This window comes from Cottoperca gobio, chromosome 19, assembly GCF_900634415.1.
Source record: "Cottoperca gobio chromosome 19, fCotGob3.1, whole genome shotgun sequence".
Lineage (NCBI taxonomy): Eukaryota > Metazoa > Chordata > Actinopteri > Perciformes > Bovichtidae > Cottoperca > Cottoperca gobio.
This window is the reverse complement of record NC_041373.1, coordinates 3,535,121-3,815,625: the sequence shown is the minus strand read 5'-3', so window position 1 is coordinate 3,815,625 and position 280,505 is coordinate 3,535,121. Positions and strand designations below refer to the sequence as shown.

General features: G+C 40.8%; 7 protein-coding genes across 9 annotated transcripts; 5 read left to right on the top strand and 2 right to left on the bottom strand.

Moving 5' to 3' along the window:
- Positions 1-91,236: 91,236 nt before the first annotated feature.
- On the top strand, positions 91,237-99,300 carry glp2r (glucagon-like peptide 2 receptor). Its single transcript, XM_029455894.1, has 13 exons — positions 91,237-91,343; positions 92,821-92,917; positions 93,002-93,106; positions 93,687-93,808; positions 93,974-94,080; positions 96,670-96,826; positions 96,999-97,158; positions 97,294-97,354; positions 97,460-97,526; positions 97,870-97,958; positions 98,261-98,399; positions 98,482-98,523; positions 98,932-99,300. The coding sequence occupies exons 1-13, from the start codon at positions 91,248-91,250 to the stop codon at positions 99,298-99,300; spliced, it is 1,611 nt and encodes a 536-aa protein (XP_029311754.1). The 5' UTR covers positions 91,237-91,247.
- A 4,191-nt stretch (positions 99,301-103,491) lies between these two features.
- Positions 103,492-107,809, top strand: pts (6-pyruvoyltetrahydropterin synthase). The gene is made up of 6 exons (XM_029455916.1): positions 103,492-103,664; positions 104,508-104,587; positions 104,687-104,709; positions 105,326-105,382; positions 106,623-106,693; positions 106,786-107,809. Exons 1-6 carry the CDS (start codon positions 103,573-103,575, stop codon positions 106,907-106,909), a joined length of 447 nt encoding a protein of 148 aa, XP_029311776.1. The 5' UTR covers positions 103,492-103,572; the 3' UTR covers positions 106,910-107,809.
- Positions 107,810-111,907: 4,098 nt separating this feature from the next.
- On the bottom strand, positions 111,908-125,003 carry LOC115024373 (myosin heavy chain, fast skeletal muscle). Its single transcript, XM_075074156.1, is given in 39 exon segments — positions 111,908-112,038; positions 112,776-112,907; positions 113,000-113,200; positions 113,298-113,468; positions 113,676-113,801; positions 113,996-114,199; positions 114,287-114,595; positions 114,706-114,830; positions 115,263-115,428; positions 115,770-115,953; positions 116,075-116,271; positions 117,438-117,556; positions 117,645-117,771; positions 117,859-117,873; positions 117,875-118,249; positions 118,318-118,408; positions 118,493-118,638; positions 118,709-118,885; positions 118,961-119,203; positions 119,310-119,565; positions 119,698-119,834; positions 120,071-120,194; positions 120,265-120,382; positions 120,476-120,563; positions 120,658-120,755; positions 120,840-121,146; positions 121,237-121,407; positions 121,493-121,642; positions 122,360-122,478; positions 122,636-122,774; positions 122,843-122,946; positions 123,026-123,124; positions 123,202-123,265; positions 123,351-123,443; positions 123,572-123,686; positions 123,779-123,806; positions 123,920-124,076; positions 124,576-124,719; positions 124,800-125,003. Coding segments are annotated over 39 exon segments (5,841 nt in total). The 3' UTR covers positions 111,908-112,020.
- A 5,468-nt stretch (positions 125,004-130,471) lies between these two features.
- On the top strand, positions 130,472-134,350 carry rsph1 (radial spoke head component 1). Of its 2 annotated transcripts, XM_029455911.1 has the most exons (8): positions 130,472-130,662; positions 130,805-130,918; positions 131,208-131,313; positions 131,447-131,537; positions 131,815-131,950; positions 133,068-133,139; positions 133,849-133,957; positions 134,233-134,350. In XM_029455911.1, exons 1-8 carry the CDS (start codon positions 130,612-130,614, stop codon positions 134,265-134,267), a joined length of 714 nt encoding a protein of 237 aa, XP_029311771.1. In that variant the 5' UTR covers positions 130,472-130,611; the 3' UTR covers positions 134,268-134,350. The 2 variants fall into 2 exon arrangements, with proteins under 2 accessions (XP_029311771.1, XP_029311772.1); XM_029455912.1 differs by lacking the exon at positions 130,805-130,918.
- A 663-nt stretch (positions 134,351-135,013) lies between these two features.
- On the top strand, positions 135,014-142,131 carry adprm (ADP-ribose/CDP-alcohol diphosphatase, manganese-dependent). The gene is made up of 3 exons (XM_029455907.1): positions 135,014-135,781; positions 137,037-137,159; positions 141,200-142,131. The coding sequence occupies exons 1-3, from the start codon at positions 135,220-135,222 to the stop codon at positions 141,493-141,495; spliced, it is 981 nt and encodes a 326-aa protein (XP_029311767.1). The 5' UTR covers positions 135,014-135,219; the 3' UTR covers positions 141,496-142,131.
- A 4,117-nt stretch (positions 142,132-146,248) lies between these two features.
- Positions 146,249-156,304, top strand: map2k4b (mitogen-activated protein kinase kinase 4b). Of its 2 annotated transcripts, XM_029455896.1 has the most exons (14): positions 146,249-146,283; positions 146,370-146,632; positions 148,318-148,353; positions 149,222-149,254; positions 150,296-150,398; positions 150,753-150,927; positions 151,102-151,221; positions 151,363-151,482; positions 151,575-151,626; positions 151,790-151,917; positions 152,387-152,464; positions 152,564-152,712; positions 152,819-152,864; positions 153,628-156,304. In XM_029455896.1, exons 1-14 carry the CDS (start codon positions 146,264-146,266, stop codon positions 153,739-153,741), a joined length of 1,437 nt encoding a protein of 478 aa, XP_029311756.1. In that variant the 5' UTR covers positions 146,249-146,263; the 3' UTR covers positions 153,742-156,304. The 2 variants fall into 2 exon arrangements, with proteins under 2 accessions (XP_029311756.1, XP_029311757.1); XM_029455897.1 differs by lacking the exon at positions 149,222-149,254.
- On the bottom strand, positions 156,302-263,612 carry myocd (myocardin). The gene is given in 15 exon segments (XM_029455876.1): positions 156,302-158,721; positions 158,874-158,931; positions 159,730-159,858; positions 160,240-160,362; positions 161,017-161,265; positions 161,267-161,515; positions 161,745-162,245; positions 162,330-162,486; positions 162,992-163,320; positions 163,418-163,525; positions 164,463-164,644; positions 173,059-173,124; positions 207,843-208,058; positions 250,807-250,864; positions 263,494-263,612. Coding segments are annotated over 13 exon segments (2,934 nt in total). The 5' UTR covers positions 208,009-208,058; positions 250,807-250,864; positions 263,494-263,612; the 3' UTR covers positions 156,302-158,104.
- Between the last annotated feature and the right edge of the window lie 16,893 nt (positions 263,613-280,505).

Sequence of the window (280,505 nt, the reverse complement as noted above, 5' to 3'; positions counted from 1 at the left end):
AACCCACTCCCACTTCAACTCCCCGCTAATTGGTTTAGAACAGCACTTAATATGGCGGACCCTCCACGTGAATGTGCAAGTGGAGTGGAGGTGGGCAGGGAGAGGGTCTAGGGGCCAGATTGGAATTGAGCCACAATATCAGCTGTTTCAGTAAGTGCCCTAAAAATGTTCATGTTCGTGTGATAGCGCCCTGTAGTGGACGTAGTAATTATATCAGTTTAAAGCAGGAAGTCAGGCGACGTTATTATAGATACAAGCTCCGGTCGAACAGTGTTTTTAGCTCAGGAAGGTTCCTCACTGAGTGAAATGACCCAGAAGTATCTCAGTGGCAGCCATGATAAGAGCTGGTCGAATTCTCTAAATGCTACAAAAAGATGCTTCAATGCTTCCTTTGTTATCTCCTTTAGCATAGATACACTGGACCATCGTTTACCAAAGGAAAGGAGATAATGCCGTCCCAGTTCCTAGCGGCCGCAACATTTAAAGTGACACACCATCGGGCCAAATGTGACAACTATTTCGTTTCACTTTCCTTTTTTTATTGCAAACCCAACCTTGGTGATAAAGTAATATCTTTCACCGTCGTCCACGTTTATATAGCCTGCATGACGCAATCAGATAAAAACGCACAAGACGAAGTATCTAGATGCGGTTTTAGTCGTCCATCTTCGGAAAATTGTATTGTCACCATGGCAGACCCTCATCAATAACATCCGCCGTCGCATCATAATTACATAACATAGCATTACATACATACGTCTGTTATTCAAGGTAATTACACAGTATTGTCAGTGCACAGTTTTCTTTTTGCCTCACAGAACTAACTGCCGCATGATTTAAACATGGGAGTACATTCTACCTTCACCATCCTCACACAGCCTGCAGGCCGGTTGTTTAATGGAGCATTCAGGTGATACTCCTCAACTCATTAAGTTGGGAAATTTCATGTGACCACGTCAAATCTGCGATCCAGTGGTCATCAATCACTGGGGCTCTTTTATACACACCGCAAGAAACTAGACCCTTAATTCCCCTACAGGATGGAAATAATAGATGTAAGTGATACAATCTGCTGTTTCTTCTGAGCAGCCTATTAATCTGCCCATATAAGGACTATTAATGAAAGCATTTTCATGAGTTAATGATCCAATGGCAACTTTGAGTGCCAATGTATGTATGGAGGCAGAGAGTAAAGGTGTAGAGGTCTGACTTCCTTGCAGGAGACTGGAGTCCATATCACAAACCTGCAATCACTGCTGTTATTACCTCTAACCACGATCTTTACCGAAGTTTAACCAAGTGTTTAAGATACCTAACCTAACCATACCTGAAAGGGATTAATTTAGTATTGCACTTCCACAAAGTTGAGGGGGCTTGTGAGAAACAGATTGATAAAAGGATGACTCACGTCTCATGTGCAGATCAGAAGAGTCTTTCCCGCCAGAGATATTGCGTCACTCATCTGTTTTCTTTACTCGTGCTTTCAACTAGCTGCGGATTTTAAACATTTACCGACCAACGTGTTGATACAGGATCATCGGAAAAAAGGGGAATAATGGAAATGATTAAATGATGAGAGGTTACACATTTTATTGATGGTTAAATACAATTTTAGACTTTTATTGCAGATATACAGATATACAGATTACGTAATACAATAACAACAGAGAAAGCAATAATGTTTTACAGTCTAAGGTGTGGCAGTGTTGTGGACAACATCTGAATGAAGACGCACAGTTTATGTGGCAGTAAAATACCTTAAGGTTCATTTAGCTGATTGGCTTTATAAGTTATTCATTATCTGCATACTGGTGTGTGATTTGAAATACAGATTTCCACTATAAATCTAAAGAAATCTGTTTGTTTGATTAAACGTGCCTGACAGGGCTCACAGGCAGTGAAACGCAAGGAGATACATTTACAGGTGAGTCACTTCCTTTCCTCCCTTCCTCTCCTTCTCTTTTCTCTCTCTCTCCCTCTCTCCCTCTCTCTCTCTCTCTCTCTCTCTCTCTCTCTCTCTCTCTCTCTCTCTCACTCTCTCTCTCTGCAGACTCTCTTACTCTCTCTCTCACTCTCTCTCTCTCTCTCTCTCTCTCTCTCTCTCTCCTCTCTCTCTCTACTCTCTCTCTCTCTCTCTCTCTCACTCTCTCTCTCTGCAGACTCTCTTACTCTCTGTCTTTGTTTATTAATGTCTGTGAATGAGTCTGAGCTGTAGCTAACAGCCAAACTGTGACAGATGCTGGCAGCCGACTCATTCCTCGCACTCCTCAAATGCAGAAATTTACATAATTGCTCTCTCTCTCCACCGACAGTGTCCATACACACACACACACACACACACACACACACACACACACACACACACACACACACACACACACACACACACTCACACACACACACACTCACACTCTCACTCACACACTCACACACACACACACACACACACACACACACACACACACACACAGTTCACATACAGAACAATAAAGTACCGAGTATGCATTCAGAATGGCAGTTTTGTAATAAAGCTGCACATGCCATGTGGACAGTCCTTATTGTAGCTGTGGATTCTCCTGGCTGTGGGTTGTGTTTTAAGCATTTGGCTGTTGCATTACATACTGTATATGCCTCCCAGGCACAACTTCTTCTCCCCCTCTTTCGCTGGCGGACTAAGTGTTGTGGATAACTGACATTTGGTTGCCCTATGGTTTAATTTGTTCATATGATGCATTTACTTTCCTGACTTTAAACACACTTTTCTCTGTTCCCCACTTTGACCTACGTGTTCCATCAACCTGCTGTCTTAGTTATCTGTTTAGTGGACATACCCTGGACATGCTTCTTCCCACACACACACACACACACACACACACACACACACACACACACACACACACACACACCCTCTGTCTCTGCTGAAGAGGACACAGCTCATCACATCCAGTCCACCTTCAGCCATCTGCTATGCGTCGAGTCGGTTGGCCACTGCCGTTAAGGTCATCCTCTTATCACCGCTTCCCTCCAGACCCTCGTTATCTCATCAGCTCCATGTTTCCCACCACTGATGATGTCGCCTTACTCTGGCTGATTATGAACGCCTGTAATGACTCACAGCTCTAATGCCTCTCATTGGTGAAATGGACAATCCTTTTTAAGTTTGATAAAGTGCATCTCCAGTGAAAGCTTGTTTGTCAGTGTCTGGGGTGTGAGTGTGTGTGTGTGCATTTCTATGCTGCATAAATGTGAACCTGAGGGTAAGAGTTGCAACAGCACTCTGTCATTGCTGGATGTCAGAGCTTCTCTTCCTAATAAACTAATCCCACCTTAGGTAGTAACTCATCCTCCCTTAAATGTGATTTACGGCTGACAATAATGTCCAAAGTGCATCACTGACTTGTTACCTCCCCGGAGGAGAAGTGTGCCGCTGTCTTCCTCTGAGCCAGTTTGTAGGAGTCATTATTCCTTTAGCTCCAGCTCAGGCTCTTAGAGCTGCAGTTCCACTTCAACACATGTCATTAATCAATCCTAAACATGCTGCGTTCGCTGTTCGATGAGTTTATTGGTTTAAGAAATCTAACCTATAATTATGCATTTGAGGCCGACTAATACCTAGTAGCCAAGATGTACATATTAACATGAATAATGAGGAACAAAGAACAACTCAGCATTCCAGAAATGACATATTAAGTGTAGAAAACATAACTACACTGTCAAGATTTGCATTTTCAAAACCAGAAACAGAAGAGAAAAAATGGAATGAATGGATTAAACTGTAATATTTTGGTAATTTGTCAGGCGTCACATTTACAGCAGAGCCACAGGCTGCAATAACACCTCTAAGAGTGAAGCCAATTAACAAATCAATTGATAAATAGCATTCTTAAAATAAGACAAATGATACATTTCTAAATCCATAAAAATCAATGTAGTATATAATGTTTATTTTTATTTTTTATAGAAAATATGTAATAATCTCAGTGCTCTCACAATGCAGGAATGTAACCTCTTTTATCACATGATTTAATTTTCCTACACACCAAATGTACATTAGACCATCAGTTCCATCAGACCCCACAAGGGGGGATGAGATGAATCTTTTTTTCTTGTAAATTCTAAATATTTTTCCTCTTTCTCCCTCTAAAATGATTCAAATAAAACAGACTGAGAAGAGAAGTGTTACAATTATGTTTTCTTTTACTTTGACCTTCTCCACACTCTCAGGATGTCACGATGTCCCCACTTTGAGTTTGTTTCTACCTTTCTTTGCTTTATCATTAACTCTCCTGTCATTTCAGACCCTGCCTCCTCCTCTGCCCTTGCAATCTACTTGTACCCCTCTCCTGGTTTCCCCGGCCTGTCTCCTCACCTGCGACCTCATTCCTCTGCCCATATACCAGTTCACTTTCATTTGGTCCCTGCTCGATTGTCTTGTGTGTTCCTGCCAAGCTCTCCAGCGGTTCAGTTAGTTGTTATTCTGTTTCTCTGACCCTGTTTTTGGACTCTGCTTGCTATTCTGTCTGTCTCATTGTTGTGTGCTTTTTTGGGTTCAAGTCTGCCAATACTGGTGACCTTTACACAGGAATATAGTATAATTCAGTTGGACAAAATCCAAAACAGTAAACTGACCACATTGGGTTTAATAAATATCAGAATCTGCCTTAAAAATGTTTGTGTGTTGAAGAATGTAAAACCTCAACTCACGCCATTACACACCCAAACTTACAGCAATGATACAAAGGATATGATTTATGTGTCCCGTCTCTGCGGCACTGCTCACAACTCAGAGACATGAACCCTATGAAGGGTGGGTGGGGGGGCAAGTTGTATTATGATTTGTATTAAAAGGTCACAAGCATAAACGGTTAGGAACCCCTGCATGTTGTAAATTAGAGATATACAATCTATAGGACATATGGTTGGTTTCTGGTGTTCCTACAGAATATAAAAACACTGTAATATTTATAATTAATATGCAATCTCGTATGCATCCTAAGACCATACATGAGAAGAATAAAAAAGAATAGATTTCACATACAATACATGTTCTTAATTGAATTGAATTGAAAAATTGCACTATACAATAAAACTGTTCTATGGGATTCCAGCCATAATCACAAAAGTGGCAGCCGGCTCAGTGGCCTACTTTTCAACGAGCTGGCTTTGTGGAGAAAGAATATCACCCCCCCCCCCTTCCTTTCACTCTTCTCTTGTTTTTTTTGGGTGGGAGGTTAAAGGGAGTCTCAGGTGGCAGGGCACAGACGCCAATTACAAAGCAGATAGGAGCGTAACAGGAAAGCAGGGACAGTCATAGGACTGGGAGGAAAATCAAAGCCAGGCTGTTAGAGAAGTGATGCCACAGACAGGATTACGCCTTCGACACCCTTCTTACCAGCAATATGCATCTGCAAAAATACCAGCCGGGAGTAGAGCTACAGCTGAAAATGAAATGGAAGGGATGTACATTCTGATTCACAGTCTGAGCAGATGGATCAGAACACCTAGATAGCTGCTTAATGAAAATGGCAGTCAAGTTATTAACCAAATGTCAGACAATGTGATCATTTATTATGTCCCCGCCAGGCAACAAGAGCGGCACAGCTTTGGTTGTTCATTTTGATAAAAGATGCTCTAAACCTTTGACATGATTAATGTTCAGGTAATGGACATCAGGCCAAGATTACTGGACATGTAAAAGGATCGGTTTACTTATGTTACAAAAACACCTTTTCTGTCTCATCTGTCGTAGCTGTACAGTTTTGAGATAACTGTTCTGCCTTCACCTCAAAACAATGAAACAGATTTTTTTTTTTTTTTGATTGGCCATTAATGTTTGTGAGGAAAAACAATGATCACTGTTTCTCATCAGTGCAAGTGAAAGAAGTGGAACTGCAGATCGCAGGGGACAATTCTCTGTGGGTCACAATAAATAGCCCTTTATGTCTACAAATAATATTTAATCAACATTTCATATGCTGCTCACCTCATTTCCCAGTTGTATCAGATTGTGAACATTTGTACAAAAGGTTAACGTTGATAAGGGATTGAAATTGATTCAATAAAATGCAGACCCTAATGAATTGATACCACTGTTGATAAGTGAGAAAATATGTATTTCTGTAATATGGGTGAACAGACCCTTGGCTGGTATTTGAGTTATCTGTCAAATAATATATATACAATGTTTTAAAACAGGCTGAATAAGGACATGGTATACTTGTACTTAGGTACAAGAATAGCTTGTACTCAAGTCACTCAATAAAATGTTATTTATATATCTCAAGAATAATAAATGTACTGCAGGACTGTGAAGAGGGAATACAGCAGCAGCTGAGATACAACAGGATAGTTTACAGCACTGTGTGTTTGCTGTAGTGTTTGTCAGCATTTTATAGATAATTTCACAACAGATCACATGATCCCTTTATAGGTACCATACCTCACAGCTGCATTATCCATGAGTTCCATTTAGTGGCCTTGATGCAGCAGATGAGATATTAGCCAATATGGCAGCTATGGAGGGTCAATAGGCTTTTAGTTACGGTTCACTTAGACTCCGGCCTGAGATGAATGACCAAGTAACACGGGGACTGCTGTATCAATCTCACTGCTGCTGCTTACGGCTTTTTCAATTAAACCAAGTCGGCTGCAGTTCCCGTTTGGGGAGAAGCCTCAGAAGTGGTTGGAAATAATGAATGCTTGAACTGGATTTGAGTGCAAATAGTGGTGTTTCTGTTTGAACAAGGAGCTCCATTGTGTGATTGTTTTGGGTGGAAATTCAGCGAGATTCAATCAGGCCCAAAGGACAAGAGAGCAGGGCTTATGAATGTCTATCTCGTATTTAGGTAATCAACAAATAATGTTATTGCTGCATATTTCTGAGTGATTTTGTGATGATTAAAAGATTATTTCTTGAATACTCAGGAAAAAAAGAATTGCATACAAAGACACTCATGGTTCTCTATCCGTGCAGCTTTTGTGTTATGGAGTAAAAGAAGAGAGATGTTTTGTACATGTGTTATATCATATGCACCTATTTGCTGCCAGAAATAATAAAAAAATAAATGATAATAAAATGTTAATCACAAAAGAAATGATCAGAAAAAAGCTTGAGTAGTCTCAGTGTGTAGCCCTAAACCAAGAAGTGTTCAAACTGTTTGAATCAATATTCTGTCTCAACAACAGGTTGAATCTTTATTAGTTGTGTGAAGCCATCACTTATAATGACAAACACATGGATACTGGAATTATCTCTCAACTCTGCAGCTCAGCTGAGCTTTTTAGTGTCTTTCAGCTCATTGTTTTGTTTTTACGACCCCACAAGTTGACTCTAAAGGTTCAGTCTTACGGCTCTCATCGCAGCTTTTCTGCAGCTCACGTCTGTGTAATAAGTACAGAGCTGGCGTCAGGGTATGATAAGCCCAGTTTAACTATAAGCAAGGGGGAAACGGCTAGCTTTGTCTTTATTTCACAAATATGCCGACCAACACCTGACACGTGGTGGCTGGTTTGTTTCATCAGCACACAAACAGAAATAACAAATTGTAATTTTACAGTTAATTACCTGCTGTAACTCCTCCTGAAACCACTCATATATATTTAAGTTTATGTACAGATGATTATTTAAGGCGAAAACCATGCACCATTCCAAATAAAAACAACAGTATGAATAACAGATCACATGCTCATTTGGAAACTAAAATAATGGCAAGAGTAAAGGTCATGAGAAAAGGTCACAGGGCCTAAATAAATAAGTCTCCTCCTCTGGGGACGTAAATGTGCACAGAAAAGTTCAGTGTTTAGCAGAGATAAACAGGCTGCTGTCTGTATACTTCCATTGAGCCCTTATATACGGATATAGCCACGGAGAAAAAGAGAAAGGTCATGACTTTTCAAGTTTTCCATCTTTTCCTGTGTTATGTTTTTCCCACAGGAGTGAATGGGAAGGTACTCAAGACTGCTTTCATGTTTCTGTGTTACTCATGTGTCAGCCCTATCCCTGCCTACCCATCCGAGCAGAAGTGGCTGTGTGGCAGTTCTTCTTTCTGTAGCAAACAGCAGATGTCAGCACATTAACTCACGGAGGCCCCTAAAGTATCAGGAGCTCCGGCTTTAATACTCCAGCTCCTATGGCAGCAACTCAGCATAGATGCTGTCAAGTTGATAGTTTCACGATGTTTACTTTCAATAAAATAGTTGTTATAATAATAATAATAATAATAATAATAATAATAATAATAATAATAATAATAATAATAATGCTCAGTTTACAGTTTGAAATGAATCATTTTGCTGCTGTTATGATGCTCAAAACAAATAATCCAACGTTTTACAGTCGCAACAGTAGCTGCGGCGGAGACGTGTTGGCTGCTCATCTTGTGTTTCTGTAAGTCGAGGAAAATGGATAAGAAAATAACGTTATTGAAAATAGATGTCATAAATTAATAATTGTTATCATCGCCCAGCCCGAGGCTATACCAACCTCCGGGTCTGAAAAGTGAAGCCAATGCAGAAGAACCTCTAACTTGCATTCTTTGTAAGATCCAGCAGGGGGCGACTCCTCTGGTTGAAAAAAGATATAGAAGTCTATGAGAAAATGACCCGATTTCTCTCTTCATCTATTTCCTCAGTAAACCTTGTAAACATGAGTTTCTGTTTTAAAGTCTTCTTCAATACAGCATGAAGTTCATTTTGTAAATGACGTTAGATAAAGGATAAATCAGAGAGTGCCTCAGGATGTGGCTACCTTATGATTGACTGGTCACTACCACGATGTTGTCCGCGCCCACACTCAAACCTCTCAGGATGAAGCCCCGACACAATGACCATGGCGACGCTGATGCCGGTAACCATAGTAACTCACAGATAATACACTGGGTTGAAAGTCACCCTGAATTACAAAGGTGGGAGAGATATTGCGAGGACAACAGAGGGGTAAATTGATAGGAGAGTGTGATATTGTAAGGTAGAGAAAAAGGAAATTACTTGGCTGAGAGGAGAAAATGAAAGCATACAGGTGGATTGAAAATAAAATAATGGCTGGTTGTCTGGATTCTAAAGTAAGAGACGTGATGGGGACTGAAGGAAACACTTGAGTGATGAACTGATAGATGAGATAAGTGAAGATAGTAACAGCAGACTGTTGCAGGAGGGGACACCTTGTTGAATTGTGACAGGACAACTCATCAGCAGCTAAGCTCCTCTTATGCTCTGAAAACATCACCATATCATTGAGGACAGGCTGACATGAACACGGTGCAGTCAGAAATGTGCTTTCACAAGCACAAAGTGCCAAAGATTTTAACTAGGACTCAGGATAAATAAGAAGTGAATTTTGACAGTATGGAAGTAGTTTTTGACGATGACAAGACACTGTACGGAGCCAAGATGCAATAGCTGTTAGATAGCCAAGCTAACTAGAGGGAGCTCACTGCAGTAAGGGTCTGCGTAGGTCTGGTGTTCCATCCAATGCACATTTCCCGACCAGAACTGCCTTCCAGTTGGTGAAGGTGTTGTCACGTTGTTTGGTAGTAAATATAGAAAGAATAAACTCCTCCTTAAGCAGCTATATCCTCTATGATATAATATAGGGTGGGGTCAGCTCAAATGGGCCACTTTTTGGTAAATGATTTATAACACTATGAAAAAAGCAATGCATGATATCTAATGACAATTTAATATGTTGGCATGGGTCTCATTAATATTTATTTGAAATAAATAAATAAGTATTATTGTTTTGGAATTATGAGAGTCAGTATCAGCAGGAGTAATTCAACTGACATCAGTTAAATTTTAACAGTAAATTGCCACTCATTATTGTCTTTCACATGTAGTATATATATATATTCACATGTAGTATGTATATATATTCACATGTAGTATATATATACTACATATAAAAAGAGACTGCTGCTTCCCCAAAGCTGCCTTTAACTCTCGGCTTGTTCTGCCCGCAGTGCTGCAGGTGGGTAGTTAGTTAAGTTAGTTAGTTAGTTAGTTAGCATGGTAGCTTCTGTGACACGTACCGAAGTGTCTCCACAATGTGTTGCTTTGTTCGCCCCTCAAATGAGACATGCACACTTTTCTTTCACTGTTGTAAAAAATATTCTTCCTCCCAATCATTGTGAAAATAGTTAGTTTTCTTTCGCTTCTCTGCCATGTTTAGCGTAAACACCTAGCGCCCCATCGTAGCTGCTCCCGCTAGCTTGTCTCAGCCCCTACACTAGGGTCAGAGTTCATACATAAAACATTTATGTTTTTAAAATTCTATATTCAATCTTGTCATTTTAAAATAAAAAATGATTCAAGTGTTATTGATTTCTTTTTAAAACAGCAAAACAATTACATACAAATATTAGACGGAGCTCCATGGTGACTAGTGCTATTTTTAGAACAAGTGCCCGTGCACTTGGTCGCCCGCATGTTGGCTATCCCTGTTCTAACCGCTACATCATCGTAACAGTCCCATTACAGCGCTCTTCTGCCCTGTACTGCCTTCTTGTAGAGTTGTATAACTACTTAAACAAAAAGAAGCCTTGGAGGGCTTAGTTAAAACATTTGTAGGCCTACTCCAGTATTACTTATATAAAATAAAATATTACATTCAATTAAACAGAAAATGTGGTCACATATTTTGTGCGGGTCACAGTCGGACCGCGCCCATCTACTTTAGCTGAGTGCACACACACATTCATACAGAGAGCATGTGGGGGGACTGATTTAGACAGATACACACATTTCTCTCATGCTCACAAGTGGTCGTAACAAATGTACGAATAGTGAATCACAACTTGTTACTCTACTATTTAACTGGAATGCAAAATGAATATAATAAAGTAGCCAGCTGGACTTGGCAGGCAGTCGGTGCTTATGGAAAGCTCGGCTACTACAATCACATTTTTATGATCATGCCAGCTTGACATTTAGATGGCATAAGCACATCCGGGCACACCCGTGGCTGCATGACACAAATAGTACAAAACGTCCTTAAACAACAGAATAGGTCAATTGCCATTGACTTCCAAAACGACATACACAACATACATTTAACATTGTGAAACAGTCGCACAGTTTAAAACGTTGAACATGTGACCGCTCTATTTAACGAAATGGTTAAAATATCTTAAAATATCTCAATGTGTTGACTCGAGCTGTGGCTCAGGAGGTCAGCAGTCAGTGGACCCTGAAGTCTACATGTCCTTTGGCAAGATACTCAACTGTGCGGGTGAATGTTCATCACCCCTGATGAGCAGCTGGCACCTTGTGGTGTAGCCTCTGCTCTGCCACCAGTGGATGAATGTGTGAGTAAATGAGTAATGCTGGCTTGTATTGGAAAGTGCTTTGAGTGGTCGCTAATACAAGAAAGGTGCTGTGTAACTGCAGTTTATTTACCATTCACTTTTGGCTTCACATAAGTCAACACTGGTCTCCTGTGTCTGTTTGACCCAACCTCCTGCCTATGCGGACTTTGTCCCTCTTCATAATTGTACACCTGACTTGTGAAACTTCGTCCTTTTCTCCCGTCATAATTAATGCGGCCACTATAAATTGTCGCCTAACAAGAAATGTAAATATTGGTCATAAGAAGCTGCTCGTACAGATGACCTAAACCGCAGTTTTTTTTGGTGAGCACGGCTTGAAATAGTCATCTCTGAAATGTGCAGCCTTGTACTATGTCTGGACAAACACTGTTCGGCTGTTTAGCTCCTAATGTTGTGCTTCAAATCTATAATAAATATACACCTTTTATAAGGACTTAGATATTAATCATAAAGCAAATAAATGCTCTTTTGTTTTAAGCTATGTAACATTGTTTAACAGCTAAAATAAACATGACGTCTATGTCTGAATACAGATTGTTGCGATCAGTTTAAGCATTTAATCATGCAGAGTGAAATGTTTCCAACAGCATGTCCATCCCATAAATCTGGTTTGTGAAGCTTCTTAAGGCCTGACAAGAATACAAATGCCTGTGGAGGATCCTCTTAGCGACTAAAACACTCTTATCTGACCTCAAAAACCTGCATCAGTCGATCTTAATTTTACCACTACATAACTGGGCTGGCTGGCGCAGTGTCCAGCGCTCATCCATCAGAGAGGCTGAAACTTACTATCAAGTCTGAAATCTTTTGGGTTAATGAAGCGCTGCTTCATGTCAGGTGTGTGTCATGGTGCAGTAATGGTCTGGGATCTATCCCAGCTTCTTCTTCAGGTTCCTGATTAGAGTGTCACTGAGGATAAGATAGCGAAGATAGAAAGAGAATCAGTTTGGGTCACACAGCTGTGATTGACAACAGTTCTGTAATAAGACAAGAGACATATGTCTTCTTTCTGCTGGATGTGCACATGTGTACTCCTTCAACATACAGCCCACTCTTAGCACATGAATCAAGAGCTTATATAATATAATCATACATATAGTTATATTTAACTATCTTGGTCTACATTTGAAAAGAAAACAAAATGGCTCCCCCTTTACCTCCTTTCAAGAGGGTTTTTTAAAGTTATTTCTAGTGTACTCTATAATTTCCATCACCTCTAATAACACTGTACTAACCATAGTAATAGCTGACATGCGGGAGCATAATATCGCAACACAATAGCCGACTGGCAGTCAGGCGAACAGACAGGCTGTAAACAAGCCACATGTTGGGGTATTGTTGTTTGGGAGCTGATTTGGCAGGTTTGACACACAGCTCATGGAGAAAAGTAAGAGACTCGAAGTAACATAATGAAGTGATTTTTTTATACCAAGAGAAGGTTGTATGCAGGCTGTCATAAACGTTTATTACTGCAGATGAAGAGGCAGCAAGTCTGCTTAGATTGTTTTGTCACGGAAGATATTTTGACATGTCACAGTAGGAAAGGCACAGGTGTAAATAATACATTTAACATGGTTGGAGTCATGTTTACTGGGACACTGGAATAGATCAAGGCAGTAAGTAGTGATTTTCCTTGTTAAAGTTTTATTTTTTTTACTTCCATATACTTGCAAAAAATTGCACAGAAAACTATACTACAGAACATCTACAAGTATCTGCTTGAAAAAGATCCAATTCATGAAAAGATAATTGTACATACAATGATGATGAGAATTCTGCTGTAATTTTCATTTTCCTTGTGCCACTAAGGAAAAGCTTCACAACATGAAAAAGGTATCAACTCGATGAGAAATAAGAATGTAAAGAACCAGATGCACATGTTCCATCAGTGTCAGATACCTGAGCCAAGATTATCTGGTCTAGACAACAACAAGAAAGCAATCAGGCTGTGTTGACAACGAGGTGAAAGCTCAGTGACCGCGTTGGGTCAAGAATGATGTCTCGACACAATGGACATGCCTGATCTTGTAGGATGAGCGTCTCATGTCAATTCTGAAGTTGTTTACTCCTGCAAACTGAGACTACAGCGTCAATATGTATTAAACTGGGAATTGACCTTTCGTTGAACCCTTCCACCATAAAGCGATTGTTTAATTATAGCCAAAACAAGTGGGACCCAGATTCCCCTCAAACAAAACCCGCCTGTTTGCTATCCTGGCTCCAAAATGGTGGAACGACCTCCCCATTGATGTCAGGTCAGCAGACAGTCTTCACACCTTCCGTCACTGACTGAAAACTCACCTGTTTCCACTGCGAATGAAAAAAAACAAACTGTTCTTTGTATGTTGCACTTATATTGGTTTGGCATATTTGTAGCTAATAGTTGAATTTGTATTCTATTGTTTCTGTATGTTGCACTTTTGTTTGGCTTATTTGAAGCTGTTGTTATGCACTTGAATGATTTCACCTATTTGAAGTTAATGTTCTTGCAAGATTCTTGCTGTTCGGAGTTGTATCCTCATGATTGTTTGCACTTATTGTAAGTCCCTTTGGACAAAAGCGTCAGCTAAATGAACTGTAATGTGATGTAATATAAACAGCGATGCATTTCTCCCCATGTTTAATCTGTGTGATTAGAGTTTGGGGAGAGATGTCATTTTTAAAGAGTAAAATTGACAGGTATGGATTACAGGTTCACCATATAGCCGCATTCACGATTAGCAGAACCACTGCAGTACTTCTTCGCTACAGTTATGGAAGTTGGTCTTGGATGCTATCCAAGTTGAGGCTAACTTTATTAGCTCTGTCCTGCTATTTACTGGATTTGACACTCCAGCAAGCCGAGCCAAATGATGTGACATAGCGTTACATTCATTAAAGATATCGATTATTTCTTATAAAAGCCTTTTCTCTTGTGTAGTTAAAAAAGTGAAACACAAACTGCTAGAAAATACAAACACGTATATAGGCAGTGAAATAGGGTTATGTTTGAATGAAACATCAATCTGAGCTTTTCCCAATCATACATAATATACTAAGACTAAGTAGCTCTACAAAGCCGTACAAGAACAGTGCTGCTCTTTTATTTGCATGGTTTGATTCTGCAGCCTTTTAATACAATATAATGTATGTAAACATGGACATTATATTCAAGGCGTTTTTGCAGAGGACCCATTGTTTCAAAAGCTACGACAAATGACCAGCAGCCACTGTTATCGTTGTAAACTGCGTTTGGGAGAGAATGGAGAGCTTGGCAGGCATAGCAACAGTAACTAAGGGGGCCGGGGCTTAGCAAACTGTCAATTAACCCGTGTAGCAGCCGCTGCCTGCATTTTGAGACAAAGTCTATTTTCCTCTGCCTCTCTTATTGTGTATCAACAATGCATGGTTCAGTATCAGGTATTGATGCTCCGTCTGGATCTATTGCATGGAGACAAAGAAGAGATTAGGAAGGAACTTTAATCACTAACTTCAAATTTGTGGCAAAATTAAAAACAGCAACTTGTTGATGAACATTTTAATTAAATTTCTCTTTAGGATGATGTGAAAAACTAAGCATAGGTGAACAACAGTGATTCAACAAGGTCCTATCGCACACAGCATCAGACTCCAATGTTCATCATTGAAACATGATCAAACAATAGTGCTTTTGACGGACACATGCAGACCGGGGCAGGCTAGCGCCGTGGAGAGCGCAGTCAATCACATTTTGCTATGTATGGGAGCAACAGGGGGTGTTATGGCTAAAGGACAGGCTTGGCAGGCTGAGCCATATTAGTTAGTCTGGCACTTCTTCATCCTGGCCCACACTGAGTTCCCCAGCTGACTGAGTTGAGTGGGGTGCCTGGATGATTGCCTGGGACCTTCAAATGTAGCACTCTTCACACCTGGTCCCAGGGGAAGGAGGGAGAGACAAGGAGAAACCCATAAAACCCACATGGCATTGCATACAGTGTTAATAGTGTACATATGTATCATATAGTTCATTACAGCTCCTAAAATATGAGCAAACACATATTATCAGGAGCCTTGGAGCACGCCTTGGAGCACTGGAATAATGCACATGTCTTGTTTTACACATCTCTCGCACAGCACTGTGCTTTGGAGATGATTGCACTGCATGGTATTTAACATCAGAGCTCGCTCCTGTCGACTGGTGTGGAGAAGCTGAAACAGAGAGGCGTAAAGTTCTAGGGAAACACAGTATGATCAGAAAGGCGCTCATACAACCCGAAACCATGAGTCACACTTTACCCCAGGGTTCACTGCTGCTCTGACCTAGATACACTATTTAAGCTCACGAGCACTGGGGCAATTACTGAAAAGAAGATTCCACAGGCACAATGCCTTAATTAGACATGTGGTTTCAATGCCAGTTGATACGGGTGAAATTAGAATGGATTCAGGACAGAAAAAATAAGCAAAAGATTGTGCAAAGGGGAAGGATTAAAGGCTATGAGAAGGAAGGGGAAGTTATCGCGGTCTGTTGTGTTGTGTAAATTAACTATAGCAAACATAACCAAATAAATCATTTGCCTTGAGAAATGCACCTGTGTGATTTGTTGGATGCAAGATATATGTGGTGTTTTCTTTTTATCATTTCTGTCAATAGCCCTGTTACTTCAGGATATCTCAAATGGATTACCTCAGTGTTTTGCGCATTCTTTGATTTCTTCAGGTTTTTGTTTTTTTTGATCAATCAAGCAAACTGAAAAACAAGCAACAAGTATTTATGTAGGATAGAAGCTAGAGGCTTTGTGTTCGCTCCCTTCCCATGAGAGTTTATGCTGTGGCCACAGTCAATTCAATCAATCCCGTTCAGACAGAGAATAATAAAGAAAATGGGTTTTAGAGTGTATTGTTGTGTGGTTTGACGAGACGGAGAGGAAGAGGCTGAAAGTTGTGGAGGTGAAACAGGGAGACGTGCCACATCTGGACAGACTGTCGTCGCCAGAATAAAACCTTGACATTGGAGGTCGCAGATCACAACTCCTCGCATACGGAAAGACAACATCGCCAATGTTTTTCTAGCCTTGTCCAAGTATTTTTTAGTTGCCTAGTAACCATAGAAGAAGTTCAAACCTAAATAAAAGGTTCCTGTGTGATCACAGTGTTTTCTTGTGACTGTGGTTGGGACTGAGTGGTGCTCATTGTTTGTAGCTGGTTGATAGTCATGCTTAGAGAGTTTTTCTTTAAACAAAAAGAGAGTTGCTTCAGGATGTCATCTTGAAAGTGAGCACCAACTCAAGCCAGTTACAAGCCAAACCAATAACAAATAATCCATCATTTCAATGTTTCTCCAATTTAAAGAATAAAAAAGGCATGATTCATCTTACTATAGACAACAATCTAATGTGGCGGTCCAAGCGGTCCCATATCAAAAGGGTCACAAGGACTTAAATGAGATGAGAAATAATATAAATACTGGATACTTTCCCTTGTTAGAGGACAACAGAACCTTTTGGTTGGAGTGCACACAAGTCTCCACTCATGTGTAACTGCTGCTGGTTTTGAAAGCCCCACCTCCACCCCAGCATGCACCTGCACGCTCAAAGTCTACGTTTTCCTCGGAGAGAATTTATTGTGGTCAGTCCCTGCTGTCCAGAGCTGAGTGCTTCCTCGTGGGAAGTGACAAGGTGAGAGCCTAGATGCCAAATATCAACGCTGTACATTTGTTACATGAGTTTGCTGACTCATTGCTTCATTACATTACTTCAATTTATAGGTTCACAAGCAAAACATTTTGGAAACAACTACATACTAACTTGGAACTCAGTGATAATATGATAAGGAATTAACCGATAGCAAAGTTTTCCAGCGGATTGCTAATTGACAGCGATAAAAGTGCAGCAGGTCAGAGTTTTTAAAGATGGTTTCCCTTTTCTATTCTTTCCTTTCTCTCATTATTTATGGTCACCCCCTACCAAGCTATGGACAAACAACATCAAACATTAATAGGCAAGAGAGGGCTGCTTGCTAAACTCAGACATTATGTGATGCTGCAAACACTCATTTCTTTTTGGCTCATTTAAAGGGTGCTATTTCTAACAATCACAAAGTCATGTTATTGAAACATTTTAGAGAACCTATATTGATTGATATATTGTTGATTAAAGAGGTTGAATGTGCAACAAGAGCATAAAGATGAATTTTCTCCGAGTTTATATCAGTTGTCATAATGTATCCATGCTATGGAAACACTCCTTATAGAAATACGTGTCCATGAACACAATTCTGCTTGTTACTTTCACACTTGTTTGTCCACTCCTCCTCCTGTCCCTCTCTTTGTGCTTGGCTTCTGGAGGAGGATCAGTGAAAGCGGTGAACAGGTGTGAGCAGGTGTGCTGAAGGGGTTTGATCTCTCCCTCTCTGGCCTCATTCATCTCTCTCTGTCATATCCAGCTGTGGCTCTCTGTAGCTACCTCATTGTCATTCTGGAGGGTTAGTCTGTCCTCTAAACTTATCTGTAGAGGAGTCGGGCTCTTACACTGATTACACAGATCCTCCAGGAAGAGGAACCCACAACCTGCTCCATCTCGGGCACTATCTCCTTGTTGTGGGTGACAAAAAGAAGCACCAACCACAAACAGTGAGCAGTTTAAATAGTGCATCTGATATGGGAGATTTAAGACCAATTAGTGCAGTGCCCATTCCAGACATGCTGTTTCGGAGCAGGGCTGCTTGTCCTTCGGTATTGCTGCTTATAGCTTTCGAACTGCTCATTTAAACAACTTCACACTGCGCTTCCTTGGATCCTGAGCAATAGACCTGTGAAGTCGATTGGATGAACGAACCAGTGGAACCAGCTTCCAGTTGGTGTTCGGGAGGCAGACACCCACTCCACATTTAAGAGTAGGCTAAAGACTTTCCTTTTTGATAAAGCTTATAGTTAGGGCTGGCTCAGGTTTGCCTTGGATCAGCCCCTAGTTATGCTGCTATAGGCTTAGACTGCCGGGGGACACCTCCCTGCTCTTCCTTCTCTTCTTCTCCCTCTCTATCTGTATGCATTTATGTAAATGTATGTTACTAACTCAGCATCCGGGGCATCATCCCCGGAGTTTCTGTCTCTCATGTGGCAGGTTGCTACTGATAAAGTTTACGTCAGGATCAGTAATCGTGGCTGCGCCTGCTGCCCTGATCCTGCCGGACACCGGGAAGCCTTTTTGACATTTTCCTGGATTCATCCATACTTTCTCTTTTTCAATACTCTTTTCTGTCAAATGTTGTATTTGTACTATGTTGTTTATCCTGTACACACGACATCTATTGCACGTCTGTCCGTCCTGGGAGAGGGATCCCTCCTCAGTTGCTCTCCCTGAGGTTTCTTCCATTTTTCCCCCTTTAATTTTGGGGTTTCTTTTAGGAAGTTTTTCCTTGTGCGATGCGAGGGTCTAAGGACAGAGGGTGTCGTATCCTGTACAGTCTGTAAAGCACACTGAGATAAATGTATAATTTGTGATATTGGGCTATATAAATAAATTTGATTTGATGTCGGGAACATTACTAATAAATATGTCCCGTAGATCTCCGGTCTCTCTTTGTCTCTTTGTCTGTTGTTGAATGTACTGTAGTGAGCTAGGTAGGAGTCCCCTCTCAATACACTGCACAGTATTTACAAAACACAGTACTAATAGATATGTCCCGTAGATCTCAAGGACAGACATACAGACAGACAGAGACTCCTTCTATTTCAGTTAGATGACAACACTGACAGGTCTCAGCAATTCATTTGATGAGTACAATGTCATTATTAGTGATGGCTACAACTATAAAAATAAGTTGTAATGAACCATAACTGTCCTTCAAGCAACTCAAACACAACACACACATTCACAAAGTCGATATGACTTACGTGATAGGAAATACAGTACTCAGCAGATACTGTACAGAGACTGTGTAGACCTTTCAAATGTCAGTCCAATATTATTTCTTTCATAGCTTTGCTTTGGCTTCCTAAGAAAATCTTTAGTCTCGTCTTTAGTCGCTAAATGCTTGTGCTTTTATGTCGTTTGGTGCTGGGAAGGTAGTGTACAGAGAATTGATCAGAGGATTGCTGTTGCTGAAAACAGATGTCTGATGTGGCTAGAAAATTAGGCTCATGAGATCGGTAAAAATAAACAAAAACAGTTACTTTGAAGGCTATGGGCGGAAACTCTCCCTGAGCAACACCTTTCACATTAAACATCATTTGACCCTTTTTTTGTTATATTAAAACATTGCTGCTTCCAAGACTACCAGTACACTGCATCAACAAAGCATCAGTACTGCAACAAAGCATCAGTACTGCAATAAAGCCATCATATTAGAGGTGATTAACAGATCGTATACATTGTACATAGATACCCCAAAAGCAAAAATGTTGTATATCAATGTATGTTCACACAAACACACTGCTGCACCCATATTTATCTTCTTTGTTCTGGGGAGAAGACATCTGACACCTCTGACTAGAACAGTAACATCCTGTTCTAGGAGAAGTAGGGGAGGGAACAAAGTGCCCTTCAGACAGCCATATGGCATTGGACTGACGTCACATGGATGTCTAGTCACAGGGAGTTAAAGACTGGAAGGATGCTGTTTGGTGTGGAAGCCCAGTCCAACAGTGACAGAGCTATTAAACATAATTCTTACTCGACTACTTGCTCTATCCTTGAAGAACACCCAATTTTTTGCTTCATCACCAACAACATCACCATTTTTTCACCACTATCTTCTTCATCCAGTATTTTCTTCTTCATGACTTGTCCAAGGTGGTTTGATATGTATTTAGATACATGAACTATCAATGCAATACAAAAACACACAGACACACTTTAACTATACAACACTGTGTTTCAAAACCATTTTTCTAGGATTTAATCCTGCTGTGATTTAATATAACATCAAGGTGTATGTATTTACATTTAAGAAAAATACAATCTTAAACATACATTACAAATAGGCCTACGGTCTGATTAACACTTACTTTGTGGTGTTTTATTCAACATGGCATTAATAATGAATCATGTTTCAGCTGTCAGTACTTTCTATGAACAGAGCATTTAAAAAATAATCTCTTTACCTCCACAAGTTGTTGGTTTGTTGCTGTTATTTCCACACAAGAGGACAGTGCAGGCTCTATTTTTGTGAAGTTTTGGTAGTTTTGTGCACAGGCTTTGCTTGGCACGCCTTTGGTGCACATGAGAAGGAGCTGGGATCAAAGAGAACGGTCCTGAGGGAGTTATACACAAGTCTTATTTGATTCTAAATGTTTTGGGTAGTTGTGTGAAATGTTTTCAATGTGTCTGTCTCCAACTATCCTTTTAATATGTAGAAGACACTGTGTAGAAAATGAATCGAAACCACACGTTTGATGTGCACATCAGCACGAGGGGTTCTGTGGTTATTTTACAAGAGTCAGAAGTAATTGAGGATTCAGATACCTGCTGCCTTCAGATGCCTGTAAAGAGCGTCCCCAGTATTAAGGCATTCACTATAGTATTACTAACTGCCCGCCAAGACAGAGCTTTACTCTGCCCAGCTGGAATTAATGCCATAACCACTGGTTGAACAATTACACTGTAGAATAAAGTTATTGTCACAACAATTAATTAAATTACACATACATACAACCAATTCATATTTATGTACATATAACAGAATATGCCATATCACAAATCAATTTTATCAAATATTTTGGAAAGATTATGGAAATGCATCACAAACCACCGTAGCATACGGACGCATTTGACTGAAAAAAAGAAAAAAGAAGGAACTTTGCTGATTGACAATATCCTCCAGTTGTCCATTTAGCGGGATGAAGTAGATCGGGGTCTGTGTGTGAGTGATGGATCCCTTTAAGTGAACTTCACAGGGGACCCTTGACTCTCATCTCAAGACATCTGAATGAAAATGCTTTCTATATACCAGTCTCCCCTTTATAGATATGTCCACTTTATGCTAATCCAATGCAGTTTGGGGCAACAAAACATGGCTTTACGTACGTATATTAACAAGAAATCCAATTATTTCCGATATCTCCAAATGTCAAAGGTTTTTGATACCAAATCACAGCATGACTTTCTCTATAGTGTTGTATAGTGGTTCTTTGGAGGGATTTCTGACCGTTTTTTAAAAATCACTTCTGGAATTGGTAAAGTATTTGTTACATTTAGCAACAAATGTATGTAACAAATATTAACAACCCAAAAATTGCTGCAAGAATTTAAGAGACATAATAGTACATGGGAATGGCTATCATATACTTATATACTATACTATACTGCTTCTTTGCTTTAGATGGAATATTTATTGCTCACTGTTAATGGTATTAACGTGGTACATGCAAGAATCCATGTCATTAATCTTCATACAGCCAAACACAACACCAATACCACAACCTTTTGTCTCTTACGTGTATTTCTTTTAAACTTTGGTCTCTAAATATTTGGTCTGTCATTATATTTAGCCTATTTTTAGTTTTATAATTAAATTGTTATTTTGTGTAAATTGATCAGTTTTAAGCTCCTTGAGGTTTTGCTGTATTCTAAAGTCTGCTGTATAAATTTAATTCATTATTATTATTATTATTATTATTATTATTATTATTATTATTATTATTATTATTATTATTATTATTATTATTATTATTATTATTTTGTTATTGTGAGAGTGAGTGGTTTAGATACAGCATTTCAGTTTTACTCATAGAGTGGTAGAGTTTTAGATTTATTTATGGAATCAGAATCTTTTGATGATATTAATAATACTTTTTATTTTCCTGATGTGAACTGACTTCCATGAATATGTGCCAAATTAGGCAACTGGAGGAAAAAGATATGAGCCTGTGCATCTTTTCATTGCTTTGACAGAAGGGGAAAGGTATGATGGCAACACTCTGCAGGGATCATTCCCCCTCTCCTCTTCGAGCACTTATGACATTGTCAGATAAGCATGGTTGCTGATATTTCTTCAAAGGGAAGTGGGATGTTTCAATTGGCTGATATACCTTGACTGACCCAAATTACATCCTGTCCTTGCCTCCTTCACCTTGCCAATGGACATTGCATGATGTAATCAGGCAAATGGTATCCGTGTCCAGTCAACACATTTTTCCCATAGGTTAAACTGAGTTTGGGGATTAGCCCTACATATATGGTTAGAACTACATGCATTAATATTAATGGTCAAACATGTATTTCCCATGAGACTTTGAATATAAGACTTCTAGAAGAGAAAATAAGCAGATATTCCAGTGAAGACTATTTCTCAGGGCTTTTGTGCAATGAATTATTAAAATGTTGGGAGGGAAGAAACAGACTGTGGTTCATACTCTGGATTCATTAGGTGATACGTACTCACTAGTTTGCTTTTAAGCACAGATATTTCCTTCCTCAGGGAAGGAGGTGGATTAGTGTGAGGCAATTTATATTTTAGCTGACCTTTCAAGACTGGCGCATCATGGTATATACATTGTCCACATTTCAGTGCATTATATAGACTCCCACCATGTATTTTACCTTGCTAATTAATTTACCTCTTCTTTGGGGCTTAATATCACATCCATTATAGTTCCTATGCGGTTATTATAGCAGTTAAATAGTCTAATCATGAGCCAATTTTCTACTGCAGTCGCCACCTGCCTGCTTCTGTGCTGTCATGTCACTGAGATGAAAATGAGCTTTCACCCGGGTCTTGTACGCGTGTCTAGCTGTGTAGTTAGCTAAAGGCCAAGCGAAAGAAGGCTACCTTGGGGTGCAACGATAGTATGTGTATAATCGGAGATTTGGCCCTGCTCCAACTCAAAAGTATGCAAATGAAGCTGTCCAGATGCATTTTAATGACGTGCACTTTCTCAAAGTAAAATTAATCTTGGGAGGGAGGACAAATACAAGGCCATCCTTCAAGGTCAATCAAGATGAGTCTAAAATTGCAGTCTGCCTTTTGTTTCCAGGGAAAGAAATATGTGAGAATATGCAAAAGCTATTTGTGAAAAAGGATTCTTCCATCACAGGCGCCAGGGGCCTTTTGTGCCGTGTACTGTACTGCGATCTTGCTGTATATAGCATATATGTATAGGTCTGTGTTAGCATTTTCTTATCAGCCATTTCTATGGTTAAAAACACATTTTCAGTCAGTTTCTTAATGTTCTTCGCTCATGTTGCCAGCAATGTCAATCAAATCTGGTCAAATCACATCCAGGCAGTCATAACGAAGCAGCGTTAAGCTCTTGATGAAATATATCTAATGAGTTTTTTTCTTCAAACTTTAACTTTGACTGTTGATCATTTAGTCATGTATATATAATGCTATAATACTTAAGATTTAAGCGTAAGTAACTAAAACAGCCTGGTTAAGGTGAGGGAAGATGGTGGTTGATTGAAACCAACGTTAATTTGGTTTCCTTAAGAAAGAGGTTGACCTCACATGTTTCTGATTTTAGTGCAGACACGGACATGTCCACGATGGTCCTCGTGGCCCCTGTGGACACGTACAGATAACAGAATGTGTGTCACGCTGCCCTTTCAGCTTTGCGGACACACAATTTGAGAGGTTCCGCATTATAGCTAGTACTGCAACTAACAACTATTTATATCATCAATTAATTTGCAGATTATCATTTTCTTTTTAGTCATCATTTTGTCTATTATTAAATGTCAGAAAGTAATTGAAAAGAGTCAAAATGTATATCTTTAAATGTCTTGTCTTGTTTTGTCCCAGACCCAAACATATTCTGGTTACTATCATTTATGACAAAGAAAATCATCAAATTCTCATGTTTCAGGAACTCATTTTTGTTTGGACAAGAACTAAAACAAATATTTGATTAGCAGAAAAGTTAGCGATTCATTTTCTGTCATCCCTACTTCCCCCTTTGTTTTGGAGCGACGACAGACATTATTAGCATGACCATACGACATCATAGGGCGTCTTAAGGTGCAGCTGATGCTTTCTTTTTTTCCTGGTCATGACAGTGCTGGTTCGAAACCTAAGTCTTTGCTATGAGTTTTATCCCACCTCCATAAATGTTCAGCAATCTGGTCCAGTGCTTCAAAACAAGAGCTCTAAAAGATCCAGCTCACTTAAAACAAAGCTGCCCGCCTTGCTCTTCACTGCTCGATGAGTGTGGAAGAGATGCATGCCAGGGTACTGTACTGTTGAGGTGACATTATGAACGTCAGAGATCTACTTACTTTCTCTTATTTCTATTTTATTTAGTTGATATTGTGAATTTTCAAGAATGTGATGTTTGAATGTCTCGTCTTTTATGCAGACCCCAGGGGATCATAATTAAAGTAAGTAATTTTGTGTGTTTTGTTTTCATCCCTTTGCGTACAGTAACTGGTAACGTCCTGCATCTCTTATTAAGAATGTTGTCAGGAGGTTGTAGTTGCAAATGTGATTGTCTGATCTTGTCAGTCATAACAATAAACCAACACAATCTGAGCAAATAACACATACAGTTGTACTTATTATACTTATTTTTGAATTGAAGTTACATTCAGAATCCAGCCAGAGAAAGTGTGAACTCTAACTTGACTTCAATGAAATAGGATAGTGTGTATGGCAGCAGTTATTTCAATAAATGTGATGACTCTGTTACGCTTTAGTGTCATCACATTGAACTAACAGATGCTCTGTCCAATCAAAAAATGGTCAAAGTCTGATTACCAGCAGTGTCTGCTCTTCCTGCCAGAGATCTGTAGAAATGATAAATATCTAAGGACAGAAAACAGAGGGAAAGCCCACAGAACCATTTCTTAAGGCTGAGAACTCAATCAGCCAACAGTGAGTCAGATTAATGGAACAGAGGGAAGACATTTGGCAATGCTGCTGCAAAGGTCAGAAGAGACATTGTACTGCTGCGATCATGATGCCAAAGCTCAAGCAGGTATTTGCAGACACTTGACCTGACTTCCACTAGTAAATGTGTGTCTCAGAGTCAACGACATTAATAACGCCAAACCAAAAATTCTGAATAAAGAACTGATCTAACAGGTCATACGTGATCCACAACAATGCTGGATATATATTCTGCAGACAGAAGACCACAACAATAATGCTGCTCTATAATTTCCATACCATGAATCCTTGCCATGGCAAACTTTTTTCCAGGAACATGCAGTTTCAACATCAGCCTCCTAGAGTGGTATCATGTGTGCAGCCATGTAAACCCTTCCACAGGGCTGTTGTTTAAAACGTGTCAACAGGAGACAAAGTTTTCAACTAAGACTTAATGCTAATTAGCTAGCTAGAGCTGTTAAAATCTGGTAGTAATTAGTCATCATTTCAGCTATCAAGCTAGCAAAGATTACTTGTTAGAAATTACAAACCTGTTTGTAATTTGTTTAGCTGAAACCAAAACTGCATTGTTTCAAATTGTATTGTAAATTGTATTATATTTATTCATAATTTTGTGGTAAATTTGCGACCGTTGTCACGCCCCCTGGCCGCTGGACTCTCTGAAAGCAACATCATTCTCAACATGAGTGAAGGATAGTAGAAGATTGTAGAGAGGCAGGGCTTCCATGGGATTGTCAACACATTTTACCCAGGGCCCACTCCAGGCCGTGGAGCTGTTGGAGAGAAAATATGAGACTCTTGAAAAAGTGAAAGCTTGACTCACAAAAATCCCTCAAGATGTATTGTAAAACATTTCAAAAAGAGCACCAGGCTAAAAGCAAAGCAAAAACAAATGGGTACTCCTGAGCATACATGAATACAAGATGTATCAGTAAGATGGAATAGTTCATTCTATATGATCAGCTGCCTGCTTGAACAGAGGTGGCCCGTGACAGCAACCCTTCCAGACCCTGAAGTCACAAACCGATGGAAGCACTCGCTGGATCTGAAAAGTGATCAGTGGAGCCTATTTGAAGAACTGGAGCGACTCCCAAAGCCCTTTGAGTGTGCCACTGTCTTCCTGAGAGGAGAGGCTTATGTCATTGATTTTACCTTACCTCTGCTGGTGAAGGGCCTCTAAAAGTCCACACAGAGCATATCATTTGAGACCGCATCTGTCAAGGCTTTCCAGTCTGCTGCACCACAGGAGAGCTGGAGACTACACTCAAAGATGATGTATGCATTTTTGAAGCTGCGCTGTTCGGCGGCTGTGGCTCAGGAGGTCAGTCTGTGGTTTGATCCCCAACCCGCTGTCTTCAAAATGTTTCTGAAGTATCCTTGGGCAAGATACTGAACCCCAAATTGCTCTCGATGGCACAGCCAACAGGGTGTGAGTGTGTGTGTGTTAATCTCACCTGATGGCACCCTGCATGGCAGCCTCTGCCACCAGTGTATTGGTGGATGTTGACTTGTGTTGTAAAAGCGCTTTGAGTGGTCGCAAAGAGTAAGAAAGCACTTTGTACAGTAAATGCAGTCCACTCACCATGCCCTGGACCCAAGATTTTGCGAACATATCTTCCCGGACAGCACTGACTCCAGGTTAGACCCAGCTGGGGTTTGTGCTGGCTGAATTTGAGTTGCTACAGCCACTAACGATAGGTCTATCTCCTAGAGCTGCCACACGCTCTCCTTCTGGAGCAATAATCAGCTGGTGACCAGAAGGACAAAATTAAAATACTGCTTTACTGGCTTTACACCGCTGGAAAGGCTCATGGCAGGTAAGGAGATATGGTTCGATGCTGAACAATGTTTCTTTTAAACTGGTAAGTAACATCTAGTGTTAACAAAACATATCTTAAGTACTGATGTACTGAAAAACATTCCGAATGGAGTCAATATATGGTTTGGTGTGACTGTTTTCTTGCTACTATGGTCTTGCTAATAACTGAGCTAAGCAAGCTATAATGTAAACTATAGGCCGATGGCACCCATTAAGCTTATTACACCTCTAAACGGTCTGCAACATTATTTACATTGTGTTTTTCTGTAAGACAGTGGCTACTCCACTGTTACCAGCACTTTATTTGACTAAAAGTTTTCCGCTTATTTTCCCTCGCCCCCTTTATTGGACTGCACTAGGAGCAGAGCACACTGTTTCTCTATGCCACATCTTACGGTATCAAAAGCTGTGGCAAACTTCGAGTGACTAGAAGATGTTTGGCTTTGTGCCTGCACATTAGCATATTGGCGCGACCTTTGACCTCCTGACCATGTGGAGCTGTAGCACAGACTAGCTGCAGTGGGAATCGTCGGGTGTCAAGGAGACAGAGGTTCAGCAACAATTGGAGATGACAGCTCATTTATCATGGCCGAGATATCCGTTCCACTGAATACAGCACATTCTCCACCCTAGACTGCGTCTGGCTTGCTTAATTAAAAACGGGAACACAGTAAACAACCGCAATGATTTCTTCTCTTCTCAGTTCTACCTCATTAAAAAACATACTTTTTATGTTTGTCATTGTTTTTTTGTGAATGAAGAATGGAATTGACTTGTTAATTTTGAGGACATGCTTTTTGTTCTGCTGTTTTGTTTTCAGTGCCACGTGGCGTGTAAGTGTGTTTGTCTGTGAATAAGATAATGCCTTATGGTCCACTATAGACAGAGAGAACTGGATGTGTAGTTTTGGAGAATATGCACACACACACACACACACACACACACACACACACACACACACACACACACACACACACACACACACACACACACACACACACACACAGGGCTCGTTTTACAAAGACAGACTTCCATCCTACAAATATTCTGACAAATACGTCTTTGTAGCCAAAAGGCATCTAGTTTTGAAGGTCTTAAGTAGGACCAATTTGCTATGCATTCTGGGTATATTAAAACCTTTTTTTAAATAAACACAACTTACCGTACAAACTTCAAACTGCCTAAGAATGAATGTTACCAACTGTTTATTTTGATGCACCAACTCTCAACATTTGTTCCAAATTTGGTTGGAAACTTTATTGTCACACTGTCATTGCACATAATACACTTAAATAGAACAAAGCCATCATTAAAGTTAATAGTGATAGCTGTGCTTTTCCTACTGCTACAAGTCAAAATATCTGCTGAGAAAAAAGTCTAATGATTGCAATAATGGATGTTTGTTGATCACAACTTCAATTCTGGAAAAGTCCATTTGTCTATTAATCTAAAAATAGAAATTGGTCATACAGTTTATATTGCTGGGACTTTGTGTAAACTGTTTGCTGCCAATGTAACATGTACACTTAATGTTTTGATCGCTAAAATTTAACAAACAAAACTAATAATAATTTAGCATCTAAATTATTAAAATTTCTATGCTATAATTATTATTATTATTATTATATTATTTTTATATTTTTCAACTTAAAGCCACTAACTTGAACAAAAGATTAGGACTGAGGACTTTTACGGAACTAAACCAAAAGCCAAAGGACTTCCCTAATCTTGACCAAGTGCTTTAGTGCCTTAAACTGTTTATTTGCCAAACCAAATTAGTAATAGACAAACTCATTTTATAGGTGACAGAATTTGAATACATGTCTGAAACATTAGGTTTGGTTGCCAGCTTTCGTGACTCAGATGAAGCCTTTGTTCGTGTAACTTTGTTTCAAGGCTCATGGATGTCCGTGGGTGACAACAGAGAAATCTATCATAGAAGAAACACCCTTGATACCCCTTTCTACCACCATAGGAGCCTAAAGGACCAGAATACAAAGTTGCAATGAGACTTGCTGTGTGTCTCATTTGCTTAAAAGGAAAATTGTCAAAATATTCAACACAACCATGAGATTTCCAAAAAAGTAGGCCGTGGTTCAGCCAGAAGCCCAGTTACACAGTGCATAATCATGAGTTGAAACAGAATCAGTTCTCTCACTCTAAAGACTTTAATGTTTAAACTTTATTAATCCCAAAGGAAGTTCTTATGCCAGAGATTGCTCAAAGATTACAAAAAATTACAACAATATAAGAATAAAAAACGGAATACAGTAATAACCATGAAGTGTATTAGAAGTAATACCAAGGCTACTTCAAGGTCAGATGGTATTAAGAATAATTAAAAATAAAAACAAGAGTAAAAATATAAAGTGTATAGGAAGTACAGCACACCATTGGGTTAGGGTTAGTCTCACAGCCATTCAGGACATTTTCCACCAGTGGTGCCTGTGGAAGGCACACAGCATCATTAAGGACCACAGCCACCCAGCAGACTGTTCTCCTTGTTACCGTCAGGCAGATACAGGAGCCTGGCTGCCACCAAACTCAAGGACACACCCACTCACTGTCTGCACTACATAAATATAAATCGAATTATTTATTGTATTCCCCTTTTTTATATATGTACATACGCTATATTGTTTTTTATTATTGTTTTAACCTAATTGTATATAGTACTCTTTTTTTATATTTTTATATTTTATATTTCTTATTTGACTGCTGAGCTGACATGCTGTTTCTCTCAAACACATTTTATTGTAGCGTTGACCCTGTGTTAACCTACATATGACAAATAAAAACTTGAAACTTGAACATTAACACAAGTGCAATATGGAATAACAAAAAAAGTAAGACACATTTCGTAAAATAAGTAGAATAGAAAAGTAATATTGAGTGTAATATTGGATAAAAACGCATTGCACATGATGTTGAAAGAAGTAAAATTGCAAATGATATGTAATTCTGTCTTTGTAATATTTTTGTTTTTGTCCCTATAAATGGGGGGGAGTTGTTTGAGGGCTACACTGGTCTCAGTCTACACTGGTCTCAGTCTACACGGGCCTCAGTATATGCTGGTCACAGTCTAAACTGGTCTCAGTCTACGCTGGTCTCAGTCTACGCTGGTCTCAGTCTACGCTAGTCTCAGTCTACGCTGGTCTCAGTCTACACTGGTCACAGTCTACTCAGTCTACGCTGGTCTCAGTCTACGCTGGTCTTAGTTTACGCTGGCCTCAGTCTACACTGGTCTCAGTCTACACTGGTCTCAGTCTACACGGGCCTCAGTATATGCTGGTCACAGTCTAAACTGGTGTCAGTCTATGCTATTCTCAGTCTACGCTGGTCTCAGTCTACGCTGGTGTCAGTCTACGCTGGCCTTAGTCTACACTGGTCTCAGTCTACACTGGTCTCAGTCTACACTGGTCTCAGTCCATGCTGGTCTCAGTCTACAATGGTCTCAGTCTACGATGGTCTCAGTCTACACTGGTCTCAGTCTACGCTGGTCTCAATCTATGCTGGTATCTGTCTGCACTGCTCTCAGTCTACGCTGGTCTCAATCTATGCTGGTATCTGTCTACACTGACACATTTAGTAAAATAAGTAGAATAGAAAAGTAATATTGAGTGTAATATTGGATAAAAACGCATTGCACATGATGTTGAAAGAAGTAAAATTGCAAATGATATGTAATTCTGTCTTTGTAATATTTTTGTTTTTGTCCCTATAAATGGGGGGGAGTTGTTTGAGGGCTACACTGGTCTCAGTCTACACTGGTCTCAGTCTACACGGGCCTCAGTATATGCTGGTCACAGTCTAAACTGGTCTCAGTCTACGCTGGTCTCAGTCTACGCTGGTCTCAGTCTACGCTGGTTTCAGTCTACACTGGTCACAGTCTACTCAGTCTACGCTGGTCTCAGTCTACGCTGGTCTTAGTCTACGCTGGCCTCAGTCTACACTGGTCTCACTCTACACGGGCCTCAGTATATGCTGGTCACAGTCTAAACTGGTGTCAGTCTATGCTATTCTCAGTCTACGCTGGTCTCAGTCTACGCTGGTCTCAGTCTACACTGGTCACAGTCTACTCGGTCTACGCTGGTCTCAGTCTACGCTGGTCTCAGTCTACACTGGCCTCAGTCTACACTGGTCTCAGTCTACACAGGTCTCAGTCTACACTGGTCTCAGTCCATGCTGGTCTCAGTCTACGCTGGTCTCAGTCTACGATGGTCTCAGTCTACACTGGTCTCAGTCTACTCAGTCTACACTGGCCTCAGTCTACACTGGTCTCAGTCTACACTGGTCTCAGTCTACACTGGTCTCAGTCCATGCTGGTCTCAGTCTACTCAGTCTACGCTGGCCTCAGTCTACACTGGTCTCAGTCTACGCTGGTCTCAATCTATGCTGGTATCTGTCTGCACTGGTCTCAGTCTACGCTGGTCTCAATCTATGCTGGTATCTGTCTACACTGACACATTTAGTAAAATAAGTAGAATAGAAAAGTAATATTGAGTGTAATATTGGATAAAAACGCATTGCACATGATGTTGAAAGAAGTAAAATTGCAAATGATATGTAATTCTGTCTTTGTAATATTTTTGTTTTTGTCCCTATAAATGGGGGGGAGTTGTTTGAGGGCTACACTGGTCTCAGTCTACACTGGTCTCAGTCTACACGGGCCTCAGTATATGCTGGTCACAGTCTAAACTGGTCTCAGTCTACACTGGTCTCAGTCCATGCTGGTCTCAGTCTACGCTGGTCTCAGTCTACGATGGTCTCAGTCTACACTGGTCTCAGTCTACTCAGTCTACGCTGGCCTCAGTCTACACTGGTCTCAGTCTACACTGGTCTCAGTCCATGCTGGTCTCAGTCTACGATGGTCTCAGTCTACGATGGTCTCAGTCTACACTGGTCTCAGTCTACTCAGTCTACGCTGGCCTCAGTCTACACTGGTCTCAGTCTATGCTGGTCTCAATCTATGCTGGTATCTGTCTACACTGACACATTTAGTAAAATAAGTAGAATAGAAAAGTAATATTGAGTGTAATATTGGATAAAAACGCATTGCACATGATGTTGAAAGAAGTAAAATTGCAAATGATATGTAATTCTGTCTTTGTAATATTTTTGTTTTTGTCCCTATAAATGGGGGGGAGTTGTTTGAGGGCTACACTGGTCTCAGTCTACACTGGTCTCAGTCTACACGGGCCTCAGTATATGCTGGTCACAGTCTAAACTGGTGTCAGTCTATGCTATTCTCAGTCTACGCTGGTCTCAGTCTACGCTGGTCTCAGTCTACACTGGTCACAGTCTACTCGGTCTACGCTGGTCTCAGTCTACGCTGGTCTCAGTCTACACTGGCCTCAGTCTACACTGGTCTCAGTCTACACAGGTCTGTCTACACTGGTCTCAGTCTACACGGGCCTCAGTATATGCTGGTCACAGTCTAAACTGGTCTCAGTCTACGCTGGTCTCAGTCTACGCTGGTCTCAGTCTACGCTGGTTTCAGTCTACACTGGTCACAGTCTACTCAGTCTACGCTGGTCTCAGTCTACGCTGGTCTTAGTCTACGCTGGCCTCAGTCTACACTGGTCTCACTCTACACGGGCCTCAGTATATGCTGGTCACAGTCTAAACTGGTGTCAGTCTATGCTATTCTCAGTCTACGCTGGTCTCAGTCTACGCTGGTCTCAGTCTACACTGGTCACAGTCTACTCGGTCTACGCTGGTCTCAGTCTACGCTGGTCTCAGTCTACACTGGCCTCAGTCTACACTGGTCTCAGTCTACACAGGTCTCAGTCTACACTGGTCTCAGTCCATGCTGGTCTCAGTCTACGCTGGTCTCAGTCTACGATGGTCTCAGTCTACACTGGTCTCAGTCTACTCAGTCTACACTGGCCTCAGTCTACACTGGTCTCAGTCTACACTGGTCTCAGTCTACACTGGTCTCAGTCCATGCTGGTCTCAGTCTACTCAGTCTACGCTGGCCTCAGTCTACACTGGTCTCAGTCTACGCTGGTCTCAATCTATGCTGGTATCTGTCTGCACTGGTCTCAGTCTACGCTGGTCTCAATCTATGCTGGTATCTGTCTACACTGACACATTTAGTAAAATAAGTAGAATAGAAAAGTAATATTGAGTGTAATATTGGATAAAAACGCATTGCACATGATGTTGAAAGAAGTAAAATTGCAAATGATATGTAATTCTGTCTTTGTAATATTTTTGTTTTTGTCCCTATAAATGGGGGGGAGTTGTTTGAGGGCTACACTGGTCTCAGTCTACACTGGTCTCAGTCTACACGGGCCTCAGTATATGCTGGTCACAGTCTAAACTGGTCTCAGTCTACACTGGTCTCAGTCCATGCTGGTCTCAGTCTACGCTGGTCTCAGTCTACGATGGTCTCAGTCTACACTGGTCTCAGTCTACTCAGTCTACGCTGGCCTCAGTCTACACTGGTCTCAGTCTACACTGGTCTCAGTCCATGCTGGTCTCAGTCTACGATGGTCTCAGTCTACGATGGTCTCAGTCTACACTGGTCTCAGTCTACTCAGTCTACGCTGGCCTCAGTCTACACTGGTCTCAGTCTATGCTGGTCTCAATCTATGCTGGTATCTGTCTACACTGACACATTTAGTAAAATAAGTAGAATAGAAAAGTAATATTGAGTGTAATATTGGATAAAAACGCATTGCACATGATGTTGAAAGAAGTAAAATTGCAAATGATATGTAATTATGTCTTTGTAATATTTTTGTTTTTGTCCCTATAAATGGGGGGGAGTTGTTTGAGGGCTACACTGGTCTCAGTCTACACTGGTCTCAGTCTACACGGGCCTCAGTATATGCTGGTCACAGTCTAAACTGGTGTCAGTCTATGCTATTCTCAGTCTACGCTGGTCTCAGTCTACGCTGGTCTCAGTCTACACTGGTCACAGTCTACTCGGTCTACGCTGGTCTCAGTCTACGCTGGTCTCAGTCTACACTGGCCTCAGTCTACACTGGTCTCAGTCTACACAGGTCTCAGTCTACACTGGTCTCAGTCCATGCTGGTCTCAGTCTACGCTGGTCTCAGTCTACGATGGTCTCAGTCTACACTGGCCTCAGTCTACTCAGTCTACACTGGCCTCAGTCTACACTGGTCTCAGTCTACACTGGTCTCAGTCCATGCTGGTCTCAGTCTACTCAGTCTACGCTGGCCTCAGTCTACACTGGTCTCAGTCTACGCTGGTCTCAATCTATGCTGGTATCTGTCTGCACTGGTCTCAGTCTACTCAGTCTACGCTGGCCTCAGTCTACACTGGTCTCAGTCTACACTGGTCTCAGTCCATGCTGGTCTCAGTCTACGATGGTCTCAGTCTACGATGGTCTCAGTCTACACTGGTCTCAGTCTACTCAGTCTACGCTGGCCTCAGTCTACACTGGTCTCAGTCTATGCTGGTCTCAATCTATGCTGGTATCTGTCTACACTGACACATTTAGTAAAATAAGTAGAATAGAAAAGTAATATTGAGTGTAATATTGGATAAAAACGCATTGCACATGATGTTGAAAGAAGTAAAATTGCAAATGATATGTAATTCTGTCTTTGTAATATTTTTGTTTTTGTCCCTATAAATGGGGGGGAGTTGTTTGAGGGCTACACTGGTCTCAGTCTACACTGGTCTCAGTCTACACGGGCCTCAGTATATGCTGGTCACAGTCTAAACTGGTCTCAGTCTACGCTGGTCTCAGTCTACGCTGGTCTCAGTCTACGCTAGTCTCAGTCTACGCTGGTCTCAGTCTACACTTGTCACAGTCTACTCGGTCTACGCTGGTCTCAGTCTACGCTGGTCTCAGTCTACGCTGGCCTCAGTCTACACTGGTCTCAGTCTACACTGGTCTCAGTCTACACGGGCCTCAGTATATGCTGGTCACAGTCTAAACTGGTCTCAGTTTATGCTATTCTCAGTCTACGCTGGTCTCAGTCTACGCTGGTCTCAGTCTACACTGGTCACAGTCTACTCGGTCTACGCTGGTCTCAGTCTACGCTGGTCTCATCTACGCTGGCCTCAGTCTACACTGGTCTCAGTCTACGCTGGTCTCAGTCTACACTGGTCTCAGTCTACACTGGTCTCAGTCCATGCTGGTATCTGTCTACACTGGTCACAGTCTACTCTGGCCACAGTCTACGCTGGTCTCAGTCTACATTGGTGTCAGTCTACACTGGCCTCAGTCTACGCTGGTCTCAGTCTACGGCTCTGATGTGACTCCAGTTTGGCGTGCAAGGGATGACAGGCATTGTCCATATTACTGTGTAGTTTCCTCAGCATCCTCCTCTCTGACACCTCCACCAAAGACTCCAGTTACACTCCCAGCTTTACTGATGAACTTATTTAGTCTATTAGCCTCGGCTGCCTTCACCCTGCTGCCCCCTGATTATGCAAACGTTGAAAGATCTGAGTGTCCTGAGAATAATACAGGCAGCTCTGACCTTTCTTCTACAGAGTTATGGAGCTAAATCCGGGACAAAAGTGTTCATTTGAAAAGAAAATGTAATCTTTGAAAAGTACAATAATATATTGAAACTACAAATAAGTGTATGAAAAGTTTTTTTTCAGGTTGAGTATTATTTTAATTCAGTTCTGTATTTCTAAATTGTTTATTTTTATTTTCCACTTTCCTAAATATTTTGTTTTTTTGAGTTCTTGTTTGTTTAATTTGCAGATTTTATGTTTTCAGATTCAGATCTTCTTTTTTAAAGTTTCAAATCTTATTTCTTTAGTTTTTTTTCACTTTCCGATCGTATTTTTCAGGTGTCAGACTTTTGGCTGTCTTTAGTTCCTGTCTTTGTGCTGTTAATTAAAATACTTTATGTCCTGTTTCTTTTCAGGGGCATGCAAACAGGAGGAACGATTACACCGAGAAAAAGTTTCAATAGGTTCCCAAGTTTTCATATCTGTCTTACAATAGTCAAGTGCAGTTTGTTAAAACGTGACGATGCTGTAAGATCTCTACATTGATATAATATGCAATCAGGCTTAAGCAGTCCGATGAAAAGTGTTACATTAGGTTTTAATTACGCTTAGACACTTGATTCACTTTTCATGCATAATTGGGTGGTGGTGACTTAAAGTTGCTCATTTAAACCACTGACGTTAATTTGTGCTCACATCAGGATGATGTTTGTATTAACTGCTGTCAAGCAAGGCTGAACATCTCAGAGTTAAAAAAACAACAAACACCCATACACACACAGGCTGTGGGTGTGTGTAGAGTGTGATTTGGCATTCCAGACAGGCAGAGCTGCTCTGTAATTGGTCGAGTCACCTCTTTAGGAGATGTATTTCAGGCCCTCTGGGGGTTAATGTGGCCCCTAAGTGCCCAGCAGCTGCTTTAATTCAGAACGCCTCAACTGCCTTCGAAACCAGACCCGTAACTGTGCAGCAATTAGCACCCATCAGCCTGTAAACAAACTGCCATGCCAGACCAGGGTAACTGTGTTTAAACCTGTGTGTGTGTGTGTGTGTGTGTGTGTGTGTGTGTGTGTGTGTGTGTGTGTGTGTGTGTGTGTGTGTGTGTGTGTGTGTGTGTGTGTGCGTGTGTATGAGTGTGTGTGTGTGTGTTCATATACAGTACAGTACTGCTTTTGTGTCTCCTCAGTTTTGCATATTCTCATAACAAGTCACACTCAGCCATTACGAATTAAATGAGTGGAGCAGCAGAAAATGGATCTCCAAATGACTGAGAATCAATTCACTCTTTGTATTTTATTGGTAGACATGTGTCCGGGCCGTATAATTGAGTGGCTGCGTTTTAGATTTTGAGGGTATGATGACAAAGCATAACAATCAGGTGAGATTTAACAAAGGGATGTGAATATTTGTATTTCACAGCAGGGAGTGCCGGTGAGGGCTTACTGCCGCTGTCAGAGATTTGTGAGGTTTAACCGGAAATCTGAGGTTGTTTATTAGAATCCCAGGTTGTTTGTTTGGTCTGGTGTTACTACTCGCTCAGATTTCAATGAGGGTTCGATAGGAAATCTCAGGTCATTCATCCAAATCCCTGTTCGCTCACTTATCAACTGCTACAGCAAACACTAATCCGCAGCAATAAATATAAATGTTGGACTTGCTGTATTTCAGCAAGTTAGGTTGGTTTGTTTAATACTGAGTAAATGTCTTAGTTTTAAACGCTCAGTTCACCCAAATCACAAAAAAATTATTCTCTTAGTTACTTACTTAAAGTTTCATGCAGAATCAGCAAGATTTCAGTTTTTATTTTATTATCTAATAGAAAAGATTTTAATCTGTATTAGCATTGTTTATTACAGTATTTGGTTGTTTATGTAAACAACAACACTGTAATACATAATATCGTACATGTTTTGTGGTGTACCTTTATTTAAAAGTTTTAGAGTCCATCTACGCGTCTAGTTCTGTAACGATTCAGCCATCCCGTAGTCCTTGAAGGCCCTTTGCTGAAACACTCGGGTATAATAGTAATAATGCTTTTTCACATTTGTACTGGAGAACTATTCACAGTGAAGACTGTCCAGAGCAACGCATTTACATTTAACACTGGGGCTCTTTTGGCTCGATAAGAAAAAACGAACGATAGCCTCAAACATGCCTGCCTGGCTGATGAATATGGAAACCCACATGAACACAGCACACTGTGGGCTCTCAGAAGAAGCTAGACGGAGAATGGAGTGTCAGTAGTTGTGTGTGAAGGAGATGGAGGCTGCCTTAGTAAGATAAAGTCTGTATCAGCCTGCTTCATCAGCGAAGACTGGTTTCTCAACACACTGCTCCGCAGAACATTTAAATGGCAATGAGTATAGCTCAGCAAATACACTATACTATACTATACTATACTGCGGCATTATTTTTGATGACATGGATGAAAGGACTTATTTTCTAAACCTTTTAATAGCTAGACATTAACTATACATATGGTATTACACACAGATGAGGTCACAGATGAACTAATGCTGGTGCTGCACAATGCTTTCTCCTTCTGTCTCTTTAACCCTTCACCCCTCTCCATGAGTAACACTTCTCCTTCCATGCCATTCTTAGTGGGCACCTGACAGGCTCAATGAAAGGCAGCTGGCAGGACAGAATTGAAGAATGAAGTGAATAATTTATCTGAGCATCTGGGCCCGAGTCCCTCATCTCAGCTCCCCCCCCGCACCCCTTCTCTTCATCTTGCCCCCATCTCTCTTTCACCCTCCACCCACACACCCATCAAGAAGAGCTTTTATTTTTCTCTTTTTTTGTAACTAAAGCACAACTGTGCATTGTTCACTTTTTCCTCCAGTGTGTCTCTTGTCTAACTCTCACATGTTCTCTTTACTTGTGTAGTTTTTCATTCTCTGAAATTAGCTCGCCATGCAATTTTTAGCTTTGATTTGTAGAAAAGCACATAAAACATTTGTATGAGCAAACTGGATACTTCATCTCCAACCTAATACAATCAGGGAATTGGAGCAATAAACTCTAACTCTTCTGCTCAGATAGGTAGTTTAACGTTACTTTGTGATCCAGGTCCCTTGGTTTAATACTTTTAACTAACAAATAAACATTTTTAAGCCTTCACCATGTGATACCGACGAACAATGCATCGTTTAGCGTCTTTATGAGACACACCGGACTGTTAAGTAACTACAATGTAAACCCATCCGCAACAATATTAGACTTAGAAGAAGTGCTCCAGTCAGGATACAAAGTGCCACAAGTGGGTTGGGGGGGATACATCAAACAAACACAGGACTTTCACTCAAGAGAGTTTGTGTACCACGTGAAACCAATACTCAACATGGAGTTATTTGAAGTGATGTTACGTAACAAGAGTATTTATTTGAACCCAAAACATGACCTTTTACTAAACCTAACCAAGCCATTGTGTTGCCTAAACATTACCAAGTCATTTTGTTTAAATTCACCATCACAGTTGAGTGAGGTAAAAAGTGACGCCAAATGGTCATGAGGGGTTGCTCACCATCGTTATCAGACGCAGAAGGCAGCTGTTTTCAGTTTTGATAAACCTGTACACTCGGCCTACTCAACAAGCCGCCCGCAGGTATGTTATAAATGCTACCTAATAAACACAAATTAGCAAAAAGAAGGTGTTGGCTCATAAGGCCAGAGAGGGGTCGGGTGGGTCAATTTACTCCCCAGAGAACAATAGCTCAGGGAAATATCTGGTGCATAGCTTTCTGAACATGTGGCTCCCTGAACTGGATGGTTGAATAGTCCTACTACTGGATACGTCAATGTTGTTTTATTTTGCAGCAAGCTTAATAGTTTTGAAGCTTTAGCTTACCGTGTTCTGCCAACATGTTGCTTAATATTGGAACCTGTGTCAGTGCAAGTGTAGGTTTAACCTTCTGTTAGATGGTAACTACAGAACATGATTGAATGCGAAGGGAATTTTCACCTTTATTCGTATGAATTTGACCACATGATTTTTAATGCAATTCATGGTCATTAGCTGTAACATATGCAGAGGTTATGTACGTCTGCACCGTGTGCCTGCCTAAGAGTTTGAGTGACACTACAGACTTCTCAGAAACTCAAGTTTCGGCTTTGACTGTCACCCAGTTTCTCTCTTTTTTCATCTTGCACAAGTGTAGCCTTGGGATAAAACCACATGTTACACATCACCTGCACCAACTAGACCCAGGTGCATCTTTTCTCGTCCACTTGTGGCTTTGCATTGAGTCTATGTGCACTTGCGGCGCCTGTAAAATTGACATGTCAAGCATTTCTTTCAGCTAGGTTAAACAAGTAAGTTAAACACTAGCAGTGTTGGATAACATTACATGTAACATTACAAAGTTACTGCCATTTAAAACTAACTTGTTACGTTACTGTGTTACCGACTGAGAAAGATAACGCAGTAACTTGTTATAGTCGTTTTGCGTTACCAAAAATGAAACCTGTTTGCTATTCCTTTCACAAATTTGGTTATATTGTTCAGACGGCGCATAGCCTTCTGTACGCCTACCTTTTGAATGTATTGACTCTACCGTCATTGTATAGCAATTAACAAAAATAAAAAATGTAGCCTTGTATACGGCATTTGTAACTCTAACGACAGACGCAATATCCCCCGTAAGTTTACTGCGAGACCACCCCGTTAGGGAGTGTGCCTCCCTTTATGCACAGCACACATTAATAACAGTTTGTAACACAGTGAGTAATATATGTAAAGGTTAAGTGACAGTGTTGTTAGGGTTGTAGGGTTGATGAGCTAAGGAGCTCAAGAGTTCAACAGTCTTATGGCTTGTGGTATGCAGCTGTCTCTGAGCCTGGCGGTGCGGGACCGGATGGTGAAAATAAGTCTGAAAGACTAATTAAAGGCCATAGCATCCGAGCAGTTTCAAAGTAAAAACAGAAGAAATGAACATGAACTAGTTCCTTTTCTGGCACTGTGAACTCAGTTCAAAATTCAAAATTGTGAAAGTAGTTCATTTTAATCTCTGTGAACTAGACTTTGAGCTAGCTCTTGTGGAGTGTGAACTTGCCCAATGCTGATCCTTACAACACAAATGTAATCTGAGTACTCTGACCCCTCTTACCCCCAACACTGCACACGACTAATACATGTTGGAAGTGGAAGTATTTTTACATGTACTTTGTTCGTGGTGGGAGTTAAATTAGCTATATGTCACGCCGTCCAAAGAAAAAAAGTTGGTAATATTCTGTATTCATAAAAATATATTTTTCACTGTGAAGGCTGGCTAAATAAAACAACAGAAACTGAAGAGTGAGGCAATGGAGAGAAATGGAGAGATTCTGTGGAGGAAGACGACTGGAGAATATATTAAAAGCTCTGCAAGTTATGGAGGGTTGTTTTTAATCCCTTTGCCTGGTTTCATTAGAGCGCGCTGTCATTCGTCATCGATCACTGGTTGTCATGGAGGATATGTGGCAGCCTCAAAACCCATTGGCTATGTTCCATTCTGCAACATGCTGGGATCCTAATGGAATGATTCACTCTGAGAGAGACAAACAGACGGGGAGAGAGGGGGAGAGAGAGGCCGTCACACAGAGAGAGAAAGGTCGCAGAACTCTTGAACCCCTCCAGCTAACAGTGAGGTACTGTAGGAAGATGGCAGCATGTCATCGCAGCATGGCTGGAATGGCTTCCACTGTTGTTGAGTGTGCCATCGGACAGAGTTGAGTATATTTCCTTTATGGGTCGAGAAACCTAACTGTGCTGGGATCTCCTAATGGTTTCCAATTCACCATCAACCAGCTGATTATTCTGAGCTTTAAACTTTATTTAAATTGAAAGAACATGGATGCCAATCCTGCCTCTTTTCAAAGTTGCTTTCATATGTTGTAGTTAATTCCGTATGGTTTGTACCAAGGGGAAAACAGTAACAAACTGGCTCTCATGTGTCCAGTTGGACACAAGTCACATGTCCTCATGGTAAGACAGGACAATTAGATGTCTTGTAGAGTGAGATATTGTGTGGCTGCTAACGTTTTAATGAGGAACTGCCAAAACATTGACGACCCCGACATTTATGTGCTGAAGTGTAGGTTTCAAGAATCTGAGGGTCAGCTTCAGTCTGTACTAATCAGTCGTTTCATATATCAATGAGGGTCAACCCATTCTCCCAATTGTCTGCAAATGAGTATTATTTGGACCGAAGTGTCCAGCAGTGTGTGTTGATTGCATATGATCTTCCCAGGAAGAGTTAGGCTCCACTTAACGTGAACACTGTAATGGTCGGCTGCTGTGCCTGACAGCCAGCCACAGGCACTGATAGGAGATAATGGTGCTGTTCTGCTCTTCAGGAACAACAGGATCAATAATCTGTCTTTTCTGACGGGCTTAAAGGGAGTGTAGGGAGGGGGGAGGAGATAAAATACCGCAAAGAGCAAACATTTTTTAAACAAAATAGGATCAAGAACAATGTAGGCCAGGATAGTTACAAACTTGGCTCTTACTGTCATCATACATCATTAGTTAATATCAGGCTGCCAGCTTTGATAAACATTAGTGTTTTGTCAGCCAGAGGGGATGACAAAGAGGCTAATTATATTCTCACCTGTCAACAGCATGACATCAGAGGTTAGAGACACTTTGGAAAGGAGTTAGCCGTTTTCAGAGCATATTTATTGGCATGCTTTTAAAATGATTTCACATTTAGTTTCTTTATATTTCCTGTATGACTGTATTACATATCCTTTATGAGCTTGTTCCAGCACTTCAGTAATTGATATTTATTCAAACTCTATGTCTCTGTGTTTTTTTTATAGCTGCATCCTGGAGTTGCACAATGTGAGTTATATATAGAGGTGATGTGACATGCTGTTGAGTGTAACTTAAAAACTAAAACAGGTTGTAATGTGTGCCATGATTCCTTTTCCTGCTGTGTCATAAAACAACCCTGCATCGGAGTGAAATGTGACCTTGTGGCATATGAATGAAATTGCAGTGTAGAAGCTGGTAATTACAATAAAACATGTAAGACCATTTAATACGCGCTGTATCATACTGTTTGGAATTGATGTAGAAGAAAGAAATACGCAGAAGAAAAACCGAAGAGTTTGACAGAGAATGACTCAAGGCGGTGGATGAGAAGATGCTGGGAGCCATGGTGCAGAGAAATTCAATCTCTCACAGTGAGACAAATTATTCCATTAGTGACTCGCTGTCCTTTCAATTTCTCAGCTTGTTGATTAATAGCTAAAGAGCACTGTCTGTCACAACGGGAGTCTAACTTGGCATGTCTTTCTGGATACTCCTCAGCCAAGACCCCTTTAATGAGCCTTTGCTCTCTGCGCCCAGCAGCATATTGCTTTGATGCTTCTATTTACCCGGCTTCTGTTGGCTCACCATACAGAAATGCACAAATCAACCCACTCGCCCGACCCTCCGCATGGAAATTAGAATAGTACACTCGTGGTAATGGGAAAAAATGAGATCGTACCATCTCTACAAATGAATATCAGCGTGGTATTGTCACTCACTTTAATGTAATCCAGTAAGATGTGCATTTCGAATTTCCATCAGCTCTTGTTTAGGGTTATGTTCCTCTGGCTTGACTGGGACCATCAAGAGCTCATACTTAGCAGATGGATAAATACATAGAGCCGCATATTCCAGCTGTAAGGATGAAATAAGAGAATTGCAGCAAAAATCAATTGGCTCTGGCTTAGATGTTCAGTGTTGACTCGTGCCGGAGTGGAATGCTAATGTTGTTCTGACAGAGCCCTTTGGAGACGGACAGTCGGCTTTCTTTTTCTCTCTTTACCATTACCATTTTCACGTGTACAAAAATAGAAATATGTGACATGAAGCGAGCAACAAGGGTGGATGTTGGGGGAACAAAGTGCACAATACTGGACATCAAATTTGTGATTAAATTTGGCCATAAAACACTCTGGTTAGGGAAAGATTGTGTTTTGTTTTTAAACATTGAAAAACTAAACATTTACGTAGTGCTTTACGGAGACGATCCTCCCAAGAAATACAGCAGCTCAGATTCAGATCAGTTGTTTAAGCAAAATCACATTATAAAACCATGTGAGGAGGTTGAGGAAGTCGGATGGGTCAACAAGACACTGGACTTTAACACGGGAGATGGTCTCTCACTTTCTGTTTCCTACTGACAGACAGGGTCGGTTGCTTTTGGCCATAACGCTCAGTGGTTATTAGTGTTACCATGATAACATGTAGGTGGAAATAAGGCAGTCAACCAAGTTACTAAATGGATTTCCACTCTAATCAACAATTATATAACAAACAGGATAAAAGGAAGCATTTAAAAGTAAAAGAAGCCCCATTATATCTCGCAGTACTCTAACATGTTACGTCACAGGGTTGGTTGGCTTGGCTGAGTTCAACAGATAAAACAGAAGAGATATTTAAAGATGCAGACTGAGGAGTACAGGACAGAAGAAGACAAATGGAGGCCACTAGTGTATTGTGTCTGAATGCCAAGGACAAAACAGTCTTATTTTCATAAACTGCCACTCAAAAGGATAACAGTACTGCAGCGCTTGCTAGTGGCACTGAATAGAAAGACCCCTCCGATGGGCACTGACTCCAGCTGCAGCTGACTCTGTCTTCTCCCCTCTGATCACCTGGCTGTCCTCCTCTGCTGTTTCATACAGACCGTCCAAAGACAGATAAATAAACACAAAAATCCTTCATTTAGTAACTTATAGCGTTTGTTTTCATGTAACTTGCTGTTATTACCATTGGTATATTATCAGCTAGCTAGCTATCAGCTCAACATTAGAATACCAAAACCACTGTCACAAAGTAAAACTTTTTCTTCCCTTAGTCTGATGTCACCAAAACAATCACCAGAGACATTATTGGCCCAATGTTACCTGTGTTGTCCCCTGTCTGTGGGCTCCTGCCAGCGTCAGCCCCGGGTGGTGTGGGTGGGGGAGCCCGGTAGTCGCTGTTGACCCCCCATGCTCTGCTTTCCTGTTCACCGTTTATCTCCCAAAACTGAGGCGACTGCCCATCGTAAATACTAAGCACCATTTCTGTAGTGTCTTTAAACTTTTCTTATGGTCCTCCTCCTGTTTTAGGATTTCTTATTGTGAACATTTCTTTCTTTGCGTCTTGTATCATGTTTGACTAACAGTGGGATTCTCACTGTTTACAGTCTACAGCAGTGTTACTCATTGCGCGACACGCGAGCCTCCTGCAGCTCGCCAAGCTTTAATTGGTGGCTCGCGTGGCAGTGGGCTAAATAAAGGGGTGATAAAGATATGATTATGAGTCAATACAGATATTTCAAAAAGACACTCAAAACAAGCAGGGCTATTACATACAACCCATTAAAACACAGTGTCTGCTCTATTAGCCTACAAATAATACAAATAATTGATGATGATAATTGATAAAAGATGCAAATATAGACTAGAAACAAGATATTTAAACTTGCTCGGCAGACACTGACTCACTGCGGAGTTGCCAGTTTTGGCGGTCTATCAGCGCTACAATGGTGAATGTGCTCTTGGACGGGTAGATACGTGGTGGGCTAGTATAGAACTAAATAAACTTAAGGTCATTAAAAATATGTTAACATCAGCATGTGTTGGGTTTTGAGGCCCAAAGGGCGCTGAGATAGTCTTTCAATTGAATCCAGTAAACTTCTAGTTGATCAAGATACTTATTTATTTAAAGTGATGATGACAGCAATGTCAAAAAATACCCTCAGCCGAGGACACTTTCACACACCAAGTCCACAGTCCGAATCAATAAAGAGCCAGTTAGCTGTCTGTTGGTACAAGTGAAAGTGTTACAAAAACATCATAAACATTTTGCTATATTCTCTACAGAAGGGTGTCGTCGTCCCTCATTGGTCCATGTTGGCGCGGTTATGCCCCTTGGTGGGCCATCTTGTAGGTGGGGAGATGGAGGTGGACCTGAAACTCTTTGAAGAGAACCTACAGTGCTTCACATTCATAACTAAATAGTGCTCATTATACATTTGTGCAGAAATACATGTTGTGCAATAATACATTTTGATTGAGGTGTACGAGTACATGTGATAATCATTAAATGTGACACAATACAATCAGGAGTTTATTTACTTCTCACATGCTTATGAATATGGACATTTGGTAAAAAATAATTTATATCGCTAAATTTGAACATTTAAATTGGAGGATACTACGACCAACCTGGCACTTCATACTCGCGTTAGCTTGGCCCCGGTCGACTCGTTTCACCATTTCATGCTAGTTCGCGTGTGTTTCTACAGACGTAAAATGGATCGATTTCTTATTAAAAAGTTGCACACCAGGTGGACAGAAACAAAGCGTGACAAACGAGGAACATTAAGATTTGTCTTTGGAGCATCAAACCACCGCTAATCGAGAGGAAGATGCTGGAGATGTGGTTTGTGGACAGACAACAGCTGCTCCCGTTAAAAAGAAAGAAAGGTACGAGCCATACAAGACGAGCAAAGGAAATTTCAAGACAAGTGGACAGGAATTTGTATTTGTCCTCCACAAGTTGAACCCTTTGTGCTTAATGTGCAAACAAACCCGCTCTGGTTTCAAGCGAAGACATTTGGAGCCGCATTTCCAAACGACGCATCCAAAATTCAACGACACTTACGCCCCTGGAAGAGAAATTAGTAAATAATATAGAGCAGCTTTCTTCTCTTTCTGGACAACAAAGGCTCAAACACAGGACAACTAATACAGCTAAACGATTAACTCAGGCATCTTTTGAGATCGCATCGATTTTGGCTCGGGCAAAAAAACCTTCTCAGACTCTTAAATTGTGAAACTGCTTTTTGGCTTCAGCTGAAATATTGTTTGCAGAGTTTGACAACATCATCCCAGTATTAAGATAATCCTGTTTTTATTTAATGCATTGGTTGGCTGCATTGCATATTGTATGTTGTGGGTGGGCTGACATGCTGACATGCTTTTTATGGCTGGATGTTGCTTTTCATACTTTGCGGTAAAAGTGGCTCTCCTATTGACTTTGTCCTATCAATGTGTGAAGACCACTGGTCTACACTATGGTGAGCGCAAATGAAACACAGGAGCTGGAGGAACTGCGGGTTCCCGGTGCAACGGAGAGAGAGTCGTGTGTCGACGCTGCTCCACCTTCGTAGGGATTTTGAATGGAAACATATAAAATATTTTATTCAACAAGTTTTATTTTTTATAATTTTTTTCATTTAGGATTTTTGGAATTTCATAGCATAATGGATGCTTTTCAGTTTTATATCCTATTCTTGTGACCTGTTGCCTTTTGGGGTATTTGTTCAGTATAGATAGTTGTGTTAGTTAAACTAAGTACTAAGCACATTTTTTGTTCAGTAAGGAGAGGTATAGGACTCTATCATTAGTAGCATACTTTTATAGGTCAAATGTTTTATTTTGTACTTTTCCTTCATAAATTGGTGCCTTTGCCAAAGATAAAAATAATGGCCCGAATGTACAAAATTGCAGAATGCACAAAATAGAGGTTCTTGGAGGTTTGCACCCTTCTCGCATTTTTAGAGTGTTTTGAGTTGTTTGATGATTATTTTATATTGACATATTTTTGATAATAGCACATAAACCACATAAAAATAAAAACCCAAATGAAAAATACACACACACACACACACACACACACAAGTTCATCTTATCAACATGTCAAAGACACAAAAGCTCAGAGCGATACATATCATCCACATATGATTGTTAAATGCAACCCATTAGGGAAAAACCCAATCAATATATAAATACAAATACAGTGAAATTGAGACCAGATATTGCAAAAAGGAACACTAAGATTCTTCCCATGTGTATGAGCCAGATATAGTAAAGTTTTCAAAATGAAAATATTTCACTTAAAATTGGTTATGGTATTTTTTATACTGTGATTTATATATTTTTCATATTAGTGTTGAGAGTTGTGCCCCCTCCCCTTCCCAAGACCACAAAGTTCTATTAGATCTAGCATCTTCATTATTTTGCTCTCAAAGTGCACCAGATGCATACAATTCACTTTAAAATGTTAAACTAATTCTGCCCTTGGGAGCATGCCCCCGGACCCCACTAGAAGATGTGAAGTCCACCCTACTCCTAAGACATGTCAACATGACTAAGGCCAGGTAACATGGACCTGGTTAACATGACTAATATATTGACGACGCAACCAGCACAAAACACTATGGGTGTGTAGTGGCTTTGCTCAGTGCAAAACTCCCAGACTTACTTATCCATCATCATCCCATCTGAGTTCCTTTAATGGTAATTGTACTAATATGCAGGTGCACACAGCTCCACCTCACCTCTGGGCTAAGCCCACCCAAACTTGAAAACCAATATGAATAACTAAGTGGACAGTTCCAAAATAAATGCAACAATGTTCCATCATTCGATTTACATTCTTCACAAATTGGATACACAGTGAGGTACTATTTCCATAACATGACCTTAGAATAATGAAAATGTTGAATCACTTTGAACTAAATTAACCTGTGTCTGCTGTTTATTGAACAACTAAAAATACCAGAAGAGCAGTCCTCTTTATTTTATCAGGCAACACAGCATTGATAATCCATTCCGTATACAGTTGACAGATACATAATCTTTAGAGAAGTAATTAATACATTTCGTAATATTCTTCTTAATCTCTGGCAAAAGAAAAAGCAATTCCCGCTCACCAGTGCTCTCAAAGTGGAGAATGTTTCCCTCACAAAATACCAAAGTTTTATAATAAAGAAATTTAGAGTGAGGTAGGTTGTACTTTAAGCGTAATTGAACAAAAGTTGCAAATTGTTGTCTAAATAGAAGTCCTTTATGCACTTAAGCCCTTTTACACGCGATGTAGCAAATGTATTGTCGAGCAATGCTGGGGGAAAATAATGTTTATGGCAAAATAGTGTTTGTACGGTATAAGGTAAGGACTCATTTTAGCCAGAGGGGACTAAAGTGATTAATGTTGTGGAGAAACTCATTGACAGTGTGCCACTGCCCTAACTTTAGCTGCCCAATAGTAATCTGTAAATACTGGAAGACCCAGACTCCATCCAAAGTGGGAATGAATAAATGTGTTTTATTTCTATAATCTATACTCTTCTTTATAACCCCAAATAAAGTCTAAAATCTAGCTACGATCAATATCGGTAATTACTAATTAATACTAATCGGTAGTAAAACTAACAAAAAAAAAAGTCATAAATGCCAATCATGGATAGGGGCAAAGTCCTCCAGTATTCTATACTCTGCTTTTGTCAGGACAGACAGACGAGGACCCAGGAGCGCAATTTCGAGATCAAGGTTTTATTGAAAACACACACACACAACAGGGCCGAATGAGGCACGGCAGTAGTACAGTTCAGGGATATTCTAAACTCGTAGTCGTAAGGCGGAAGGCAAGTTTACCGGGGCTGGAGATCAGAGTAGTAGTATAGTATAGCAGGCAGGCAGGCAGGCAGGCAGGCAGGCAGAGGATTCCAATGTAGGCTTGCAGATGATCTGACAAGTGTGGACTGAAAAACAGGGCTTTCTATACAGGGCATGATGAGTGGTAAATGCAGTGCAGCTGGTAAGTTAACGAGGGTGGAGCAGAGACAGGTGGAGATAATTGAAAACAATTAGTGGTGTTACCAGGCAGGGAGAGGGCTCATGACAGCTTTAATTTATCAATACCTTCTAACACATTTAACTTAAGCGAAAGTTTAGGATTCCTTTGAGATTTTGAGTCCTAAATAATTGATATTATCCTGAACAACTTTAAGGTTGTTACCTTTCAGGAGGTTGCCTAAACAAAAATATAAACTATTCATCACTCTTTAGTTGCCACAATATCTTTAAAATTCACCACCTTCAGTTTGTGCCAAACGCTTTCTGTTGTCCAACTCTCATAACCCATGATTACATCCTCAGGGTTTGCTTCTCAGACTTGACAAAGTGCATCCAGAGTTGTTTTCGCAGGCTGAATAGAAGTCCTAATGATGAGTAAAGGGATTTTTAGTTAAACAAGCGTGTTCCTTTAATGAATCTATAAATCACCAACATTGAACGCATATTGTGATAATCACCCTCTTCCATCAAGATCATTGATGGAAACATAAAGATGAGAGCATGAGAATAGCTCTCAATTTCCTGAGGAGGAGTGACCAGCGACCACGCTTCCTCTTGCATTTTGCTGACGCTACTCACTCTCCGACAGAAATGGGGGCAGGGGGGTTAAATGACTGTTTTCGTAATTTCCCCCATGACTACTCAATGAAAAAACCTCCATGATGGATTGAAGCAAAAATCCAGACACTTACAGTCTAGCTCGAGTTTTCAGCCACAGATACACTGTTCTTACTCTCCTCAAATGGAATTCTACTTGACAGATATGAGCCACGAATGAGGACATTTGTGTGCAAAAAAAGAATGCCTCTAAAATATATAATAGATCATTATAAAAAAAACACCAGAAAAACCATGACATCTTAAAATTGGACTAGTGCGGCTAGCAATAAAATCAGTGAGACATATGAAGAAGGGAGAGAATATAGTTATATAGCAAGAGCCCTGAGCTGTTTTGCAAGAAAATGAATAATAAAAAGCTCCAATAAAATATGGATACAAATAAAATATGGATAAGTATAAAGGGAGAGATTTGTAATGTTAAAAAATCCAATGTGTAACAAGACTCTTGGGTGAAGTATGGTTCAAGGAATGCTTTTGGAGCGGCAGCTCTGACTTTGTTTCTGATGGCGTTAACGCTGACAGGCGGTTCATCTCTGTTGGGTAACGATAGGGAGAAATGACTGTAGCCGTGTAATCTGTTATCTGCTCTGCAACATAATCTACTAAACTGATCAAATACAGTCAAGTTATCAAATTCCCCTTAGTTAACTATGGAATGACTTCCTTCTACAGTATATGTGAAATCCATATCTTAATGAACTACATCATAATCAAAGATAACTTTAAAGCTGCAACAATCAATATTTATTATTAACAATGGAAAGAATAACAATGTGAAAGGTGAAACCCACAGAGATGTATCACTTTATTAATTTCTCACAGCTCAACAGAGCTTCTCAACGTCTCTCAGGTCACTGTTTAGGTTTTAAAATCCACAATTAAAAGCTGCTTTAATCAATATTTTTATTTTTAACAATGGACCACGCTACTTTTTTGTATGTGAAAGAGGTTGAATGTAGTGATGAACCCACAGATAACCATCATCCTACTAAGGGTGTGCGGATCGGAAGTCTATGTCTCGTTTTGATGATCGATTCTAGCGTCAACAGGATTGATAGAAAAAAAGGATCAGTTTCTCACCTCTACACATGTTTATATTTCATCAGAGTAGAACTGTCGGTGCGTTCTGTTGTACTCTTTGACTGGTTACTCCGACCCATATGAGGCTGAAAGACAAAGGAGCATTGTTTCAATTTCACAGCTGTGAATGATGGTCAAGGGTAGTTTGTGCTTTTGTTTAGTTATTTGCACAAATGACAACTAATAACTAATCTTGTTGTACTGTGTTTCATTGCACATTCAGTTAAATATTCATTACGATAATAAAAGAATATATGTTTATTATTTGCCTGTGTTTTAACTTACATGTGATTTAGTAATTAACAGTGGAAAGCAACATGAAAGGACATAAGCCACTTTTATTATGAAAAAGTATGAGCATTAGTGATTCTGGCCTTGTACTACTTGGTATCAGATCAGAACCACATTTTTCAATATCGCCCACTCTTACGCTTATCTGAGGGCACTTGAGGGGGTCCAAATTATATAGATATTAAAATGCAGCTGCTCTCAAGTTATGTAAATGTGATCGACCCCTTGGAAGGTTCAAGTTCTTGAAATTGTTAATATTATAATGCTTAAAGTTTGTCGTTTGGAGGTCAGGTCTGGACACTAATCGTGTCTGCTGTAAATAAGCAACTGTTTGCTAATGTGACACTACTCTAAGTGTACATTGTGTAATAAATGACACAACACATGAACCGTAACTCTTAGGTATTTATTCCTGGTACCGGCCCAATGACATTAGGTCTCTCACAGCTAGCGTTGCTTGTAACAAGCTCCACAAATAATTAAAAAAACATTAAAAAAAACATCATCAATATGAAAGTTTTTACAGAAACACTGGAAGCCACATAAAACACACTTGACACAGCATGCTATATGGGGACAAGTTATAACAGACTGGAAACTGATTTTGGGGCACATAAAATAAAGGGGGTCAAGTTGTGTTATGTTACTTTTTTCATAACCATATGAACATTTTGTCAGAAATATGTTCCATTAATCAATTACATATACTTTGAAAACTGTTCATCATACAGTATTTCTCTTTCCATTCCGGGTCACCACGTTCATCCCTTCTTTAGGTCAGGCTCTGTTGTCAGGGTTAATTTCAGTCGTGCTTTTATCCAAGAGTCCAGGCAACATCATTTATCCACCAGCAGATGGAGAGGTCATGTTTATGTGACAAATCAGCCTCTGTTTCGCTCTCAAGTCACATACCAGGCAAACAGATTTAATGTGCGATAGTTTGGTAAATATAATTTGTGACCAACCATCTGATAATTCACTGGACGAGGAGAAGCACTGCTGTTGTGGAGGACAGTTATTTAGCAGGATTAAGTGACGGCTCTGTTTAGTTTTTTTTTAGTAAGAACTGTCTCTAATATGTTCAGTTGTATAGTAGTAAATCATTAAATGGTAAATGGATTGCATTTATACGGCGCCTATTTTTAGCCTTTGGGACCACTTAAAGCAATTTTACCACATAAATCAGCATTTACCCATTCAAACACACATTCATACACTGGTGGCAGAGGCTTTCATGCTAGGTGCCACCTGCTACGGAGAGATTAACATTCACACGTACTCAAACACCATTGGCTAGGCCATTGGGAGCAATTTGGGGTTCAGTATCTTGGCCAAGGACAATTCGACATGCTGACTGGAGGGGCTGGGGATCAAATCACAGACCATCTGATTGGTGGACGACCGCTCCATTACTATAACTTCTTTTTCTCCCAATCAAATAACTGATGCAGTATTAGGTTGCATTGAATTGGGCTCTTGATCTTATTTCCCACCACATGGGCAATTTGTGATGGAGTGCCCAGAAAGAAAGTGACTGTTTCAGAAAGATCTGTGAGTCTGATGTTTAATATTAATTGCATGTGTAAATTAAACCCTAAACCACTTTGTAGCAAAACGTTATGGATTAGTTTGCGTCACTTCCTCCTTGGAAAACCTTCCATTGTGGTTAAGGGGATTAGGGCTCAGCTGGCCTTAAGAACACCTAATAAGTAATTGTGCCAGCTCATATGCAGTCGAGCCCCAGCATACATACTGAATTCTAACTACATAAATAAATCAAAGGAAGGTTACAGGCAAGACCGGGTGCTTTGTTTGGTCTTAATCCAACCTAAGGTACCTTAGAAGTGTACTGTTTTAACGCTCACCACACAAGCATCCAAATGGTTGTCAAAATGTCACAGACGGCTAAGGAGAGGATGAGAAAGCTCAAAAAGCTGCATTTAGTATGCATTAGAAGTTCCTCCATTTGTCTGGGGAGGCTTCACTTTTTGAGAAACACCAAAGGAAATGGACAACTTATTCTGTGTTTTTGGGAACATTTGGCTGTTTGTTGGAGTTTGGTTTAGTGGAGAAAGCTGTTTAGAGCAGATTCATTCTGATATTCCTCAAAATGAAGGCATGGCTGCTGACCCTGTGCTTCTCTCTTCATTTGTTTGTTGATATGTTCACTGTTAATAACAGCATTGATGTTGTTTTCTACATCTGTGCATGGTTCAAACCAAGGATTGCTACTTGATAGCAGTGGTGATCATCGCCATCCTGATCAAAATCATACTTACACTTTACACTGTCACCGTCAAATGTCAAATCACTGAATAATAAATTGGACGAGAATACAGTGTGACTCAAACTTGACGAGGACAACCAAAGGAGTAACCTGATCTGTTTTAATGAGAGATGGCTCCAGTGCAAATATTGACATTGAGGGCAATACAATCATATGGCATTAATGTATAAAGAGAGCTGGAAACAGCATTGAATCCTGTTCATTCATATTAAAGTTGCTCAGTGGCGCATGAAACCAAAATGGTGATGAAATTCGATCCGATGATCTATGGAACAATAAAATAACTCAGGATTTGGCTATTTTGGTGAATTTTACAACTTTTAGGACCTAATGATTTAAATAAGAGCTATTCAAGTGTTCCTAATGGGAAGTTGATTTACCTCAAAAATAATGCTCTCTTTCCCAATGAAAGTAAACGGGAAAATGTATTAATGGGCCCCATGGCATCACGTGACTGACACGTACGTTGTAATTCTACAGTTTGTCCACTACAAAAATTGGCACGTGCGTTCTGTCACGTCACATCTCCACATTGCAGCAATATGTAACTACGCCCACTCGTTCGACTCGCATTCTGGACCATTGCTTCAGCAACATCCCGGATGCATACAAGGCAAGACAAGGTATATTAAGATCTGTGAGGACACAGAATCAAAACTAGGACAGATAAGGTGTTCAGCAATAATAAAAAATGGCTTTTAAAAGTTCAGGATCCAGTCACAGAGAGCTGGTGAGCCTGAGGTCACTGAGCTTAATGATGAGCTCAATGGTGTTGAATGCTGAACTGTAGTCAATGGACAACATTCTCACATGTGTTCCTCTGATCCCGGTGGTATAAGGAAGTGTGGAGGGTGAGGGTGATGGCGTCGTCTGTGGACCTGTTTGCCCTGTAAGCAAACTGCAGAGAGTCCAGTGGGTCAGGGAGGGAGGAGGTGATGAAGGTTTTTACCAGCCGCTCAAAGCACTTCATAATGAAGGAGGTGAGTGCAGTTGGGCGGTAGACGTTGACGCTGATATTTTTTTTCTTTTTGGTGGTGGTGAAAATGTGGGGACTACAGTGGAGAGGAACAGAGACCTATTGAAAATGTCTGTGAACACACCTGCCAGCTGAACTGCACACACCTTGAGAGCACTGCCAAGGATGCCGTTGGGTCCAGGAGCCTTGTGTGGGTTAATCTTTTTGAAAGATTAGCACACATCTGTTCTGGTGGGCAGGGATCCTGAGCATTCTGTACCTCCACAGCTGGCGAGCTCTCAAAAAGTGCATGAAAAGTGTTCAGTACATCTGGGAGATATTCAGACAGTTCCTCAGCACCGCTCATTGTCCTTTTATAGTCTGTTATTGTTTTTAGTCCAGACCACATGTTTCTTGCATTGGAGACCTTGTAGTCAGACTCCACTTTGTCTCTATATTGTCTAATAGCTCTCCAGAGCACATACCTGGAATTCCTGTACTCTTCCGAATCACCACTGCTGTGCTCGATAGCCCATGCTTTAAGTTTAGTCGTTTATCCAGGGCATCTGGTTTGGGAATGTCAATACATTAATCCTTGGCACGGCGTCATAGATGCATTTGCCGATGTAGCAAATGGCCGCGTCCATGTGTTCTTTTATGTCTTCATACTCAAACACACACCTCTCTGTGTTGCTAAAGCAGTGTCGGAGAGCAGAGTCTGACTGTTCACCACCGCTTTGGCCCGTTTGAGTTTCTGCCTCTGCAGGCAGGAAGTGAAGAGAGATGTGGTCAGACTTGCCAAAAGGGGGGCAAAGGGAGGGCCTTATATCCATGCCGGAAAGGTGAATAAACATGGTCAACATGATGTGTTGATAGTATTTCGGCAGTCTCTGTCTTGTGGATAGTTTCAATAACCAAAGTAGAGTGCTGGCTTTTTACCAAATTAAATAAATAATTATTAATTAATTATTAAATCTGCTACAATCAATTCACATTAAATAGTGTGTGTATATATATATATATATATATATATATATATATATATATATATATATATATATATATATATATATATATATATATATATATGTATACATATGGACATATATACATATTAGGTATATTCCAAAAATGTAAGTACAAAAACATGTTATTTCATTCCATCGATGCTCGTATAAAGCTTGAAAGCAGATGAACTTCGAAGTAACTGACATCAACTGACACCAACCGACACATAATAACCCTTAAATCTACAGACTCCCACATCTTGTCACTCATTAAAATGTGTAAAATATAAATGGAATTGGTACACAGGCAAAAAGGTACTCAACCACATAAACACATTACAAGAAGATATATGCCTCCTACAGGAAACGCACACAACCGAATCATAAATTAAGAACACCACAATTTTGTCTTTTCCGGCCATCGGTAAAGAGGGGTGGCCATTTTAATACAAAATAATATTTAATTTACTCATAAAAACATCATCAAACATCCTGAAGGAGGATTTATCATAATTAACATCGCAAAACACAACAGCCCAATCACTATTGCATGTATCTACCACCCAAATACTGATGACTCATTCTTTTTCCACACCTTTTTTTACTTCTCTCTCCAATATCTCTAAATCTCCAATAATAATCATTCACCGGAAAAAGCACCATCACTACTTTGGGAAACAGGGAAAGCGTGAAAAATCTTATCATACTCCACACAAAAGAAAAAGAAAGACAATGAACGCATGAATGCACTTAGAACAAAAGATTAAAGAACTTGTGAACATCATTGCAAATAATCCCACAGTACAAATTCAAAATGAAAATGATGCACACACAACAAGAAAACTCAATTCCTCATACACAGACTCAGACGTTGTATACAACATATGGAATACAGTAATACATGGCCTGGCCAACCAAATCGAGTGAAACAAAAACAAAAAAACTATTTGGGAAGATCTTGCAGTCACCTAAGGAAATAAATAAAACCTTCACATATTTGTATACCAATTTATACTCATCAATACATAAACCAAGCCAAGAAGACATTGACACATTCCTAAGCAATATCAATTTACCAAAACTTAATGGAGACCATTTACAAAAACATAATTCTACAATCAACTCAAACTCATGCCTAACAAAAATCACCAGGACCTGAAAGCTTCCCTGCTGAGTTCTACAAACACTTTTGTAATTCTCCGGCCACCCAACAGCTGAAATTAAACACTGAACATGAACACTGCTACAATCTCTCTTTTACTGGAATAGATTAAAGGACCACCTCGCCATCAAGCTATCGTCCCCTACTTCTTATCAACTCTGATACAAAAATCATTAGCAAAGCCCTGACATCACACATCAAAAAGGTTACCCCATTTGTCATCCATTCAGACCAAACAGGCTTTATCATAATCCATCATTATTTGCTATATTCATTGAACCACTTGTAGCAGCTCTCTGTCAAAAAAATAAACCTCACAGGAATACAAACTAAACATACGCAACAGAAGATCCGCCTGTATGCAGACAACATTCTATTTTACATATAAAATCCCTCCTCTTCATTACCCGAAACCATCCGCCTCATTAACACCTTCTCTAAAATCTCAGAGTACGCTATCAACTTGTCTAAATCCACCATTCTCCCACTCAATTCTCAATGATCCCGATCAAGCCTCCATTCTCGTGGTTCAAATCCCTATACTCCATCGTTTCAAATTTATTTTGGAAAAATAAGACACCTAGAATCAAACTATGCACTATCAAAAATGTAAAACTCAAAGAGGTCTTGAAGCACCAAACTGTATCCATTACTTTATTGTCCACCAACTCCATACATTTATAAATGGACCGCTACTAATCAATCCGACAACACACGTAGAACAAACGTTTTGCAAAGAAATACATATTTAAGACCTAACATTCATAAGAGGCTCCTTTGCACGCCATACATGTTTCAAAAACCCTGTTATAGCTACAACTCTGACAGCCTGCTGGAAATCTAACCAAATAGCTAACAACACAATCTCACCCACCAAACACACTCCCATCTGGAACAATCCTGACTCCTAATGAACAGAAAACCACTACATTTCACATCATGGATTAGCAAATGTTTCACGCACCTCAAACACATTTTCCATAACAATACCTCGGTCTCTTTCCCTTATTTGGTCCAGAAGTACGGCATTGGGGCGAATACATTTTTAGAATTTCTTCAGATCAAATCATCTTTTCAAACAAAAATAAACATCAAACAATCCAAACCTAATTCATTCCATACTCACATCACACACTCAAACACCCCAGGCTCCCTCTAATCTATCCCTCTCTATTGTCTTTTAATTTTTATATATATATATATATATATATTTGTATATATATATATATATATATATATATAAATGTATGTATTTTCTTCTTTTTTTCTTTCTCTCGCTCTCGCTCTCACTCTCTTCCCTTAAACGTCTCACAATCCATCATTATTATCATTAGAGAGTGTTATTGTGAGTGTTATTGTTGTTCTTGTTGTCATTATTATTATCATTATAATTGATAGTTCTTTTTTTTCTTTCTTTATGTTCCTTTTACTCTTTCATGATGTTTACTTTCCTCTTGATATGACTAGTGGTATTTATTGTTGTTTTTTGATATTATCATAATTATTATTATATATATAATATTATTATTATCATTGTTAGTGATTATTAGAACCATGGTTAGTTTTGTTAGTTAGTTGTTATTTATATTATTATTGTTATTATTATTACCATTATCTCTACTATAATACCAGTCAATACTATTATTGCTGTTGTTTTGTTTTTAGGAATCTTTTGTTTTGCCTTTAAGTTAGGTTCAAACGTGACAACCCTGATACGTCACATTCACACCAAACTGTTAAAATTGTGTTTGTCTATTTGTCTATTCATTTATGTTATTACGTTTACGTACAACATATTTTTCTTACCTTCCCCTTTTTTTTAACTTTAATTTATTTCTACCTTTCATAACTATTTTGATCATGTATATGCTATTGGCTGATATTATTACTATTAGTATTAGTTACATTATCGATGTAAAGTGATTATAATAATAAAAAACAACAACAGCAATAACAACAACAATTATTTTTGTTGTTGTTATTGGTGTTGTTGTTTTTTCATCATATGCTAACTCAACGAAACACATACAAACACGCACATGTTCAATCCACTCAAACCCAACAACACAACTCCCCACCCCCTATCCAATCCATTATCCTCCTCTATGTGCCGGTCCTTGGCCTGACCATTCGTTGGAATCCCCCAGGTGCATGGTTGGTGCAGCGTAGCAGATAGGGGCTGATGGTGTTCTCCAGACCCATAAGCATAAGTAAAAATAAAATCTAAATCATAAGCAGAACACTGTTGACCAGGATGAACAAATGCTCTACTGAGGGTCAGGGGGTTGCCCACCAACACGTCAGTCTCCACCACTATATAAATAATTGGAAAACATTGCGTGTACCTATCTATCTATATATTTAGCATATTTTGATTGTTGATTTCTTTCCCCTTTCTCTTTCTTTTGATCACTCTTTCTCTTGCTGCCTCTCTCCTCTACCCATAAACAGAAAGCAAAATGTAGGTACGGTATATGTGTTTTCAAGAATAGATATACAGTATATATATGTACATTCTCTTTTGTCTTTTTATATGTACTTCAATAAACAAATTCTTCAATTAAAAAAAACTGACAGTTAGAGAAATTCATACTTGAAGAGTGGACACATTCCAATGACATAATAAAAGCATTCTGATGACCTCATCAAAAGGTGACAATCACAACTTGTAAACAATACAGTGTGGGACTTTGCCACAAAGGGGAGAGAAATAACAAAGTGTAATAATAATAATTATAAGAAGAAGAAGAAGAAGAAGAAGAAGAAGAAGAAGAAGAAGAAGAAGAAGAAGAAGAAGAAGAAGAAGAAGAAGAAGGAGAATACATTTTATTCATACTGCACTTTCCAAACAAAGTTGATCATGGTTGAACCGTGATTAAAACATGACTTAATTTAGACAAATAAAATCAGACAATTAAAATACAAAAATAGAATAGAATAAAATACAAATCAATAATATAATATACTTATAATATAACGGATGTTTGAAACAAAACTGTGTTCAATCCTTAATAAAAGGCTGTGATTTAAAAGAGGTGAGATCTTCAGGCAGCTAAGGTGGTTGTACTCCATCATATCCTAAGATATGCGTTTTCATGGCAGGCCTTTAAACCAGCATTGTAACTCACGCTGTGACAGTGTTATTGTATTTTGCCACTGCTTCTGATGCCACTACATTGAAAACATGAAAACATACAGCTCTTTTGACCCTATAATGGTTTCCTATAGAGGTCATTTACAGATTCTGATATATTTATTTCAAAATTATGTAAATGCCGTTGCCTTGGTACTGCTACCTTTTCAGATGTTTGCATTGAGATGTTTATAACATTGAATTGGTTGGTTAACCACACCTGTATATTTAAGCAATAGCTCACGACAGGCCGTGTTATATGCTCATTATATCACAGTTAAGGGGCTTAACTGTGATATAATGAACATATATCACGGTCTGAAGTGAGCTATTGCTTTTATAAAACGGTTACCAAGTGTGGCAATATGAAAGAAAAATACACTCCAATTTAAATAGTTTTTATTATTAAATAATGATGTTCAAAATAAAATAGTCCCTCCGTTGCCTTCTGCACAAAACATAGTGCTAACAGCTAGCGTGCTACCAGCTAGCGCGCTAACAGCTAGCGCGGTGTTCTGTTCGTTTCGTTTTTTTTTCCATTTGGTCTACCTGCTCTTCACGTAGCTCTGCATGTCGTCTTTTAGGAGCTTTTTTCTCTGGAGAGGCACTGATCAATCCACTCCTCCAGAGTAGAGAACATTGTACTATACGGATTGCATAAATGGACGGTCCCTTGTATTGGCGCATGCGCGACCTGAACCCGGGATCAGATTGAACTGTAAACACGTCTGTGTTTCAGCCTTTATAGTACATGTTTGATTATTGTCATTTCACGCTGATATTATTTATAATAAAAGCAACCGAACGAATGGAACTCTGTTCTTATTTACATAGTAAAGCTTTGTAAGTTTGTTTCTTAACGGACGTAATTTAACAGCTGTAACGGTGTAGTTTTTTCTCAGACGCTAAGGGATACTGACTTGTTGTGAAAAGTAACTACAATTCTACCTGTGATATACGCTCATTATATCACGGCTAAGAACCAATCAGATTGCTTGATTTGACATGTCATGTATATATATATATATATATATATAATGGTATATATAAATAAATAAATATATATTTAGATATATGTATAATATTATTGTTGGGTATATACTATATATGTACATATAATATTATTGTTGGGTGTATTTATAAAAAAAAATATATATATATATATTTATATACATATTTATTCAAGGTTAATATATTGTATTGTACAACACAGGGTTACACAATCAATTGCAGTTAGTCATTTTCTAAGCCAATACTCACACTACAAACTTAAATAGATAAAGTAGGAGTAAACAGTATCTGAATCCAACAACACTACTGACACAGTATCATTACAGTACACACAATCTAACTGCTGTGAGTGGGCAGGGGTTGGTACACTCAGAGACTCTCTTCTCGCTAACATCTCTGAAATGCTTTTAATGAGACCCACAAAGACAAAGATCTGCCACAGCATGCTGTGCGATTGTGTCTTTGATTGAGACAACCCGTCCACACCCACCCTCCCACCCCTGTTATGCTATGTATCACTACGCAGCAGTATCAAAATATGTGTTTGACAGAAAAGTTACAGTTTTATATTGTTTGATTCCTATGGCTGGAGGCACTGCAAAGTATGTTTAATTGGAAGAGTAGCTGGTTATTTCCTCTCATCTCAATCTTACTGCCCGGGCAACATAGAAAAGAGGATGCATGCTATATACTTCAATGAAATCTTGACAATTTAACATGCTGATAATGTCTTTAAAATTATACATTTAAGTCGGGCACAATATGTATCAGGCGAAATATATTTAAATTGAGTTTATTGGAAGAATTAAGAATTTTGGCTCCAGCCATAATCCCACGTGAGAGAAACTCTTTGTGTGAATTCCACAGTGGAAATGATGCTTTAAAGCCATCGAGACCCCGTGGGTGTGTGGAGAAAGACTTGTGCTGATTCAAACACCACGGTCAGCAAGGCAGCGTCAGAAAACGCATTATTTTAACAATTGCCTGCACATAGCTCTGAGCTGCTGTCACAGCTTGTTCATCGTCTCTCCTCTTCAGCCACATTGTCCCTCCTTTTCCTATCACCTGAGTACCAGAGAAGGGTCCAGCTGCGGCCTTGCAGACGGTACAATACGTATATATATATAAATATCTATGTATACATATACACACACACATATACAGACATATAGGTAGCTGTTGTGCTGGAGCTCATCACATGGAAGCCATTCAGAGTTGGTCTCCCTCTGATGTAAAACTGTCCGTGTAATCTAATCATTTATTTGTACATGTGTGTATATATTGTTTGTGATTGTATAACATTGGCTTACATTGTACTGCAGTTGCCTTGAATGTCCCTGGTTGCTTGAGGTCGCATTGATTGTGCATCCAGATACTGCATTGTTTGAGGTCAACAATCTGCACACTGCAAGTCTTTTCGTAAACTTTGTAAACCGAAAGCTTTGTGCTATATGTACTAACTTCTGTCATTTTAGGGTTGTCACAGTTACTGCATGTTTTGCCTGTATGCTATATTGCTGCTATCATATTGAATTGGGAGGGCCATAGGTTCGCTTCTTTTCGTCTTCTTTTTGTCATACCTGATTTCTGCACCGTTTGTTTGTCATGATGTAAAAACTGCATGTTAGGAATAGAAGTGTGTATTTGACAGAGGAGTGATTTTTCTTTTGGAAATCTTGGCTGGAGGAGCATAAAATAATCAGTGGGGTAGAGATTGCTTTGACTAAGATGCTCCAGTTTGGAGTGTAGATGAGCCTCTTCTCTGAATAGACATCTGTGATAGCTGCTGGGCTCTGTAGTAGACCTGTCAGGGGAGCCGGCTGTGGCCCTCTCAGAGATCCTGGCTGGGGCTCCTCATCAGCTGCTGCTGCTGAAGGATCAGGCAGGCTGCTTGGATGGTACATGTCTGGTTTTGGAAAGTGTTGCTCTGCAGAAAAGGTGTAAGAGAGCCCATGAGAGTCACAAGGTACTACTGTCACTCCTTTTTTATGTACATCCATATATGTTGCTTCCCCTGTAAGTAATAAAGTAATTATATGAATAAAAAATACTTCAAACATATATTAGAATACAACATCATGTTTAAATCTATCGAGCAGTTACACTATTTGACAAAGGACTTTGAAGGACACCATTATTGCTACTCTAGCATTAGTAAGTAGTGTTGTATAGTATGTATCTCGCTGGATGTCACTTTTTGCTGCCACATTATATGAAGTTAATCCGCTCCTAAATATTATTACACAGGGTTTTTATACAAAGCTTATTATCTATTTTTCTCAGAAAACAAGTGTTTTGCTCAGTATTAACAGATTCTGGTCTCTTAACATGTTCAGTTTAATATAAACAGATTCTGGAGCTTTAAATAGTTGTAGTGTTGAATTCGATGAGCATGCTGGGTAAATAGAGTACAACCTACGCTGTGTGTAAAAGGTCATTTCCCTTTTCCTGTAAAGTGTTTGTCTGATGGGCAGGCGCTAGAGGGAAGCGTGGGGTTAACATCATTGCCAAAATCTCGACAATTATCTTATAAATATGATAATTGCATTTTGCATGTTTTATAATTTACCTAAAAAATCCTGATTTTAAACTAGGATGTGAAAGAAAACAGGAATAAGGGTTTAACTAGGGATTATGTTTACAAACAAAGGGTGCTACCTATAAGGAACAGAGATGGCTGTAACTAAGAACGTTGCTTCTTTCACTTGAACACGCTCATAGCAGGATTAGGAAACCAGAGCTAACTGAGCCAGTTGATAACTTCCTGACACCCGTTATCACCTATGTTCGACCCAGGGAAGTCAGAGGCCTGTACCACGAAGAGAGTTCCACATACCCTGCATATCTGTGTGTTATCTGGCTGAACTAACCCTAACAACCGGGATCCCACTAAGCGGTCCTACGACGGTGGTTATCAACTCTATGAGTGAACCCAGGGTCTCAGTCTGACGATGAGTGTGTTCAAATACAAGGGGCAGGGTCTGCAGCATATGACCAATCACAAACATGTCAGCATTTTACAAATGAAGGGAAAATATAGTGTTAGACAAATAGGAAGTTAAAGACAATAATAATAATAATAATCCAGGCTGAAGGTAACACTGTGGCAGCTGCCAAATGCAGGAAGGACGGCTGACAACAACACATACATGATCTCACTGCCCATCGGGCAAGACTAGATCTGACTTTAATTACATTTGTGAATTATAATAAATGAAAATGTTGCTTCGATGTAATCTTATAGAACAGAATAAAATAATATATTATAACTATATTCCTCCCCTTGGGGAAATGATGGTGTGCATGATAATACTTTAGTCTAGTTCTTTCAGCTGTAACCCCCGGAGGTGTGAAACGGACTTGGGAGCAAATACAAAATAATATAAAAGTATAATTCAAAGCCATAAACAGGCGTTCTTTCATATCTGGATAATCACCCACAGCATAGGTCTACATTACAGTTAGTGTGGATGTAAGCACACTGATTGTTTGCATTGCCTGTCATGAGCCCTCTCCCTGCCTGGTAACACCACTAATTGTTTTCAATTACCTCCACCTGTCTCTGCTCCACCCTCGTTAACTTACCAGTTGCACTGCCTGCCTGCCTGCCTGCCTGCCTGCCTGCCTGCCTGCCTGCCTGCCTGCCTGCCTGCCTGCCTGCCTGCCTGCCTGCCTGCCTGCCTGCCTGCCTGCCTGCCTGCCTGCCTGCCTGCCTGCCTGCTTTCAACTCTGACTCCTGATCTCCAGCCCCGGTAAACCCGACTTGCCTTCCGCCTTACGACTACGAGTTTAGAATATCCCTGAACTGTACTACTGCTGTGCCTCATTCGGTCCTGTTGTGTGTATGTGTGTGTGTGTGTTTCAATAAAACATTGATCTCGAAGTTGCGCTCCTGGGTCCTCGTCTGTCTGTCCTGACAGAATGATCTGACCATCATGGACACAGCGCACGCTCAGACCAGCATGCAGGTAGAGACTGAGATGTCTGCCCTACAGCGACTGGAACGCACTGAGGGAGACATCAATCGGATGACCGGCGATATCGCTTCCCTGCTCCAACTCAGCCACCAACAACAACAACAATTTAACCAGCAACAACCACTACTAGCCCACGTCCTGCTGCTACTCACCAATGCGGCCACTCCTGCTTCGTCTGTTCCAGTACCGTCTGCCCTACTCCATCCCGCTGTTGTGTCTTCTCCAGCTGCTTCAGGGTCCAACGCTGCAGTTCCGGCAGTACCGCCTCCAGAACCGAGGATTGGCCATCCGGAACGATTTGACGGTGACCCGAAGCAGCTTCGAGCCTTCCTGACCAGCTGCCGAGTGCAGTTCGCATTACAGCCCAGGACCTTCTCGACGGAGGGAGCCAGGGTGGGTTACGTCATTACCCATCTCACCGGCCGAGCTCGGTTGTGGGGAGCGGCAGAGTTCGACCGGCAGACCCCAGCCTGTGCCTCCTTCAGTGCCTTCGAAGAGGAGATGTTAAAGGTCTTTGACTTAGGTTCAACAACAACCGAAGCATCACAGGCACTGCTGACCACCCGCCAGGGCAATCGGACGGTGGCAGACTTCTCCAAAGACTTCGTACCCTGGCAAGTCGCAGCTCGTGGGACTCCGAGGCACTGGTGCACGCCTTCCTCCACAGCCTGGCGGACTACATTAAAGACGAGCTCGTCTCTCATGAGCAGCCCAAGACACTTGATGACGCCATTGCCCTTGCCGTTCGCATTGATCGGCGTATCCAGACCCGCAGAAGAGAGAGAGGGCGTCTGAGTCAACCAGCCATCCGCATTTGGGGGGAGTCCTCCACGTTCCACCCCCCGCCTGTCAAGCCCGTCAAAAGCCGCAGCTCACCAGGTGTAGGGGAGATCCGGGTGAGCTCAATAGATCTTCAGTCTCCCCCCATCCGAAAACCCCTGCTTCAGCTCCGCCTTCAACTTTCCGACACAACTCACACCCTGGCCGCCCTAGTGGATTCCGGAGCCGAAACAAACATAATAGACATAGAGCTTGCGCGGCAACTGGGCGTGAACCGTCAACAACTCACTCCACCCGTTCCTGCACGAGCCCTGGATGGACACCGTCTCGGCACCATCACTCACATCACGGCCCCTGTGACAATTCTGCTGTCAGGAAACCACCAGGAGTCCATCCAGTTCCATATCTTACCCTCACCCGGCCAACCACTCATCCTTGGATTTCCGTGGCTCCGTCTTCATAACCCCCAACTTGACTGGGAAACAGGCACAATACGCGAGTGGGGGAGGGGCTGCCATCGGACCTGCCTAAAGGGAGCCATCTTGCCAATCGACCGGGGAGCTTCCAGCACCGCCCCCGACATATCCAATGTTCCTGCCTGTTATCACAACTTGAGAGAGGTGTTCAACAAGTCCAAGGCCACGTCTCTGCCACCACACAGACCATATGACTGCGCCATCGACCTTCTGCCTGGCACCACACCCCCGAAGGGCCGTCTCTACTCGCTGTCAGCCCCAGAAAGAAAAGCCATGGAGGACTACATAAACGACTCACTGGCCACCGGCATAATCCGTCCATCATCTTCCCCCGCGGGAGCGGGATTCTTCTTTGTCGGAAAAAAAGGATGGCTCTCTCCGTCCGTGCATCGATTACCGGGGCTTGAACGACATTACAGTCAAGAATCGTTATCCTCTACCTCTACTCTCCTCCGCCTTTGAACTGCTGCAAGGGGCCACAGTGTTCACCAAGTTAGACCTGCGGAATGCCTACCATCTGGTGCGGATGAGAGAGGGTGACGAGTGGAAGACTGCGTTCAACACTCCAACAGGACACTACGAATATCTCGTCATACCGTTCGGTCTCACCAATGCCCCGGGAGTGTTCCAGGCGCTGGTAAACGACATCCTCAGAGACATGCTCAATAAGTTTGTTTTCGTTTACCTTGACGACATTTTGATCTTTTCAAAGACTCAGACAGAACACACTCACCATGTCCAGTTGGTGCTACGCCGGTTGCTGGAGAACTCTCTCTTCGTGAAGGCAGAGAAGTGCGAGTTCCACGCCAAGTCTGTCTCATTCCTGGGTTATGTGGTGACCGAAGGCAGCGTTCAAATGGATCCTGCAAAGGTGTCTGCTGTGGTGTCGTGGCCGGTTCCAGAGACCCGTAAAAAAACTGCAGCAGTTCCTGGGGTTCGCCAACTTTTATAGGAGATTCATCCGGGGTTACAGCACAGTGGCAGCACCACTCACTGCGCTGACCAGCGTGAAACAGCCGTTTCAGTGGACAGCAGCCGCTGACAAAGCCTTCAAGACCCTCAAAGCTCGTTTCACCTCAGGCCCTATTCTCCAAATGCCTGACGCTGGACGGCAGTTTGTGGTGGAGGTGGATGCTTCGGATGTAGGAGTTGGAGCGGTGCTTTCCCAACGAGCAGCAGAGGATGGCAAGATGCACCCCTGTGCCTTTTACTCCCGTAGACTGACTCCAGCAGAATGCAACTACGACATCGGCAACCGCGAGCTACTGGCCGTCAAGCTCGCCCTCGAGGAGTGGCGCCACTGGTTGGAGGGGTCTAAAGTTCCGTTTGTGGTCTGGACAGACCATAAAAACCTGGAGTATATCCAGACAGCCAGGAGGCTGAACTCCCGCCAGTGTCGGTGGTCATTATTCTTCACCCGTTTTAACTTCACGCTCTCCTACCGTCCTGGCTCCCGCAATATCAAGCCCGACGCACTCTCCAGGATGTTTCAGAAGGATGAGGCATCCAATGAGGAGTCGACAACCATCCTCCCAAGCCCCTGTGTTGTTGCTGCCTTGACCTGGGACATTGAGGAGCAGGTCAGAGAAGCCATCCGGAACCAGCCGAGCCCCAGTGCATGCCCCTCTAACCGTCTCTTTGTCCCAGCAGATCTGAGGTCTCAGGTGATTCAGTGGGGGCACGACTCTCGCCTGGCCTGTCACCCCGGAATCACATGCACCCTCCATCTGCTCTCCCAACGTTTCTGGTGACCGTTGATGAGAAAAGATATCCAGGAGTTTGTTAGAGCTTGCCCCACTTGCAACCAGCACAAGACCCCCAGTCAGCCCCCAGCTGGGTTACTCCAGCCTCTGCCAGTGCCCATGCGACCCTGGTCCCATATCTCCCTGGACTTCGTTACGGGCCTTCCGCAATCTGAAGGAAACACTGTCGTCCTCACCATCGTTGACCGCTTCAGTAAGATGACCCACTTCGTGCCCCTCCCAAAGCTCCCAATGTTTCGAGTCCATGGTCTGCCCAGGGATATTGTGTCAGACCGAGGCCCTCAATTCTCTGCGGCCTTCTGGAAGGAATTCTGCAACCTTCTTGGGGCCACCGCCAGTCTGTCATCGGGATTCCACCCACAGTCGAATGGCCAAACGGAGCGCATGAACCAGGAGCTGGAGAAGGCACTGAGGTGTGTGACCTCACGCAACCCCCGTGCTTGGGCCCAACATCTTCTCTGGGTAGAATATGCCCACAACTCACTCACCAGTTCTGCCACCGGACTCACCCCCTTTCAATGTGTTTATGGATATCAACCACCTCTGTTTTCCAGTCAGGAGGGAGATGCTACCTGTCCCTCTGCGCTCGCCTATGCCCGCCGCTGCCGCCGCACATGGGCCCAGGCTCGCGCCACACTCCTGAAGTCCAGTGCAAGCTATGCTATCGGAGCTAACCGGAGGAGGATCCCAGCACCAGTTTACCATGTCGGACAGAAGGTCTGGTTGTCGGCTCGAGATATACCACTGCGGGTGGAGTCGCGGAAACTGGCGCCTCGCTTCATTGGACCCTTTCCCATACAGAGGGTCATCAGCCCTACGGCAGTCCGACTACTGCTACCCAAGACCATGAAGGTACATCCCACCTTCCACGTCTCCAAGCTCAGACCTGTACATGAGAGCCCACTGGTCCCAGCAGCACCACCGCCTCCTCCTCCTCCGCGCTTCCTCGACGGTGGCCCCGTCTACACGATCCGGCGACTGCTCCGCTCTCGACGAAGGGGTAGGGGCATCCAATATCTGGTGGACTCGGAGGGTTATGGTCATGAAGAGAGGTCTTGGGTTCCCGCTGGAAGAATTGTGGATCCGGCCCTCATCACTGAATTCCATCGCCAACACCCTGATCAGCCATTTCTCCGACGGGGTCGGCGCAGGGCTTCTTGCCATGTAGATCCACTTCCAGGCCCTGCTGCCCCTGCTCCGGTGTCTAGTCCTGAACCTGGTTCTGAGCTGGGGCCCTCGGATGTCGAGTCTTCTGATGGAGACGGTGCCGCTGAGGATATGGACTCTGACCGCTCAGAGGAATTCTGACCCTCCGCCGGCTCCGCCTCCTCCCGCCCGGCTTGGTGGTGTTTCTTGGGGACTTCTGGAGCCGTCCCTTGTGGGGGGGGGGGTCCTGTCATGAGCCCTCTCCCTGCCTGGTAACACCACTAATTGTTTTCAATTACCTCCACCTGTCTCTGCTCCACCCTCGTTAACTTACCAGCTGCACTGCATTTACCACTCATCATGCCCTGTATAGAAAGCCCTGTTTTTCAGTCCACACTTGTCAGATCATCTGCAAGCCTACATCGGAATCCTGCCTGCCTGCCTGCCTGTCTGCTTTCAACTCTGACTCCTGATCTGTGATCTGTTACTACTACTCTGATCTCCAGCCCCGGTAAACCCGACTTGCCTTTCGCCTTACGACTACGAGTTTAGAATATCCCTGAACTGTACTACTGCCGTGCCTCATTCGGTCCTGTTGTGTGTGTGTGTGTGTGTGTGTGTGTGTGTGTGTGTGTGTGTGTGTGTGTGTGTGTGTGTGTGTGTGTGTGTGTGTGTTTCAATAAAACCTTGATCTCGAAATTGCGCTCCTGGGTCCTCGTCTGTCTGTCCTGACATTGCCTTGTGTTACTTAGCTCCGGGTACTTTTATTTATGCTGTGGGTGTTTATTAGATATGTATAAATAGGAGTGTACACGCACATCCAACCCTGAACTGGTAGGTAGCTGAGCTGAAGGTGAGCAGACAATGTAAAAATAATAAAAATAGCTTACGTTCTGCAGGGATCCAATTTTTCGTTATTGATTGCACTGAGGTGACGCTTAGAGTCTTTGTAGCACTGAAAACCCAGCAGGGTTAACCCTGAAGAGATCCTCGCTAACCCCAAATCCTGCTTCATAGTGCAGGCTGCAGGTGACCCAAAGAGAGTCAAACGTGCTTCATATATAACTATACTATTGTTTATATAGTACGTATTGAAAGTATTGGTGATAAGATTGTTTATATGGATTTTCTAGTTGTTGAGTTTTTGCGATGAAATATCACATGTGTTGCACACACAGGCAGACGTATGCATAGGCTGTATTCTCTCCTATACTCATATTCTAACTTATCCACACATTAAAGTAAGAAAAACAAAAATACATTTAAAAAAAAGGGGGAAGAAATCTCATGCATAATCAAAGCAGCCCAAACAACAGACCCCAGGGGGCTAAACAAGGGGAAGCTGTTTGCTGGTTTATCACAAGGTTTTCAACAAAGGGTGAAACAAAGGGAAATAAAAGGGAAAGAAGTTTTGATCTTTGTAATTTCTTCTAGTCTAAGCAAAGTTCTTGGGGTTTATTAGATCTTATTTTGTTCTTAAAGCCTGTTCTACTCAGATAAAAAATATGAAGGAAAATGCAAACGACTTGTTTGTGCCTTTTAAAAGGCGGACGAGGCCAGTTGCTCTGTTGTTTATCTTGCACAGTACAGTTAACTCAATGCTAACTGCTTGTTTCTCCTATCATTGTGAAGGCTAGCCACTGCATGCTGACTTGCTGGCTAACTGGAAGTACTTTAAGCAACCTGTTCCGTCTGAAAGAAGGTGAATCTACTTCTTAGCAGACTGCCCGATGATCAGAGAGTTACCTGATGTGTAGAGCTGCTGTGGTCTGCTCCCAGCAGGCAGCAGGCAGCAGGCAGCCGCCAGCGATCCTCGCCTGAGGGCATCACAACCGTGGCACAGAGGGAAGCCAGAGGATAAGAGACCCATCACATTGCTGTGTTGTGGTTTTGTTGACCCAGATGATGTGGGTCACAGTTGGTTTTTCTCTTGAAGGTTTTTTGCACAATAGTCTTTTTTCTAGAATGTGTAACATATGCTAACGCAAACCAGTTGTGTATTACTGCATTGAAATACCATATTATGCTTCAGGGACTTAACTGCAGTGTATTATGGTAGGTGGTAAGTTGCTCAATTTACTTAGGCCCCATAGCCACCATTTTGGGAAAACAATGCTTAGCATATCAGGCGAATCTTCAGCTAAATGATTCACATGGTTTTTATATGTTGGCAAATCACCAACATGTATAATATACATGCACGGGTGCAAGTCGTTTCTTTCAGTCCTCTCTCACCATCCATTTTTGATCCACTCTCTGGTTACATTTTGACAATTTTACATTTTGAAAGTTTTGAAAGTTTGAGTGTTCTTTACTTTTCTGCTGAGATTTAATGTTGAGGTCAGGTTTTCTTGGACCTTTTCGATTTGATTGAATCATCCATAAACGTATCGAGGTTAACGATCGCCAGATGTTACTGTGCGACTGCAGTTTTCCATATAACATTTTTTGACTAGTAAATGTGTGTTTATATATAAAAACAAACAAGAGATGAGCTACACAAGAAATCAAAGATGCAATAATGTGTATATGATTTAACTGAGTTTAAAGCGGCAATAATTATTTATTTTTATCTTCGCAAACGTAAAAATGACTAAGAATAATATGAAGGGGCAACTTTGATAAATGCAGCTTTAAAATGATGTTTTGTGCCTGAAAGTTTACTTTGAAATGTTTCTCTCAATTGTGAGTATTGTATGTGTTCTGTTCCCACAGGATGAAGCATTGTAAATGTGCTCATATTCAAGCCTCTCACTGTCTTTGTCTGTTTGTAACAACAGAGGACGAGATTAATTCACAGTTAATCACAAGGAACACAGTTGAAATAATTCAAAATGATCCCTATAATATAAACAAAGTATTGTTTATCATATCATATTGTATTATCATGTTTTCTTTTTTGTAGAGAAACATTTGACGGTTAATTTAAAAGAAAACTTTGAAACCTATATTTACATTTATAAAAAACAGAACTAGAACCACTTCTTCCACTTTGCAATTTAGAAAAGAAAAGTTTTATGATTTTCTTTACACTGGGAATGTAGTGTGTGTAATCGGGATGAAGATATTCAAAGTCCTTTAATTCAAAGTCCAAAACTTAGTAGCATCTACAGTAAAAACTAAATCCGTCCTTTAAAGTTTCTCCTTTGAAGGAGACGGATCCTGAAAAGCGACGTAGTTGTTTTCAGCTGCCAGGAGCTGCCGTGCATACAAAACACTTTTAAACACCAGATTGTACATTCAGACTTCCTCAAAGGCAACTCTCCAGTATTTGTTAAGGAAAGAGAATTGTACTGATACACTTTGTTCACACATATTTTAGCAGCCTGTCCAGGAGTTTTAAATCACACCTCTTTTACATGAGCTCAATGTTCTACCCTTTAGGTTTCTGCTACTTAATGAATTAACATTTGCAGTTACAGTGTAATTTCCCCAAGACATTGTTTACATGTACCTTAGCTCTGTACCAGACATTTCCAGAAAAGCTTTCCCAGAGTGCCTTCAGAGGGAAATAGACAACAATCCATTAATCTTCTTCTTGCCGCAGGTATACAAAGAATGTGAGGGTACTTTATTTTGGCTGATGTTTGATTAAACGCCTGCAACCAGTCCTTAAGGAGCACCAGATAACATAACATCGCATCTGCGTTTATCAAGGTCCACATGAGTAGTTGCTGTCAACGACTGTTCGTGGTGAAGGGGAATCATCACGAATCAATACTTAACACATCTCATCTCAGCAGAATCTGGCTGAGTCTGGTCTGCCTACCCGTCAGAGAGCAGAGCACACATCTGTGCACTGTTCTTGGTAGGAAGTATTGCAGGTGCTGACTTGTAGACTTCTCATACAGATACCATATGTATGGTGTCATCAATGTAAAACCTCAAACCGTAGGACTCTTACCCCAAAGTTAATTGATTTATGCATCAAGAAATATATTTTTTGCCTAAGTTGAAATTTCTCTAGGGAGAGAGATGCCTGTTATTATTTTTTGCAACACCAAAATAGATGGCAATATAATGAGGGGAATAAAATTCCTACGGTGTCTGGCTTCATCGGAGGAATGGAGTGGAGACAACAAGGTTAAATAAATGTTGGCCCACGTTGTGTCTTCAATGTCTCCCTGGCTTTTTGCCGCCTCCCTGTACCTCTGAGGCTTCAGCCAATGAGTTGTGTGCATGTAAACCTCCTCTAATGCACCTTTACACTGTGTGAATGTATGGCTCATTCTACCCCTGTAACACACTCCTATCTTCATGCTAATCCTGAGGCAAAGCACTCCCAAGATCCCTAGAGAGGATAACACACCCAGAAGCAACATGCACCACCTGCACTGACTGCAGTTGCTTACGTGACTTTCTCAGAAGAAATGAAGAACATCATTCATGAAGAATAATAAGTAATAAAGTGTCTGAGTTCTTGGATTTCTTTCTTTGGTTAAAATCACACGTTAAAATGTGTCTTTAACTGTATATTTTTCTCTCTTGGAACACTTTTGGGAATTTTGGGTTCTGGTCTGTCAAAATATCTTTAACGAGGATAAAGAAATACCTCCAATGTGAAGACATTTTGCAGCCCCTCTCTCACAAAAAGGCATACATTGGGGCTAGTTTACGACGAGTATTTGTAATCAAGTTAACTTAGAATCAATCAGAAGTTTAACAAAGTCAATGCCAAGTCTCACGTTTTATATAAGTTGATAGCCTAGTGGTCTGGTGGTACACCTTCCAAACAGAACACCAGAAGGTTCTTAACCCTGAGTTGCTCCAGGGAAACTGTCCCTGTAGTTAGGGATAACAGTGTCTGCTAAATGACCTGTAATGTAATATAAGTCCCAAATCAAATCCAAGAACTGAAAGTTATACACATTCCCATTGCACTAATTTACTAAGTGTAATGCACCAACAAACGCAGCAATGTGAATGCAGAGACGAAAGTAAACATGGATGTTTACATTTTTTTAACCTTTGGTTGAAGTCATGTTTCATATAAACCAATCATAGCCAGACTATGCTAGAGATTCAGATCATTTATCAGTACTTGGTAGATGGTGATCTGATATGTATTCAACCAAATTTAAGGGTTAGGGTTGAGGCTGAAGCTTTCATTAGTGGGCCAATCTGCAGAGCAAGCAGTATTGACTGAATCAGACCTGCGGCCCTTTACTGCGTGTCTCCCCATCTCTCCCCCTTCTCTTCAACCGTATCCAATAAAGTGCAAAAAAATCATCTTAAAAAAAAGAAAAAGAAAATAATTTAAAGTTTTAGCAACACTGCACAGGACACACTGCATCCACAGGTTTGTGCTGAAAACCGAGCCCTCAATTCCCCAGGAGATCGTACCTGGTGGCAGACTGGAAGTGAAAGAGAGGCTGATGGGAACCAATCTGAGAGCAGATGGTGTCATTACATCGTACAATCAACATCTACTTCATAGTGATAAGTTAAAACAAAAAACATTAAATTGGGATTGTTTTGTCAGGTCTGTAGCACTGTTTGACTCCTTGTCTTGTCAAGATTGCAATTATGTATTTATTAATTACTGCGATGCTCTTTTCAGCTGCCCATTATTTATTTGCAGATGACTGTATCTTGCTTAATATTGTTCATTGACAGACATTTAACAGTTTAACGGAATGAAAGAAGAAACATCTGGTGTCTGCAGGCTAAGTCACACAACACAGACTCAGGAACTTTATTGATGTGATAATTAGTGTTAATGTGTGGGATGTAGAGAAACGGCCTCCACATAGAGAAAATTAATATTTGATGAAGCAATCTAAAGTGCTCTTCCTCGTTGTTATGAAGAGCTGTTCTTGCCTTATAGAAGTTACTTCATTACTTGCATAATGACGGTTGCCCACATCCAGCCCCACTCCTTTAACATTACCACATTACAAAATTATTCAAATCAAATACAGAGACAAAGAAATAGAACTCATGAAAACTGACAAATGAGAGCAAAATTTTCATTAAAAAAAAGAATTATAATTCAAATGATCTGTGTTAAAGCTTATGAAGCGAATGCATCAGTGAATAATGCAACATTACGTTTCAGAAGAAGTAATAGCTTGGGAAACGCGACTCCTCATCTACATAAGATTCTATAATCTCCATTTCAAAAACGACACATGACATGAATAATCTCCTCACGTCACATATCTCAAGATATTCACAGACACACAGCTGGGTGTGGTTTTGTAAATGAAAAAGATGGGTGACAAATAGGGTTGTGTGGGTATACTGATTGTCCCATTTATAACTTTAATCCCTGAAGAGAAAACCTGTGAATGTAACCTCGATCATAAAATGTGCCACCAAAATCATTGTCCACATCCTCCCGGCTACATCTGTGCTTCTGTACATTCGGCGTTACAAGCGCACTGACCCCGATCTGACCCCATAAAGAAACTGGGGGGAGGCGTGCTGACATGCGTGAGTGTGTGTGTGATACAGACAGGAGCAGTCTGGCTGCTCTGTCACACGCCTACAGTGTAATGTTGTTAATAAATAATTCATGATTATAGACATTATTTTAAAGCTCACAGCTGATGTTATTTTTCATTTAATAGTTAATTTAACATGCAATAGTGATGCTAACATATATTTTGTGCAATTGTAGATTTTTTGTTTCTTATTTATTTTATTTTTTAAAAAGAGACTTTTTAAACAGTAGTTATATTATTAATAATAATAATAATAACAAAAACCTTTTGTTTTCCTTCCTTTAAGGGTCATTGTAACTGGTAATAATAATAATAATCCTGTAATTCCGTCATACCATGAAACTGGGATATTTTCTGAAACTATTACAACTCTAGTGACAAATTAATGAATTTTTTTCAGTCTAACCTCAGAGTTTCCTGATGGAGTAGTTTCTAAAGATGAATATTGCACATGGCATTGATAATTACACAGTGTTGGAATAGACTTATGTTGGTGTGGTGGTCTACCAGGGCCCGTGGTGATTGTACAGACTGACCGCTGCAGGGAGAAAGGACCTACGGTATCTCCCCGTAAGACACAGGCGGGTGAAGCAGCCTGTCACTGAAGGAGCTGCACATGCGGACAAAGTGGGGGGGACGGACGGACATGTTGTCCAATAGAGAGGACAGCATGGCCGTCATTCTCCTGTCTCCCACCACCTCCACAGTGTCCAGTGGGCTCCCCAGGACAGAGCTGGCCTTCTTCACCAGTGTGTTCAGTCTCTTCCTGTCAGCAGTCGAGATGCTGCTGCCCCAGCAGACCACTCCATAGAAATAATTGTGCATGATGACTTAAAGGACAATGGAGAAAGAGACACCTGTTATCGTGTCTGTGCTCTCATCTGTGTTTTGTACCCCTGGGCTCTCTCCCCTCAGTGCAACTACTGTCAGACTGACTGCCAATGGCAAATCATTTGTCCTGTATTGTTTTGCATAGCAAATTATTACAAAAACTAATTAACACCTTGCTCGCAAAGGGAAAACACTTTAAAGCAGTATTTACACCGGCTGGGATGCTAAAACATACCATTAAAACACATCTTCTAACATTAACGTAAATAATGATATTAACTAGAACATTTCAGAGGAAGTTTGAGTGTACCTGCTGCCTGCTGCGTATACCACTAATCAGTGTTCTGATTCTGGTTGTTTGCCAAGTCACTGTGAGCGAGCGCTGCGTGGATGCCAGGTGCTGGATATGATAGTAGCATTCATCCAGGAGTACCTGAAGCACTATGGATGACATTATTTGTGGCAGTGATAGTCCGACTACAACAAGCCTGTTACCTGTCTTTCACTGTGTTTTTACTGACTCATCGTGTCTATTTTGAGGAGCACTCAGGATGCTTTGCTGCTAATTGCAGCGACTACAATCAAAACAGGGTGGAATGGCTTCTTGATGTGGATTTAATAAACTCAGTCTGAGAGTCACTGATGACATTGCCCTTAATAACCATCTGAATCAACGTGTAATTACTCATTAAGTTGGATCATTTGGACATAATCAAGTGCAGGTAATTTAATGTGAAAATGAAGGGCAGGGGGGGACATAATTTATTTATGTTTTAAGTTTGACAGTTTGAGGTGCTCTACACGTAGTAACCAAACCTTATGTGTGTCAGTTACACTCTCTCCTCCTCTATTTAGACTTAGCACAACGGTGCAACACTGCCCCCTTCATATTGTATCTCGTGTTGTCTGCAGGCAGAGGACACATGAACACAAAAACTTAATTATGATGGATTGTTGTGGTTGCATCAGTATTTCGTTTTCTCTGTTTTTGTCACTTTGAGTTCTTTAACTTGCGAGAGAGAGAGAGAGAGAGAGAGAGAGAGAGGAGAGAGAGAGAGAGGGAGAGGGAGAGGGAGCGAGAGAGAGAAGGGAGAGAGAGAGAGAGAGAGAGAGGGAGAGGAGATCCATGAGAGATAAGAGTATATAGATATAGAGATGAGAAGAGTCTAGGAGGGAGAATCGAGAGGCTTACTCTGTTCGCTCGTCTAGCTCTACTGTTCTTGTTCTTCCTCTCTTCTTCTCTTTCTCTCTTTCTCTTTTCTTCTGCTTTCCTCTTTCCTCTCTCTTCTCCTCTCTCCTCGCGTCTCTCTTTCTTTTCTTTCTCTCTCTTCTTCTTTTTCGCCTTTTCTCTCCTCTTTTCGCGCTTCTCTCTCTTTTCTCATTGGCTTCTCTCTCTCTCTCTGTCTTTCTTTCTCTCTCTCTCTCTCTCTCTCCTCGCCTCTCTCTCTCTCCTCTCTTTTCTTTCTCCTCTTCCTCTCGCGCTCTCTCTCCTCTCTTTCTCTTTCTGTTTCTCTTCTCTCTCTTTTCTTTTCCCCTTTCTCGGCCTTTTCTCTCTCTCGCTCTCTCCTCTTCTCTTCTCTTTTTCTTCTCTCTTGAGAGAGAGAGAGCACAGTGTCTCCAACAAAGAACAGAACAGATTTTAGTATCCATCCATTTTCTGTAATTATTTGTAATAGGAAAGCTGGAGCTTTTGTAGAGAAAGTGGACGGTGTACACATTGAACCCCAGCTGAGCTCACTGTTTTGTAAACTATCATTGTATGCTGAAGCATTAAACCATTATTTGTGATGGCTGTACCTGGCCACACCAGCAGACGATGTAAACACATCGCTAATATCATGTCTACTCCCCCTCACATCATCACTTTAATTTCACCTCTTCTCTCATTTAGGTTACAGTCAAACACAACTTGTTTGATTTTGCATTTAGTTTATTCGCACATTTAACAGAAACAAGAATTCTGGATGTAGTGTGCACATTTAGCTTACTTAAACTTAACTGTAGAATCATTAAGCATAGACTGTATAAAACAAGTAGACGTAGCCACTGTGACGTCACCCATTGGTTTGTGGTCTACTGTTTTGAAGCCTCAAGTTTGGCATTTTGGCCGTCGCCATCTTGGTTTTATGGATCCAGATGACCATATTTGGACGAGAGGGTGTAGCTGGGGAGCTATTTGCATTGCTACACCTGTGTCCTGATTGACAGTTCACCGTGGTAGCGACTTGTCAATTACAAGGTAGCCACGCCCTAAAGTATATCCTGCTTATATCCTGTCTGTTTAACTCTAATTGAGACCATCATTTACAAAGTGAACATCATGCTGTATCAAGACTTGAAACTAGCGATTGAGACCATAAACTCGAAGAAGAATGCAGTTAAGGCACTTTTCAGACTACGTCCACTTATTTAATAGCGTCTATTGTTTTCCTACATTATTTTATGGTTCACCTACCAAGGTACTAGCTAAAAAAGGGGTGATGCTGGCTTATGCAGTGCAGCACCAACGGACTGTTTGGGAGGGTTGAATGCTGACATTTGACCTTTGACAGTTACAGGTCTGCACATCGTCCTGCTGTGACATATACTTTAGGAAAAATTCCATTATGTAATGGGAAAGAGCCTTTCACTAGATCCTCAGTCTGTAATCCTTCTAGGAAAAAGAATGTGGAGTCAGCTGGAGCTCGGCCCCACCTTCCAGTCTAGGATTAGGGATTCCTGCAAGTCGACAAGTCATGTCTGTAGTCAGGGTCATGTTCTGAGACAAACTGGGGTTAGAGAGAAAGAAAAAGGGGCAGTCTTCCTGTTCCCAAGTGGAAGACACTTGTGGCCAAATCTGGGCAGGATGGGAGAAACGACACAGACAGAGCTCAACTGCAGGGTTTGGACCTTGGCCCGAAAACAGACCGAATTGATAGTGTTTATGTTGCAGGGGAATTTAGAAGGGATGCAGGATGTGTGTTGATTTGTATCAACATTTTTCCTAAAGCATTTTTCACGGGGTGTAGAATCCATCTCCAGTGAGTGTTGGAGAGCTAATCATAGGACAACATGTAACCCTTTCAAATATTCCGACACAGATGCTAAATGTCCATTGTCATCCAGAAAAATGTCCTTGTTACTGTGGATAATCCACAGACTTCACTTGGAAACGTATTCATTGCAAGTACTTTCATGCCAAAGAAACAGTCCCTATCAAAACTGTTGACAACTTAATAACCAAGAGACTGTCTCTGGAAAAAACACTGCTGTTAAGTTTTACTTTCATCAGAACAAACACAACTAGAAAGGTTCACTCAGTAGAGTGCAGGTCTCCATCAGGTGTGTCTGACTCTGGGGCAGAGCTGCACACAAACCTTTTTCACCACAAAAAACATTTCATCAAGTTAATAAAAACTGTCCCAAGGGGCTGCGCCTGTTCCCCCCCGCTTCGTTCCCATAGTTTTAGCTGGGAGATCAGCTGGTTGAGTGTCGAATCCGCTACGTTCCATAAACTGTCTTAGCTTATTTAGTTTCATCAATATACAAAATAAACTCACAAAAAGGAAAGAAAGGAAATATTCTTACACCTGCTCTACTTTTGAAAGAAATACATCTGTAGAACACATTCTCTTCATTCAAACTGGACAGAAACTAAATAAAATTCACCAAAACCATGTTGGTCAGATCTTTTCACTGTTCCACCAACATTCACGAACTCCGGTTTTGTTGAAATAAACCCTTATTGTACCACGTTAGACGTATGCCGGCTCTATAGGCTCTCTCTCTCTCTCTTTGTCTGCACTCTGAGGGCACTTAACTTAATTAGTTAAATGAAAAGACAAGCTGTGTGTGTAGTTCCATTAGCTGTTAGCTGTTAGCTGTTAGCTGTTAGCTGTTAGCTGTTAGCCACACACACCGTCCAAAACGGTCAAACTGAAGTATTGGTCCCAACCGGCCAGTTAAGAGTAGTTAGTAGTCAACAGGATCTCCGTTGGAATCTCCCTGGTGGAGATAATCATGTCGAGGTACTGGCAAATGTGGATATCTCAAAACACCTCAAAACCAGGCTCAAGAACTCTTTTGTCCCCCTGGCCATAAGACTGTACAACTCCTCTCTTTGTATCTCCTCTTTGTATGTATAATTTACAGCCTTTATCTCCTTATTTTTATTTTTACTTACTTTTTAATGGAGGGAGAGGGGGGGGGGCATATGTCTTTTAAACTACTGGATGCCTAAATTTCCCTCGGGATCAATAAAGTATCTATTTAGCTATCTATCTATCTTACTACACAAAATCAAAACTATCTGCATGGCTGGATAGATTTTTATAACTTTTCAAAGTTTCTAATACCAGCAATGCTCTGTCACTCTGACATTTTGGGGGTTGGTTTGTTTGCTATCTTAGTGGGAGTTGAATATCAGATTTGTCTCTCTGATGCATTATAAAAAGATGTAATTATAGATGTTTTTGAACAAATACACCCAGTTGTGTGCTCCAAACGGCTCACTGAAAAAGTTAGCGACTAGCTAGTGAACAGATCCTGCTAAATATTCTGCCAGATATTTCCCTATGGAGTTGTTGGAGACCATAGCAGAGCAAAAAGGTGAGTGAATTTTGGACTTGCATTTGTCAGCTGGCCACAAACACGACGGTAATGCCTGTTCAAAGTATGAAAGCTCCTCAACACTTCCACACTCACCAGTCACCTGAGAGAAGACCAGAGGATCACTTGTATCCCATAAAGTAATCGGTGGGCATTGAAGCCCTTAAAAAGATATCAAAAGGTACTTTATTCTGCCAATCTGGCATCATCATTGTAAAACCTTGTGCAGCTTTAATGTCTGAGCCCTTGTGAACTGCCAAGGTGATCAAATAAAACTAATCTTTAGCAAAGCAATACACAGCCGCCACCTTGTGCTTACAATAGCATCCAAAACTTGGATGCGTTTGGCTATTCCTTTCTGAGTTTGGTAGAGCTTCTGGTCTATCTCAATGTTAACAGGGACTCCAGGCAGACGCTCCACCATCGCTCTCATCTCCAAACCCACCGCGGTTGACAAGCTCCCCAGTCTCCCCAGTAGCCTGGAATGGTTTTAATCATTAGCGAAGAGGCAGCCGCTGTGTTCCAGTGTGCATGCCACTGTTCGGCTGCTACATATGCAGGACACAGAACACTAGCATGATTATTTATGTTAGCAGAAAGCGACAGCTTCATCTTAAGCAGAACATGCCAACATGGCTTCCTCTATTGGCCGTATACAGAATTTAAAGCCAGGGACATTTTTTTCTTGTCCCTAATATAAATATACTTGTGACTCTGTGGCTCATTGAGTTACAATGTATTTATTGTTATTAAGTCACACATATAAATGTACTGGTTCTATTTCACAGACTGCATCCTCTGTGAGGTCTCTATGGGTTTCACTCACTTTAATGGACCCAAGGTTAGATTACAGGCAGCTGCCCTGGAGCCTTATGAGGGCTGAAGGCACTTTTGTGGTATTTAAAATAATAATTGTAATTGAAAACTACCATAACACCATTATTGCACCAGCAAAGCACATGATAAGGCCCTTAATACAACACCTGCATTATTACTATAGTCATGTAGAGGAGCTGGAGTTGAAAAATAGTTTGGGAAATATGCTTATTTGCTTTCTTGCCAAGAGTTAGTTGATTAGTTAGAAGATTGAGACCAGTTTCTGTCGATATGAAGCTACAGCCGGCTGGTGATTAGCTTAGCTTAGCATAAAGCCTAGAAATAGCTAGGATTAATTGTGAGTTATGTATTTCTTGGCGAGGCACAGTGAATTCCTTAAAAGAATACTTTCATCACATAAAACCACATCTGGTCTTTCAAACCATGTTTTTTTTAATGAATTGAACAAACAAGATATAATGTCTTATTTGTAAAATAACATATTAATACCTGCATTCATAGAACTTGAAATCTAAGGCATGATTATTGTTGTAGCTCTCATTGGACCGCAGTGACCTTGCATTAGCCTAATTCCTTTTGACTTAATGTTTTGTTTGCTTGGAGTCTGTTTGTCTCTCTGCAGCCGTGTTGTGTTGCATCCCCATGTTCTTGTTTGAGTGTTGTTATCCCTTGCTTAAAGAACAAACAGAGAAACTTTCTGTGATGAAACAGCGGCCAAAAATGTCGAGCTCTGTGTGTGTATACAGAGCTGCCACGATGAGCAGATAAACGCTTGAAATATTAATTATTTGATTACTATCTGTAGGCCAGAGCAAAACAATCTCAGGCTAAAAGCGTGAAAGCATGCTAACAGATGGAGAACAAGACATACTCGAGGGAAATTGGAAATACACAAAGCAAGTGGACGGATAATAAATCACAAGTATGATTTAAAAAAACACTCTCTTGATAATTTGATTATTGCTTGATGGCCTTGAGGATGCTCAGCATCAAATGGCGTATTAACTAAAACCTCAATGGAACCTGTCCTATTTCCTATCCAAATCTTTCACCTGCTTGAACACATCCAAGTTATCTTTTGTCTACATAAACATGTCAGCAACTTTGCACCTCCCCTCTCCTAAATATAAACTACTCCTATGAATAAACAAGTGTGATTACAATCATTTCCAATGTTAATAAATTATCATTAATGGTATTTAATGTCTTAAATTTCTTTTTTAAGATGTTGGGGGGAAAAAATCAAAAAAGTGGAAAAGTTTGTAAACGTGACCATGTGAGGTTATTTAGAAGCTTTCGCCCTGTGTTTAGACTGAGCTGCTGAGTGTGTGTTAGGGAGAATGTAAATGGATGATAAATCTAGGCTGACAACCCCCTGCCCCCCTTTCTGTTTTCCCATACCAGAGCTAATCTCTCTCTCCATCTCCTGCGGGCCTCCTCCAGAAAACATGCATGTGTTGAAAATATGAATCTGCATTACATAAAAGTGTACATATTTTAAAAGTGGAAAAAAAGGGGAAAATAGAAGACCCACTTGAATAGAAGAAGAGAGGGGTGGAGGTGGGGTGGGGTGAAGGAGCGGCGATGTGCAGGATTAGAAGCATCTCTCATTTTGCTTCATCCAAGCCCCAAAGGCATATAGAGCTGCTGAAAGGGAATTAGAGGGTTGAGTCCCGTGTCACCGCCCTGTTAAACTCCTCAATGGCCTTATGTCCCGCCGCAGGAGCCTGGCTGCAATTGAAAACCGCCTTCAGCTAGTTGGTTTATGAAATGCTGTCCATAAGTTATTAAGAAAACCAGCATTGATAGGAAAAAACTTTTTGAAACCCCCCTAACTACTACCATATGATACTGAAACATGACCGCAGTTTACACCGCTATAGGAAAAGTACTAACCAATCTGTGGTGTATATTTAGATGTTCCTTGTTCCTCAGCATGCTTAATATTTACTTATCCTGTGTTGCTAATGAGTCGGACCAGGAAATGGGGTGTCATGACTACCCAGGTCAAGAATTTCTCTGTTTGCTCAGCCTTTCATCTCAAGGCAAGTACTATGCACCGTCATAGATAGTGAGTTCTTATGTTCCTGCTATGGCACCCCTCCATGCAAGTCTTGAAACTGCAGCTCATGTTGCTTCAAAGCACATTATGCAACTTATAAAAGGAAGACATGTATTGCACTCTGGGGTTTTCCTTGATCCGATATGACATAGCTAATGGTAGACCACATGTACTGAAATGACAAATGGTGTGTTTTACTGTTTCACTTGGATGAATATTATGTATGTATTTCCTCTGGGAAAAGTTGCAGCCTCACTTTAAGAGCTCAGGGATTACAGTTTGAGTAGCTCAGACTGTTTGCAGATGTGTAGTAACATAAGTGTATTAGTGTTCTTTCAAGGTGCTGTATTGCACTGATATACTGATACACTGACACAGATAATCTGGTGTCTGAAAACAGACAGAAGCAGATATGAAGTGGTAAAAAGAGCACGGTCAAAATGTTTGCTATGTGGCTCTGGTTACACTGGAAACACATTTATTTGCAAGTTGCACTGAGACAGAATTAGTTAAATATTAACCTTGTCCATGTTGGTTGGATCATGCTACCGTCACCTCAGAGGTAACAGTTATGTTACATTTGACCAATTTTGAACTTGCGGTTGAGGGTTGAATTTGGTGCAAGATAAAGTGGTTCAGCTGTCATGATGCGGTTAAAAAAAGGAACCAAGCGCAGTACACAACAGGTTGCAAACAAAAAGCGAGCTTTAATAAACTAAGCTGAATTCAACAAGGCATGGAGGAGGCCGAGGCAACAGAAAACAGGACAAACCAGGTTGTCACGATGGCACAGAAGGAACGACAACACCAGGAAACAACAAACCAACAAGGAACAAGGGCAAAGACAAGAGGGCAGCAGGTGATTAGACACAGGAGGACCAAATCAGGGCGGGGCAAATAAAACACACAGGGACAGGAAGTAAAACAGCAGAATGACTTTGCACATCCTGTGTTTGGTTCTTCTTGTTTGTTTTCTTGAAACAAATCGAAATTATAAGATCTCTGCTGCTTCAATTTTGACCTTTCGTTTTTTTATCTCACACAATGATCCCTAACTATATAAAAGTGCAATACTATACTGCTGGAGCGCCCCTTTAAGTATGTAAATATCATCACACTCTTGTGAAATGGTTTGTCCTTCTTCCAATTTTATGTCAATTGAGAGTAAATATTTATTATTTATTTTGGGTTATGATTTGAAGGAAAACATGTAAAGCCTTTGTAAATCTGAAGTATCGATGATGCAAAGTTGATGTTTTTCTCCTTTCTTGGAATCAGAAGGAAAACAAATTTTCTTCTTGCACATCCTTGGCCGTTGGGGTCGTTCACCACCTTGATGTGGTTCTGATGATGTTATTTGGTTACAGAGCGATGCTGTGCCTAGAGCTGTCTCTGGTGTTGACCGAAGCAGACCGGTGGACAGGATGTTCCTGAGCGTCCCTGGGTTCCAGGCTGTTTCCGCGGCCCTCGGCCTGTTTGTTTTTCAGTATGAGAGCTACCGTTCGCCCCCCTCTCCCCCGCCATCACTCTGCCTCAGCAAGAATGTAAACACATGGAGGATACATTGTTCTGTATGTGCATATATGCATGTGTGCACTGTATAGTTTGCTCAACACATGAGTGAAGATGTCAAAAAGTAAACATTAAAACAATTATTGTGAATTTCTTGATATTCTGCTGCAACTGGATGAACGTTTGGTAATCCAGCTATACTGATACTATACTACTGTTATTGTAATATCTGTGAAACCATTACTAAACTTAACTGTCTTGTAGTCACATATATAATCAATGCAAATTAATGTGTGCCACAGGCAGCTAATGCCTCTTCACACCAGATCGCCTCTTAACCAAGAAATATTTGTACTCTTGAAAAGTCAAAGCTTCAACTCCCAAACACAGCAGAGACCCAAACAGTTTACGCACCGGCACGGCAACCTGTTTAACCTTCCACATAGTACCTGTCCTCTCCATTAAACACTTTCTAACCCATTTGCAGGAGATTGTAAACATTTGTAGTGCTGTGTTTACCTAATACGAACACCACCCCCTACGTTAGCTCAGGACAGAGCTGCACTGAGGTGGGGTGCAGCGAGCAGATACACGCAGGCACGTTAATGTGGCTGACCTTTTTCAACTTTCAGTTGAAATTCACTCCCTGAATTTATGGCTTGTTGTGTGGTCTGAGTTGAAATGTATGCAACACAGATGGTCAATTTGGCTGCTGGGGGGGAAAAAGAAGATATGAAATACTTATATTTTGACTTTATGAACATTTTCACCTGCTGTTTAAAGGTCAGTATAACCTGACCTATAAAGGTGAAATCCAGATTCTGTACCTACATTAAAACAACTGCATCAAGGAGTCCTTGGACCTTTTCCCTTTTTTTGGCACTGACATTTAAGAAATACACAGATAAAAGATGCACTGATACCAATTAATCCACTAATAGTAACCCCCAATACACCAGAATGCAATGCAACCATAAGATAAGTGGTATTTCTAACGTGTTGAGAAACTAGCTGGATAACTTGTTTTATTACTGAGCCCATATGTCCATCTCTAATTGAAAACAACACGTTTCACTCCTCTGTGGGTTGTCAAAACACTTTCTGGGAACCCGTAGTTCATCAAGCTAGATGAGGTAATACTACACGTCTGACAGTGACTCCTGGAATGCAGTGAATATGACAAATTATATATAACAGGTTGAAACTGTCTCGAGGTTGAAGTTAGAACTCTTTCAAACATGCATTCAGTACATCATTCATTGTGGGGCATTTGTAGATGGGGGTAATGTTTACACATAACTTTTATGGCATGTGTGTTTTCTCAACAAGCCTTACAACACAAGATAATTTAAGGCCGCACTGCTCAGTATTTTTACATTCACAGTGTTCCCTCTGCCGCGCCACGATCGTCAACCGGGGCCGACTGTCCTCAGTGCGTCAGCAGTCTGCAGAGATGTCGGCAACCCACCTGACCCGTCTTAACACTTAAAAACACACACACCAACCCGTCTCGTTCGTACAATGAAGTTCTTATTTTGCCACACAAGGAAATATGTACAAAGAAATTAATACCATTAATTAAATAAAGAACACTTGGCTCCATGTACGTACATAAAATATACAGAAGAGAGAGATCTGTGCAAAACAATATGCAGACAATATGTAAATGAGTGAGACACTAAGTGTGGAGTGTGTATCTGTATCTGCCTGTGTGTGTACTGTGTGTGTGTGTGTGTGTGTGTGTGTGTGTGTGTGTGTGTGTGTGTGTGTGTGTGAGGTGGGTAAGGGTGGGGGCAGGGGAGGTGGATATGTTTATGATTATGTATCTAGAGCACTAAAGTATTAATCAGAAATTGGATCTTCATAGAAGAACCAACTTCTTAATTTGATTTCAAAGTGCACCAGATTGATGCATTAAACTTTAAAATGTAAAACATTTTCTTCCTGATGAGCAGGCTTCGAGCAGGATCCGAGGGCCACGAACTCCCCCCCAGTTCTAGCATCCTTTGGTTTGTAGTTTTGTTTTCACAGCTGTCAACTCTTTTGAACCACCCTCAATGCTCTCACAGACCATGTTTTCAGCCACACAAAGAACAGCTAAAGACTCACTGCACACTGAGAGGATCAATGAATGCAGCTTTAATAACTAATAAAGGAAACAATCAGCTGACATTGATGGGCTCTAAGTGTATTGATAGACTCTTTGCGTATGATTCGACCCACAATAAATGTGACGTATGAAATGATGAAAATACTGGAAACATAAAATAATTTCTCATACAGCCTGGAATGCATTAAAATATGTCTCTTTACACATTATATAAGCTGGCTAAATACATGTCATTTAGTGTCTTCAGTAGTCATTTTTAAATCGCTCAGTCCTGTACTCCTCTTCCTACACGAAGGACATAAAAGGAAACTTGACTTTAGTCCTGAGCTTTTGTTTTGTTCTGTTGCCTGGCTCGTGTGTTTATCTCTTGTGACATTCACGTATATACATCTTAACCCAGATATCATGAGAAAACACTTGAGAATTAAATACTGTTTGGTACGAAACAAATCAAGTGGGATTAGATTTCCGTTTTGTGTATCTCAAGCAGTCAAGAATCTGGATGTAACACAGTTCAAGTGTGCAACTGTGCACATTTATACTGTATACGTTAAATAAAAACATTACTATATGTATGGATTTATGTCGCAGAAATATATGAGACTGCACAGTTTAAGCTTCATTAAATCAGATCCTGCTGCGTGAAAATACACAGAGTATTTCACACAGAGCATACAGGTAGTACTGGATCTAGCCATTTATATGTATATATATATATATATATATATATATATATATATATATATATATATATATATATATATATATATATATATATATATATATATATAATAACTCATCATTTATAATCAACTATGTAGGTGTTTGAAAATTAAATGAGAAAATGATTGCTGCTGCTCTTAATTCTTTTGTAATGACAAAACACTAGTGCATCTTGTTAATACAGCTGTCCTTTTACTACACTCTCACTGGTTAGGTCTGCTTTTTACACAGTAGATTCATGGTATTTATGAGTAGAAATAAAGAGCTGTGTCATTGCCTAATCTACTATGTGTACCTGATCTCCACACAGCTTCAATGTCCAGTTTAACATACTCAAGATCCTGCCGTTGAGTTGATTTACTTCATCAAACCATTGAGCTTCCATTTGGTGACAAGTGGGGGGGCTTACTTTATGGACTTACAGCACTATACATCCATACAAAAAGCATGTATTGTTTTTTAGTTTTTTTTTATGTCTTTATTGTTGACGCTATCATCGGCCCTTTCACATGGCACTGGCGGCCCAAAGATGTTACTTGTGTAAAAATGGTGATTTTACTTGTGAATTCAATTTACTGTCTATGATTTCTTAATTTGACCCTTAAAAGCATGTTTAAACAAGCAGTAGACTTTACAAATCCTGGTATGTTATTACTAGTGAGTGTGTATGTTAGCATGCTAAGAGCTAATGGAAAAAAATGAGGTAAAGATTGAGGGTAAAACTAATTTATTATTACTTTGTTGCCACTTGTGGGCAATGCATCAAACTGTAAACCCAATATTGAAATGTTATCAACATATTTAACTGGTATAGCTAATGTGCTGCCAACTGTATTTATACATCCAGGAGACACACAGCAACATTTGCATTTGTTTTTTGTAGTTTTGTTTGTAGACCAAAGAAGTCCAATATTCAGTCTTTCAGCTTTGTTTTGGTCTCCACTGGTCTGTAAGTAAGTCTGTCTCCTGTTCAGTGCAGAGCAGATGGTGTACGGTGGATTTATTAGAACTCTATCTGCTGAAAACTGCGTCTTGAAGCGAGCAGTGAGATCCAAAACTGACTTTAAAACCAAAACAATGTCCTGAAATATGTTAATACACTCTGCACGGCTGAGGGGAACTGCCGCATTGGGTGATAATTATCTGTATGTTCGGCACAAGTTTTTTTCACATTACACATTCGTTCACGCATTAATTTGTTAATGTGAATGAGCTGTAGGTTGTTTGTGTTTCCTTCTAGACTCTGATGAATACAACCTTTCCAAACAGAGCATGAACCTATGGCGAGGCTTCGACCATCAAGACCATTATGTTGGTTTCAAATGGGCACACTTGAACTCTTACATAACCTCATCCACAGTCTCTTCAGCCTCTTCCCTTTCAGTACGGCTTTAAATGAGAATCCCCCCATACCAACCCCCCGAGGCCATGTCTTCATCAAACTGATTTACTGCCATTTAAGTATTTTTAAAACACAATGAAAACGTTTGATATACTGTATGTATTTTCCCTCTGTTAGTTAGACACGCAATGTGCATGTATTGCCCTGGCACAACTGTATATTCTTATGGATCTGGAAAAAATTAATTTCAACATTTTTTTCACAGTCACAAATAATGGCATGGTTGGTGCACTATGAGGTCTGAAACGCAATCATATTCTATATATTTTCTCTGCAATGGATTCTGTCACATCCATACCACAGGGATATTTGAAAGCTACATCACAATGTAATAAAAAACAATTATAATTACACATGATGCATCACTGAGGTTTGCTCCCTCACTTCCAAAGTATGTATTTTCAGTTTATGTGCCTCTTCACTTTATGTGCCTCTTCACAGTGCATGCTGCTTGTCTTCAAATCATTTTGCCCTTTCCCTCATGGCATTGGCAATCATAGTGATTTAATGTGGGGTTTAAGATATGAAATATGGTGCATATTGGCTGCTGTTTATTTTTTTTCATTGCTAGACCATGATTCTTTTTAATGTGTTTTTCCTTTTACAAATCTCTCCTGTAAATGCCCTGAGGCTTAAAGCTGCATTCATCCCATTTATTTATAATGGCATTGAATCAAATGACTATTTTGCTTTTGCTATTTTAATGATGATCCTACTAATAATTATCACCACTCTGCAGCTTTCCTTTTAGCCTCTTTTAGCTCATGTTTTGGTGTTCCTGCTGGCAAACTCTGGCTAGCTAGTTTTCGTAGTTTTTTAGCTAGCAAAGGTAACTTTCATCAGTTTGTTTTTACAGCTGTTTTCTGCAAAAGAAGAAAAATAACTGCACAGACAAAGTTAGCAAATAGCTGGTGAACATAGAGAAGCCCTTAGCTTAAAGAGCCAGAGTTTTATTTTAGATGTTCTTTGACCAAAACAGAGCTAACAGTAAAGTTATACGTACATGTTGCTTGTGTTTGCTGCATGTTTAAATGTTTGCTAGCACCTCAGCCATTATCAACTTTACATGGTGATAGTATGTCAGATGTGCTTCTTTTAGCACTTTTAATGCTGGTATTATTCTCACACTTCATTGCCTTGCCTAAAATATGTAGTGAGACAGGCGTCATGCAGAGAATAAGGCTTGTGCCGGCGACTTTGGCTTTCTGCTCTCCCATTTGCTTGCCTGTGTTTGGTTTCAGTGCTGATAGTTTACTCTAGGTCCCCATTAGTGTCAGAAATGCTGGGTGATGCTCAGTTACTGTGTGAGATATCTAAACAGAAGGGAGGGGTCAGCGTCTTCCCTCTCTGTCTACAGTACCGGTTGATTTGCTTTGTGTGTGTGTTGTGTGTACTTTACGCATGTTTTAGGATTTTTTATACATGTGCTTGCATTTCAGTGTGTACATTAGAGCTAGCCAGTGTGTCCATTTGCTCCTGTGTGATCAGTTTTGCTGGACAACAAAGTTAGTCCAGTTATGTAGCTGGCTTTCGCCTTATCTTGATTGGTTGAGTGAGGATGGGGCGGGAGAGGCAATCTCTCTGTGAGGACCCACAGGAGCTCTGAGTTGTGCTGTGTCTATAGGGAGTACTTACGGATCCTTCACAGGCGAAGAGGTCTTCATGTGCAGAAGAACTGGAACTGCAGCCGAGCACATCTTCACCTACTCTAAGATAACCATCCAAATAATACCCATCATTAGGAGGTAACTTTTTCAACGATCAGTTTTTTGAAAGAACCATAAAGTATATTTGATGACGAAGACGAAATTGGGGAATACCAACGACAACAAGCGTCACAAACTGGAGAAGAACGATTTCTGTTCTTGCAAACCCATCTCCAAATCCATCCAACAAATTCTGAATATTCTGGAGTTACCTTGTGTGGCGAGGCAAGGAGAGCCGTGCTGAGTGGACTTCGTGAGATTAAAGGGCGGATGAGTAAGAGGGCTTGCGAGTGCAGGGGTGAGATATGAGGCTGGAAAACCAGCTGAGAAACCAGAAACCTGCTGCTTTTGATGTAAACCCACAGCACCATGTCATCCCTGCTGCCAACCTGGCACAAGAGGATCCAGATCACAGCAAGACCCACAGTCCTGCTCTCACTCTTCTTTGTTATCTTCAACCCCCAGGTAAATGAATACTTAACTTATAACACTTAAAATGCACACACACACACACCCACACACACACACACACACACACACACCTTTCAAATAACTTGCATTCAAGTCTCACGTGTCTTTGGACTTTTTTCCTTGGTATAACCTGGGACTTGCTAAAAACAGAACTTGGCTCCAAACTAAATATTCTTCATCTGATTTTCTGTACAGGCACGTTGTACTTCTCATGAATCAGATCAAAGATCCTGATCTCTGAGGAGAAATACATCTTCAAAACCAGCATGTAGCAGATAATTTTTTATAAGTCTTAAGGAGTTAAAAGAGTTAACCTTCAACAATATGCAGCAAATGAATGATCAAGCGTCTGCGGCTGGATTTGAAGCAGATTCAGTCTCTCGGGAGACAGCAGGGAAGACAGGCAGACAGCAGCTCTTGTCTTCCCTTCAGTGGTGACACCGAGGCTTGACAAGCTCACATGAGAAATCTTTGTGACACAGGTGGTGGATGTGCCACCAGGCAGCCAAACGGACACGCAGAGGCTGCAGAGTTCAGCTGCTTCCTCACTGGGGTGTGAAGATTGCGAGTGTTCGGCCAATATAGGAAAGCCACTGCCCTCAGCCCTGACACTGTATAGTATAAATGACAGAGACGGCAGCTGTGGGCTGAAGTTTGCTTCTCAAATAAAGAAAATTATCAGTTGTCTCAATTATGACAGCACATTTATGAAGAATGATAATTCTGGAGGTTAAAATTATAGCTGTAATATACAATAGCCTTTAGTCGGGGACACCTACAGACTGACATCAAGAACACACAGAGGGGTGTGTTTGCATTGCTGCAGGCATGACACTAATGCAGAAAGCCGTGTTGATTACATGTTGATCCATTCCAGAATGCACACAGGTGAACATGTCCCCTCTGTGAGGGAAGGTTGTGCTTATCAAATACTCCCACCAAGTGGGTAAATAAAAATACTGCAACCTCTACTCAGCACATCCGTTCAGAGGCTTGATTCGCAGTTGTGCTGTAAAATCTTATTGTATATCATTAAACCAGTTTTACATAGATAACATTGTCACTCTCAAGTCATAAATGATATTGTTGTGACATTGTGACAAGTGATGATCATGAGCTAAGCACCAAACAGCAGACCAAGTGAGCGACGAGCCGGTGCAGCTGGTGGACAGAGGAAAGTGATTGTTGGTGTGTGAGGTGGTTGCTCTGTGTCTGCTGAAATGTTCACTGCAGCAGCTTTATGAGATGATAAAATATCATCATTGTTTTTACAGTTTCTTCCAAATATACAATACAGTTTTTACAGCTGTGTTCCATAATCATTTATACATATTCATCTTTGGGAAGGAATGGAGAACTAAATCCTTAATTCCATCCTCACTGTTTTGTAGGATGAACACTGTAATGGTAGGATTCTCTTACATGTAACTTTTCAGATTATTCAAATAATAATTTTTTAATCCACATGCAGGTAACAAGCTCAGACCTTATAACTCTGATCGCTAATCGGACCGAATACTGGGAGAACTGCAGCAGAACTCTGGCAACAAGCGGACTCTCAGTCACTGGTGAGCCTCCTGTCACGTGTTCCAGTGTTCATTTTCTTTATTATTATTATCTTTGTGAAAACTCGATTATTCTTTGGTTCACAGGAATCTTCTGTAAAGGAACGTTTGATACTTTTGTGTGTTGGCCCCATTCATCTCCTGGGAATGTGTCGGTCCCCTGTCCTTCTTACTTGCCATGGATCAGTGAAAGTAATGTTATGTTTTTCCACTTCACTTCAATAACAACTAACGTATGAGGTCACAAATTAAACATAAATGTCATTGAAGCTTTGACCATGTGACATGAATGGTTCCTTTTACTAATCAGACTCCCTTTATTAATTCAATCTTTTGAAGTGAATTACAAAACAGTCAGCTGTACAAGCTTTCTCACGGGATCGAGTGTTTTTGCAGTTAAATATTTCAACATTACACAGTTATGCTTTAAATGTGAAGCAGTAGTCTGCTGTTGGATATGTCAGCTGCAATTATTGTTTTTAGCCACGCTCAGTACAGCAGGCGCTTCTAAAGGGTACTGATTAAAATCATTTGAAATGGTTGAATGTCCTACCAAGAGATAGAACAAATGACAAAGAAAGATCTAAAATTCAGCCGTCATTGTGATTTAATACCACAATAAAGTTTTAATTGATTACTTACAAGAAGAGACCATACCATATAATAATGCAAAAACAAGAATAAAATGTCCCAACACAGGTTCAAATAATTTCTCTCCTCTCATCTGACCGCAGAAACAATGCAAATCAATGTGTCTATCAATTACCTGCAGACATCTCCAGGAGGGCACACAGAGAATGTTTAAATAACGGGAGATGGCGACGGAGGGAGAATTCCTCCGAGGCCTGGAGAGATGTCTCAAAATGTAAGGAGGACCGTTACTTCAAAGACAAGGTGAGGAAGAGGAGGAGGAGGGTGTAAAATACACAGTGTCTGCTCCCTCTAAGTGTTGGAGCTGAACATGTCTCTCTTTATGAGAAACATCTGAACAGGTGTTGTTATTCTCTCCATGAGTTTCCTTGTGTGTGTGTGTGTGTGTGTGCATGTGTGTGTGTCCAGGAGGACGAAATGCTTCGGCAGACAGCCCTCAGGCTCATCTCTGTCATTGGCTATTCCCTGTCCCTGTCCTCTCTCACACTGGCTACTCTCCTGATGGGCTTGTTGAGGTCAGTGGTTGGGGTTAGAGGGCTTATTCATGGTCATACAATCAAAGTAGCACATTTTGTGTGGAGAAAGGGGCAGATGATAGTTCTGCTTTATAACAAGTTGGAACATATTTATGAGCTTTGCTCATCATTTCTCTCAGTTAGGATAACAATATATTCACCAAAGTAATTACTGAGGTAGGAGAGAAACAGATACGAGCAGTCAGGTGATTGGCTTTGACTTGCAGTAAATTAATTATCTTCATCATGTTTGAGGATGTTTTATCAGCTGTTGTGTCACTGACCCTCCATTCAGCAGTGTGGTTGTCTGCCAGAAGCTGTCATAAATGGACTTTTATCCAGTATTTAGCAGTATTTTTACGATACACATTTTAGATCTTGGTCGTTTTAAAATGTATGTTTTTGACGTAACCAGACGTCTGGATACTTTTAGGTTTTCAGAGAAACAAGCCGAGCAAACTCAACCTTTAGGTTGTAGCTGCTCTTCACTATGTTCCCTTGGGAAACACTCATTTTCAAAGTGAAACCGCTTTATTTAGTGTTCGTTTTGGAGAAGAGGAGACCTCTGTGGATAATTCGGCTCCTGGTAAAAATATCCTCAATGATTGGATCTTAAATTATGTGAGAAACAGGGTGAGCATCCGTTAGCCTTTATGTCGTAGCCACAGAGGGAGAGAAGCTGACTGCAATGAGGCCGCTGCACCGTCTTCTGTTATTGTTTCTATTGAGAGCCCCCTAATGGCAGAAATTACTTTATTGTACGTTTAAATCCTGCCTGTCAGTTTCTTGCCTCTTATTTGTGGAGGTGTCACCATGTAACTTGATGAGTACAATGTTATTATTACCTGAAGGACTCATGGCCCAAGTTGTTATAACCCTTATTTCTAGGTGGTACATTAGATTAGTTGTCTTAAGGGACTATTTTTCTATCATTGAGTAAACAGACGACTTCTGACTAACGTTTAGTGACATATTTTATATTTATTTTATATTATATTCAATGCATAACACTAACAGTGCAGAACAACTCATAAACTGTACAGTTAAGGCAATAACTGCAGGAAGTTTGTGTAAAACGAGCAAATTGGCCATTGTTCTTTTAGCTCTTTGGCTATTTTAACGGCATACTTTTCTAAAGCGGGAGGAGATTGTTTCACAGAGAGGGCATCCTGTGAGATTATTATTTTTTAAGTGTATATTTGTAAATAATAATAACATTTTTAAAAAGAACAGTTTCATTTAATTTCATTCACAGAAATGAATAAAATCCAGAGATATAAGCCAACTGTATATTTAAAACAAAATAAGTTGTTTTTGGCCTCGCAACCCCCGTAAAGTTTGGCGACCCCCAGGCTGGGACCCACTGCATGAGATGTTTGGAGACCAAATCAAATTTTGCAACAACAGATAAAAATGGTTCAGTTTTCAACTGAAGAGAATGAGAACAAAAATACAAATTTTCGGGCGCCCTGATAACTCACCCGGTAGAGTGAGAGCCCCATGTCCTGAGTCTGTAGAGCAGCGGCTCGGGTTCGAATCAGACCCGCAGTCCTTTGCTACAAGTCATCCCCTCTCTCATTCCCTTTCCTCTCCAACTTCAGCTGTACTATCTAATGAAAAAGAAAAGCCTAAAACATAATCTTAAAAATACATACTGACAATTTAAAGGTACCCTATGCAGCGTTTCTTTTGGAAACAGAGTTATGTTTACATTCATTGTTTACCAAAATGCATCGTGTTAACCGTGAGAACTAATCAATGATTTCCTTTCTTATAAAACATTGGCAGAGGCAATTTTTGGAACATTTTGAAACCGACATTGCATACCCGTGTGTGACTGCTAGCGTTCTTCTTCTTCACTGCCTCTGTCAGCATTGCTGAATTTTCTCGTGAAACCCGACACCAGACTGTGTCCCACGTCACCCTGTGTGTGCATGTTGTGTGTGTGCATGAGATACTAACCAAACAGGAGCCCACTTTTAAAAACATTGCCTCGTAGTGCTATTAGTCGTCAAAAACTTCATAGGAAACATTAAACAGTCCTTATCTGTAAAATGTGTGTTGCAAAACAAAACAAAAAATGCAACTGCAAATTAAGTAAAGTCATGTGTTCAATAACAAAGTACCTACATCACCTACAAGTCTTCATTTTGTTTTTATTATAACATATCTTTTTTAAAGATAGTTGCGTTACAGTATGCAGTTATACAGTCTTGAAAGCAGAACTTAAAAGACCATTGCTGAAGCTACACTGAGAACTAAACATTCGTCCTTCACTTGTCATGACGCAGCTTCTATTCGTCATTCTGAAAGACAATCAATAAGGCATGGGACAGATTTACTAGCTTTAACAATACATGGTGCTTAGATGCATGGTCTCACAGCACTAGAACGATGAGGTAAACAGATATGTACAGGTCTATGAGGATGATACATTCTTACAAACGTCAGGCAGCATTTCCATGTAGCTGTGTGTACCTTGTTTTAAATCCTTTTTTTTATGAAATATGCCCTCAGTAATTATCTTTCAGTTGCACAGGAAGTATGGATCAATGCCTTCCTCTAATTGCTAATGTATCTACTCACCAGGAAGCTCCACTGTACCAGGAACTACATTCACATGAATCTGTTTGTGTCCTTCATCCTGAGAGCCATGGCTGTCATCTCTAAGGAAATCATATTATACATCATGTATTCCAATCTACCCAAGGACAACCCTGGATGGAACTCTTACTTAAGCTCTGCGGTATAAAAGACACTGCCTTGTTGTTCACGTATTAGCAGACACTTGATCATTGGGGCTTTGTTATTCAGTTGTAGCTGTAGCCAAGGTGTACAGTAAAGTACCTGTGCATTTACCAAAGCAGTTTCAATCAGCAGAACTATTTGCAACACTAATGTACCATATTTTCCCACAGATAGCGTTGATGTGTAAATTCTCCAAAGTGTGCATGCAATACTTTGTGGCCTGTAACTACTTCTGGCTCTTGGTGGAGGCCATTTTCCTCCACACACTGCTCTTCACAGCTGTGCTGACCAAGAGACGTCTGCTGAAGAAATATATGCTGCTGGGATGGGGTAATTGTTTTGATTATTGTTTTGTGTGTGTGTGTGTGTGTGTGTGTGTGTGTGTGTGTGTGTGTGTGTGTGTGTGTGTGTGTGTGTGTGTGTGAAATTAAACATGTTGCATCTTATGCTTTTATTACTTTTTAGGAACACCTATTTTGTTTGTAACACCATGGACAGTTGTCAAGATATTATATGAAAACACAGGGTGAGTGTTTTATTACATACTTACATAGTAAATTAACTATTCATTAATTAATTAATTAAAATGCTCTCCATTGCTTCATTTTGTTAATCTTCTTTTATTTCTAAGATGTTGGACAATTGTGAACAGATGGTTCTGGTGGATAATAAGAGGCCCGATCACTTTATCAGTGCTGGTAAGTGTCTGAACCAATCCTTGAAAACCTTTGTAAGAACCACAGCACAGTTATCCAACTGAGGTTCATGTTAGTTACAGATCCATCATGTCCTGTGAGTTCCTTGGGGCCAGCTATTAACTAAATGTCATTCTGGTTTCATACTGCGTTTCATGCTTTCGGTCTTGTGAGGGCATGTGACGTAGAAGCTGTTGTAAAGTGAAATAGTCACACGCATGACTGATTGTACATTTCTTGGTGTACAAATTCGCTTTGAGAGATGCACATTTTCATATAAATGAAGTCTTGTTGGTAGTTTATTCGGATGCATTTTATTTTAATCTACCCTGGATGTGTGTTGCAGGTCATTTTTTTCATATTCATCAAGATTCTGATGCTGCTGCTGTCCAAGCTGAAAGCAGATCAGGTGAAATTCACAGACTACAGATACAGGTATTTGTCTCTGCCTTGACTCACTAACCTTCAGAGTTATTTCCTAAGGGGTGTCATTAAGCAGTACAGTAGGTTGGTTCCTAGTTCAAAATCTAAATGTCAATTACTTCCATGAACAGCACAAATTCAAATGTCACGCCTTTTAAACTCTGGAAGTACATGTCACCACGGGAGCCACGCTCTTGCATACATCCCCAAAGCTTTACTTTGTCCTTGTGCTCTCTGAATCATGTGCCTGTATTGTATGTGTCCTAACAGTCTATAATTATGCACCACTGTAAGTTTTTGTTTGTGCCCTTCAGCTTGGCCAGAGCAACACTGGTACTTATTCCTCTGCTGGGAATCCATGAAGTGGTCTTCACCGTGCTGATAGATGAATGTTTGGAGGACAGCAGTCGCTACGCCAGGAACTTCATCAACCTCACCCTCAGCTCGTTTCAGGTAACACCTGTAAAGATGATGACGTACATGGCAAGTACATTGATCTGAATCCACACTGACCATCATTTGTAACTTTTTTCAGGGCTTATTGGTTGCTGTGCTGTACTGCTTTGCAAATGGAGAGGTACATTTCTTCTGTCAAGACATTTCTTGTTTTATTGTTATTTGTCATTTGTCATTCATAGATTAACCGAAATTCCAGCACCAGCAGGCAGAAAAAACATTCATATAAACCAACTGTATAGAAAACAGACAGAGTTAAAGACGAGCTGGTGAACATAGTGGAGCATTAAGCAGCTAAAGACAGAGATTTTTCTCAGGAGCTGGTGGAGAACAAAAGGAGCCGGTAACTGTTTTCAGCAAAAACGTTCTGATAAACCGAATGACTGCTACCTGCCCAGTACCAAACGGCAGAGAGACATTTTAGCCAAGAGTTGGGAGTGTATAGTGCACATTCATTAGGTTGTTATCCACATGTATACCTACAGTATTCACTTCAAGACAAACATCTTTTCTTTAAACTGGAATTTAGGTCCAAGCTGAACTGAAGAAGCGCTGGCAGCTTTTCCTTTTCACCAACCACTTCCAGGTCAGGAGCTGCTTTCAGAGTGTTCCGCTCAAGCACCTGTGGAACTGCACTCGGCGGCGCCGCCAACAGTGCTCGCGGCAGAGTGACTCCTACGATGAGGGCAGCACCTCCACAACGCATCCGCACCTGCTGCAGGTGGCTGTACATGGAAGAGGAGGGCGGCTTGGACTAGTTGAGGTTAAAGGTCAGGGCTTGAAAGGCTGTGACACAACAGGACTTGACTTTCTCACCAGGAAGAGCCTGTCCAGTAGTGATGGAGAGATGACCCTCGGGGAGACCATGGAGGAGATTCTGGAGGAAAGCGAGTTCTGATCCTCTTTAGTTTGTTGGTTGTTCGATTATAAAATGATCCCCTAACATGGGCGGGTTCTTGTAGAATGGCCCTGTGTTAAAATCTAGACCATCATTCTTTCTTACATTGTGCTCATAGGGTATGTATTTTCCAAATTAAACAGCCCCTTATAGTTGACACACAGACAACCTAAAGGGCTGTGATGGAGGCTTGGTGACTACTCCTGGGGATAGTTGGTGAGCTCATGGCTAACACACTAGCAAGCTGTTAACCCCTTTGACATTTTGTTCTCTGGAATTTTACATCATTTCATTCAAGGTCTAATCTCCTGGCTCGCTCATTAGCATAGCCGCTAGTAGGACGATGTCACATTAAAATTGTAGTTATTGGAGATATGCATTTGTGCCATCAACCCCTGCTTAAACACTATAACAGAGGAGGGTTGGCTTAAATTAAGTGGATGGTGCCACACAGCTAAGAAGTTATGATAGCTTCCTCCATTCTGGACTCTCTGGCTCCACGTTCTTTCAAAGTTCAGTGTTGTTTACATCAAAGGCACACATATTTGTATCAAAGTAGACCAATTTCACACAAAATATTAGTTCTCCCCGGCAAGCAAATTCACTGATCGCAGTAAGCCTGTTAGAATCCATTTATTTCACTGTTTTAAATGTGGGTCTTAATGAGTACTGGTTGATCTCAGTGCAAATACAGAAGTTTCCATGAGTGCCCTATACTTAAGTTAAGTTAGTAAGTTAAGACCATTAGTTATGGAGAGTTTCATTAATGAATGAAAAGGTCAGGCTGGAAGGTTTTAATAAGGTGATTGTTGGAGAATTTGTGAATGCTTTATAAATGGGATTATTAATGAGGTACACCAACTGGCAGCACGGGGTCGACACTGTATATTAACTGTTTTCCAGGAAGTATAATATTCTAGGAGGTGAAAGTTCCCATTTCATTGGATTTTTAATGTGAGCTTGGAGACAACTATCAATAAACACGGCACAGTGGGAGGGAGGTTTGAGTATGTGAGGGGGGTCCACAGTAACGTTCTGCCCTGGGCCTCCAAACTGGTTAGTCCACCTGTGTATTTTTGTTGTTACTGGTGATGAAATTTCTGAAACATCATGCAAAACATCGAAAAATCATCTCTTTCCAAGCGTGTCAGTGAGCCTATGGTGGCCTTCAAGCAACATAAAAAGGGGAAAGGCACTCTCTAGAGCCAGTGTGTGGCTTGTCCGTTTATTGGGCAAATTGCGGTTACTTTTTGTATTTTTACTTACAGTAAACCTCTTAATATACAAATGCAGTTTTCACAGATCTGTGTTTTATTTACCATGTAAAATATAACATCTTATGTCAGATCATCCATATGACACGACATCTGGATTTAAATGTGCATATAAATACAATGTATTTGTCTTCTGAATGTGAATAATGCAAAGGCTCGATGTGCAGCAAGTTTTACAGTTTTCCATTCTTATGAAGCTTAAAATGTATCAAAGGCATTGTTGTGTGGGTAAAACTATCACACCATTTGTTCATGTAGTCTCACAAAAATGTATGTGCACAAATTAAACAGTTAAACGTAATTACTGTCTTTATTCTCCTCCTACTTTATATGAACCTGACAGATCAACAGCTTTTTATTACATTTATTAAAACGCCTGGCCTGATGAGATGACTTTGAAACACATTTTGGCTACTCCCCAAACTAAAGCCTTATTCCAAGGTAGGGATGTTATGATTTCAACTGGATCTCTTGAAACAAAAAGTCAATTTCCAATTAAACTTTATTATTTTGGCCAAATCTCCCTAGATTTTCAAACTTGGGTCAAACTGCATTAGTTTGCATTTCTTTGAACTCCTTTGTTATGAGCTGCAATTTGCACTGTTCCCTTTTACTTTGTTTTGCGTCCTTGTTTGTCTTCTTTTTCATGACCACTCTTATCTTCGGAGTGTTTGTCTCCAGACATGTTATGAACTTCTGTACATTGCAGCAATAAGTAGTGAACTACAGTCTTGCAGAGACATTTGCTTTCGTCTTATTAACCAACCAACCATGCTAAAGTTGACCACAATCTGGGAGTATACGTAGAATTTAATCAGCCATCTAAGGTTGCACGCATGCACACACGTAGAGTTTTGTGCAGTATCATTGCTTTGAACCTCTGCTACAGCATAATAACTAAGGATACAAGCAATGTTGATTTATATGAATGCAACATATTTTTGTTCCACACTATGTTGCCAACAGCTTTGGTCAAGTTGTCAAAGAAGCCTTTCAGTGGTAAATAAAGTTTAAAATAACTTTACCTGGCTTTGCATAGTTTGATATTGTACGACTTGGGGCTGTAAAGGTACGACCAGAACACAGGGAATGGGACTCAAACGCACAACTCAGATCTTAGTGTCGGCAAAACAGTCTACTTGCAGTCAGATAGCAAGCAAAACAGGCAAAGGCAGAAGCTGGACACCGCTGGACACCGCTGGACACCGCTGGACACCGCTGGACACCGCTGGACACCGCTGGACACCGCTGGACACCGCTGGACACCGCTGGACACCGCTGGACACCGCTGGACACCGCTGGACACTCTACTGGCACGAAGGTACAAAGACGAACTGGCTACGAGGGGAACAAAACACACAGACTATATACACCACGAAGTGGGCGGGGTAACGAGACACAGGTGGAATCACTAACGAACTAATGGGAAACACATGGGGCAGGAAGTGGAGACACTGAAACGAGAGGAGAGATAAGTAACACAAAATAAAACAGGAAGTACAAACAACAATACAAGTTTAACGGACAGCGGGAACCCTTACAGGGGCGTCTTAATTATTTATTTATTTGTTATTTAAGTAAACTGACCCCAAAGTTGTTTCTCTTTTAAACAGATACAAGGACTTCTGCCATAAGGGTCCATTTCCAAGGATACATCGGTTTCAATAAATATGAATAAATGCTACGCGACTCATTAGCAACAAATAATAATAATAATATTAATAATAATAATGTTCTTCATCATCATCATCATCCTCCTCCTCATCATCATCCTCATCATCCTTGGTAAATTACTCCAAATGTCTCGACTGTTTTAGTACTTGTGATCCTCATGAGATCTGGCAAAATTGGCTTTGGTGATTCTCAAGCTGTCATATGACCTGAACAACCAGCATGTGACCGCAAGGTGTGAACAAGACACCATTATATCAGTGCTTTCTTTTTTCAAGTCAAAATGCTGTCAGAAAAGCCCTTTGTAAGTAGTACATTTACTCAAAACAAATGTAAAGGTACCTGGATTTATTACCTATTACTGATTACTTATACTTAAATTTTACTGCCTTCCAGATGGAGTATTGGACTTTTTGCTCTACTACATTTATCTGACATTTATAAATGATTTCCAGTTTAAGATACGACACTCATGATAATCTCAGAAGAATATGTAACATTTTTCTAGATTAAACCAACCAGCAGCAAGTTTCACATTCATGCATCATTATTAATAATAATAATAATAATAATAATAATAATAATAATAATAATAATCCAAAAATATAATATCGAATCATTCACTTTTACTTTACTAAAGAGTACATGTTGCTACGTATAGCCTACTTGTGTTTACCTTTACTTGTAATAGAGTAGTTTTACATTTAAGAAAGGGATCTGAGTGCTTCTTTCACAAATTGCTAACACTAGTTTTACCACTACTGTAGCAGCTACATTATAATGCTGTTTACACTGAACACTGAATGGAACCATCCTTTATTTCGGCCATGTACATTTTACAAGAAAGATATTTTATTGTTTTGACTAAAGTCACTAATTATGCATACATGCAGTGGGGAAATATGGTTTTACTTCATAAATAATAGGTTTTATGAATCAACTGACGTGTAATACAGAGATAACGGAAAATGTTGCAAATTGATGAAAATTAATTATAACCATAAATACAAATGTTATTACATTTCTGGCCTTTGCTCGAGTTATGTTTTCTAATAATTAGAAAAATGTGTTTTCCTCTAGTAGAAATCTAAACTACTCTAACTTTTAATGGCATGCATTGTATCCAGTTTACTGTTACTTAAAAACCCATTCGGCCGGAGGGGTTTGATACGCATCTGGGACATGTGAGATGTATTTACGCCTTGATTTGAGCCAATGACTAGGCAGCGTGTGTCAAGGGGGCTGGAGTTTCGGCAGCAGTAGACCATTTCATCCTGCTCAGTCCGGGCTCTCATCAGATTATTCCCTCTCGTGTAGCCTGCTGACCATGGCTGGGTTCTCTGTGAGCGACAGCGCGGCGGAGCGTATCGGATACATCACTCGGGCCCAGAGCTTCAGCGCCTGTCACCGCCTCCACAGGTAGTAGCCTTCATCATTTGCTTTTTGTTATGAGACAGACCCATTAGAGAGATACAGCCTCTACTTCCTAAACCTAGCGGCAATGTTGATATTGGTTTATGCCGATGGAAGCAAGGAGCAGTGGCACAATGTGTAGGGTTGTACATATTATAATATGAGGCAGCAGTTTTGTGTATGCGTTGCAAAAACAGACATATTGGAATCACGACAGATACTCGCGGTACGAGCGGCGGTTCCCGACATGAATCAGTTTATCTAACCTACAGTGCCAATAAAGCGGTATACATGTTACCGATAGCCCTCTGTGTTTACTACTGTACATTTAGCATGAATAAAAGCTTCAGACACTTGGGATTTGTAGTTCATTTGAGTCCAAAGATACGACTCACTCTACAAGCGCTGGTGCTGCCTTCAGGTGCTGTCGGCGAAGTAGTAAGAAAAATAAATAAATAGTTTCTTTATGTATTTAAGTTGAGTTTATATAAAACAGAGAAGCAGCAAATCCACAAATTTGAGAATCTGGAACTAGAGAACAGTTGGAGATTGAAACTGATTCAAACAGTTAATTGATTACCAAAATAGTTACAGATACATTTTCTGTTAACAAACTTCCTTGATTTATTGACTAATCATTTAATTTCTACTCCTTTTTCTACATGATTATTACACTTCTACAACTTTACAACTTCTAAACTCTGAAATTTGAGTGTACGAGGTGCATCTGAAGGCAGTACACTTTGCTTATTGTCCTTGTTTGAATTATACAATCATAAATCACAAACATGATAGGAATCAAAATCACTATCTGTGTGGCAGATTTTGATAAATGTTACTTTTTTCTAGTGTTCACTTGAGTGATGAGGAGAATAAAAGAATTTATGGAAAGTGCAACAATCCCAATGGTCATGGTCACAACTACAAAGGTCAGTCACACTCTTTCATGTACCTGTTATGTAACACATTACAAGTGTGAAACACTAATTAGTTGCTCTTTCAATCAATGTTCTCATTTCTGTCCACAGTGGAGGTCACAGTGCGTGGAAAGGTGAGTGTCCATCCGACACTTAGATAACTGTTGTTTTTACTCTTTGAGACATGTTTTAAAACATATTTTAAGCTTCATCTCTCTTCACCAGCTAGCGATCCTTTTTATCCTTTTTTCTCTGAATTTGGGGTTTAGTGACCTGAAGTGCAGTTTACCATTCATGATCATCTGTAAGAAATATTTTAGGTTTTGTATCAGATATAAAAGGGAATAATTAATGGGTGGTGATGGCCTAGTGGTCTAGTGGTACGCCTTCCGAACAAAATACCAGGCTGCCACCATTGTACCCCTGAGCAAGGTACTTAACCCTGAGTTGCTTCCAGGGAGACTGTCCCTGTACTTAGTTCAATGTAAGTCGCTCTGGATAAGAGCGTCTGCTAAATGACCTGTAATGTAATGTAATGTAATGTAATTTAATTAAAAAAGTAGAATTTGGTTTTCCCGACCAGAAGTCATGCACTCCATTTATTTGTATTTGACAAAAATATAACAGAACACTTAAATTCCTAACTAACATGGAAAACAATCAGAAGGAATAGAAAATGATGAGATCTGTAGGATGTATAATGTAAGTGACCAAACATGTGTGTGGCCTTCATCCTGTGAACGTCCACAGATTGATTTTCTCACTGGCATGGTCATGAACTTGACAGACTTGAAGAGGTGCATTGAGGTAAGACAAGAGAAGAAGGAATACTTTATTATATTACTTTTGTATATTATATTTTTACACGCACACACACGGGTCCGAAATACACACCATGCGCCAACAGGACCTATACTATCTCTCTGCCCACCGTATTATATGTATACTATGAAGTACAACCTGTTTCCTAAATACCAGTGAGTTATTGCCATGTCTAGAAAAGTATTAAATGAGTATTCTGTAACTGCTCGAGGTTGCTGCATTGATCAGTATTTGCTTCTCTGTTACAACTATACTTTTGGTTCCTTGCCTTACATACCTTTTGCAGGATGTGTCAAATGTATACTGTATATTATTATTATTATTATTATTATTATTATTATTATTATTATTAATAATAAATTGTTCTGGCTAAAAGCTACATATTTCATTCACAAAGTGGTTTTAATACTTAACATGATTTAATGTGTGGTCGCTTGGCTTGAGATTCATCACCTCAGATTTATACTGTAAATTGCAGAGTCCATATTTTGGCATATGAGTGAATACACTGGCATACTGCAAGCTGTAAACACGCTGTTAAACTCAACATGAGCTTTACATTCATTCCCCTTTACGAGAGTGCAAGCATGTATGTTGTCATGAGTCCTCCTGGGAGCACAAAAAACGTTTAGTATGATCATTTGAGGGGGATTGAAAGGAAGCATATGTACCTGCTGTTTGCTGCAGACTTATTGTTTGGATGTATTAATGTGCTCTCCACCTAATCTAGTGCCTAGAAAATAGAACATGTACTGCCCCATATAACAGCATTACTGTGCTATTAATATCTACATCAGCCGTGTTGCTTTCTACATCAGTGCTGTGACACTGGGACAATTCTTTACATGCATACATAAGTATACAGCGTATTAGCTTTTCTAGATTTATTTCCAGGTTTATACAACACTGGCTATTGCCTCCTCTTTTATCCACTCAATTAACACTTAATATTAAAGCCGCATTTTGGGCACAGAACTTCACAAAAGTTGGGCACAACACACCCGTTGGACATACAGTATTATCACCATATACAATTGACAGTTTAGACATCTGACAGACATAAAGCAACATTAGAAAACATTTAAAGTTGTTTCTGTTGATGAGAGATGAATCCAAACTGTAAGGTTTAAGCCTTAAAACCAAAACTATGCGCTGAAAAGGGCTTCCGCAAGTGTTATTTTGCAATTTTTTATTGACTGATTAAATGAGTGATTCTGTCCTGCAGGAAGTCATCATGATTCCACTGGACCATAAAAACTTGGATAAGGACGTCCCATACTTTGCCAAGGTTGTCAGGTGAGTTTCCTTGTCAGCTGCTTTCACAACAGTTCCTACAAAGTGTATGCACATTACACTGATCGCTACTTTGTGTCTCTCTGTCCATTCAGCACAACTGAGAACGTGGCTGTTTACATCTGGGATAACATGGTGAAGGTGGTCCCGCCCAGCCTGCTCTACGAGATCAGGATTTATGAGACCGATAAGAATATTGTCATATATCGAGGAGAGTAGAATGTTGATTAATTTGATGTTTGAAACAAGTATTCTTGTAGAATTTCTCTTCTAATAATGGAAAACACTATTAAGTGATTCACAACCTTTTTGTCTGACGAAAACAAAGCAATGTCTAGTTGCTTCGCCTAATGACAGTGTGCTCTACAGGTGTTAACCAGATCAACCAAAGATTGATTTTTTTTGTAGCTTTGCTTTATTTTATTTCAAACTTATATGTAGTTTTTTGTAGCACAGATGTTTTTTTCTGTCCCAACCCCCAGGTTGGTAAACCTTGATTTAGACCTTTTACAGAAACCCAAACTGCTTATAAAACATTCCTTTTTATATTATATAAAGTATAATGACCAAACAAACAAGAACAACATGAAAACTGATTTTTTTTAACAACCTGTGACTTATGGTGTAATTACCCGACTCTTGGGGTGTAATATCGTCGTATAAATCAGTAAATATTAAATACTCACCAGTTCCTACGAGTACTTAAATGTGGGGACAGTGGAACAAGGGAGTAACAATTGGGAATTTTAGAGCAAAGAAGAAATAAGTTATACTTATTATCATTATTATACTTTAATTTTACCTGCAGGGTATTTCATAGAAAACTAGATTATTATTTTTTTACTGCGCAGGTGTTTTTGTATATACTGGGTACCTAAGTATTTTAGAGGAACAGATCAATTATTTTTACTGTAAGTGATTAGTAAGTACTGGGTTTTTACAGAGGGTACTAGTGTAATGAATTCACTTAAGTACAACATATTTGCCCTGTTTTTCTTAATTAAAGCTATGATGGGTAATGTGTTTTAGAAATGTTTTTGTTACACTTGTTGAAAACTCTTTACATCAGGACATCAATCAATAAATGAAATGCTCTGACAAAAAAAGAAATGAATCTGGTATCTGTATTGTATTGTTGGTGTTGCAGGACTGATAAGTCCCTCCAAATCCTTCCAGTTGGCCCGAACTGCCTGTCAAACTACCTGTGTACATCATGGTATGTCGGCCTGCGTGCACACTGCCCGTGCACTCATTATGCGTCACAGGAGTCTTCCACATATACGCTCTGAGGGTGTGTATAATGCTTGCAGATAGAGATACCTGGTTGTCTGAAACAACTTTTTTGCATGTCAAAGTACATTTTTGGCATGTCAGCTATAATGACTGTTATGTCAAAGCAAATTTATCCAGAGCTAAAAATGTTTATTATATAGATTGGTGATTCGCCAACATATACAACCATGTGAATCATTAGGGCTAAAGATTAGCTTGAACGGTTAAACTAGGCAGTTTTTTCCAAAATTGTGTCTATGGGGCAAAGTGAGCCAAATGCTTTGGGGTAAATTGACCCAGTGGTTGAACCTATCCTACCACAATGTACTGAAGCTAAGTTATGTCTCTGAAGCATTACATTGTATTTCACTGTTGTATTTCATAACTGGTTAGGTCTATCATACATCCTTACATATGTTAAACATTTTTAGAAAAGCTATCATGCCAAGAATCTACAAGAGGAAAACCAACTGGGGCTCAACACCCCTTGAAGAGATGGAGAGAGCAACCAGTGATGTCAAGGGTAGAAAATCCATCTGATTAGTGGCAAAAGACAGAAATATTGACAGGTCAACTCTGTGGGGGTTCATAAAAAAGAAGGAGGTCAAGGGAGTAAAAACTGTTGACTAAACAGGAACAGCAGAAGCAAAGAGGGTCTTCACAGAGGAGGTAGAGAAGGATCTTGCAGGCCACATCAAAAAGCTAGCTGATCAGTTCCATGGCCTTACTCCAAAGAAATGCTGTGAGCTGGAATTAGAATTGGCAGAAAGAAACGACACCCCTGTCCCTAACAACTGGAAATAGAAGGAGGGTGTGCATTTGACCACCTTTGTATTGTAACTTTATGTTTATCTTGTTTAGGTTAGGTTTAAGAAAATAAATAAGGCTATTTGGAAGAGGAACATTTGTATAATTAAATTACTATTTTAAAAGAGGCTATTACTTTTTTAAATTATGATCAGATTTAAATTTAAAAGTCAGATGTTTAATTTACCCCAAGATGGTTCAACTTACCCTCTGACTTGAAACATCTTACCCCTATGCTGGGGCAAGTTGAACCACTGGAACACTTTTTTTCTCATGGTCATATTTTCCAGGCCGTTTGTCAAAGATGCATTCTTAGAATTGAATCTGATTGTAGACACCCTGAAATATGGGTAAATGTTTTTCATTGAACTCAATCTATTTTCCCTTGCCTTGAGGGCAACTTAAGTAAAAATTGGATCATCTTACCCCACTCTCCCCTACTGATTAGCTGTGGTTACCCCGCTGCAAAAAGTTTTGTTTGGTCGCACTTTGCAGCAGAATCAAACCATCCATTATAATGCTTTACATAGAGATTGCGTGGCAATTGTGTGACTTTGCAACTCCCCGGTGTGGATTTGGGGTTAAAATTAAGTAAAAATATGTATGTATGTATGTAAATAAGTATTATCAGTACATTTTATTTTAAGTGTCAACAGTACTTACCATGCAGTAAAAATGTTCCCTGTCAGTGTTTTACTATGATATTTTATGTTTCTGGATTAATAGCATTTTACTGCAGCAGGTGCTTGTGCTAATTTGAACTCCTTTATATACTATTAGGTAGTTTAATCTACAGCAATGCATCATTGTTATGACCCAGAGTCATAATGGATATTTTGTATTTGTGTGGTTATTTGCTGTTTTTCCTCCCTGCCAGAGGGTGGTGCTGTTGACCTTGCTCTGTGTTTTTCAGAATGTTGAGTTACAGATGGAGGATGGTGATTGGACTGGAGACTGTACCTACTTTAAAATGGTACCTTACAAGGCCGGCTTCCCTCCTTTTCCCTGGCTTCCAACCAGACTGTGCTGTGCTGCCGAGTGGGTTGTCACTTCTGTTGTACTGATCTGTGTTAAAAATGTAGTTTTGTACTGCACGACAGCAACACTGGTCAAATCTTCGCATCTTCATCTCTGCCACCTTCAGCTCCACATCCTGTCCTCCAAATGATACAACATTGCTGGTCTCAACACCATCCTGTAAACCTTCCCTTTCACTCTTGCCGGTACCCTTATGTCATAAAGTCTCCTGAAGTTCTTCTCCATCCACTCCACCCTGCCTGCACTCTCTTCTTCACCTCTCCTCCACACACCCCGGCTCTTTGAAAAGTTGACCCCAAGTATTTAAACTCATCTACCTTTGCCAACTCTATTCCTTGCATCCTCATCATTCTGTTGTCCTCCCTCTTATTCATGCATATGTGTTCTGTTTTCCTCCGGCTGACTTTCATTACTCTTCATACCTCCAACTCTCCTCAACCTTCTCCCTACTCTCACTTCAGGTCACAATGTCATCCGCAAACATCATAGTCTACGGAGACTCCTGTCTGATCTCGTTTGTCAACCTGTCCATCACCATTGTGAACAACAAAGGGCTCAGAGCCGTTCCTTGATGTAGTCCCATCTCCACCTTGAACCCATATGTCACTCCTACCCAATCACTACCCTTGTACAAATCATACTGCCTCCCACAATACCACACTTCCCCTCTTGGCACCCTTTCATATGTTATCTCTAAGTCCACAGAGACACAATGTACCTCCTTCAGACCTTCTCTATACTTCTCTATCAACATTCTCAAAGCAAACATCGCATCTGTAGCGCACTATCCTGGCATAAAAGCATACTGCTGTTTGCTGATTAACACCTCACCTCATAACCTAGCTTCCACTACTCTTTCCCATAACTTCATGCTGTGGCTGGTCAACTTAATACCTCTGTAGTTACTACAGCTCTTCACGTCTCCTAATATAATGATGGATAAATTCCAAGCCTAAATTTCCCTGTGTGCGCTGCGCTGTGCACATGTGCAATGATATTTCCATTATTCTTGGTACCAGTACCAGCTCGGTCACTCTGTCTAGCCAACCAGTACAAGTCCTTTTCTCCATCCTTAGTGTCCAACCTCTCATACAACTTGTCATATGCCTTTTCCTTAGCCTTCGCCACCTCTCTCTTTGCCCTATGCTCTATCTCCTTGTACTCCTGTCAACTTTCTTCATCTCTCTGACATCCCGCTTCTTCTTTGCCAACCTCTTGCTCTGTATACTTTCCTGTACTTCCTCATTTCTCCACCAAGTCTCCTTGTCTTCCTTTCTCTGTACAGATTACACACCAAGTACCTTCCTAGCTGTCTCTCTCACTACTTCCGCAGTAGTTGCCCAGCCATCCGGCAACTCTTCTCTACCACCAAGTGCCTGTCCCAACTCCTCCCTAAACTCCACAACAGTCTTCTTTCTTTAACTTCCCCCATTTGATCCTTGACAGAAAACTCATTAAAACTGGGTAACTGGTAAATATGAAAGACATGCTGGAGAGTATTACACTTTAGACTTTACATTTTTTGTAAAGATGACAACTTTGAGACACTGACAGAGAAACTAAAGAGTAGAGGTTTGATGCGCTAAACAAACAGCTTCAGGGATGGAATGACGTAGCTAAACATGCTTCATCTTAAATGAATATCCTGCAGCAACTCTGATTGCTCCATATGGTCCTATGATTCCATTGGTCTATTCATGGTTGATCCACTGCCCTCATGCTAGTATTAGGTATTGTATGTAGATGAGTGACAGTGAAACGGGCAGCTGTTTTAACTCAGAATGTAAATGTTAGCAGAAATACTGTTGGGATCTGCACTGATCTCTGCAAACAGATGCTCAAATTAGATGAAAACTGTTCACAGACATGGACTTCGGAAATAAACGCAAACTCCTTCTTTCAGACTGATGATCTGCTGCAGTGACTTCTCTCTATGGTTAATAAGCATTACAACACTTCTAAGTTGCCAATACATCAAGAACTAGGATAAACTTCAGTATCCTTTCATTCATGTTGATATTCATAAACATGGCTGTACAGTATATCTACTGAAATACAATAATGCCATTAGATGTTGAGAAAAAACAAGACAAAGCTTATGCTTCACACCACTTTATTCTGCTACAATCTCACAACAACTAACAACTCTGATGAGTCTCTACTTGTACTAAGAACTTGTATAGAAGATGTCTTCTGTGTCATCACTGCAAGGTCTACTCAGATTCAGCAGCCTGGGAAGGGAAGGGAAAACAGGACAGGAGAGGACAGAGCAGGACAGGAGAGGACATGACAGGAAAGGAGAGGACACGACAGGGGACAGGGCAGGACAGGAAAGGAAAGGAAAGGAAGGAAGGAAAGGAAAGGAAAGGAAAGGAAAGGAAGGAAGGAAAGGAAAGGAAATATAAAAGTGTTTTAATATAATAAAACAACCTACTTTCTTAGAGTAAAATTCCAATGGTCAACTACATACAGTAAGCACCTGTGTCACCTGTGTGACCTTTCTGAAACCGGTATTTTATTGCATATTACATTTTCAAATCAGATCCATTTATTTCAGTGTCTTCATTAATCCTTAAGGGATCCTTACTGCGTGCCATTTACAACAGGATACCTGCAGATTTCTTTGTCCTTTTTGTAAAAATTAAAAAGTATCCCTTTTACGGCACAATAGTACATGCAATGAATTCTTGATCCCATGGGTAAAATAAGGACGAGTGACAAGAAAAAAGCATTACATCCAAAAGTACTTTGTATACATGGAAGGAAAGAGTTGTTGTTGTTGATGCATTGTGATTCATTTGGTTGGTTGTTTTTACCTATATGATGACATATGTGTTTCTTTGATTTAGTTTCTCGTTATTAATGATAAATGACCATCTAAGATATTTACCATGTTTTAAGTTACTTTACTAAGCCAATAAGATTTCAAATAAACCAAAACAAACTCTATAAATCTTTCAAATGTTACCTTTCCAAACTCTCTGCTCTTGGTTCTCATCTTGTTGACCTGGGACTCAGCAATGTCTGCCCGCTCCTGTGCCTCCTCCAGCTCATGCTGCACCTTCCTTAGCTTAGCAAGATGAATATTGGCCTGTTCCTCCTATAGCAAAAAAACAACAACACATAGTAAGCTATAGTCATAAAATGAATACAAAATAGTTTTTGTTTTCTTGCAGTCAAAAAAGATCTTACAGCTTCTTCATTGTGTCGTTTGTATGTCTTGACTTTGAGTTGCAGCTTGTCTACCAGGTCCTGCAGTCTCAAAATGGTCTTCTTGTCCTCTTCAGTCTGGTAAGTGAGCTCCTTCAATCGCCTCTCATACTTACGGATTCCCTTGATGGTATCAGCAGCTCTTCTCTGTTCACTCTCCACCTCACCCTCCAGTTCACGCACCTACAAAAGAAAGTCCAAACCCCACAAACCCAACATCAGCTGAATGTGTTCTTCTCCATAATGCCATGTTACTCTCATATGGACATAGGTGTGATACCCGAGCTTCCAGTTTCTGGTACTTCTTCTTGCCCCCTTTTAAAGCCAGGTTCTCAGCTTCATCCAGACGGTGCTGGAGATCCTTCACAGAGACCTCCAGGTTCTTCTTCATCCTCTCCAGGTGGCTGCTGGTGTCCTGCTCTTTCTTCAGCTCCTCTGCCACCATGGCTGCCTACAACACACAGCGAGTTTTAAGATTTACAATATTTTATTACAAATACCAAATTAATGCACATTATCAAGCTGCACCTAACAACAACAACAAGTATCGAGACAACCAGGCTGATTTATAATTATCATTGTTTTTACAATTATTAATCGCACTATATAAAGCTTTATGTTCTAGGTATAATTTAGAGGAAAAGTGCATAATATTTACATCAGTGATCGCCTTCTTGGCTTTTTCCTCCGCATTACGAGCCTCTCGGATTGTATCCTCCACCTCGCCCTGCAGCTGGCTGACGTCTGCATCCAGCTTCCTCTTGGAGTTGAGGAGACTGGTGTTCTATAGCCAAAGGACAATTAAGAAACTGTAAATACAAGATGGCCTATGTTTATACTTCACAAAAGTAATGTATCATTAGCATTTATTATGAGGTGGGTGTTTCTGGGGACCTGACAAATTCACAATTCAAATTCAAAATGTACTCTATTGTTACTGTATGGCTCTTACTAATACATTATAATAATGCTGCTGACCTGAGAGTGCAGTAGCCCTACTCTCTCACAGGCATCAGCCAGATCCTGCTCAGCTAATTTGCGGCTTCTTTCCGACTGTTCCACAGCAGCACTGAGCTCCTCCACCTCCGCCTGCAGCAGGCTGCTCCTGCGCTCCATAATGGCCATCTGCTCCTTCAGGTCCTCCTGGCTCCTCAGGGCCTCATCCAGGTGAAGGGTTTGTTCCTGCAGAGACACCGGCAGGTAAAAGTTGATTTACCCAAAATGGCTTCTAAAAGATAATAACCTTGTGTTGAAGCTGAACAATATTACTTTGAGGTGGGCTTGCATGTTCCTCAGCTGCTTCTGGGCTTCAGCTGCCTGTCGGTTGGCATGGCTCAGCTGTATCTCCATCTCATTGAGGTCAGTCTCCATCTTCTTCCTGAGTCTCATGGCTTCGTTCTTGCTGCGTGTCTCAGCATCTAAGGCGGACTGCATCATTTCAACAATACAGTGGTGATTGTGTTTCATCTGCTCGATCTCCTCGTCCTTCTCCGCAAGCCTGCGATCAACCTCTCCTTTGACTTGAGCTAGTTCCAGCTGGATACGCAGAATCTTGGATTCCTCATGTTCCAGAGAAGCCTCGAGTACAAATACAAATATGATTACATATGGTGAATGTGGCCAAAAATGGCATGTATGTATGTATATATAAGTATAGTATATCATTTCTTTATATAATGGGAAGTTACCTCAGCTTCTTCCAAAGCCGTCTGGATCTCTGTCTTCTCAGTCTCAGTTTGTTTCTTAATCTTTTCTAGCTCATGGAGAGCTTTGCCATTCTCTTCAAGTTGTTCAGTCAAATCAGAGATTTCCTCTAAATATGTAACACAACCAAACATAAAATAATTATAATTATCATGTCCACTATTGGGAGTATGCACAACTTCATGTGCAATTCTCAATAGAGATGGGAAGAAAGCGACATGGCACACTCGTTAGCTACTTTCAGCAACTGGTTAAAGTGATCAGTATGATCGATTCACTAACTAATCATTAGCTACTCTATAAAATGTGATTAGGAGTTACTCATTAACTAGTGGTTTACTAGCAGTTAGTTCCTCATTAATTCTTAATTTATTCACCAGTAACTACTCACATTGTGTGTACCTTATTGTAAAGTGTTACCTAACATTCATATAAAATCGTCCATTAGTGCTTTTTCAAAATCGTCTGATTCATTGTCAAACATGCTTTACATAAAATGTCCTTTTAAGAAAGGAATCTCATTTTACAGTAATAAACGTACGTTGTAGGTTTTTATTCTCTCCTTTGAGGGCCTCTAGGTGCTCTGTAGCTTCCTCATAAGTGTTCTTCATTTTGAAGAGCTCAGTGCTGAGGGAGCGAGACTCTTTCTGTGATCCATCCAGCTCAGTCTGACTCTCTTCGTACTTCTGCTTCCACTCAGACAGAATCTAAGGATGTCACAACACATTGGGTTTGATAAGGTTGGTTTGTCTGATTTTTAAGATTTTTATGTCATCTTATTGTGCTAGATGCTGTATCTTTGTAGGTGATCACACGCATCACTTCTGTTGCTGCAAGAAATGGTTACCCCATGTGAAAATAGGTTTTTATGAGCTACCACATTACAGATTAAAGCAGCAAATGTAAAAGCTTTTCTTAACTGGGTATGGGTAGAGTCACTAGTATGTTAGCCTGTATAAAGCAACAATCGCGACAAGTAGAACTGACAATGTTAGCATCTGTGGCTAGTTGTGATTTGAACAATTCACTTGCAGGGTGTCTCTGTTACCTTATCAAAGCTTCTTTGCTTTTTATCCAGGCCAGCTGCTTGAGCATTTGCTCTTTCCACATCAGCCATGAGGTCCTCCACCTCTCCTTGCAGCCTTTGCTTCGTCTTCTCCAAAGACGAGCACTTGGAATTCACAGCCTCAGCGGCCTCCTCAGCCTCCTGCAAACGTTGGGTAAGCTTTTTCCTGACCAAAACAAAATCAGTCAAGTCAAAAGCCATCAATGTCATTTTGTTACATTGCAAATATCCCATTTCCTATGTTTTTGCATGTATTTCTTATCTATGTGAATAATATTAACTCTCACTTGGCTTCCTCTAGCACATCATTGCGCTCGATGGCATCAGTCTCATATTTAGTTCTCCACTGGGCCACCTCACCGTTGGCCTTGGACATTGCTCTCTGGAGCTCAGCCTTGGCCTCCTGTTCCTCCTCAAACTGCTCCCTCAGCAGATCACAGTCATGACGGGTAGATTGAAGTGCATGGGCAAGGGCATTCTTAGCCTTATAGAGAAACATTTGTTAAAGTCTGAATTTATTTTGAGGCTCTTATGCTAAGCTAAACATCTACTGGTGAATTAAACCCCCTTGGTGGCCACAGTAGAAGGACCTTTTTTTCTCTAAGTACAATGAAACCTAGTGAAAAAGGCCACATCTGTTACCTTAGCCTCCAGCTCATGGGCACCAGAAGTAGGGGGACCACACTTTACAGCCCTGTTCCACTTTCACTGTGTTTGGGAGGCAGACACCCTCTCCATATTTAAGGGTAGGCGCAAGACTTTCCTCTTTGATAAAGCTTATAGTTAGGGCTGGCTCAGGCTTGCCTTGAGCTGAAACCCCTAGTCATGGGACTTACACCAAGCTCCTCTCTCCTCCTCCCTCTCTATCTGTCCTTCTCTTTCTGTATGCACTCATGTACCTAACTCAGCATCCAATCCATTATTATAATTGCCAACACCTGGAAGCTGACATCCTCCTGGATTTTTCATATAATATCACATAATCATTTTTGTCACATGGATTCTCATTTTATTATGTTGTTTAATCTTTACACACAACATTTATTACATGTCTGTCCAGTCCTGGGAGAGGGATCCTTGTGCACTGCAAGGGTCTAAAGTCAGAGGGGGTCGTATACTGTACAGTCTGTAAAGCCTGTTGTGGCAATTTTTTACTTTGTGATATTGAGGTACATAAATACCATTTTATTTGATTGATTGATTCACTGTATCCCTGCAAATGCCCTGACATTGCAAACATTAACCTATTTAGACTCGTTTTAAGCTCCGACCAGCTGAGCTAGATGACCTGGTTGCTGGATGCACAGCACATCTAGCCAGCATGTGTGAACAGACGCCCATATATCACATCACCATAAATTGACTTTTTTATGTACCTAAGTTTGTAATTTATATGTTCAGAACATGGTGGTTTATGTTAGTAATAGTCATTTATTTGTGCTGGTTTATAGTTTTAACTATTAATGATATGGCTGTTACATTTCTTTCACACACAAACACACACACACACACACACACACACGCACACACACACACACACACACACACACACACACACACACACACTTCTCTAATCTACTAATCAGTTAATTTAATTAACTTTGGAGTTCATTTTTGCAAAGGTTTGCATAGTACAGCTACGCAACAAACCTTGTTTTCTTCCTCGCGGTGCCTCTTCAGTTCCTCAACTTGCTGGGTAAAGGCAAGCTTAGCCCTCAATATCTGAGAGAGTATCACTTCTTTCTCCTCGAGAAGACGAGAGAACACCCCTGTTCAAGGGGTTTTAGAAAATAAGGTAAAAAAGGGAGAAAAGAAATGGACTCCAAAAGTCTATAAAATTAATAATTGACTCCATACCATTTTCATTCTGAAGTCTTGCACTTTGAGCATTTATTTCCATGATCAGACGAGTGTTCTCATCATGTTTTGTCTTGTATTCACTCAGTTGGTCTTCCAGAGAGTGACACAGCTTCTCATAATTAATCTGTTGTATTGAGAACATTAGTTAATGAAAACTTGATTTACCATTTGGTATTGATTACATACATATTCTTTCCATTCTCTAGCTTACCTTTGCCTTGACCATTCAGCTCTATGTTGCTGGACAGGTCATCAATCTCCATCTTGAACTCATTCTTTTCCTTCTCCAGCTTCTGTTTGACTCTCTGTAGGTTGTCAATCTGCTCCCCCAACTGAGCCACACTGTCTGCATGTTTCTTTCTTAAAACTGCAGTGGTGGCCTCGTGGTGGAGGGTAGACTCTTCCAGGTCTCGTCTCAGTTTCTGAAACTCAACCTCTCGCTTCTTGTTCATCTCTATCTGAATGGTGGTGGCTCCTCCAGCCTCCTCCAGCCTCTCACTGATCTCCTCGAGCTCCCTAGAGAGATCGGACCTTTGCTTTTCCACCTTAGCCCTGGCAACACGCTCCACTTCAACCTCCTCTTCCAGCTCTTCAATGCGGGCCTGGTCAAAGCAAGAAAAACCTGATATTATTCATTCATTTTCAGTTAACCTTCAAATTTGTTAAGTACCTGAAGCTCCTTGATCCTCTTCTGAGATTGCACAGCCACACTCAGCTCATTCTCAGTTTTGCTCACAAGTTGACAGAATTCAAAGTCTTTCCTGTCATGCAAAACCACACCTTATGATTAGAGCATGTGTGAAGTACTTATCATTATGCTTAGACCCTGCTGCACCAGTACATACTTTTTAAAGTGCTCCTCCAGCTGTTGCTTGTTATTTTCTAAATCCATTATGGATTCTTGAGTTAGTTTCAGATCTCCTTCAAGCTTCCTTTTGGCCCTCTCAACTTCCATCCGGATCTTCTTCTCTTGTTCCAGAGAGCCCTCAAGCTATCACATGGACAGTAAAATTAGTAAGTCATCCATGCTATGATTTCAAGAGGTCGTGTCCATAGCTTACATCATCAACGTGTTGCTCCAACTTGATCTTGGCTTTGCTCAGACAGTTGACTTTTTCTTCTTCTGCTTGCAAGTCATCCATTGTCTGCCGGTGAGCCTCTTGCAGAGCAAGTCTTTCCTTAGATAAGTTGCCGATGGTATCATCAAGATATGACATTTCTTCAGTCAGATTCTTCACCTGAAAGTATAAAAAGTTAACATGTTAGTAAAAGCTGCTGAGTTTGGTGTTCAGATAACCACCAAGCAAACACACCTTTTTTTCAGTGTCATGTTTTTCCTTCTCCACTTTAGCCAGGGTAAGCTCCAAATCATCAATGTCTTTCTTGAGCTCAGAGCACTCGTCCTCCAGCTTCCTCTTCTTGGTGGATAGTTCAGCGTTCACCCCCTCCTCGTCCTCCAGTCTCTCGCCAAGTTCTTTAGTTTTGGACTCCAACCAAATCTTGTTCTTAATCAGCCCGTCACATCTTTCTTTTGCATCTACCAGACTCAAACTTTCCTATTAAATAAATAACACAATTTGCATTTATATAACATGCAGTTCTACTTTCCTACTTACCTAAGTAGATATATCTACTGCAAAAAAGTGTGTTTTCTATCCTCACAGAGTGAATCTGCAGACACAAGTCATTCTTCTCCTGAAGCAGGGAGACCATTTTGGTTTCCAGTTCCTTCCTCTTAGCCTCAGCTTTGGCTAAATCCTCCTTACACTTGGCAAACTCTACTTTCATGATGGCCATCTCCTTCTCAGTCTCAGCACTCCTCAAGAGTGGTTTGATCTTGAAGTAGAGCTTCATCCATGGCCAGTGTTTTACATTCATGAAAGAGCGAATGTTGTACTGCACAATGTAAATAGATTCTCTGAAAAGACAGAGCTTGTTCTTAGTTCTTCAGCGTTATAAGTAAATCTTCCATTGAAATACTTGCAACTAAGCAGCAAACATGAAATTTATTTAGACTGATGATCTGGCACCACACCATAATTCTGATTACCTCCTCTGCGTCATTTTCTGTAACTCCTTCCTTCTGAGAAAGCCACGACACAAGGCTTGAGTGATGGTGATGAGAGAGGCCAGTTTTTCATCCCTCATCTCTTCCAGTAGACCCAAGAGCCCTGCTTTAAAGAATACCTACAGGAAATACAAATATGGACATATGTTGAGATACTCTTGTGATACCCAATGAACCATATAAGTGGGAACACTTTCGGATTTTCAGAGGATTGCGTGATTGTCAGAGGGTCTATTCCGAAAAGGTACAAGAATTGATGGACACAGCCCACCCTATTCTGACTTTGCAAAGGGGGTTATAGATGTTGTTAGATAATCTCACAAAAACTGACACTGAGGACTTCAAAATAAATTACCTTGCTATGCCCAAATTTATACTGTGTGTGATCCACATCGATGGACCCCAAGAGCTTCTCGGCAGCTTTCTTGTTGTCAATGAATTTCCCCTCAGGAATCACACTAGCATTCAGTACTTTGTACCTACAAGGAAAAAAGAGAGAAAAGTTAGTTTTTTATGTATTTCTCATAAAGCAACTCTAATGCTTCTTACCTTTGCTTGAAATCCCCATACAGGATTCTACTAGGGTAGCCTTTCCTGCAGATCCTGATTCCTTCCAGCACACCGTTACATCGCAGCTGATGGATAACTAGATGGTGTTCCAAAATCCCTAAAATTCAGCCATAGCCACATTACAATTGAGTAGCTTGAGATACTAATTAAATATTCTAATAAAGAGTGTTTGTAACATGAACTGAATTACCTGGACTTCTTATATCATTTGGAATCAGACACCTAACAAAGTGAGGATGGGTGCTCTTGAGATTTGTCATTAGCTTCCCCAGGTTCTCCTGTGAAGGATTATCAGTATTAATATGTTGCTATAACCACTGTAACAAAATTAATTACAAAAGTTAATAACATTTAATATTATTGTACAGTTACCCTGAAGAGGGCAGACACAGTCTGGAAAGATGAGCCCTTCCTCTTTGCTGCTCTCTTTACAATAGCCCCAGTTCCACCACTTCCTCCACCAGGGTTCTCTAAAAGAACACATGTTTTTATCTACCTTATAAGGCTGAACAGTAAGACCTTTAAATTAAAGAAATGTTCAGAACACTTCTTACCATCAGATGAAGAATAGGTAGAATAGAGGAAAGCCAGTAGTTTGAGGCTGGCTTTCTGGTAGAGCTGGACTACAGTGTCATTCAGTGGGTCCTTGTTCTTATCCAACCAGCCTGTGATGCTGTAGTCCACAGTGCCAGCGTAGTGCACCAGGGAGAAGTGAGCCTCAGCCTTGCCTTTGACGGGCTTGGGTTTCTGAAAGTTGTTTGATTTTCCAAGATGTTGGTCATACAGCTTGTTTTTGAAGGTGGTGTCTGATGCCTTGGGGAACATGCACTCTTCTTCAAGGATGGAAAAGATGCCCATTGGCTGTTGAGGAAATTAAAAAGTACTTTACACAAAAAACACAAGGCATTTGTTTCTAAAACTTTGTGCAATATAATATTTTAATAAACCAACCTTTTCAATGAGCTCGATACAAGCAGCCAAATCCATTCCAAAGTCAATGAACTCCCACTCAATGCCTTCCTTATTATACTCTTCTTGCTCCAGCACAAACATGTGATGGTTGAAAAACTGTTGTAGTTTCTCATTGGTGAAATTGATACACAGCTGTTCCAGACTATTATACTGCAAAACAAATAATTTACTGTAGAGCATGATGAAATTATTCAGTATTAAGTTACAGAAGACACCATGCTTAATGCAAACTTACATCAAATATTTCAAACCCAGCGATGTCCAAGACCCCGATAAAGAACTGCCTGGGTTGCTTGGTGTCAAGCATCTGATTAATGCGGAGGACCATCCACAGGAACATCTTCTCATAGACTGATTTGGCCAAAGCACCAATCGAATTGTAGACCTGCACAATGACACATGGCAGTGAGTTCCCAACACATCAAAGAAAAAAAGGCCCATAAATGATTTAAAATATTGTTTTTTTGAGCAGAAGAATTCCACAACTGATATATTATTAATAAAGTTATTATGTTAAACATGCTATCAAACACAGACACAGAGCAACACTATATTAACATTAATATATTTTGTTTGTTTGATCTGATGAATGTAAGTCCAATATTATCTATCCTATTAGCTCTCTTTTGATTCCCATCCACCTCTTAGAAAAATACCGGGCTATTTAGTTGCAAGACGTTAAAACTTATTTCACAAGCTGGTTGCTAACTTTGCCTGTTAGCCATCTGGTAGTAGACAGGTAGTGTTATGAGGGTTTATCTGAGCTTTTAACATTAAAACAGCTGCCTGCTGCTATAGTTTTAGGGTGAACAGACTTTTCAAGCCGTACAACAAAAACAATAAGCTGAAAGAGGCTAAAATTCTCGGTAAAGTTGGATGGTAACTCTGTGCGGGTTCGCCAGTACTAGTGAGAGCTTCTCCATTACACATAGAGTTTTTCAATTGCTATAACATAAATAGTAAAGGAAAGAGGGCATATCACATTGTTGCATGTAAAATACTTTCTAAATTTAGAACTACATTATGAATTTTATTATTTATTTAACCTTTATTTATACAGATGATGTCATTGATTTCTTTAAAGTATTTCATTACAACACACCTGCTGAACAGTCTGTCCTTTGGTCACATACTCATTCCCAACCTTCACTCTGGGATAACACAGTGCTTTCAGCAGGTCGGCAGAGTTCAGGCCCTTAAGGTAAGCTACTTTGTCAGCCACTGATTGAAGAAAAAGTCAAAAGTAAGAAAACTATAAAGCCGAGTGTGATAGAAGAGAAGAAACGTCAGATGAGAAGTAGAACAACAGAAACAAGGAGAAACAAAACAGAAAAAATAAATCCAAAGATTAAGGTAGAATCCTGTGAGTAACAGTTACCCTCTGACCCATCTGGCTCTGCCTGCTCTTCTCTCTGCTTCTGCTTGAACTTCATATTCCCATAATGCATCACAGCTCCTGTTAGCTTGTAGATGCCAATCTTCTCCTCTTCAGTGAAGCCTAGGGTGTCGATAGCGCTCTGAAAGTACAGCACAACAGATGTCAGTCTCAGTGCATGTTTGCAGCTAGGTTGTAAATACAACTTACATCCGTGGCCATGAGTTCTTCACTGTCATCAATACTGGCCACGCTGATCTCCCCTTGGCTAACAAATGGGTAGTCGTAGGGGTTGGTGGAGATGAGAAGAGTCTCTGCATGGAAAAATAATGTGCAAGTCAAATCAATAAACAAGACACCTGGTCTAAGTGTAACATTGTGCTCTGATGTTACCTATCAGCTCAGGCTTCTTGTTGGACATGACCTGGTAGAAAATATGGTAACTCCTCTCTGCAGACAGCTGAAATGTTACTCTGGATTTTTCCAACAAATCTATCAAAAGAAACAAGATTGACTTAAACTAAACTCCAACTACAAAAAGATTACGTCTCCATTGTATTCTAACTCACAAGTTTCAATATCAGCAGAAGCTAGTTTTCCTGTGGTTCCAAAAAGGATTCTTATGAATTTGCCCTGAAAAACAAAACAATAAATAATGTAAGAAACAAGGTGAACCATCAGAAATTGGTATTAACTAAGTTTCTTTCTTTTCACTCACAAAACGTGAGGAATTATCATTTCTGAGAGTTTTGGCATTTCCAAAAGCCTCAAGCAGCGGGTTAGCAGAGATGATCTGGTCCTCCAGATTCCCCTACAGCAACAGAAAAAAACAAAATACGATATTACACATGCAGATATGAAGTGATTTGGTTACAAATAAATGCAATAGAAGGTTATTAGTAGACCATTCATAAGACTATATAATCATTATAATATTACATGTAATTTTCCGGAGGCAGCAACATCTTTTTTCCTGTCCGCAGACCCTGCGATTGTTGCAAAGTACTGGATGACTCGTTTGGTGTTGACAGTCTTTCCTGCACCAGATTCTCCACTGCACAACAAGAGAAACCAACCACAACTGTTTTATTTGCTCTTTTGACAAAAAGCTTCAAAGATGTGCTGTAGCATCAACACGCAGCTTACGTGATGAGGATGGACTGGTTTTCTCTATCTACAACAAATAACACCACAGTCACATTAGAAAGGTACCGTGCATTGCTTCAGAACCTTAACCTTATAGAAAACTCAATATAACAATAATTGTTTTTTCATTCTGCAGTTTACCTGTAAGCATGAATTGATAGGCGTTGTCGGAGATGGAGAAGATGTGCGGTGGAGCCTCCTGGCGCTTCTTGCCCCTGTAGGCCACCACCACCTCTTGGTTGTACACTGGGAGCCACTTGTAAGGGTTCACAGTGACGCAGAACAGCCCCGAGTACGTCTAAAACATTTATTTAGGTAAGGAAGAATTTGACAGTCAAAAGATGTTTAGAAGTTAAAATCAGACAAAACTTTGTTTTTGCAATATAACTTTCTCCTCCATACAAGGCATTATGTCAAATGTCATTATGAATAAAAAATGATTGATGTATGTTGAGATCAGCCTCTTTCAATTTGCTCAACAATATATTAGATTAATATGTTTTACTGACTAACAAGTCACTAAATAATCCCTTATTTTATATTCATTCTTGAATACCTGTGGACATAACACAACAGCATTACCGTCACAAGCGTCTCCGAATAAAGTATGGTAATTTTTACGCTCGTGGCACAGCAGACCTTTGCCAATGAAACTGCGTAAAAGGAGCTATTGCTTATTGCCTTTGTCAGGCAAGACATTTTCGGTATCATACAACATCACAAACTCTAATGTTGGTCTACATGGTGTCTGTTGAGCAACAACCATCATCAACTACAGTAAATGTTGCATTCCTCACATAGATCATCCACGCTGAGTAACGCTCTTTGAGGTTATACAACACAGCGGCCTCATTGAGGTGGGTCATCATGGCCATGTCCTCGATCTTGTCAAACTTAGGCGGGTTCATGGGGAAGAATTCGTCATCCTTCACTGTCACAACCTGTGAAGAGAGATGTGCGCTTCATCAGCAGAACAACATGGAGGGCGTGTGGGTGATTTCCTCGTGCACAGCTAACATACCTGTCCTGCATTAGTTTTAATGGTCGCTTTCTTGCCGTCTTTGCTTTGCAGAGTACCTTTAACAAACAACTCCTTTGAATCCACCACATACACTGCAGTTTTAGCATCAAAGGGCCTGTTTTGGGATTCGATCCTCTCTCGTTCGGGTCTCCTCAGGTACGGGGCAGCCTCCCCAAACACACTCATTTCAGCATCCAAACTCATTTTTGCCTCAAACTCCAGAGGGTACTGAAAGGTTAACCGTTAGAATTGTGGTTATGATAACTGTACAATAATTAACATCATTCCTCATAATCAATATCAACTCTTACCTCTGTGGGCTACAACAGGTCTGATTATGTGTCCTCCACCTAGAAACACCTGAATCACAAACCAGATACAATCCTACCTGTTAAAGTCAGTAACTATCAAACCCACACAACAATGGAACAGGAGCATGTCCTCACCAGCAGGCGTTCCAGCTGAAAAATGTGAACAGCTTTGACCCTTACTGCTTTTATAAGGTCCCTCTTGGTGCATTAGGAGACACAGCACACACCTATATTTAGGTCAAAGCCTCTAATGAATGTGGGTGGAGAGAGCTGATTAGTTTGGCATGTGATATCATGGAGATGTCACTGAGCTTTTGTTATAAATCTGTGGTGGGAGGCAACTGCAGCTCAAGAAAAGAATGAATGCTAAAGGAGGATGACCTCTGCCAGAGGACCTGCTCTCATATAGGTGCCGACTTGTTAATTGCTGTGTTTAGAAGATTAGAACCAAACAGTATCTCTAAAGTGGCATATCCACCGTATAAAGTCATTATTTGTATGTGTTTACATTGGTCTATGACCAAAATACCATAAAAGAGTTCTGTGGATAATTAATATAGTTAATTTATCTAATTCATTAATTTGGCTTTTATTCGACCAGCATGGTTTGTTGAGAGCGTAGATGTTAGACAGAAAAGCAGCATTAGTATACATGAACCAACACAGCGCCTCGACAGATTAACAAAAAATACAAAAACATAAAGAACATTTAAAAAAACATATAAACACATTTCTCATCAACAAACTAAAACTATACATTAGAACAGGGGTAGCCAACGCGGTGCCCGCGGGCGCTAGGTCACCCGCGGGCGCTTGGTCACCCGCAGAGCATGTTCTAAATAGCACTAGTCACCATGGAGCTACAACTAAAATGTGTATTTAATTGTTTTTCTGTTGTTTTTTTTTTTAGCAATAACACTTGAATTATTCTTTATTTTAAAATGACAATATTGAATATAGAATTTTAAAAACAAAAATGTTTTATGTATGAGACAAGCTAGCGGGAGCAGCTACGATGGGGCGCTAGGTGTTTACTGCTAAACATGGCAGAGAAGCGAAAGAAAACTAACTATTTTCACAATGATTGGGAGGAAGAATTATTTTTTACAACAGTGAAAGAAAAGTGTGCATGTCTCATTTGCGGGGACGACGGCAAAGCGACACATTGTGGAGACACTTCGGTACGTGTTACAGAAGCTACCATGCTAACTAACTAACTAACTAACTAACTAAATAACTACCTGCAGCACTGCGGGCAGAGTAAGCAGCTTTGGGCAGCAGCATCTCTTCTCACCAGGCCGGTGAACAAGTCACACAAAGCAACTGTGGAAATGTTCCGTCACGGACAGTTATCCGTTGTATATATGTTATTAGAGATATTCTTATTGACAATTATCTGTATCTAATTTCAGGAATATCTCTCACATTTTTGAGTGATTAATAAAGATTCTTCAAAAACGAGATTCTTCTTCAGCAACGGAAGCTTTCAATTAGAGCTGCACATTTGTTTTAATAAAGAAGAAGAAGAAAGCCTTTCCGGACGGAGAGGTCTTGAAAGGTGCAATGATGTTATTGAAAACACTGTTCTAAGACGAGAAGAAAGGTTCCGATGTGATCTCCTCTCTGATGTTACAAAGTTAGTGTTTGTACAAACAGGATATGATGTGAAGATGTGACAGTTAATGATTTCCTTAATGTTTTTACAGAAGTGTTTAAATATATCTGTGTTTCCTACCATAAATCATTGTTAATAATCATTGTGAGGAATAATTAACATTAACATGTGATCAGTGTCTCTTCACATATATGAATATGTATTATTATGATAGTTATTAATGATAATATCATTAAAGGTGAACCGTGCAACTATGTTATTCAGGAAGTTTATATCAAACAAGTAGCCCTTCATATTATTCAGCACCTTGAAGTAGCTCTCAGTATCAAAAAGGTTGGTGACCCCTGCATTAGAACAACTGCACTCGCCCATTTCAGTCCCTAAAATGTCCATGATTATCTGCTTAAAGTCCTCTGAATAAGAATGTTTTGGGGGAATACATTTCAGAGGGAGATGAGAAGGTTGATATCAATCTCATGTCTGTGCGTGCAGTACACAGCTGTGCCTGGAGGAGGAGGGGAACAGCTGTCCTGCCCTAACCCTGAACCCTGAGAACTCAGTCCTTATCAAAAACATTGTATCACACATTTTAACTCACCGAGAAAATGTTCACACATAACTTCCCCTTAAACCTCAAATTGTAATTTTTAGGTTTTGGTTTCTGTATGGATTAATGAAATACCAGCTGTTAATGAGTGAGCTTTGAAGGTGTTGTTTTCTTTCCACTGTTTCCCTGCGTTTTTAAGACTTTATGCTTCGGCTAGGATAACCATGCATTTTATATGCGACAGTTATTGGGTTCAAATGCATACATTTCAGTACAATATATAATAGCGCTGCCTCTGAGCTGTTATTAATATTACACACAATGCATTTGTGTCTCTTGTGATTGCCATGACAGGCTTATAAATAAAGGCATAGCTGATGAATCCCTCAATAGACATTCTCCCAGGACCCTCCGGACGGCTTTAGAGATTACAGTGGACTAATGGTCGTGTTAGAGATTTGGAGTCCAGCCTTTTCCCCTGCCATCATCTTCCAAAGAGGGACACTGGAGGACAGTGAGGACAATAATGACCTGGTAGGAACACAAGACTGGAGACGGAGAGGTGACTATTCTGTAAATGTCAAGAATTGTCAAGAATTGTACAAAAACAAAAATATTTCCGTCGGCTGATGAATCAATAAAGGGAGAATATGAAATGTTTTTCTTATGTTATTATTTAAAATAAATCTTATTATATCTTTAACTTGAAGAAATTGTTTTTCAGAAATATTTGCCTACGTCCAAGAGTGAGACGAGATGAGCTGGAGCTAGGATGTGGTTAGCCTAGAAAAGGGGAAGCAGCCAGCCTGTTTGCGTCCAGTTAAAAAGGTATACCTTCCAACTCCTCTGAAGCTCACAAATTAACATGTTTCAAACACAACTAAACCTGTAAAAAGACTATTAGTATATACAATGTATTTACTTTTTACCTTTTTTTGCTTTGATGACGAAACTAGCCATTTTCTGTGCTTCCAATCTTTATGCTAAGCTAAGCTAGTCCTGGCTCTGGCTCTGTATTTAACACACAGGCACGGAAATTCACAACAAGATGCTCTCTAACTACATTTGTAATGATTTTACACATTGAGTTAGTGTGCCACCAGCCCAACAGTACATGTACCACCATACACTAGTGGTCTAGTTGTTAGGTATACAAAATAAAAACACCGGAAGGTTGTGAGTTTCGTACCAGGCTGCCACCATTGTGCCTCTGATCAAGTTACTTAACCCGAGTTGCTCTGTAAGTCACTGTGGGTAAGAGTGTCTGCTAAATGACATGGAATGTAAAGTACCAAGGTAACAGGAAATCAATGTGTAAACCACTCTGCTGAGGTCTTCAAACCGTCCTCCGTTTGTGATTCTGGTGTCATGAGAGGGAGGTTAGATCGCTGTAAACTAACAAGAAGAGGTCGAAATCATGAGCAAGCCAAAGAACCTACAGGTTGTACTGCCTCCATCTTAGACATGGGCTACTTTAGGGAATTAATCAGGAATGAGATATTTTTAGGGACTGTCCTCAAAGGGACAATGTGAGGTCAATGATTCAGTGGATTATCACAGCAGACACATTTGCCTTTCTTAACTGGCATGTGTGTTTCTATTGATTGAATTAAAGGGCTTCAGACATTTTGAATATCGCCTCCTCATAAGTCTCAGAAAGCCAAAGTGAATGCAGCGTATTACAATCCCAGTTCATTCTAATCTTTAATGCAACAGATGGCAAAATCTCATGGCTTATAACTTAATGTCAAGTCAAGTTCAAGTTGTCTAAATAAAGGCTGCTTAATAGAGGTTATACGGTCCATTATCTGTCTGAGATGCACTTTGATAGCATTTGATGGACAGCTGATGGACATTTGCTGCTCCCTGAGCATCAATGTATCATTATCATTAATAATACATCCACGCAATACATTGTGATATGTTGAATATATTGAATTATTAAATAGAAAACACAGATGAATTCATTTTAGACATTGTTGTTTATCCAAGTAATAGATTAGTCAATATGTTCATGCATATTGTCATTTCTTGTTACTGGATGGTCTTTAGTGGTTTCTCTTGGATACAGTTTAGGAGGGCGATGAGTCAATACAAACATTGCATCCATCTTTAAGTCCCTGTGTGACAATACTAGTGTAGTTTTACAAAGAGCTAAACCACAGCGCCCTCCAGTGTCGCGGGAGAAACCACAAGATCTTTGTTATCTTCCTTGAAGACATGAACATGTAGGGTTTTTTTCAATTTCATAAGCACATTCTCTGAAACCCTGAAATGAGTTCTCAAAATATTATATTGTAACTTTTTACATCGTATACTGTTTTTATTCACAGGTTCTCTACAGGTCTTTTCTAGTATATAGGCTGCCTTATTCACAGTATGTCCCTTAATTAATGCAACAGTAATGTTGGAGAGAAAATGGAAACAAATAAAAGCTTTTTTACAGTAAAGCCAAAAACACTTGTTGCAGTCAGCATTCATTGTATGCTCTGCCTCCTGCTGTGCTCTATATCATCTTTAAAGGTGAAAATATGTAAATGTTGTGCTGCTCTTTGTGGGGCGAAATAATAAAATAACGCATGTTTAAACTTGCAATTACTGATTTTAATGGATGTCAGGGGCCAGTGTCTTTGAACACAACATTGGCATTTCATCACCTTTAAAGGTTATCTATGTGTTATTCAGAACATTAATGCAGCATCCAACAAAGATTTGCTATGTAAATATATGGTGAGTAACTAAGTAAGTAAAACTGTATTTATATAGCACATTTTTAAACACAGCTTACAACGTGCTTTACAATAACATCAGTACAGAAAACACAAATACCAAGTGTAATGTATGTAAATGTATAAATAGACATGCAGCACACTTAGAAACACACAAAGTCTACAGTAACCAGACACCACCCCGACCAACCTTTGAATGTATAGCAACATTATTGTAGACGTTATAGAAAAGCCAATTTGTGAAATTATAACCTGAAGGGGAGATTGTTCCAAATACTGGGTGCTAATTCATCAAAAGAGCAGGGGCCTTAGTTTTACGTTTAGAAGTCGGTATATACAGATTTGGGATGGAAGACCTAAGTGGACCTGGATGGTGTGTACGGGGTTAGCAGCTAGGCCAAGGAAGCCTTTTAGGTGATTAGAATAATCTTAAAATCAACCCTGAAATTCACTGGCAGTCAATGCAACAGTGTGACGAGAGATCGACGGCCAGTCCTAGTCCTGGTCACGTGGTATTGGCCGTTGTCACGGCAACCGTAAACAGCAGCGCACACATCTGAGCATCTTTCCGTTTTGACTGAAACACTTGGAAACAAAGTGACACAGAAACATGTCGGATGTAGGATCTGATGAGTTTGATGATGAACGCAGTAAACTCGGGGTGAGAATATAATGAGCTAACGTTAGTTAGACTGTTCGGTTTTTTGTAATGACGTTAGCATCAGCTAGCATTAGCTATCAGCTGTCGGATGATCTATGTCATCTCTGTCTGAATACAAACTGTCGGGTTTGTTTGACTGCAGGAATATGACGGGGACAGAAATGGAGCAGGAGAGAGGCACGGAGTCGGTAAAGCTGTTCTGCCGAACGGAGACATTTATCAGGGGCAGTACGAGAGCGGCAGGCGGCACGGACAGGTAGATTAGCTTAACATTAGCCTAACATTAGCCTAACAAGTTCACACCAATAGTCCTTGTATGGTGGAGAAAAGTATGACAAATAAAACCTTTTAGCCTTTGTATGAGTTGTAAGAAAAGGAGTAGATTTTGGCATGTGGAATGTTCATTTATTCTTTTTGGTTTGTTTGATCCACATTCAGTCTATGATGAAAACAATGTTTCTATTTTTGACATATAGGTTTTTAAATATTTTACCTGGAAAATAATTGTCTCTTTGACAAATGTGTATTCATCTTGACTCTAATAGGGGACATATCGCTTCAAGAATGGGGCAAGATATGTGGGAGACTATTACCAGAACATGAAACATGGACAGGGCACCTTCTCCTATCCAGATGGCTCTAAATATGAAGGTACAATACAGCTAAAGCAAATGAGTTGCGATAGTTGCCAACTTCTGCATTTCATTAGTGTGTGTGCACAGTGTCTGTTTTCAGTTTTGTGAAGGTTTTACACTTATTCAGCTGACAACCTTTTGTCTGTCAGGGTCCTGGGTTGAGGACCTGAGACAGGGTCATGGTTTCTACACTTACCCAAATGGAGACACATATGATGGAGAGTGGCTGCATCATATGAGGTATAATTCGTTACTCGGTTTAAAGCCTCCTTGATTTCTTTTATCTAAACTCAATGATACAGACAATACATGATGATGACTTTTTTTGTAGATATCTAGGTTGCATATGTTGTTTCAACAGCATATAAATGACTAGATGTCAGTATACAGCAGCTATTACATATGCAATGCAATCACTGAAATGCATTTTCAATAACAGTTCTATAACCAAGATTTATCAACCAAAGCATGGTTTCAATAACGACATCTTTTTACCTTGGTGTTATGTGATTGCCAGGCATGGCCAGGGCATTTACCACTACCACAAAACTGGCTCAAAGTACAAGGGCTCATGGGTAAATGGCAAGATGGAGTCAGCTGGAGAGTACATCCACTCTAACAGCAGATACAAGGGTAACTTTGTCAACAATAATGTAAGTTCTACTTTGATTACTCATTCACAAAATGCTTGGCCAATGATTAGTGAATATATTAAATATCTTCCACTGTGGCCTGAGTAGGGTGTGCAGGGTACAATAATAGTCTAAATAGTTTGGTTCACTTATGCTAAGCAAGACCGATCTCTATGAGTGAAGTAAGAGCTTTTAGTGTTATGCAGAATACAAGTAGTAATATTTAAGCTTAAGTTAAAGTATATAACAATATATATAAATATATATATATTTTTATATATATATATATATAACAACATATATATGTATGGCAGGGACATGACATATATGACATATGTATGGCAGGGCGCCCCTGCCGGTGGCCTACGTTTCCTGAAGGCAGCATGGTTGAGGAAGGTGCTCAGCCTTCTTTGATTTAATGTCACTCACATTTCAACGCCCCTCTCAGCTGAAGCCCCGCCCCCCACACCAGATCAGGGCCAACAGTCTGAAAGTGAAAGAAAAGATCTGAAACTAACAAATTAGAACTGAATCTGAAAACATAAAATCTGCCTCAAAAGACCTCCAATATCAAAATATATATGAAAGTATATTGTGTAAGTAAATCATTTATTCAAAAGAATAGAATAGAATTTAATCAAAATAATAGTCAACCTGAAAAAATCAGTTGATTTTTCCTTTCAGTAAAGCAATTAAAAAATAATCCCTGTCTTCATCAGGTAAAGTAATAGAGGCAGAGAAAGGAGATTTTTACTTCAGCAGTTCAGGTCAAACTTCCCCCAATTTCTCTGCATTATAATCATAAAGTCAATGTCCATAACGTCACTTTGTGATGAGAATGAAAGACAATTGTGACGAGTCCATCAGGAGTTCTGCTGAAGGTTTCCAAAAAAAACTTCCTTTATCAACCAAAACAACTCTCATCATCAAAACTAACCGGCCTATAAGCCATAATACTCTATTTGGGATTTCTACATAAAATATATTGCTTAATGTAGAATGTTAACCAATCAGAATGCCAAAGACAGTTCTTACATATTAGGTTCAGGCAAAATGAAAGAAAGCATAGTTTAACTTTTTGTATCATTGTGATCTGTAACAATGAAAGAGTCTCTTCCATCCCATTCTTATGTTGCAGCCATGCGGCCCGGGGAAGTATGTGTTTGACGTTGGCTGTGAGCAGCACGGTGAATACCACCAAGCAGAGCAGGTAACTCATCATCAACACAATCCAACTTTGTTTCCTCACGATCATCTGGAAAACTATAACTCTGTCGGGGCACAAAGAATGAGTAGCATTCATGATATGACACCCAGTAACCATGACAACTCTCTTAACTTAAACTCCAGCCAGCAACTGATGCGGAGAACGGTAAAAATCTAAAAACACAGAAGTCGCCTTACCTGGGCTCCAGAGAGGGTTACCTCACCATAGGCACTTCAGGAGGAGCGGAGGAGGTGCTGCCACTGCCTTTACACACAACCTGTTGTCAGTAGATCTTTCAGTCACAGGAGTGTCTTTTCATGCACAACAATGCATTGCTGCATTGCTGTGTTCTTCTTTTTCAGTGTGCACACTTGCCTGTTCTAAGTGCATGTTTGACTTTATATGCATGGTGTGTTGAGTGACTATATCAAAACCTCAGGATGCATGTTAATAACTAGAAGTGTTCTGGAGATGTAAGCTGCAGTGTGTGTCATCTTTAGTGACCCTGGAGTTAGGGTGCCTTGCTCCACACACAGTCTGCTTCCTCGTAACTAATACTGAGCACAGTGAGGCCTACTGTCATTTGTGATAACATCCAAATGGAAATATATGTGCCTCCTGCTTGCAATACAAACCAAAATGTATCACAGTAATATGTTTTAGAGCATTTCTTCTCCGTACACAAAAACATTGTGTCCTGCATTATTTCCAGGGCCGAGCTGAGGGTGAGTGGGGCGAATTGGCCTCCACCACCGTCCTCAAGTGGATTCCCAAGTGTGTGACCGGCCTGACGCTGTGGACTCCAGGCGAACACACTTCAGGTGAACTTTATCAAAAATATTGATAACAATAACAGAAATACCTTACAAGACAATATACCTGCAGCAAATACAATATAATCTGCTGAAGTTCAGTCTTGTTGTTGTTTCTGAGGCATACATTTAACTTCATAGCAGTTTGTGTGACTGTAGTTTGAAGTGTTGTTATCTTAAATGCTTCAAACGCAGAGGTATGGAGAGGCCAGGCAGGATATTATGAGTTCTGAGGAAAAAGATAAGGATCAAAATATGCACGTGTTTGTGTTTTCTTTTGTCAGGTGGGGAAAAGGAAACCGCTTCGGCAGAGAACTGACCTGTGAGATCAATCCACAATCCTGCATCTTTCACAATATGTTTACAAAGCAAAATAACATAAATATATTTATGAATATGTAAATAAATCTGTTGGCTTGTATTTATTTATGAAGATGTATTGTGGAAGCAGCTGGAAACTTTCCATTATACATTGCAGTGCCCCAGTGTGGTCATTTAAACAGAAAACCTAAACAGATTTAGTTTACGGCTCCGAGCAGCTCCTTAGTTACTTTATATGCCTAAAATATCTATAAAACTACCAGACCCTTTGTTCTCATCCTGCATTCTATTCAATGCACCCAACACAGTGTTTGTGGAGAGAAAAGGCATGGGAAGTGAATTTCATATCAAATAATTTTTTAACTATGTACAATAACGACAACAGGGGAAGTATGTGTGTTTAGGTGCTATTTTCAAAACCACATCTTCTTCTCTGCTTTTGGCTCCTGTATGCTTTCAGACAAATATACTGTATGCTTTAAAATTAGCTTCTGTTCTGACAAATAAAATGAATGGTATCCAATTGAGACAAGACCATATAGCTCCAAAGGAAATTGCCAAGGGAGGTCCTCAAAGAATATGTAGCGCTAAACATGCACTACGTGTAATCCCGACAGGAAACAAACAAAACAATTGAATGTGCAAATTACGTTTGAATAAATGGACACGGATTTTGCTTTACAATATCCACATGTTCTCAATATCCGGTATTTCTAACATCTTTATTTTGAAAGGATACCGCCGGAAGTCATTGCTTGTATTGTTCTTTACTATTTGAGTTGGTTACTGTAACGTCATCGTGTAGCACGAAAGGACACTGATCCTGGTTGGATTTCATCATGTGCGGAATTGAGAGTACAGCGGTACCCGGCAGTGTCTCCTGTGTAGCCTAGCTTCTCTGTAACTTTGTCGACACACACCGCAAACGCACTCCGACATTAACATTGATAATGGACGACCGTCCTCAACAAACCCCACTGTTTACATTCGGCCTGATAGCTGACATTCAGTACGCAGATATCGACGACGGATTGAACTACACCCGGACGAGGAGGCGTTACTACCGGAGCAGTCTCCAGCTGCTGAGAAATGCCCAGGAAAGTTGGTCAAAGTCGGCTGTCAGACCAGAGTTTATCCTCCAGCTGGGAGACATTATAGACGGCTTCAACAAGGACCACGGCACCTCTGACAAAGCACTGGACACGGTGCTGAGAGAGTTCAGCTCGAGCCCCGTGGAGGTCCACCATGTGTGGGGCAACCATGAGTTTTATAACTTTAGCAGGAGCGCGCTGCTGCGTTCACGGCTCAACAGCAGCTCACTGCGCACTGACGGGAGCCTGAGCGGTGATATATATGCCTACCACTTCAGCCCGTCCCCAGGCTTCACATTTGTTGTGCTGGATGCCTATGATGTGAGCCTGCTGGGCAGAGAGAAGTCCAGTGAAGAGTACAGCGAGGCTCTGAAAGTGATACAAAAGTACAACAACAACGAGAATCTCAACTGCCCCCCAGGTATGCTGGTCGGCTAACTACCGGTAGTCACAATTTAATTTTATATTACGTTAATATATATAATACAAAACCATTTTATTAATAATGTAAATACATATATTGTTATTGTATTTTTAATAGTATAGTTTGGAATGTAGTAATAGTTTAAACGTGTTATTCTAATACAGGGCTGAAGTTTTCATCAGTAGATAAAGGGAAACTAACTTTTGAGAAAAATAAAATGTTTTTTATATATATAATATAATTTATTACAATGGGTTTTTGATCTTATAGTCTTACTTGGTCTGGTTTGACCTTGGGGTGAGCAGGTAACTTCCTACCGGGTTAGATCACCATAGTAATTAGTGCTGCACACATAACCTGCTTAGAAACAGGTTTTGTTCCAGATGAGATATCAACTCGTGTAAAGCACTTTCTGCTGACCAATCACAGCTCGGTGCGTGGATCGTAAATTAATACGAAGAAGTTATAGAAATCATAATCCAGGCTAAAGGCAACAGTTTAAACTGACAAATGCAGGAAGAAGACCTGGCAAAACAATATCTTCGAATGTGTAAATTAACAGGCGTAAATATTATTATATATTATGATGTATTCGACATATAGGCCAGTGATTTTCCACCACTGTGCCGCGGCATACTAGTGTGCTGCGAGAGATCGTCAGGTGTGCCGTGAGAATTTTTTTTATTCAATTTTCACCGACAGCACTTGCACCGGAGCCCCGACAGCATACATATATATTCCCCCAACGGGACCCCCTGCGCCCTGAAATTCAAGTTTTTTGTTTTCTTCCTCCCTCACACCCCTACAGAGCAGAGGAAAGGGGAGGAGTGAACTACGTACCGGCACCTACGCATCATTTCTCTGCAGACATCTCTGCAGAATGTCTGTCACCATTTTAAATTGTGAAACTAGAACGAGGCATCAAAATAAAATGTGGTTTTTGACCACTTTCAGATTTCTGAAACCTTCATTCTAAAAAACATAGAATCTACATTTTAGCACTTTAGTCCTGAATCGAAAGCCAAATGTGGATATACTAGCAGTACTATACTGATTTACACTTGGAGCTGCCGAGTCACTGTCCCTGAGCAGCACTACTGGAGCAGTTTAAAGTGACGTTAAGGGCACACTGTCAGTTGGCAGTAGTTGTAGAGAGGAGACAACATTACTCACCCAGATTTCCCCATGTAGTTTGTGGATCTAGTCTTTATGTTTTATAACACAAAGTCAATTCATAATTTTTATGTTTCAGTGTTTGAGGGCCTGCAGCAGAGGTTCACAATGTTCAACGGTGGCTTCAGTAAAGACCAGCTGGACTGGCTCCATTCTGTTCTGATGTCAGCAGATGAAAAACGAGAAAGAGTCACAATTGTCAGTAAGTAAAAAATTGTTTACAAAGGCTCAGTGATCAACAGATAAAAAGGTAACAGTGTTGACATCATGTCAAAGACGTCTCTGTGTTGTGTTGCAAGAGATATCTACTGAAGTTAGCATGCTAACAGCTAGCTGCACACTGTCCAGTCTGTAATACCACTTGTTCCTCTAGACTAGAGCATAGGTCTTCAACAAGGGGTCGCAAAATTGTTTATACATAATTTTATAAAAATCGCTGTGTTTCGCGAAGGGTGGGACTTCGCTCCCGACACACACACCTACAGTCGCACGGACCTCTTAAAGACTCTTCTATACAATATATACAGTAGGGGGTCCCTGCTCCATGCTACAACAGTTTGGGGGTCCTTGGCCTGAAAAACGTTGAAGACCCCTGCTTTAAAGGTGATAGTGAGGGAGGGAGAAGAAGTACAGCTGTCTGACCCTCTTGTATCTGTCAGCAGCGCCGAGAAACTGCATATTAGAATACAATAAATATGCCAAACTACTACAACTACAATATAAACATTAGAGATTCTATGGACTCAGTTAGAGGTGAAATACTGCGCCCTATTTCTTTGGAGCAGGTGGCTCAGAATGACTCATTGAACCTTTTAATCAGATTATTTATGTTTCCTGATGTCTTTTCAAGTGGAGTCAGTAAATATGTAAGGTCAATTTTCGATCCACTCCAGCTTTCTCCCATGCAGTTAAAATTAGCAGCTTGTAATAATTTCAGCTCTGAAATGGTGGAAAATGAAAGCTGGGTTTATTTTCATAATCCATCTGAGATTTTCTCCACAGTTTGGTCACACAGACTTTTATAGCTTCTACACATTGTGTAGTGCTGCACACAGCATTTACTGTTTCTAACAGTGAGTATCTTACCTCATCACCGATGCACATCTCTGCTCTACACACAGCTCAGGGAGACTTTCACCTGAAGGACTTTCCCATTGTTTCATAACCTGTTTGTGTTTGTTCTATGACAGTATCTGTACCTTTTTTATGTTTTGTGAAGACTACAGAGACTACGTCCATGTTTTGTACAGTCTACGATTCAAACTTGCTGTGTATTAAGTCATTCATTATTCATTAAGCAAACCTGTCAATCATTAGTGTCTCAGATATGAAGACCATTGTCAATGGAATGTCATTAAGTGAGATGCTTTTCATTTTCAAATGTGTAGTTGCTCCAAATGACGCTTGACAGTCGACAGATAGAGGTCCATCCATCCATCGTCTACCGCTTATCTGGGATTGGGTCGCGGGGGCAGCAGTTCCAGTAAGGAACCCCAATTTTCCCTTCTCCGGGCCACATCCTGCAGCTCCGACTGGGGGATCCCGAGGCGTTCCCAGGCCAGTGAGGAGATATAATCTCTCCACCGAGTCCTGGGTCTTCCCCGGGGTCTCTTCCCAGCTGGACGTGCCTGGAACACCTCCCTAGGGAGGCGCCCAGGTGGCTCCTTTCAACATAAAGGAGCAGCGGCTCTACTCAGAGTCTCTCACGAATGGCTGAGCTTCTCACCCTATCTCTAAGGGAGACGCCCGTCTGAGAAAACCCATTTTGGCCGCTTGTACCCGTGATCTCGTTCTTTCGGTCATGACCCAGCCTTCATGACCATAGGTGAGGGTAGGAACGAAGATCGACCGGTAGATTGAGAGCTTTGCCTTCTGGCTCAGATCTCTTTTCGTCACAACGGTGCGGTAAAGCGACTGCCCCTGCGGCTTTGCCACTGTGGAGTTGTTTGACTACCTCAGTGACTTCCGTCAGGGAAATTGACGATGATCCCCCATCAGCTTCCAGCTCTGCCTCTACCATAGAGGGCATGTTAGTCAGGTTCAGGAGTTCCTCAAAGTGCTCCTTCCACCGCCCGATAACCTTCTCAGTCAAAGTCGGCAGGGTCCTACCCTTGCTGTACACAGCTTGGATTGTTCGCCGCTTCCCCCTCCTGAGGTGCCAGATTGTTTTCCAGAAGCACCTTGGTGCGGACCGAAAGTCCTTCTCCGAACTTCTCCCACACCCGCTGCTTTGCCTCTGACACGGCAGAGGCTGCCGCCCTTCTAGTCCTTCGGTACCCTGCAACTGTTTCCGGAGCCCTCCCGAATAACATAACCCGGAAGGACTCCTTCTTCAGTCGGACGGCTTCCCTGACCACCGGGGTCCACCATGGTGTTCGAGGGTTACCGCCCCTTGAGGCACCTAAGACCTTGAGACCACAGCTCATCACCGCAGCTTCAGCAATAGAGGTTTTGAACATCGCCCACTCGGGTTCAATGCCCCCAACCTCCACAGGGATGTCTGAAAAGCTCCGCCGGAGGTGTGAGTTGAAGATCTCCATGACAGGGGCTTCCTCCAGATGTTCCCAGTTCACCCGCACTACCTGTTTGGGTTTACCAGGTCTGTCCAGAGTCTTCCCCCACCCCTTGATCCAACTCACCACCAGATGGTGATCAATTGACAGCTCCGCCCCTCTCTTCACCCGAGTGTCCAAAACATGCGGCCTCAGATTAGATGATACGATTACAAAATCGATCATTGACCTTTGGCCTTGGGTGCTCTGGTAACACGTACACCTATGAGCATCCTTATGTTCGAACATGGTGTTTGTTATGGCCATTCCATGACTAGCACAGAAGTCCAACAACAAACGACCGTTCAGGTTTAGATCAGGGAGGCCCTTCCTCCCAATCACGCCTCTCCAGGTGTCTCCATCGTGAAGTCTCCCAGCAAGACTACGGAATCCCCTACTGGAGTCCCCTACTGGAGTCCCCTACTGGAGCCCCCTGCAGGGCTCCATTCAGGGTCTCCAAGAAGGCTGAATACTCCGAACTGCGGTTTGGGGCATAGGCACAAACAGTCAGAGTTTTCCCCCCCATAACCCGAAGGCGTAGGGAGGCGACCCTCTCTTCCACCGAGGTGAACTCCAACGTAACGGCGCTCAGCCCGGGACTTGTGAGTATCCCCACACCCGCCCAATGCCTCACACCTTGGGCAATTCCGGAGAAGAATAGAGTCCAACCCCTATCCAGGAGTACGGTTCCAGAGCCAAGACTGTGCGTAGAGGTAAGCCCCACCAGATCCAACTGGTAGCGCTCCACCTCCCGCACTAGTTCTGGCTCCTTCCCCCACAGAGAGGGGACGTTCCATGTCCCCAGAGCCAGCCTCTGCTGCCCGGGTCTGGTCCGTCGAGGTCCCTGACCATCACTGCCACCCGTGTGACAGCACACCCGAACCCAGCGGTTATTCCCATGAGTGGTGGGCCCACAGGATGGATGGATGGGAGGCACCTAGCTTCTTCGGGCTGTGCCTGACCGGGCTCCGTGGCAAACCCGGCCACCAGGCGCTCTCTGTCGGGCCCTCCCTCTGGGCCTGGCTCCAGACGGGGGCCCCAGGCTTCCTCCGGGCAGGGTCTCTCCTTTCCCTTTTTTTTCCATGAAGTCGTTTTGAACCATTCTTAGTCTGGCCCCTCACCTGAGACCAATTTGCCTTGGGAGACCCTACCAGGAGCACTAGGCTCCAGACAACACAGCTCTCAGGTTCATAGGGACACACAAACCACTCCACCACGATAAGGTGATGGTTCCCAGAGAGGTAGAGGACAGATAGAGGTTCATAAGTTAATTTAGTTGATTAGTCCCCCCCAGGCTGATATTCTTGGAGCCCAGTAAGTGTCCCTCCTCTTGATCCATATCCACTGGCTGCTTCTTTCAGTCGTCGCCGAGCTTGATTTGATGGTTTGACGGCTTTACGTCAGACCATCAGATCAAGCTTGGCGTCCATGGATACCTAATTTCTTCAGCAGTGTGATGGTAGAAGAAGCCACAAGACCTCTGCTTCCCACTCCAACCGGAGAGTCTTTGGTATTCCAGCCACGCTGCTTTGCTTCTGCTGCCAGCTCTGCACAGCGTAACTTCTTCCGCTCACTGGACCGTGGATAGATTAATTGCAAATTAAAAGTTGCAGTCTTATGACATATATGTACATCCTCTGCTCTCCTGCAAGTGCAGCTGTGAAATGTAAACGTTTGTTTTGTCGCCCAGGTCACGTCCCGATCCACCCATGCTCCACAGATGCCATCTGCCTCGCCTGGAACTTCGATGAGCTCCTGGCCGTCATACGGTCCCACAGCAGCGTGGTGTGTTTCATGGCTGGACACAGCCACGACGGTGGATACTGCCAGGATGAAGGCACGGGAGTGCACCACGTGACATTAGACGCGGTGATTGAGACTCCACCTGACAGCGACGCCTTTGGCACAGTCTCCGTGTACGAGGACAGGATGGTCCTGAAAGGGAACGGGAGGATGGAAAATCGAGTGTTTCGGTTTCCTTCATAGGGCTGTAATTAACATTCATACATTACTGAAGCTGTCAAGGCAATAGTTTAAGATTAAGAGGTATATTTTGAACTGGGACATTTCAAACATGCTTGTTACATTATTTGAAGAAGTCAGGGAGTTTTACAGGGATCCCTTTACAGGAGGGAAAATCTCCCATCCCATAGTTTAAGGCTTTTCATGACTTTCTCAGATGAAAAAATGTGCACACTTCAGTCATGAAAGTATTGTAACTTTCTATTTATTTAGTTATATTAAAGGCCAAGGTGGGAATTTAGATGCAGTGTGTCATGACCTTACCTCAGCAGAGCAAATACAGTACCTTTTAAATTTATTGTCAGATTTTATTATTTGTCATAATAAAGTGTGAAATATCTTATACACTGGTTGTTGTATTTAGAGGTTATATTATTTATATATTTATACACATTTTATTAAGGAATTGATTCTCAATTCTCAATTCCTGCCTTCTGCGTGTTGCTCATACATGAACTTTGGATTTTCTTAAACTGTTATTTGCTGGGCAATGTGGTGAGAAATTTGATTTGTGCAGTGTATTGCCAACTATTACTGATATGAGAGTGCACATCTGTATGATTTACTATGTAAAACAATAAAAGGAATAATAAAAAATTATTTTTTCAGTACTTTCACTTCGTGTCGATCTAAATGTCACATTCACATATCTGGTATCTTATGCTGCATTCAGGTTACATGGGAAAGTGGTGGATACAAGCGTTCTATTACTGGAGTTTTTCACTTGAATATCATTAGAGGTTGGATTATGAACCCCAATTTTGACATCACCCTGGAAACCATGTCGTGCATTAATTAACACTGGAGTTTCTGTTTGCAGATGACACTGGTGATTAATCATTTGTTAGTAATGGCAAATAGCTTTTTGTGGAAATTAATGAGCACAAACATAAAACACACTGAAATAAGGAATATTAAGAAGTATGTTAAACATTAAGAAGAATGATGTGGGCAGAGTTGGAAGAAGTACTTGGATCCTTAACTTAAGTAAAAGTAGTAATACCACAGTGTAGAAATACTCTGTTACAAGGAGAAGTCCTGCAATCAAAATGTTACTTATGTAAAAGAATAATAGCTTCAAAATATACTTCAAGTACTAGAGGTAAAAGTACTCATTATGCAGAATAATATATGTTATATTATAGTATAACAATTATTGATGCATTAATGTGTTCATCACTTAAATGTTGCAGTTGCTAAAGGTGGGGTTGATTTTCCATGACCATATACTGCTGGGTAGCTTGTTGTATCTTACCTCTCACTGATTCATGAGAATTTGGATAAAACATGTCCCACTAAGGAAAGTGCTAATTCCATTTAAAAGCAATAACATTTTCTCATTTAAAATAATCAGGATTGATCATCTGAGGGTCTTTTGCACAAATGTAACATTTTTTCATATGTTTGTCTTTAATTTTATAAATTATATGATAGCCCAATACCCAGAAAATCAGTTGTCCCCAGACAAGAGATTGTCATTTCAATTCGATACAAAATTATGATCAACTCATTTAAAATGTATAATATATATGCCAAATGAAAGAGTAGAGTCCAATATTTCTTTAAAACTAAAAGCAATGAATGTTCAAATATATTCACTTTATTTTATGCTCAAAATGTATATGCTCAAAATGTGTCCAAGGTTTTTGTCAACACCGTCAAATATATATATAAAAAAGCAATAAAATCAGGCAACCACATGATCAACTGTACTCCCGAGGACTCACTGTCCACCCTCCACATCTGCTAAATGCTACAAAGAGCATTCAGACTCTTTTGCTATTTTTTCAAGAATTTCTACATATGTATTGATGTTGCTACTGTCACAACCATGATGTGTCAACACTGTCTCTTTTGTATATAAATAATTATTTTATATTATGACATAAATGTATGCATTTTAAGTAAAGGCTAGAGGCAGCTAGCAACAGAGAGAAAACAAGATGGCTCCTGTACACAACTCATGCATGACATGTCAAAAAGTGAGTTTTTGTCACCACCGTCAGACGTCAACACCGTCAGGTTTTCTGTCTTATTCATGCTTATTCATGCTTACATTGCAGTTGTACTGTAGTTTTTATCTTGCCGTTCGACATTGTTAATATTTACAGAAGGATAACATGTGCATAACAAATAGTTTGTAGTAATTAGGCCACTGTCACCACAGTCAGGTCTGTGTCACCACTGTCAGATGGAACTTTTTTTGTTTTAAATGAATATGACTACAATATGTTCCTCCAATGCAGTTGATGTATTGAAGTAAATGTCTATTTGAAATCAAAAATGTGATTTTCTTATGTCCACAATTATTATTTTGTATATTTAATGCTAATGATGAAAGTTGCATGATACTAAGCAATGAAAGGAAAAACACATAATTTATGAAACAATGACAAAATCAGGAGGTTGCCCAGAAATATTGCTCGATTGCTGAGACCTTGTTCTATAAACACATACGTTTAGATTTCTTAACAATAAATATTTTCGAATTTAAAACCTGTTTTATCCAAATTCTCAAGAATCAGTGCTCTAATACTACGTGATAAATAGTTTGTTGATCATATTGTGTATTATTATTAGTAAAAAGTACGATATTTGTATATGGGGGGTTGAAAAGTCATAAAGTAATCTTAACTAAAGGCCCTGTCACACATATCCGTATGACAGAAACGTATTCCGGCGCATACTAAAATTTGTCAGAGTCCAAATACGTCCAACTTTTCATCGGATCAGATCGGAAAAGTGAACATATACAGATACGCATGTCTAACCTATTGATAGCGCATCACTTACTTATACAAAATGTATCAGACGAATACCCAACGAATGCATAACGTATACAAAAATATGCCATATACAAAATATCGGCAACACGCTGGTTTACGTAGATATAAGGTAAGGTATAAGTAGTGTTCGTTAAGAGCTCACTGTGTTACGCTGGGGTGCGTTGTTGAACGCTGATGTTTTGAGTATGTTCAAAATTACCGGACGTACCCAACGTGTGCTTCATAAGATATGCAGACGTTACATTACGTTAGACATACGTGAATACTTGCCTACGTAAATACCTACGTGAATACCTACGTGACTACGTTAGAGGTACGTTAGATATAGGCTACGTCGACTGACGGTGAATCCTACAGCCAATTTATTGATGAGTGGATACTCTATTCCTACCCTATGTTAAGATTATGCCTGACGACGGAGTAACTTATTAAACGTGGTTCTACAGTACAGCTAGCGTTCAGCATTCTAGCTGTTCTCCAGCATCAGCATGACGTGAACCAGATGGCACTTTTCCAGCTCCGTTGGCCAGACGCTGATACGCTATCAATGTTAGACATACGTATAATAATTTGTTTTGTATTCGTTATGTTTGCGTCAGCTACAATACCGCTACAACACCGCTGTGGAAATGTTGGACGTATTTGGATTCTGACAAATTTTGAGCTACCTTTCATATACGTCGGCATATGTTTCTGCGTCTGGCGTGTTTGCCGTATCGTCTGCGTCCTTCAAACGATCACAACTTACCCTTAATTTATATCAGCCTATTGCCGATATTTCGTATGCGCCGGTATACATTTCTGTCATATGGACATATGTGACAGGGCCGTTAGTCAATGTACTAGCTTTTTCTGGAGCTTTCAATTGCATCTCAGTCTTCATCTGCAGACGGAGTTACCGAGGCTTTGACATGTAGGTAGTTGCAGTGGCGTAGCTAGGCCTATTTTAGGTGGGCTTCAGACAGATGGTGTGTTTAAGAGTGGATAGGCATTTTTTTCATCTTAAAGCGCACCAGATTTACGCGAATGTACTTTCTTTTGGCCTTTTGTCCTATTATAAATTGGTGTCAGTTTTCTCCAATCATTCAATGTTTTTATGACAATAAATTAAAAGAAGAAAATATGTCTGTTGCTTTGTAGTTATTGCCATCTCAGCTTCTTTTTTAATAATGTTTTATTATTATTTTCACAGTTGCAAGTACCATCAACAATAAGGGCAAACATTCTTGTATTTTCACCCCAACCCCATGGGCTCACAGAGATGAGCAAGTATAAGATTAGTAAGAAACAACTATGAATTCGCATCTAAATGAAAAAAACTGGGATTCCCGGCTCATGCTCATTTTTGAAGAATAAAGTTTTCAAAATGAAAATATTTCACTTAAAATTGGTTATGGTATTTTTTATACTTCCCAAGACCACAAAGTTCTATTAGATCTAGCATCTTCATTATTTTGCTCTCAAAGTGCACCAGATGCATACAATTCACTTTAAAATGTTAAACAAATTCTGCCCTTGGGAGCATGCCCCCGGACCCCACTAGAAGATGTGAAGTCCACCCTACTCCTAAGACATGTCAACATGACTAAGGCCAGGTAACATGGACCTGGTTAACATGACTAATATATTGACGACGCAACCAGCACAAAACACTATGGGTGTGTAGTGGCTTTGCTCAGTGCAAAACTCCCAGACTTACTTATCCATCATCATGCCATCTGAGTTCCTTTAATGGTAATTGTACTAATATGCAGGTGCACACAGCTCCACCTCACCTCTGGGCTAAGCCCACCCAAACTTGAAAACCTAGCTACGCCCCTGTGTAGTTGTATAGCACTCTCTTACTTAGCCATGAGTGGGACATTGAGTTGATACACTATAGACAACATGTATATAGAGTCTATATAGATTTTTTCCTCAGCCACCCCAACGTAGGACTTGGGAATATGATGAGATACAGAGGGAGGTATAAAATGTAGAGAGTGTGCTGATTTGCAAAAGTGATAGAAATAAGTCAAATATTGCGTTGTGAAGTCGTGATATTTCCGACAGGCTTGAAGGCAGCAGCGGCACAGACGTGGCCGTGGTGCAGCTGATGCGTTCAGTGGCGCAGTGTCCCGTCTGGAGCTTTCGGAGAGACGGGGCGAAGTTTCACTCTGTACTGCAGCCTCAGTGCTGCTGCACACCGGAATTCAACACAACAATGGCGTCTCCCTGTCCTGACAGCAACTCCACAAACTCCAGCAAAAGCAGCAACATCGTCGGATCTACGTCGCACCATTTTCAGCAGCAGACACAGAGCAGCAGCATGCAAGGTAGGCGGCATGGCCTTTATTTAACATGTTTCTATTCCTACTGAACACTCTGGACTGAAGAGGAAAAGGTAGCTTGTAGCTTACCAGAAGCAGAAAAAACCCATAGTCAAATTAGACAGAATAATTAAAACTTTCCGGTCTCAATTTTCAAAATAAGATCTTCGTTGTTGTCCATAGTACATACTATTTAATATTTAATTGTTTATGTTTTCACTACTTTGAGTTGGTTATATCAAGTGTTGTAAATTGAGCTTAAATTATTTATTGTTATTAGAAAATGTAGTGGGCTAATTGTGGATGAGCACTACCAATCCTAAAAAGTCTCTTCAATTAATCTGTGGTATGTTGTTGACAAATACTGATAGTCCTGTTTAGTAGCCACTTCTGGCACTAGTGTTACACAATGCTGACATGATATGAATAGTACATGTAAAAGTATTGTTTGGAATTAAATACTTATCATTATCATTATCATTATTATTATTGATATTATTTTCAATGTAGTGTCGTTAGCTGGTTGTCAAGCTATACGCATTTATTTTGAAAACTGAATTGCTTTAGTTTCCGCAGACGCTGACGCTTTCTTTGCCGAGCTTTCTGTATTTACACAGCTACCAAGTTAGCAGTGATGTTTATCTACTGAACCGACAGGACTGTAGCGTTTCATTCCTTCAGTCCGTCATTTGCAATAAAACCTCAATCACACATGTGTGACATCGTAAATATGCATTCAATAAATGCATATCCCCCGATATGATTAGCACAAGGCTGCCACAAGTGACGTTAGCATAAGGCCTACACCGAGGTATTTCTCTCTGTAAGCCAGGCCACTGTCTGAATGCACCTCTGTCTGTGGCAAATCAATTATACAACTATGACAGTTAAAGTTAAATGTAATGATTATTATATTCAGAACTTTTAAACGTTGTTGATGTATTTGTTTCAGTCGACTGACAACGTCACGGAAGTACTTCTGGTTTAGTAACGTTAGCCTAAGTTGTTGCTTCCGTCGAGATTTCAGCCCGTTAGCTAATGTGAGCCAGTTATAATGTGTTGGCATCAAAGAAACTGCTACTGAAACATGTCTACCGTTTGTTAACGTGATTATAGCAGGTCTGGACATTTCAACCCAGCCCAATGTTAGACTCTTGATTCTAAATTCTAAATTGAGTCTAAACTTTAAATTCAGTAGGCTATCGGACGGAAAGCCTGTGGCTCGCTAAGAATAGATTTTGCATATTTCATTCACAAATGTGTAAGACAAGATGATTTAAGATACATCACTGCCCGCTTATAAAAACATGGCAAAGCAGCTTCCAGTGCCAGCTAAAGCAGATGACTGTGCCATGTAACGCGGGCTCATATTCAATGTGTAATGTTACTTCTAAACTTTTGTAAGCCGTCACAATCACAGCTAGCACGGTGGTAAACCGGTTTACATGCAGTAAGTAGGTGTGTATGTGGTGTGCTGTCTGAAAGGAGGGAAAACAGGTAGTCGGGAAGGGTTGGTGTCCGATAATGGACGTGGTGATGCTAGCGTTAGCTGCTGCTGTATTCCCGTTGACTTTGTGCACCCGTAATTTACAGCAGTAGTCATGTTCCAGTGGCCAACACATGTGAGAGGTAACTTTATTTCTTACTTTGTGGCAGTTTCTAGAATCAAATGTTTTTTCTAAACCTTACAGAAACCAACACCTGCTGGAGATGTCAAAATGAAACAGGTATTTACATTACGTGTTATTTAACGAGGTTTTAATCTACTGTTGGGGTTAATATGTGTTATTTAATTAGGTTTAAATAGGCTGTTGCCGTTATGAGTTATTTTACTAGGTTTTAATCTGCTGTTGGGATATTATGTGTTTACATTGTGTTTTGTCAGCACATCTTGGGAAAGAGATTCCTTGAAATGTTCCCTCTCCACCTTCTTCTGTTGACTTCTGTTGCTTCTGTCTTCTTTTTTTTCATTCTTATATTTTTATCCACTTGTCTGCATGTTTTTAATCATGTTTCAATATGCCATATACCAATTCTCACTGGCATATGCCACTGCTGATTATGGTATGTAACTGCTAGGTGCCACTTGTGAACATCTTATGTTCTACATATAGATTGACATGTTCCAGGAACAGCATTGCCATGTATGAAGCATAGCGTTAGCATGCTATATGTCTGTGGAGAGTGGTAGAGGCCAGTGGAACACGATATGTCTTACGTCAGAAGAACAGCAGCAGCCAGTGGTCAACTGATCAAACGCATAGAATTGGCATGTGGCGCAAAACAAGAGTGGAAAACCATCAGCCACTTTCGATCTCGGTGTAATGTGAAAACAGCAAAAAAGACAACTGTAGGGGGTCACAGAAGAGATGAAGAAAAGCAATCAAATAGTCATTTTAATACGTTCTGCTATAGGGTTAGCATTGACTAAACCTGGTGTTCCGCATTATTGCAGGGTTCGGGTACACTGAAGCAGACCCACCGACATGTGGTGCTTCTTTTACCGTTCAAAGTCACCTGCCCTGTATTGAATAGTCACTCACACATAAAATAAACCATAAGAAAATGTAGTAAAATGTGTTTTCTTTACTTCAGGGTTTCAGTTAAGACTGCCTGGAGTGTCCCAAAGTAAGCAATAGACTTGCACACAAAGCACCCCGTCCTCTCTGTCTCTCTCTGGGTTCACCTCAGTAGTCTTAAGTGGTTTCCTTTCCTCACTCACTTTCATTGAGTTGTATTTCTTCTCAATCATTGGCTGACGTCTGGGCGCGCTGCTGCCTAGTGATTGGTCAGCGTTGTTATTGCGTTCATCATGCTCATATTTCATTGGATAACATTGGTTAAAAGGAAGCCACTGTATACTATTGAACCAGCCTGTGTGATGCTCTGGTAGCTGGCGAGTCTGTCCACTGTGTTAACTGTCACAAATGCAGTTATGGCCAAGAGAGATTAATTTGCACTGGCTTAAAAGTTAAGGGATGTGTTTGGTTGAACAGGGCATGGCAAAGATAACTCAACACTTAAATTCAGCACTTTACATAGACCCCCAGTTACAGTGTATTCTGGAGATGTGCATACAGGTGATGGACACTGTGGACTTGAATTGGAATCAAGTGCTATCTAAGTGTTGGTTCACGTTGATATCTTAGGAACTGTTCAGGGTTTGGACAGGGATTTCCAATATCAGTACATCCTGCAGTAAGACCATGTGGCCTCTAATGCAGCAACAACAATTCCAATAAGTTAAATAAATGTATTTTTGGGATGAAAAGGTGTCCTATACAGCTAAAGGAACTGGTGCAGTATCTGAGCATTGGGAACCCCTGCACATCTGGGCACTTTGCTTGTGTTCAAAATGCATTGTGTGCTTCCTCTGATAACCCAAAGGTCACAGCCTGGATCTTATAATCATGTTAATGCCACAGCAGTTTTTCTCCTCACCACTTTCCACTTGAATTGCACAAAAAAAGACCAATAATGTGCTGGTTCCTGGGTCGTATAAATGGTTTTGTGGCATGAATCCCTTAACATTGCACACCCTGTCAAGGCTTCTCTCAAGTGTGTGGAGACAGAGGACACTGAGGTGAGGACACACTGTGTCTGAAGTTCACACGGTGTGGTGTGCATGTTGAGGGAATCTGGATCGTTTTCTCTCTTTGTCCTTCGAAGGTAAACGTAAAGCTCTGAAGCTGAATTTCGCCAACCCTCCAGTGAAACCAGCCTCCAGGCTCCCGCTCCATCCAACGCCGCCCTCTTTCCAGAACCCTCACATGTGAGTACGTTTATATTTTCCATCTGGTCCAGTTTCTCCTGTAGTTCAGCAGGCCTGAGGAACAAAGGTAGGAAGGCAGGAAGTGATTGACGGCAGCCTCCCTCATTGGCCAATTTACTTTCTGTTTCCCGCCTACCTTTGTACTTTTAAATCAGCTTCCCCAAAATTCCACTCTCATTAAAGAGTCTGATCACATAAGAAAGCCCAGATTACAAAGCCACTTCATGGAACCTTTAAGTGTTTCACAGAAGTTTGAGTGAAATTTATCATATCCACATTAATCTATAATGCATAATCCTTTCTCTTTCTCTTTCTTATATGTTACCTCGTCCAATCCTGTCTTATCCCGTCCAGAGAACGACTGCGGACACACAGTATCGAGTCGTCGGGGAAGCTGAAAATCTCTCCGGAGCAGCATTGTGACTTCACAGCAGAGGACCTCAGGGACCTCGGGGAGATCGGGCGCGGGGCGTATGGCTCTGTCAACAAGATGGTCCACAAACCCACTGGCCAGATCATGGCTGTCAAGGTGAGCCACAGACAGACTCTAAGTGTACGTGCTGACGTGCTGACGTGCTGACTGTCTGTCTGTCTGTCTGTCTGTCTGTCTGTCTGTCTGACAGACAGACAGACTCTAAGTGTAAGTGCTGATGGAGAGGCAGACAGACCTTGAAAAGTGACAGTCTGTGTGTGTGTGTCACAGAGGATCCGCTCCACTGTGGATGAGAAGGAGCAGAAGCAGCTGCTGATGGATCTGGACGTGGTGATGAGGAGTAGTGACTGTCCCTACATTGTTCAGTTCTACGGCGCTCTCTTCAGAGAGGTCTGAAAACTGTCTGACCTGCCTTTTAATGTGGACTGTTTACTATGTAGCAGTACTAATATATAGACTCTAATATTCATATCATCACGATACACTGATCAGATCTGGTGGAGCTTGTTGTAACGTCTGACTTTGTTTCAGGGGGACTGTTGGATTTGTATGGAACTTATGGCTACCTCATTAGACAAATTCTACAAATATGTATATTGTGCATTAGATGACGTCATTCCAGAGGAAATATTAGGCAAAATAACATTAGCGGTGAGTGGAAGACTCACTTATAGTTCATACATTTTGATTTCACACCATGACAACATGGAAACAGGAGTGATTTTTTGTTTTGTCTTCAACAGACCGTTAAAGCACTGAACCACTTAAAAGAAAACTTGAAAATAATTCACAGAGGTAAGTCTTTACATAATTAATTACAAAGGTATTTAATGTCAGCACAATATTGTGGCTATTGAAAAACAATAACACATTCTATTAATAGCTTTTTTTTGCCTTCAAAACCTTGGATCAATTCTGTCAATGTTTCTCAGTATGACATCGTCTCTTTGTATCATAGACATCAAACCTTCCAACATTCTAATGGACCGAACTGGTAATATCAAGCTGTGTGACTTTGGTATCAGCGGTCAGCTGGTGGACTCCATAGCCAAGACCAGAGACGCTGGCTGCAGGCCTTACATGGCGGTAAGCATGGAAGTAATGATACTGCATGCTCTGTAATCTGCATACATCTGACTCACTGAAAGCCAAATGCTTTCCTTTAGGTCTGCAGAACTCTCGGGGAATAAAAAAAGATTAAGGGATTTGATTTATCTCTTTCATCAAAAGAAGGCCAGTTAGACATGCATATATTCAGATGTGTGACAAATGAAAAGAAACAACCAGAATTGTCATTGACAAAAGAGTTTGAATCACATCCGTTTTTCCATGACAAAAACAGAATGTCCGTACGCTCGTTCCAAAAATCATCTGCATGTTGAGTTCTCAGTGAACGATGGTTTTAATGTAAACTGTAAATGCTACCGTGGCCTTGTACCATATGATATCTGTCTGTTTTCAGTTTGTCTGTGGAATACACTCAAGCTCTACCTGATTTCAGGCTCTGCTCAGTTTTTGACCCTGACCTTTGACATCTCATTTTGTCGTGTTTCAGCCGGAGAGGATCGACCCCAGTGCTTCCAGACAAGGCTACGATGTTCGCTCTGACGTGTGGAGCTTGGGAATCACCCTGGTAAGACCGATTATGTTGTCAGCTTTAACATGAAATCTTCTCTTTATGTCTGAGAACGTTGGAAGCGACAGAACTATTGCAGTTTGTGTTTGCTTTCAGTATGAGCTGGCCACAGGAAGGTTCCCTTACCCCAAGTGGAACAGTGTATTTGATCAGCTGACACAGGTGGTGAAAGGTGAGCCTCCACACCTCAGCAACTCAGAGGATAGGCAGTTCTCCCCCAAGTTCATCAACTGTGTTAACCTCTGGTGAGCCCCATTACGCCCAGTCACACATACAGTCAGTAAAGTATCACAGGCTGATCTGTGGTCAGTGTGTGAAATACTTTAAACACTTTGTTCTCTTACTGTGCAGCCTTACGAAGGATGAATCGAAACGGCCAAAGTACAAGGAGCTTCTGGTAAGATCTTTACTTCCTGTCTCAGGACCATGATCACATGGTACGGAGCACTAACAGAACATACGATATTAACAAAACGATGACACACGGCGAGGCTAAAGTACAACAACTGTTACCTACACAAAGGAAGGACTCTCTTCAAAAAGGCTCAAACAAAACACATTTAAATAACCTCTCTATAATGCTTACATTCTTCCACTGCAGAGCACGAGCTCATGTTGGGACTCTCCATGGTTCTGGAAAAGGCTGTGAATTGACTTTACAGAGTGTGTTATGGAGATGTGACACACTTTTATAGCTTACATAAATCATCGACACACTGTGACCCTTGGGTCGACGAGGGACATTTGGGGATAATTCACTTTAATAACATTATTTATGTTTCTGTGTCAGTAGCTCAATTCGGTTTGACTTACAAATCAATGGAAGGGACTTTATGTGCTGCACTAACGAAATACGTGTGTTTAAACAATGGATAAAATGACCGGCTCGTAGTGACGACCCCGCAGAGAATGATCAGCTGTCTGCTCGTCCCATTTTAGCCTCTTTCAGCCATGAACAAGCCGCTGTACACGTCAACATAGTGAAGCAATCTTATCAAGCTCAGGAGTTGCTAGTGACCATAGCAAGGCTAAATATCTTCTGCCAAATGAAATGTTTTTCATACCTCTAACATGTGTGTTTGTGTTAAACGTGTGTAGAATTATTTATCTTATAAAACAAAAGTCACACATCAGCCTGAAGCTCACTTTCTTTCCTCCAGAAACATCCCTTCATTCTGATGTATGAAGAGCGTTTCGTGGACGTCGCCAGTTACGTTTGTCGCATCCTGGATCAGTTCCCCACCTCTCCGATCTCTCCTATGTACGTGGACTGATTGAGATTAGGAAGGGGGGGGGGGGGGACTTTGCGATGCAACGCTTGACATCTTAGCCCTCAGAGTTACGTAGCATCACCTGTTTTATTCACACGTTCCAAAGAACAAAGGAACTAAGTCAATGAGAATTGTTACCTCCCGTCACCTCGAACACATCTTCAGCCGGAATAACTTGAAGACGGTGTCTTTGAGAAATGCAATGCATCTTTTTATGTGGGGAAATATAAATAGAGTATGTATGTATGTATACTGTATACATACATACATACTTGACGTCATACACAAATACAAAATCTACCAAATAAAATGTTGATCAATGACACACATGTATGAACACACATTGCCACCTGTTTGATTGTACATTGTGGCCTGTATGTATGCTGATAGAGCTACACACACACCTTCACACAGTTTGTTGTGCGCACATTCACTCATGGTAAATGTGTGTGCTAAAGTGTTTATCTGTGGAGAACTCATGGATTCAGTAGTGTGGCTTTACTTTACGTCTTTTTCTTTTTCTTTCTTCAATATGCGGTCTGTGAGTTTGTCCCGACACATGATTAGGACCTGTACATTTGTCACACCCGATGTTGGCCACAGTTTGTACCTTTTCATGTGTTATCATCACGTTTCAGTCACGGAGTTAAGCTGAAATTACTAAACCCAGAAGATCATTTAACAAGACTTATCGCTGTTTTGAAAGTTATTTTTGCAGAATTGCCTCTTTTGTCTGTCTGGATCAAACTATATTTTGTCCACCGCTCAGTAAAAAAACCCAACTCAACCCGTTTCCAGATTTCAAAAAAAAAAAAAAAATGAATCATGTTATCTTTTCTCTTTCAGAAGAACCGATGTTTAGCTGTGTCACTCAAACCTAATGACAGTACAGAAGACACACACACACTGGGGCTGTTTCAATGCTCCATCGTCTGATGTAAAGTTCCTTTAGGACGTTATGTCCACTGATGTCAATGTGTATGTAAATAGTACATTTAATCTGCTGATCCGGCAGGTTCTGCTCGACAGTTGAGGCTCATCCCAAAACACACGGATGATCAAATCAAAGGGTGCAGAATGAAAGTGTGTGTTTGAGTGTGAGAATGAGTCCTCTTGCTCCTCAGCAGCCTGCCGTAGCACTGTACAGTTAAACTCTTCCACACTGATCACACATCCACCATGCTGCCATAGAAAGGCAAACAGTAGTGACAACTTTTGCTTCTATATGACACAATGTCCACTTGTGTAGCGACTACACAGGAGAGGAAGATCTCTCCTCACATGCTTCCTGCTCTGTATGGACTCGGCAGGTCTCTCGCACTGATGATAGAAAGTTTCCCACACCAAACCGTGAATTACGCTCGGGATAGTCTGAAACGCACACGTCTTCTTCCACGCTGCTGATAAACAGTTGCCAGGTGATGGAGACCATGGAGATCCACACGTCTAACAGTAAAGTGGGAGTCGGTGGTGAAAACATCACACAACTTTTAGCGAGCTTCTTAACCAAACTAATGAATTACTTGAAGAGGCAAGGATGGCATTATTTATCTTCTCTTTTCTGTCAACGCATGACATTAATGTGACATTGAATATTGCCGGCCTTGTCTTTTAACCAAATGCTAATAATGTAAAGTCATTTAATGTAACATAGCCTCTGCAATAATAAGCCAAGAAGAATGCAGTGACTTCAGTCCACTTTTACTTTGAGTCTGTTGGAGTGTTACTATTAGTGTTACTCTTCTGGCTTCATGAGAAACAACATTTATTTTCAACATTGATGGACATTGCTATTTTTGGCTTTTTTTTCCCCCACTGTACGCTTTAATACATTTGGTTTCAATACATTAAAGGTATTGCCATACTCAATGGGCCACTCCAGTAATTTTAGTATTGTACTTTCATAAAGTTTGGAAACTTGCAGACAAATTAAAGAAAGAATAGTCAGAAGGCTGAGATGTCCTGATCTTTAGTCCTTCGTACGGAGTAAGCTTCCAAACCAAAAAGAGTAACCCGGATGACATCATCCTCCAGAGCCACAGAAGTAATGATGGACCAGTAAATTGACCTGAGTTTCCCTTTACATTTGATTTAAAATTCTATGAAATAGGCGGCTACAGATGTCGGCCATGTTGGAAAATGGCCACCATCATCGGGATGTGTTGGGAGTTTGGAGGTCGCTCGTTAAAAACCGACTTGTTGAAATTGGCGCTTATTAAAGGGTAAAACATTACAACCAAGTGAGTGGAGATGCAGACATTATCCTCTACACTTTAAATGGAGAATGTCTCCTATTCCTATCTGTCTCCACATCTGTTCTTCTCTCATGGGAAACATTTCCAGGCAGTGAACTCACCACTGGAGAATATGAATCTCCAGGGTACTTGTTGTATAAATTGCAATTTACTAGAATGTTCATATTAGATTATAAGATATTAAGGGCAATGAATATTATATTGTATCTTTATCGAGGGTTACAAATAAAGTTCCCATGGAAAATATTGGAAACCTTTATTGTGTGCTTCTTGTGAATTGGACATGAATAAAAAAGTAACTGCAGAAATGATTTTGCTGTGATAAGTTTATTGCTCTTCTTTCTGTAGTATACAGGGATGCAGGCAAATACTGTTTTTTTATTACAATAGTAAAGCAAGCCAGCAGATATTCTTACAGCAGAAGACAGGAAGTGAAGAATATCAGCTTTGTCATATATTCAAGATGGGCATTCGTAGCCTACATGTAACCACAGAACCCATTTAACAGGTGCAACACTTCATAAGTACCAGGAAAAAGGCAACATTTGGTCTGAACAGAACAGTGAGACCCAGGTTTACAGACATCATACATGTGTTGGCCACTTAAAGCAAACTTTTGGCATTTTGGGAAGTATATTTATCTGCTTTCTTGCTGGTAGTTAGATGAGATATCGTTTAAGTTTGTACATGTGTGAAGCAGAGATAATTGCCGACCAAAACTAAAAGGTTTAAAGGTGTGTTAGTGTAACTGGTGTGTGTGTAGGCTGGCTCCGTGTTAATATGCAGTATTCACAGTAAAGATCTGAATATATTACATTTTCCTATTCACAAGTGCTAATGATGGACATGTCCACTTCGTAGGATTCTTTAAAGAAAAGTGATTTAAGAAAGCATGGCTTTTCGATGTGGCTCTTTCACTTTGTATCACATTTTCAAGAGAATTGATTTAGCAAGAAATGTCCGCGGTCAAAATGGCAGCACTGGAATTTCCCCGTTAAATCAAAGAGCCCCAATCTAGCAAGGAATGTCAGTATAAATACAGGATCAAGTATAAATATAAAAACACAAAATAAATAACTGGCCTGGGAATAGAAAGGGTGAAATTTGTAAGGACAAATAGAGATGACGTATTTTTCATTAACATTCGCCTGAAAAACTGATTTTGTTGGAGCTTTCTATATTAATATCTGTCAACAGCTTTCATGGAATAAGAAATTAATAATACAATGTAAAGGGGAAACCTGTATAAAACTAAATAGTAATAAAAAGTTGCAAAAATGGCACAGTTTGTCTGGTGATTAAAACCGATAAGACCAAAGGTTTTTCAAAGACATTAATTTCTCTCCATATTCTGTGGATTAATACGCCAAATAGTGAGAAAATTTGTATTAAAAAAAGATCCTTCAAAGGAATGACAACCATTTCTACACACGTATTGGAAGCTCAAGCAAACTGTGACAAAAGTGTATTCAGCTCGAGGTGCACAGTGAGATCATTTTGTCATATTTACATCATATGATGAACTGATTACATTAATAATCTGGATTTGTGGTTTGTGTCTCTCCCACACTGACAAAATATGCAGACGTCAACTTGTCTCCGTCAGTACAGATAGTTAAGATATTTACAAAATGGCCGCAATAAGCAATCTAATTCACCTTGTAAATCTTTTCATGTCTTTTCCAGTAATACAAACAGACTCAGAAAATATACAATGATTGTCAAAATGTGTCTTCAAGTCCAGGTGGTGTAACACTGATATTGCATAAAGTGTTGGTATAAAGCATGTAATCATGTAATCCGTTATCTAGACAATCCTTCATGTGTCCACTGTCAGACGTATTGCCATTTGTGCACATCGTCGTCCAAAAAAGACAAAGATTATGTCAAAAAAGCGCACAGTCTTTCAGGATTCTGGGTATGATGACAACACGAGAACCTCATATCTGAGAAGTGGAACAAATAAGTCAAAATATCATTCTGTAGTCTTTGAATGTTGGCTAAAAGTGCTTCATGTCACATCCCACTGTATTATAAAAGAGGCACATTGTGGCACTTGGACTGAAGCTGAAGTCAATCGTTCTTTGGTATGGTCATAGCACGTGTAGCTTTCACCAGTGCTCCAGGTGAAGGTCCATGGCAGAGTTCAAGTTAATGTCTGTGACATCCAGGAACTCTGTGTTGAAGATGTTGGGACCACTGGGTGGAGCAATACTGAAGGCCGTGGCCGAGCTGGGAGGCGTCAGGTCCAGCCACTCCATCGTCTCCCACGGCGTCTCGCTGAAAGTCATGCTGACCATCCCCTGCACCTCGGAGACGGCGGACATCTTGGTGCTGATGGGTGACAGAGGGGTGTCTATCAGATCTCTGTTGGTCACAAGTTTGTCCTGCTGGGCATGGTGAGGGTGGTGGTGGTGGTTGTGGGGGCTGCCGTACCCTTCGCCTTCTCTGTTCCCTTCATCTTCCTGCCCCCCGTCCTCGCTAGCCATTTTAAGAAGGGTCACCTCCCCTCCTCGGACAATAGGACCTCCCAGCAGATTCTCTAAGTGGCTCTCAGTGATGTGATTGGCAGAGTGGTCGTAAGGGAGCTGGGTGGGGGACAGGTGTTCGTAGTGTCTGTGGAACCTCGGGATGAGGAGGCCGGGACACCCTGGGGACACAGTAATGTGAGGCACAACTTTGGTTACAGAGGCCCTCTCCCTCTCTTCTCTGGCGTTAGCTGGCATCTCTTGAAGAGAAAGAGGAGAGGAGGGAGGGTCACAGCAGGTACTGGGATCCCATACTAATGTGATGTCAGATCACATGTAGATTTGAAAACCATCCTGCAAATGCATGTGCAGTGCTAGCTACGCTAACATCATTTATACAACTCCACCTTACCTCCACTCTCTATGAGCACATCCAAAAGTTCGTCCATCTGCTGACTTCTGGTCAGCTGCTGTAACAGGACGAAAGTGATTCTTTATAGCAAATAAACAATGTTTGAACAATTCAAACATTTAATCATATTAAAGGATTTGACATGAATAATATTCAAGCTTTCAAGCATTCCACAAAGACTTGCAGAATAGAGTTTTGGTAATACAAACTTTTCTTGGGGACAGACCAGTTCATAAGGTTGAGATGAAACTAACTTCCACAGTGACGGATATCTTTAGGAACTTTTCAATGTTAGCATTTTGAGGTTAGCTATCAAGCTAGTAGCCTTAGTAACAATATATTGGCCATTTTATTTTTAAAAACAATTTGAACATTTCTCTTAAATAAACTCTTGACATTAAGAAACCATTGTGATAAGGATTCTTTTTTTTATTGTGACCGCGACACACTGAGGACGTTTTACAGTTAAATAAACTTGTTAGTGCTGGTGGACAAACTATTCAAAAGAGAACTTGTTTCTAAACGACTGCTACTGATGTACCAGCAATAAGCTCATACAGGCTGATCATGTCACTCTGGACAATTTCTTTAACTCAACTGGTAAGAGTTACATCTGTCCTTAAACAATGTTTGTACGACTAAAACAACATTCTGCTTCAGTCACTTGGTAAAGAGTGGAAAGTTAGTGCAGTGAACAAAGCAAATGAATGAATAAAAGAAGTGCAGTACAGGTGATGGACTGAAAGAGAAAAAAGAGGCGATAGGAGGAAAAGGGGAATTAGAGCAACGCCGATAGGTCAAATAAAATCTCTGGCCAGCCATTATCTACTGAATTTTAGCATGAATTTCAGTTTACCTGCTTGACTGCATCCTCATAGCATGGGGGCTGTCTTAAGTCTGATGCATCTGAATCTGAGCTACTGAAGCCAGGGGGACAGACCTGGCACTTTTGGCCAACATGCCGAGGAGAGGGCACTACTGACATCTATATGAGACATAGGTGAAAAGTGACATTAGCCCAACAATTACAATAGGGGAGCTTACCAAATGTGAGTGTATTGCCCATTTCTTTGAAAATCAAAATGAACTATTAATCAGGCCCCTCAGGATCGAATTATCTCATCACATTAAACATTTCATTTTAAGAAAATGGTTGGCGTTGTGTTCTCGTAAAGGAAAAGTCACCAACATGTGAAGGAACGTGTGATGAAAACAGAGGGACTCGGAGAGTGACAATGCACCTCATAACAAAAGACAACTGTAGAGACAGATCACAAATGAATAGAAAAGAGAAAAACGGTTACGTGAATGTGAGGGGATTCAGATGAAGTACTGCCAATGCTCTTAATGTTGACATAGTGTTTACCTTTGACAGCATGTTGTGGTTGTCGGGCTTGGCTGAGCTGGAGTTGGGAAAGACTCCCTGAAGGCCTCGTTGGTCAGACGGATAAGAACAGTTCACTGCCTGGCCACCATTCTTCTGCTGCATCTGTAGTGAGACCGAACATCATACACATAAACAGGTGGAATAAAAATACAAAAGAGATCATATATACGTATATGAAGATAGCATCAGAGATACCGTTTTGGTAAAACTTTGAGCACCATCAACATGTTTATTTCTCCAATACTTTGTTTCGGATCAAACGCTATGCTAGCTAATGCTAATTAGCCTAAACAGAATGTACAGTTATGGGAATGTCATTAGTTAACTAAACTAAGACCATGCTCAACATTATCTGCTGTAAAAATTGTAATAGGCATCTTTTGCTGATGAATTTACTGATAATATTTCATTATTGTAACTGTAGTTTTGGGTTCACCTCATTAAACTAATTTAATAGAAGATAGTGAGGCTCCTTCCCATCACCAATGGCAAATGGTATTTTAAGTGGTTATTAAGGCCAATATATTTGCAAATGTTTGTGTTATATATACACGTATATAAAATTGGAAATTTTGAGGCTCTGATTGGGCAACACTACCTGCTTCACCACGAGCATGGCGGGAGGCTCGAAAATAAAGTATTTTACTTGAATCTAAAATAATAACAGATTACCAACATGTTTATTTCCTACCTTGGTGTACTGTATTGTTTTAAATATATTGTCTGACTTCTCAACAGAACATGAATCCACCCTACCTGCATGTTGCGTGCTCTGTTATTGGGGTGGGGGTGGGGGTGTGGGTGACCGCAGCCGTCTCTTCCCAGCGCAGGTGATAGCAGGTAGGGGTTATTAGGAGACGAAGGCTGAGGGCTCGAAGGCTTTCCGATGGGCGAGTCCTGAGGGGAGCACTGTGGACTGAGGAAAGCAGACATTGTGGAGGGGCTGCCAGAGGAAGTGTCCATACATTGTGGCCCACCGGAGCCCCTCATATTGGAGAGGGGGTTTGTTGCAATGTCCCACATCCTCCATGCAGCTGCTGCCAGGAGAGCTCTTCAGCTGTTTGGGAGAGGACAGAGGGCAGCTGGAGGACAGGGACATGGGCTCCTGCTTGATAGTCACCCCAAAGAAGTGCTGGCCCATCATGGCTGGAGTCTGCTGGTGGTGCATGGGGGTGTGAGATGGAGGAGGGATGGCGTCCTGTGTTGCTCCATAGCAGCGTTTCCTCTTGTGGAGCTGCATCCTCAGCTCTTCAACCTAGCAAGCAAGCATGGTGACATGTGTCAGTGAATATTTAAATACAGGTTCCTGTAAAGACATTTAAACTTTATCTTATTATTTTATAATGCAACAGAGAACTTGGTCCCATGCTGTAACCCACACTTAACCTATGTTGCACAACATGGATTGTAGTCAATATAGACATTCAAGCTTCTGCTCTAAACTTCTAAGATATTCTATGATGATTGAACCTCTGGTCACTCACCTGTCTCTGCTCCTGGTGCAGCTTCCACGTCAGCTCCTCAATCACCTTCTGCTTCTCCACCAGCATCTTATCTTTTTCAGCTTCCATGCCATCCATACCTCCACCCTCCCCCACCCTCGCTCCTCCCCTGCCCAGGCCGTCCTCCATGCTGAGCTGAGCTGGAGACGGCTGCAGGGCGAAGTGCGTTGGCGAAGACATGGGCACGTCGCTGAAGCTGTCTGGGAGAGAGCCGCTGAGGGACAGCTCGGAGGAGGCCGGAGAGATGGGAGGGGTGGACGAGGTGCTGGGGTAAGGGTAGTAGCCTCCCTGGGACGGGGACTGATAGGAGGACAGGGATCCTGAAGGTGTGACAGGGAAGGTCACTGTGGTGATGTCAGAGGAGCCCGAGGGAGAGGAGCCGGCGTTGGAGTCCTTGAAGGGTCGGAGTCGCTCGATGAGGGCCGTCTTGGTGCCCGAAACGGGCATGCCACGAATACGCAGGTGCTGCCTGAGCTCTGATACCTGCCATAGAAGAAAAAAAGACGTCCTGTAGGCTCTCATATAGTGTCATTTGTTCTTATCCTAGTTTCACTCTGCAACACCTACCTTTAAGTCATCCAGATTAGCTGGCAGGGGCCCAGGTGTGACCGGTGACATGTTGCTGTGGGTGGTGTATGTGTTCTTAACCGGGGAGGAGGAGCTACTGTTGGCTTGGCTCGATGGACCGCTGGAGCTACAAGCTGACAGCTGCTCACTGGCTCCTCTACAAGTGGAATAATCACAGAGTAAAGTAAACACAGCAACAGTAACAACTTGGTATCACTTTATAAATGTAACATGGCTTTATTAATGTGTAACACATCTGCTACTGACGCTTTATACATCAGTTAGTCTTCAACTTGAAGGTGCCAGCTGACTGATTGTTAAGTTTTGCTTATTAGAAAGTAAGAATGTAAGAAAGTCATGACCCTTTAGTAATGATTTACTAATAACAGACAATTTCTAGTTTCTGATAAGCCATCAAGTCCAGTTATAAATAATAGTATTTCATTAATAATAATAATCTTAACTCAAGCTCCACTCACTATCCTTTTTCAGAGCTTTTAACTGCACCTCATGGTCTTCATCAGTGAATGGTGCTTGCTCACTTGTCATGGAGCCGTCATTCATGTGGTTTAAAGCTCCATAAAAAAGCTCGTAATGGGACCTTGAGATAAGATTATTGGATGAGATTTATCCACTGTCATTTGTCCACGAGTGTGACTCACTTGTGTGTGTGGGTGGGTGGGTGAGGCTGGTAGCTGAAAGAGGGCTGCCGCTGCTGAGCCTGGGCCTGAGCCTGCGTCTGGTGAGCGTGTGTGTGCGGCTGCGACTGCTGCGACTGTGGATGTGTGTGAGCGTGTTTCTGCTGGCTGAGGATCTGCAGCTGCAGGAAGAGCTGCTGCTGCTGCAGGAGTCGGGCGTAGGCCGAGTCCATGGGCGGAGGGGACTTCTCAGCCTTCTGGTCCGGAGGAATGTACTGGTGGTACTTGAGCTTCTTCACCTTCGGTTTCACATCTTTGGGCTTCTTGTGTCGGTTCTTGTCTGAAGTCTTGGACTGAAGGAGGGAGGAAGCAGGGTCAGATAAGTAAGAGGGTCTTAACTAGTTTGGGGAGGAACTAAATCAAAAGGTAGGTGGAGGAAATGATGCTGACCTTGACAATAGCAGGGAGAGGTATTGGGGGGGAAGCCTGGCTGTTGTTGGCAGCAGACAGCCCTTCATCCTGGCTTTGATCTGCAGGGGGGTCTCGGGGTACTCCTCCCTGCTCACACATCACAACCACACAGTGAATACAGTGTGGTCCTCTCTATGTCCACTCAGGGACACACCAACACACCAGCTCCTCAACATCTGTAAACATCTTCGAGTACTAGACTTCTTCTACAGCCATGCAATGCTTTACGCTGAATGCTAACATTTGCACGCTAACATGCTCACAGTGAGGACCATAACATGCTGATGTTTAACGAGTAAATGTTTACCATTTTCACTTTCTTGGTTTAGTGTGTTGTATGCTAACATCAACACTAAACACTAGGGATGATGGGAATGTCTGTACGCTGCATACTTCAGTTAGTTTCTTACTCCAACGGATTTTGTTATATGATCCCCCCCTTTGACAAACCATAATAAACAATTCATCATTATTATTTATCATTAAAGTGAATACAAGTAGGTTTCTTTACTTTTAGATTGTATGATTTGATCTGTGTTCCTCAGCTGCCTGCACTACTCTCTTCTCCCTCAGGATTATGAAGTTGAACTGGCGTGGGGACTGTATGATTATGTAATGTTTATTCTGTTTGTAATCCAAATGGAATACTTATACTCAAAAATGCGCATTTCTTGTTTCATTTGCAAAAGGGTTCCAAAAAGCTCTGAACAGGAATTTCCAGTTGAATCAGCGCTGATGATTCAGTTGGAACATTTTAGTTCTGGCAAGAAATTCAATCAAATAACCGTTGGCGTGACGTCATCATGAGTGAAAGGTGAGCGGTCAGCCAATAAAGCCAGCTGTGGCGGCAGGATGGCTCGGTGTGCAGGAATGTGACACCTGCTCGTTCAACTCAGTCGAAAGCTCAGTGGAAAACAGAGCAGGCTGAGGTTCACTGCGCCACCACCAGAGGGCAGAAGAAGCAAAGCAGTGGCAACAACCCACCAGAGGTGCAACTATGTCAGAGTGCAGGGAGATGTTTTACCTGTAGTGGGCTGGTGAGGGCAGGTGAGGAGGAGGAGGGCGTACCGCCAGCAGCCTCTGATGAAGGGCAGGCCGAGCCCTGCGACTCATCACTGTGCTGCTGCTCTGGAGACAGACTCTCACTGCTGCTGTCCTCCTCAAACGCATAAGAGTCCTCCTGCTTAGGGAACTTTCCATGGTTTACTGTAAGAAGAGCAAAAAAGGAATTCACCATGATGATCAGGCAGGTTGTAAACAAGCTGGGAGTTAATCCAGATTATTTTAACTAGTGAGCACATACGAAATGTCACTAATAATCCCTTATTGTGCGCATAACTACGGCACGTACAGTGGGACAAAGTTGAAGCAGAAAGCCAAGACTGTCACCAGATTTAATTAATCTTATTATTATTGATATAATTATAAATCTTATTAATTAATATTAGTATTATTAATCGTATTCAATTTCATTATTATTATTATTAATTGTTATAATATTATTATTATTATTATTATTATTATTATTATTATTATTAATATAATAATAATAATAATAATAATAAAATAACTTCACAGCTCAATGCTTGATTATCAGCCAGGTGAAGCAGCGACTGAGTCTCAGGGTTCAGCAGTTAGTTCATATGAATGCATCACTAAAGCTCATTATAAAGTGAAACGATAGGGAGCGTATGATAGGCTACGTCTGCATTGTCACCTGATATTGAGGGGCCCTGAATTAAAGGCCCTGATAAGACACTGTCTCACTCAGCTTCTCACTGTGAGTGATGGGTTCCCACAGAAATAAAAAACATTTTTCAGAACACTTTGGAGAGATTGTGTCTTTCTGTGTTTGTCTTCTTCCTGGTTTGAACAAACAACCTATAAAATAACAAGCTTGGGTTTGAAGCAGCCACAGCTCAGCTGGAAAACGCTGATGTCACTTACTTCTGTTGACCAATCACAATTCTGCAACATTTGAATCAAAATGTGTTGACAGGTTGTTTGCTTATGTGGCCAGGTCACTGTCAATCAAATGTGATCAACCCACACCCACACAGGCCTGATGAAGGTTGATAAGGGAGATCACCTTGCTGAACGTTATTATCAGTTTATATACTGTGCTTATATGGTGCATTTAACCAAATTAATGTTTGCTTGATCATGTACATACAGACTATTAATCAGTAACTAATACATACACAGTGCACAGAGAGGGAGAAACAGGCGGAGCGACAGATGCAGCAGGTTGTAACGACCCTTACATTAAAGAGTGTTTGGTTGTGTTTACAGGCGGCCTGGATGCACGTCGTACACAATGTATGTTCCCTATGTGACCCGTCTGTCTCTGACACCTAGTGCCACACTCAGCCCGAGGTGTGAGAGACTGACACGGCCACTTTACATCCACCACGCTCCTGATTGGCTGGGCTGATAGTGAGCACAGCTTTAATTGGACGAGCTAATAGTGGCTATCTACCAAAGCTTAAGGGACAGAGCAGGGGAGGGAGGTGGTAAAGGTTGGTGTGTGTGTGTGTGTAGGCAGAGGTATAAGATTCTCTTTTTGTATCCAAACATGTGACAGGCAGGAGCAGACGCTGGTTTCAATCACAGCACCAGACCCATTCTGTGCAACTCAGTGACCTGGCAATACACACACACACACACACACACACACACACACACACACACACACACACACACACACACACACACACACACACACACACACACACACACACACACACAGTGAGGGGTCATGTGTGAATGAGCTGGTCTTGGTGTGTGCTCTCTGCTACATGCTGTTTCCATGAGTCTTTAAGTCAATTTGGTGTCACCCGGAGATTGAGGTGGCAGCATTGCAGGAAATCTGTGAGCTGTGTACACTTCCGCTTTTCAAGTGGCTGGTTTAGAAGCGGGTCACATAGTTTCCAAGATAAGCGTCCAGAGGTTGAAGCAATGGCTGGGAGTGTTGTGTAAGGGATATGGAGCTTCAAGGTGAGGGGTTAATGTTGCAGGCGAGGGGAACACAACAGCCTGCTCCTGTCACTGAGCTTTATAGGTGGCTGACTGGAGCCATAGAGGCGAGCAGAGACAAAAGCAGGGAGGAGGGGAGGTAGGTACAAATATACACACAGGTACACCCACACAAGGATGCACTCAAACTGAAACACACATCGCCACTTCGAAAGAAAAAGGGTGGACCCAAATACAGCTGCTGTTCATCTCAATAAACGGCGCTCCCCTCCGCCTGCAGAGGTAGTGTAAACCAGCTGACTGCAGCCCACCCTTCCTTTAAGCAACATGTTTACTGGAAGCTCAAGGGGGCAAACATAAAACCTCTAAAACACCAGAGTCTAAAAAACACCAGTCGCACTGCCAAGAATGATATAGAGAGTGAGTAACATGTTGAGGATTAGAAGACAAACAGTGCGAGGTCTGAGCGGCGCGGTGGGACGCTCAGACCTGATGCTTTGCACTGCGATACATCAATGAAGTGTCTAAGCATGCACGTTGTACACTTCCTTAAATCAAACACTGGAAGAGGTGGCGGTCTCGGGAGGGCTCCCCATACACTTCACAATATACATTGGTAAAGAAAATGTGTCTTACTGGATCAAGAGATTTTCCGAAATATGCATCATGTTTTAGAAATGTAAATAACATGCTCTGCGCAAGAATGACAAATAAACACATTTTCCTGCTAAAAAATGTGGATTACATTACGGAGAGAAACTGAGATAATCCAGGAAATGTAAAGACTTGTGAATTATGTTACTTTGTCTTCTGGTACCACTTTGTATATATTCCCCCGTTATGAAGGCTTCATGAATGCACCTGAACATAATGTGCATGACAGATCTGTAGTTTCACTAAATGATGTTCAGCAGTACAAGCATCGTCCAGCAGCTGAACACTGGTTTGTTAATAAACGCACAGACACACAGTAATGAAACTAATTAATGCTACTAGGACGCACACACACACACACACACACACACACACACACACACACACACACACACGCGCGCGTGCGCGCATGTGGAGATGCAGCAGGAGTTAAAGGTGTGTTCTCTCTCCACTGATACCTGTCATTAGTGACGGCAGAGTCTAGTGGAATGATTTTCTTTTGGAGCAGCTCCAGGGGTCCCGGCCTGTGAGCCAGCTTTTCATTCAGTTCTGCGGCGAACCGGGCTCGCTTGAGCCTCATCTGGGCCTCCAGAGAGGAGCCGTCTGAGGCCGGCTCTGCACAACAACACGATGGGACACTCTGCTTATACATGTGTGGAACTGAGGACATTACTGTAGCACAGTTTCACTTCAGAGGACTTTCAGTTCTCCAGTTCTATTACGTCACCTCTGTACACTTCACTTTAACGCAGCAACATTGATCTGACAGCTGAAGTTACTAGTTACTATATATTTAAACACTTTGACTATATATAATATAATACATGGCATAGAGTAAATTAATGTGCCAAACAGTATATAAAGTAATAACAATTATCTCCACTTCAACAGACACAACAATGAAATGCTGCTTGCACATTAATGCATGAGGGAAAATAATTGGCTAATATTATATCTATAATAACAGAATACTGACAGGGACTGCTCTCTGAGTACTTTTACTTTTAATACTTTCAGGGCTGTCACACAAACAATCAAGTTTGAACCAATTTGAAGAAATGTTGAAGCCTAACGCCTTTCAATACAATAACATTTAAACATGAACACTGCATACAGATTGTAACATAAAATATATATATATTCATGCTTTTTATATTTAGTTTTTATTTCATCCTATCTGCCTCCTATTTTATTCTAAGTTTCCAAGTGAAATCAGTAGAGCTATCTATTAAAGTCTAGAATATCTGGCTCCTAAATATTGTGTTTTTGAAATTTTATTCCCAATTAATTGTCATATTATTTTTAGTAGTAGTAGTATTATTCATCTATGTTGTATTCAGCTGTCATTTCTTCAACAAACACTATGCACATGACCTCGCTGAGCCTTTAATAATCAATATTTCTGTATCGTTCTAATATCTGCTCAGCTGCTCCCCTCCCTGTACAGCCAGACACACAGAGTCCTAGAAAAATAAATGCAGTGGCTGTAATTAAAGGGCTGCAGCGGTCGAGATTTTAAACCTTCCACATTCTCTCTCAGTTAAATCCAGAATAAATAATCAGTGCCCTGCAGTGAGGAGCGCCAGATCACTTTGATTATCTGAGGGCAAGAAAGAGCACCCGCACTTATTTGGTCAAATATCGTTTGAGTGTTATACGACACAGGATACAGCCCCAACATAAAAGCAATGATATTGAGCTTTGTGCTGGACAACTCAGGTAGAGTGTTACTGTGGCGGGGTATGTAACTGGAGCAGGGTGAATGGATGGATAAAATACAGAAGGAAGAAGCAATATTTGTATGGGAGATATTAAAAAATATTAAAGGAAGGACAAATAGATCTATGAAGAAATTCAGGAAAGAGAAAAGTAAGAAAGAAAGGGTTGAAAGATGAATTTACCTGTATGAGTGCACGTTTGTTTGCGATGCATGAAATGTATGTAAGTAAGAAAAAAAAGAGAACAGTTAAGTTGAAATAAAAATGAAGAAAGTTGAATAAATAAGGAATGAATTGAAAGTTGAAATGAAGGCTGCTATAAGAATGCAGGGAGAAAGAAAAGGGAGAAAAGAAAGAAGAGAAAATCATGTAGAAACAATAGGAGGAAGGCAGATGAAGCAAAACACATTGGTGGAAAAAGCAAAGAAGAGATCAAACGTGGAAAGAAATGGGGAATGATAGAAGGAAGGAGAACCACAGTGAAGGAGTGAATCCCTCACATGTATGTACAGTGTGAATCATCCAGTCCACCAGCAGGATGACATCTTCATGTGATCACAAGCCTCACCTGTCGCTGTCAGGCCTGATTTAAGACCTGATTTCCCATGACGTGGACACACACAGCATGCAAGTGCGTTTAAACTGTGTAACCAAACTGTCTAGAAACGTGTCCGACCACGGGCCTGTGTGGGCATAATGTAACATGATCCGGTGAGTCTGAGGCAGGCTTACAGACTTTTAAACATTCTGCAGCAGTATTAAAACATAGGACCCACTTTAAACCTACTGCAATGCATATACCTGCTGACCGTATCTGTCAAATGTAAACACTGCACTAAGAGGTAAGACGTATGGTGCATTAGGCTCCAATAATTCCCTTTGTGTTTCGATCCACTGAGGATTAAAGCACCGCTGCTGTGGGAATGGAAATATGTGTTTTTATGCAAGAACGCATGCAGGAAAAAGCGCAGTAAACCTGCAGCTACAGCCCTATTATCTTTATGAGGAAATATTAGATTGTATGTGTGTGTGTATCGAGACCTGTGGCCAGCAGGCAGACAGTGTGCTCCTATGCAGGCCACACGCCAGTCAGGCCTGAGAGGCTGACTAGCCTAATAAACACCAGATGTTCCCCGGGTAATATATACACAGACCCTGTGCCGTGTCCATCTCCCCAGCAGGAATAACACATCTACAGCACAGAGGAGGAGGATGCTGTGACGCCCTGAAAAATCTTCTTTTTTTTTTACATAAAGAGCTGAAAGGACAAATGACGCTTACATCTAGAGTGTGGGTGTGAGAAAGTGTGTACTAACAATTACAAGTCTTTGGAACTCTCTTCCATGTGCGGCCACCGCCTGCAATCAAGAGATAAACAGCCAATTGAAATTTCTTTAAAAAAAAAGAAGCCTTTGCAGCCCCGCTGGCCAATTGCGTTTCTCCTTGCTGCCTTATCTGTGACAGACTCCTAGAAAGTGATAGGGCCTCGCCGGGCCTCTGGATTCCGTTCCCCCGCACACTTACCAGCAGTTTATCTGGAGGCTGGAGCCTCTGTGAAATGGCAAACGGTGCCAGAGATATCATTCAACAAGTTGTTCCTGTACACTGGCATCGCTCACTGCTCTCGTGTTTGCCAAGACGACACAGTGTTGCTTTAAAGTATAAGGAATAGATAAAATCTTAGTTTATAAGTGGATGTCTGCTGTGAAATGTCTCATGATAAACAAACTTTGGGTTTCTCATGTACAATGGAAATTCAGATTTCGTAAATGGCATTAAAAATGTCTGTGTATGACAGTCGTGGCATTAATGTGTGTTGGCAACATTACAGTGACCATGACCTAAAGACCATGCAGCAGTGACAGAACAGTAAGGATTTAAGAGTACGCTCTGTACACTCAGAGCTACACGATGTCTCGGAAAGTACAAAGCGTGTGTCTTCTTAAAGGCAGCTCATGCTCCTTGTTGTTGTGTTTGGGTGTGCCTCTCTGCAGACACTGTTCTGTAAACAGGGACCATCTAAATCTCTTTCTTCTGAGGCCGGGAGCCTCTTCTGGCACCTGAGCATTCCTCTGCGCTCACTCACCGACCTGTCTGCCTGATCGCTGGCTGCACACTATCTGCCTGTCTGTCTGCCCGTCGGCTGCATTTATCCACCTGCTTCCTCTCCGTCCACCTTTGTATCTGTCACTACCGCTGGATTTATCCGTCTCTAGAGTCTTGATCTGCTTCTCTTTGGAGCATCTGTCATCTTAACTGTTTTCTTTTCTCCCTGCCTGTTTCTCTCTGTCTGTCTTTAATGCTTTCATCTGCAGTGTAAGTAGTTTGTCTCCAGTCGGCCTCAGCTCTAACGCAACTTGACGTATCAGTTTCATGTTATAAAAAAAACATACTATGTGTGAAAGACTGTACAAACCAGCAATAATCTGCACTACTACCACTTTGATTCCAAACAAAATAACTACTGAAGTGTATTTCACTGATTGGTTCCCTCTTTCTCATTGAAGTTCATCAGTGAAATCAATCATCTGCTGATTCCAGAGCCACACTTTCCTCTGTCTGTGTATTGTTTCATTTTAAAATTGCAATAGATAATCTCAAATCAGTCATATCTTTTTTTTTTTACATTTCATGCAACATGTCAAAATCAATGATCTGATTCATGTGAAATGATGCTTCTCACAACTGCGTTCCAAGATTTTCAAAATAAAACTGATTGAGCCAAAGATATCTAGAGTTAAAAGGGCAAAATGGAGTAGGCAATAACCGTTCATATTTCCCACACTGTGCTTGAACCTTTACATCAATATTGCTCTCCAAAACTGTCAACTGCACTAATAATTGTTTTTATATTAAAATTGGAACAAATGACAATGAAATTCCCGTTGGTGTTTTAGTGTCTTTTAGCTCTTTGTTTTGGTTTTGGTTCACTCTCATCAGCGTTATTCCCAGACACATCAGGCAGCTGCTTTAAAAACAATAGTGTACACTCTCTGCCCAGCTCCAAACAGACAAAATTAGCAACCAGCTGAAAAACACAGCGAAGCATTTAGCAGCTAAAGAAAGTCGTTGGAGAACAAAAACAGAGCTAAAAGGAGAGTGAATGTTGGACTTCCTTTCATGAGGTGGCCAGAAACATGACTCCAAATTTCTGCTCTGTGTCTGCTGGATTTGTAAAAAGGTTTGCTAACATGTTCCCCCATGTCCATGAAGAGAACTGGATACAGTGTTGGCGGCGGGGACCCCATTCATTCCTATGAAAGTTGCTCAGTAGTGTATGAAGCAAAAAAAGTTTGACTTTCCAGTTAATTATTACCATAATCTCCTGCATCAATTGGCCGATAAACAAAGGACCCAGGCACGTTTACTTTAACCCCGCCTCCCAGCCGCTCAGTCTTGGACTCACTCACATGAAGGACAGTACGTGTTCTCGCTCACATGAAGGAGCTCGCTTGCTACTAGCTGATAGCTGGTTGTTTAGGAACAGAGACGTTAATACATCAACAAAAACAATTCCTAAGATGGCAAAGGCATGACAAGTCATACTCTGCCTGGCTGATACTCATTGCCTTTGTTGGTTGGATTGGTAAGGTTTAGGCATGAGGATTGAGATTGGTAAGGGTTGCGATAAGAATATCAGTAAAAGACAATTATGCAATGTCACGGTTTGGCTAATATTTCAAATTGCCGCTGTTCCTGTATCCAGTTCTCTTTATACATCCATCAACTGCAACGACGGATAATGTATTAGTGTTGTGTTTACCACTTGGTCTGCTGCCCCCAAGTGGCCAAAAAAAGAAACGTTTACCAGTTTAACCACTATGAGATGCTTTGCTAAATACAATGGATCCTGACAAAGAAAACATAATTTTGCTTGTCACGTAACTAACAGAGGTTTAAAGTATCTCCCAATTAAAATATATTTTTTCACTTACCCCTAATATCTATTATATTATGAAGATAGCTTTGGTTTTATTTGTCAGGTGTGTTTTTACATTGAGTTGTAACAGTTCTATCTCTACCACACTACAAACGAGGCAAATGGTATTTTGGTTGTGGTGCTCACAAAATTGTAAAATGTAATTAAAAAATGTAACATCCCGTTACAGAAACAATGTCCCTATTACTTTACTTATTACATCTATGATGTGTTCCCTGCTTGTTCATTGTGTCTCTCACCCCCTTCCCTCTGTCACTGCAGTCTAAAAGAATGGAAGTGGAAGTGTGTGTGCCTGCATGTGCGGCAGCTCAGTGTTGGAAGGCATTACTCACGAGGCATGATGCCTTGGTCTGCCAGCTGCTCTCGTGTCCTCCTCTGCTGAAGTCTTAACTGTAGGACTGAAGTTGAGAGAGGAAGAGGAGGAGGAGGAGGAGGAGGAGGAGGAGGAGGAGGGGAAGAGTAAAAAGAAGGGGGAAATATGAGAAAGAGATGTAGAAATACAGGTAAGGGCCAGACAAAAAGCAGGAAGTTTAAAATGCTGTTTCATAATTCATAGATTCACTTCACCTACAGGGCGAACACAGGACGCACATGTATGTATGTATCCATATCCATACATACATGTGCATCCAGAAAACACAGGAAAAACAACACATGCTTGTCACACATATTTCTGTAGCAGGATGTAGGGAATGATAAACACAGCTCCTGGCTTTTAAACAGATCTGCTAGCCAGTGTGTGGTCCGCAGCAGTGTGTGCACGTTTCTGCGTGCTGTGTGTGTCTGTGTGTGTGTAGAAGTGATCTAGGTGGGAGTGCGGGGTCATAAACATAGAGCCTCCCCCATGTCTGTCAGTCTGCTTGGGTCTATGGCTCTTTTGCTTTCTTTTGCTTTCTTTGTCTGTGTGTGTTTTTCCTCCTTGCTGTTATCTGAAGGTCTCTCTGTGAGACACAAGTATGATATGTTCCTCCTTTTCTGCACGGCCCTAATCCCTTTCTGCTTGTCTTCCTATTGTTAATGATCTCCCTCAGGTGGTTCTTATTACATTCAAGCATTTCATGAATTTCCTCAAACCTTCCAGCTTTGATGTAATAACGTTTTTAACAGTTTGACTCTCGTGCCACAAACATAGCACCCTCCATTATGTAACACCATGCAGGCCCTTCCCTTCATCTGACATCTGCTTTAGTTTACAGTGAGGGGGTCGTGACCTGCTGGTCGAACATCACAGAGAGCCAATGCAGGCATTAGTTTCTCACTGAAAGCGGAGCAAAACATGTAACTGATACAACCTGTTAAAGGAAGCTTTATGTCATCGCCTACAATATGAATTGAGGCATATATACTGTACATGCAGGTTGTGTCTTTTCTGTCACGGAAAAAGCAAGATGACAAAGGAATGGAGCTGTTGGTTCTACGGAGACTCTTTTATTTTAATTCAAGGACGGATGAACTATGTTTACTGTGAGGGTTATCAATAATTCTCCCTGAAAAAGCATTTTTATATTAAGAAGCTTCTCACACAACCCACAAAGTCAAACCCTGAACTAAGCTGTAGATCTGGTGTCAAGCTTCACATGATCACCGCTCTATGCTGGCTGTGCCGTTGTTTCCATGTGGGAAGAGCGGTGGTACCCAACTAGCACAGATAGTGGTAAATTCAAATTATTTCAACTTTGACCTTGGTTGCCGCTGACCTTTTCAGAGCAATGAGATAACAGCTTACTCACCCCACCACTCAGCCCACCCTACCTCACGGTGAGCGAAGAGAACATTTCCTATCATGTGAAGGCGGCTGCAGGCAGTTGCATTTTAAGGCAGCTTACTGCCTTACCTTTATCCTTAGCCAGGTTTAGTCTCTTCTGTTTGATTGTAATCGTTTCCATTTCATTCTAACCCAACCCACATGGTGTCGCTCCGTTTATTTGCGGTCTGTCAAGCTAACGTGACAAGCTAACACAACAGTAAGGTGGGTGCTTTTTAAGTCCGATAACAGCCTTTATTTTATCCACACATGCAGGTTTGGTCTCTTCTGAAAAAAAGAGAGGTGACATGTAACTACAGTAAGCTCATTCTGCAGGGTATCTTTGATTTGAACTCTCCGCTGGTCGATGTTTACGAAAACGTTATCAATATTTCTGTCTGAAAAAGCCCAGCAGCTGCCTGGCAACAGCTGAGCTGAGACCAGAGAGCTGTCTGACCTGCTCTTACATGTTATACAGATCTGTGTAATCACACATCCCTGCACCTCTCTCACTGTTGGCTTTGAAACTGTAGACATTTGTTCTAAAGTGGGCAATTTCTTGACAACAAAGGACATGCAGATCCACAGCAACATTTACACGTTTTAAGATTTATAGTGTCAATAAATGATCATTTGGCCTGGTTTGCACTGGTGAAGTGGGGATAATTACACAAGCCAGTCGAGTGATATTCTGATTTATCTAACACATCAACTGTCTAATAATAACACCGCACTCTTACACTTAAACTCCAACAACTAAAGAGACTGGTTGCATTTGTTACATGAATTCTGATGAACGTTCCCTCAGTACAAGCAGGAATGTGTCCATGACATATGAGCGCGACTGTATAACATCTAATAAACAGGTATTCCTGAATGAAGTAACAGGATCATTTTATTCTAATACGGCTGCGTAAGGTGAAAACCACCTTAATAACTGGACTCGCATAATTTATCTTTAATGATCTTGGACAGTTCGAGAAAGATTTGTGAATGTGAGCCAGACGCAGGAGAGCCAACACTCCACCGTTAAGATGCAGTGCGTGGACCAGCTCCATTGACAGTGACTTATAATCAACAATGGTATAGTAGGGTGATGCAGGTTTGTGCTGAAGAAGGAAAAAAAAAATCACTTGAGCGCAAAAGGCAACACATTCCACAGGCCGCAGCTTCCACTGCTTTCTCTCTTTTATTTTTCTCTGTTGCCCAGAGAGCAGTTCACTGTCAGTTCTGTCTCTCACATTATTACAGAAATCTAAGCAAGGACATGGAATCTGCAGGATCACTGGAGTAACATTAGTTTGTTATGTTATCCATTGAACACTCAATTATCATGATAAGCACAACATGATGATCCTAACAGATAAAAAAAAAAGTTTGAAGTTCATTTTAATTCCTCCCTAGTCTCGTCCTAAATTATGCTGTTAATTGATGTTTTGTTTTTTGTTGACGAATCAATAATCATTTTCATATTTATCTTCTCATTAACTCTAATCGTGAATGGGTGTGGCAGCTGATAAAACGGGTGTTTGGTGAAGACAGTGCATGTGTGTGTGGTGCTGATTTTCTCTTCAACATGTGCTTGACACCTTCTAGTACTGATTCAACTTATATTTGTCACCTCTGTCATACAATTATGTCATGGCAGTGAGCTTGAGAGCGCGGGCCACAGCCCTTTGAGCTGTTAATCAAATTGGCATGAGAACTAGTCAGTAACACACACTCACAAAACATTTGGCGGTCCACGGGGAGCACTTAAATGAGATCTTTATCTGTTCCTTTAGCTTCAACCATGCAGCAGCAGTTCCCATGGCTTTTGATAATGTAGTTAAATTGTGGTGCAAAAGGAGTAACAGTGGCCGCTTTTCTCGCTGAACATAACTGGAGCTGCTGCAGCCTAAAGAAAACTGTAAATCCTGGACGGTAGAAATCCAGATGGTCTCAGACTCCTGTCATCAGCGGTAATCACAAACAGTTCTACTTCTCTTACGCACAACATTTCACCCATGCACTCATAACCTCACCGGACCAGTCATGTCAGTTGTATCTTGTATCACCCAATATTAATCCCTCCAACTGCAACATCAAGCAGACTTGTATAGATGACCTTTCTGGCAGTAAAGGCAGTATCTCTACATCTGTGCCTTATCAACCAGCTAGAGCCCGTGGGTTAGAGCAACTCAGAACCTGAGCCACCTTTAGAACACAACCATTCACCCTGTCATGCTCCCCGCAGCACTGGGGTCATTTCCCACCCTGTTGATCTGCTCTAAACAACTCAAAGGAAAAGCATAATTTACTCTGCCATTTACAAACTGTAAGTGAGGACCGATGCCCCTCCAGCCCCCAGTGTGTTGCTTTACAGAGCAGAGAGCTGCCACCATCAGTTACATCTGCCTCAGGGAGGTGGCAGTGTTGGTCAGACTACACACACTATAGTGCAGCACAAACACACAGGCAGCCTCGCACAAACTATGTTCAAAATAAAGTGTGAATGAGAGTGATGGACTTAAAGATAGAGGCAGTGTGTGTGTGTGTGCATGAAGGAGATAGATGGATACAAAGCCCACAGCTGCTGTGTGTTAAGGGGAGTTTAAATCAGCACTGTACTCCGTACCCTTCCTCCCTCTTTGATATGTGCAGGTACACACACCATCAGCTTCATTAAGATAACCTCTGACCCCTCTCCAGTGTCTAATCGCCCTTTATCAGCGTGCACAGAGCTCTAGAGCAAGAACGTCCTGCTGGCTTCCCTCAGCAGCAGCAGCAGCAGCAGCAGCAGCAGGTTAGCAACTGACACGCAACAAGTGCACTAACCTGGCCTAGACATCACTCGCACATGTCGTGCTTTCACGCCGAGGCGGATGAACATCAAAGAAGCTGTAAATTGATCACAGAGTGACAGGGCTCGTCCTCAGAGCTCAGTACTCGGGAGGATTTTGGACTTACGCTGGCTTCCCTCTGGAATTCCTCTTACCGTCACATGCCCGCAGTATATTACACACACCTGTCACTCTGCTGGTGTCACTGAAGAGCACATTGTGGGTATCAACACTACTCATCCAATACAGACAAATGGCATAATGTACACAGGAAGTGTTGATAGACCATCTGTTTGATAAACACAGCTGCACACAACAACTGTTCCCTGATCAGTGCATACACAGAAGCACACAAGTACACATGTCAAGCCTCATTTGACTTACCTGATCTAAACTTGCTTCGTATCAGTATGGAGTGCTCAGAGCCCAGAAGAGTCATAATGCTTACAGTACAGTTCCAGTGTTCAAAAGTTGCAAAATAAAGTCACACACACTCGAGAAGCGGTACACACTTCGACCCCCCCGGCCCCCTCTGGACTCCAGACTGAGATGAGATGGAGTGGACCCGGCCCGCCTCATCAACAGCTCGAGAGGAAAAGTAATGGAAGACAAAACAGTGGTATCTCTCTCAGCCAGTGTGCACACTAGCAGCAGCCTTCTGCTCTCCTTCCTGCCTCCTCTTCTCTGCTCTGATGTGGGAGTGTGTGAGTCTGCGGGCCACTGAAGCTTTGGTCCCATCCAGCTGAGAACTGTGAGCAGGCCCAGCACAGCAGAGAGATATGCCCTTCTCAGGGAGGGGCTACCCGGCCAGGGTTTCCTCTTAGCCCCGCCTGCCACAGCCCGGAGGCTGGACAGGGCTTGGCTGATGACTTCTTCCTCCCTTGCCACCAGTGTAAATATATCTGCCTATCAGCTGCTGACTGTCAATAGAAAGGAGAAAGGGACGGAAAGATCAAGATAGAGACAGACGCTGATAGTGGAGCGGCAGTGCAGCCAGGAGGGAGGAAGTGGGAAAAGTCTCCTTTATTACCTTGTGACAGCAGATGGAAAATAACATGTTCCATTTCTAATATAATAATAAAAACTCATTTAGAAGATCGGGGGTTTGCTCCTGCATGTCCAAGTGTCCTTGGTAAAGATCCTGAACCCCAGTTGCTCCCGAAGGCTCAGCCAAGCGTGTGTGAATGTTGACATGTAGTATAAAAGTGCTGTGTGTGGTCGGGAGACTAGGAAATAAATGCTAAATAAATGTCCATTTAACTTTAATTTCTAAATTTAAAGCTGCACTAATCAATATCTGTATACAAAGATTAAATGTGGAAGCTACAGAGAATTTTAACCAACTCTGCAGCCCCCCTCAGCTCCATGGAGCATTTTAGCATCTTTCAGCTCATTGTTTTGGTTTCCGTGCCCACAACTTTAATGTTGTGGTTCAGTCTCACACTTTCCTCCTTTTGTTTAATGTCTCACATAACAAGTTGGTAAAATAACCAACACTGCATTTTTCTTTTTCTCCTGCTTTCCTTTTCTATATGCTTTGGCAGCACAAATGTGAAAAAGACATTGGTCACCATGCAGTTCATCAAATGCAATATACCCAAATGAGATTCAAAAAAACATCCTCATTATAATTGATTAAAAGGTCTGTGTACACCAAGTCTCAAAGTGTGCTGCTTTTAATGTTGAGTCAGTCAACATAAAGTATATAGATTACTTGTTCTGGTCCTTTTTAGCGTCATACTGGTCTTTTTGCACTTTGATTATCAATGTACGCTACAATAAGTGATCCGTTGAATGCAGTCAGTCACCCAGCAGCTGAGAGGCAGGAGGCTTATCATCTTTTCCAGCCTGTTTTCAACAAGGCATCCCATCCTCCAGCTCCCACATGGCAGGCAGACATTTGTCAGAGTTGAACTAAGCTCTGTGCCCACGTTAGCCAACTGCAGCTCATATACATCGCAGAGCCCCCTAAACGTCCATCAACGCAGGACGTCAGCTGGACATGATGTTTATTCGCAGGCTTCATTTCAACATATCACCGCAGTGCTTGAAACTTGCCACAGTAGAAAGCCACCAAATCAAGAATCTCAAAATCCAACACAGTAAGAATGTTGTGGGTCATTTATGTCCTTTTTTTGTTTGTTGCAAAACAGGTGTCAACATGTGTGATGGCTGTTGTTCAAGGGCGCTACTGTCCCACTAAAGCCAGATTAAAGGCTTCACTGGTTACAGCTGAGAATGTGGAGAGGCCAAATGGTGAAATAATGTGCCTGCAAACACAGTCACACCTTTTCATTACATTATTTCCCTTATTTCAAAGTAACTGATCTTATAAGATAAGAAACAGGCCTGAAGAGTTTGAATATGATTAGACTGACACATAGCTTAGCTTAGCATAAAGACTGGAAGCAGGTGGTCTGACTTTGTCCAGTTCAAAACCAACACCCGTAAAGCTCGCTAATTTGTAAAGCTCGCCATTTTAACATTTCTGTTTTTATTTATATTCACACTCAGGCAGAAATATTACGCTTTTTCTGTCATATTCTTGAAAGTTGAGTGAGTTCTTGGCTCTGATAACAGAGACATCCGTGTGTGTTATATCCTCTTTACTATCAGGAATAAAAGTTCATTTCTAGACCCTTTCCCAGGAATTCCTGGTTTATATCAAATTCTTTATATTCGTTTTTAGGTCACAGTGTCGAGTGGCCTGATTTCTATGCTAATGCAAACATTTTTATCAAGTCGTTTGTTTTCCCCCACTGGCAGATTTCTCTAGTGCTTCCTCACATCATTCTTCCTTCCATTTGATCTCAATGCCTTCTTCTTTCCCTTTTTTTTTTACTTTTTCTATCTAACTTGTTCATCCCCGCAAGCCCATCTCCGGCCTTGTCCCAAACCTATTATTCCCTTAAAATAACCACCAATTTCCTACTGCTACCGCAAATAAAAAGAATACCAAAAAAAGAAGTGTGTGATTAATACAGGCTCTTTTTTCCACATTGTGTAACAACTTTGTGACACAGCACTAATCAGTCATTGAGAGCTTTGTCCAGCAACAGCTCACTGCTTCTGCCTCGCCGCTATCCATTTAATCTCTTCACACCATAAACACTGCTTGGCTTTTGTTGCCGAGGAGCCTCTACACACTGCAGTGCGATGCACACACCAAAACATATAATAATTTAATGTAACAAATGACACGGCCTATCTGTTTGTTGTAGCCCGTGAGCTGAAGTGTGCTGGTGCTACAAAAACCCATGCAATGCTCAAGTCAAATATTTACATAGAGGCTTCTCAGGCTGCAAATCTATCGCTGACATTCGCTGGAACATTAGTCTTGTATGTACGCCGAATGAACACACACACACACACACACACACACACACACACACACACACACACACACACACACACACACACACACACACACACACACACACACACACACACACACACACACCAGTCCTGCGTCTTAATTAGCAGGTGAAAGTGCTTAAAGGGAAGGTCTGTCAGAGGGTTTGACAGTGTACACACAGCGTCTCAGAGAGATTCCTGCAGAGGTCACCCAGCCCTGGCTTAATCCTCCCCTTTAATTGGGCCCTATGTCAACGGATGTGACAAGTCTCATCTGAACTGTCTGGAGCAACACATGTGTGTGTGTGATGAACAGAAAAAGACAGAAGGAGATCACACTTGTATAGCAATTAGACAGATTTGAGTGGACATTTTCTACATTATATACAATGGGCGTACTGTGTGATGCATACTGCAAATGTAATAAGTCATGCGCCTTTGCATGATAAAAACACACATTCCATAATGCAACAAGTGAGTACAGCGTGTTTATTGGCTGACTGTACAGACATCTAGATCATAAAATGACTGTTAAGTGTTTTGTGATTTCTTGTGTTTTAGATAAAGCAGATGTGACTAGTTGAAATGCCCAAACTGAACAAACTATCATAAAAATGAAGTTCACATACAGTGAAGGAATTACAAACACTTCTTATACAAGATGTGTCTGGATTTTTTAACAAGATCGTCGTCACATTGTCTTGCCTTCAGTTCCAATAAAAGATGAATGAGTGATATTTTGCCCCCTTAGCAGACACATTTGAAATGCTTTAAATATCTCCGCTCATAGGCCAGACATCAGCCATCTGCCTGAGAGAGTGTCGAAAGAGGAAATGTACCAGAATGCACTGTCCGATACGTAGTATGAGTAGAACCTGTGCTGGACACCATGGGAGCTGCCCTGAAGAGCAAGTCCTGAGCTGTTACATGAAGCTTTTATATCCTTCACCTCTCAGTCTTCAGGCTTCATGTCTTCCTCTCCTTCCTTCCTGCTTCCGTCATTGGAGGACAGAGACAGTGCTTCAAAGCAGAATGAACCAAGCAGGTACAAGACTCTATTACCAGCCGAGAGGGGCACCAGATGCCCCCAAACCTCCAGTTAACTGTATGTCAACTGGCTTCTGGTCATTTGGTCTGGTATTTTGTTCTTAATTCATAGGGTGATGATTAGAAGAGAGAATATAAAGGTAAAGTTATTAAAAGAAATAGAGCTGTTAGGGAGGACTGTGTGTGTGTGTGTGTGTGTGTGTGTGTGTGTGTGTGTGTGTGTGTGTGTGTGTGTGTGTGTGTGTGTGTGTGTCTGTGTCTGTGTGTCTGTGTGTCTGTGTGTCAGAGGAGGAGGATGGGAGATACAGGGTTGATAGAGCGTGGGTAAAGTCTTTGCTGGATGACAAGAGGTGAAGGTGTCAGGAGTGCAGGATATGGGTGGGGGTCTTCGAGAGCACTGTGTGTTGTAAAGGGGCAGACAGCGGCAGCAGCTGTGTTGTGTCAGTCTCAGATAGCAGCTCTCCTCTGCTCACGGTCCCCGTGCTGGGTGGCTCTCAGGCTCTCAGGTAAACACCGACATTTATACGACCAATCAGGTCCCCTCCCCCAACAGTGATTGTCCAATTAAAGCTTAGCGACCCAAAAACCAAACCACAATAGTTACAGTGTGTTTATTTGCTCTAGCGTAAAATGTTAGCATGTTCAGCTAACTAGCTTACTACCTGTAACAGTAACCAAATGTTACTTTCAAGGCAAAGGCGCACATCATATACGTCTCTTAAGAGGGCGCAGTCGAATGCATTTATATGTATATATATATACATATTTAGCATTATGAATATTAGTTTTCTAGGGCATTCGCAAACATAAGTTGATGTAAGCTTAAAGTTTTGACAAAGTCTGACAACGTTTGACTAACTTTAACGCCCTGTAATGCCAGACATCGCAAGAGTGTGTTGCTAGGACAGACAAATCAGACAAATTGGTCTCAAACTAAGTTAATTTTCTCCTGATTTGTCCGTCTGAAAAGAGACATTTTAGTGTCTTTATAGTGAATATTCAGAAGATATCTGGCTTTGTCCTAATCTGTGTTCTCGTTCACTTCTTCCATAGGAGTTAAGAGACCTGCCGCTAGCCTCCTAAACAAACCCACTGGCACTGATTTCACATTTGTTTCTTATCATAATGGACCAACTAGCTCTACACTGCAATAGCCTACAAGAACAGTACGGTTTCTATATTTCAACTTTTAGCCTGGGACATGTAGTTTCAGCTTCAGTCACGTTATCACAATATGAAATGTATTTAAGACCCCTTTAATAAGAGTTGTTTTAAAACAAGACACCTGGAAACATTAAAGTTAATTGGAGACAGCGATCTCAACCCACTCACGGAGCAATCGAACTTCGATAAGTTCTGCCCCTCGAATGAAGACCAATCATAGCGTAGCATCGGCCAGCTCCAACCAGGGTCCAACAACCCCATGGCTCCTCTCCTGTAGCTGTCTACACACTCTCATGCAAACGTTTCAGATAACCTTTTTTTGAGGTTAGTTTTGTGGATTTGGAGCTAGTATGGATAAACGTTGTGTAATAGTGATACTTGTTAACAGAAGAGAAGAAGATCTGAAACTTAATGTTTCTACGTAAATACCATAAGCAGAGTACGTTAGCACATCATTAACTAGCGTTAGCATTTACATGTATGTGTACACATGCTGCTTTAGCTGAATGTAACAGTGAATACAGATCTATTCTGCTTTACAGGAAGAGTGTTGCTCTTTAATGTCATTGTCAGTCTCGATCGCGTGGTGAAGGTGGTTCACTTTTAGGCCGGCTTTACACTGTGACACTTTCATACAACTAAAATCGGGATGATTTAGTTTATAATGAAAGCTATAGGGACTCACAACTAAACGTAAACTTTGCTTAATCTAAAACAATATATTGACTTACCCTGCTGTGCAAGAACATTGTTGTTTCTGTATATGTCCATGTCATTTCCTCCTCATTCACAATACTCTGTCGACAAATTATACGTGTATGTAGCTTTTTAAATGCAGATTGTAGTCCTTTCTGTTTACTGATATCGTTGAAACAAGCTATTGAGATGCCAGGTGCGATAGCTTGACAGACCTAGCAAAAGTAACCAAGGGCGAGGGGCTTAGCAAAATGTCAATTGCAATTTTACTTAGACTTTTTATTCTGTTCATCATCCAACCAGTGGAAAAAGTGAACGTCAAACTATGTTTTTGTAAGCTATCGTTTATCATTTAGCTCCCCATTAAAGTAAGAAGTCAACGGGGTGATACGAGGTTAGATGATGGAAGTTGGATTAGTCATCAGAGAGACTTGAGAAGGATTCAGTCCTTTATCAGTTCCAATCAGTCTTATCAGAAAACTGAGGGGTTCTCACGACACAAGGCTGGAACAAAACGACGGGAGAGAAAAGTAGAGATCATGGAACGCCAACAAAGTGAGTGAACTTTAAAGAATAGAAGAAGACAGAAAGAGGGAACGATGGCATGGTGTGTGAAGGAGGGTGGAGGAGCCAGACAGACACTGAAAGGAGAGGAAGAGGTGAAGGAGGGCAGGAAAGAGAGATATGGAGTCAGGTTCAGTGTTTCCCCTCTGCCTCTGAGCGGCGGTTAATAATGAAGAAGTCCCAGGGGGAGCGAGCTGAATCTAAACCAGAAGTGACAGAAAGACGAGCCCGGCCAACAAGCCTCCCCTCCTTCTCTCTCTCCATCTTTATCTGGTCTGTGGCTCGGTCACTTCCACTCTGCTTTCTCTCCTCAGGCCTCTGAGGGGCCGAGTGGCGCACGCCTGCCGCCAGGCTGGAAATGTCAGTTTATTTGAGAGACAGCAGAATGGAAGAGCGCGAGGGACATAGACTGTCTCCACATAACGTAAAAACCGCAAACACAGAGGGAGATACTGTTTTGGGTTTTTGTGGTTGTTTAGATTTCGGCAATTGACTCAGCCTCCGCTGTAGTCCTGCAGGTGCTGGCAGGTGGCCACATTAACGTGGGTGGGGGGGGGGGGGGGGGGGTGTCTGTGAGGCTTCAGCGTAGAGACGGGTCTGCATCAGCACGGCTTAACACTAAATCCTGCCTATTACCAAGGGCTATGGAATGGCTTTATGTGGTATTCCCGAATCTTCACTATCAGAAATTTAATAACTCAAAGTCTACTTTGTTGTTGTTAATGTGTGTGTCCGTGACTAACGGGCCAGATGAAAGGCACATCAAGGGGAACCAACTTCTATGCCAGACAAATATCCTTCATCATGCTTGACGGAGTTATATAGAGAAACCAATTAAGTAAAAATTAGTGAAATATTACTCAATTTTAGTTGATATAATTCCAGGGCAAACATCATGGATTAAACGGTGGCATGCCACCAGTCTGCTTTTGTTACAGCGGCTGTTTTAGAGACAGTCAGGAAACTGAACCTGATTCACAGCTCTTCACCTCAGAGTCTGAACTCACACAGACGTGAGATAAATTGCCCCCAGTAGTGTTATATTATCATATATTTATTATTATATTGGATTTCTAATGAATTTTTATGTTGCAGCTGTTCACAGAGGATCTAACTTTTTTATTTATAGTTTAGTAATTTCCATAGGGCTGTCAATCGATTAAAACATTTAACCACAATTAATTGCATGATTGTCCACAGTTAATCTCAAAGTAATCATACATTTTATATCTGTTGAAAATGTATAGTATTTAATACTCTTAACATGGACGTGGATTTGCATGGCAGCAGGAAAACCATATGGGCATATGGGGACATGGGGACATGGGGACATGGGGCAGATAATCCAACAAGACCCTGGTGACCATGGCAGGTTTATATACAGGCTTGGGTGATGAGGGAACTAGGAGCAGGTGTGTGGGTGGGTGGGCAGGGAAGCCCGGGTGATTGCAAATGGGAAACAAGTGAGGATATGGGGACAGAAAGAAAGTCTGGGGACACCTTGTGGGGGTGGATGGAAAATGGCATGTCTGGGGAAATGAAGGAACAAACATGGTCAGGGAGAAGTAAGGAGCTGATTGTGACATCTGGTTAATCCTCCGTTCAATGGTGTCAGGTTGGTCAATCTATCCTCAGAGGAACTAACAGCTACCGTTAACTAGCTCTCAACCTGATGATTTCAACATGTATTTGTTGTTCCTAATGTACCAATATCAGGGGGAAATAGGGTGCTTCAAAACACAGCCTGTGTTAATGTGCAAAAGAAAATAGTGGCGTCAAAATTAATTTAAATAGCAACATTACACTTCCCTGTAACATCTCTTGAAAACATGATGAAGCTCTATTTCTCAACAAACACTGTCCAATAACCTGTATACTGTATAATAACATCTGAGTAGCCTAACCTATTCTGAACATAACACATGTCGTGACTATTCCATAAGCCTGTATATGAAGGGAGTGAAAGGTTCAAACACTTTAAACAAAAGGCACACTATGACTTTAACAGGGAGTCACAGTGATGCAGACCCACCACAGCATCATGACAGAACTAGAACTAATAAAGACCCAATAGTGCAAATATTTAGCTATCTGAAACTCCAGAGCTGGTCCAGCACTTCCAAATGGCTTGGCTGAAATGGCCTGTCAGCCAGCACATTCTTTCTCTCAATGAGGACCGAACGGAGCCATGTTTTTGTTGGTATGACCCCACCCCGCCCACCCCTCCTTCCCCCACTGACGTCTATTTGACAGAGTAAAACATGCTGCTCCAGACGCTGATGCCAGGTCAGATTTTTTAAGTTACGCCAAGGTTTAACGGCTGTGTAATCTGATCTGCGGCTGACTGTGTCACAAAGTGATCCCTGGGTACATAGCTGGTATCTGCTGGGCTGGACTCCACTTGACCCCACAGGACCAGAGTCTTATTTATAGGACTATGTCTCTCTGTGTGTATGTGTTTATCTGTCTGCATGTACATGTGTGTCCTATGTGTTTGCACGCTTGCCCAGTGGGGAGTACATCTTATCAGCACCAGGGAGCATTCATCAGGAGTGACATTTTCTGCCATTCTGTGTTCAAACCAAACACACAGCTACATGTGCTATCTCCACTCAGTGGGATGTTGAGAGGCCTGACTTATGCGACCTGTCAGTAACAACTAACGCTATCGTCACACCGACCCATTGATTCGGTACGTTGCCTTTTTTATTATTTTTCCTTCAATAGGTAATTTGGTCTGACAAACCTTTCTTTCTTCCTTGCCCGATTCTGAAAGCTGAAACAACAAAGGGGCACTAACAGCTACATGGTCCTGCTTGCTTTTAACACCCCAGGGACGCTCAGTGGGTCATGATCGAATGTTGTTCTAGGGTTCTGAAGCGGGGTGCATGTGTATATGTGTGCGTTTCTTGCTGTCTTTTTTCCCATCTCTGCTGTGTGTGTGTGTGTGTGTGTGTGTGTGTGTGTGTGTGTGTGTGTGTGTGTGTGTGTGTGTGTGTGTGTCTGTGTCTGTGTGTGTCTGTGTGTGTGTCTGTGTGTGTGTGTGTGTGTGTGTGTGTGTGTGTGTGTGTGTGTGTGTCTGTGTCTGTGTCTGTGTGTGTGTGTGTGTGTGTGTGTGTGTGTGTGTGTGTGTGTGTGTTAACCCCAGCACACCTTTCCAGGCTCCTTTGGTTTGGAAACTTGTATAACTGTCGTGATTGAGAGTAATAGGATAGAGTGAAGCTGATGCTGTTGACTCAACTAACAGGATTGTGAACTGTGGAAAACTATTGCCTTTACCTCATTGGTTATGGCAATTTTCATGCCCTCCAGGCAGCCTGAGTTCGGAGTGGGGTGGGTTGTCTACACTGAGGGCCAGGGACTACATGGAAAAGACAAACCAAACAGAACTTTAACAGAAGAACACTTTCAACCACACGTTGCATCGGATCGTTTGCTCAGTTGTCACGTGACGTGAAGTATGGCCAGTCAGTATGACCACCATGTAAAACTGCATGACCATGATATCATGACGCAGTGATGCAACTATCTGACTTTCTTTCCTGATGCTGATTCTGACATGGAAACTAAAGTATCTATCGGTAGTGAGCGAGGCCACTAGGCCGCCCCATTGGGATCATTGTTTTTAAGGTGCGATATGATACAATACTTATTTATACTTTATTCATCTCCCAGGAGGGAAACTGAGTGGCAACATGCATATAGGACAGACCATAGGCGAGACAACGGGAGAAGACATACACATCTCAAGGCACTAAAAAATAAGGGGAGAGCCCAGCACCACAATCAACGCACCCCTATATCATGTGACTGGACTTCCATGTGATGACAACTGAAAACTCCTTCCACTGAGGAAGATCCCAAGATGCAGTCAAAGAGTTAGTAAGTGGGCCTTGAGCAAAGATTTATTTTGTATCCTTTACACTGAGGTTCTTTCAAAGGAAACACATCGAAACAAGCAAGAACTGAATCTGTATTACAAAGAGGTAGTTTAGTAGAAGTTTGTTTGAGCATCTACACCCCACTGAGCTTTGTTTTACTCACAGTGCAGAAAGCTTTGAAACCCTGTGTACGGACACAGTGTCCACAGTGTTTCTCAGCTCAGATCTCCGTCTATAGATTTAATGACAGTAGTTCTTTAACAAATGACTTTAGATGTCACACAGATTAGTGATGAGACTGTTGGCTCGTTTGTTATTTGATTTTGTGTGCAAATTGTGTTACAGAATGAAAGAGGATCAGTTTAAGAACAGTCTTTTTACCTCCAAAGCATCAGGACATTTGTCATGACTGACATTGCCATCAAATAGCCTCCATGCTGAATTGAAAAGCGTTATAATTAAACTTCTGTCTGTCCTCAGCAGAGTGAGTGTAGGACCTTACAAAGAAGAAAACATTAGGGTTTTGCAGATGAAGCCACAGATATGTGGATTACAGTACAACACAAACTCATAAGTACAATTAGGTCTGACTCAGACAGATAGTGTGTCACAGTGACCAGAGGTGTCACTTTCTGCCCCCCCACACACACAGACTCAGACACACACACATATACATGGTGAAGTATGATGTCATTGGCTGCAGAGTCGTGGACCATAGCCATGATCACAGGCTGAACAGCTCCCAGGCTCCACACGAGCCGGGAGGACGAGGGGGAGGGAGGGGGAGTAGGGAAGACGGCTCGAGACAACTCTACAGTGTCCTCGGCTGCAGAGGAAGGACACTGGAATCAGAGAGAGACTACCAGTGATTCCAAAGTGCTATCATCCATACATCATAAGTAATATCATGTTCGCCTGTTAACTGGGAGATACATCACATCACTGCTGACCATTTTAATCCAACCCTGTAAACAAATAAAAAGCAAACATGAAAGCATCACATACATGTGGTTACTTCTTGCATTAAAAAGGGACTGTTGTTAAATTCTATTAATCAATTTCTTTTAGTTTTTGGGACTTTTGTGTTTTGGATTTAGATGTGCATGCTATCTGAGTAATCATCTCAACTCCACTTACTAGCTTTTACTGGAGCTTTCAAGCTCGTCTCCGTCTTCATCAAGGGTTATGGCCACCAAAGGTCCATACCTTGGTGATGCGATGACAACTGAGAAATCTACATGTAGCTCCATCTGCTGATGAAGACTGTGAGAAGTGATCAAAAGCTCCAGGAGAAAAGCTAGAATTAGGTTTATTTTGCCTATTTAGTATTTCTGAGGTCAAGAGCGAACTAGTTGCATATGTTACGGACAAAACTAATTTCAATAACACTAAAACAGGTAGAAAATAACTACGGTATGTTTTAGAAAACAGTGGTGAAATAACGTTTAAGTCCTTTTGTATATGGACAGACAGACTCATCGTCAGTTGTGTCATGTTAAATATAAATACCAATACCTACATAAACTCTGAGCCAACACAAATAGAGGGAGTAGAGACAACAGTCTATGATAACGCTGTAAGTGACTGGTGTCTTCACAGCCTGTTTGTATATACACAAAGATCCCTGTCAGCCGCTCTCTGTATTTGCGTGTGATGGGAGACACCTCAGCACTGTGCTGACACTTTCACTCTCTGCATACTTTACAATAGCCTGCAAACTGTCCACCGCTTCCTCAAACTGCCCATCAGCTTGACGGACAGCTCGGAAATGTTTGGGCTTCTTGAAATGTCAGAGGGTGCAATTTGTCAGATAAACAACTCTCAGAAGCAGACAGCAACAGGCTAGTCAGGCGAGGAGGAAAGTGAATGTAGCAGGTCACTGGCGTTATCTCTGCCAGTGTGGCTTTTCACTAATCAGGCCATTAGCAAAACGGATAACAGGAATCTTTCTTGTTTTCTCTCTGGGCTTCTGAGTGTCCATGTAACATCTTTTTTTCTCTGGAAAAATACAAACATTATTCTTTATGTCACCATGTCGTAAAAGCTTCAAAGTTCACTGGCAGGGAATGCCGAACATGCTGTATGTGGGATGTCACAGAGTCTACTGGGGAAAATAAGCAGACTGACTCTGGCGTGGGGGCCTTTTTCGAGTGTGACCTTGTATTGTACTGCAGGATTTGGCTGCATGGTGATTGGGCACGTGCTGCGTGGCGACTCTTATCATTTCTGTCTGTCAGACACGGGAACACTCTTGGTCTGTGGGGATAGCTGCCTGAAATTCTCTGGAGAGGTCTGCTGTTGGCTCAGAGTTCACACTGACCACGTACCAGGAAGACAGGAGGCAGGCTGGTAGAGGTTGTGGAAGTGCGACCTGGCTACTATAGGAGTTTCACTTACAGAAGAAAACAGTACTTAAATAACATAACTAATGTGCCGGTAGAGGTGATAAGTTACTTGTTACAAATCACGTAAATGAGTAAGGGGGACGGTAACTTTTCACGTTTATTTTTAGAACTGTACTTTTACTTTTTACTTGAGTATTTTTTTGGGAAAGTAATCTACTTTTAACCATCTATACCTTTATTACAACTTGTTGCAACTGTTATCTACTACATTTTGCTACATTATCCAAAATGAACTGTAATCCAATCTGTGTGTGGGACGGTTATATATATATATATATATATATATATATATATATATATATATATATATATATAATACATACTGTATATATACGTAAATATATATATATATATATATATATAAAAGCTAAGCAGCCTGTATGGGCCTTTCCCAAGTCGTCAGAAATACTTTCAGTTTTGCCGTAATACAAGCGTATTTAGTCTGTGCAGAACAAATGTAGGCTACACACTGAATAACACGTGAGTCAGACAATCACTGGATTGGTTCTGATATACTATCAGAATCCTCTCGTTGCACAGAGCATGGCTTTGGTTGCATTGGTTGCTATTTGTTTTATAGCGATGCTCGATAATGAATCCAGTTAAAAGAATGTCACCTGTGAAATGATCTTTGCTTTCAGTAGTAGTAGTAGTCTACATGGTGTCATTTATTCTGGAAACAATCATTTTTGAGACGCATAGGGAGAGAGCAACCGCTACCGATTATTACCTGCCTCTCATGGCCGATACAGATAAGATGAAAAGAAGAAGTTTAGTTTATTACTGTCGTTTACTTAAATAATGTAATCCGATACAATTACTAATTACCTGTTAAATATCTAGTTAGTAAACCTAATCCAAGTATCACAATATACAATTAATGTTACTTGATTACTTTCTGTTACTTTTGGATTACCTCAAGACCAAATATGCAAATAAAGAAAAGAGATAAGAAATATCACAAAGATGACTTTTATTCAATCTTAAGTACTGATGTAAACATATGTTTTAGGCTGCATTGTTATATGAATGTGTATTGATGTTTGGAATGCGCTGCACGGTTTTCCCCAGCAGGTAGTGCCTGAGGAGCCAGATAAAAAAGTAGAAGAACAATTCTTCCTCAATCTTTGTTGTACCCTTCCAAAGCCTCTTCATATATAGTCTAAGGCCGCATAAGAAGACGTTTTAGCGGCAGTGTAATAGCGGGGATAAATGCTGCTATGAATACAATCACTACAAGTAAAAGAACATCTCTTCTCTGTCTGCAACATAATTATGTTTTTCTTTTTTAAATGCAACAAGGTAGAGTGTGAGCATAAAGGTGTGCAAATAGTGCAGGGTTATTGAGAAGCTAAACAGAGTGGAGTCTGGTTAAAAAGATAATAAAAACACTTTAAAGCTAGGAATTCTCTGCTAGCCAGGCTGAGGTGTTGTAGCGGGATATTGCTGTTGGCAGGAAATATTTCCTGTATCAGTCCATGTGACAGCAGATCTGAATCAGTCTGTCTGTCCAGTAGCTGGTGGAGAGGCTGGATCAGTAGTATCCATAACGGCCACGACAGATTTCCAACATCTTGCTGTACACGTGGAAGGATCTCAGCTTCCTCAGGAAATAGAGTGTGCTCATCCTCTTCTTATATACAACATCAGTATTGGTCTTCCATTTCAATCTGTTGTGCACTCTCAGGTACTCTAATCCTCTTCCACATCCTCTCCCAGAATGCACAGGGGTCTTTTGAAGTCGATCTCCAAAGGTAACGTTAGGCTACGTAGTTAAGTATATTATTCACATGCATTTTCACAGCTGGAAGGCATAACTTGCACTGTGCTGTGATGTTGTTCCCCTTTTCTGCTTTACATACAAAATAATAGTGTAACTTTCGACACAGTGAAAGCATTTTGCCTAGGCAATCTATTATTTTTTGTTTTGAAATGTATTCTAAAATCCTGCTAGTAATCCCCATTATTACTAAATGTATCGGTAATCTGATACTTTAACTGTAACGGATACAGTTATTTTTTTATGTTTCATAATTACATAACGTCAAAACATGTAATCCATTACTCATTTAATATGACATGGCTCTAACCAAATCTAACTGGCATCACTATTGTTCACATAACAACAACAATGAAAAGATCTGCTATTCTTTTCTACTAAAGTACATCAATGGATGCTGGATAACTAACGTTACATGTTAAATAAACTAACTGAATTCTTCGCAGGAGTCAACGAGCGTGAGTGGATAGCTAAAGGAACAGCACTACTCTACCATTTCAACTCAAGTTGTGTAATATACAATTACTAAGTACTGACGTATAGCACTAATAACACTTTGTAACCGCATGGGTTATAACAAAGGAAGCGACTAATATGCCTATTTGGAAGTTAATACATCTGCTTAGTTTCACCAGTGTTTCTGACTGTTAGTAGCCCGAAATGTGGCTTTGATTTATTGTCCTTTAATATTGTAACAATTAGGGCTTTCAAATTACACAACAGCTTGCAGTAACATCTATCCATCGATTTATTAACATAAACATTTAATAATACGATGTGCGTTAATTTGCTTGGATTTGGATTGTGGGAGAAGGTATCCCATAAACCCCTCTGCGGAAAGAGTAGACGTACAAGGCAGCAGTTAGAAAGAGCACCAAGGTGGTTGATGTTATGAGTATTTCCTATGGATGATGGGATGGGACTGTGGACGGACTGTGCGTGCTGTGGCGGGGTGGGAAGGAGCACCGCAACAGAGGGACGTACGGCTGCCAAGATGAAGAGTCAAGTGGGTCTCAGAAGGTTCCCTGGTTAAATTGCTGTATCCGGCCGGCTGCCTGGTTAGCAAAGCAAACGTGGAAGCTGTAGAAACCCGTCCCTGTAAAACCTAAGGCCAAGTCAAGCACCAGAGAAGTATGGTCACCAGCTCAGATCTTCCCACAGGAAGATAATTCAGCAGTAAAGGAGACATTTCTCACTGGGATTTAATGAAGTATCCATCTATCTATCTGTCAAGGTTTGGGCGATTGGCGTATATATTGGTAATCAGCAATTGGTTGAGTATGACGCTAACGTTTTTTCTGTCAATTGTTTTGCTAATTTGATGGCCTGCCCCTGAAGAGCAAGCAAAAGCCACTGCACAAGAGAGCAACAGGGGGGCCAAACAGCCTGTTGGGGAGCAGTCCCATTTTACTATCTTACTTACTTTAAGGGATTATTGAGACCAAACCAGATACGGTATTTGTTGGAACCGTGGAAAGACTTAACCAAGACTTATTCTTTGCTGTGGTGTAGAGTGTTGTTATAAGTAGACACAGTAGGCTACATAGAAGTGCTACAGTTATAAATCTGTAATAAACATTGTGTTTTGGTTAGGCATTCAAATGTGAAGGTTTATAGTGCATAAGTACTTATAACATTATGATGGAAGAATATGATCACCATTCCCATACTCTGTTATGTCTCATAAGTTGTTGTAATGGTGGTGCTGGCCTAGTGGTCTGGTGGTACACTTTCTAAACCAGAAGGTTGTGAGTTCAATACTAGGGCTGCCACCATTGAGCAAGGTACTTAACCCTGAGTTGCTTCTGTAGTTAGTTCACTGTAAGAGCGTCTGCTGAAATGTAACACAAATTTAAACATTTTTTAATTGATCCCTCCAAAATACCACATTCAGACACCAAGACTTTAAGAGCACCATCAAAAAGCTCATGCTGTATCAACAATGTTTGACATTTGGAGATTTCTGCTAGAATTGCAATTTCCGGCAGTTGGATCGCGAGCACGTCTTATTGGAAACCTTTTTGTAAATGCACCTAAGAAAGCCACACATCCTCTGAATGTCCTCGGTCTCTAGTTTGTGGTTGAAAATGTCATGATTATGTGATTATCCTAGATCTTACAACAGCTTATTTTAAACAGTGAGTTCAAGTTTTAAAAAATAGTCTCACTACAATGAAATGGCAGCTATGGAGACTAGCATCATCACTCATGAAAACAAATGTGCTCATGAGATGCTACAAGAGTCTCAGCTTTCCAGTCATACCCACTTCATGCATTTCCAAGACTGATTAGGGACCCCATCGTGCAGAAATATTCAAATACACCTTTTAGAATAGACAAAAAATATCACATTTATACTGCATGATTTCTTCCCCAAAACTGCATGAGATTAGCACAAAGTGGGCGTGTCTGCATGGTATCCATAGAACCCATTTTCATTGAAATATCTTGAGGTGAGAGCTAAAGGGACCTCTGTGAATATGGCCATGCCAGCTTTTCACCAAAGACTTGAGAGTTGACTGGCAAAAAATGACTTGTGAAGATCTCAAGCCCTGCACAAACTAAACAATATTAAAACAAAGTAACTTGTACTTTGAGTAGTTTATTGACAAAGTATTTTATGTTTCTCAAATGGTCATTTTTATACTTTTATGTCAACAAAGACTTTCAGTACTTTACCCAGCACTGTGGGTAGAAGGGGAGGCGCGACTAAGATAGACATTTGGGTAGCAAGAGACAAACATGTATGTAATGTTAGTAATTCAGAAAGTTATGCTTTTAATTTATTCATTCTTTCTCTCTCTCCTTAATAAGTGACTGGGCGTTCACTCTTTCAGGTGAACCAACCAGAGTTTGCCACGACCTCAATGAGCCAATCACATTCCATCATTACGCTCACTATAACTAGAGAAAAGTGGGGCTTTTGTGTTAAATCTCTGTGAACTTAGCTTGTTAGTCAAGTTGTATGTTTTTGAATTTTCAATTGACTTTGGTAAAGTGGTTGGTAAGGAACCTAAAGGCTGATGATGGTCATGTGTGGACTGTGGACACCATTGTTGATGTAAATTAGACAAAGGCTCTACTAAAGGATTTTTATTTACATATGAACATTAAGGTTCCATCAATAGACAAAGCAGATATAGTTTGATATAAGTACAGATGTATTTTTCTGTATTAACATAACATATAAAATGGACTCATTTCACCCCACTCTCACCTTCTTATTAGATACAAAGTCTCTCTTAGCCCAGTCTTTCCAGTTGGTAATTTCACAGTAAACTAGCACAATGCTTAGTATCATTCGACAGCCGTCTACATCAAATCAAAGCAAACAGTGGATCAAAATCCAGATACCTGCTGTAGCTCTTCTTCATTTTAATGAAATTTCCAAGGTGTATTGAAAATGGACAATGTACATAAACAGAGAATGATCAGACGAGATAACTGTCCTGAGCGTTAATTGAAGAACATCTGTAATGAACACATACTTGACCCCGATAGGATCTCCATACAATTGGCTGGAGCGTGATCTCAATATAAAAGGTGGTATTCTGTTGTTTTTGCTGAAGCTGATTCCCATAGCTTCTGGTATGTCAGCTGAAACCTTTACAAATATGACCCTTGGTGCCATGTTATACTTGGCCTTTGGCGTAGGCAGCATTTAGGAGACATTTGGAGGTAACGCTTGATGGATTCTCTGCTCCACACTTTAATGAAGAGCGTAGCTAGAACAAAGAGGCTTATCAATCACAACACAAAGCCTCGGTTTGCCTCTGAATGAAGCACACTATCTCATAGTGAGTTGCCGTTATCTTTTGATGTTGCGGTCTAATGTGTTTTGATCACTACAGTTATGGCTATATGTCTATATATCTATGATTACACCACCATGTGTACAGTAAGAAATCATCAAGAATAACAGAAGAAAGTCACAGGACTTACTTTATGTGGTCCTTGTTGTAGTTAGATGTCATAGAGGTATGTGTGTGTGTGTGGTGTGTGTGTGTGTGTGTGTGTGTGTGTGTGTGTGTGTGTGTGTGTGTGTGTGTGTGTGTGTGTGTGTGTGTGTGTGTGTGTGCGCGCCTGTTCCTGCGCATGGAAACAGTGGAGTACAGCATTAACAAGCACATTATGATAACACACCACATCACATGCCAAATATCTTTGCTTTGTGAATCTATATGTAATGTTATCCTGCTGTTGTTCAAACTTTCCACATTTTTCAAACTTATGACTAATCTACCACAAAAACTACAATCAAAACCAACAAGACAAGTGGAGCAACTATGAAGTCAGTAACACTCACATTGCCGGCCACTGGCTGTTTGTCTGCAGTCTAAAGCATTACATTTAATTATAATGTACCTCCCATCCTGGGACACTAATGTGACATCAGAGTTTCTACTGGTTCTCCATCACTTTAGGTTGACAGATGCTGTATGCACTTTGGGGCGCATGTGAATGATTTTGCTGTCTTTGTTCTCATCACTTATCGAGCAAACATCCCAAAAACATGACCTGGTCCTTAATTACGTGGTGCTCGATGACTTGTCATTGTGGAATCATTATTTGATACGAAATAGCTGGTTCTCTATCAACTTTACTTTAACCCCCCATTTTGCTTTTTAGCTGATGTTCTTTATACTTCTGCACTGTCTACGTATACAAAACAAAAATCTTAACAAAAAGCTGATTTATTTCCAACACCTGTTAAATATGGAGTCAGGTCGATCTCAATATTAATACGTTCAAACAAAAGGATTAAAACATTTATTTTGTGATTTATATATGAATGATATTCTCCACAAAAATAACAGGGAATGATCATTAGCCAATCATATGTCTCCACCCATTTCAGCCAATCGAGCGCACCTCTACGAGGGTATGATTGAATGTGTCATGCACATGGATATATACAGAGAACTGCATGGATGGATGGAAATAGTTCAGGGGCACTTGAAGCCAAAATGGCTTGACTGCAGAGTGAGACCCCCCAACCGTTCTGTCTCAGCCGGTCTCGGCTCAGTCACATGAACGGAGGAGGGAAAATAACTCTTGATTTGGCTATTAGCGCATTTTACGACCTTAAGATTAATAAGGGATATTCAAGTGTTCGTACTGGGAAGTTGACCTTCTACCTCCAAATAAATAATGATTTTTAGATGTAATTTTCCCATTGGAAGTCAAGATGTCTGTTTGGCCCCCATGGCATCACATGACACAGAAGTTGAAATTTACAGTTTGGCCACTAAGAAAATTGGATTCAAAGCCCGGCACTCTTCCTGGGGGCTTAGTCATGGACAGGGAGGGAACCTTGTTTTCCTCAAACTTTATTAACAATACACTAACACCTGGGGACGGGATGGAAAGGATTCTCCCAGAAACTAGTCAGACAGCTAGCTTTTGGCGAAGTGTTCCAAACATTTGACTATAAAACAAATACTTTTGGTCCTTATACTGTATATCATTAGCTGAGCCACTTTTGAACCCATTACTCTGTAAACATAGAGCTGTGATCGCATTACAAAAGTATCACTGCGCCATTTTGTCACCCAACAAACACAAGTGCAGGCAAAAGAAACAAAAGCTAGCCTCCAGCTACAGGGGTTTATGTTTGAGCAGGGAACCCACTGTGTTCGCTTGCATTTTTGGTGAAATAACCTAACCTGTTGTTTCTGATCCACCAGACTTTTATCTCTATCAAAAGTGGGTAAACTACGCCTGACACCAACGATCTATGTCGATGTTGTAGGAAAGACCACCGGCACCCGGCAGGCTACTATTTGATAGGTAAGCTAGGTTGTAAGTAGCTAACTTATTAGCTAAAGTTGTCATAATGAATCAATGCTTTGTCAGCCTGTTTTAGTTTGATACATCAGTAATATGAATAATAATAATAATAATACATTTTATTTAAAAGCTATATATGATTGCTGGATGACACTAACGTTATGTATTAGTTTGCGACTTTGCCGTGACTGACAAATGAAAATGTTCTACAGTATGCCCCTAGTTTATTCAGTGTGCCACACTATTTCAGAATAAATATTTGTGTGTGCAGCAGAAATATAGTTAGCAACCTTACTTTTGTAATAATATTTTTTATATTTATATACAATAACTATTTTTGTGTGCTTTGAAAAATATTTTTGTGGAGTGAGTCATATATATATATAAGTCATAAAATATATTTGTAAATCATTCTGTGTACATTTGTTAATTTTAAGACTGTTCTGACTTAGTTCAGTGTTTGGCTTTCACGAAAACCTGAAATTTTAAATGAATAAAACCTCAAAAACTCTGTGCCATAATCTCTGCAGGGGCCTCTATGAGAAAAAAACTGTGTGCTCAAACAAGCCCACATACTGATGGACGTCGTAAAATAAATTACATTATAATTTATGAAATATTTGCTCTTAGTGTGGAGATACTGTTCTGTCCACCACCACACTGATCTGCTCATAAACACAACATGTGTCCTCAGTCAGCCGGTCCATCAGCCTGTTCGTTTAAACAAATGCTTTCGATCTTTTATTCTGATTCAAACCAGTGTTGTCCTGTCCATTGTGCTCTCCCTCACTACAGCTCATTGTGTGTTTCTATCATCTGCGGCATTGCCCTAATCACAACCAGGTGCCTCCCATTCAAACCAACACATGGTTCCAACTTTCCCCCTATTTTGCAGATGCATACCTGGGTTGCTGACTAGTAAAACCATAAAATTAATTCTTCTTTTTTACTATTTATAACACATGAGGATGGTTGAGAGAGCAAGGTGGAACAGGGCTGAGAATGATTTAAACTTGCATGCAACCCTCCTCTGCTGGTAATGTGTACCTTGATACATGACAGCTATTACAAGACCTATTGTACTCGGCTGATCCAAATCTTTCTTTTCATTTATGTGTTATTTGGGTTATTGGTTGTATTTGATGAGTGCAATAACACAAGATGCTTTAATGTGATATGTTCATGATCTGCATTGCAGTTAAACATGTATGTTAACAAACACAAAGCTGCGGGATGCATTTTTGCAGAAAGGTGAAAAACTAAATGACAACACATGTTGCATCAGTGCACTGTGCACAGCCTGCTGCAGCTCCTACATGCAAGAGAAAGGACAATGTCATTTTTATTTTCTACTCACAGGTAAGTCTAGAGTCCTCGCCCGAGACAAAACAGTTTGAGTCCCGAGTCTAGTTCCAGGTCAAGACAGTTTTAGTACCTAGTCAGATCACAGGTCAATACAGTTAAGTCCTGTGTCTAGTCCCAGTTTAAAACAGTTAAATTCCCAGTCACATTCCAGGTCAAGACAGTTTAAGTCCTGTGTGTAGTCCCAGTTCAAGACGGTTAAATCCTGGAGTCTAGTCCCAGTACCCGACAGTTAAGTCCTTAGTCTAGTCACAGGTCAAGACAGGTAACTCCTGAGTCATGTCCCAGGTCAAAACTCTTAAGTTGTGAGTCAGGTCCCAAATCAGATTCTAAACTTTGTGTTTCATGTCCTAAACAATTCCAGTACGGTACCCTTAGTATAATGAAATGGGCTTGATAGCACCTCATTAAATCTGAATCCACGTCCCTTGTCGTATCTATTTGGATTCAGCTGTCAACATTTGTTAAACAACACAACTGTTTTGAGTGGTAACATCATTAATGTTCACAACCTGTAGCTAAAGCTTGGAGTCATTTCAAGTCAAAAGGCTAAAGTCTCAGTAAAGTTAAAGTCAAAGATTCAGTTGCAAGTCGTTTTTTAACTTTAGACTTACAGTAAGACTACACCTCTACTTTATACTAAAGAATAACTAGCAACATCTAAGTCCAGCTTGGCCGGATGCATCCGTAACTCAAATGTGTTTAGTTTGTATAGTTTTTTTAATGATTAGTTTCATTAGACTATTGCCAATATGACAAATTAATGTATAGGTATTAACCACTGTTCACTGCTGCAGCTTTCATTTAGGCTGAAACTGTTAAGAATCATTACATAGAAATCAAAATTTAATGTGGCATCTGAAAGCCGTGCCGATGAAAGCAACAATAGATGACTGAAAGCCTCGGGAAGTGCTGATGATGACAAACCCATATGTAAAAAAATGATAGGATGGACTAAAATGTCACTTTAATTGATATGTCAGGGTGTCAGGCAGTGTTGATCAGAGGTTTGAGGGGGAAAGTGTTGTGAAAACCAGAAACATATTTTAACAAACTCAAAAATCTCCAGTGGGAATATGTGACCCTGACTCTATGGAGCCCCCATTCACATAAATGCCACATATGTGATCGATATCAGAGAATGATACCGAGCCGTCTTTTCTCGCTTCTCTTCTCTCAGGTCTGGAATGCACTACTGCTCTCGCATCTGAGCCGTGAGCCGGATCAGAGCTGTATATTATGTTACTGTTTTCATTTCTACCGTGAGGATTTCTCCCCTTGGTAAAAATTCACCTCCCAAAGCTCTTGTATCCACAATACAACACCTGGAAAAAGAAACTCTTCATTAATCTCCACAGCCCCTAAGAATCTGTGGTTTTAAGCACTCCTGTTTCCAAACCACATGTGAGGCGGCACAGCGGCTGGTCTGCAGAGCCTTTGTTTTAGAATAACTCTGGGTTATTTTCAGGTCATTGTGGGCGAGTGGTTTCTTAATTGAATTTCTAAGCGTTTTGTTTAATATGCCACCGTTAAAGGGCTCTAAAAATAGCCCGGTGGATGCAATGACCTAATCTTTTCCGGAGTTTGGAGAGATAGATAATCCTCGAAGGTCTTTATCTCCCCGACTAGCAGCTGATGAATGAATTACTACACAGAACCACAGATTAGATCCCTGTCAGTGTTGTTCTTAACTTAAGAGTGCTAAATCAGGCCGTAGTGCACTGCTTACTGATACCTCTGGGAATATACAGTATAGTGCATATGATAAACTGTATAGACTTTCTTTTTCCTGTCTCCCTCAGTGTGTGTGTTACTGTATCCACATTCATTCCAGGGAAGCTTTTAAAGCTTTTATAATAAATATGGCTGGTATCTGTGGTGACAGATGAAAGAGGGCACTCCTTTAATTGCCCGCCTTCGTGAAGACTGTAACGAATAATGAAAACTTTGAATGGAAGCTTCTGAAGTAAGCCCTTTAATTCCCTCTATATTACATTTGTCCTTGCTCATATCCACAGCGCATATTAGCGACAATCACGGAAAGTTTAACAGCCGCCCAGCTGAGTTTTTGTTTCCAGTGGACAGTAGCTTCAAATCTGAAAATCCTTTTCATAATAATAAAAGCCATGAAATCATAATAACATCAGTTTTCTCTCCCAAAAACTATTTCAAATATCAGTCATCCAATGAGATTATACAAAGCCATTCTTCTGCTGCCTAAATATGGAGCCCCAATGTGTTTAATAAATTGTGTGTAATATACGACTGCACCAGCAAGCTGTGAAATAATTCAGCATCTTATTAAAACTCAACTCGTTATTATTGTTATGAAATGTTATTTCTTCATTCTGATTTTCATAACAGTTGAGTTATTGTAGGCCTACAGTAGACTTTCAACTTAACAAGGCTCAAAATGCTAAAGTCCGCTAACTGTCGGGCCGGGTTGTGAACTTGGATTACTCGTCAGCATCAATGTAAAAAGCCAGTGTCAGCATTTTTAGCTAGCTCCTGTTAGCTAGAGCGTCTTTTTGCTCTCCACAGAGTTGTGTGTCTTTCTCTGAGGAGTGAAAATTAGGTATCTTTAATTGACCTGGCTAGCTGCTGCTGTTTGCTACTTTGTCATCTACTACTACTACTACGAGCAGTCGTCGACGACAAACAAGAGAATGAAAGCGATGAGAGTGAACCAAAACAATACAGTTGCTGGCTGGAAATCTGAAAGTGGCTATAAGACACCATAGAGTCAAGTGACAATTAGCTGTGGGTTCCTTATTATGAGTGACCCCTTTCATGTACAAGTAGCAGTGTTTTCCCTAGGTTTACTTCTTTAGGGGGGGGGGGCGCTGTGGTCCGTGCGAGGGGAGGTCTGTATGAGGTCCGAGAGGGAGGGGTGCGCGAGGCGAGGTTTTATTTGTAGTTCCCTCCTCTCCTTTCCTCCGCTCTGTCTCTGACTGTAGGTGTGTGTGTGTGTGTCAGGAGCGAAGCCCCGCCCTTGTGAGTGAATGTGCAAAGCAACGCTGTGAACACTGAAACGTGCACATAAATTTGATAAATAACATAAGCTTTTACTTTATTTAATAGAAGAGCACCTGTTCAATGTGAAAAGTGAGTTGTGAACATAAAAAATAAAAAAATCCAGAAAAAACTAAAAAACACCTTGAATTTTAGAGGGGACTCGGGGTTCCGATGGGAGGTGCAGCACCCCTCCAAGACAATGGTAGGGGAAACACTGAGTAGTCATGTGATCCAATAGAAGTATATATATGCTCTCATAGAAAGAAAAATCATGAAATAAAATGTGACATGAAGTTATAATTGGGGGAAATGTTAGAATATTGAAAAAGGGAATTTCAAAATAATAAAAAAGACATTACAATTAATCAATGGATATAAAGATTACGAGACAACATTTTGGAATGATGTATCAAGTTTGTAAAATGATGATCTATGTATTCATGTGGTTATTTATTCATATATAATAATGACTTGTTTATTGTTTTAAAATGGAACCCTTTGGGTCTCCATGCCTAACCAGAGAAATGCTCTGTGGGAGGTGCGAGTGCCCTACAAGCAGTCGCTTTGTCATCCAGGATCACTGAGACACACTGATGTGTTCTCCATGGTGACCTCATCTTCTTAATTAGTTGTCAGTGATGGAGGGCAGCAGCAGAACACACACGCTCCCTTACAGATTTATCAACATAAAAGCTAACATGACCACTTTTTTACTTCACTGGAAGAGCCTGTGACTAAGAGTTTCTTGCACTCCACACAAGGGCCTGCCATCTCTCTGCACTACAACAGCCGTGGCCTGTATTTATATTAGCCGCAAAGCAATTTTAACTGTACATTCCAGATAGGTGAACAGCACTTGGCCCAGGCAGGCAAATATTTCAAAGCTTACAAATCAAAAAAGAAATCTGCGATCGATGTCCAGTCAACAGAGCACTTGGCAAGAAGACGTGTGCAGCTTTTTGCAACAAAGGTAACAGATTTATTTATGTGTCTGAGCTCACAGAACCCTGGTATACCCTTCAATAAGTTTCACTGTAGTATAACTAAATATGAAACCAATTACAAACTTGGGTCGGCACTACAAACAGTCCCTGGGTTCATTTTTTTTAACCTTTTATATTGAATACAAGTATTTATTTCATGCTCTACCATTCGGGTTTTCATCACGTCACACAGACTGGTTTGATAAATAATAAATCTGTTTACTGCTCGTGTGGACTGAGGTAATATTTGCCCTCAGAAATGTTCTATCCATCAACTGATTCTGGTCTCGGGGCCTTGTTGCTCTCGGCTTCGCTCGGATGATGAATGAACATGTGAGTAATTTCACGGATGAATTAGGAGCTAAAAACAACAGCAGGAAAGATCGACACACATTCCACCTGTTTCTAAAACGCTGGTCTTTTGTTATGGCGTTGAGGTTTTATGCTGATCGTGGCTAAGATAAAGCGCCTGGCAGGTCTGCAGAAAACACTCGATAATGAGGATAGTAAGGTAAACATATGTGCCTCTCTGTATTTACAGAACAGGCCGTTCTTATCATGTCTACAAAAATATCTGTTCATTACATTCATTTAATTCAGATTTCAACCACAGGCATGAGGTTGAAGCTATTGTGCAATGCATGATTGTCTATAATCAGACAGCTAAGTTAATTTCCTCTGATGAAAATCAGTCAGTTTAGGGGCACAGCGCTACATAAACAGCGAGCTGTGCAGAGCCGATGTTAAACTGCATGAAATGATCAAGTGTTGGGCTGATCATGTCTATCAGCATCACAGACTAATCTCCTCCAGATGATACTAATCTCCCCAACTCTGGCCACCATCAAATCAGTGTGGAATCCACAAGGTGCTGCACGGAAAAGCCAGACTGGAGCAATAAGAGTTGTTTTTACTGCAGGTGTTAGAGAGTCCTGAGCTGCCAAACAACGTTCTTACCCACTCGGACCTCTCCTCCACTCTCATTCGACATAATGAAAAGAGCGCTGCCCAGATTTGTATCAGGTAAATGTTTTCATGTTGACCCCATGTTAATTACAGCGGTGTTGGGCCACCTTCCACGGAGTAATCAGAACAACTACCCAATCAACATCTGTGATGTGAAGCCAGTGAAGTCTGATTGCATTAAAATGTTTCAGGCGATCACAGACAAACTGACCAATCAGTGATCTTTGGAATAATTTTAAATCAAGGATAAAAGGACAAATATACTGTAGTTTCATTTCATCCCCTGTCTTTCTATTCCTTCCTTTTCCTATGGTGGTAAATAAAGACAAGATTTTCTAATTTTTCATTGACATGATCATGTAAATATGAAAGCAAAGATGAAAAAAAGCTTTTCAGGAATACTGCCCATTCCAAAAGGAGCAGGCCTTGAAAGTGGAAGTGGGCAGGAGAACACTAGTAACACCTCTCGTGCAACATCGTGTTACTGATGTCATCATGTGCACTCTTACCAAGCTCTAGGAACCTTATAGCGAAAAGTACATTAACGAAACAGAAACATAACTACTGAAATAATCACCAAGAGGAAATACCCCTACACACACACACACACACACACACACACACACACACACACACACACACACACACACACACACACACACACACACACAGAGCACTATTTGGCACCCACGCTCTAGCATACACACTCACACACTAATATAGTGATTATGATGTGTTCAATCAGCTTATACATATCGCAACATACAAGTAATCCATATAGCCGCTACCAGAATACGATAACTTGTTTTTGTCGCTATCATTTATCAGCTCAAGGAGCAAAGCACTTGCTAAACCTGGTTGCTCTTTTTGCCCCGATGGTTTAGTTGGAAGCTGTTGAGCTTCACTTTACTCAGCTGAGCAGCTGACATGTGGTCACACCCAGTGAGCCCGCTCTCCACCCTAATCATGCGCTCACTGGTGAGGAAGCTGACTGAAGTAATGATTTGAAAAATTCTTATATCACAAAGTGACGGATACATGAATACATAAAAGTCAATAAGTTATTTCATCTAACACAAAGCCATTAGAAATATATGAAATACTTATTTGTGAGTCAGAGTTAGATTGTCCATATATCTTATTTCACCATACGCAGGTCAAAATGGTTTTCAAAGTCCTCTCCACCCTGCCTAGAACACGATTCTGGTGGAGAAATATTTTTGTATCTATTTATTTATGTTAACCTGAAAGGAATAGCCACATTTAATAATATTGAGTCTAAGAATACTAAAAATATCCTTGAATACGCACCATGTGTACATTTTTAGCTGTAAAACATCTCCAGGTTGCCATAACCGCACATTAATATCTTAATTTATTATGGACTTTTATAGACTGATAAACTAATAGTGTACGATATGTATCATTTATGTATCAGGATTTCTATTTGACATTTGAACTGATATTGACATCCAGAGATAAAACCTTCTGCTGACTCAATGAGCGGTTCATACTTGTCTTGTAAGCAGTAAAGGATCAGAAACAGTCTCATCTTTCATTTGTCCTTGACGTCAACAGGCTGATTTGAAGAATAAGGTGATTGTATGAATGACTGAATTTTAGGAGATTCCAGTTTATGTTCATCTGCCTCTTCAATTACTCTCAGTCCCGCGCCACACATGACATCATGGAAAACTTTGTAGGGTCTAGGAGTGCAGAGGGAAATGCTGTGCTCTCACTATCCTAAGAGTCCGCGGGGAAACATCAGTCTAAAAATACCGATTTAAATCACAGGATTCCTCGGATACTTTCACCTTCAGCCCTGTGATGCGAGTGGCATTTAAGCCAGGTTGATTTGGGCTGTGAAGCTGAGAAGCAGAGATATTTCAGAATGGATTAATCATCAGATGGATTCAATAAAATGTTCAAACAACCTTGTTTTATCTGGCCTGGGGACTTGGCAAAGATGTGTGACTTGCATACTTACCTATGCCTACTGTATGTACATTGGCTGGACTAGTGCTTGTGATTTAGATTGTTTTTCTAAACTTTTTAAACATAACAAAACAATAATGCTTGTTTGTGTTTTATTCTCTGCTATTTAAATTGATTTAGACAACTTCATCAATCATTTGAAGGCTGCCATTATTATCCTTGAAACTGAATGTTCAAGACAACACCAATCCTTATCCCTAAACCTGCAACGTCTTCACAGTTAGCTGCATAATGTCAACGGCAAACATGAGCTCTTGATTCCTTTCCTTTGAGGCACCAATGGAAACATTTTGCTTAAATTAGGATTTTTAATGATAACATGCAAATGACTTTAAGTCAGATGCATACTTATCCCAAAAAAAATATAATCATTAACCATAACCAAACAAGGTATACAATAAAATAGAATTACTACAATTAAAATAAACATTTCTTTAATAAAATTACGTATTACACAATCCATACAATTTAGACTCCAGCATTCTTTGCACTATTTTTAAGCCTCTATATACAACCTCGATTTAGATATTGTATGTTGTGGGCATTTGTTGCTTATATACTGTTTGTCTGTCTGTGTTGAAGTACATTCAGACCTCTAGAAAACTTGTCTTTCATTAAAATAGCCAGTCCAAGTTTAGTTTGAGATACTACAAGCAACATTTGTTTTATTCAAATGAGTATTGGAAACAGAACACTAAAATGTGGCAAATGTTTGACATAAAAGTATTCCACTGTAAACCTTTGGCACAATTGTATGCAGTTGGATCATAACAAATAGCTTTACTTATATTGAGTCTGTTTCTTAAATTACAAGTCAATTATAAAAATAAGATTGATCAATGAAATCCTTTTGCTGGAAGTTTAAGATCCAAACAAACAATTTAACCTCTTACCTTTAATCTGCTTCATGAGAGATTTTGACTTTTGAGTTATCTTGCATATTTAAAACATGCTTCCCATGAACAATTCTGTGTGTTTAATCTTTAAGGTCAAATATTCGTCACTAAATAAACTACAACCAAAGTTACGAAAAAACCTTGGTATTTTTTAAAAGAATGTCACTCCAAAAGTCGGGACAGTGTGGGCGTGTTTTGATCCGATTTGATTGACAGTGTCTGGCAACACAAGCAAACAAGCACAAAACTGCCGCAGTTTGTGTGTGGAACATTACTAAACTCTGACTATAGCCTGCATGTAAGTGACATCACGGTGCAAACCAGTGAGAGGAGCACAGACACAAACACAAATAGAAACATCTCTCCAACTCAAACTGTGTGTTCAGAGTAAGAAGCCTGTTGACCTTGAAGTGCACGACTGCGGAGCTGGGCTTCAAAGTGCCATGGCAGTGAGTACAATCATATGATCGACACGCAGCCAATCATAGGAGACTTTATGGTGGGTTTGTCTCTCTATAATATTTTTTCCTTTATTCAAAAATTGCAGTGCTGGTATCGTCTTCAAAGAGTATCATAATGGAACCTTTAAGTGAGAATTAAGAGGATAATTTGAACTGGCTAACATCACATGGATTTCAAAAGAAAAGCTTACCACTCTGGCCCTCAGTTGATGGCAGCGTCTTCTTCAGTACGTTCTTTTTCCTCTCCGTCAGCTTTGCAGTGTGTCCTTGAGCCTTAGTCGTCCTCTGCAGGTTTCCAGGACACTGTCTGTCCCCTGGTCCATTGACCAGGACCGCAGAGCATTTCACAGCATTCATGGCTTCACTTCCCGGGAGATGACATCTCTTCTCGGGTCACCTCAACTCCCCTTTCAAAGAGAACAAGACCCAATGAGAGAGCATACTCCCTGCACATCAAAGTGAGAGCACTTGACTCTGACTACTACCTCAGTCAGCTGTAACAGTTTGAGAGCCAACATAAATTGAGTTTGAACTAGCATGATAGGCACAGCAAACAGCCATTTGAATGTTTGCATTTGAAAAATCCTTGGCGGTGCGGGGAGCGGGAGTAAAGCCATGTTAGTGTTTGCAAAATACAACGGCAGTTCCAGATTTTGTATTGTTTCTTTCCAGAGGTCCATCTCAGCTCAGGCAGACGGCAGAGCGCGTGTCTGTTTGTTTACAGAGCTGTAAGCCCACTTTCAACTTCATGGATGCATCCCTCCATCAGCCTCCACTATCCTCATCTGCTGCCAAATTATCAATTTACACAATTTACAAAGAGCAGACCGTCCTACCTCCTGAGCAAATATTAAACACATCTACTCCGTGGATTCAGTAGCTCAGAGAGCCCCCACAAGGTGTCGATGTGAAAAATGAGCCTCTTACTCAGATCCCAGACAAGCCAAGTGTTCTGTGCAGCCTGTCTACGCTCCATACACTACATCATCTCTTGAGGCCTGCACCATAGGGCACCACAAACATACATTACTGTTGTCTTTAATAAGCTCTGTTTTGAGAACCGCACATATGCTTACAAGACAATAAAACCCTCATAAATGTATGTAACGGCTTATAAAAATAACACGTTTTCAAAAAAGCTTCTGCAGTAGGGTTATTGTCAAGGCTTTTATTGCAGAATCCTTGCCACAAGAAAAAATGGCATTTTTGGATCAAACTGCATAGATTTATACTATATTTTGAATATAGAAACATGCTGAGGGCATCCGAGGTGAAATAAGATTCCAGGAAGGCTCCCAACGCAAAGTAACTGAGATTGAATTCCACTTTGCGCCATTATGTCCGGTACATTGAGAAAGCCTGCTAGATCCATTTCAACTGGGGCACTTTTCATTAAGGGCACTGGTTGTGCAGTTATAACTGGATTGACTGTACAACCATACCTCATCCAATGTGTTATACAGTCCACTATAAAAGGTCAATGTATTTCTCAGTGCATGACAGTAGTATCTGAGATGTATCTCTCAGATTCCTGGCTTCACTCGCTTCGCAGGTATCTTAAATGTTATGGACTTAATCTGATGACTCATGAATGATACACTAGAATCTGCTAAATTGGGCTGATTCCAACGGCCCAAAACTAACGTGAGTGTTGCTAACTCGAGGTGATTTTCTGTCCACCAAAAGACCTAGCCCAATCTGGCACCAATACAATACAAAGGTCAAAGGCGACCCAGACTTTGTAGGGTATCTGCCCATATGGCTCCATTAACTACCAAGATGGTGGTTAACCCAAAACCCAAATCTAGTTTTAAAACGTCTTTTCAGAAATCTCTACTTTTTCGATGATCGTTGGTCAATACCAGTAGAAAAGTCAATGCTGAAATGTATCCATGAAGCAGAGCACATTTAGGAACAACCAGCTGTTTGCAGCCTGTGTTGCCAAAGCCCTTCAAAGCATGTGCTATCACTTGAAAGTCCTCAGTTAAGTTTGAACCCTCTCAGGATATGAATTTCAACTCACATGAATTTCAAACGGAGAAACTGAGGATAGGCTGACAGTTTTCTGGGATTCCAGTGGCCTCTTCTGGGAAACAACATAGAAGACGCTGCATCTACTCAGGCTGTATCTTGACACTAAGATTACATGTGGAGTGGCGGAACAAAAAGGGGGTGCATGCTATACTGTACATAAACATCAGCCTGGGCAAACAATAACAAACCCATGCATTTACCTCAGAAACAAGACAACAGTTAGAGTACAGTAAACCATAGTCTGTTAAAAGGCTAGAGGAGACTGGGACTCCTCCGTGGAGCATCAGGAGGAACCACTTTAATGAAGCCTTAACTGATGGGCCTGGCTTAAAAGCCCACCCAGAGACAGATAGGGCCTTCTCTGGCAATTTATCCCACAGTGACAACCCCTACAGGAATAGGTGGAGATAGGCAGAGGAAAACACTGCCTCAAAGACAAAGAGAGGACAACAATGATGATGTTTCATATTAGCTCATACTGTGATAAGTTATCAGTGAATCTGTTCGTTTTACGACACACGATTGAATAGGAAAAGAAAGCTCATTTACTGAAAGGCTTGAAGGGAAAAGTGTGGATGAAAGAAAGAGAAAAAGAAAACAAGACTGTCTTCAAAAGAACCAGGTTATAGTGTGATGCTATCTGAGGCGGTGTTGAGTGAATGGTGGCCTGTATCTCTGTGTCAACACAATGAGAGCCGAGACACGTGGCACTTGGAGCTCCATCAAGATGAGCTGATACGAGGTTCCACTTAACAGTTGTCCTCTTATTGATTGCATCGGCCAAATACTTGTTGTATTATCTGCTCTTCTCTCTAATGACTCACTGGAAAGGTAGACAGCCGCTCGCCTCGGGATGTTTACGACCCCTCCTATATCCTCTGCATGGTGGGATGTTAATCTTTATTACCTGGCACTGTTTAAGTTATTGCTCACAGAACTTGCTTGTGTGATGTCACACTTAAAGACGCCATGTTGTAGATTTTGTCAGGGATGTAGAAAAATAAGTAGCTTACTTATCTTTTTAAACATTATTTAGTGTTGAACCCTTTAAAGTAGAAATAAAGAATGAAAGTAGTTGGTGTTTGTTTTGTGTAATTATGTGGTCAAAATTGTAAATACCAAAAAGAGGAAATGTAATTTGTTTATTGTTCCACATTACATTATTGTGCCACATGAGTAAAGCATTGAATAGAAATTCCAGAAAGGTGGCATTAATAATCAATACGTTGTTTTGTTTCCAAATATACAGACATTTTGTCATTGAACATAAGCATATCACCAAATGTGGCCAGAACAGATCATTGAGTTATATGTGTTGATTCACATTTTTAAACATGTTATTTTAAACGGGTGCTTTTAAACTTGGTGCTTTTGTATGTTGCACTAATACTTGAACATTTTCAGTTTGAGAAATATTGGAAGCTGCAGACAAAGGAGACACTCGTAAGCAATATTTGAGTTTTGTCAGGTTTGATCCATCCCTCACACATTCAAAGACCAGTTACTAAACAAAACAACGCTCCACTGTGCGTCTGCAGCCGTTCTGTACTTCTTCTAGTGGAGGTTGGCAACACTACATGAACATTTAGATGGAAAAGAGCTGGGCTGTTGGTTACTATTAGTCTACTTCCTATTATAGTATACTTATTCACTAACGCAATCATTACGCAGATTCTTTTGGCAATCATGAGCTTGGACAAAAAATACAGATTGCACTATTGCATTGTGAATTATAATGCACATATTCAGCCTTTACTGAATCTCTTCATCAGTCCGGGTCGCCTTTCATTGACAAATTATTAATTTGAGCGATAACATCTGGTATGTTTTCCTTCTTTTTTGTGTCTTCCCTGCTTCTCACACTCTCCGGGGCTTGTTGGCGACCACCAGCCGAGCCGAAGCCTTTCATGACCTTTGATATTTACCTTGGGGTTGGTCCAGGATTTCCAACTGATGATTGTAAATGTATGTTGTAATCAATATGGGGGATCCTCCAGCTGAGCTCATTATGATAATTCTTTCTGTTTCATGACATTCGTTTCATACATTTTCATAGGGCACCAAAATTGGCTGCTTTCAGTTGAGCTGAAGGGACGTTACAATACAGGTCCACTTGTTTATGACTTCCAGCAAACTGAGCAACACTCTCGACTGGAATGCTTTTATCGTAAAGGTTTTTCTCCAAGACTGAACCGCTATCAGGCCAAATGGTAATCTCCAATAATTTCAGCATCCAACACTGTACAGTGCATCCTCATGTCTCGTGCAGCTTTAATCCAGCAGCATGATAATACTTAGCAGGGTGGAATGTGAGGCTGTATCTGTGAAGGGTGACACACTGTGTTTGAATGAGACAACGTGCCCCTCAACAGGCCAGAGGTATGCTTTTATCCTCCTGTGAATGCAGCCAACATGTTCACTCTATGCTTTGTGTAACGCTCGGCTCTAACCTGGGCCTTTACTCACACTGCTCTTCAAACAGGTGGTGTTTCTGGATTTGTTTGAAACTAAATAGACTTGCTAAGAATGAAAAGGAATCAGCTCCATGTACATGGCGCTTCACTTTAGACAAGTTGTTATTAAATGATTTTTTAACAGAGGATTTGGCAAGATTTAGAACTTTTGCCATTCTATAATAAACAGTGGCATGGCCATAATGAAAATATTTACTTAATTCTCTAAAGTGACTTATGGCAACTTTGGCCACTAAACAGAGTGTCATGAGTGTTATGGCGTCAGGTGCCACAGTCTGTATAAATACTGCTTGTACACTTGTTTATAGGAAAACCCCCATCTGGCTTCAGCCAACAGTCAGACACACTGGTGACCCCTAGGATTTTTCAAATGGAAAATATAACAGGACTGTTTGCGGAGTGGGGGGATAGCTGTACGGCAGTCAAGTGACAGACAAGACAATGTGTAAAAGACTGCAGGCTCCACATCCCTGAGCCCAGCCCTTTGTCAACCTGTAAACACAGAGCCTTGCTTTTGAAGAACTATCCAAAAAATCCCAGTGGCCTTTTTTCATCCACTGTATACAGGATTTATAAATGATAACAGTGTTATTGTGCTGAGCGAATTTAAAAGTTCAAGTAGGTAATAACTGAAGGAATTATCTGAAATATACAGCACTGACAAGGAAGAAAAGATCAGCAACTCTTAATAATAGAATATAAACAAAACAATAAGACATGAAGATGAAATGCTTTTTAGCCCCAGCTCATGTTTTGGATTTATTATAGGACATGAGATTATTAAGATTATTCATTTAAAACTTCATTAAACAAGCCCAACATTTTTGTTACTTTAACCTATTTTATGACCAATGTGGTTTAGTCTAGAAGGCCCCTAAAAGCAGCAGGTGACAGCTGACGCATATACAGAGCTGCTGTAACTTATGGCAGATAGAGCATTGGAGAACGCTGAAAGGTCACATGTTTCAAATAAACAAGGAGAGGCTACAATAACTGTTTTTGCTGCACATTGTGAGAGACAGGCAACATGAAAGAACATTGGTAGATAAAGAGTTTGGTGCAATGTAACCCTCTTAATTATTAACAATAGTTTTAATTAATCACATGAGGGATTTCTATCCAGCAGCACGACAGTACAGTAAAAGGAATATTGTGCAGTATAATAAATTCATTGGTATTGTTGGGTTGTATAAAAACATACAACATACCTGACCAGGACTCTTTTAACAAGGGACCTGTTTTACTGTGCAGTGGACCGTCTTACAGTGGAAAACACAAGAACATACAATCCAGGTGATAATAATAATAATGCTTATTCTTTCAATGAAAATCAATAAAAACTCAAAACAAACTACACTGCATTATTGCAACACCCCAGTTTGGTTACATGTGTAATAAGCTCTGACAATTGTGACGCAAATAAGCTTAGTGAGAAGGTTGACATGGAATATGTTTAGAAAAACTATTCTTTAAAACAGTTACATCTTTTTTTAATATTGCTCGAACTCTTTGTGCTTATTTTGCCCTCCATGTGTATCTAGAAGACAATGGAGAAGAAGCCCTGCTGGGTCTTTGTGGTGATCACATACAGCTGCTCTTTGGATCCTTCGGGTGTACTGGGCTCGTAAATGATCCAAGGCACACTGTGGGGTTTGTGCAAAAATTAAAATGCCTTTATTATATTTTAATTTTGCACAAACCCTGCAGTGTGCCTTGAATTAATTTTGAAGGAGATTTGCATTTTTACCTGTTTTTGAGATGGAAAATAACACAAGATGGAATAACCCTACCATGTGTCTTCACTCAATGTAATGCCATTTAAACAGTTAATACAATACATTTACAGAAACAATTCAAGCTTTAAATGTTTTTAACTACTTACTTAAGCGTGTCTTGGTGAGTTATTCCTGTGAGACAGTTACACTCATTGGAATGTTTTATACGTTGGAATCCGTTAGTTGACCACAGCAGAGTCTTCACAGTCAAATGTGAAAATCCAAAGTATCATCTGTTGTCTGTCTGCTGTTCTACACTGACAAACACACCTTAAATCAACAGTTGATCTACTGCACACTTCTTTACAACATCATTTTTCAACTCAAGTCATTCCAAAGTTCTGGGGACGTCACAATTTATTGGTGTTGAAGTCAAAGCACAGTTGCATGTTGTTTGTTGAGTTAAGTCATCAGAATCCTCTGAGTGTGTGACCTGAGTCACAGGCTCTGAGTATGTGAGACAACACTGGGATCAAAACTGTGGCCTTCATCAAACACCATTTACAGCATATTGGACTCACGGTCAAATATAAAAAACAACGACAATAACTGTAACGCATCAGTTTACATTATGCTAAGAAGAGCAGTTCTGTTAAGCTTTGCAAATGTCAGTCACTAACAACAAATGTGGTAAAAAGCATACTTTTCTTAGTATTGTAGTATCTATTGGTATAATGAGTTAAACAAAAAAGCAGCTAAAGGAAACCTTTCAGGCTGTTGACAGTAAAGCACACACACCAGGCCTTCTTCTTGTGTATTTGGGCTGGACGTTCTTATCATTGGCTTAGAGGTTTTTGCATTTAGCTCTACTGTTTTATTCTATTTTGTTTGTCTTTAAGGGAATAATTGTCCAAATCAGATACCAGAAAGACATTTGTGCAAACACAGCATGTATATGTCTTTGTTGCAGAGCCACTTCAAGATTCAGACTGATAACTTGTGTTTATTTTTACTTTAGAAATCTAGCGTAGTGTGGCTCCAACACATCTTCCAAACTTCTGTCAGATGGCCGCAGTAAGTGTGTGAATTTAGTGATTAGTATGAGAGGGTAAGTGAGGAGCTGCAGTCAGCCCGACATGTTTCTACTCTTGTCAATGCAGCTGGGCTTCTAGTATTCCCCTCCTTCAAGCTGTTTAGCTTGACGGCCTTTATCCACATCAATCACACGAGGAATGGAGCCACGGGCATTTCATCAACACGTTTCACAGTGAAAACAGACTTACACACACGTTCAACAGAAAATAACTGGAATGGTATTCAGCTTGGGTCGTGTCTTGTCTGGTCGCACATGCCAAGAGAGATTAAGATATTCTAGAGAAGAGGATCCGTTAATATTTTACAGTTCACCAGATGTGTCCAAAGTGTTATGAAAAACACACTTTCTATGAATCCATCATCTTTCAATCCTTCCCGGTCCTCACAAATCTCCAAATACTTGCAGTGGCACGTGGATGATGAGGAAATATTACTTCAACATGAAGAGCCCATCCAAAAGATGTTGCATGGTAAATGGATTGAATTTGTGTAGCACTTTTCTAGTCTTTGCGACCACTCAAAGTGCTTTTACAAGACAAGTCAGCGTTCACTCACACATTCATACTGGCTGACATACAAGGTGCCACCTGTTTAGCAGAAGCGATAAACATTTACACACTGTCGGCTATTCCATCAGGAGCACTTTGAGGTTTAACACTTTGACTTGGGATCGAACCACCGCACTTCCTATTGGTTGACAAACCGCTCCCAGTGGAGCTGCAGAGGAAGGCCACCCTAAGAGGTCAAAGGTCTAAATAATATCAATACTGGACCACCCCTATGCACACACAGCAAGACACAAAGACATGCAGTGAGTTAAATGGTCTGTGTTTGAAATGTTACAGGTTACACTGCAACGTGTATGATTTGCACCTCCAGTTCACCCAAGCCTCATCCTGTACGTCCTCCGCTACACATACTGAAAGTGGATTTACAACCAAACCGTGTGAAAGCTTAAACAGTTAATTGCCACCGTAAAGAAATTGTAGCGAAGAAAAGTATGACTAAAAATCTTTCTTAATCTAAGAGAATAAAAGTTAAAACTACAAGATGAAAAATAGAAACAGGGGGGAGAAGCGACCATGACCTTGTCTCTAAAACGACAACTCACAGGAACACAGAGGACCATTTTAAAGAGCTTTGGGGCTTTTGCAGGAAACACGTTTCTTGGCCAAACTGTGATAATGTTCAAGGTAACGGCCAGATAGCATGGTAGTCTGATGTGTGGACCTTGAGAAATTTGGATACATTTTTATTCATGTAATTATCAATTGTGCATGATATATCATGTCAGTGATTGGCCTGCCACTTCCAGCCATTTGTGGTCCATCAACAGTAGGCTACACTAAAAATGAAAAACAATGCACCATTAAGGCCTGGTCACACCAGACAGCAGCCCAGCTAAATTTATCCAAGCGTCTTTGCTAAATATTTTGTTTTGGCTAGTTGGTGTAACGACTGTAGCTTACAAGCTAACCGCTCACGCACTAGCTAGCTGGGAACCTGCTCGCCAGATTATTTTCATTTTCTGTACACTGTATGGTTTACTCCTCTCCAGGAACCATCACCTTACCGGAATGGAGAGGTTTGTGTGTCCCTATGAACCTGAGAGCTGTGTTGTCTGGAGCCTAGTGCTCCTGGTAGGGTCTCCCAAGGCAAATTGGTCTCAGGCGAGGGGCCAGATTTAGAATGGTTCAAAACGATCTCATGAAAAAAAGGGAAAGAGAAGGAGAGACCCTGCCCGGAGGAAGCCCGGGGCCCCCGTTTGGAGCCAGGCCCAGAGGGAGGGCCCGACAGCGAGCGCCTGGTGGCCGGGTTTGCCACGGAGCCCGGTCGGGCACAGCCCAAAGAAGCTACGTGGTGCCTCCCATCCATCCATCCTGTGGGCCCACCACTCACAGGAAAAACCGCTGGGGTCGGGTGCGCTGACCAAGGGCACGCAGAGCAGAGCTGTCAACTGATCACCATCTGGTGGTGAGTTGGATCAAGGGGTGGGGGAAGACTCTGGACAGACCTGGTAAGCCCAAACGGGTAGTGCGGGTGAACTGGGAACGTCTGGAGGAAGACCCTGTCCGGGAGATCTTCAACTCACACCTCCGGCAGAGCTTTTCAGACATCCCTGTGGATGGTAACGGTAACCCTCGAACACCGTGGTGGACCCCAGTGGTTAGGGAAGCCGTTCGACTGAAGAAGGAGTCCTTCCGGATTATGTTATCCGGGAGGACTCTGGAAACAGTTGCAGGGTACCGACGGACTCGAAGGGCGGCAGCCTCTGTCGTGGCAGAGGCAAAGTGTGGGAGAAGTTCGGGGAAGCTATGGAGAAGGATTTTTGGTCAGCACCAAGGTGCTTCTGGAAAACTGTCCGGAACCTCAGGAGGGGGAAGCGGGGAACCATCCAAGCTGTGTACAGCAAGGGTGGGACCCTGCTGACTTCGACTGAGGTTATCGGGCGGTGGAAGGAGCACTTTGAGGAACTCCTGAATCCAACTAACACGTCCTCTATGGTAGAGGCAGAGCTGGAAGCTGATGGGGGACCATTTCCCTGTTGGAAAGTCACTGAGGTAGTCAAACAACTCCACAGTGGCAAAGCCGCAGGGGTTAATGAGATCCATCAAGAAATGCTGAAGGATTTGGGTGACACGCCTCGTCAACATTGCGTGGAAGTCTGGGACAGTGCCTAGGGGGTGGCAGACCGGGGTGGTGGTTCCCATATTCAAAAAGGGGGACCAGAGAGTGTGTGCCAACTACAGGGGTATCACATTTCTCATATATCACAAGTCTACTCCAAGGTGCTGGAAAGGAGGGTTCGGCCGATAGTCGAACCTCTGATTCCGTCCTGGTCGTGGAACAACGGACCAACTCTTCACTATCGCAAGGATCCTGGAGGGGGCCTGGGAGTACGCCCAACTGGTCTACATGTGTTTTGTGGATCTGGAGAAGGCGTATGACCGGGTCCCCCGGGTGATACTGTGGGAGGTGCTGCGGTAGTATGGGGTGAGGGGGTCACTTCTGAGGGCCATCCAATCCCTGTACGCCCAAAGCGAGAGTTGTGTCCAGATACTTGGCAGTAAGTCGGACTCGTTCCCAGTGAATGTTGTCCTCCGCCAGGGCTGCTCTTTATCACCAATCCTGTTTGTAATTTTCATGGACAGGATATTGAGGCGTAGTCATGGAGGAGAGGGGTTGCAGTTCGGTGGCCTGAGGATCTCATCGTTGCTCTTTGCAGATGATGTGGTCCTGATGTCGTCATCGGTCTGTAACCTTCAGCAGTTGCTGGATCGGTTCACAGCCGAGTGTGAAGCGGTTGGGATGAGGATCAGCACCTCAAAATCTGAGGCCATAGCTCTCAGCAGGAAACCGGTGGATTGCCTACTCCGGGTAGGGAATGAGCCCTTACCCCAAGTGAAGGAGTTCAAGTACCTCGGGGTCTTGTTCGCGAGTGAGGGCACGATGGAGCGAGAGATTGGCCGAAGAATCGGAGCAGCGGAGGCGGTATTATATTCGCTTTACCGCACCGTTGTGACGAAAAGAGAGCTGAGCCAGGCGATTCCGGGCGATCTTCGTTCCTACCCTCACCTATGGTCATGAAGGCTGGGTCATGACCGAAAAAACGAGATCACGGGTACAAGCGGCCGAAATGAGTTTTCTCAGACGGGTGGCTGGCATCTCCCTTAGAGATAGGGTGAGAAGCTCAGCCATCCGTGAGAGACTCGGAGTAGAGCCGCTGCTCCTTTGCGTTGAAAGGAGCCAGTTGAGGTGGTTCGGGCATCTAGTAAGGATGCCACCTGGCCGGCTCCCTAGGGAGGTGTTCCAGGCACGTCCAGCTGGGAAGAGACCCCGGGGAAGACCCAGGACTCAGTGGAGAGATTATATCTCCTCACTGGCCTGACAACGCCTTAGGATCCCCCAGTTGGAGCTGGCGGATGTGGCCCGGAGAAGGGAAGTTTGGGGTTCCTTACTGGAGCTGCTGCCCCCGCGACCCGACTCCGGATAAGTGGTAGACGATGGATGGATGGATGGATGGATGGATGTACGGTTTACTACCCCATTCCATAAAGAGTTATTAAAGAAGGACGAAAAAGCTCTTTGAGCAATCCAGCTAGTAACTGACAGTTGTGGCTAACGGGACCAGACAGCTTGCTATTGGTCAATAGAGCTTCCAGTTGAAACTGGAGCTGGTGGTTAGCTTCACATCTTCCTTAATCATTTACCAAGTGCAGGCTGAGTCTGGCTAAAATGCTGCTCATAACCCTAACCCTTCCAGGGGACTTCTACCTTCAGTGAAATGTGTAGCTTCCTGACATTTGCAGTTGCAACTGTTACATACTAATTTTCCAACCTTAAGATACATTTCTGAAAAACTATTTAAGGAGCGCAGAGGGACAAGAGAGGCTGAGTGGATCAGTCTCTGTTATTCATTACAGTAATAGAATTCAAAATCCTTCTCCTGACTTACAAATCAATTAAAGGTCAGGTTCCAGCATATCTTAAAGATCTCATAGTACCTTATAAACCAACTAGAGCATTACGCTCCCAGACTGCAGGGTTACTTGTGGTTCCTAGAGTCTCTAAGAGTACAATGGGAGCCAGAGCCTTCAGCTATCAAGCTCCTCTCCAGTGGAACCAGCTTCCAGTTTGTGTTCGGGAGGCAGACACACTCTCCACATTTAAGAGTAGGCTAAAGACTTTCCTTTTTGATAAAGCTTATAGTTAGGGCTGGCTCAGGTTTGCCCTGGATCAGCCCCTAGTTATGCTGCTATAGGCTTAGACTGCCGGGGGACACCTCCCTGCTCTCTTCCTTCTCTCCCTCTCTCTTCTTCTCCCTCTCTTCTTCTCCCTCTCTATCTGTATGCATTTATGTAAATGTATGTTACTAACTCACCATCCGGGGTATCATCCCCGGAGTGTCTGTCTCTCATGTGGCAGGTTGCCACTGATAAAGTTTACGTCAGGATCATGAATCGTGACAGCGCCTGCTGACCTGGTCCTGCTGGACACCGGGAAGCCTTATTGACATTTTCCTGGATTCATCCAAACTTTCTATTTCTTTTTTTTTTTTCCAACACAACATAATTTCTGTCAAATGTTGTATTTGTACTATGTTGTTTATCCTGTACACACGGCATCTATTGCACGTCTGTCCGTCCTGGGAGAGGGATCCCTCCTCAGTTGCTCTCCCTGAGGTTTCTTCCATTTTTTCCCCTTTAATTTTGGGGTTTCTTTTAGGAAGTTTTTCCTTGTGCGATGCGAGGGTCTAAGGACAGAGGATGTTGTAACCTGTACAGTCTGTAAAGCACACTGAGACAAATGTATAATTTGTGATATTGGGCTATACAAATAAATTTGATTTGAATTTGAAATTTGATTTAATTACAGTTGCAGGTTCCAGCTCTTCAAATGTGGGTATTTTTGTCTCTATGTCATATATCATAGTCAATGGAATATATTTGACTGATAGTCAGATAAAACAAGCAGAATAGGCTATTTCTAAATATGATAGTTCATGTTTATTACATATGGTGTTACTCAACTGTTGACTATATAAGAAGTCGATGTAGATTAAAGCAGTTTGCAACTGCAATGTAAATACAAGTATGTTTTCTGGTTAAGTCCTGCTAAACAGATTTTTGTTAAGTGTCTGTCTAAGTGTAGTCTGTTGTGTACATAGGTTGCAAAAAGACAAGGAATTAGTACCAGGGTTTGAACATGAGGGTTGGGTCCTGGGTGTTGATAATCAAGAAATCATCAATCAGCTTTGATTTCTTATTTATCTATGTATTTCACAAGTGATAGTGCTTGTTAGTGAGTTAGTGACGCTCGCAGATCAGCCATCACTCTACCTATCCTGCAATAACCTCTGTGACATCACTGCTGCAGAACAGGCTCCCTGCTGGCATCATGAATAATGGCCTGTGTGTTTAACTTGCTGAATACAAAGAAGCCATGTAATCTAAATACATAAGGTAATATAAATACAAAGGAACCATACTCTGAGTGTGTGTCGACCGTGTGTGTGCGCGACTGTGACATTTTGGCTGTGCCTCCCGCTCTGTCTCTGGTTGGGTAGGCTGGCACTCTCTGTGTTTAAAAAGTTCCCGGAAAGTTTACAGAGAGTGTACTTCTGCTGGGCTTTGTGTGACAAGCTTTAACGCACCATACCCATCAGCAGCAAAACAGCCACAGACCTCCCTGGAATCCACTTTGCCACTTTCCATTCAAGCATTTCCATGATTTCCCCAGCTTCCTTTAGTGTCCTGCCTCAAAAAACCTGTGTTGACAATTAATAGTGGCTTTGTTTGTCAGGCTGCAAGCTAAGAGGCTACTGTGTGTTCACCTCGCTCCTTGTCCTGCCGTGTGTCACCATGTGGAGTAAACTTAATCCAAGTCAAGTCAGGCCTATGATATAAAAACATGCTCCAGGTCCCTCAGTGACCATTCTGAAAAGCTTTTATCAATATAACATGTAACTCACACTATCTTTTAGCTTAATGATAGAAAAGTGGTGCAATTGGCGTTTAACCACCAGTGCAGTGTTCTGTACCACTTTGGGCGGGACATTGCTGTAGTAAGTCTGTTATGAATATAGATGTAAAACACTGGAACACTTCAGAAACCAAATGATGTGACGCAGCCAATGAATAGGAATGAATATATATACCATATATATATATAATATAGGATCCACTGTTTCCTCAGGAGTGCATGTTAAGGGAGCACAGCCCTTTTTTTTGTACTAAAAACTTCACTAATATGAAATACTATTTTCCTAGATCATGCTGGTGAACTGACCTAGACTCCCAACAAACAACATTTATCATCTCAATCTCAAAAGGGGCATTGCCAAAAATAGTGATGATTGATTAATTGTTTGAGACATAATATATAATGAATCTATCAATAGGCTCTGCCATGTTTGTTCCCTCCCTCGAGGTAACCAGTGGCTTCCATTCATTTCTGTGTGACTAAAATGTTCCCAAAATATAAAGTAAGTTGTGTCCAGACATGTAGACAGTTTTGATTTTATTTACCCATGTCTTTGAAATGTCAAACATTACATCTCCTTCCAAGAAAACTCTCCCTGTTACTCTGGATAATCCCCAGCCCTCTGTGACTTTCCCATGACACTTAAAGACATAAGACATACCTCTTGTAAGAAATTGAATACGACCATAATACATTTCTCTCTATATCTAAAGAGTCAGGAGTCTTGTCACTTGAAACCCAGTGTTGAATTCCACCTTTCAAGCTTTATCTTTTGTTTCAGCTAATATCTTTTCAAAAGTTCACTCCTAGTCAAAACATGTCAACAGCCATTTTCACAGACACAGGACATTTTCTTTAACATTTGTATTGCTCCAGGAATGATAATAACAAGACTTTTTTGTGTTGATGAGACTTCATTAGGAGTAAATGTGATCGATGTTTTGTTTGTTTGGAAGTGCAGTATGCTCCACATGCTCAAGAGTGTGAGAGAAGAAGCACATCATCGATCTGTAATTCAACTCATAGCAGATATTGCTAATAATAACGTGTCTCCATGATGTCAGTTCTAGGAAGCCACATTCCTCAGAAGCAATATTTACATTACACTAGGTGCTTGGGAGTCTACAAGTATTCTGGAAGTGAGCGCAGTAGTTGTGTTGCTGAAGGAAAACAGGAGACAAAATGAAAATGGCATGTCCCTGCATAGAGATGTGGGTTACCAGAAACATACACATTTCAGGTGAGTTTAAGATTACATAATCCAGGAGTGTATGAGCGAGTAAACATGCAATCTCCATCTATAGCACCCACGCACACACACATGTAAACACAGACTGTGTTAACATCTTTAACATTGTAGTTGTCCTCCTACAACTCCACTTGTTTTGTAGAGAATGGCTAACATTGGACTGATAGTGGGGAAAGTCTCACACGTGAAGTTCATATTCTATGAGCGAAATGAAAAACCTTGAAATCCCAGACATAATGTAAACACCTGCTTTGTGTAACCTGTAGTCTGAAACATAGACACTGTACAAAATGTGAATTTCTTAGTGACACCCTGATTTTTTACGAGAATGAAGGTTTCTCTCTTTCATGACCTTTTAGCTGCACTGATATGAAACGTCAGTCACTTCTACTACATGACGCACGCGTCGTGGAGATTCCTCGAGGCACTGGGCGATGATGTAATGCTCTTCTGAAATGCATTTAGTGGAGAAAACAAACTCGAGTGGTCCAGGAAATGGCAGCGCCGGGGTGACAGTAATTATGAGTGGCAGTGAACACATTTGCCCTCTGCTTAGGTCCCCTAATGTTAAGATGTGATCTTCAGAATGAGACCTGGCAACTCCTGCGGAGCTCAGCAGCCATTACCTCATGCTTTACCTGGCACTCAGAAGACAATCTCATTTACCTACAAATGTTCATTCTAAGGTTGCTTTACTCACAAATTGTTGACCTTTATTCAGTTTGAGATCAACTCCAAAATATGACAAGCTTACATGAAGTTTGAAGGTTGTAAAATATTGAGAGTGGTGAAATAATCTCTGTTACGTTGTCTCTTAATAGCTACATGCAAACTTAATCTGTATTGCTTTTGTTTTTTAAACATTAGCATAAATATAAGACGATTGAGAGACACTACCTTCCACACTACAGTCTACACAAATATTTTTAAAAGTTTGCTTTATGACATAAAATAGAAAGAGGAAACTTTCCTTCCAGTAGAAATGGATTGAAATGAGGGTACTGGAAGACACACAGTAACAATTGTCCTATTAAAGATTGTGGTTATTATGATTTCTTTATTTTGATGATTTATTTGGCGTGAATGCAGCCAAAAGCCCTCATTGCACAACTGTGCCAAGTATGAAAGGTCAAAGTGGAACCAGAATAGTCTGTAAACTGTAATGAATCCACGCTTGTCTTCTCTCTTCCACAGTTTGGCTAAACGTATTTTTAGCAATGTTGCTAAATTTCACAGTTGGACAAGGTATGAAAATAAGTTTTAATCAATCAGAATTATCCTTTAATTTCATGAGCTAGTGCAAATACTGCTGGTGTTATGTCCGGTTATGCTAGCATTGGGACAGTGATATTTCACACGGATAACATAAAAGGATGTCAGGAATTCAATGCAGAAAAGTGAGAAAATTGAATATGCTCAATTAATGCAGAAATGAATAAACAAATAAAAGCTTGGACTTGAAGCTATTTGGTTGAAAAACCTTTCTTTCATCCTTGACCTCAGGCACAACAGCTAGCTAGATGCTAGCATGTAGGCTTTGGTGTCCCCTTTAAATGTGGCATGTTAAAGACTTTGTCCATGTTGTACTGTAGAAGTCAGTGGGGAGACTCAACCAGCTCTGTAGATAAAGATGTGTTGCTACCTAACACATGTGGGACACACCTTCTGTTAGCATAGCTCAGTGGTTAGCATCTACTACTGCCTACAAGCTCAACGACAAATGTAACAGCCAACCAAACATCTCCACCATGATCCCATTAATAACAACTTATAAATAATATAAGACGAATGAATCAATGATGTATTCCCATACGGTTGTAAAGCAGCGTGACAACCTGTGCTACTACACAGCGTTTTATGACAAAGTGTCACATTCCACTGTGACCTTTGGTCATGAGTGGAGCAGCAGAGATACACAGCAGTACATTCCTCCACCCAAACATCGGAACGTGACACGCTGCAGGAGCGCCTCGCCCCGACGACACTTGACAAGGGCCATGTGTGGATTTTTTCAATTTATTTGCCAAATGTCCTTTTTTTCCAAGAGGTAACAAATAGATGTATATCTCTAAATGGTAAAAAAAAAAAAAGAGAGAATGGATGGGTCTGGTGTCTCTGAGATCAGACAGAGAGCTAAAAGGAGACTAGCTAAATGCTCTTCTGTTTAATAGGTGTCACATCAGCTTCACAACACGAGAAACAGACAGCCAAGCAGGTTTTTTTCCATTCCTGAGGCTCCAGATCAATGTAGCCTGTGTTCTTTCACTGTTTTTTAAAACGAGCACCGTAAGAGAAACACAGAGATTTCTTTTGTCAAAGACGTACTGTTTGGCGTGTACGTGTATATGAGTTGATGGCTCTTCAGTATTTAGTTCATGCCTTAACATATCCAAATAGTTCAAAATACAAACCGCATCACTTTGTTATATTTATTCAAGAGGAAATAATTCTGCATCTCTGAGTGTTTAGAGATCTAATGCAGATAAGTGCAGTAGGAATTTCACATGAATGATGTCATCTAAATTGAAGCCTGCTGTTCCAATTGTATAATATAATAAATAGCTGTACTTTGGACCGAGAGCTTAAAAATATCTATTTGTGATGAGTGCAGATACATGAGGACTAATATGGTGATTGTGTTGTGTCTAATTGGCAACGCTCAAAGATTTGCAAACTGTAAAATATGTGCTTCTTTCCCTCTTTTGTTTTACGCTGTATCCCACTATCTTGCCAAAAGACTGGAAATAGTTGTGACGCAGTGATAGCATCCTGATGAGAAGCCCTCCCGAAAAATAGGAGAAATTAGGCATTTCTGGGAAGTTCCATGGTGTGAAAAAACAAAACGGGGGATAACCCCATAAAAACATGTCACATGTTTAATGAGGAAAATAAAAGAAGGGTTCTGACGCGTGTTGCATCTTATCTCCTTTGCTCTTTCCCTCTGTGATTTCTGTTGTATTTCCAACACAAGCAAAACCAACGCCAGCGGAATTTGATGCAGCTTGGATGGGGCCTCTTGGGAAGCAGCACCCAAATAAGCCCTCGAGCCCCGAGGTGGTAGGAGTTTGGCTGTTTGGGATGGAAGGGGAGGAAGACAAGGGAGAAGATGAGGGGAAAAGGAAGAAAGGGATGGATGAAAAGACAAGACTACAGCGATCAGATGAAGCTGTGAAAAGCAGTTATGTTGGCGTAAAGAGTGGTGATGAGATGTGGTGATGATATTTAGGACGTCAGAAAGAAATGAGCAACCAGAGTTCTTTGATAAGAGTCTGACAGCAGATGACAAATTACAATCATTTACAAAAGAGGAATGTTTTTATTTTTATTTGGATTGAGATTTGTTCTAAAACATTATGTGCTTTTAAAAAATGTGCTTCAGTTTGTTATATTTTTGTCATGAACATTCAAGTGTCCAAGCCCAGATGACAGCAAAAATAACTCCTCAAAGGATCTCTCCCGAAATCACAACTCAATCTCATTATAACAAGAGAAGCCAAACAACTGGTTTAACTAAAAAGTGCAGCCCTTAAATCATCAAATAACAAGCAACACAACTTACAATGACTTGTCCTCAATCTCACCTGAATACATGGCAAAAAAAGCCTTTTCTCTTCAGGGAGACAATTTCTATAATAATACATTCTTAGCTTTTTTTTAGCTTAAATCAATGCAGCAGAAATATTCTCTTTTTTATTTCCACGCCTCCACATTTTACTTTTCAAACTTGTAGTCAAGTTGTCAGCCAACACTGACTCAAGTGATTTATTGCTCACGTCTTTAATACTGGTGCACTTTTTAAGTGTTAAAGTTCAGAAGTTTAAAAAATGAAGGGTTGAATAAAAGTTACTATTTTGATGATTTTATTATAATTTGATTACGTTATAATCAGTATTACTTACAAATCTGACAAAAGAAAAACACAAGCAAACAGACAAATGAATATTGCCAGGAAAGATCATATAACAGCAGTCTTATTGGAATAAGTTAAATCTAAGCTTTCCTGTTGGATTTATCTCATCTGAAGCCACTGGGCATATTAAGCCACACTAAGCACGTTTGTGTGTGCGTGTGCGTGTGCGTGTGCGTGTGTGCGTGTGCGTGTGTGTGTGTGTGTGTGTGTGTGTGTCATGTGAAAGCCCTGTGTTTACAGGGCCAGTGAGCAGCGATCCACAGCATTACCATGGATACTGGTGCGGGGTCATATCGGTGCTGCACACTCGCCAGCAGGAAACAAACACTGAGGTGTCACGCTGAAACTTCAGCTTTCTAATTGGCTGCTAATTAGCAAACGAGTCTGACCTGCTGCTTCTGGTTCTGCTGTCAAACAGGGCTGACGTGTCTTCAATCTATCCCCCTCAATATGTAAATGTTGTGTAATAAGGTTTGTATCATTGCATTGATAAATTCAGTTTATTGCAAGGAAATATATGAATACTACAAATACTATTATATTCCAATTTTACAGCAACATAAAAAAATATTTCAAAGCCCCTGCTTGGAATAGAGCCTTTCTAATAGTAATGCTCTATATCTGGCTCCGCTTTCCCCATCTGCAGCCAAAATGATAAAGAACAACATGCACATAGTTGTACGTGGAAGAATGTTGTGTATAACGTTCTAGTGTTGAGAGTCCCGCGCAGCGGGCCAGCGAGAGGGAGCAGATATGTTACGAGTCGATGTGTTCCAATGAAATCAGAAAGTTAAACACAGAGACAGTGGAGTCGGTGGACGCTCACATCAAAGGAGAGATTTGTGTCTGTAAGGTGTTTGAAGACACGCTCATCTGTCTTCACAGCGCTCAGCACAAACACACAGAACGCTTGTTGTCACCTTATTTTTCACAGAAAGCTTTTTCCTCCACAGAAACAGTTTGGATGACTATGAAGGGCTTTGGGCTGTGTAAAGTGCTGAATGTCTGGCAGCACTTCTACAAACCCTTCGTTCACTTTAGTGTACACCACTTTGAGTTCTGCATTTTTGAAAGTTCACTTTTTGAGTACACTCGTCCCAGATTAAGTAGTTTCTGAGCTTCACTGAGGCTTGTAAGAAACATAAATTATGAGCATTTAAAGGGCAAAAATGAAGTTGTAGCAACAGACTAAACTAGTGTCTTGGTTTAGCAAAAGGGAGTGAGACCAGATTAGTCGAGTCTTTAGCTGTTTATTAGTTAGCGTGTGTTCTTAACTTCAGAAGGGACTCCATGTTTACTTTATACCAGACATTGCTACACTGTCAAATGTCAGTCAACCCTTCTCTTATCAACAACTTGATGATACTTGATGTTTCACTTATCAAATCAAGTTGTTTAGACATGTATTGTATTTTCTCCACAAAGGCCGTTCATTCCAACTTGAAAAAGGTTAAATGATAGAGCGCTCTATTACTCTCTACTATACTCAAGGCACATAAAACACAGGTGTCATATTGGTTAGCACTAATCTGGCTCTAAATGTGGGTTACCACAGCAAAAGTTGTAATGATGCGTGTCAATGTGTCCCTGTCTCATACAAAGTAACAGCAACATATTTAAAAATACAAAACGATGAGGACATTTTGAATGTACTGACAAAGTATTTAATTTGTTTTTCTAAAATATCTGCTTTTATCACTAAACCTAATGGTATTTATTTAGGTATAAGGAATTATCTGCACTTGGTACATCAGGCATTATGTGTTTACTTCATTGACCTTTTAAAGCAACATAATGTATCTTAAGGTTCTGAATTGTTTAGATTTAGCTCCACTACAGTTTCAGAGTTTCAGAGTGTAATTCACTTAAACACCGCTGTGGTAAATATGGACAGCTGTAACGTTACACGTGCATTTGTTAAGGTTACATTACACATGATCAAAAACTAGTGAGTCGACCACTTTGCTTACACAGCCAAACAACAAGCAAGTGCAATAATAGAAGACATCGCAAGTCAGCTGATATTACTAGTTTATTCTGTTACCCGCTCTGGTTCTGGCACACTGGCAGCGCTCCCTGACAGCATTCCCCCACAAAAATACACAAATAATACAAATAGAACACGACGACCCTTCTTTGAAAACATAACTGGCAAAACTAATAAAAAAGTGATTTTGAAGAGACAGAGTTGGACAAATCATAATTATATAAACATGATTGTAACTTAGCTGAAAAAGACACTGTAATTAATAAATAGTACAACGTGTAGATTTTAGTTATTTTAACTTGAAAATGCAAAGTTATGACAATGTTAATGTTCAGCTCAACATGGAATGAGTTAGTAAAAGAAGAAATGTTTAATACATCTGTGGATCCGGAGGTAGTGCAGGTCGTCCACAGATCAGAAGATCGGCGGAGACTGAACCCCAACTTGCTTCCGAAGGCTCAGCTGTCTGTGACGTGTGTCAGCATTAGTTCATGTGATGAGCAGTTTGGCACCTTGTTTGGTAGCCCTGCCTTCAGTCAATGAATAATTATTTTAAAAATTGACGTGTAGTATAAATGTGTGTTAGTTGCCTAGACATTTTTCTCAACTTTTCCATTTTCACCATCACAGTGTGAAAGAAACACAAGATGTATCCAGATTCAAATGTCTAGAGTTCCCCTGCTGTACTGTAGGTTCACAGCTGATCAAAAAATACCAGCTATTATTAAAGTATATTAAAAATATAAAAACGTCCAAAGCTGCCATGTAACAATGTGATCCGTGCTGATGTCGGTTCTGGGACAATGGAAGTGAAAAGCAACAATCCTGTCTTTGACTGATGTCCCGCTACAAGGTTTATTTTCTCCCATTCTGCATAACCAAATAAACGGCATCGCTCCACTTCATGAGAGCTCAACATAAGTGTACAGTACAATCCTTAAAGTGGGGCACATGTCAGTCAGTACATCTGTAAATAGCTGAATAATTGATCCAAACGGGTAATTCTTTATCCCTCCCATACCTGTCAATCAACTCTTCTGGTTTTAGAAAACAATACAAAATAATGTTTTTTTAAAGAATTTTAAAAGCAAACCATTGATAAACAAATGACCACCAACAATGATAAGTGAACGTCATGGCTAATCACAAGATTCAAATCTAAATTAATTCCCACCATCAGCTCAAACCTTTTTCATCAAACACGTGAGCACACTTTCTTTGATTGTATTTCTTAGCTCAGATCTGCTTCATCATTTAGAATTCTGAACTAAATTCTTAGTGAAATGGTAATATAGTACATCCAGATACATAGCGGTTCAGGTATTGCATCATATTACACAGACAACAATCTGTTTTCTTTCTTCTACAGAAAGTTAAAATGTTAACTACTGCTTATTTTTGATGAAGCTGTTTCATAAATCCAGATTGGCGACGTGACTTTGAAAATAAAGACATAAGATGTGTACTGGTGCAAGCCCATGGATTTATAAGATACGTTTGATAGTAAGTCAACGCTCTAGGCTCTACCTTTTGTTGGACGAAAACATCAGAACACAGGTAACAGCCAGGACAAAAACTACGGCAACAGCAAGATCTCAACCCATTACTTATGATAAATAAAGTCAAACAATGTGTCACTTGTAAGTTCTTACTGTGGTGAGAAAGTAAAGGTCGAAAGAAATAGGAGACATGGGCCAGTGACTGGGCCTAATATAGACTGAATAGTCCAGATGGAAGATAAAACAAATACATGTGTTAGTTAGACGTTTTAATAGCACATAAAACGCAATTTAATACCCGTTTCCCTGTCATGAAGTAAGAAAAGTAAAAACCAGAAAACCAGTGGGGTTGATATGACCTAGAAGTATGTGTCATTGTACCACATTCTTTCAGTACTTCCTGGCTGTGTATGATAATAATTCCTAACAATAATGTAATCAACCCAACCTTGATCTAGACGAGCGACAGAAATAGATGGATGGGTTACCCGATGAAAAATTAATACTTCACTTCATTTATTTTTTAAGTATTATTCAAATCAACTCCTGCCCATTATGAGCCTCCTAATGCTGACTGAAACATGCTTCCTGAAGCACAACAAACTTGTAGATTGTATGTACGTCACAGCCTGCAGAATGATACAAAAACATTTAGTTTAGTTTGAAATATATGTATATATATATATATATATATATATATATATATATATATATATATATATATATATATATATATATATATATATAGTTTAAAATGGAAGGTTGAGATTTTCTTTTCTTTTTTTAAATGAAGCTCAAACATCCATATATTACTGTTTTACAGCCCATAATACTGTTGCTGTCCCTCCATTCCCGCAACTCATCGTGACACTTGTGTTTTGACGGAGTACACCGAAGCCTGCTGCCTGTGTAATCCCAGATTTCCTATGGCACAGCTCTGAGCTTAGCAGAAGGCTTGACTAATAGCTTTCTTTTCAAATGATCGCTTTGCTACACGACTTCAGAAGAAGGCAGCGAGCGTGAAATTCAATTATGGTGCACACGCTCCGCAGCCCCGTCCAGAGCTGTCCACTTAATCCCTCGTTTGCCTTCAAGGATTCTCAACCTCTTTCAGATGGACCTGTATTCCAACTTCTCTCCTGCACTCCTCGACTTGTGTTGGCCCGCTGCGTGCCCTGTACATCGTGTATTTTCCTCCTTGCAGTGGCCTGCTTCGAACTTTGGAGGCTCCCAGCGCGCTCTGCTGCATATTCTACCTTCCCTGACCTTGTGCTAGTACATCCCTCGTATTCACTTGCCCTTTCCATTCTCCTCTTAAATCCTCTTCGCTTTTTATGTTTTACTGTAAAGAAAAATTCCTCCCAAGAAAAACAACAGTATCAGTTATTCGACCAAATGCCTAAATATGAATTAAACATACGTTTTCCTGTCAAGGATTTCTAGTGCACCTGTAAATCAGGACTCGTACGTCAGGAGCAAAGGTGGAAGTAGTGTGACGTTGTTACCATAAAAGCTTTGTAAGGGGGAAGTCAGTCAACAAAACATTTGAGTTTGACATGTTTCCTGTTTCCTACCAACAGTCAACATTTCTGCCCTAACCTTAATCTTAGTGGTTATTCGTTCAACCATGACGATGGAAGTTCCCTTACCTGCGTTAAATCAAACCAAACCATAATGTTTACCAAATCTGAAGATGGTTGCAGATCCAGAAACATTCCTATGAGTCACTTTTGAAGCAGTGATTCGCCCTGACAAAATGTTGTTATTTAGTTTGGAGCACTTATTCGCTGCACATATAGTAGCTACAAACAGTTATAAGGTCTGATTAGAAGCTCTAAAGCTACAGTTGAAGCATTGGTCTCATGACAGACAATGTCACTTGATTACTGTTTTGTTCTGGCCTTGAATCAAAGATAAATACGCTCATCTTACATACAGAAAGTCTGCCGAATGTAGCCTAAATTAAATTGTGGGTTTCTTGTTGGTGTACGAAAAGTGACAAGTCAGAATCTAGGACTGAAATACAAAACTTCCTCTCAATCATGAGTTAGCAAGCACTCTTTCCTGATGAAGTTGAAACTGATGCAAAAATATTTTTCTCCTGCCGGCAGCCGAGAGAAGAATATCCAAGTCAAGTCTTCAGTGAAATGATGTAACATTGGCTGGTGTACACTCTAACAGAACTATGTAATGGCCTAAATCTCCAGCCTCCTTCTCACCCTTCGGCCTTCCATCCCCCCCCCACCCTCTGCTCTTCTCTATCTGTATTTTGGTCTGAGAAGAAGGTCACTACAAGTGAAAGCGGGGGTGTCAAACCACACATTACACCCCTAGGTCCCATTATCCACAACCTCTGAAATATTTTGGTCACCACGCATTCCTAACATCCCTGACAGAGTGACCGTGGAACAGAGGGAATGAACTGATACAAGCAGTCAACATGTGCAGCTGATCTTCACCAGTTCTTGTATGTGTTAATACTGTCAAAATCCAAAACTAGGTGTGATTAGAAACACATGGGGTACACTTAGTAAAGCCAAAGTGTAGAGTGAATCTGGACCGCTTATTTATGACTAACCCTTAATAGTGGATGGGTTGCGGGTGGGTGAAAAAATACATCATTAATGAGGAAAATCAGTGAAACAATGGCTTGCAATCTTTCTTAGAAAACAATCACCCATGTGTTCGTGATGTTTCACTAGAAGCCTGTCAGTCCAACGAGGGGTGCTCGGAGTGCAGCGCTCCGTCTCCCATATCAGGATCAAGTTCCGGTTGAGCAGAGTGCAACAGCATGTCGAGCCATCGCACGCCACCGCAGTCCCGCCTAGAGTCCAGCCGAGGCAACGAGTCCCGAGGCTGCGCCAGCAGACTATGTGTGGGAAACACTGATAAATGTTTATTTCATATAAAATAGACTGGTAGGTGGATCCATGCGGTTATGGGTTCGGGTCTTTAAATTGGAGAAAGTCATTATTTTAGGTGGATGATTTATGAATACATGTGGATTCTGATGACGTCAGAGCTCTTCCGTGCACCTCTACTTCATATATATGTTACGGGGCGATCAGAACTAGCACTATATCCAAGTTTAGGTTCATGTTTTTAGTTATTTGCTTACCTGAGCCATGTTTTCCGGGACTTATCAGTTAGCTTTCATCTTGTATTTAAAAAACAAATAATAAAGCACACATCTCACCTTTATGTTGGATGGTCAATATGTTTTTCTGAGCATGCAGAGCACATCTTTCACATTGACATGAAACAAAAGTCAGTCCTTAGCATACAGTCAGTTCTAACACTGAAATTCCAAATCTTAATGACAACTAATCGGCCTCACTTTTTCTCACCCTCTCATTTGTAGAGCAAAAATATGTCTCACGGTCAAAGACTAGACATGCTGCGGTCTCTAGGCCTGGGGTCTGCGGGGGCAAGTATTGAGGTGGGCCATCGGCAGGCGGACTGAGAAGTCAGGACCGCCAAGAAATGCAGGGGAGGTTTCCTGCCCCGGATCCTGGGATGGGAACACAGTCTCTCCCACCGTCAGACCCCCAAGAGGACGAGAGACAGAGGGGGGAATCACACTGTGTTCCTACACTCAAAATACCTCCACTGCTGAACCTCTCTGCTGTTGGATATTATGTCAAATCTTACATTCTGTCTCTGACTTTCAGTCTGACTTCACTTCTTATTTCAGCCTTTTCCTCACCCCTCCCCTGGCTGTAACACATTGTCCATTTCTTTTCCTGTCCTCTGTGTGTGGGGTGTGTGTGTGTGTGTGTGAGTCTCAGATGGTCAACTAGAAGCATCAGTTGTGATCTGGCCTGTGGTCAAGAACTGATTCACTGATTTGCAAAGCGTAATGAATAAATACTATGATTTTTGCTACAAATTCTAATAATGTTCCCCAGAGTGATTTTAATGTTGATATATGTCGCAATCTGAGGCTCTGGTGTCTGCACACTGCAACATTCAGCTGAAGCCAAGAGCTAACATAGCAATAAAGACAGAAAATGTTGATGTTATTCTTATTCTGATATAATTACATGAGAGACAACATATATCATAGATCACAGGCTTCACTGAGCCACTTCACACAAATCTGAAAAGAGAAGATGGTATTGAGAAACAATATGGTTGATAAGGGACATTACTATTTCCTTATCATATCTGCTGTGATGAATGTATGGGAAAACACATGCTTTCTGCCTTCAACAGACAGTGATTGTGTCATGAGGGCCGAGAGGCTGGGAACCCACAAATCCCTTGTGTGAGTACCAGCCCTCTAAATCCAATATGATGTCCAGAGGCTCCACGTGAACTTTCATACTGCCTGTTTACTTGGCTCTAGAAGTGTATCCTGCTTATGTGACAGCCAGTAATTATATATATAAAAAAGCTAAACACAATGCTTCTGGAATGATGCCAAGATGAGGGGGCTGCTGGTGTGGGGGTGGAGGACAGTAGATAGAAATAGCCATCCAGACCGCGGGGAAAGCCCCTGTAAATTATGGGACAGTGACCGCAGCCTGCCTGATGGACACACAGCTGGAGAAACGCCGTTTGTTGTAGGACTGAAGATAAGTGATGGGCCTTTTGGCAGCACTATGAAACATACTTTGTTTGGTTCTGTTTGTGGCCCAGCAGATGGGAAACAAGCTTGGTCCATGTTCTCGAAAGGTCCTGGGGGAGCGGATGACCTGAGGGAGGAGATTTAGCCAAAATGGCATGTTGGCTTGGCATAACTATGGCAATGACATGCCCCCCCCCCCTCAGAATTATAGCTCAAATAGTTACATAACGTCATAGCGGCATGTACTGCGAATAGTACAAATAAACAATAGTAAACACAGTGAAACTCCACCACTTTCTACTGACTAGACACAAAAGGGACATCCAGGCATGTATACGTTTAAATAATTCCATTACTTCTTTTCTTCTTTTCTACTTCTTACTACTTTCTTTTGTTACGTCCAATGATATATTGGTGTGGGGCAGGACCAGGGAAAGCATGGCGCTGGACTCCATGCTGTTCTACAAAGCTGGCATCACCTTGAATGTGGACAAGTGTGAGCTCTCCAAGAGCGAGGTGGTCTTCTTGGGTCTTATCATTACAACTGTGGGCAAGTGACTTGACCCAAGGAGGGAAGGAAGGAGGAGCCCATCATGGAGATAAAGGACCCCACAAATGATGGTGAGTTGAGCAGTTTTTTTGGGATAGTCAACCAGTTTTTAATTTCCCAGCTGGCGGTAAAAGACAACCTTTTCTCTAAGAAAAACGGCATGGTCCAGGTGATGGCATTTGAAACACTGAAGAAAGCATTGTCTTCTCCTCCTGTGCTAGCCATGTATGACCCAAACCGAGACACCAAAGTGTCAGGCAATGCATCATTGTATGGCTTGGGGGTTTTGGGTTTTGAGGTGGAAGAGGTGTTTTAGAGGTGTGGCTTACGCATCACGGTCGCATACTCCAACTGAACAACGGGACGCACATCTAGAAAAGGAGGCTTTGGGTCTCAAATGGGCCTGTGAACAGTTCCAGGATTTCCTTATAAGGAAACCTGAGAGGGCAACTAAAAGCTGACACTGTCTGCTTAAGTGTCATGATCCGGTCCCTCAGCATCCGGGGCATCATCCCCGGAGTTTCTGTGTCTCTCATGTGGCAGGTTGCCACTGTTAAAGTTTGTGCCTGGATCATGAATCGTGGCTGTGTGTGCTGCCCTGGTCCTGCCTGACCCCGGAAGCCTTTGTGACATTGTCCTGGATCCTATCTTATCCTTTCTTTTTCTTTTTCGATCACAACATAATTTCTGTCAAATGGATGTTGTATTTGTACTATGTTGTTTAACCTGTATACACGACATCTGTTGAACGTCTGAGGTTTCTTTCATTTTTTCCCCCTTTAATTGTCGGGTTTCTTTTAGGAAGTTTGGTGCGGTGTGAGGGTCTAAGGACAGAGGGTGTCGTATGCTGTACAGTCTGTAAGGCCCACTGAGACAAATGTGTAATTTGTGATATTGGGCTATATAAATACATTTGATTTGATTTGATTTGATGATGCTGTTTACCATACCTGTCAACCATCCCGCATTTTTCCTTCTATCCCTGCTGTCCTCCCGTTTAAATATTTTCCCGTAATTGTGTCGTATTTTTAGCCTTTCAAAAATAAAAATAGGCCTCCGGTAAAGCAAGTGGCATTATTATGTTTAACTTTAGTTGAAAAACGTTATCCGCCAGTAAACACACAGAAGAAGAAAACAGGAACAATAACACAGAAGAAGACAAAAACATATGGATGAGTCACAGTGACCGGGAGATAGATGGAGACGCAGTTGTACCTGCCAAACAAGTTAAAACTTTATGCAAGTAACTAGACAAATGGGAGGAGATCTTCCCTTATTTAATAAAAAGCAGAGTCGGGCAAACTCATATTTTTTGTAAAGTGTGCCATTCAGATTTTAGTATTGCACACGGCGGAAAAAGCGTCCAAGCACAAGCACACCCAAGAGGCACAAAACATACATTGTCAATGACTTCATTTGTGACAAGAACTGTTTCAGAGGCAGACCAAGTGAGTAAAGCTGAGGGAAAGATGTCAATGCTTTGCGCCAAAAATAATGTAGCCTTCAGCTAGCCTATGTTTACAACAAGTCCCTTGTAGATGCTAGGGACTCCCACACTGAATAAAATGTATATATGGAATTAAAATACATACATCTTATAAACATGTCTGTATAAGTAATACATACTTTAAATAAACATGTAATTCCTGAACCCGTCCCTTATATATTTACATTTACATTATATCGGTTGGGGCTGGGGAGCTCAGAGCTGTTAAGGTATGGGTGGAGTCCGCCAGAAAATATCCCTTATTTTGAAATTCCAATGTTGACAGGTATGCTGTTTACAGAATGATGGCAAGGAACCTGGACAGGAACCTGTGCTGAAAAGCTACTGGTCAGAGCAAGCTACACTCATGATGTGTGCTGATGAAAGACACACGCCTCGTAATACCTTCGGAGATGAGGCACAACGTGCTAGCCAAAATACATGAGAGCCACTCATGCCTTCAGAACTCCCTGAAAGACCATGGCAAAGGTTTGGGGTGGACCTGTTTGTCCTAGGAGAACACTTACCTACTTGTTATTGATTATTTCTTCAGGTAGGTTGAGATAGCACCATTATCTCACACCAGGTCCACCAATGTCATTGTACCTTTAAAGTTTGCACAGCAGGTGTCCCGATGCCTTTGCAGCTTCATGTGGCTTCATATAAAACCACACCTCTCCAGAGCAGTTACTGTTTTGCTCTGCTCCTCAAGTCAGCATCACATTGACTTGGAAGGAAAATCAGAAGGGGATATCAGATCCTGAGAACTACAACAGGCGTAACTGTGCCAAAACTCTCAGTGTCTTTTCACCAGGAGAACAGGTTTGGGTAACTGATGCAAAGTTATCTGTAACTTGGTTCCATAACTACTCCAGTCCTAGATATTTCATGGTGGATCTACCTCAGTGTGTGTAGACAGTTTTAGTCTTAAACCTGCACTTTTAAACATGTGCTTCCTGGTTTCACAAGAACAGATAAGCCTTATTGTGTTGGATGGCTGCACAAAAAAGCAGTACCTCCCATGGTCAATTGCAGTTGGGCACAAACAAACTATGCATCTTCCTTGGTTTCATTATATACCCATGACATGGGGCAGCTGTGGCTCAGGAGATAGAGTGGTTCGACAGTGTTCGAAAGGTTGGTTGTTCGAAAGGTCGGTGGTTCGATCCACAGGCCCTGCAGTCAGCATGTCGAAGTGAGCAAGATACTGAACCCCAAATTTCTCCCAATGGCCAACGGTGTGAGTGTGTGTGAATGGTTATCCCTACTGACGAGCTGATGTGGACCTTGTATGGGAGCTACTGACTATGGGTGAATGCTAACATGTCTTGTAAAGCGCTTTGAGTGATCGCAAAGATCGGAAAAGCGCTATATAAATGCAATCCATTTACCAGAGCCCTGTCAACCAAGCAATACTCCTATGCTGGAACATCACCTGGCCCAGGTTTTTTGTGTATCATTTAGTTTAGCACTAATTTGATTAAACACAACTTGTTGAATCTTCCAGCAGTCAGTAGCTTCTCAGTTCAAGGACAGCAAACTTCTAAGAAAACAAGCACGTATTACCCATACCTGCAACCATATACAGGCATGTATCGATTCTTGCATGTATTCAAAAACACACACACTCACACACACAACCTCACAAACACTCTCTGCTGAGTGCAATACCTCCCACGTAAATAGGTTTTGAAGTTATGCGCCTTTTTGTTATAGGCCACTCTCACTGCCACACACCCGGGCATGAAAACATACTTTTCACACCCAAACACCTCTATACCAAATTTCATCCTCTGAGGCAGGAAAATGTGGCCGCCAAAGGATGGAGAAATGTTTGTGCACTGACTGACTGGCAGAGTGACCAATAAAGCTACTGTTCGTAGCTCAAGATGACTGATTTGCAGCCTTTAATTGTGCAAACAGAACTAAATCAGAGTTAAAGAGGACAAAGATAAAAAGGCACACAAATTCTGTATGTATTTGAAGTTGAGGCGTAGCAATGCGTATCCATGGTTCTGTGTGCATTTAAATAGCCCTGGACTTCTTTTGGGGTGTTGTCCATGTTTTTGTCCTACAACTTTAACCCTTTCACAGTGTGTTTTCAGTTCAGGAAAGTTAGTTGTAAAAAGTTGGTCACCATTGCTATTTATTTCCCAATAAATATATATATATATTAGGGCTGTCAAGCAATTAAAACATTAAAACATCTAATTAATTACAAGCTTTGTGATTAATTAATCTAAATTAATCTAAATTATCGCATATATCAATATTTGCAGTGAGAAGCATTTCAAAATATTCAAATAGTTTTTGGAAGATGAGTGAATCAATGAGTAGCATTATAAACTTGTTAGCATGTCTTTTATTTCAATACTATTTCTCCAATATCTTGTTTTCCACTATTATCTTAGACAACACAGACCATCAGTTTGACATAAAGTGCAATTTCAAATCGGGCATAACATCTTTCATTGCACAATAAACAATAGCCTATGTAGCGGCGGCTTAAAGGTTGTGTCATTTGAATCATCTGTAAAGCCTCCGTTAAGCCCCTGTCCTCTACCACCTGCAGTACATTGCAATACATTTCTTGATGGAGTTGTTAATGTGTCTCAGGTAGACCGACTCATTCTGCGTCTGAACGCCTGATCGAGAGATGACGAGACGGGTCGATCACTTTAGCATCAGCGGCGGTGCTAGCTAGCTCCGAGTTAGCTGCTAAGTGCTTTGCGTTGAGGTGATATAATAGATATATATATATTTCAGCTTGATGGTTCGAACATTCTTTGCTGCAGGAATCACACAGAACGGAGCATCAACAGTTACATCCGGGAGTTTATCAATGTAAACTTTCCATTCACTGGGCCAAGTAACGTTTTCTCATCCGCTTCATCATGTTGACGAGGCTGCTGTGGCCGCGCCGCGCCGGTGACGTAAAGAGTCAAGGGGCATCTAAGAGCACGATTAATCTGCGTACATTTTTTTGTTGCGTTATTTTTCTGTGATTAATTAATCGAAATGAACGCGCTAATTCGACAGCCCTAAAAATATATATATATATATATATATATATATATATATATATATATATATATATATATATATATATATATATATATAAACTTCCCGCAGCATCCATCCCTGTACGCCCAAAGCGAGAGTTGTGTCCGGATACTCGGCAGTAAGTCGGACTCGTTTCCCGTGAATGTTGGCCTCCGCCAGGGCTGCGCTTTATCACCAATCCTGTTCGTGATTTTCATGGATAGGATATCGAGGCGTAGTCGTGGAGGAGAGGGGTTGCAGTTTGGTGACCTGAGGATCTCATCGCTGCTCTTTGCAGATGATGTGGTCCTTATGGCATCATCGGTCTGTGACCTTCAACAGTCACTGGATCGGTTCGCAGCCGAGTGTGAAGCGGTTGGGATGAGGATCAGCACCTCCAAATCTGAGGCCATGGCTCTCAGCAGGAAACCGGTGGATTGCCTACTCCGGGTAGGGAATGAGCCATTACCCCAAGTGAAGGAGTTCAAGTACCTCGGGGTCTTGTTCGCGAGTGAGGGGACAATGGAGCGAGAGATTGGCCGGAGAATCGGAGCAGCGGGGGCGGTATTACAGTCACTTTACCGCACCGTTGTGACGAAAAGAGAGCTGAGCCAGAAGGCAAAGCTCTCAATCTACCGGTCGATCTTCGTTCCTACCCTCACCTATGGTCATGAAGGCTGGGTCATGACCGAAAGAACGAGATCACGGGTACAAGCGGCCGAAATGGGTTTTCTCAGACGGGTGGCTGGCGTCTCCCTTAGAGATAGGGTGAGAAGCTCAGCCATCCGTGAGAGACTCGGAGTAGAGCCGCTGCTCCTTTACGTTGAAAGGAGCCAGTTGAGGTGGTTCGGGCATCTAGTAAGGATGCCACCTGGGCGCCTCCCTAGGGAGGTGTTCCAGGCACGTCCAGCTGGGAAGAGACCCCGGGGAAGACCCAGGACTCAGTGGAGAGATTATATCTCCTCACTGGCCTGGACAACGCCTTAGGATCCCCCAGTTGGAGCTGGCGGATGTGGCCCGGAGAAGGGAAGATTTGGGGTTCCTTACTGGAGCTGCTGCCCCCGCGACCCGACTCCGGATAAGTGGTAGACGATGGATGGATGGATGGATGGATAAACTTGTTTTTTGCTATCCATAATCAGGATGCCAATCCCAGTTAACATGAGTTACGGATGTACACGCTAACCAAGCTAGCTAACTAGCGCTAGCATTAGCTGGTAAGTGTTTGCTATGCTAATGTTACCTGCCCCCATTGGGCCTTGCTCCTCCCCAGCTCCAAATATGGTCACTTCTGGTTCCAAAAACTAGAGGTGAACTTTGATCAAGTTTCAAGTTCAGGCTCACATCAGTTCATTCAGATTCAACAGTATAACACATTGTGTGTGTGTGTGTGTGTGTGTGTGTGTGTGTGTGTGTGTGTGTGTGTGTGTGTGTGTGTGTGTGTGTGTGTGTGTGTGTGTGTGTGTGTGTGTGTGTGTATGTGTGTGTGTGTGTGTATTCTTCTTTAAGAAGTTGAATCTATTTGTTACAGACCTTTCAAGGATATTACTACTACTACTTAAGTAGTACTAATTAAAGCAACAGCATCAGTAATTTTTTTTGCTTGTCTTTTGTTTTATACTGAAACCACAGTCCGTCTTAATGGAAACTTCAATGGCATTTGATGAGTAATGTTTGTCTTCCAGAACAAATAGTTATTGAAGATGGCGACAATTGTTATGTCTTCATGAATAAATGACTTCATTTGTTGATCATAACACATTTGTGTTTGTAATATTTATGGAGTAATAGAGTTTAGATTAAACAATACATTTGAGGGTATATGATAAAACTTTGCAAACAAACCACTGTGGTCAAGACCAAAACACTGGGTGTTCTGTCAAAAATGTTATGATAATGATTGGTTTATCATATGTTCAATTTCATCATTCATTAACTAAACATCAATTTGATCAGCTGTGTGCACTTTACAAAGGAAAAATACATTTAGATTTTGATGAATCTTATGAATTGAACTTTTAGGATTTTAATTGATTTGGTTTTGAAAACCTTCAAAGAAATATGTGTTAAAATAGACTTTAGTGGGGAGATGGAAATGCAATCTCAATGTGTTAATATAAACATTTTTATTAGAGTGTATATACAAATGTAAATTACAAATACAATGTAAAAAATTAGTGTTCTTTTATTAGATATTTATACCTTAGATATGGTAATATATATATACTGGAAACGGACAAAGTTTTAGAAAAACAACATACACATTTCAAAATGATCGCAACTTTGACTTTGAACCAATTTGGTAGAACAGTCCATATAGTCAACCTACATATAATCTACAACTGGTGAGAAATTCTCATCTTTCGATTTGTGGATGAGCCGCTCTACCTCCTGAGCCCCATCAGTGAAATGTAGTTAGATCAGATCAAAAAAAACACACAGTCTTGATTTAATGCCTAATAGCATTCACTATTCTTGTGTAGCATGGAGCTGCACTGTATACAAACTGGACATGCATGCCAAGTACACCTGTTCCCATGGCAACTACATCTAGAATAGGTACTTTTTCATAATATGAGACCATGTTATCTGATAATTCCCACAGTCTCTCATGTAAAGAACCACAGGCTGCAGACAACAAATATAGAACATTACTATAAGTAATAACCATGAGCATGGGCAAAATGATGGAAAGCATTTTTATAACCCTAAAATATAGGAGATATAATGAAAAATAAAATGCCGCTATCCTGAGACAGTTACAAATATCAACACAATCAGTTCTCAATGCTCTGTGAGTAAAAGGAAGGACAACAGCCTTGTAGAAAAAGTGCGCTGGTGATGCCATGTGCAGCTGGCATTTCCATAAGCAAACATCGAGCCTTCACTGAGCTATGAATCATAAGTCGGGGGAAGTTTGCAGACAGAATGTGAATATGATGGTGTGGATATAGCTCTGGTCATGGCAGACTGTGTGGGAAACACAAAGAGGGGCAGGCCGAGTCACATGGGTCGTCCTGCTCCCAAAGACAGAGCTCTCTCTCTCTCTCTCTCTCTCTCTCTCTCTCTCTCTCTCTCTCGCTCGCTCTCTCTCTCTCGCTCTCTCTCTCAATGTTTTCAATTTGTTATTTAATTGGCTTTATTTGCATGACATTTTGCAAAGCAAATAATAATATATAAGCAATGCTAATATTACCTGTCCTAAGTAAATATTAATAGCAGTATCTGTATTGTTGAGGTACAAAAGTGACACGTTGTGTGAAAGAGGAATATTTGAGATTCATCCGAACAAATGTTATGTTTATGTTTGCGGTGTCATAAATGTGAGCAAAGGAACAGATTAGAAAACTGCAACCTTCTGTTTCCCCCCAGAAATTTCTCTTTCAGTTAACTTTGGGTTCAATGCGTCAGTTGGTTGGAGTTCCTGTAACTTTGAGGCTCACTGAGCTAAATGTGTGTCTGTTTGATTACATACAGTATTTACATGTCTGCAACCAGCACAAATGTCCCTATGTTTTGACTTGAAATTATTTATGTAGAGTAAAAAAGAGTTTTCAGAAGATATAAAGCTCCTCTCCATTCTAGCTCTGAACATTCTGTCCAATACACACCCATTACAAGATCTGAAATGCTCTAAAAATGTCACGAAACATAAAGTGTGATTTTGTGTAAACTGGTAGCTATTAAAATACCTATTTAGTTGAAAAATCCATGTCGTGCAGTGACTACATGAAATGCTTTATAAATATTTTTTTACTATCAGGGTCCAGTTCTGATAGTACTTCTCCAGGAGGTCCAGGTGCTGCTGTAGTCCATCAGGTCATCAGCATAGAGTAGGATTTGAACTGCCTTATTGTTAAGGGTTAGGCCAGGGGTTCCAGATTGCTCCAACAGTACTGCTAGTTGTTAATGTCGATGTTGAATGTAGTTTGAGACAAACTGTTGCCCTCTCTCTGTCCTTTCAATCTCTCACTCATTCCTTCTGTCACTGGTAGGCCCACCCTCCCTTCTCTCTCTCTCTTTCTCTCTCTCTCACACACATACACACTCCCCAATTGCCTTCTCTATGCTTAATTGCCTTTATGCTACTTAAGAACAATTTTGAGGTACTCATATTTACTTGATTATTTTGTTTACATGCCACTTTTTACTTTTACTCCACTACTCTTCAGATATAAATACTTTTTACTTCACTTCATTTATTTGATAACTTAAAGCTAGGGTGTGTAACCTTTTTCCAAAAAAATGTGTTATATTTGTTGAAATACTCTTTAGATCCAACAATTATCACATCAATTGCTCTGACAAAAACAAAAGAAATTGGTGGCTGTTACAGGACAAGTCCGACAGACCTGCCTACATGCCTGTCTGTATAGTAATATTCAGTCTCAGCAGTCACTTTTCTGCATGAGTACTTCTACTTGTAATACTTTAAGTACATTTTTCTAATCATACTTACATATTTTGTATTTAAAATGAAGGATTTTTGCTTGCAATGAAGTATTCACCCAACGCTGCTCGTGCTAGGTTGAGCAGTGCACATCTTGGCGGCGCAGAGCTCGAGCTACGGAGCGATGAGTTCAGGTGACTGGTCTCTTTTCTCCAGTAGAGGAAACATGGGAGAGATTCTGCCAAACATGTTTGACTCAGATAAGGAGTCTGTTATGACCCAAAATCAGTGACAATCAGACTTATTGGAATGATAAGTGTCGTTAGCATCTTTTATTTGTTAGCTTATTAGCTATTTGCTGGCAGTAACTGACAGCGGCTGACACAGCGTTAGCATTTGTGAAACAGCTTTTTGACATCCTACTCGATCCATCTTTTTCTTATATGTTCACATCATCATTTTTGTCGATGTTGTAATTTTATTATGTTGTTTATTCTGTACACACGTCATCTATTGCACGTCTGTCCGTCCTGGGAAAGGGATCGTTTGCTCTCCCTGAGGTTTCTAATATTTCCCCCTTTAATTGTGGGGTTTCTTTTGAGGAGTTTTTCCTTTTGCGCTACAAGGCTCTAAGGACAGATGTATGCAGTACAGTCTTTAAAGCCTCCTGAGACACATTTGTGATATTGTGCTATATAAATAAAGTGGGATTTGATTTGATTGAATCCCATTATCTATATAAAGAGTGCCTTATTTGAAAGTTATACTGCAAATCACCTTGTACTGATGATGTAAACTGACAATGTTCAACATGTGAAAAGGTAGCACATCTCAGCTTTCAAAACTCTCCGATGAAGGCCCTGCGCCAAAACACAAAAGCATATTTCTATTGTGATGTGAGCCAAATAAACTAGTAGTAAACTAGACGTTTTGGGTTTAGCACTCATTTGCACCTGTTAACAAACCACTGGCACTGTTTTCTGAGGCTGACAGGAAATGGTCTCTAAATAGCTTTCCCATGAGCCTCTGGTCTAAATTAAAATAAAAGGGGCTGGCAGAAGCCACCCAGCGCACTGTTGCGACCCTGTCATGGGAACCATGCTAAACTGTCTGTGGAGATTTGAGCAGAATAAATTAAACGGCCAACCATTTACATCACTAATGCAAATGCTCATTTATCTTTAGAAAATAATAAACACACAAGAGAAGGGAGGCTACTTCTATGTGTTTATATTCGTCTGTGTGTTTGCTTGTGTGCCAGTGTTTGCATGCAGGTTCGACATGCTTGTGCATGTGGCGATGTCTTGTTGACTTGTCTCAGACTCAATGAGTGAGAAGAAGAATAAGCAAATCGTATTCAAAGTTTGGGAGTGAAGAGCCAATAAGACCTGTAAACAAAAAAGGGCATGCTAGCCATTATCTCCAAAGTAAACACATGCATGCGCAGCACACCTCAACAAAAATATTTACATTAAACACCACACAAAATACCATTTATTAAAAGAAAACAATAAAGCTTCACAACTTAGAAAGCTGAAGCATCTCTGAAAACCCAAACAGGCTATATCCACACAAGAATAGTGAGGATTCCACTGAAATTAATCAGGTTTTTGGGGGCACTGAAGCAGAATCGGCTTAACTGAAGCACACCAACCAGCGGCGTTCACCTTTCTCTGCTTCATTCTCAGACAGACTCTATTTTAGGGACCTCTGATGACTCTGTCTTGGCCACATCTCCCTTTTTCCACTGTAGAAAAAAGTTATTCATAATCCTCCCAATAACTCAGCACTGTTTGTCCAATGTGATAAAGCAAAGGGAGCGTTCACAATCTAAATTTGCATTCCTCAGAAGTGAATGTCTTTGTCAGCTGGAGGAATACAGTTTGCTTCGTCTGCCTCCTCCTGCTGCAGGGAGGCTGTTTACATGGGGACAGCTCAGAGATCCAGAGAGGAGACAACGCTCGTAGCGTCTCCCCACAAGAAAGGCCTCCGTGGGTGGGCAGCGTTTCACCCGCTGATGCTTCAAGTTCATCCCCAAGACGCACAAGAAGAATAAAACTCTCAGAGGAATTGACAGTTTTTGTGCCAAAAAGTCCATTGACAGGGCCAACCTCTCAACTGCATTGTCTGGACTTTAGAGCCTGTCACTTTAAAGGGGAGTGTTAAAAAATGAACAAAGATTATTCTCAAAATAGCAACAGAAGGTCGCTGAAAGAGGGACTCCCCTTTAATCTCATTTGTCCTATCTTTGGGGAACTTTAGGGTGCAGGTCAGGACCAAGAGAACGGAGGTTAGAGGTGGGGTCCCTCATCTAAGGGGTCACGGGACGGGACCTCAGATCCTGTTCCTGATCCTGCTCTCAGGTATCTTGGCTTAAAGTAATCAAAAACACAAGCTGGAGTGATTCTCAGAGTATATTCATAGATAATACTTTGGCAAGCATGGAGAAATGTGATGCACAACTTGTTTTTTGTTGTGTTCTTAGGGGCGACAAACCGTCTATACAGTGTTATAATGTTCTAATATTGGTCCAGGTGAAAGCTATGTTCACTCTTGGGTGGCCATGGATACATGAGAGGCCTTCAAATGAAGCTCTTAGTCCTTTCTTTTAAAGTGGGGTACAGAAAGTAATCCCAATCAGCCACAAGGAGCAGCTCCCTAAAGCAAGGACTTATGGTTATAAAGAGGCAGTTGTTGACACTTGATAGTCTTCAGCTAGTGCTTAAAAAGTGGAGCGTACAAAATGGACTGTGAATAGAGCACAGTTGCCCATAGCTAATATCTGTATTCTGCTAGTTCTTCATATATTGCTAATGGCAAACTTTGAAGACCCCAAACAAAAGTGAAAGCAGTCAAAGATGGTTAGATGACGGCCTCGGTGGCATTTGGTCCGGCAGGTCTGGTTCACTTCGTGGTCAGAACATGCCGCTGGTGGAGATTGTCTCAAGGTCTGCTGCACTTTATCCAATCCCCACGCTTCCCTCCCCGATGTTGATGAGTGACATATGCCATACGTGCTCCAGTAATAAAGAAGTAAAGACAATTCATTTTACTGATAAAAACAACAACATTAACACTTTACATGAGAGTAGGATCACCTGCTAGAGTCTTACCTCCCCACGCAGCCTCGCTCTTACTGAGCTGAACTGACTTTTTCCTTCAACAGGGAATTTACAGACATCAAACCGAAACACTTTGTTCTACACTCAGCCTCCCGTCTCTGTTTTCTCACACAGCCTAGAGGCGGTACAAGAAACAGGGCTTTATCCTACCATCTGAACTTCATTACTCTGCTATCTTGTATCTTGTCTTTTCTTTTTACATAATTCACAGGTCACAAAGTCAGGCTGGAACCTGTGACTCACCCAAGATCTTGACTGGCAATGTGTTTTTTATGTTACATTTTTCATATACAGTGTGTAATCTCCGACATTCTGTGATTTAAGACTAACGTTTTCTGAACAACAAAGTTCAAAAGCTATATTTTGGAATGGGTTCTGTATTAGCCTCGAACTGTTAAATATAGAGAAACATTTTATATCCCCATGGGGGCACCAATCACTCCTATTTATACGCTTGTATATTATACTCCAATCCAACACGATGCAGCTCAATGAAACAAAACAAAAGTTTCTACCTAGCCTTCAATCTCTACAGCATCGAGAGGGTAAACACACTTTCCCATGATACGGAGAGAGAGTTTTTCTTTTGAGTAATATTAAAAGAGACATAGCAAAATAATGTTCCTAATGTATGGACATCATTTATTGAGTATGTGAAGAATGCAGTTGAAGCTCCCATATATGGAGTTATATTGGCAGATTTATGCCTGAAAAGAAAGGTAAAGATTCCTAAACCATACTCTCAATCCCTCACCTACCACTCACTCATTTCTCTATCCCTTCCACCCATTCTCATATCATTCCCTCAGAAGATGCTGCGCACATGGGCATCACTGACAGCAGAGTCCTCCCCTCCGTCATAAGTCAAGCAATTCAACCCGAGCAGAGGAACTAAAGAAAGCAGAGATATCCTCATGATCCCCTCTAAGATTCAGAGATGCTGTGATCTCATGACATGCACTGGTCGTTTTTCAAAATGTGTTATTTAAATGGCTTGGTATATAGCTTCGGGAACAGCAGTGTGACCTCTGTTTCACCTCTGCGTTCACCTTTGACCTAAAGGAAGTTGTAAATGGAGAAATCTGTCAGTAAAAGGCATTAACTGTTCTGAGGTCATGAAACGATGCTGAGATCTGAAGTGCCTCTAAACTAAAAACATCAAGGTGCCACGAGATGAGGTAAGATTGGGGGGTCGTATGTGTCCAGGGAAGGGCTCTCATGCATAATGCTTATCTCCGAGGCTTCTTACCAGAGAAAATTAATTGAAATAAGGCTAACATAAAATCCACGTACAGAAAGCAGAGGGATATTTGCGTGACACTAGCTTGATTTTGCAGGTCTCCTGACACGCAAGGTTGTTTGGAAATAAGATCCACGCTGCTGAGGCTCGACAGTAAAAAGGCCGTACGAGCCTACCTGTGACAGGCTGTAATAAATGTCACAAGCATGAACTCTTTATCATACAGACAAAAGGCACACCATCGAGCAGGTAACGCACACAGTAGGCCTGTATTATCGCTACAGAGAGTAAAAAAAGAAGAAGCTCCTGCTGATTGATATGTAGCTACTATGGTATTTTGGGAAGGACATTTTATGGGGTGGAAAAATGTGCATAGTCACTTTTCATGAAGGCCAGTAATGTTTAAATCCCTGCAGTGTAGCCATAAAATGATCATTCTTGGATGTTTAATGAGCATTGGGGCTTTTTCTATATTATATTACACAGAATGTAAAACCTAATAGCTCTGGCAGATTCAGTGGCCACCTTTCCAGTGAGAGTCTAGGTCTTATTGGAAGTTTTAAGAATAAAATAAGAGCATTATAGAATTGAGTGACTGAAAGCTGACAGGTAGTTCCCATCAGTCACAGCTCACATCATAGAAAACTAAACTACATCTGAGCAGCTCACGTTTACAGTAATATTTAAGTGTGGAGAGCATCTGCTTGAAAAAACATCAAGCTAGTGCAACAACACAATACATAGCAAGCCAGCTAATATACTATGATACTAACTAGTCCAACAGCAGAAGGCCTTTGTCTAGCACCTGAGCATCAGGGCGTCAGTCCTGCAGCCTTTAAATTTAGTGGAGCTCTCACCAACAACTGACAGCTGAGATTTACTCTTATCCAGTCCCTCTCTCCTTTTCTCTTCTTAGCTTCCTCCGTAAACGTCCTCTTTGGTCCTTCATGCCAAGATGTACGTTGAGGCTGCTGAACAAGGTTTGTGCCTCGGGCTTCAAAACATCATCCTCCCAGCGTCCAAAGCTCCTGTAGGCTACTAGCGGCGTAAACCTCAACACTCCCCCGGTACTAACTGAGCTAACAGCTAACTAGCTGACAGCAGCTACTGTTAGCATCAAGTAAAGCTTTCTGTCCATTAGAACACTCAGTTAATCACAGAGAGTCAGAGGGAAACAAGGAAACATTGTATCCATAAAATATGATCCAGTTTCACCAAAATCCACTTGCGATAAACCTTACGCACTTCACCCGGGAGATTGTACAACCCGCTCACAGAAGTCACATTGTGGCTCAGAGTGGGATTCCTTATTACAAGTCAGTGTAGCGTCAAAATGATTTTCAAGCAGTTATTTCACATGTTAAATAATGTTGCATTAGTTGATGACATGATCCTCCAAACACCTCTAAAAATAACCCTAACATTTGGTGTTTCTTAAATCTCAAATCATGATTTTGGTGGTTTAACAAGAAATTTGACAATGTTTCCACAACAATGTTCAAGCCTTATGTTGACATCTGAATAAAGAGGAGAATCATCAATCATGTCCTACACAGCCGACACAAACTAATCTGTCTCAAACTAATTGTTGCCCCTGGCAGACCATAATGAGCACTGCAAAAACAGCTGGATGTGAACATCCCTTGCAAGCAGTGTTGTGATGCACTAAGTTGGAACTTTCTTCACACAGCTCCATTTGTGGACTCAGCACTTTGAATACAAGATTTCCACAAACACAACCCTTTTACCTTTCTCCTGTGGTTTGTGTAGGAAACACAGAAATAAGGCTTCACCCAGAATCTTGTTTAAAAATGATGTATCGATAGAATGAGCAGATATTCAGATTGCAATGAGTACTGCGTTTAAAAAAGATCAAGGTGCTGCATTGGTATGGGGTGAGACGATCAGATATGATCCAGGGGATCAAGTTTGCATTTCACACATTAATCTTAAGGCTTACAAGATGGTAAAATAAAAACAGTCTGTGAAGCTATTTCTGTAAAAATCATTGTATCTTCTGTCTCACCAGTCAGGAGGTAAACTGTGGAAATATGACTTTCATGTTACAAAGTGATCTTCCATGAAAGAGTATTTAATATTGTATTTGTTTAATATTTAATTTCATAGGGTGACACATTGTGCGCACCGTTTGGCTGCAGGGCTCTCATTGGAATCAAGGATGACGCTGCGTTGTTTTTACTACATATTACATTTATAATGCACTGAAACAACACTCCAATTCTCTTTTCAATAATTATCATCCAAGACAAACAGTTATTCAAGAAATGTGAGGCTGACAGAAATCCTACCTGTTCACCGGTTGTCACTTGGCATTCCTACTTCAAGCCACAGCCTGCTGTCCTCCACCTGTAAGAGGGAGATGTAATGATAATGGTAAACATGATAAAAATACACTCAGTGGCCACTTTATTAGGTACACCTGTTACATCTACTGCAATGCAATAGAACTGTTGAGCCACAAAGTCCACTTTTTGCTAAACTAAAATATACTGTAGTCTGTTCTTGTTATGAACATAATTGTGATTGACTTATAACTAACACCATCAGCAAGAACAACTTCAGTCTCATCTTTCATCATCAACATCTCGGGTTCTCCGTCAGAAGTGGAGGTTGGGGATTTGAAAACAGCCTTGTGTGTTTAGTTTCTGCCTTTTGATTGACAGCGCATCAAAGTGATGAAGCACAACCCCTAAAAGCTCCAACTATCCCTGCGGATCATGATGCTTGGCGGGTAACAAACTGCCAAGTAAACGCGCATGTAATCAGGGAGCCAATAAATACACCAGAATAGCACGACAAGAATGTTCACACAGTTAATGTGGATCCCACAGAGTGCCAACAGCTCTGCCAATCCCAGTGGGATATGGGAGAGGGTACAAGAGGGAAATGCCCAAGTTCCAGTTAATTGAAGAAGACTTCATTTCTGCACCTTAGAGCCAAAAGCCTGAGCTTATTGCGCAGTCATGTGGACGCCACGTTTGAAGCTGGTGCAGAGTGATATCACACAATTAAAGAGAGGAAACAAAGGATGTTGTCAACTTCATTTCTTGAGTTCTTTGCAAGTCATCTGATTTTACTAGTTTGCACAAGCAGAATAAAAACACACAGACTTAAGACACACACACACACACACACACACACACACACACACACACACACACTCAGCGTGCATATTCTTTTATGTGTCTTGGAAGAATGAACAAGAAGTCAGCAGATATAAATCTTTTAATAAGCCAAAAGACTGACGTCAATTAAGATCAGCTGTATTCTGGTTTCATATCAAATCCCCCTGATTGAATGGCACAATAATAAGCGTATGTGTAGTACTTCATTAAGTTGCTGAATCACTGAAGAAACAAGGCGAGCTGCATGGTTTAATAGATCCTGTAAACATAATTCTTTCCCATGTGATAAGAGGACTACAAAACCTTTCCAAGGAAATGACGCTGACATGAAGTCATGCCATTCCTCTCAGCTACTCTAATGACAGCATCAAGTATTCTGAAAGAGGAAACAGCCAACAACTGCAATACACTATAGTTTTCATTATGTCTTTAGACTGAAGAAGTAAACGTATTGAGGGCAACTTTTGTAAAGGAAATTATTCTTTAGCTTTATTATCAATACAGAAAAAGAAACAAAAAGAAACAGTAGTGATACAGAATCTATTTTAAAACAACTGATTTGTGCTTTTTGGGAATTCCTAAACATCCTTTCGCCCTGTAGCGATGGGTTCAGCGTAACTTCTTTCAGGACACAAACAACAAGGCAGTAACCCAGTGAAGAATGCACAGCCTCGTCCATGTCCATTCATCCAGACCAGTGCTCATTCTTGACAGTTTTACTTTGGTCTTTTTCAGCCATGTTATTTTCATCTATGTATGCAGACTGCTTAAGGCAGAGTTACACTGAGAGGATTCAAAGCAGGAGAACTCAGGAGCTCTTCTTCTCTGTTATTACAGGCACATCGTGTAACCAAACATCACAGGTCTCACATTAAAAAGCAACAAACTAATTTGGGTTCTGTTAGTTTTTCATACGCGTATGCTGATTATTCATTATTTCTCCACCTTTTAGTGCGGTTGTATGAACTCTTGGTCTTTTCTCATGGAGCTCTGGCAAAGACTTGAGTGATAACGATGCACGCTTTCTGACAATATGTGTGAACGTGGTGGATGTAGTTGCAAGAATGAAAAATAGAGAGCCTTAGAAAGAAGTTCCAACCTGTCCAGTTACTGCGTGAGAGGCTGTGAATGTCAGTTTGTAGGAAGTTACTAAGTAGGTGAACGTATCTCACTGTGTGTGTGTGTGTGTGTGTGTGTGTGTGTGTGTGTGTGTGTGTGTGTGTGTGTGTACGTGCGTGTGTGTGTGTGTGTGTGTGTGTGTGTGTGTGTGTGTGTGTGTCACCTTAATGAGGGTCACAGATCATTTTGTACCAATACCAGGGTTAGGAATTAGGTTCAACCATTTTATGCCATTTCTTGCCTTAATGGCTGAATAAGGCACAGGTGTGCATGGAGGAGCACGTTCAGGTGAGGGCAGGAAACTCTGTCATCTGGTGGACAGCTAGGGAATGACAAAGTCAGGAAATTGTGTTGAAAATGTAGGGGCTTGAGGAACAGAGACAATTAACTAATCTGCTCCACTAGTGCTTCACAGTGAGCTATAACAATATGTTGTTTCATGTCATTTACTTTTCAACTGAAAGACAAAATGAAGGTAAAAACAAAGCCATGATATTTTCGTAGTCATCATAGGTAAATGATCACAGTGATTAACATAAAAATCATACGGCATGCCTCAGGGTAAAAGCTCTTCTTTACTGTCATTCTCTCCAATGACACTTTGTGGAAGCATGTAACTTCCTCATCACGGTTCACAGCCAGTGTCACAAAAGTGCTGCTCAATTACCAGTGTTAGTGGCAGGGGAGGCGACCAACCATGAAGGCGACCACAAAAGACCCAGGTAGCATTCAACAGGAAACGTCACCTCGGCCAATTACCCATGAGCTCATATGTTGCCAAAACAGCCATTAATCCGAGTGGTGAGCACACGGAGGGCTAGTGCAGCTTCCAAAGCCTCCGCCAAGGCTGAGAGAACTCACAGGGCGAAAGACAAAGGAGGAGGTGTGTGATATGGCAAACAGATGAATCCATCATCTCATTCTCTGTATCTTACAACATGGGACAAAAGAGTGCAGTGGTAAGGTATGAAAGAGTAACTGTTTTCACACTTTTCCAGATTTTACAACCTTGCCACAACCTGGAATTGCTTAAATTCACTTCCATTACTTTAAACAGAAACAGGAACCTGCACCACTGATGTCAGTGAGAAGAGAGCGTGACATGCTGCAAGCTTAGTAAAGGTTATGTGCAAGATGATCAAAGATGAAGGCTTATGCATACAAAGATCAACAGTATACACAAATGAAAGCAGACTTCCAGACTCATACCACACTTTAGTGCAAGAACACAGGAATAATGGCAGAAACACGAATTGTGTCACAAAAGTCCGGGGAGCCACGTGTCCTGTCGTCAACTGGAGAATCATGTCTAAATATAAATCAACCAGAGCAGTTGTGTTTGTGGTATGGAAGGCCAGAGCCACATGTTTGTTCAGGTATGTTATCTTGCCATCACAACACTAATGTACAGCAACTGTAGGCGATGACTCAACATGTTTCAGAATCACATCTAAATATGATGGCTGCCATGTTCACTGGTACAGTAGCATGAAGAAAGCTGCAGAAAGGACAGGGGTTATGTCATTGTCTGAGGTCTTCTGTGGGACAGATAACTAACCATGGGGCTCAGTTTTAACTTATCAACAGAGTTAACTCTTTTGCGAAATGCTCTTTTAAATGTTACATGACAATAACATTTAACAAATACATGCAGTGTATGTATACAAGTCATTGATAGATTTGCGTTGTATTTAAATTGAATTATATTTTAATTGACTATTTCTATACACACATTTGTTTTGTTTATATGAGACATACAGTCTGTGTCAAGCTGAAGAATCAGAATGACCTTAAAGGTCTGTTCCTGAGTGAGCATTTCACAGTCGTTTGAGTTCAACGGCGTACAGTAAGGGACTGTACTGCACTGAGAGAGATATTAGAAGTTCAAGATTAAGATAACAAATATTTAGTTAGCAATCAACACTACTTCAGATACTGTTCAGGATTCACGGTAGTTGTTGAACACTTCACATTGTTATGTTTCTGTTATGTCTTCTCTTTTTTAATAGCAGTACAGCAGAACATACTGTATACATTAGCCTTTCAGAAAGACTGCAAAATATACAGCAGACACAGCAGGGAATGCACAGGTGTAACAATATTAATGTCAATGTTCTGGCAATATTAAACTATGGTTCTCTTCTTTTTAAGTATCTTGGACGTGTACAGTAAGTAAGAAACAGCATGCAGAGTTATGCAGCCTTCATTCATTAATGTTATACAATGCACCTGGGACTTTCAGGCTAAGACATGTAACAATGTCTCAAAGGCCTTAATGTAAGATAGCTTGGCTAAAAGTACTTTTTTTCTTATCCTAATTAAAGATATAAAAATAGAGGCTGTGTTATGCTGCAAGAATCCAAAAAGCCCTCCGACACAAACTTGTGGTTTAGATTTGTTTAAGTATTTGACTCAGTTTAAGCTACTCAAACTATGATATGTCTTCAAATCTCAAATATCTTTGTATAGACATTCATATTACTAGCTAATGTTAGCATACTAACGCCCTAAACTAAGAGTGTTAACATTGTAAATATGATGTACTAATCAGCATGCTAACACGCTAACATGAGCGTGTTAGCATTAGCTTTATACAACAATGAATAATTGATGTAGTGAGTTTATACAGAGCAACCTCTTACTGCATAAGAATTCAAACAGAACTCTTATATGCAGGCTATATTATTTGGTAATCTGACTGCCATGTTATTCAGTGTGTAGCCGACACTTGTTCTGCAAAGACTGAATAAGCTTTCAATACGGTAAAACTGAAAGTATGTCTGCCGGCTTGTGAAAGGCCCATACAGGCTGCTTCACTTTTATATTTTAAGGGGAAACTGGTTAACACTCTTCTGCGTGATCGTAGAGTAGTAGCAAAGTTTAAAGTAAATTACTAGCCCAAAAACATACTCAAGTAAAAAGTAAAAGTACAGTTTTAAAAAGGAATCTTAAAAGTTAACTAATGAACTACTTTTTTACTTATATGTGGTACCAGTAACAAGTAACTGCCCGCCCCAGGTTGTGACAAGGAATATGATATCTCTAAGATCATTATAGGAGCACGGTGCCAATTCAGTGGAGTGCTCTTATTACTGACTGGTTAGTTCACTCTTACACATTTAGTGTAAATAATAAGCCTCAAGTGATACGGTAATAATAATAATAATAATAATAATAATAATAATAATAATAATAATAATAATAATAATAATAATAATAATAATAATAATAATAATAATAATAATCAAGCAAAGTGTTTTGAACCAGCTGACTGGCTGACTGGTGCAATTGCTTGCAGCACAAAATATTAATGTATTAGTTCTGTAGAATCATTGTTTCCTATCATGAACTGCACAGACTATTGAATTAAAACTTGTGGACCTCCAACATGGCCGCCAGAGAGCGCGCATTCATTGCATCAAGTCTTCGCTGCCAGGCTCAGCAATTAGTTAATTATCTCTTGTGACAGCCAGCCAAACCACAGCAATGTAGATGTTGTAAACTGTGGCTGTGCAGAGCTTTGAGCTGAAAAATCCTCTTAACATGTCCAAATGATACCTTTCATGAAGCCCAGTTCAATAGCTTGTTTAGATTAGGCCGGGGTGTCCAGCAAACAAACAGCACCTCAATACTGGTGCCTTGCTGGAGGAGCAGATCAATGTTTGTTTACTCTGAGCAAGTCATTGGTGGGGAATGCAAGCTGTTTAGTGCGGGATGCTGCTGATCTTTTGTTTGCGTATGTGTGTGTGGCCATGAATACGTACATGTACAGAACGTGATTGGCTGTATATGCATGTGTATAGACCAAACAGTATTTACACCAAACATGTGTAAGCACTTGAGGGCCACTGTATGTAAACTCTGTATGAAAACCAATTTAACATAGTAAATATGAAACGGTGAAATGTTTATGCAAATGTAATTAGCAAACTAATGGGCTTTCACATCAACAAATATTGATTGAGAACATCTGCATGATGTGTGAGATCATTACATTCTTCATGAAAGGTTACATTACAACACCAAAAGTCTAATCAACACAGTAAGCAAATGTTCTGCCAAGGCAGAATTAAAAAAAGAAAGTTGCAGAAAATAATAACTTGTCACTGTCTTTTCAACTCTAAATCTGATAAGTGAGATCAGTGTCTCAACCCAGGTTAACTCACTCTCCAATTAAAAGCCATTCCATAATCCTACCGTAAACTTTGTACATGTGCTCGCAGCGTATGTGATAGTCATCCATGTAGTTCATTTAACCGTGGCCAGATGGTTGGGCACTTTCCTGGGATGGCAAATTTCAAACACTTACAATTACAAATACAAGTGCATTAGAGGTGGAAAGCCAATATCATCATATTGATCTGCTCTTATGTCAAGGAAAGTCCTAGTCATTTAATCATTATGCCAAATATGCTTTTAGTTACTGTTAAAGCAGTGGGATAACAGACACGTTTAAAGAATAAAATATTCTTAGATTAAAACGATAAATCCATTCTCAGATATTTAAGGCAGTGTCAACATTCTCAACTTAATAGCGTCTTGGTGCATGCATTTGTGTCTTTTCAGGAGACATTCTGTAAGGTCATCAGTGTCACCTGGTTGAAAAAGGGCAAACTGTTGATGTGAGGAAGACCATGAGAAAGCTCTGGCCACTCAAACTGTACCAAGAGTCAATCTAACAGCTGCCTGTGGCTCTTCCTTCCTTGCAAAACATCTTTATAGAGAGGCAATTACAACATGCATATATGTTGAATGGCTATTGCTAAAACAAACATGCCAGGCATAAACAGTATCAGGTTTAATATAATGTAAATCTGAAGGATTATCACTTCAAGTCAAGATGAAGAAAAGTGCTGTCCATAGTCAAGCACATATCATCACTTCAAAACGTGTTATTTGGAGTTACATCATTATATGAATACAACAGCAGCATGCTAAGCACATGAGCTGTTGACTGATCCATCATCCAAAACCATTTCCACATCCCAGCTCTGCAGCTGCAGCCTCAGTGTGCCAGCTTTATATGTTATGGCTTGTCGTGATCAGTGGCTGGATCTTGATAGCAAAATAAAAAACGTTTTGCACAAAAAGTGTCTGTTCTTTGTTGGAGTGATAGATTAGAGAGTAACATGTAGCTGACTGTATTATTATTTTCTTATAAACTGCAGGCTCACTTAATCTGTTTCCTGCACCAAACAGGATCCTGTCATCCACTGCGCAGCATTACTCCACATCCCAGATTTTGAAGTCAAAGCGAAGCAGCGGAAGATGCTCTGCACAGGTATGAATGTGAAGGTCAGGGGAAGCTGAGCGCTCAACAGAACGTTAAAAGACTAGGAGGCATCTCGGATCTGAACATGGATTACCTCTCATGAACTCAATCCCTTTAAGCCATGTCACAAACCCAGCAAAGTATTAGACAGATTCCGCCTCAAGAATTCATAATGACATCTTAAAACCATTTTGCGCACAGCAGCAGAATAAACTCATTAAAGTTTGCAGAGGTGTTGCTTTACCTGCCAAATCTGTCGGTAACTCTATCGCCTATCTTTTTGATGCCTCATTCCAAATTTTTTAGTCGGCACATCAAAATCTGATCTATCAATTGAAGGTCGGTGCCCATATTAGGCACTAGAAGACTACTGCTCATCCTGGAGGTAATTTAAGCTTTAATTACATGATTTCACGGACAAAAGAGTAGAAACAAAAGCACATATAGTGTGCAGGATGAACTGAAAAAAAAACCTTCATCACTGAAGACATACCTGTGTGTTTGCAGAATCTAATCTCAGGTCAGACGCTGGCCTGTGTGGATTATGTGTAGTTTGATATCATTACTCTCCCTCACGTTCCTGATGCTGAATCCCTACATGTCCGTCTCGACGGCAGTCTTCTTGTTTCCTTGCTTTAGCAGCCCTGCTGTTCATCATGGGGATCATGTTTTGCCCGTGATGTTTTTACTTGACTGGGCAGGTGGTAATCTCATGTGTTCATACGAGTCATGTAAAGCGAAAAGCTCACTGATAACGTGCTGACTCAGTTAGAAACCTAAAGGCCTCCTCTCTTTTAACAGCCCCAAGGCTATTATACAGTGCAATAACGCTACTGTGTGACTCCATCCTGCCAACATGTCAAAAGCACTTCCTGCTTTACATGGGACCATGCAATTTATTTCACTTTGAATTTACGATATGTACGGAAGGTGGAAGAGAGATGTGGCTACGAGCACATGCATATGCTCTTACAGCCTGGAATTTACATAAGAGATATGAACGCACTTGACAGCAGCTCTCACAATACCATGTAAAGTAACAAAAGCACAACTGCAGGATCAAAACAGATGTTTTACATCTGGACCGACTTCTGCATAATCTAAACACATTACTTATTATTGCAATTACTCGTGTCTTACAATGTAATTAGACATCATAGGAAACCCATAGGCTGCATTTCAGCCACTCAAATTATGAAGGATGTGTGTGCCAATTCAGTTTACTGGAACTCTAATTGGACACATGTGGTAAAATGTGTCCAACTGCTAATTCATGAGCAAACCAGTAACATGCATCCAGGCTGGGTGGCATTCGGCTGCATGAACAGTCAATGAGAGGTGAAATAAAGGCTGTGAAACACACCGAAGCCCAACATAACCACAGTTTGACTAACTAGACGTGGATGCAATAAATCTTTAGTGGTAAGTGTACGTCTTGTGGTTTCTAACCATGCAGATAATTTAGGTTTTATTCCTCTATGTTTTGAGATACTCGTCGTTTTGACATTGAATGGAATTTAGTTCAGCAGCAACATGTTTGTTTCTGAGACGGTGTCTCCAACACTGAAGGTAATCAGACCTCACCGTCAACAGTTTTCATAGGGACTCTTTATTTGGCAGAAATTAGTTCCAATGAGTTCATAGTGAAGTCTGTGGATTATCCAGACTAGCAGGACTGACACTTTGTCACGCTAGCTTCAGCGATGGCAATGTTGATTGCTGATAACTTTGGTGATCCCCTGACTGCTCACCTCACGTCATGGGTCAGAGTAAATGTGGATGGATGATTGATGGTTCCCTTCAGGATGGATTGTAATAATCACTGACTGTATCTAGCGCCATCATCAAGTTCAAATGTTACTTTGTCCAACACTTTGTGACATCCTGCAAATCTATAATGATATTCCCATCAGCCTCAGCTGTACTTTCTCTTTAGTACTTATCAGCAAATGTTAGCACGCTAAACACAGATGGCGAACATGGTCAACATAGGTGCTAAAGAGGATCATTTGGAGCATGTTAGCATGCTGATGTTTGTTTAACATCATTATCAGCCTCTCTATGCGGTTGTTTAGGACCACAACTGCAACGATCAGAGCTTTCTACAAGTGCCAGTTATTACTACTCATTTAGGTCCAGACAGCCTCTTAATTATAATAAATGTTAATGTTTGATTCTAATGCAGTCTTGATTACCAAAATGAGTTTGGCTATGTACGTTTTACGACCACTAGCCTCCACATTAAAACAATGTGAGCATGATGATAGAAAAACGTGTCTGTCTGTATCAGTCCGCCCCCACATGCTCTATATGTGTGTGTGTGTATTGAGTCGTCTTCAGTGTTTAACAAATATTAGCTAAACGATTGATGACAAAACACATTCAAATGTGCATTGATTGCAACTTGACGATTGTGCATTAAAAAGTCACTGAAAGTGTTTTATAATAGGACAAACAATATCCTCGGGCCGGGCTAGATCATCTTTTCAGTGTAACATTTCTGTAAAATCTCTCAACATATATTATTGCATCTTGTCAGATATTGATCTCACACAATTATTTGGACCAACGTGATATTCATAAACAGCTGTTTTTAATTAGCCGTTGTTACATGCAGTTCACTAACTGTACCCACATGTCCGTCCCATGGTGTTTGCAAAGTGAAAGAGCAGTCGGGTTGTGCTCATCTATACTTCCATACACAACCGACAGCGAGCCACACACTGCCAGACTAATGCACAGGACTTAGCAGTAAAAAGGGAAGAAACATCAACACATGTGAGCGTTAAGTGAATATGAGTGTGTCTTGAGGGAAACCAAAGAGAGTGTTATCAGAGGGAGATAACAGGACAAACTATAGACGCAGCAGCAGAGGCATTACACACAATCCTTAAACGTTAAAAATGAACAGGGAAATAAATAAGACGGCAAAATTAGCAGGTTAATTAGAAGGTTAATTAGCAGGTTAAGATGACCATCAGGTTATGGACTAAAGTGGTATAGCCCTTTAATGCCAGGTCATCCAATAGATACTGATTATCAAAACCAGTTTACAGAAGAGGGCTCTTTGAAATACGAGCACAGCACTCAACCTAAGCCCTAACAACTGACAATATAGCCAGTCTATTTAAATGATTTGTCTCCCAGTGAAAGTCGACACTGGGACTGCTGCATGCTTTTATCTACAGTAGACATGAGAGGAAAGAAGAGCCCAGCACAGCTAGTGGCCGTTTCTCAGATATAGCTTGAATATAAAAACTTCTCATGAAATAGCTCAGAGACACTGGGCCTAAATCAAGTGTCTCCCAAGTCTCCTTTGGATTTGAGAAGAGAAACATGAAGCATAACATTATTGTTACTTCAACTCAGAGGTATTCACAGACACTAAATCTAAGAAGTCAACCCCCGAGAGAAGGATTCAGCTATGGGAGTCCTCCTGAACAAGCAAGCACAAGCATGAAGCTTGTACACACTCGTTACAACAAATAAAAGAATAGCACAACATGAAAAAAAAAAGAAATGACACGTGAAAATGAAATATATCATGACGTTTTTTTGTTGACAAATTAAAACTTGAATGATAATGTGAAAGAAGACGAACGTACAAAATGAACTTTTTATCCCCTTTAGTACCAGGATAACTGGGTTTTTGTCCAAATTCCATTCATCTGCCTCTCCAAGTTTCTTTTGTTTTAAATATAGATATAACCTATTCCATATTGCATTTTCTCCAGAATAACCTGTTACCCTTCACTGCCTCCTCCCCTGCGTGGGGCAGATAGGACACAACCACAGTGTGATGGGCACATGTCCCTAACCCTAAAGCAGGGGTTACATCTAAATTAATTTTACTGGTGAGGAACAGGCCAATTGATGTGTTGAATGACACCAAGACTCACCATTCATTTCATATTCAAGCTTCACTTAAACTGTAGGAGGATGTGTCTGCCAGCAATGTCAGCTACCATTACTGGAAAGCAACTAAATAAGAGATTTATCATCCAAATTCATGCAAAATCCATCACAAAAAATTAGATAAGAAGCAGCAACAAAACAGAAACCATGAAAGTGAGTGCGCCCGTACGGACACCGGTAATCCCCGACCTTGAAGGGAACCTATGGCCAAAGCTATGAGAATAAACTCCAAGTGTTTTCTTTTAATGTGGTTCAATACTTTAGCTGCTGTCTCAAGTTAAACCCACAGTGAACAGTATTTTAGTGAATGGAGTTTCTGAATAGAGCACAGGTAGCTGCAATAATGTCCACACAATGACATTTACAAAGAGAAATGAGTCTTCTCACTAACCTCGCAATAGGCCGTGTAACCATTGAAAATTAAATGGTGAAAACTCGCTTTTGTTTAGTAGTTAGATGACTACAATGTGGCAAACTAATAAACATGTTCATTTAAAAGACTCAAACTAAATAAAAAGTGCAAAAGTAGCAATGCAACCCTGACGTCCAGAACTGTAATCTAGAGGAGCAGAAAAACACTTCTCAAGAGCCTGTTCCTCAGACTTTGCCCCGTGGTTAATGCCTATAAATAGTTCATCATACTCTGTAGTGCTTTATCTGTAAAGTAACACACTGCTTACGTTTCCTCAATGTACAGTGCTTCAGTTATCAGTGACACAAAAGCTTTGGCCGGGTTCCTTTTCCTCACATCCACCGCGCTGACCTGCAAACGGCCAACACAAGTGAGAATAATTGTATTCTGCTAAGGTCACATGGGCAATGTTTGTTTTTCAGTTGGGGTAGTGCATGCTGTGGAACCAGGACACTTCCTCACAGATCTTTTAAAACTCCAAAACGTAAACTGTATCATTACTCCAAATTGGGTTTTGTCTCATGCCCATAATAGTAAGTAAACAAGTTCCAAATCCACGAAAATATATGAAAACGCTGCGGCCTTAGCTCGCACTTCCATGCCACAATCATGTTATTAATGGAAGAAACCAGATTGTTTGGATATCATATCCCCATGATAATTAAATCCAAATGTTTTGAAAGGAAAGCTTATCCAGTACATGACTGTTGGCTGTATCACAGATGAATTGATTCAGTGTACATAAATAAACACACGGATAACAACTGTAAGCAAACACTACCCTTGTTTTTCTGTAAATCCATAGAGGCGAGTTATCGTGTTGTTATGACATCAGAATACCCTCATGGAGCAAAAGTTAACCAAGACAAAAAAAGAAAGACAATTGAATTCAGTTCTTCAGATGTAGGCCTTAATTATTACAATTCCTACCAAACACAACATATGCCGTGAGGTTTTCAAGTCTTTTGGCCCGTCAATTTGTATTAGTGCACAAATGAAAGACTCAAATAGCCATTGTGTTATACAAACCTCAACATTTGTCTCATAGTTTCACTCACCAACATACACTGCTCTCTATAAACAGTAATTGGATTCACTTGTTTCACTATTGTAGGCCCTGTCCATAACTCACCTCAGATGTGTGATGATTCAAACATTATACGTCCAATTTCTTGTACAGTAATTATCCAAAGAGAGAGTGCCTGCATGTGCTCATGTCCAATAACAGTACAGCATGCAAAGCACACGGCCTGCCACCGTTTGCATGATGCCGATCTGATAGGGACTTCCTTCCTACTGCTAGTGTCACTGTCAATGGAAATAACTAAATGTCTCTTGGAATGTTTCTTCATGACATAATCATGTGGCAACCAGTAGAATATTTTATATTTGAGATTCTTATACTGGTTTTGATCATATTTAGGATATGACCATATCCCATTAATAAGTCTAATGTGGGGCTTCCCGGTGGCCTAGGGTATCCATGATTCAGCCCAATCTCTCTCTGCCCTTAATCTCTCAACTCTCTGCTAGCTAATAAAGGCATGATAGATAGATAGATAGATGGATGGATGGATGGATGGATGGATAGATAGATAGATAGATAGATAGATAGATAGATAGATAGATAGATAGATAGATAGATAGATAGATAGATAGATAGATAGATAGATAGATAGATAGATAGATAGATAGATAGATAGATAGATAGATAGATAGATAGATAGATACATGCATGCCCCAAAACAAATCAAAACACATTATAAAGTTACTCAGGTTAATGCTCAGTCTGTCGGAGCTAGCCAAATCAAGTGGCTGTCTTTTTAGTATGAAATCCCCTTCTTCCCATTACATATTTTCTCAGGAGAGGACACACGACTATGTATGCTTCTTGGAGAGACAGACATGTTCAACATCTGCAGGGGTCCCTAATGCCTCTCAGCTCTTCAAATATTATGTATATAAGCATGTATATACATATATAATCTGCTTTACCAAATGTGTAGAAAAGCACAACAGAACTGAAATGTTGTGCAGAGCACAATGCATACAAAACAAAAGGCTAGTTAAGGAGGATACTGGAGCCTACACCACAATGTTATCAAATTACTTCTTGTCTCTTCAGCTGATCATGGCGGCTCATTTGCAAACATGTTTGCCATAGATAGTCATTTCTGTTGCTGCTGTTGACCCAAGTGACCAGTTTCTTTGTTGGAAAACACACTGGAATGATAGGTAATAGATCAAGTGTTGACAGAAATATTATTAACAGTGGTTAATGTCAATCACCTAACAGTATACCTTCTTATTCTTCTAGAATCTCCCATTGGTGTTCAGATGAGTTGAGATCTGGTGACTGTGAGGTCACAGCATATGTTTCATATGATCTGTACTCATCAACACTGGAGGAAATACTCAGATGCTTTCCTCAATGTAAAAATATTCCATTACAAGTCAAATATAATTAGCAAGATGTGCTTTAAGTATCAAAAGCTATGCAGAAAAATGCCTCCAATTAATTTATATTATAATACTAATGCATTAATGTATTAGCAGTATTTTGATGTAGCATGTAGTGTGTAATTTCAGCTATAACAATGTATCATGTTTTTTTAAATGTTTATCTGTAAAGTAACTAGTAACAGTAGCTGTCCAATTTAGTGGAGTAAACAGTATATTATTTCTCTCTGAAACATAGTGTAGTAGTAGTATAAAGTAGCATCAAATGGAAATGCACAAGTAAGGTATGAGTACCTCATAACTTAAACGTGTCACTTGAGTGGCTTACATGCACTTAGTTACAATCCATCACTGGCATTCATTATGTTCTTCTACTAATTTTTTCAGGTTTCTCATTTCATTTTTCACTCATCTCTTTTTGTATGTTACCTGACACCGTTTTCAAATTAATTAATTAAAAAAATGTAGGTTTATGTAGAAAACACTCCATAAACTTTAATTGTTATGCAGATGATACCCAAATATATCTATCGATCAAGCATGCCTTAAAGACATAAAAACGTGGATGACCTGCAACTCTTTGATGTTAAACACAGATAAAACTGAAGTTATTGTGTTACACCTTCGAAACTCATTATCTAAAGATATAGTTACTCTGTATGGCATTACCCTGGCCTCCAGCACCACCGTAAGGAATCTAGTTAACTTTGATCAGGATATGTCCTTTAACTCCCACATTACACAAACTCCAAGGACTGTCTTTTTTCATCTATGTAACATCACATAAATCAGGCACATCCTTTCTCAAAACAATGCAGTGAAACTATTCGATGCAATTGTCACTTCTAAACTGGAATATTGTAATTCCTTACTATCAGGCTGTCCCAATAAATCTCTTAATACCTTCCAGTTGATCCAGAATGCTGCGGCATGTGTAATGACAAAAGCTAGGATCGTATTTCTCCCATTATAGCTGTTCAAATCCTGAATTGAATTTAAAGTCCTTCTCCTCACCTACAAAGCCCTTAATTTGTTGGTCACCATCTCATTTTAAAGAGCTCAGAGTACCCTATTACCCCTCTAGAATGCTCATAGAATGCAGGGTTGTTTGTGATTCCTGGAGTCTCCAAAAGTAGAATGGGAGCCTGGAAAGTGTAATAATATATCAATTATGTGGTTATGTGGAATAAACAGATGTATGGTCTACCGTTCGTCAGCAGACAAAGCAGTTTGTTGCTGGGGTGATGGGGGTCTTTAATGATGCTGTGTGCCTTCTTCCTACACCACTATCTATAGAGGTCCTCCATGGATGGCAGCTCCATCCTGGTGATGTGCTGAGCAGTTTACACCACCCTCTTTAGAGTCTCTCCTTTTGAGGGCAGTACAACTGCCATACAGTATAACCCCCTTCATAACAACAGTATGTAGGGTGAATTTGTATACAACTACCCTGTTTAAATCATATTACAGTTTAAAGTTACACATTATTAGGGGCAGGGCGGCTTTAAGTGACAGGTGGGTGGACGATGCCCATTTCTAGATTTGGCGGGAGTTAGTCGGTGGCGTCACAGCCAAGATGGCGACCGACTTTGAGCTTCTAACCCTAACCCTAACCGAGCTTCTAACCATAACCCTAACCTTAACCCTTCTTGAGGCTCTTCAGAAACCTATGCTTTGCATACAGTTTATGTTTTAGACGGATAACACAGGTTACACAGTTTGACACAGTTCAAAAGAAGCACTTATAACAACAATAGAAGCTAGCTATGAGACAAGGGTTGGTCATTTTTAAAATTGAACAAAGCATTGGTAACATGCAATCTAGCATGTGACTGTTTCATCAACGTCCAGGCTTTTATTGTTTCTTGGGGTTTTACTCCTGCTCGTGAAAATAAATATAGTAGATTTTTACGTTGTGAAAACCAAACTACACACCTGACGGGAACATTTTGGTAGAGCAGTGTCTCACATCTTATATTCATTTTATTCTGAAATAACTTAAAAAATAATGCCCCCAATGTTTTAAGATCCTAACAACACCTCTGATGAGCATTTTGTCCAATATTTAATCTTAGTTTCTTTTCCCCCAGACAGACGGTAGAAGTTGCTGTGAGAGGAACTTCAAGTGAGGAATTTGTTATCATCTTTTATGGCCACATCTTCATTTTATAGTCTTGCCTTTTATTTTTATGTCTTATTTTTATTTTACGTAATTTTAAAAGTTACACTTTTTGTAACTGTCTTTCATTATTTGTACAGTTTTCCTCTTAAAACATTTCATCCTGCTGTTTATTAGCCATGCTTTGCCTCGTGGTGATCTAAAGCTGGGAGATTACCCACCTTTTTATTTCAAACTACATCACCAGTTGGACCAAACACTTGAAGTGAATAAGAAATTGGAAGCATGTGTTTCCTACATGTTTCATTATGTCTCAGCCTGGCATACCAACAGTCACATTAGCCTGTTATATGTGTGCACTGCATTTCACTCGCGTGCTGAAAACAAATGTTAATGATGTTCTGTCAAAAGCAGGGGAAGACATGGAGCTTCATGATGGGCAGACGTAAAAAAACAAAAACAATCTGAACCAGTAAGCATCCTGATCAGACTGCTCTGTTTCACCTGCAGGACGGTAATATCAAACCTCTGTTTAAACAAGAAGCAGATTTCTGTGGATAGTAAGAGTTCCCCGCTTTGATTGAATCAGGTCAATGAGCCTCCGATCACATTTTTGATGAGAACATGGGGCTGCATAGTATGGGGTAACGTCACCAAATACTTTGTGGTGAGTCATAGGCTGGAGGGTCGAGGGCTGGAAAAAAAGGGGTATGGAGAAGTGACCTTATGATTGTAATTCAAGTAGAGAATGTCACTTTTTCTAAAAATAATAGCCCATCCGGACCAAAATAGCAGCTCTATTTCTGTTTGGTGTTTCTGTTGGACGCCTGCAGTGCACTCTCTCCACGGGTGTGCATGTGAGTGGGAGGAAGGGAGAGAATGTGTTGTTTTCATTCTTCCCCCTTAAAAGAGGAGTTGAGATCTGGAAAAAACGAGAGAAGGCTGGAACCTTTTCAATCATCCGTGCAAACTAGCCCCAGTTGTCTAAACCATTAAACTCCCAGTCTGAAAAGTGTCTTGTCTACCTGTGGCAAACGCAGAGTAAATCCTTTTGTGGGAAAGATGGTCATTTGATTTAAGACCAGGCTCCCAGCGAGCTTGACTCTAGAGCATGTCATCCCAGTCTACAGTGCGCTCTAATGACTGGATGCAAGTTGATACCATTTGTCTAGAAAAGCTCTCCTCGGCTTGGAACAGCAGGTTTAAGCTTACAGCTAAGCTCTGGATGTGTTACGTGATTATGATGAAGGTCAAGAATTATATAATTTTTCATTGGGACTCTTTTTGAACAGTCCAGTTGGAGACGGAGGGCTATGAATCATTGCAATGTGAATATTACTTGTTGTTCTTTAACTGAATGGTGCAGATAGCATATCTCCATTGTTTTCTCTAAATCTGCTCCTGGAAATAAAGCACAATTCATGTTTTTATGGTTGTGTTAGGCAACTCAAAGCACTTTGTTGAGATTAGGAAAAGAGAATGCCGACTTGACGCATTACCTTTTTCAATGTTCACAATCTTTCTCTGAACTTAAAGCTGCTGTACTTGATTTGTCTTGGCAGTAAAAAAGGCTGAAAATACAAGATTTAACATGTTGTCATTCAAGATCTTTTCATCTTTTGTTTGTATTTTTAAACCTGTGACTTGATTGTTTTCCAAACATCTTGCCATGAACCACAGCTGAAAGTGCTTTTCTTTTCATTATTAATTATTCATTATTTTCATTTGTATTTTATTTATTTCTATTACTTTGTTGTATCTCTTGTTCTGTGTATTGGAATCAAACGGAAACCTCCGGGTCTAAAGAGTGAAGCCTTAAACATGCATTCTCTCTAATATCCAGCAGAAAAGAAGTCCAGTTGTATAAAAGTCTATGAGAAAATAACTTCTCACTTGATTTATTACTTCAATAAACATATTATTTATGAGTTTATGCTCTCAATCTCTAATTTTCTTCTCCAATACTGCATGATTTTCATTTAATAAATGATGGTCCCATTTAGAGTAAAATAGACGATAACGCAGGGTATGCTTTGGGGCGGAGCTACCTTTTGATTGACAGGTCGCTACCACAGAGTTGTCCGGTCTGGATATTGTCCGTGTTTCTGTCTTACAGCTTTAACCCTTTCACAGTTGGTTCTCAGTTCATGAAAGTAATTGTAACATTTTGATAGCTTAAAAATGTCTTGTTCAGCGTTCGGTTGTACTTAGCTCCACCCTCTCCTCTCACTTCTGGTTACAAAAAAACAAGATTGCCAAAATGCCAAACTCAAGACTTCAAACCGGTAGTCCACAAACCTCCAAGTCCACTTCTTACGTACAGTCTATGATTATTATGTAATATTTATTAACAACCTTCGTGGTTTTTAATTTGCAGTTTAACATGTGTGTATGTGTGTGTGTGTGTGCAGATTTAAGTTAGCAAGTATGCATGGTTAACTGGAAAAATACTTTTGTAAAATGTTTACAATTTACATTTTTTCACTTTGCTGACGCATTTCTCCAAAGCTTTTGTGTCCTTCAACATTTGTGATAGTAAACTTAGACATTTGATTTAAAATATTGATTAATTCCGCTTTAAACAAGTGTTTTAGTAGCCTAAATGTGGCACACAACGACAAGTCAGTGCCCTGTGATTTATATCTCCAAACATCCACCACAAGTTGCTACCTCTGACTGATGTCACACTTTGTGGATTGGACAAACTGTTGCCTATGAAGATAACGTTTCCTCTAGAGGAAATGACTACTATATAATTGTATTTTGTTGGAGATAGGGTTAGAATAGGGTGTGAATACCGGGGATTATGGTTACAACAATGTCAAACAAGTTCAGTAGTCAATAGTGAAGAGTTTATTTTCAGCTGAGGCTTGATTTGTTTTCTTTCATGAGTCAAATAACCAGCAAGTGACTGGCTTGAGGATCTGCACAGGCCTGCTCTGTTATATACTGTATATGTGTCTTATGCAATTTCATACTTCAGCAGTACATCTCCACATTCATTTCACAACAGCCCTTTCTCAAATTCTCTCTTTCTCTCCATCAATATATTTCTACAGACATCTCCTCATAGTGTCAGGTAGCTGTAACATCATCCGTAGTGTAGAATTAGTGCCGAAAAAGCAACAACAAGTCCTCCCTGTGATTATTTAGTCTGTGTTATGAGAAATATTGATGTGAAACTCCATCACCTGTTTCACATATGAGCGACTGCCTCTGCCAGTGCTCGTCTGAAAGAGAACATTTGGATGCCAATTGAATGAGGAACTCCCTCATGAGATGGTCTGATGACAGGATTAGACTGACTTGAAAGCTTGGAGAGGTTCATGTCTGAGTTCATGTGTGCCAAAATGCAATATTGCCAGACGTGTAATCACTGTATGGATGTTGCATTGTGGTATAAATCAAGCTGTGCACCAGGTCAGCATTGTAAAGTTGGAGTAGAACAACTCGGCAGTGGCACTTCTTCCATCTGTGATCTCATCGCTAATGATAACTGACTCAACTCCAAACACGAGCAGGGTGAGAGATTAAAACTCTACGAGGCACCTACAGTGCAGCTACAGTAAACCAGATCCATGATGCAATGTTTCTCAAAAGCAACAGGGCGAGGTCTAAACGCATAAAAGTCCAGGGTCTATTGGAAACAGATTTGACCTGACAAGTGTGATTGTAGCCTGTTGTTTCAAGACGAGACGTGTGTGTGTGTGTGTGTGTGTGTGTGTGTGTGTGTGTGTGCGTGTGTGTGTGTGTGTGCGTGTGTGTGTGTGTGTGTGTGTGTGTGTGTGTGTGTGTGTGTGTGTGTGTACGCATGTGTGTGAGAGGAGAGATAACGCTGGGGAGTTAGGTGGCGGGCCTCAAATTTCTTTTTACCGTCCATGAAATCCACAAACACCGCGCAGCCAGGGGAGTCTTAAGAGATGGAGATGAGCCTCGAGGTGCAGCTGATGAACGTGCGGGACCAGCCAAGCAACATAAAAAGAGAGATCTGTGTAGCCATTGAAGTGAATTTCACCAGTTGTTTCTAATTAGGTCCGGCTCCTGGGATCAGCGCAGAAGAACCTTTCCTCCTGAACGTCTGTGCTTCTATAAACAACCCTCCTCTGGTTCTTGAGCTGGCTGGGGCCTCAGACCTGGCCCGGACGCTCACCTATGCCAACAAGTCTTTACGGCCTTCAATTCTTCACTATTACCACCATTTTACCTCAGCAGATCAGAGTTTGTTTTAGCCCACTGGACTTGAAGATGCTAATGAGTGCTGCAGGTCAAGAAGCTACATCAACTCCTGAAGAGCAGATATCTTTGGGTGGCAGAGAGACTGTTTCACTCATTGGATTACCTGACTTTGCATTAAAAGTGTAAAAGTCATTGGTTTATTTGTTCATGTTTTACACTATTGATTAGCTATGCAGGCATTTTGTCTTGGTTCTATTTCAAATGTTACTTTTTATTTAGTTGTAGTCTTACTTTAATGAACAGTTTAGCAGCTGTAAGCAGCATCCAGTATGTTAGAGCTTGATGCAGTAATGCTGCATTATAACTGTGTAATATGGCCGTCATCTCTCTTTCTCAGTCATTTACAATCTGAAAACATAATTTTCTCTTTATTTCTCCTGATTCCATCCCTAGACTAATCACCACCTCTCCCCGAATTTATAAAACAAGTTCACCTTTTGCATTATCACCCCAAACGAGTGCTCAGGCTATAATCATCTTCTGAAGTTACCTATCCAAAGCCCACCGTTATGTATCTCAATACTGCATGCCTTTGAAGCCAGTATCACTAAGCATACTTAAGTGAAATATCTTCATCCCTTTCTTCCACACTTTGATCACTAAGTTGGAGTGAAGCACAAAAACTGTTGCAAGAACTTGAAATTGTGCAAGTCAAGCAGAGGACAGGCGGGCTTTGCAATCCTTTAGGAATGACACAGCACAATATTATTTCAATATTATTTATGTTTTACCTTTGCTATTCCAGATTGCTTCGCTTAATAAAAATGAATAAAAAGAAGCCAAATACATCCAGTATTGTAATTCTGTTATAAACGAGCTTCAGTCCGCTCCTGACAGGGAAGATGAGAGAAGATATATTGCATACCTCACACTGACTCGTTGCTGGACGCTTGAATCAGCGGGGTAATGCTGATCCAGCGAGGGGGTGTCCTCACCCGGCCCTGCTGCTGCTGCCGCTGCTGCTGCTGCACATGTACACCTCTTACTGTGTGTGTGTAAGTGTGTGTGTCTGTGTGTGTGTGTTCTCTCCTCCCAGCAGTCTGAAGCACTCTTTAAAGCTATTTATAATCAAGGTTTTTGTTTGCAGACTGGGTTGTTACCTCCACTCGCTTATCTCCTAATTATTTGAGTGTAGTGAGGTCAGTGGATAAGCGTGCAGCCACTGGGAGTTGATGAGTTCCAGTGGCTCAATGGCAACTGGCTTACCACTCCTTCATTGTATCCGCCTTGATCTCACACTGTCACTTATGGGGAACCTGGACAAATTAGAAACAGTTTGGTGAAATCACCTCTCTCGTCAACATTCAAGGAATCCTTGCAGCTTTAACGTGACATTTTATGATAATGAATTAACTCATATAACTGGTTAGCCACACATATCAGTTTTCTTTAGCCACTCTGGGACCAAACTACCCCTGAAGTCCTTAATGAAAAGAACTTCAACAAGTACTAAATCCCACACATTTGATATATAATAGTCTTGTAAAGTTGTTATGGCTAACGTGTTAGCAAACTAGCTCAAACTCCCTGTTTACACATCCAGCAGACACAGAGCAGTTGTGTTTCTAACCGCCTGCTTAAGGTACGTCCAACACTCCCTCTCTTTTAACTCTGTTCTGATTCAAATATCTGGCTCTTTAGCTGCTAAATACTCCACTATTTTCAACAGGCAGTTGCTAACTTTGTAATTTCTTGAAACTTATCCAAAACTGAAAGATTAAAGACCCTAAAAACAAAACAAAGAGCAGAAAGACACTAAAATGCTGTGTATAACTCAGGGAGACTGCAGAGTTGGGAACACATGTGGTCCAACATTCATATCACAAATATCATAGTGCAGCTTTATTATTAAGACTAGATACGTTAGCATCTACCCAACACAGCAATATCTACTTGACTTGGACATCTCGTGTAGTGTTTTACTTACTATCATCGTACACTGTATCTTAAACACATTACAATGTGAGTGCAGTCCTAGTTTTTAGATTAGTTTCTATTCCCATATTTTATTTGATTCTAGTTGATTTTTTAGAAGTTTTATAATTATTTGTATTTTACATTTAATTAGTTTAGTTTAGTTAGTAGATTTATCAAAAGTTGTATTTAAATGGCATCATCTGAAAACTCAACCCCTGCTTATAAAGCCAACACAACTAGTCCACCCTGAGCTCTGTCTCTGCTTCCCTGTACAGTAATTACCAGACTTTATAGTCTCTCCTGGAAACTTCTTAGGAAACTATAAGGAATTATTAGGAATAGTAAAATGAAGCTTGAACATTTCATTTCCTATCATTAAGGTGTAAATGCCCTCTCCACACTACTGAATCCTGGGTGTATAAGGACTGGAATCCTAAAGATGTGTAAGTTTAACTGTAGAGAAACTGCTTCGAGTTTGCTAAAAACCCATAAATGTTATTGAAGCCAGTAGTACCCTCAGTACCCTCGAATGCGGAGACAGCTCTGCTTACTCCTTGTCCTTAGCTCATTTTGTTTTGTGATTTATAAAACCTGACTGTTTTAACAAGTTAAAATACAAGTTAATAAAGTATTCTGTCTGTCTGTCTGTCTATCAGTTTTTATATGAACTTGTTTTGTATAAAGGTAAAATCATCCTACACATACGTTTCTATAATGTCAAAACTTTGTCTCTGATGCAATTATTTTTCTTTTCAAAGAAAGCAGTTTGACAGACAGTCCAGCTCCTGGGAAAAGTGGCATTTCAGCAAGGTGGAAAGCATTAAGAGCTTTCAGCGACGCCCCGAGGCAGGCTCATGTGATACCCTGTAAGAGAAGGGCTAATATTTTACAGTCAGCTTGGTATTTACCAGAAGCTTGTATCGTTCACCTCAGATCAAGAGCAAAGTATGAAAACATTCTGAGGATGAGCAATGAAGCAGCTTCTCAGCTCTCTTCCGAGGATAAGGCTCCTTACTTATCGCCGAGGGGTTCACTCGTTGGTCGTGTGGAGCACAAAGAGAAAACTGGAGGCCGAACCCGACGTTCAAGTTAGGCATCTAAAATGTGACACCACACAGTTCTTTGTCTGTGAGCCTACGCCGTGATGTAATCCATGATACATAGCACAACAATGTAGAAAATCCTCTTTTGTAAAACACGAGAGGGAGAAGTCAGTCAGTTTGATTGATGGAATTGTTACAGAGTCTACTTAACAGTCCTCTAAATTTAGATCTGATTTGGTATCCCTGTCCTGAGCATGGATTTCTGGCCTGTGACCCAGGCATTACCTCATCCGTGGAGCTTTGAGTGAGTGCGGTGTGCTTGAAGACTGGGCAGAGAGCTGCTGTCATCCAGTCGAAATAGCAACTTTTGGTATGTTGAACTGAGCTCAGCCTGGAGTGTAATGGCAAAACAAGCACAGTTGTTCACATCCAGATATATTATGCTCGCTGCTGCAAACTGAAAACATGCTCATGTTAGTGCCTGTTTCACGCAGGGAGGTAAAGAGGGCCGGAGCAGCCAGGTGGTCTGGGTTTCCTCAAAGCCTCTCTCACTCGTATATCTTTTTTTGCATTTTGACAAATGTTCCTGTTGGTGCGAATAAAGCATAGTCCATCCAGTCCACGTTATGAGCTGGAGGTTAATGTAAGTGAAGAAAGAAAGAAGAGATGTTGACATACTTACTGCTACATACTAAATATAATTTGTCGCACAATAACTGATGCAGAAAAAGCATCTCTGAAAAGTGTCAGGCTCCTTAAAGCTTCTGAAATCAATGTTTTTATATTAACAATGGATCAGAATACAGAGAAATACATAGAGTTCAACGTATCTAAAGAGGACAATACTTGCACACTGAGGTGAAGTGCTTTGGCATCATCGTCTTGACTTGTCCAGGGTAGAGAGAGTATGTTGCAGATTATCTGGTGCACAGAAACTGAAGGCAGATCAGATACTGGGGTCCAGTCCAGCATAGATGTTATAAAATGTGATAGTGACAAACCCACAGAGAAATAGCACCTGCTAGTTTGTGTTTCATGGTGCACGACAGAACAGTTTTCGTTCAACCTGGAAGCCAGCAGTTTTCAGTGAGAAAGCTCTGATGAATCCACTTCCTGCTTCAACAGTAAATGGCAAAAAGACAAAAGGCAGCAACTGGCTGGTGGAGCATTGAGCAGCTAAAGAGTCAGATATTTCTCTCAGGAGACCACACAGGGCTTAAAGAGTGAATATTGGACTTACATACATTCACATGATAATCCCTGTCTGCTAGATGTGTGAATGAGTATTAATGTTGACTTACTGTGGTTGTTGCGCACACAGTTTCCTTGTGCACAAAGAATAAATGAAGTGGTTTGGAGAATCTGGTTAAACTGTTTTACATTTCTGCTCATGTTATCTGCCCTGCTGGACTTTACAGATCTCAGCAGTTACTTTAATGAGTACAATGTTACCATAAGTAACAGAAATGATAAGGCCATAATGATTTAAATTAATTAGAATAATCATTTTGTAACTGTGTGGATTTGGACCCCCTGATGTTCCTCCTTACACTGACTGAACCACAAACTCAACTCAAGACACTAACTGAACCCAGATGCCAGAATCTGAGCTCAGTGTGGGGCTATTAATACCTTTAGCAGGGACTGAAACATCGAGGCGGCTCTCACGACAGAAGGAGATCCTGGAGAAACCTGACTCTCTCCATAGCATGCATCAAAGAGTGTAGTCTACATTATCAGTAGTTTTCTGCTCTTCGCTGTTTTTCCAATAACCAAGGAATGCTGCAGTGACTTTCTTTGTTGACGTTTCAGTAATGCTGCAGTGACTTTCTTTGTTGACGTTTCAGTAATGCTGCATTGACTTTCACCCTCAAAATCCACCTGACTTCCCAAATGGGCCTATAATGTGATGCATAGTAAATAGTTCACTGTATGTTAAGGCACAATATGTTGGAGCAGCTCAGTGCCTTTCATCCTCACTGAAGAGGAATGCACAGGAGGTTTATCCACTAATGAAAAGCATGTTTCCAGGTGTTAGACAGTGTCGTACAGCGGGATATAAAATTACATTTATGAGTGTGGTAATCAATGCATTGTCAGCTTTTACCACATTCAGCATATGAGGTCTCGTTCGGTCAAACCTTATTGCTGTTTTCATGGTTCATCTCTATCACGTTTACTGCGTTTCACACTTTAAACAGCATGAAAGAATTCAATGTTAACATGTACAGTGACGACATGCTTATGTTAGGGATATGTAATGATATGTAACTTCAAGCTGTTTCCTTCCAGGAGAGTAAAATCTTTTATTTTTAGAACAATAGCAAACATATCCTTCACACGTTCCATAAATTACATGAATATTTCATGACCTAACTTGTATAATGAGCATTCAAAAGTGATTTCATCACACTTGCTGGCTTGAATTGCACATGAAACAGAAGAGGCATGTAGTGTGCTACTTATATCAGCCATGACTTTCAAAATAAGCATGCTCCCATTTCCCATGAAACAGGGGTTTGGGGCTACACGGTGCTGTGAAAGCATTTATGCGGGGTTATCTATCAGCAACACTGGCGGCCAAAGGATTACTCATTTGAATGACCCTGATGATATGACATAGTCGTTGAAAATTATCGAATTACACATAAATTAAACCTTGTTTTTGCTGAGAATCCAAGAGATACAGTAAGGTGTTCCGTTTTATAACATTCTGTTTGACCTGCTAGAAAATGAATGCAGAGTAGACGCGAGGGTCCATGGGAAATCAATGGAAATGTTATGAACTCATGCTATTAGACATTTAGAGGCCATTTTCCATAGAAATATTTAAAATATGATATTGAATGACTCCACAAACCCCAGATGTACAGAACTCTTATCTTGATTTAAGTTCGATTTTTGCTTTCAAAGTGCTGACATCAAACAGGGATAAAATAGAATTTTATCCGCAAGCTTTCACCTGCATGTGTAAACTATATCCAGCAGTGTCTTTAATACATCAAATGAAGTTTGATGCATATTCTTTTTCAGCCAACATAAACATTACATGGTTGCTTTTAAATCTAGGAGGACATCTTGGGACAGCCAGCCAGGGTGTAGAGATTACAGGAGAAACTAATTTATGATGCCTTTCTCATCTGAAGAGAAACACTGTGAAGCCAGCAGCTAGTTACAGTGAGTGTTCTTTTACTGACTTCTTAAATGTTGGAATTAAAAGTGAAATATATATGCTTAACTTAAAGTACCACTTTACAGATGTTCAACCCTTTTCTCTACTTATTATGATGCATATACTCTATTACACATGATTTACAACTCCTTAATCCTGAAGCTAATGATGCATGGTCTGAGCAGAACATGAACATGATATGAGTGTCTGGCTGCTGCTCCCAACACATTTCAAACAGACAAGTGTAATGACATGAAATTATGAGAAAAAAAAGGAACATATTATATGTAGTGTCATCTGTGCTGTAGATTTTTGGAAACAGATATCCAAAATCTGAATTTGGTCAAAAGTGTGAAGCCCTGGGAGTTGATGTTGGACGGCTGGCAATGAAAGGGAATACACCCTAAAACATACTTATTTTTGGCCTTAATCACTCTGATGCAGCTTAATCACTCTCATTAATTATTAATTGATTGAGCTTCCTAGCTGCTATGAAAAATGAAACATCCTGCAGACATGTAGCAACATTTGGAGGTAAAAGAGGAGAGTTTGAAGCTACCTGACAAATGTAATATTTTCTACTTTTAGCTGTGGTTTGGTCTCCACCAACTCCTGATGGAAACATCTGCTAGTGTTTGACTTTCTTTACTAGATTGAACTGAAATTAACTAACTAACTGATATTACACATGCTCACTTCTATGCAACCGGACTTATTTTTGCAACCAGTGGTTTCGCCCCTTCTGGTCATTTGAAAGAATGCAGGTTTAAGTCACTTCCACATTGGCTTCACTATTCAGACCCAGAGGTCCGCTTGGTTACTTTTGAAACGGCAGCAAACAGAAAGTCTGCTTATCCGGGGGGAAACGGGGATGTCAGCCAGAATCCGACCCCCAGCTCTTGGGTTTGAAATCAAGCTAACTGCTTACTGTTAGCTGAAGGTCCGTCTCCTAGAGCCGCCACCTGCTCACCTCCCGGCAAATTTGTGTCATGGTGCCAGAAAGTGAAAAACATGGCTCGCTTTCTTGTTTCTGCCACTTTTTTTCAAACAACCAATGAAAGCGTGCAGGGATCATGGCTGTAATGTTGACCCTGAGTCTGCTGAGTCAGCAGCTGTGCTTCTTCTCCCTCTGTACTGAGACAGACTGCAGCTACACTGACTCACTATCACCTCTAGAGGAACAAGTGGTATTACAGACTGGACGGAGCGCAGCTAGCTGTTAGCATGCTAACTTCAGTAGATATCTCTGCAACACAACACTGTTACCACTTCACACTCTGTTGATAATGTTAGTTAATTGTTTTAATGTTTTAAGTTTAAAGTTCTTACTAGGGCTGTCAAGCAATTAAAAAAAAATCTAATTAATTACAAACTTTGTGATTAATTAATCTAAATTAATCTAAATTAATCTAAATTAATCTAAATTAATCTAAATTAATCTAAATTAATCGCATATATCAATATTTGCTGTGAGAAGCATTTCAAAATATTCAAATGTCATTTGACGCCATGTGTAAAGCCTCCGTTAGCCCCCTGTCCTCTACCACCTGCAGTCCATTGCAATACATTTGGTGATGGAGTTGTTAATGTGTCTCAGGTAGACCGACTCATTCTGCGTCTGAACGCCTGATCGAGATGTATGAGAGACGGGTCGCTCACTTTAGCATCAGCGGCGGTGCTAGCTAGCTCCGTTTTCTCATCCACTTCATCATGTTGACGAGGCTGCTGTGGCCGCGGCGCGGCGTGACGTAAAGAGTCAAGGGGCATCTAAGAGCGCGATTAATCTGCGTTAATTTTTTTGTCACGTTATTTTTTCTGTGAGTAATTAATCGAAGTTAACGCGCTAATTCGACAGCCCTAATTCTTACACATTTCACCTTTAAACTTTTGCATGTAAATATAATATTCCACATTGCACATTAACCTCCCCAAGCTGTTAAATATATGGTTGGCACAAAACAACATTTTACAAGCTCATGCAATCCAATACATCATTATCACAACAGAGAACAATGTGAAGATTGAAAGCTTTACAGTGATGGTATTTATTGCAGAACTGTTGGTGGACGAAGTAGTCGGATCCTTTACTAAAGTAAAAGTACTATTATAAAACGGACATGTCAAATCAAGCAATCTGATTGGTTCTTAGCCGTGATATAATGAGCGTATATCACGGGTAGAATTTTAGTTACTTTTCACAACAAGTCAGTATCCCTCCGCGTCTGAGAAAAAGCTACACCGTTACAGCTGTTAAATTACGTCCGTTAGTTAATTGATTAAGTACAATTACACACCTAGTACAACCTTACAGCCTTGGTACACTGTTCTAAACAAGTCACCACGCAATACAAGTGTTGATTTACATACCGTCTTGCTTCCATTTTAATTAAATCCGCCGTGTGTGTATTCGCTCAGAACAAAGGTGCTGTTTCGCGGGCCGTAAGTGAAGTTACCGTAATGAATCGATCTATGCTGTAAAGCGCAGAGTCTCAGCTTTCAGAAACCGTTGAAATCTTTTCGATTGCGATTACGATACGGTAATCCAAAACTTTGCTTGCAATCGCCGACACATTCGGTGTTAAAGGGAAACAAATTTACAAAGCTTTACTCTGGAGGAGTGGATTGATCAGTGCCTATCTCCAGAGAAGAAAGCCCCTAAAAGACGACATGCAGAGCTACGTGAAGAGCAGGTAGACCAAATAATCATCAACGTTGTCTGTCTAATATGTTCGCTAGCTGTTAGTGTTGTTGCATGGCAACCACCTCGCACTATGTTTTGTGCAGAAGGCAACGGAGGGACTATTTTATTTTGAACATCATTATTTAATAATAAAAACTATTTCAATTGGAGTGTGTGTTTTTCTTTCATATTGCCACACTTGGTAACCGTTTTATAAAAGCAATAGCTCACTTCAGACCGTGATATATGGCTCATTATATCACAGTTAAGGGGCGTGGTTCGGCCCGACGCGAATTGCTTAAATACCACAGTGAAGAAATACTCTGTTATAAGGAAAGGTCCTGCAATCACAATGTTATTTATGTAAAAGTACAAAAGTATTAGCATCAAAATACACTTATCAGAGGTAAAAGTACTCATTTTGCAGAATAATATATATTATATTATTGTATACTACATAATGAGAAGTAAAAAGTACAATATTTGCGTCTGAGATGTTGTGGAGTAGAAGTATAAA

What these genes read in the sequence shown, in the direction of transcription:
- glp2r (XM_029455894.1), top strand. Translation starts at nt 91,248, where the DNA reads ATGTCATCCCTGCTGCCAACCTGGCACAAGAGGATCCAGATCACAGCA. An exon ending in AAGCGGACTCTCAGTCACTG is followed by an intron (nt 92,918 to 93,001) that starts GTGAGCCTCCTG and finishes TTTGGTTCACAG; the next exon opens with GAATCTTCTGTAAAGGAACG. An exon ending in ATATTATATGAAAACACAGG is followed by an intron (nt 97,355 to 97,459) that starts GTGAGTGTTTTA and finishes TTTATTTCTAAG; the next exon opens with ATGTTGGACAATTGTGAACA.
- pts (XM_029455916.1), top strand. Translation starts at nt 103,573, where the DNA reads ATGGCTGGGTTCTCTGTGAGCGACAGCGCGGCGGAGCGTATCGGATAC. An exon ending in GCCTGTCACCGCCTCCACAG is followed by an intron (nt 103,665 to 104,507) that starts GTAGTAGCCTTC and finishes ACTTTTTTCTAG; the next exon opens with TGTTCACTTGAGTGATGAGG. An exon ending in ACTTGAAGAGGTGCATTGAG is followed by an intron (nt 105,383 to 106,622) that starts GTAAGACAAGAG and finishes TCTGTCCTGCAG; the next exon opens with GAAGTCATCATGATTCCACT.
- rsph1 (XM_029455911.1), top strand. Translation starts at nt 130,612, where the DNA reads ATGTCGGATGTAGGATCTGATGAGTTTGATGATGAACGCAGTAAACTC. An exon ending in ATGAACGCAGTAAACTCGGG is followed by an intron (nt 130,663 to 130,804) that starts GTGAGAATATAA and finishes GTTTGACTGCAG; the next exon opens with GAATATGACGGGGACAGAAA. An exon ending in AATACCACCAAGCAGAGCAG is followed by an intron (nt 133,140 to 133,848) that starts GTAACTCATCAT and finishes CATTATTTCCAG; the next exon opens with GGCCGAGCTGAGGGTGAGTG.
- adprm (XM_029455907.1), top strand. Translation starts at nt 135,220, where the DNA reads ATGGACGACCGTCCTCAACAAACCCCACTGTTTACATTCGGCCTGATA. An exon ending in GAATCTCAACTGCCCCCCAG is followed by an intron (nt 135,782 to 137,036) that starts GTATGCTGGTCG and finishes TTTATGTTTCAG; the next exon opens with TGTTTGAGGGCCTGCAGCAG. An exon ending in AGAAAGAGTCACAATTGTCA is followed by an intron (nt 137,160 to 141,199) that starts GTAAGTAAAAAA and finishes TTTGTCGCCCAG; the next exon opens with GTCACGTCCCGATCCACCCA.
- map2k4b (XM_029455896.1), top strand. Translation starts at nt 146,264, where the DNA reads ATGATGAGATACAGAGGGAG. An exon ending in ACAGAGCAGCAGCATGCAAG is followed by an intron (nt 146,633 to 148,317) that starts GTAGGCGGCATG and finishes TAAACCTTACAG; the next exon opens with AAACCAACACCTGCTGGAGA. An exon ending in TAGGCAAAATAACATTAGCG is followed by an intron (nt 151,483 to 151,574) that starts GTGAGTGGAAGA and finishes TGTCTTCAACAG; the next exon opens with ACCGTTAAAGCACTGAACCA.